Source organism: Enhydra lutris, unplaced genomic scaffold (assembly GCF_002288905.1).
Source record: "Enhydra lutris kenyoni isolate GAN:26980312 unplaced genomic scaffold, ASM228890v2 scaffoldscaffold94, whole genome shotgun sequence".
Classification (NCBI taxonomy): domain Eukaryota; kingdom Metazoa; phylum Chordata; class Mammalia; order Carnivora; family Mustelidae; genus Enhydra; species Enhydra lutris.
In genome coordinates, this window is record NW_019154178.1 from 4919438 (window position 1) to 5138367 (window position 218930).

The 218930-nt window shown below is 48.5% G+C and overlaps 6 protein-coding genes, 2 long non-coding RNA genes and 2 pseudogenes across 20 annotated transcripts; 6 read left to right on the forward strand and 4 right to left on the reverse strand.

Moving 5' to 3' along the window:
- Positions 1–587: 587 nt before the first annotated feature.
- On the reverse strand, positions 588–6900 carry LOC111138950 (peroxisomal biogenesis factor 19). 2 transcript variants are annotated; one of them, XM_022490980.1, is made up of 8 exons: positions 6815–6900; positions 5317–5426; positions 4728–4893; positions 4235–4320; positions 3397–3558; positions 2435–2611; positions 2164–2208; positions 588–1997 (listed from the first exon to the last, which is right to left on the reverse strand). In XM_022490980.1, exons 1-8 carry the CDS (start codon positions 6882–6884, stop codon positions 1914–1916), a joined length of 900 nt encoding a protein of 299 aa, XP_022346688.1. In that variant the 5' UTR covers positions 6885–6900; the 3' UTR covers positions 588–1913. The 2 variants fall into 2 exon arrangements, with proteins under 2 accessions (XP_022346688.1, XP_022346687.1); XM_022490979.1 differs by having other exon boundaries at positions 2164–2243.
- A 3043-nt stretch (positions 6901–9943) lies between these two features.
- Positions 9944–55297, reverse strand: LOC111138808 (coatomer protein complex subunit alpha). Of its 2 annotated transcripts, none has more exons than XM_022490711.1 (33): positions 55192–55297; positions 51761–51874; positions 51298–51371; positions 46803–46883; positions 42237–42313; positions 41188–41297; positions 35975–36084; positions 34537–34636; positions 33615–33750; positions 33015–33097; positions 30217–30367; positions 29204–29270; positions 28202–28277; positions 26073–26155; positions 25099–25238; positions 24464–24549; positions 24210–24348; positions 19643–19805; positions 19395–19541; positions 18094–18283; positions 17878–17973; positions 16401–16489; positions 16086–16209; positions 14985–15074; positions 14697–14806; positions 14221–14298; positions 13990–14058; positions 13303–13439; positions 12885–13071; positions 12687–12797; positions 12194–12355; positions 11404–11598; positions 9944–11129 (listed from the first exon to the last, which is right to left on the reverse strand). In XM_022490711.1, exons 1-33 carry the CDS (start codon positions 55229–55231, stop codon positions 11070–11072), a joined length of 3675 nt encoding a protein of 1224 aa, XP_022346419.1. In that variant the 5' UTR covers positions 55232–55297; the 3' UTR covers positions 9944–11069. The 2 variants fall into 2 exon arrangements, with proteins under 2 accessions (XP_022346419.1, XP_022346418.1); XM_022490710.1 differs by having other exon boundaries at positions 24210–24375.
- Positions 55298–55432: 135 nt separating this feature from the next.
- LOC111138884 (nicastrin) lies at positions 55433–70586 on the forward strand. Of its 4 annotated transcripts, XM_022490826.1 has the most exons (17): positions 55433–55549; positions 57171–57275; positions 61509–61632; positions 62158–62279; positions 62731–62876; positions 63587–63737; positions 64014–64123; positions 64381–64533; positions 65195–65299; positions 65482–65559; positions 66262–66434; positions 67720–67822; positions 67911–68006; positions 68243–68330; positions 68592–68746; positions 68953–69165; positions 69769–70586. In XM_022490826.1, exons 1-17 carry the CDS (start codon positions 55465–55467, stop codon positions 69889–69891), a joined length of 2130 nt encoding a protein of 709 aa, XP_022346534.1. In that variant the 5' UTR covers positions 55433–55464; the 3' UTR covers positions 69892–70586. The 4 variants fall into 4 exon arrangements, with proteins under 4 accessions (XP_022346534.1, XP_022346536.1, XP_022346537.1 ...); XM_022490828.1 differs by lacking the exon at positions 68953–69165; XM_022490827.1 differs by lacking the exons at positions 55433–55549; positions 57171–57275 and adding an exon at positions 58363–58540.
- A 10366-nt stretch (positions 70587–80952) lies between these two features.
- LOC111139076 (nescient helix-loop-helix 1) lies at positions 80953–81354 on the forward strand. Its single transcript, XM_022491215.1, has one exon. It carries the CDS (start codon positions 80953–80955, stop codon positions 81352–81354), a length of 402 nt encoding a protein of 133 aa, XP_022346923.1.
- A 9348-nt stretch (positions 81355–90702) lies between these two features.
- Positions 90703–92003, forward strand: LOC111139027 (annotated as a pseudogene).
- A 5636-nt stretch (positions 92004–97639) lies between these two features.
- On the forward strand, positions 97640–99279 carry LOC111139026 (annotated as a pseudogene).
- A 5448-nt stretch (positions 99280–104727) lies between these two features.
- Positions 104728–128128, forward strand: LOC111138982 (VANGL planar cell polarity protein 2). 5 transcript variants are annotated; one of them, XM_022491037.1, is made up of 8 exons: positions 104728–104866; positions 118307–118567; positions 118707–118827; positions 121270–121877; positions 122572–122708; positions 123102–123303; positions 125182–125413; positions 126105–128128. In XM_022491037.1, the coding sequence occupies exons 2-8, from the start codon at positions 118497–118499 to the stop codon at positions 126363–126365; spliced, it is 1632 nt and encodes a 543-aa protein (XP_022346745.1). In that variant the 5' UTR covers positions 104728–104866; positions 118307–118496; the 3' UTR covers positions 126366–128128. The 5 variants fall into 5 exon arrangements, with proteins under 5 accessions (XP_022346745.1, XP_022346747.1, XP_022346746.1 ...); XM_022491039.1 differs by lacking the exon at positions 104728–104866 and adding an exon at positions 106636–107029; XM_022491038.1 differs by lacking the exon at positions 104728–104866 and adding an exon at positions 109912–112299.
- Positions 128129–157797: 29669 nt separating this feature from the next.
- Positions 157798–158549, reverse strand: LOC111139022. Its single transcript, XR_002640070.1, has 2 exons — positions 158308–158549; positions 157798–158215 (listed from the first exon to the last, which is right to left on the reverse strand). It is a non-coding gene; the product is annotated as an uncharacterized LOC111139022 (long non-coding RNA).
- Positions 158550–158737: 188 nt separating this feature from the next.
- Positions 158738–176022, forward strand: LOC111138864. Its single transcript, XR_002640061.1, has 2 exons — positions 158738–158973; positions 174891–176022. It is a non-coding gene; the product is annotated as an uncharacterized LOC111138864 (long non-coding RNA).
- A 783-nt stretch (positions 176023–176805) lies between these two features.
- On the reverse strand, positions 176806–207529 carry LOC111138862 (SLAM family member 6). Of its 4 annotated transcripts, XR_002640060.1 has the most exons (9): positions 207321–207529; positions 186104–186436; positions 181934–182194; positions 181371–181499; positions 181090–181128; positions 179901–179980; positions 178224–178298; positions 177131–177851; positions 176808–176873 (listed from the first exon to the last, which is right to left on the reverse strand). XR_002640060.1 is itself a non-coding variant. In XM_022490788.1 (8 exons), exons 1-8 carry the CDS (start codon positions 207364–207366, stop codon positions 177804–177806), a joined length of 1011 nt encoding a protein of 336 aa, XP_022346496.1. In that variant the 5' UTR covers positions 207367–207529; the 3' UTR covers positions 176806–177803. The 4 variants fall into 4 exon arrangements, 3 of the variants coding, with proteins under 3 accessions (XP_022346496.1, XP_022346497.1, XP_022346498.1); XM_022490788.1 differs by having other exon boundaries at positions 176806–177851; XM_022490789.1 differs by lacking the exon at positions 181371–181499 and having other exon boundaries at positions 176806–177851; positions 207321–207424.
- Between the last annotated feature and the right edge of the window lie 11401 nt (positions 207530–218930).

Sequence of the window (218930 nt, forward strand, 5' to 3'; positions counted from 1 at the left end):
GGCCTGGGAACAGAACTGAACTGGACTAGGGCATCTATTTCGACTCCTGGAGTAAGGCCAGAGTAGGCCAGCAGGAGTGAGAATCTGTTAAAGCCAGCCACCCCTACGGTACAGGAGGCACGTGGATCAAGGGCTGGGGCCTCTCTGTTCTTCCCTTCCCCTCTGTACCCTCGTCCAGTTCTGGCCTCGGGCTCTGTGACCACCATCACAAGTCCGCCTGCACCGTGCCCACCTCCTCCAGAGAAGAAGAGTCCTGGATTCAGACTGGGGCGCTTCCGCACTCTGGTAAGAACAGTGGCTGGAAATTCCAAAACAGCCTGAGGCCCTCAGAGCACTTCCTTCCTTGTCAACAGCGCAGAACATGCAGGATCACTTTAAGGGGTAAAAAGCTTTACCCAAGGGAAGTGGCACGGCAGGAGCACCGACTGACTCAGATGCCCAATGTACCCTTGCTCTGTGCGTCATCTTCTGAGTGCTGAACAGGACCGCCAGCTGGCCTGACCAGAGTGCCCACCAATACATGGCAGCCGAGGTCCACGGATGCAAGGAGAGGTGCTAAGTCAACTCAAAAAAAACCAAACAAACTGTAATTTAAAAGGTTAACAATGTATTACTAACAATAATAAGAATGTCAAATGTTAGGGTACAGTACCAACTGAAGGGCTTGCCAGAGTGAAACAGCCAGAGGGAGGGAATGAGGCAAGACGGCCATTCAGTCTCCTTTGCCAAGTGCAGTACAGACTGAGCTGGGGAAGGCGGTGACGGCAGAACCCAGCACTGTGAGATTATGCAGAACCAGTCTGCAAGCACCCCTCACTGCGGCTTACAGATGGTGAGGAAGATCCGAGAAAGACCTGAATGAAAAACAGGCCACACTCCTCAATCAGAATATTTATTAGTCAAGAAAAAGGACCGGGGCTGCACTCCACTCCCGTTCCCAAGTCACCTGCTTAATCAAGGGACAGGATTCAAAGAAATCAGAGGTCTCAAATAAGCCAGAACGTATCTGGGGAAGAACAGTCATTCATTTCCTAGACCTGACACTGAATTATGTATGTTTTCCAATCAGAGTGGTGGATGGCCCAGATGAGGGGATATAAGATGGCCCTTCTTTGTCACAGCCTGGGTTCCAGAGAAGGGTTGGAATAAACGAGTGTTTAAAAAGAGAAAAGATGAGGAGAGGCAGGGGGCAGAGGAAGGTCAAGGGCTGGTTTCACCCAGATCACAGAGCACTGTGCAAAGAACCACGGTAGCAACTTGAGTTCTCAGGCTGGAACAGGGAGTTGAAGGCTCAGCACCTAAAGAGAGGAGAATCCCAGGGCTGCTCTCTCAACCCTACTGTGATTAGATGCAAACCCCCCATCTCCTTTTCCTTCACAGAGTTTGTAACGGTCTGTCTGAAGGCAAGAGGACATGGTGACAGACCTCGAGTCCCAGCCCAAGCTAAGTTTCTCCCCACCAATCCCAAAGGCTCTGCCCAAAAGAACTGGAGAAATACAGAGTCCCAGGACTCTGTCTCTGCTCCCCAGGTCCCAGAAGGAGTAGAGACAAGGCACGAAGACCCTGAATGCAAAAGTGAACATCAGTGTGGCCATATATAACATTATCTGGGAGGTAAGAAAGTACATGCCCCACGAGGGATGCCTTTCTTCACCTGGAAGGTAGCTGGGCCTTTGCTAGCAGCAGAAACCGCGTGGATAGGGCCCATAGAAACGGCCCGCACAATAGGCCACGTTTCTAGAAAGACAGAGTAAAAGCCTCAGCTGGTATGGCACAGTCCCAGTCAGCTGGGACGACACAGGGCAGCGGGCAGACTGCTCTTGGAGTTGGCTCTCCTGCCTCGGCTCCCAGTGGTTCTGCTGACTCCAGATGCTCCCCATGGCTGGGACTCAGTGACAGACACGTGCTGTGTTTCACATGATGAGACACTGTTCGCCATTGGCACCTGGTGGGCCCGACAGATTGAGGGCATCCAGGTCGAAGTTGAGGCCAGGAGGCTGGAGAAGAGATGGAGGGACTGAGATTACTGCTCCTACCTCAAGTGAAAGCTTCCGAAGGTGCCTCCCCCAAAGCCACAGTGATCGCCTCATGTGAAATCATTAAAGATTACAGAGTTCCAGAGACTTGGGACTCAGATTCAAATCTACGAGAAAATAAACTCACCATCTCCCCAGCCAGTTCTTTCGGAGGATGGCCCAAATCTTGTAGCTGGAAAATAAGAGGAACTTGAGAAACAGAAGATCCTAGAAAACAACAGGGCAACCCAAAGAGGAATCTGAGCTGTGGTGTCTCTCCCATCTTCTGGGGACCAGGCTTTGGGACCTCTCTTGTGCTCCCTCCTCCACTGGCTCTGGCAGTGTGGCATTCTTCCCAGACCCATCCTCCACGGAACACCCAGACAGCACCAGTGGGCAGATGGCAGAGGAGACCTTACCTGCTGCATGAGATCCAGCACTAACTCAAAACGAGCCTTCTGAGTGGCCTCGCTGTCTGTCGGGGTCTCAGCCTCAAACTGCTCACATATCTTGCCCATGACACTGTGCTGTTCCTGGTATTTTTCAAACTGCTCTGGAGGAAGAGACTCCCGGTGACTCTGCAACCATTCTGGATACTAAGGAGAGAAGAGAATGGGTGGGGAAGAATTAATGAACAATGGACAGGAAAGGAAATTAAATATGAAAAACAATAAAATATAAAGGGGAAGGGGAGGACATGGAGGAAGACAAAAACTAAAGAAGCGAGTTCAGTCTCAAGCAGCGGCACGGACTCCAACCAGAGGACTGGCTATGCTAGCATGGATGGTCACCAGAGCGCGGTGCACTTCTCGGTGAAGGCCGGCACAGCCCTAGTTTAGCCCTTACGGGCCATGTGTGAGCTCTGTCACAGAGTTTCTTCTTTCTGTTTTGACTTTACAACTTTAAACTTGTAAGAACCATTCTTAGTTTGAAAGTTGGCTTTGGTCCACCCAGACCCTGGCCTGCTGACTCCTGGTCTACACTGCTCACTCGACACTTGACCCCACATAGTACTGTGTCATGGAAAAGCTTCTACTCCTGTATTTTGTTTCTTGAGCGAAACTGTAAGCTCCCGGACAGCAGGGACCATCTTTTACACCACTCTTAAACTGTGCATAGCACAAAACCAGCAAAAGAAAGGGCTGGTTGGACAGCAGTCGGAAACCAGTTTACAGAAACCAGAGCTGAAGGACCGCCCCTTCCACCTTCAACATCTTCGGTGTGGTACCTTCCCGCTCCAAACACACAAAGGAGAAAAGAGTGGATGGCTTGTACCCTCGAGTTACTCTCTAGCTCTGTAGGCTCTAGGCACACGCAGTAGCCCACAGGGGCTGACGCAACGGACAAGCAGGAGGAAAAGCAGAAATACAAGTTCACAAACCTTTTCGGTAATCTCCTTCAGGGACGGGTACAGCACATCCTTGGACAGGAGGTTCTGCATGATGCTTTGCATGATGGGGAGGATGTTGCCCTCCCCCTCCCCTTCATCCATGCCCAGCCCTTCCATGGCCTTGGTCAGCTCCTCCTCTGACATGCCTGAGTTCTAGAAAGGACAGGAAGGAGGTGAGCCAATACAGGTGGTCTCTGAACGCGGACCATTTTCAACTTTATTAGGATGGTGTGAAAGGGACGCACATTCTGTAGAATCTATACTTCAGATCTCAAATTTGGATCTTTTCCCAGGCTGGTGATATGCAGAGGATACTCTCCTGTAATGCTGGGTGGTGGCCACAGCTCCCAGGCAGCCACACCGTCACCAGGGTCAACAACCGTGGCACTGGTGACGTCCCACCCCCCACAACCACTGCTTTTCACTTTCGGCACAGCAGTCAATAAATGACACGAGATACTCGATACCATATTAGAAAATGGGCTTTGTGTGGAGGACTTTGCCCAACTGTAGGCTCACGTAAGTGTTCTAACCGTGTTTAAGGCAGGTGAGGCTAAGCTGTGATGTTCCGCAGGGTAGCTGCATGAAATGCATTTCTAACTTAAGACATTTCCAACTTATGACGGATTCATCAGTTGAAGAAGATCTGTATACGGCCTTCTTGGGATGCTTGCCACCCCTTCAGGTGGGAAAGAACTATTTAAACTTGCCTGCAGCAAAACAGTGTGGCAGGAACAGACTTCACCTGCTATGACATAGGGTCTGTCTTTTGAGACAATGCTGTCCTGTGCGTGAGAGATCCCTGGTGGGCCCCACCCCTTTCCCTCACCTGGAGATCAGTGGCATTTTTGGCGAGTCCACTTAGCGTCTCCTTCAGGCAAGACGTAAATTCTTGTTGGGAGGCTGTGTCACTGCCTAAGGAAGGTGAAGAAAGACAAGGTCTTCAGGTTTTAACTGTCTGCCTACCAGCGCGATATGCACCATTTACTGGTGGATCACCAGCACTCCAAGTCTCTGAGTCCTCTGTGTTCATCTTCACAGCCACTTTCACCAGTCTGCAAGAACTGGGCGTGTGTCCGTCTGTTCTCCAAGATGACACCCACAACACCGTGACCTTTCAAGTGGTCGGTTTTCAACAATCTTTTCAAGGACTTTCCAGCCTCATTCCTTTCTTGAAGCCCTGTAGCCATCCCTCTTCCCATCTCCTGGCCCCACCCCATGGCGGTGAGAGCACTATCGGCTTTACTGAGAGTTCTCGCGTTCTCGGCACAAAGACCAGAGAAGTTTGTTCCCAGTGTTCCAGCCCCAGGGCGCCTCCTCACCCACTCTCCCCGCGGCCTCCGAGAGCTTCTGGAACTGCTCCACCAGGTGGGGCTCCTCCTCGGCCAGCTCCTTCATTGCCTTCTCGAACTCTGCAGTGGCCTGGGAAGCCAGCTCGCTGTCGAACAGTTCCTGGAAAAACTTCTCTTGGGAGGCAAAGAGGGCATCCTGCAGGGAAGGGGTGGCAAAAAGGCATGTCTTACTCGGCAACCCTCTGACAGAAGCCACAGGCAGTGGCTCTGGGAAATGCAGAGCTTCCCTCCTGCCCACCTCCACTGGACATTCTAACTACCTCTCTTTAGGAGAACGGTAAATAAGGCTTCTGGCCACTGAGAAAAGGGTATGGGGTGGCATTCCCAAACCAACCATTTAAACCTACTTTTTTTTCCAAAGAACTTCCTCGAGATCCCACCAGTCCATCCTCAAAAGTCCCTGTATACCAGGACTGAGGCCTGAAAGAGCACTCAGCGGTGTAAGGCCAGGGCTTCCTCCCCCCGCCGGACCACTCCAACCCACAGGGGCCTGTCCCCACCTCTGCTCAGAGATGCATGCCCATCCCCTCCCCCTCCCTTAAGAGGGCGGAATTTATACTTTGGCAGTGTCTCCTGGCGATCTCTTCTGGGGCCCCGAAGCATCAGGGGCCGTGGTAGTAGGAGGGGGTGCTGGGGAGGGTTTGGCCTTATCGAAATCATCAAGAGCACCTTCAGAGACAAGAGACATAGTGTGTGTGTTGGGGGATGGATGAGGATGCAAGGCTGGGGTCAGGGAGGGGTAGTTCTGGGCAAAGCATTAAGAGAACAATCTTTCAAAGTGCCAACCTTCCTAAATTTTTTTTTTTTGTCTCCCTCTCCTGGGCCCCCCTCAATAAACTTCCCACTTCCCTCCTCATTACCCAATTTATGTGATCAAAGGAGAAGAAATCCCTCAAGGTGGAAGAAGCATCTCTCTCAGGGCTGGGGGGAGACAGTAAAAAGCTCTGCAAAGACCTCTCCCTCCACACAGTGCCTCCCTTGCCACATCTAATGATTCCCCAGAAATCCCATACACGGATCCAAGAGGAGCACAGAGCACAGACATCCATACCCCCTGAACTCACTCTGGAGCCCTCGAGGGATTAATTTTTGGCAAGAAAGCAGAAGCCACATGATGCTCCACCCAGCCTCCCATGGGTCGGGTACTAGCACCGACTGAGGGACCGCGCGCTCTGCTCTACTCCCAGGGGAGCATTCAACTCCCTTCCCTCGTGACTGCGATTCAGCACACCCCGGGCCAAGCTCCCAGAGCTCCCTCGGGTCTCTCTGCAGCTGTGCGCCAATCCACACGGTCGCCTGGCACGCCTCACTTCTGCTCATCCTCCACCTCCCCACATGTCTGTGAGTGGGCAAGAGACAACACATACTCGCCACTGCCCTCAACAACCCGCGTCCGCACCCCCACCCTGCCTGCCCGGACTAGGGGGAGGGCACGGCCCACGGCGGGCAAACGGCCAACAGAGCAGCGGAGGTCAAGGCTAAGGAAGAAAAGAACCTTCCGCCTCTCCGAGGAGGGTGAACTGTCTGCCCCCAAGGCCGCAGAAGGGGGTGGGCTTGAGCTCTGACCGGTGAAAGAACCGACATGGGGCCTGCTGAGGAAAAGGTGTCAGGCCTGGCGGAAGACGAGTGAGGAGAGGAGCGCACAGAAGGCCGCGCCACGGGCTCGCCGACACTTCAAGCAAGCAGCCGGTGAGCGCCGGGGTCGCGGGCCACCGAGGACCGAACGCTGCGGCTGACGGGAAGGAAGCTGCTCATCTAGAGCAAGGGGAGCTCGGGTCGGACCGTGACACGCCGGCCGGTGCGTTACCGCTTTCCCTCCGGCCCGGAGACCAACGGTCTGACAGGTTCAGGGGCCCACGGTGGCTCCCTAGCTCCCGCGGCGGAGGAAGGAGAGCGTGACCCGCAGATCTTCCTCGGAGTCGCAGGCTGACCCTCCGCCCCCGGCCAACATTTTGGAGAGCCTCTCCCGCTCCGCCCCCAATATCTCAGGTTCAGTTTACCCTCGAATGAGTCCTTACAACCGCCCCCGTCGGGCCTCTCCCATAACGAACTCTTACTTTCCAGGAGCTCTTCCAATTCCCGATCAGCGTCGGCCCCAGCACCACAGTCCCCCTCGGCAGCGGCCATCTTGCTCTCTCCGGCTTGCCGTAGGAGGCGGGTCTCCTAGGCTACTGCGCCCCGCCCCTTCCCCTCCTGCGACCAATAGCAGTGCAGGTCGGTGCGGAGCCGCCATTTTTAAAGGGACAGGAAGTTTTGCGGGTTGTTTTTGTTATTATTATTATTTTTTTCCCTCCCTTCGAGCCCGGAACAGTTGAACTAACGGAGTGGAACCTGCTGTTAACTTCTGCCAGGTTACTCAGTAGCCCGGCTTCCTTTATTTCAACTTCTCGCATTATCCAGAGAAGGAGCTCTTTCACGGTTTTCCCTAACACTTGACGCACTCCGGCATTCCGTACAGTTACTCCCCCGGCTTCCTGTCTCCCCGTCGCCGCCGCGCCGGCAAGGACCGTCCCTGCCGGGTTCTCCGCTCCCGGGCCGGGGCCTGAGGGAGACGCTGGCGGGCAGCTCTTCGCCCGCCCGGACCCTGACGAGTCCGGCGACTCCCTGTCACCGCCTGTTCCCCATCAGGACGGCCAGACTGAAGGACACAGACCTCGGAACTTAGAACCCAGTGTCAGCTGAAGCCACTCAGGCAGAAAAAGCCAGTCTGGGGCCCTGGAGCGAGCCAGCGGACGATTCAAATGTAGTCGTGGTAGAGCTGCCTTCCCTGAAGCATTTTTCTCCAGACGGAACCCACCCTCCAACCCCGGGAGGCTGGGGGAGGCGCAAAAAGGGGCAACTCTACACATGCCTCCCCTCCTCTTCACACGGGTCAGAACCCCTCGGACGCAAGCCCACTTTAGCCCTTGGAGGGCATCCACTGTTTAGGATCCTGTGCTGGGCACAGAGGAGGGAGAGGCCAGGCAGGCCCAGCCCCTGCTGTAAAACAGCGGCCCAGGGACTGGGCTGGAGGTGGGGTCCGACAGGCGGCAAGGATGGTACACGGCAGAGGTCATAAACGAAAGATCAAGTGCTATGGAGCTTAAAAGGGAGAAATTACATGTGAATGAAGTCACTTCCCACCTTCTGTCCTTGGCTTCCCGAGCACAGACTTGAGTTCTGTGTCATGCATCAGCTTAAGTACCTTCCTCTTTCCTTCACAGATTTTTAAAATCATACCCGTGCAAAACCTACTGCATTGCCCCAGGCACAAGTGGTGTGACTCAGGAGAGAACATTCTGCACTGAAGTCAGAAGACTTAAGTCCCACTCCCAATTCTGTAACTTTGTTCAAAACACTTCACCACCCAAGGCCTCAGGTGGCAACTATGTAACGCTGAAGTTCCTCTCAGTTCTGAACTTCTATAATGGAAACCCCCTCCCTTTAACCCCTTTCTCAACACCTATACCAGAATCTATTCCAGGCTTCCCCGCTCAACTCCAAACCGCTTACACGTGTGTCTCTAATATGACTATCATTCTATCAAGCACATTACAGGTATTTTTTAAAAATTTTATTTATTTATTAAAAAAAGATTTTATTTATTTATTTGACACAGAGAGAGACAAGTAGGAAGAGAGGCAGGTAGGGGAGGGAGAGAAAGCAGGCTCCCTGATGAGCAGAGAGCAGATGCGGGGCCTGATCCCAGGACCTGAGACCATGACCTTAGCTGAAGGCAGAGGTTTAACCCTCTGAGCCACCCACGTGCCCACATGACAGGTATTTCTATCAGCTTTACAGTAATGTGGTAACAAGCATGTTAATAAGGAAAATACTGGAGGTAACTGAGACAACATGGAGTTGAAAACACTTTGCATTTCTTAAACTTGCTTCTGCTTTTCTCTTCTTACTAATGATATTCCTAAAACTTCATATTTATTCACCTCCTGCCCTTCTAATGTATAGTGAACACTGTTGCAAAATAGTATTTTACAGCATTTTTTTAAAAAGTGGGCTCCAAGCCTAGTGTGGAGCTAGGCATGGAGCCCAATACTGGGCTTGAACTCATGACCCTGAGATCGAGAACTGAGATGGAGTCAACATCTAACTGACTGAGCCATCCAGCCGCCCCTACAGCGTTTTCTTTGAATCATTCTCTCGATTAAGGACTCAATGGGTCTCCACTGTTTAATGACCAACTTCAAATTCTTTTTTTTTTTTTAAGATTTTATTTATTTATTTGACAGGCAGAGATCACAAGTAGGCAGAGAGGCAGGCAGAGATAGAGAGGAGAAAGCAGGCTCCCTGCTGAGCAGAGAGCCAGATGTGGGGCTCGATCCCAGGACCCCGGGATCATGACCTGAGCTGAAGACAGAGGCTTTAACCCACTGAGCCACCCAGGCGCCCCGACCAACTTCAAATTCTTGCCTGATATTCACAATTATCTTACATATATCCATTTTGTTTCCCCGATAACATGAGCTTCAGGAAGCATGGACTGTCCTTCTTTTATATACCCCCCATTCAGAATAGTTTGTGTGCAAAGTTAGTTTTATAATTTAACTTTTAAACTTGCAAGAGTTTTTTTTGCCAAAATTTATCACCAACTTACTATGTTTACAGAAGGAATGCTGACAACTCGAAAGACTGTCATCAAAAAGTATGCGAATTTTTGAGAAGGCAGGTTTTGTTTGGGGATAGTAAGTTTAAGCAAGCAGCTCTTAAAGCTAAAAAAATATCAAGGCCTGTGCTCTTTGGTGCAGGAATTCCATCTCGAGGAGTTTATCCTACAGACACATTTCCCCAAACTGTACAATGTATGTTCAAGTCATTCACTGCAGCATTCTTTTTATAATAAAGATTGAAAACAATCTAAACACCCACCAACAAAGAAGGCAACTTCTATGAACTAAATCATACAATGGTACACTATGCAGAGAAGTAAAAAAAGAAAAAAGAGCGAGAACCTAACATACGATACAGAGAAATATCTTAAATGCAGTACATGATACAACTAACAAGGTGCAGTCATTTAGTGGCACGCGTCGTGTGTGTGTAGCAGGGGAACGGGGAAGGACATATGTCTGTCTGTCTGCAGACACACAAGCCGCTGGAGCATACAAGGATGCCAAGAGCGGCTCCCTGTCTGCAGGAAGGTAACAGGACTGGGCAGTTGAGGAAAAGAGTGGAAGAAAGATGTCACAGAATAGCTTTTTACCTTTACTGAGTTTTGAACTACATGAATGAATATACTGTTTATTGAAAACATGAGTTTAAAATGAAAAAAAGTACAAACTCTCAACACAGGCACAGGATGTCACTCTATCCAGTGTAGTCTTAGCACATGACAAGCAAACTACCACGGTTGCCAAGGTAACAGTTGTAACATAACGTATTACTTATTAATCTTACACTTGTCTATTACTGTAAAACATCTAGAACAGAGACAAGTAGGAAAGGTGGGTGGTAGGTGCTCAGTCTGGCTCTAACTAGCAGAAGTGGGAAAGGGCACTGTCGTCAGTCATGGAACAGGGGAGCTACTTGCCTTCTACATTCTCACAGTTCAATAGATGAATGATACGTGCTTTTTTAAAAAAAGACAAAGGGCATTTGTTACTTACAAAAGTAACATAAATTACAAGTAACTCTAAGTAAGTAACTTTAATTGTATGATTACAAAAAAAAGCTGTCTGCTTTGGTGAGGCAGCCACAAGGAGCAGGAACATGAGGGTGTCCCGGAAACAAATGGGATCACAAAACTCTTAGAAATTTACTTTATTAAGGGGTGAGAAACAAAGCACAAGAACAATGGCTATAAAGAACAAATCAATAAAAGGTGACATGCATTTTTGGAAAACAAGTTTCTCCCCAGATTTTAAGTTTCTGGGCACACAGAGGGTACTTGCATGAGAGTTTAAATGTCCGAGGAAAATGGGGGATGGCTAAGAGTTTGCTGTGACTGATCTCATTTATTACATCCTGCTTCTTTCCCAAAGAGAATACAAAGACAGTGGGGAGGGAAAGGATAAGTAGTAAAGGAATTCGGTAAGCAAATGTGTGCCACCGAGTTTTCATTTGTTCCTTGAACGATGGAAGCTGGGAAGGCAAGGCCAACAGTGATGACAACTATAGTCACCCTTGAGGAGAAGACAAATAGTCAAGTGTAGACATTTTGATTAGCCACAGAAGAAGAGAAAGGGACACTAGGTCTTAGGGCAGGAGAGCTAAATGTCAATGATCTGAAGGGTAGTTGAGGAAGGAGGAGCTGGAAGGACAGAGACTGATTCTCCGAAGGAAAAGAGGGTGATTGACCTGCACACACCAAAGGGGGCCTTAGCGGAACTGCAGAGGACTGATCCTTAAACCAATGACGTCTTTGCCGATCTCTGTCACCTGTGGAAAAGGAAACAGAGGAAAAAAGTTAGAGATTTGTGAGGGTGAAAAGCCGAGAAAGCTTACTCCCTCCACTCTTCAGGGCATACAGCAGGATTCGTTGTTAACATCTGTTACTGATCAGTAAACAGCAGTGGAAGAAGCTCCAGCTTTCTTCAGTATCACTGCCGCAAGGAGCTACAGGCAAATACAAGAGGAAAAAAGGACCCACATGCTTCTTTCCCTTTCCTCTTCCCTCAAAATCCTGGATGCATTTCTAGAAGACAGTACTTACTGTAGTGACCTTGCAGATTTGACCCTTGAACTCCGGGGAATAGCAGGCCCCACTGAGCGGACACTTCTCCACTGGCTTTCCACGGTAGATGGGCCGATAGGATGCAGCACAGATGTCAAAAGGGTTGTGCATGTCGTAATTGAGCTGGTAGGCATCTGTGGGGTTCTTCTCACAGGCAGACAGAATTTTGCGGGTCTGAGGGAGGGAAGGAATATTTTATTTAAGAGGACTGAACCACAACTCAAATGATCTCAGCACCATGACTGAGGAGTTTCTTTGATTCAAGATGCAACCATCCTGAGTGAACACAGTGTGTCCTTCACACAGGACACGTGCGGAGGATCACAATCACCGCTCCTGCTCTGTCAGGACTTCCCCTTCTCAATACCAAAGTGGTTCCACGGACCGAGACCCATATTCCTCCACTAAGTCCGGGAATTATCAGGGTCAGGACTCAAGGGAGTAAGACTGGCTTCGACCGCCCGAGAGGAACGCTTCTAGAAAACACAAGTAGCGGCATGTGTGTGTCGGGTTAGCGGTGGTGCTAACGGGTGGAAGGCCTTAGGCACAGAAGGCAGGAGGTATTCTAGGGAGCAGGTCGCTCTTACACCTGCAGCGCGGCCGAATAGGTTTGAAGTTCACCTTCCAGGGGCAGAAGGAGGCGCGCATACCGCTACATGACACGGCCGGCTGTTCCTCCATGCTCTGCTTCAGAGGCCGGGGCCTGGGTCTCCTACTCCCTCCACGTAAGAGACCCGATTCCTTCACGCTGACAGGGGTTCCCATCTACCTGCTGAGCCACCTCCGGCTTGGGCCCAAGTTCCAAGAGGCGCCGAGCAAAGGCGGCGGCTGTCTTAAAGTTCTTGAGCTTGAAGAAGAGGTTGAGGGCCGTCCGCAGCACCAGGATCATGTGCACCGGCTGCAGGTTCGAGTGGGTGAAGTAGGCGGCCATCTGGCAGACAGGTGGAGGGACACATGCCAGGCTGGGGCCACACAGCTTCACAGATCAACAGATCATTTTGAGGCTGCTGCACATGCATTAAACACGACGCCAAGCAAACAAACACGGGACTGACGACACGGCAGAGGGAGCCTTCTGCCCCCTGGGTGTGGAGGCCTGATGCAATGAAGAGGGGCAGAAAAATACATTCTCTCCTCACAGAAGTGGGCCCAAATCTCTTACTCCCCAGGCCGAAATCTGGGTTGAGAAGTCAAGAATTCAGATCTACTGGACGGGAGAGGGGAGGACACCTCTGTACGGCACAGAGGTCCAGAGATCGTACCTCGCAGATGCGCTTCTGCTGCTCCAGAGTCTCTTTGGGCAGCTTCTTCCTCTCTATCTCCATGGACAGACCCACGATGTACTCACGGCAGATGGTGATGAGCTGCTGGGCCTGCAGAGGAGGGGAGAAGCGAGGTCACGGTGCAGAGGCAAGGCTGCGGGTGAGCCCAGGACTAGAACAAGCGGCTGCGCCTCCTACCTCCGCTATCTCCTGTTTGTTGTCCACCATGAGAAGAGGCGCGCTGAGCAAAATGGAGCGGAACTTCTCCACAGCCTCCTCAAACTTGCCCACTGTGGTGAGCTGGTAGCAGAGCTGCAGCCGCTGGATGAGGTCATTCAGCTTCAGGCCCACGGCCGGCACACCGTTCTTCAGCCCTGCATCCTTCCTGCGAGCGCGGAGAAGCAGGAAGAAGACAGGATACCCGGGACTCAACGAGGGAAACAGGAGGGGGAACCGCACACAGGTGTATAAACCAAGCCACATGGAGCATCAAGCCGAAGTTCTCTTCCTACTAGGAAACCTCAGCTCTGGGACGGAGTTAACTGTCCCCCAGGCGACCATCGGAAGTACCGACCCAAGCTGGAAGAGAGCAGAAGTCAGGCGCCAGGGGCCTTACCAGTTGCGATTAGGATAGCCATACATGGAGGGCAGGCAGGGCAGGGCCTGGTAGGTGGTACGGCCGCGGGCAAAGGTCTGTAGGAACAGCTGCTTGTAAGGGCCAAACTGGGTGACCCCCACTTGGTCGTGAAGAAGCTGGAATACAGGAGGAAAGCAACACAAAAACTGACTACTGAGAAACGAGCTGACCCTGGGCAAGGTGCTTATTAACTGCTCCGCACTTGTTTCCTCATCTGTAAATTACACTTTGTTACAGGACCCACCGCATTCAGTAACACCTACAAAGCATTTAGGACAGTGCCTGACACGCTGTCGACAAAGGAAAGGTCTGTGGCTGCCGCATCTGTAGCTACTGTCTGCGTAACGCATGGTTCAGTGTTTCACACACCTGCTCGTGAAGGGGTGCTGACTTCACTGACGCGAACCCGAGAACAGACTATACATGGGGGAAGGTGGCTGGTGGGATCTGCCTGAAGAGATGACTGAGCCAAATGGAAAGCAAGAGGAAGGCCTTATGAGGCAAGTCTCCTTAGGCCAGATGAGGGTTTCCAAGATAAAGACACACCTCTGCCCTTGTGGGCAGGTTAATTTCCATTTGGTTAAGAGGAGTCAGCCACCTCCCTGAGGACCCTGAGCGAGGTCCTCAAGAGCCCACAAGAAGAGCCAGCACTACTCTAAGACTTACCCGCATGGCTGTTTCAAAAGAGCCGGCCAGGATGTGATCGACTGGAAGCTGAGAGTTATTGCACCAGATCTACCAAGAAACAGAAAACCCAAGCCAAGTGACACTTCGCACTTTCTCCTCCTGAACTATTCCACTCTGCATCTACAGCAGAAGAGCACAGTCTTCACATGTTAATGCAGTACAGCCAGCTCAGAACCAGTCACGCCCACACGGCTGTGCTTCCCTGCGTACCTGAGTCGGGCTGGTTCCCTTGGTGGGGGGCACAAAGAACCCGTCCTCAGCACCCCCAGCTGCTCCAGGGGGTATATCCTAGGAGGAAAACAGGTCAGTCATTTTGTAAACAGGTCAGTCAGGCAAGTGTTCAAGCACTTGCCCTGATAAGTCTGAACACCGCCCTTTACCTGGTTCCCGGATTCCACTGGGGAGGAAGGGGGACGGTTGTGGGAGAAGACCTTCAAAACAGGAGCAGCTCCACCAGTAACAAAAACCAAAAGCTCCAATTCAGACAACAAAGACTGCTGCCTTTTCATAAGCTGCTATTAGCACAACCTGATTATCTCCTTCTTTCAAATGGAGACAGGCATCAGACCAGGAGGGTCTAGACCCCCTTCCTTTTGAGAACCTCAGGACAGGTCGGGGGCGGTAAGGATGGCAGCTGGCACAGGGAGAAGCAGAGGGAGCCTTCTAAGGGTGAGAACCCCACGCACCAGCTCAGGAGGGAGCTCCAGGTCCTCTTCGACATCCCAGCCGCCTCCTTCTTCCTGTCCCTTGCCAAGACCATCGTCCGCCAGACCTTCTGCAGCCTCCACAAACCCGTCTGTAAGGAAAATCCAGGCTCAAAGTGGATTTGCAGAGTGACACAATCTTAGCCCAAGAAAGCATAATGCTAGGATCTTTGTGGGTCCCATGGTCTGGAACCCTGCAGGGCCGCCCCACAACCCAGCCCCCACCCAGGCAACCATCCTGCCAGGACAGTCCGAGATGTGTGCTCTTACCTTCGTCCAGCTGCAGCTCCGCATCCTCTCCCCAGCCCTCAGTGCCAACGGTGTCGATGTCAATGTCGGCGGCCAACGCGCCCCCCTTGCCTGCACAGAGAGAAGGAACAAAAGGAGCTCGGTGTGGTTGGCAAGTCTGAGATCTGCCCTTTCTGCGGGCAAGCTGCAGCCTCGCAAAAGCAGGTGCCAAGGCTCCGTCCACTTAAAGTTCCTGTTTGTTTATTTTTATAGTATATATGCTATGCTGACTTGTAATAGGTTTGAGAGAGAGGGAATGAAAGGGAGATAGAAAGGCCTTCCTGCTACTAAAATCTGCCTCTTCAACCATTTTCTTAGAAGATTTTATCTATTTATTTGAAAGAGAGAGAGATGTGTGTGAGCTTGAACAAGTAAGGGGGAGAGACAGAGGGAGAGAGAAAAGCAGACTCCCCCTTGAGCACGGAGCGCAATGTGGGGCTCGATCCTGAGACTCCAGCAGCATAATCCGAGCCAAAGGCAGACACTCAACTGACTGAGCCATCCAGGCGCCCCTCTTAAATCATTGTTTACTTAACAATTCTGAAGAGTTTCCTGCTGAGAGCTCTGCTAAGCTACCACCACCACCAGTGTGTACAGGGCATGGGGACAAAGGGTAAGAGAGAGATGGAGGAACGAGCAGGGCTGGGACCAAGATGCTCGGGAGTGTATCTAAGCTCTCAGCCAAGAAAAACAAGCCAGGAGACACAGCCAAGAAAACCAGAGCAGGGCACACGTCTGCATGCGGCCCTGGTGCCGTAAGACCGTACGTCATGAACAATGAAATACTGAGCGGGACTGTACATGTACACATATGGAAATGCCTAAGGAAACGCACCCAAATGTTCAGAGCAGTTGTCGAAGGCCCGGATTACGACACAACTTTCTTTTCTCCCACTATTTTCCAAATTCTCATCATCTCATAATGTTTTTATTTCATTTTTGAAAGCATGTACCATAGCTCCGACTGGTGTCTCCGTGCCCATGATGCTCATGGAGAAGAAAGGACGAAGAAGCTGAGGGAACTCTGTGGGACAGCTCCTCACAAAACAACAACAAAACCACTACGGAGGGGCGGGCACTTACCCTTGCTGGCAATGGAGCCTTCAAAGAAGCCTTTGGACACAGTCAGCAAGGGCCAGTTGGTGTCCAACGGCATGATGGGTGCCGGGGGCTGGAGCAGCTTGGCATTAGGGTCAATGTCCGGGATCTGAAAGGTGGGAGGAGGTGAAAAGCAAACAGCTGTCAGGAATCGCGCAGGGAAGGTGACGGACCTCCGCTGGCCTCTGCTTCTCTGCCTCTCCTGGGAACCCGGTGGGAGAGGAACATCTCTATATTTACACTGTCCCCAGGTCTCAGAGTTCATCCTGTAACCAGACACTCAGGTAAGCAAAGACTCACAGTCTCCTTCTCTGGGTCAAATGTCTCCTTCAGGCTCTCAGCCTCTTCATCTAAGCCATGAGTAGCAGCTGTGAGGTAGGCCAGTGACTCTGCAGAGGAAACAGACACCGTGGCAGACAGCCTCCCAGACGTCCCCCAGCATCCCCTGCCTCCTGAGATTCAAGGCTGTGCAAAATCCGCCCCCACACCCGCACCTGCCGTGCGGACGAGACTTGGTGACGCACTTCTAATGAACGAGACATGGCAGAAGGGATGGGCTGTTACTTCTGAGATTAGGATACAAAGACCGTGGCCTCCACTTGGAGGCCATCGCCTGCTCTGAGGGAACCCAGCCGCCACGCTGTGAGGTGCCCTGAAGAGACACCCACACAAAACGGACACTGCCCAGCCAGCAGCCCACAAGGCCCTGAGGACCGCCGGCAGCCCTGCAGAGTGTGGGAGGAGAGCCTCCCCCACTCACGCCTTGAGATAGCTGCAGTCTTGGCCGACACCCTGATCGCAGACTCCTGAGAGACACTGAGCCAGAGGCATTCAGCTAAGCAGCGCTGCAAACTGAGGTAAGCGGCATTTGTTGTTTTAAAAGACTCCGCTTCGGGATGATTTGCTCCGCAGCACTAAGCAACTAACACAGTTGCTTACCCTTAAGTTCTCTCATCAGTGCTGACAAGAATCTTGGAATCTTCCCCAACTCCTCTCCTCACGTCACACATCCAGCGCTTCAATAAGTCACGATTCCACCCTCACAACACACGGCAAGTCTGACCCCGTTACTGTTTAGCTCCTCCACCCAAACCACGTCTCTCACCTTTCTTGTTTCCTAGTGTACCTTAAATGCTAGTACTGTGCTTGGTACACAGTGGGCCCTCAGAAAATGCCCCTGAGGGGTGCCTGGGTGGCTCAGTGGGTTAAAGCCTCTGCCTTTGGCTCAGGTCATGATCCCAGGGTCCTGGGATCGAGCCCTGCATCGGGCTCTCTGCTCAGCAGGGAGCCTGCTTCCTCCTCTCTCTCTGCCTGCCTCTCTGCCTACTTGTGATCTCAAATAAATAAAATCATAAAAATAAATAAACAAATAAACAAAAAAACCAAAAAAATAAACAAAAACAAATAAACAAAAAAAATAAACAAATAAATCAGTAAATAAATGAGTGACCTGCTGGCTTGAAGTGAAAGACAAACTCTAATGGCATCGGACCAAGCATATTTACTAGGGTCTCTGCTTCGGGACACGCTACGACTGCCTGGCCCCTCCATGACTATTAACTGTCTTCCTCGGAGTGCTTGGCCAGACCGAATACTCTGGCTGTACCCCCACCGGACTCTGGAGAACGTCTTCTGAGCATGACGGGAGCACGCTGTCTCCTCTGGAGAAACTCACAACAAAGGGAAATACCTCACCCCTACACGTGGGTAATTCGCCACCCAGAGAAAATACAGTCCAAGCCCCAAGAGAGCCGGGGAGTCCCACACGCTCACTTACTCTGCCCGCAGTTCTTCAGGATCCGGACCCGCTCGGACACGTCGCCCAGGTAGAGAGCATTCTGATAATGGCCACTCATGTCCTTTCGGATCTCAGCTGCAGAAGTCGAAAAGAGACACCGAGTTAGGTCTTTTCTTGTAAGTTCTTGCTCTCCTCTGTTTGCTTTCCTTCCCTGCCAAGGATGGCTCTTCCCATCCTTGGTTTCTGGGAACTCACCAATCTTCATCATCTTGCGAAGCTTCTCTAGGTTGCCAGTAATAAGGTACAAGAAAGAAAGTCTGTCGAAGTTTTTGGTGCGCTGATAACACATTTCCACAATCTGGTGGTTCCCTTGTAGCAAGGCCACTTCTCCTAGCTTCTCCCAGCAGTTCTTATCATCCAGCGCTTTGGCTGCTTCCAGAGCAATCTAAAAAGAGTCCCCAGGGTCAGAGTTAACAGGATGGCAGACACTGTGACTCAAAACCGAGGACTTTAGTCGAAGTATCCGCCTCCACAGAAATCTCCCACAGACTCTACACTTGTAATCACCGCTAGCTTTCAGTCTAATTCTACTGAAAATCCTATCACCAGAGTCCCTTTCGTTCCATGGAAACAATCGTATCACATTCTCCTCCTCCTCAGAAATTCACTTTTATGGTGCGCCTGGGTGGCTCAGTAGGTTAAAGCCTCTGCCTTCAGCTCCGGTCATGATCCCAGGTCCTGGGATAGAGCCCCAAGTCAGGCTCTCTGCTCAGCAGGGAGCCTGCTTCCTCCTCCTCTCTCTCTGCCTGTCTCTCTGCCTGCTTGTGATCTCTGTCAAATAAATAAAATCTTAAAAAAAAAAATTCACTTTTATGACAAAATCATCTCCGACCATTTGCTGACTCGGTAGGGCCAATTCTTACTTAGCTACCTTTCCTGCTACTTGCTAAGTCTGAAGATCTTCAGGGGCTTTAGGAAAGACAAAAGAAATAACAAAAGAAAAAAGTTCAGAACTAGAAAGTCAATTCACCTAAGCCCTCTCCTCATTTAAAAATAATGCCTGTACCCTGTAGGTCCCAGTATCTTTTAAGATTTGATTTAATTTTTAAGTAGGCTCCACACCCAGTGGAGGGGCTTGAACTCACGACCCTGAGAACCAGACCTGAGCTGAGATCAAGAGTCAGAGGCCGACCCAGCCGGGAGGCACCCCTTTAGGTCCCAACATTTCACAAGTGCTTCTTCATCTAATCAGCAAGTAAAAAGTGAAGTAAATAATGAGACTTTTCAGATTCCATGTGATGCTGCTCCAATTCTAGAAGTTAATGAATCCAGAATGACCGAGTGTGACAACAGTAGCAATGCTACGGCAGAAGCAGAGACAGGAAGTAGCAGAGATGGGCAAACAGCAATAGGAAGACAGCTCTAACAGCTAGAAAAATCTCCAATTCCATCATACTCGCTGAAGAAGCAAGCCCAGGATGACATCCTCGCAATGCGACCTTAACCCTCTCACCTTCTCTGCAATGACACGGGGCTCATGACCACGTGTCCCTCACCTCAATGTTTCCGCACTCAAGTGCCAGACTGAAGCGAGTCTTCTCGTCCTTGACGAAATGCAGAGCCACTTCCGGGTAGCCCTTCTTCTGGAGGTAAGCGATGATGGACTGGCCGACTAGCTTGGCGTTCCTCACCATGTGCAGCACCTAGACATTCGGGGTGGGGGAGGGCAGGACGGAGAGGTCACTCGGAGGGAAAAACGAGTGCTGACCCACTCACATCCCTACTGTGCATTCTTGTTTCATACCTCGTCATATTTTCTGTTGATCAAAGCCAGTTTGAACTTGAACTCCGTGGGATCAATGGTGAGCACCCTCGGACGACACTCCCGGTCCAGGCAATACACGTTGTTGCCCTTCACCCGCGTGACGTAGATGGGTAAATCCAGAGTCCGGATGATCCCATAGTCCCTGCAAATGGAGGAGTTAGGAGGTACCACTTTCACCCAGTGACAGGGGGAACCTTGGCCTGTGAGGACCTGGAACAGGCTTAGGACACCACTTTTTCTCTTCTCACTGCTCTTTGGCCAAGGGCCGTCTGCACAATGGTACAGATGGGAAGCGACTCAAAAGAGAGTCTAAATGCCACACTACTTCTTCTGTATGACGCAGGAAAACACAGGGCACATGGTATGATCTTTCCTCATAAGCTACGGCTCTGAGAGCCAACACACATGGCTACAGGAAACAGGCCTGCGCGTTAAATCTTAAGTTCTGCTACAGGGACTGGGCCAGTTAAACCCTTCCCTGCAGCTACAGGTAAAAGGAGGAGAGCGGGGGATGCAAAGTTCTGACACACACAGAGATGACAAAAAGCAAAAAATAGTTTGAACTGAATGAAAACTAAAAATTTAGAAAACTTATGGGCACAGCTGACACAATACTTGATGGATAATCCAGGATGCTACGTGCCACACTGTATTAGAAGAAACACTGAAAACTAATGCGTTCTATGTACATATATTAGAAAATTAATAAATCTAAAAAACAAAAATGTAGTAAAAATCAATAAGCACCCAAGTCAAAAATTTTGTCCTTTTAAAAGCTAAATCAAAGAACATACTTAGGGAAAAAATGAAGTCAATCATAAAATTAAGAAACAGAAAACAAAAATATAACACAGAAGTTCATCAGTCAATAAAGGCAAAAGCTAAATAAAATGGAGAAGCCTCTCATGAGGCTAATGGGGACAAAAAGACCAACTGCAGGAAGAGGAACAGAAAAGGGGCTGCTATGCTAGCTCCCGCAGGATGGGGGCAGGCATAAACTTTTTTTAAATGATCAAATGCCAAGAAAAGTAAAATTTACCAAACTGACTAAAAAGAAATAGAAAATCCCTACAATCCCATAACTGTTACACAAGATAAACTGAATCATTAAAAAAAATCCTTCTCTAAAAGAAAGCCCTAGGCCTGGATGACTTCACCGGCAAATTCTACCCAACATTTCAGGAAGAATTAAACCGAATCTTATTACAAATTCATTGAGAGAACAGAGGAAGGTGTATTACTTTCCTCAACACCAAAACATGACAAGAACAGAAAGAAAAAGAAAGTCATGGGCCAATCTCACTTACACACAAATGCAAAAATCCTGAGCAAAATACTAGCAAACTGAAACTAGCAATATCAGAAATGGGTAAAACATCATGACCAAGTTCGATCTATAACAGGAATACAATGTTGGTCTAACATTTTTTTTTTATTTTATTTATTTATATGACAGAGAGAGAGAGAGAAAGAGACAGACCCCACACGTACGCATGCACACAAGCAGAGGAAGTGGGAGAGGGAGAAGCAGGATCCCCATTGAGCAGGCAGCCCGATGTGGGGCTCAATCCCAGGACTCTAGGATCACGACCCAAGCCAAAGCCAGATGCTCAACCGACTAAGCCACTCAGATGCCCGCCGGTCTAACATTTTTTAAGAACCAATTTAATGCACCAATCAATAAAAAGAGAAAATCTTACGATTACCTCAGTATATGCAGGAAAAGTATCTAATAAAATTTAGTATTCATCTGAGATACGGCAAGGGAATTCCTTAATAAATAAAAGCTATCTCTAAAGAAGTCTACGACAAACTTCCATAATGCCAATACACTGAAAGCTTGATCTTTTTCTTAAAGATTTTATTCACTTACTTGAGAGCAAGAAGGAGAGAGAGTGAGTGCAGGCAGGGGAGGGGCAGAGGGAATCTTAAGCAGAATCACAAGCAGACTCCACACTGAGTGAGGAGCCCGATGTGGGCTCAATCTCACAACCCCAAGGTCACGACCCAAGCTGAAACCATGAGGCAGATGCTTAACCAACTGAGCCACCCAGGTGCCCCAAAGCGCGCTCTTTAAATTGGAACAAGACAAAAAGTTTGCTATCACCTGTTTATTCAACACTACGCTGGGGACCCTGGTCAGTGCAAGAAAAACACATGAAAGTAAAAGTACTGGGAAAGAAGAAACAAACCATTATTACCACAGATGCTATGATCGCTTGTGGGGGGAAAAAAAAGACAAATTACTAAAAATAATATAAATCTAGCAAGGACTCTGAGATAAAATCAATTTAAAAACTGCATTTTTAAATATCATAAAAAATAAGAAAATTAAATTTTTAAATGGATACTATCCACTTACAAATTGCATTGAAAACTACCAAGGGCCTAAGAATAAGGAAAAGCAAGATCTCTATGAAGAAAATGATAGACTTTACCGAAAGAGGTTTTAGAACATCTAAATAAATGAGGAGTCACTACATCATGTTCACAGATCAGGAAATTTAATATTGTAAAGATGTCAATTAGGCCCAAAATGACAAACAGATCCAATGCAATCCCACCCAAAATGGCAAAAGTGTTTTGTTTATTGGTTTTATTTTGCATGGAATTTCACAAGTTCGTTGTTCTTTTTTTTTTTTTTTTTTGAAGATTTTATTTATTTAAGAAAGAGAGAGTGAGAGAGACAGCACAAACAGGGGGAGGGGCAGAGAGCAAAGCAGGGTCCCCGCTGAGCAGGGAGCCCCACGAGGAACTCGATTCCAGGACCCCGGGACCATGACCTGAGTCAAAGGCAGATGCTTAACCCTCTGAGCCACCCAGGTGCCCAGCTGATTCTAACATACTTTTTCAAGGCAAAAAAAATTTGAAAATTTGCCTTTTCAAGGCAAAAGTAATTAGAAAACAGCCTAATAACTTAAAAAATTAAAGTGAGAAGGATTTGAGGATGCTTTAGCGGAAACTCCTAGAGCTGTAATACTTTGAGACAGAATGAGATCAGAGATCAACACACCTATCACAGGAAATAGGTCCTTGCATTTTTGGAAACGTGATTCATATGTGACAGAGACAACACTGCAGAATGAGGGGGTAGAGACGGATCTTTCCAGTAAATGACACTGGCGCCGCCGAGTGGCCGTAAGGAAAACTGAAGAGACTGAGCTCCCTGTACCCCATACCACACACAAACACCAACTTCAGATGGACAACAGTCCTAGGTATGGAAAACAGGACTCTGAAGTTCCTGTAAGAGACTATGAAATGGTGCCTTTATAACCTTGGAGTCGATTGAGATTTCTTAGAGAAGATACCAAACCCAACACCCATAAAATGTTTAAGATTCATAAATCCAACTATATTAACGTAAGAACATCTGTTCATTAAAGAGTATCATGAAGAGAATCAGAAGATAAGCTAGAGAAGGGAAGAGGCATTAAGATTTGCAACACGTAGCCCTGACAAAGGGTGCACTCGCAAATATACGAAGAACTCCTAAAATTAACAAAGATAACTCATTTAAAAAATGGATAAAAGGCCTGAATGGAACTCATAGAAGAGGAAATCCCAGTGGACGGTCAACTGAGAAGTTGCTTAATCGTTAGGAATCAGAGAGTAGCAAAGTAAAATAACAATGCAATGCCGCTGCACCCACCAGACAGAGATAAGTCTGGCAAAGGCAAGTGCTGGCCAGGATGACCAGCAGGGAAGCTTTTCTACCACACTGGTGGTCGTGCAAATTGGTGCAGCCACTCGGGAGAGCAGTTTCACGTTACCTAGTAACCGTGAAGATACACAAACTCTATGATCCAAAAATTTGGCTCTGGGTAGACACTCTAGAGAAACGTTACCTGCATTTGCGCGAGAACACATATAGAAGAACGTCTAAGAGAACACTGTTCATCACAGTAACCAAATCCTAGAAATCACTCAAATACCTCTCTACAGTAGAACTAGAAAACCATGGTATAGTCACATAACAGCATATTACACACCAATGAAGATAAATAAATTACAGCTACAACATGGAGGCAGCTTAGAAACAAAATATTGAGCAAAATAAGCAAGACATGAGACAGTATGTTCAGTATGATTTACATGAAGTTCAAAACCAGGCAAAATTAAAACATACTATTTTAAGACATACACCGGGCAGTAAAATTACAAAAGCACAGCTAGGACGGAATGTCCACAGAAATCCGAATAGTGTGATCTCTCTGTGGGAAGTCAAGGTGGTTGTGACCATGGCCAAGAGCAGAGCTGAAGCACTGCTCTAGCTCCTGACCTGGGTGGCAGGGACACAGATGTCCACGATGTGACAATCTGCTCTCCTCTCTATACGGACTCCGTGCATGTTTCTTTACTTGAGTCATGTGTCCCGATTTGGTAAAGGGTCGAAAAAGAATGCTGAGATGGGCCTAGCACGTATGTGCCCGACAAAGATTTCCCACGAAGAAAGTTCAAGGAGGACTTAGTGACATCCCTTGAGACAGGACAGTGATTTCAAGAGCTACCTTCTTCCACTCTGGGTGTCAGATAACTCACTTACCCAGTGGTGACGGCATATTTGATGTGGTTGCTTGTGGTATAGATAAAGACCCCACTCTCATCCCAGGCCCCACTCTTGACGCGAATGTTCTCATGAATGTTACACAGAGCCTCCAGTTTGCGGTTACAGATGACAATGGCTGTAAGAGGCAAAGGGCATGAGTGCTCTGCTGGACAGGGTGAGTGCAGCAGACTGGCAGGGGTGGGGAGGGAGGGGCTGGTCTCTAAATCAGGGCGGATATAATGAAGACTTACCATGTTTGGCCAGTAGTGCTACGTGGGACATGTCTGCTGACCAGATAACATATTTCACCTTAGAAATCTTCACCGAGGCCAGAGTCCTAGGACAGAGAAAGGTGAACATGAGGGGACCTGACTCCCTCGTCCCAGGTTAAGACCTACATCCTTCTCATCTCCAAATTATCAGAAGCCCCAGTTTTTAAAATAACACCAAATAAACGCTCTGTATTGTAGCTGAGCAACTGAAACATGCTGGCTCACAGCATACTCTCTCTCCTCCCTCAACTCCCTGCCCCCACTCGCACGTGTTATTAGGGATTCGTGTATGTCTGATCTCACCAGTGGACAGTAAGTTCCTCTCATCACAAGAACTGTGCTGTTCATCCCCACATGCCCACACTTCTAAGTCCCAGAAGCATTCCTCATTCGGGAAAGTGCTCCAAAAACCGGTGAGGAAGCCCCTCCTTGAAATGCCAGTATGGAGAGGATGGAAAGTGACCCCAGAGGGAAAAGGGGCGAGAAAGAGTCTTGGAGTTCTAGCACAAAAGTGGCCACGCCTGAGGCAAACTCACTGGGAGAAAAGTTCCCACTGCAGAGGTCCACTCTCACCCACTACAAGCCTGTCTACTTCGGGGCGGCTGACATGTTACCGCTTCTGCTGAACGTCAAAGAGCGTGATGGATTCGGCATCTCGAAGCAGGAGGTTGCCTGTGCCGGCATAGAAGATCTCATCGCAGTTGGGCACCTGTACCTTTTTGGTGATCTCATTCTTCAGATTTTTGATCAGAAGCTGAAATAATGACCACAGGTGGGGTGATAAGAAATGGGTGTTTGCTGGGGCGCTTGGAAGGCTCAGTGGGTTAAGCCTCTGCCTTCGGCTCTGGTCATGGTCCCAGGGTCCTGGGATCGAGCCCCGCATCAGGCTCTCTGCTCCGCAGGGAGCCTGCTTCCTCCCCCTCTCTTTGCCTGCCTCTCTGCCTACTTGTGATCTGTCTCTCTGTCAAATAAATAAATAAAATCTTAAAAAAAAAAAGAAATGGGTGTTCATGGACAGTTGACCATGTGCCTCGGGCAAGAGTTCCTTAGCTCCCAGAAATCAAATCTGGGTTGTTCCTGTCCAAGCCAGCTACCCCTCCAGACAGCCCGCTCCAAGCCTGACCCTCTCCAGGGGCTTTGAAAGCTTTTGTTTTTTTTCCCCAACTTAAACATCCTGAGAAATCCAACTCAAGTGTGAAGTCCTCCCTCAACCAAAGGAAACTTCTGGGGCTTAAATTTTTGTCACCTATTTTCTTGAGCTTTGTCTGTCGTACATTCTACGTACCAGCCGGGGGTGGGGGGAGGATGTACTCCTCGTGCAGTCCGCCTATTTCAAATTTGGTGCTTTTTGGCTTCTGTATTGCCAAGAGTGGCATGAGGCTGGTTCTCAAGCTCAGACCCACAGGGTCATCAATCCAATCAAGTCAATTTTCAGGTTTCTTTGCTTCCCAAGGGGCCTGGGGTATCTGCTTGGTGATCCCAATTCCCCAGGCAGTGAGCAGAGAGAAATGCGCTCTTTCTTCACGCAGTACACAAACCACTGCAGCGACAACGCCCAAATCAGTTTCCCGTTTTACGCTTCACTCACCGAATGCATCCGATCTAGGACAGCAAACCGATTTCTAGCAACCCAGACGGCTGTCAGGCCTGAGGATCGTTTCCCTTCTGGAGCTGAGAACAAAAGCAAAGGGCGGGAGCGTGTGGTGAGCCCCTGGCAGGTGACAGAGTCAGGTGCCACCGAGCTGCCAGTCATGCCGGCGGCCATGTTGGCTTTGCCAGTTCAGCTGCTTCCTAACTAATTCAGCCGTAACCTGGGGCTATTGTCAGTGACTTTTCCCCACCAGTCCTCTCCAAACTCCAACCTACACCCTGCCAAGCCTCTTTTCTGTAGGCCAAGTAGCTGCATTTCAGCCAACACCGTGCACTGGCAGGAGGACTGCCCATCTTGGGAGACAGCACACTCCATCAAACTAACGAGCAGGGCCTAGCTGGCCAAGCAGCATCTAGGACCTCCTGTCTCCACAGAGCCCCCTCCCCAGGACGCAGCTGTTCTGCTGCTTTTAACATGCAAATGCAGACCTCGGGGTAGAGCAGGGTGGGGCAGGGCGCTCCCAAGGAAATCTTGACAGGCCAAGAGGAGTTCTGTACTGAGCAGTAGTTAGCACCAAGCTGTTGCTCCATAAATGTCAATCATTCTTATTACCCTGAAGAAAGTTCTAAATGTTCCTCGGTTCCCCAACATTTCATTGGCTGATTAGAATTCTGAATGGGCTCTCCACTCCCAGAAACACTCCCAGGGTCACAGGCAGAAGGCTGCCCTGAAACACTTTTATCTATTAGTATCAGCAGAAAAGTGCACAGAACGGGCTGGCCAGCCTTGCTCTGTAGTTCTCTGGCACCTGTGGGTGACGGGCAACTCGTATCATAGCCAACACCCCCACTCTCCAGGACGGGGAGCCACGCTCATCAAGCCTTTGCTTTCTCTTCCTCTTCCTCTCTGCTGCCTGTCACCAGGCTACACTGTACTCCTTTACTGATTATTCTCTCCCTCGAAAGGAGAAAACAAGAGTGGTAGTAAAACAAAACTGAGGTCAGAGCGCCTGGGTGGCTCAGTAGTTAAGCATCTGCCTTTGGTTCAGGTCATGATCCCAGGGTTCTGGGATGGAGCCCTGCATCAGGCTCCCTGCTCAGCAGGAAGCCTGCTTCTCCCTCTCCCACTCCCCCTGCCTGTGTTCCCTCTCTCCCTGTGTGTCTCTCTCTCTGTGTTAAATAAATAAAATCTTTAAAACAAAACAAAACTAAGGTATTTTAAATGCTATTAATTGTAAACAGATGAGGAAAAAGAACAAGTGGGTGAGTAGAGAGGGACACAGTCATAAAATATGGTCAAAAATGATTTCACTGTTTCATTTATAGGGAAGACTGATTTATGGGTGCCAAAGACATAAAGGCTTCCTCTCCTCTCACTAGGACCACACTTTAAAAAAAACAACAGGGATTCGTATTAGCAACACTAACAACACAGCAGCACCCATAACAAGGCCAGGGCTAGCAAAATGGTTTCCCGCAGTCTGCTGATGGAGTCTGAAGGGTCATGCAAGCGTGCTAGTAAGGTGGGGACCCCAGGACAAGCCCTCTGTAGAGCACGGGGAGGAAGCAGAGGGCAGGAGCTTCCGAGAAGGCGGTCCGCAAATTCTAACAGGGAAGACTCAACAGGGGTGGGAGTGATGGAAGAGGGAGACAGGGTCTCAGCTGGATCCTGGGGTCCCTGGTGGGGTGTGGCGCTGGGAGCAGCCTCATCTCTCTGACATGCAAAAGGAAACCTATCGGATCTGGATGTGGATGGGAGAGCACAAATCCCAGTCGCAGGATGAGACCCGGCAAGATTGGAACCACATTCTTAAATAAATGAAACTACTGGGGTGAAAATCATATCAGCTGACAATAAACTAGGATAACATGCTGTGCCGAAAGAGAAAATGGAGAGTTTCTAATAACCAAATTATAAAATATATATATCTAGCTGGAGTAATAAAATGGAGGAGGGACATGAATATTTCACACTATGGTCGCCTCTGATGCAACTGTCAGCGGCCCCTGCCAACAGCCGTGAGTGATGTGGCCACAGCCTGGGGATGGGACGTGAAAACCCTGAAGGGGCGGACGGCGCGGGCGAGGAGCACTGTGCGCAAGCTGGCAGACACAAGAAGCACCTACCGTCAGGATTCTGGGAATCCGCATCCTTGGGGATGGTGTACAGGTCGTAGGTACTGTTCTCTAAATTGCTGGCCCTCTGCAGAGGACAGAGAGAGGTCAGATCGCGAGTGAGAGGAACGCAAGGCAGCAGCTTCTTCAGACAGAGAACACTGTGCGCACAAGAGTCTGAAGCTATCCCTTCCTCACCCTCCAGCCAGAGGGCAAGGGAAGGTTTCTACACTAAAAATTCTCAGGCTCACTGCCCAAGAAGTCAGAATTCATGGCACTGTATATTTTGTAATCTCCAAAGACGCAGGTAGTATTTGAAACGTAGCAGGGATTGCTCTTTGCTCCAAAAATTAACGAACCAAACCAATAGTCTGGCTGCTCTACCTGCATACACTTATCCCCTTTAACATCTGTTCAAAGGGAAAAAAGGAAAAAAAAATCAGAGAAAAGAGAGTAAAGACAACTGTCAGGGAAAAAACGTTCTTAGATACTGAACAAGGACCAGATTAGACACTCAAAGTCATATGGCCAAAGACAGGTTTTCATTCTTTTTAACTTGGCGAAAAGGACACTAATACTAGAATGTCACTTCTTTTCCCCCCAAGTTATAAGGCAAGAAACATGGGGGGTACTGGCTGATCCTGAAAGCAACTCCACTGACAGGAACCCTCCTTCAAGTCAGCGCCACAATTTTTACCCACATGGAGGAATCAGAGACACAGGATATAGTGTGTCTATCTCCACAGGAATCTCCACACAGGATATAGTGACCTGGGGCATTCATCTCGATGGTCCATTCAGTTTAGAGATCATCATCCTTATGCAAAAGAAGTTCACAAACCCTAACATGTTTGTGATCACTGAAGCAGACCTGGTTTGAGCCTGTTTACTATGTTAGCTCCCTTAAATGACCATTACATAGCTTCTAAGGAGCCACCGGAGGTTCCCTAAGGGCATGAGAAAAAGACCTATGGAAAACAAGAAGGTCCTAGGACGACTCCATGGGTTACGTACCGTACACAGTAGGACTGCATTTTCTGCTGGATTGTATGACATGTTGAACACCGGAAACTTGGAACCACTGGAGTTATACATGGAAAAAAGAGAAAATACGGAAGAGGAATCAGGACGGAAGAATGGAATTACTCCCACGCCTCCTACTTATCTAGTCTGTATACATATACTCATCACTTTTATAATCAGGAATAAAAATCAATATTGCATCTACTCTCTTCCTTCCTTTAAGGCTTGGGGACATCCCTAAATCAGCTTTGACAAACAGTTTTAAAAAAGACAAACCCTAGTACAAGCCCAGCTATCCGAAGGAAGGCAGGGTTAGCACGCACTGTAGTGAGCAGGACGGGGGTCTTCTTGGGTACACATTCCTACACATAACTGCAGGGGACACACAGAGTAACATGATGTGCTCTGTCTCTGGCTAATTTCTCCTGTCCCTCGGAGCATTCACATAAACCCATCTTTTTACTGTAGTGACGCTGGAGGGTGGCTTATCAAACCCTCATGCCAGAGTTTGCCACCATGAATGTTTCAGCACGCTGATGCAGCTGGCTTTCCAAGAGGACAGTTCTTTTTGCCAGACATCCCAGAGGTTATCCTATCTTCAGAGTTAAGAGCTTCCAGAGCCATATATTCTAGTTTAGAGATGTGTGCATTTTGCTGGAAAGCAAAGGAAAGTTACAGAAATGCCAAACAGAGGCAAAAAGGCCTGTCACCAAGTTGGGCTGCTCTGCCCCAGGAGACTGTGATTTGCAGGAGACCTGGCGGACTGTGGCCATTACGGTCTCCTCCGCACAGGGTCACTAGCGTTCTCCTTAGGGAGACCCCCACTCTCCTCTTGGCACCTTCCTTGCCTGCCACGCTCTTGGGGTTTCAGCTGAGTAGGCTCCCCAACAGGGATTCGATCAGTGAGAGGCGCTGAGATCCAAAATGTTGTTGGAAGCAGAGTCCGGTGTGGGCATCACCTTCAGCGACAGAGAGGGCCTGGGGGAAGAACGGGTTGGACTTACCTCCGCAACTGCATCACGGCTACGTCTTTGGAGCTGTTGAAATCCAACTGACGCAAGAATCGGTCCTTGACGTAATGTAGCATATTGCCATGAACGGCATAGGCTGGCCGTTCCCGCTCCAGTTTAAACACAATCATGCCACCGTCATGGCCTGGGGCACAGGGAGAAGACGAAAGAATTAGCTGTAGGCAAGAAAGCAAGCTGGAAGCAGAAGATACACAAGGATAAGGACTGCATGTGCGTGCTAAAAGCCAAGATACCTAAATGCATCCTTTATTTGTCTAAGCTGTCACAGTTCTTAGAATCTTTATTCAAATAAATTTCTGTGAAACCTTTCCTAATCTTCTGTATCACACCATCACATCTGACAAACCCTCCTCTGTGTTCTCCCAACACTTCGTACAACGTTCCATTATAGCTAAAATAAACACACGGAATTCCATCACTAAAAGGCTTCAGCACAGCAAAGGAAATCATCAACAAGATGAAAAGGATAAAAGGGCAACCTATGGAATGGGAGAAAATATTTGTAAATCACATTATCTAATAAGGGGTTAATATCCAAAATATCTGAAGAACACAACCCAATATAAAAAAAGAAAACCACACACAAACAAACCAATTAAAAAATGGGCAGAGGACTTGAATAGACATTTCTAGAAGACACAGCAATGGCCAACAGACACATAAAAAGATGCTCAACACCACTGATCATCAGGGAAATGCAAATCAAAACCATAATGAGGTATCAGCTCATTCCTGTCTGGGCAGCTAGTACCAGAAAGACAAGAGATAGCCCATGCTGGTGGGGATGTGGAGAAAAGAGAACCCTTGTGCACTGCTGGTGGGAATGTAAATTGGTTGCAGCCACTATAAAACAGTATGGAGTGCTTCAAAAACTTAAAAATACCAATACCGTATGATTCAGCAATTCCACTAGTGGGTATCTATCTGAAGAAAATGGAAACACCAATTTGAAGAGAGATATGCACCTCCACGTCCACTGCAACATTATCTGTAGTAGCCAAGATACGGAAGCAACACACATATGCACTGATATATGGGGAAAGAAGACGTGTTACACACACACACAAGCATACTACTAGGCCACAAAGAATGGAATCGTGCCATTCATAACAACATAAATGGACTTAAGAATTATGCTAAGTGAAATAAGACAGACATAGAATGACAAAAACTCTAAGATTTCGCTTGTATGCGGAATCCAACAAACAAAACAAACAAAAATGACCACCATCACCACCACAGTGGAAACAGACCGCAGATACAGAGAACAAACTGGTAGTTCCCAGAGGCTGGAGGCGGTGGAGAGCGATCAAAATAGGTAAAGGGAATTGAGTATAAATATCCAGTTACAAAATAAGTAAGTCCTGGGGACAGATGCATCGCGTCAGGAAAACAGTCAACGACACTGTAACTTCGTTTGGTGACAGACAGTAAGTAGACTGAATCCTGAGGATTATCTTGGAATACATAAAGATACCAAATCACTCCGATATTCCCCTGAAACTAACAGGACATAGTATGTCCACTACGCTGAACACCCAGCACTTAACACCCTGCACTGTAACTAAGTCCACTGGCTCCCGACACCACCAGCTTCCTGAAGAGAGAAATTAAAATCATTTCCATCCTTCCCCCGTCCCTAGCACACAGCAAGAACATAAGAGGTTTTGCTGAATGGGGACGCTAATTCAAAAAGCCTTTTTAGTTGTTTTTAAAAATCTTTTGCTTTTTTTCCTACTAGCATCAACCACCTCTCAGAGAAACCTCTGACCTTTGTCCTCCTGGTCAGCTCTCTACACGTAAACCAGATCATTCACTTCCCTAACGGGCACCTTCCAACGGCTCCCCGCCCATTCAGAGTAAAATCTGGACTCTGGGGCACCTGGGTGGCTCCGTCGTTAAGCGTCTGCCTTCAGCACAACTGATTTCAGGGTTCTGGGATCGAGCCCCGTACTGGGCTCCCTGCTCAGTGGGAAGCCTGCTTCTCCCTCTCCTACTCCCCCTGCTTGTGTTTCCTCTCTTGCTGCCTCTGTCAAATACATAAAATACATAAATAAAAATCTTTAAAAAAAAAAAAAATCTGGACTCTAACCCTGGCCTGCAAGGCAGAGCACAGCCGGATCTGCTCTTCCCCCCCACGACTCAGCCCCTACTCGCTGTGCCCTTCCTAACCTCTGATGCCACTCACAGGTGCCCAGCAGCCCTCCCAGCACCATCAGTGTGTGTGTCATCCCTCACTGTCCTCCACACCCAACACAAAGCAGCAGTGTCCACACTTCCCTCCCCACACCCCTTCCTTTTGCTTTTCTTCAAAGCATCTTCCACGTGTTTTATATACTTGTTTTACGGTCCCTCCGCCCCGCACTACAAATAAGGGTTCCCCAGGGTCGGGGACACTGCACTCACAGCAGCACCCAGACGACGGCCTGGCGCGCAGCACGCATCTGCTACGCGGATGACGGAAACTCAGCCTCTCAGCTCCTCAGTTCTTCTGACTGGCAACCCTGAGTATCCACCATTAGCTTCCTAACTGATCAAAGGGAAGGGGCTTTCTTGTCAAATGGATCTGGGTGGAGAACCAACCCCGAACAAACAGTTCTCCAGGAAGGTAAGGGGGAGCAAAGGAGAGAAGCTTCAGCTGCACAGCTCTGAGAACCCTAGCCCTCCCCACCACCCTGCCATGCACCAACCGGCGAGAAAGCTGGTAGAGATTCACTCTCTTAACAGACGTGCAACTTAAACAAGAGAAAAAGAGAAGAAATGGCCCTTACCTGCTGCAAAGAGGTTCAGATTGGGGTGGGCAGCTAGGACCCAGAAACGATCATGGTCCCTACGGAAGGTCTGAACCCCAGTCCTAGGAAAGCAAAGGATACACAAAGGAAAATATTAATTTCCGAGTAATCTTCAGCTTATCACATACAAGAGCACTGAGCACTGAGTGTAAGCCAGCACACGGGTTAAAGATTAAATCAGGGACAGCAAGTTGCACATACTAAGTAAGAGGAGTCTTGATAAATTCTACCAAGAGAAGAGGAAACCTCACTGACCCTAATATTTTGGTATTTCAACTTCCCCTTATTCATCACGATTTCCTAGTATATTACCTTCAATTCCACATTTCTTTCTCTAACTACTGAAGAACATGCTTAAATTTGGAGGAAAAAAGAATACATGTGAAAGTTGTATTTGACAGGAGATCTGTAAATGCGGGCTGATCTCTAGGCCCCTTGAAAACATCGGGTCAGACTTCTCCATGTGCTGAAGATGGGAGAGACGCACAGAGGCAGTCTAATCTGCCTTTTAGGAGAAAGAATGAGAGGCAGGAGGGGCTTTCCCCTGGCCTGGGTCACACGTCATCACATCCCCCGTACCGCTTGGACATATCCCAGACTCGGATACTCTTGTCCTCCGAATTGCTGAGGATCAGCTCTTGGCGAGGATGGAAGACGGCACAAGAAACGTTGTTGTAATGACCGCGGCAGGTGTCAACCTCCCATGCCTTTGACTCTAAAGGACCAGAGAGAATTAGGTCATCACGACTCTCTACAAGTTCAGGACTTAAAATTATGGCATCTTTGACCAAATGCTAGGAGCTACTCCAAAATGCTACACAAGCAACTTCTCTCCGACAGGGCAATTTTTCCATTTAAGCCTCTGAATCTCTATATGTTTCTTCTTCCATCCAGACCCAACCATCAATGACGGCACCTCTTCTCCATCATCTTCTTACCCTGTTTTGTCATTAGCTCTCATGGAAGAATAAATGCAGGCTCCATAGCTTTTAGTCACCACTGTATCTCCAGAGTCTCGAACAATGATTAGTACAAAGCAGGTACTCAATATTTTTTGAATGTTTACTCCTAACTATGTTCAGAATCCTCAAAATCATGGGGCGCCTGGGTGGCTCAGTCGTTAAGCATCTGCCTTCGGCTCAGGTCATGATCCCAGGATCCTGGGATCGAGCCCCGAATCGGGCTCCCTGCTCCGTGGGGAGCCTGCTTCTCCCTCTCCCACTCGCCCTGCTTGTGTTCCCTCTCTCGCTGTGTCTATCTCTGCCAAATAAATAAATAGAATCTCAAAAAAAAAAAAAAAAAAAAAAAAAAAGGCATCCTCAAAATTAGGATACCTCAAAACAGGAAAAAAAAGAATGGGACAATTTCTATGCTCCTAGGGTTAGCGTTAAGAACCCAAGGTAGGAAAATGGGTGACTAAGTCCAGAAGACCTGGCTCCTTCACCTTGTTGGCCGGCAGCTGGCTCTTTAGACCCAGTGACACCGTCCCTGGCCTACTCACCGTTCATGCGCCAGATCTTCACTTGTCGGTCGTCTGCCCCAGAGACGATAAGGGGCATGGTGGGGTGGAAGGCAGCCCAGTTTACTCCACGATCATGACCCTGTGGAAAAAAAGAAGTGGTTCTTCTACAGCGGCTTTGTAACCATCACTGAAAGCCAACTAAAGCGCCACCGGGAGGTTATCAAAAACATCTCTGATTTTTACTCTTCCAGAGAAGAGTCAAGGGATTACGGTAGTCTAAAATACGAACATGAGAGTTAGTACCAATCCACCCAATACTATACCCAAGTTCTCACGGCAATTCCCAAATCCTTCTACCCCCAAAGTCAGCATCACTTGCATTTGGGATACACTGCCTTGTTTTGTTATTTATAAGTTATTTCCCCAACTAATTATGAGCCTCACAAGAATAAAAACCAATTTTATAACTGGAGGAAATGTGGTCAGGAAACTCTCGGGTGAGTCCCAATACTCTTAGGAAACCCACGAGGCCAAAACTATTTTTGTAATAACGTTAAGACATTATTTGCCTTTTTCACTTTCACTCTCTCCTGAGGATAATGTTTTCCAGAGGCTACATGACATGACGTCATTGCTTTGATGGCTAACGGAATGTGTGCTTATGTACTTTATGTTTTAAAAAGTTCTTACTTTTAATTACAGATATGGTAAAAACTGAAAGATATAAACCACGTTAACATGAACTCTTTGGGGTCCTCAGTAAGTCTCAAGGGTATAGAGAGATTCTCACACCACAAAGCTTGAGAACTGCTCATTTTCAGACATCTTGTACTTAGCTGTACTCAGTACTGCAACAGGACAGCAGATAAGGTAGTCTCCGATCAGCAGTGTTTTACAGAGACTTAATGCTGTGGCGTAAATCCCCTGGGTTTTAGAATCCGATCCAAGTTCAAATCCTAGTTCTTCCATTTACTAGATACATGTGAATTTTGGTAAACTGCCCAATTTCTCTAAGTCTCAATTTTTTTCATCTGTAAAATGAAGTTACCGATATCTGCCTCGGAGGATAGCTGTGAGGATTAAATTAGGTATTTTTAAAAACCTAGTATCTTTCTCTAATGCTCTTCTGTTTCCTCACCACGCACACAAATTACTCACCCACGGCTGGTCCTTACTAACTCTGATCACATCACAACCCCCACCCCACTCCCTCCTCTCTCGAGATGCCTGCGAACGGACTCTGCTTTGGGAGCCGACACCACTTTCTCCCTCCCTCCCCGCTGGGTGTGACTCTCCCTCAGGGGCCACCAGAGGCTTCACCTCTCCCAGCTCCCGGACTTTCTGTCTCCAGGGCCTCCACACAATGCCCAGCACTTCACAGGCACCACACACATCTCTGCCCCAGGAGGGAATGAGCGAGCGGCGTCCTATCCCTGCTCCCCCGACGAGAGCCCCAACGAGCCTCGAAGATCAGTACCTCCAGCACGTGTTTGACCACCGCGTCGGTCGTTCCGAACAGATCGACTCCGGTTATTCCTCGCACGTCGGACTCCACTGCACCAGGGGACAAGTTTTTTTTCCTTAGACCTTTGAAGGGAGGAGGAGTGGGATGGAAGACACAAAATCATGTTACCAAAGAGAGCCCAGTAACAGAGGCACGGGAAGGTGGAGGGAGAGACTGACGTTAACGACAAAGAAAGGAAAAAGAAATCGGGAGAGACTGAAGTCGGTCAAGAGCTCCCATCTACCTCTCTCTAAAAATGTTCAAGATGCTGACGTACTTTGATGAGCCTCTCTTTCCCTCCCTGAAGCTTCACAGCCCTGCTACTGGGATCTCCCCAAGGACGAGGACGGCGATCCAGACTCCTGACCCGGCTAACTTCCTCAGCAAGCTTCGCCCCAAGCGCTGTCTCCCTGAGATCATTCCCAGTCTTGTTCCTGAACTGTGGCCTGAAGCGGTAAACCTCCCATTTCCACTTTCAACTTTATGGCAACTACAGTAACTTTTCTTCCATCATCTCAAAAACCTTGGAAGAAAGGCCATTTGGGGAAGCCACAGCTCCGTGCTTCTCAAGCGGGATGCTGCTCGGCCACTCCACGGGACAGCTCCAGAGAGCTAAGGAAACAAGGCCTATTACACACCGAACAGCTGTTTGGTGGAAGAGAGGATACAAGTACAACTATGCAGAAAGTGTACTCTTCCATGTGACTCTTGCACAGGGACCAAAATAATTTCAACTGTCATGTCCTCATGCACAACAGAACTTCATGACGTACTCGCAACAAAAAGATGGCCGGACCAATGTAATTTCTTTCCTTTAGATCATGACTAATAAAATCTAGTTAGGACCAAAATAAATTTTATAAATAAATAAATAAATAAATAAAAACCGCCAGTCCTTTTAAGCTCTTACTTAAAAAGGCTGGTTACAGATCTGAATATGTGTACTTTGCCAACAAATCTTCTGGAGGCTAGTTTCACTGGAACTTCCCATAATTTGAAGACAACAGAAAAAAGACACCAGGATAAGAACAGTCTTATTCACACAGGACCCAAACTCAGGGCTCAACTACACCTATCTTTAAAGACTATCTGTGGTACACAAACGAAGCTATGCTTGTTAGCATATTTTACAACTACTTTACATTTGAAAAGCACTTTGTGATTTTTCAAAACACTCAATTTTACATTTTACACTTGATTACAGATGTTCTATAATTTGATCCTGATAACAACCTTAGAGACAGGCAACCAGGTATAATTATACTTTAATAAGAAAACAGAACTGGGACTAAAATTCTATCTTTTGAAGTATTTGTGGGGAAAGCGGAAATTCAAACTACTAGCGCTTGTAAAATAAAAAAACAAGTATCCACAATTGGGGGGAAAATAAAAGCCATCACTGAAAATAAAACTTAAGTCACCTTAAGCCTAAAAGTTGGCCTCTGTAGGAAAATATAAACATTTAAGTTTAATGATTACATTTATCTTTGTTTTAAAATTACAATATTAATGTAATCTCTTCTCTCCCAGGGGCATGTAGACATCAGCACTGGGGAGACAAGTGCTAAGAGGGCCCAATGGCGTCAATCATCTCGTCCCCTGTCCAAGATGAGCACTTAGTCAATAGTAAGAGAAATAAAACGGATGCTGTAACAAAAATGCACTCTCCAAACCTTCGTAAGTACATCATCAAAGGGATGTCTCTTCTCACTTACTTCGCTTGTCTCTTTAATGGGATCTGTCAACTTCTTCTAATGGGTCTGGTGTATGAAACAGAGTCAAGGAAGACAGAGACAGCTGTGAGGAACTTCACCTCCAATAAACGTCAACAAACACATTAAAAGGAAAAGCCATATGACAGAACTCAAGCCTCTGCTGCACTTGCTGTCATGATTCAGGAAAGGAGGCAGAGCAAACCCAGACAGATGAATAGTGACAGGCAGTGAAAAAGATACTTAGAGAAGAAATATTTGAGCGTTTGAAAAGCCACTCACTACGACTGAACGACAGATGGAAAATTTCTACAGCAGCTACTCAAATCCAGAGGGAAGGGAGTTCACTCTCAGACTGGACCAGGCTGACGCACGCTTCCCAGTGGGGGCCAGGGGAAGTAGTAAAAAGAGAAGAATAAAGACAGGGATTGGCAGCAAATTAATACTTTTTTAGTTGTCATTTCAAAGATAAAGCCTGAATTACATGGGCTTGACATGCAAAGGTGTGAGCACATTAAGATAATTTAACTGTCAGTTTACTTGGAAGATCAAGCTAAAAAAACAACCTATCTTCTCTATCTAGATTGTAAACATATTCTCTTTTAAACATACTTTGCCAGGCTAACAGAAAAGATTCAGGTTAAGTAAGCCCCAAGGGGCTGAATTCTCATAGCACAGATAACAATACAGGTTTTTCTTTAAAGATCTGTTTTCTTACTGTATGTTAAGCTCAAAGAGGTAGATACTCCAAACAATTAGGATTTTCCGCAGTCCTTTAAATGTGAGGATATTCATTCTCTGACTCAGAACGCACTTTTCCTCTCTCAGAGTTACTACCTCTGGTCCCTAAAAGACCTGAAAGCTAATTCCTCTTCCTGCGTTCAGACTTATTCGAACCCAGGCAAAAATAACTCGGCTAAAAAGAGTGTGCTGATCTCAAGAAAAGGAAAGAATAAATGTAAAAGTCTAACTCAAAGCTCCTTTTGGTTAAAGACCAAAGCAACTCCTTTCACTCTCGTTAAGGGGTTACTGGAAGTCCAGAGAGTTTTAAGTAGCGAAAAACACTTAGAAACGGGAAAGAGAGCATTCACATTAGTAGAGCAAGTCAGCACAAGGTCCTCAGTATCACATATGCTAAACAAGTACAGCAATCGCAACTGTTAGACGGTGACCCATGCCCTGCACACATTCAAGAGCAAGTAGAAACCCCAACTGGGGTCAAACTCTCTCTCTTCTCGGTTTTAAGGTCCTTAATTCTGACGCAAAAATGACCTTCAACCTACAAAAGTGAAGACAAGGATTCCTTGCTTTGGGCATTTCAGGTTATCAGTGAGAATCCATCACCCGAACAGGCCCAATCCCCATACCAGGCCACCGGCACCTGCTGTGCCAGCGTGGGGGCGCGGCCAGCACTCTCAGAGTGGGGCGGAGAGGCCCCTCTCAGAAGTCCTATCGGCCAACGCATCCCTTAAGCGCGTAACAAATTAACTTCTTTATGATCTACAATGGCATTAGCTATAGACCATTCTCATGAGAAGTGAGAAAACAGTCACTCCAAGTATCTGAGTGGCGCTGGGTCCTGTCACAGAGCTCTGGCTGGGAGACGCTCTTCTCAGTAAGGGAGGCTCCGCAGCAGAAACTGCGTGCGCCGGATGCAAGCCCCGAGGCTCCTGCACCCAGAGACAGAGAGGGCGCTTTGAATGTGTGCACAGGGAAAACCATGGCAAGCCACAGCTGGGTTACTGAGAGAGTAAATAAGGAGCCCCCCGGCACGAGCGGTGAGGAGAGAGCACAGGCTCACGCTGCCTGTGTTAACGCCTCTTGGCAAGGCTGGTCACATCTGGGTGTACCTCAAAAGGCCTCATCAGTCTGACGAAAAACTGCAATGGCAAAAGCCCCAGTAGAAAAGAGCACAACTTGCCTATCTCCCATACACTCTTGCTGATGCCGCTGCCCTCTAATCCTGACCCTCTGAGAAGTGCAGACGGTTCTAGAAATTCTAAGACGAGAGTCATCATAACGGTTTGCCATAACACAGGACTCAGACTGCCATTCCCAAGTTCAAGACAATACGTAACATACGCTGAGTTTCTGTCAAAAATGCTTCAGTGCCTGGGAAGGGGAGGGGGCTAGAGGGATGGGTAAGAGCGTCTGTGTCACCTATATTAGCTTCCAGCTCCTCAGATCTCTGCCACACCAAAATACGTACACATGAGAAAGTTGAAAAGTTAAAAAAAAAAAAAAAAAAAAAAAAAAGAACCCAAAGGTTCGGCTCTCCCTCTGCCCTCATCCTCCCCCAGCTGTTTCCATGCTGCGTGGACCTTACCCCACTGCTCCGGCAGCATTCCGAGCACTGCTCCCAGAAATCCAACTCTCTGACTTGCTGTTCCTAAGTGGCTCGTACAATGGGCAAGCACTGTGTGCTCCGGCCCGCCACGTCACCAGTGAGCTGAGAAAAGCTATCACCTGGGCCACACAATTTAGACGGGTGACACCTCTGCCACAAAAAAGAACCAGGCCAAGGACCCGAGTCCTTCCTTTCATAGAAGGAAACAAGTGTTTTGCACTCTAGCCACTGACCTTCCACAGAACCCCAATCTCTAGGAATTCTGAAAAGCAACAAGTAGAGAGACAATTCAGCAGGTGAGAAGTAGACTTTACTGGGCAGGGAACCACAGCAGCCGGTGTTCCTTTTCCACGTTCCAGCCATCCATGAAGCACTTCCAGCCAGCCAGCCTACTGGCCGACTGGCCTGCCCGCCTCACAGGGGCCGTCCTTTCCGCGCGTTTATGCTCTTGGCTTAGCAACTTCTCACGTCTCCTCTACATAGCGCCAAACAGTTAAATCCTCACTCCCAAATCAAGATACATAAACTGTGAAAGGAGGGATTATCCCAACTCTCCAAAATCTATAAACCTATTTTAATTTCTGGTCATTTTAACTTCTAGAAGTCTGCCCACTGAAAGGTTTCCTGGACATAAAAATCCCACCCTCCCCTGGGCTCCCTACATTAGAAGAAATGGGAGTGATTTTTCTATTTTTAAATGAGGCCACAAGATTCCAGAATCTTGTTTCCCTGCATTAATCTATTCCCAAAATTCATTTTGGTGGAAGATGTTATCTCTTGTTTTACTTCACTGGAAGGCATGACTCTCAGATATTCCCAGGTATACAGATTCTACATATTACACTATACAGCATCAGCTAGATTTTAACTACAAACTCTTCCACCTACCAAGTAAAACTCCCTTCAGGTTAAATATACTTTCCAGAGCAGCCACTTTCCTCAACAATCCGCTAACGCGAAGAACCATCAAAAGCAGACTTAATACCCTCCTAAGCAGAGACGCTATTACACGAGAACAGAATATTCTAACTTCTCCTGTTCTAAGCCAACTACCCTCACTATTTTAAAAGCAATTGCAGTTTTGCGCCAGACATGATGGGGCTGTCCCCTGAACTTGGGCAGCTCACCAGAAATATCCCAAACTCGCACAGTCTGGTCCAGGCTGGCTGACACAACCAGGTCTTCTGAAGGGTGAAACTGAGCACACATTACATAATGGTTGTGTCCTGTTAACACGCTGCAAGAAGAAAAAACAAAGACAATACCAAATTAGAGGCAGGACTCAACAGACTCCTACACACTAAATACCACTGTCCGTACTTAACAGATAACAGTCCCAAGTTTTCTTTTTGGAGGCAAAGGCAAGTCACCCTAACAATTTTGAACTAGTAACAGTAAGCAACGTCAGCTCTTTTAACAATAGTCCCCTTCTTTCCTCCGATGCTTCAGAATTTAAACGTTACTAATTGCAGGAGACGTACATTGCCCCGCTCTCCTCTCCTATTAAAAATGTTCATATATCGGGGCGCCTGGGTGGCTCAGTCGTTAAGCGTCTGCCTTCAGCTCAGGTCATGATCCCAGTGTCCTGGGATCAGGTCCCACATCGAGGTCCCTGCTTGGCGGGAGGCCTGCTTTCCCTCTCCTAGTCCCCCCGCTTGTGTTCCCTCTCAAACTGTCTCTCTCTCTGTCAAATAAATTAAAACTTAAAAAAAAAAAAAAAAAAAGTTCCTATGTCAAAATAAATGGAGTCATAGTAATTTATACTGGAAACTACCAGTTAGATTTTGGTGGGATAATCGCTCTTAAATAGCATCATTTTCAATGGTCCTTACAGCTTCACGGAAAGCTCAAGACCTGAACACAAAGCAGGATGATGGCCTAGACCTTAACTCGGGTTTCATGGGAACAGAACTGAAAACGAGCTGAAAGTTTTGTTCTAAAAGTCTAGTGATGCCCTCCCTTCCCTGGCAAGAAGTGATCAGAAAATCCAGACTGTTACATTACTAACAAGACTGCCTCTATACTTATCATCTGTAACAGCATCTTACAAATACAATGAGTAATTAGTCAGTGGGCAGGGCCCACCAGGGAAGGGAAAGGATTGCTCTGAAGGGAAGCTCATTATGCAAACACAGGCAGAACGAAGCCTCTCTCTCGGCTCCATCTCCTGCTTTACCAGACACAGGTTCTAGACTGCCAGTTCCACACTCGGATGGTCTGGTCATCTGAGGCGCTCAGAATCCAGGGATATTCCTGAAAGACAATCCAGACAAGGGTTTCAACACTAAACAAATGTGTTTTTTCGGGCTCTGTAGCCATCCCTCTCTTTGGAGGAAACCCCCATTGCCGGGCATCTCAGTTGTACTAGCAAAGGGACCACAGTTTCTGTCTCCTCCCCACCATTCTACCAGCTTTTCCCACAGTGGCACTTCACCTGGAGATTTCAGAATGGAAGCCAGACAAAGACATAAAGGATTATGAGAGGCAAAGAATATATATCGTTCTTACTTTTATGTGTATGTGTGTGCCTACATGTATTTCTACTTATACACAGTTTGTCCTGTCAATTAAGATCCTATGAAAGGATCTTCTCCCTTTTACTCTAGGATTAGAACACTGTTTCATGGTCTGACTTCTGTCACACCATCCAGTCTCAAAAAATTCCCATCTCAGGAACCAAGGCACAAAATAACATGGAAAAACAATTGAGTTCTTTTAGAGTCTGTAAGTTTATTGAGAAAAGAAGGTATTTCTTATTCACAGTAGTAATACTGTTCAGTGCTTAGCAAAGAACTTAATAAGTACAAGGCACACATCTACTTATTGAGGCAAAAAATAAAAGAAACTTTTTCTGAACTTTCCAACTGGATGGCAACTTGTTCTGGACAGATCTTCAGCACATCCCTTACCCCGAGGACAAAACAATCTGCTTCACAGATCATCTCATCAAGCGGTTATCATTCTCAAATGTCTTCCTTTTTTTTAATTGATCACATATATTTCTATTAATTACCTGACATCACTGAAACCCAGATTTTTCCATCCATAAAATGGGGTTATTATTGACATTTCTGAGTCGAATGAGTCTTTGAAGAGTGTTCTGTACATGGAAGGATGTCTAGCAGCGTACCCGGATTCCGTGCACCAGATGTGGGCAGCCTTTGTGCCCTAAGCCATGACAACAAAAATGTGTCCAGACACTACCATGTCCTCTAGGGGGCAAAATCCCCCGTGGTGGAGAACCATGGAAGAGGTACCTAAAACCATTCACGCCACTCAGCAAGTGTTCCATTCACATTGGCCACCTCCTCCTCCAATCATTCTAGACTTAAAATAAAAGCAAACGCCACAGGGTCTTAACACTGCACATGATTTCCTCAAAGTCCCAGTAGTGCTAGAGGTAAAAATTTAGGATGAAAGGACTCAGAGAACAGCCTTAATAAAATGTATTTCCTTCATTTTGTTCTGTGCATTGAGAGAAGTTTCAGGCATCGAACAGAAAGCACTCTTGGCTTCATTTCTCATAAAGTGAAGCAGGTCCTCCAGGACCAAGTGTCAGCAGGAAGGCCTCATCACCAGCCACGAGCTCACAGCAAGGCCTGCGCCGTCTGAGAATTTTCTTTTTCCTCATGGTAAGTGCACTCTTTGATCGCCATCCCCTTTTTCACCTAGCCTCCCCTCTGGTAACCATCATCTTGTTCTCTATAGTTAGCAATCTGTTTCTTGATCTGTCTTTGTTTCTCCTTCACTCATTTGTTCTATTTCTTAAATTCCACATCGCAAGGAGATCATATAATATTTGTCTTTCTTACTTATTCTGCTTAGTATTATATTCTAGCTCCATCCATGTCCCTGTAAATGTCAAGATTTTATTCCTGTTTAACACTGAACATTCCACAGCCTTCTTTATCCACTCACCTATCAACGGACACTAGGATGCTTCCATAGCTTGGCTACTGTAATTCATGTGGCAATAAACATGGGGTACGTGTATCCATCTGAATTAGTGTTTCTGTATTTTGGGGGTAAGTACCCAGTAGTGTAACTACTGGATCGTAGGGTAGCTCTAGTTTTATTTATTTATTTATTTTTTTTTTTGCAGAACCTCCATATTATTTTTCCAGAGCGGCTGCATCAGTGTGCATTCCCACCAACAGTGCACGAGAGTTCCGCTTTCTCCATCCTCGCCAACGCTTGTGGTTCCTTGTGTTGTTGATTTTGGCCATTCTGGCAGGTGGAAGGTGATAGCTCACTGCAGCTCTGATTTGCATCTCCTTGATGCTGAGTGACGTGGAGCATCTTATGAGGTGTCTGCTGGCCATCTGTGTATCTTTGGAGAAATGTCTGCTCACGTCTTCTGCCCATTTTTTAAATTGGATTATCTGGTTTTGGATGTTAAGTTTGTTGTTGCTGTTTTTTTTTTGTTTGTTTTTTTAATCTTTTTTTTTTTTTAAGATTTTATTTATTTATTTGACAGACAGAGATCACGAGTAGGCAGAGAGGCAGGCAGAGAGAGAGGGGGAAGCAGGCTCCCTGCTGAGCAGAGAGCCCGATGTGGGGCTCGATCCCAGGACCCTGGGATCATGACCTGAGCTGAAAGCAGAGGCTTTAACCCACCGAGCCACCCAGGCGCCCCTGCTGTTGTTTTTAAAGTAGGCTCCACCACCAGCATGGAGCCCAACACCGGGCTTGAACTCACACCCCTGAGATCAAGACTTGAGTTGAGATCAAGCATCAGATGCTCAACTGCCTGAGCCCCAGGGACACCTGGGTATTAAGTTTTTTAAGTTCTTTATACATTTTGGATACTAAACCTTTATCGGATGTCATTTACCAATTATCTTCTCCCATTCCACAGGTTGCCTTTTAGTTTTGATTACTGTTTCCTTCACTATACAAAAGCCGTTCATTTTGATGTAATCCCAAGTTTATTTTTGCTTTTATTTCCCTTGCCTCAGGAGACCTTATCTTAAAAAATGTTGCTACGGCTCAGGGTGCCTACGTGGCTCAGTGGGTTAAGTCTCTGCCTTCGGCTCAGGTCATGGTTTCAGGGTCCTGGGATCGAGCCCCATGTGGGGCTCTGCTCAGCAGGGAGTCTGCTTTCCCCTCTCTCTCTGCCTGCCTCTCTGCCTACTTGTGATCTTTCTGTATCAAATACATGAATAAAATCTTAAAAAAAAAAAATGCTGCTAGGGCCAATGTCAAAGAAATTACAGCCTACACTCTCCTCAAGCATTTTTTTTTTTTTTTTTTAAAGTAAGCTCCATGCCCAGCATGAGATCAAGACCTAAGCTCAGATCAAGATTCAGCTGTTTCACCACTGAGCCATGCCAACACTCCTCTGGGACTTTTATGGTTTCAGGTCTCATATTTAGGTCTTTAATCCATTTTGAGTTTACTTTTGTGTATGGTGAAAAAAATAGTCTAGTTTCATTCTTTTGCATGTAGCTGTCTAGTTTTTCCAACACCATTTCTTGAAGAATCTGTCCCATTGTATATTCATTCCTCATTTGTCCAAGATTAATTGACCATATAATTGTGGGTTTACTTCTGGCCTCTCTATTCTGTTCCAAAGATCTGTGTGTCTCTTTTTATGCCAGTACCAGACTGTTTTAATTACCATTGCTCTGTAATAGAACTTAAAGTCTGAAATTGTGATACCTCCAGTCTTTTTCAAGACTGCTTTGGCTAATCGCTTCTAGGTCTTTTGGCTAAGATTAAGTGAAGACTGCTTTGGCTATGCAGGGGTCTTCTGTGGTTCCATACAAATCCGAGGACTGTTTGTTCTAGTTCTATGAAAAATGGTGTTGGTATTTTGACAGGAATTTCATTAAATCTGTAGATTGCTTTGGTGAGTATAGACATTTTAACAGTATTTGTTCTTCCAAACCATGAGCATAGAATGTCTTTCCATTTCTTTGTTCATCTCCAATTTCTTTCATCAGTGTTTTATAGTTTTCAGACTATAGGTCTTTCACCTTTTTGGTTAATCATTCTCACATGTTTTTGTTATAATTTTTGCAATCATTCTAAATTTTTTTAATTTTACAAAAAGAAATAAACTATACTTAACCAAGAAACTCTTATTTCATTATATTCTAATTGAATTCAAGAGACTTAATCAAGAAGCAGTAGAAATTAAATCTAATAGCACAGAATTATAGAAAGATCCAGACAGGTTGAGACTGGATAAGAGGCTGGGAGTCTCTAATCTACATTTAACTCTGTCTTCTAGGATACCTGACAGATCAAAGAAGGTAGAAAGCCTGGCTAAAGGAACAGCCTCTACTGCACCTTAAAATCCTAGGATTGAAACGTTTGATTGTTCATGCCTCAAACTGATTAGCTCATCAAAACGGCACCTAACCTTGATCTCCCTCCAGACACACGTACTTAAAAACACTCCACATGGAATTAATCTGCAAACTTCTGTTCGCTAGCTCAGCAAATCTGAAATCAAATCTCTGCTTTTCCCAATAGAGAATCAATGCCTTCCTTATACAGCCCACTGAATCCAATTCAATTCAATTCAATTCGATATAACCCTAAGTGTTTCCTTTCGCAGAAGGAAACAAAAGATCAACAACAAAGCAGAAAGGTCAACACCACACAGATTCTAGAAGAGCCACTCCAAGAACTCCGATAATTCTGGTATCAAAGCATGGGTTCTTGAGATGCAAGTAGAAGATTCCACAGAGAAAGCGAAGAATGCTCTACAACTAGAGGCACCATGGCTACTTACGTGATGGAAAAATGTGGTGCGAATGTAGTCCAAATGCCCAAGCAATGTGAAGAGACAGCGCCGAAGCTTGTAATTCCACACCTGCAAGGAGAAACGCAACTAAGCAATAGGACACAAGGGTCCTGAGCCTCAAAGAGCTTCAGGTTTCTCAACAAGTGCATTTGGTTTATATTTTGGCATTTCTAAATAAGTAAGAACCCTGATAGAAGTCTTGTTTAAGGTTGGGGCACCTGGGTGGCTCAGTGGGTTAAGCCTCTGCCCTCAGCTCAGGTCATGATCCCAGGGTCCTGATCGAGCCCAACATCAGGATCTCTGCTCAGCGGGGAGCCTGCTTCCCTTCCTCTCTATCTGCCTGCCTCTCTGCCTGCTTGTGATCTCTATGTGTCAAATAAATAAATAAAATCTTAAAAAACAAAACAAAAAAAAAAAAAAGAAAAGACTTGTTTAAGGTTGGAGGCAAAAAGATCAAAGATGAAAACATAGGTTAGCTAAATATATGGAGAGGGGAAAAAAAGGCAAGGCTAGGGACAATTATGGATAGGTTTTTCCTTTCTTTGGGGAGAAACCATCCCTATTTAATAACATGAAACAAGAGGTCTACCCAGGCTTAACTCTTCTTTCCACTTCATAATTGTGTTCTTAGCGTGAACACTGACCCCCTAGTGTGTTACCTACTACCTTAAATCAGGATAAAAAAGCGGGACAGATACCATGACTCAAAAGGAAACAATAAGGGGCGCCTGGGTGACTCAGTGGGTTAAAGCCTCTGCCTTCAGTTCAGGTCATGATCTCAGGGTCCTGGGATCAAGCCCCGCATCGGGCTCTCTGCTCAGTGGGGAGCCTGCTTCCCCCTCTCTCTCTGCCTGCCTCTGCCTACTTGTGATCTCTCTCCCTGTCAAATAAACAAATAAAATCTTGGAAAAAAAAAAAATTAAAAAAAAAAAAAAGGAAACAATAATATAACATACGGCATCATCTTCTCTTAGACTGCTAACTTGGTGGCAAATGATGCCCATACATTCACAGCCCGTACTGGGCAAACAGACTTTAATTCATCACTATGGAAAATACTACATTGCCCAGTAAGGATGAACTAAGCAGACAAACATCACATTCAGATATAAAGTTGCGCTAACTACTAAAGTACCACTTATCAATGAACATAACTAAGGAAGACACTAAACCAGGACCAGAAATGTAAGCACAAACTCCCATCCAGAAAACCTCCCAAAAAAGTACAAAATTATGAGGTCAGTGGCTTCTTAAGAGCATTTTAACATTTAAAAAAATTTTCTTAAAGATTTTTATTTATTCATTTGACAGAGAGAGAGTGAGATCACAAGCAGGCAGAGAGGGGAGGAAGCAGCCCCCCCGCTGAGCAGAGAACCCAATGCGGGGCTCAATCCCAGGACCCCAGAATCACGACCTGAGCCGAAGGCAGAGGCTTTAACCCACTGAGCCACCCAGGCACCCCAATATTTAAAAATTTTTTTACAATCTACCCCAAGCCAACTACTTACTATTCCTTTTTTACTTAAAAAAATTTTAATTTTCATTTGTGAATTACAAAAGGCAGTACCATTTCCTGTAACAAATTCAAACAATCTGAAAGTTATGATCGTCCAAACAAGAAGGCAAGCTCTGTGAAGGCGGGGTCCTTGTCCACCATGCTCAACACTATCCCCCTGGCGCCTAACACAGCGGCCACCACTTAGGAGGAGCCAACAGGTGTGTGTAGAAATGAGAACAGGTGAACAACACGAAACATCGAAGTGAAACGTGAACGTATCCCAATACTTTCACTGTCATCTGCTCAATTATCTATAAATAAAATACAGGGACACAATGGAGTTTGAGTGTCACACAAAAATTAGATCATAAATACAATTCTTTAACTTTTCCTCCTTACAGAGTTCAGTGTTTTAAATGACATTTCCAGCTTCAAACTATCTTGACTCCCTTACAGTCCTCTACCGAACTCCAGAACTGTGAATCCTTCAAGACCTACAGGGTTTTTAGACTTTGGCCACCTGTGCCTTCCTGTGGTAACACTGCACACCCCGCCAGCTAGCTAATTCCTTTATTTAAAGGCTTTACTGGAATATAATTCAAATCCCCCAAAATTTACCCCCTAAAAAACATGGAATTTAATGTTTTTAGTACATTCAAAGCTGTGCAACCATCACCACCACCAATTTTAGAACACTGTATCACCTCCCCCAAAACTATACCCAACAGCTGTGACTCCCCATTTCCTTCCAACCCCTCTAACCTCAGACAACCATCTACTGTTTGTCTTTACTGATTTGCCTATCTGGACATTTCATATAAATGGAAAATAAACCTTTTTAAAAAATAATGATGTGGGGAAAAAATCCTTTTTCTTACAGGTCACCCAGTCATTCCTTTCTTAAACAGATTATAAGGAACCCAAGTTAACCATTCTTGATAGTCAATGGCCATCAATATAAATAACAAATACTTTACTAAAAATATTATAAGAAAGTGATATCCCGAGGAGCTTTTGAGATCTATCAAGTGGTTTGAGCTTCTTCGTACCAGCAAATAGTGTGAAATCTAAAAAACAGAAAGAACTGTCCTTCCTATAATTCTAAGGCCTCTTTTCTCTGTGGACAGTCATCATGTGTCACGCCTGTCACCTAAGTTATGCTGCGTAATCTATAACATAGTTTTCTGAGCTAGCTTCTGAAAAAATTACCTTTTTTTATGAAGTAAAATTCACTGGTTTGATTTGATACACGTTTAATGCAAACTTGAGGAAATAAATTTTTGATTTTTTTTTTTACAGGTTCAAAGACTCTGCCTCTAGATTTGCCTTGATCAGTCAAGCTTTTCAAAGAGTTGCCTATGTTCTGCTTCCTCACTTTCTATTAAGCTGCTAGCATCACTAACATCTCCCTCCTCAAGCAATCCAAAGGTTACTTGGTCCTTATTTATCCCGACCACTTTTCTCCTTCTTTAAATTCTCTCCTCCCTTGGCATCCAATAAGCTTCTGCTTCTTCCCCGTGGTTCACCCCCAAGCTCTCAAATCATTCTTTCCTACACGAACTCTACTTCCTCTAGCTCTTCAATGACAGCTTCTCATTCAACATAATCCCAGAGCGACACCTTCTACCACCTCTGCTCCGGCTCCCTCCTTCATGAGGCCAACGCCCTAATACGACTCCAGAGCAGACGCGTCCCCACAGACGGCCCCTTAGCTACCTCAGACTCATCAGCATCAAGACGGTACTCATTACCCCATCTGCCATGGACTGAATGTCTGTGTCTGCCCCCACAGTCACAGGTTGGAATCCTAATGCCCGATGCGAACGGATTAGGAGGCAGGGCCTTTGAGGAGGCTGGAGCCCTCCTCCACCGATCAGTGTCCCGATCAGACTGCAGAGATCCCTCACCCCTCCGCCACGCGAAGACACACAGAGGGAGGGCAGTCATCTGCTGCCTAGAAGAGGAACGTCACCAGAAGCTGACTGTGCTGGTCCCTAACCTCGCACTTGTAGCCTCCGCAACTATGAGAAGTTTCTGTTGCTTATAAGCCACGCAGGCTGTGGAGCAGCCCCAACAGGCCAAGACACCATCCTCCGCCGGCACTCCAGAAAACCGGACCTCCTCGTTTCTTCCTTTCCCTGTGAAGGGTACACCCCGCCCCCGCCCACGCAGTGGCCTAGGCTAGACGCCTGCAATGAACGTCATCTCGTTGGCTTCCCCTTACCATCCCTCCAGCAGACTCCCTGATGCCCTTCCTCAAGCTCTCAATTCCATCTGTCTCCACTGTGAAACACCACCGCCTGAGGTCAGGCTCTGCCCATCTACCACTCGGGCTTACAGGACAGTGTCCTAACTGGCGTCGCTGCATCCAGCTTGCCTGCTTCCTCCAAACATCCTGCACGTCACCGCCCACGTATTCTTAAAAAAAAAAAAAGTGAATCTGATGTCACTTGTCTACTTAAACCCCTGTAATGGATCATTACCAATGATGACACCCAAACTTCTGAGCACTGCAAATAAGCACTCCATGATCCGGCCCCTCTCATCTTCTGGCCCTTCTCACACCTTTTCTCCAGGGTTTATTCACACAAACTCATTACATGTCTCAGATGTACCCAGCTGTGTCATGCCTTTCTATCTTTGACCTGGACTGTCCTTCCCGATTTCACTTTGGTTACCTCTCCACCGCATCACTCAGCAAGCTGTACATGCTATTATTTTGGGTGTATATGTATCTCCTCCATTAGAACATTTCTTATTTTATTAGAATATTTCTCCATTTCTTATTTATTTCTGAATTCCCCCCAAAATAAAACAGTGTCTGGTACACAGCAAGAGTTCGATGAATGTCTGCTGGATCAGTGTCCCTGATAACATCAGAAGCCTGAGCTCTGTGTGCGTGTGACGTCCTGTTTTGGGTCCCTTCCATAACTGCTCAAACCCAAATCCTATCCTTTACTCCCAATCATAACAGACCCTTTGTACCTTAATCTTATAGTCATCTCCTCCAGAAACAAACAATGGCTGCTGCTTGTGGAAGTCAATGCCTCGTACCGGACCTGAGGAAGGAAGCAGGCAATGTAGGTTAGAGAGACCTATACTTCCTAACCAACAAGGTGATTCTTTTTTTTTTTTTTTTTAAAGATTTTTTTATTCATTTGACACACAGAGATCACAAGCAGGCAGAGAGGCAGGCAGAGAGAGAGGAGGAAGCAGGCTCCCCGCCGAGCAGAGGGCCCGATGCGGGGCTCGATCCCAGGACCCTGAGATCATCACCTGAGCCGAAGGCAGAGGCTTAACCCACTGAGCCACCCAGGCGCCCCTCCAAGGTGATTCTTATTCAGGATCCAGTCCTTTCATATTCTCTAATCCTAGAGAAAGCTTAAACTACCCCAGAAGACAATAAATACTAAGATATTTAATTTCCTCCTAGAAACTGATATCTTACCATCATGTTCATCAAACTTGTCGATAAGGGTACACATCCGATAGTCCCATAACTGGATGACTCCATTGTGTAAACTGGTCAGGATCCAAGGTCTTTTGGGGTGAAAACTGAGCCCTAGGAGGAAAAAACAAACAAACGGGATGATCCAATTAGCTAAGCATAGGCCACAATAGCATCCCATCAATTTGGATAGGAAAAACAAAGAGCTAAGCTGACCCTAGGCTCATACACTCACTCACTGAATGCCAGACATGAATTTTATGCTGTTTGGTGCTGGATTTTGTTACACTCCTTTAAATATTGCTAGATTTTGTTTTAGGATGTTGTGAGGTTGTTTGGAAGTCTGCTTTTAGTTCTGTTAGCGTGAGCACACAGTAGCTATTAGTCTCGATCTAATTTGGCACCACGGTGAAGGCAATGCCACCTGAGGCCTCCAGGTGATGCCCCGCAGCGTTACGAGGCCTTGGATTCTGACAAGTAGGAACACAAAACTACTCCCAGCTCTAAGTGAGTGCAGGGATTATTCTGCCTTCTTTCTAGATGTTCTCTCCCAGGCTCTGGGTCATTTTCTCACACGCAAATGTAGATGAGGACTCAGACAAAGGCCGGACAGCATCCCCTGCAGGACTCCAGTGTTCCCCTTGTAGCTCCCTCTTTGGTATCCTGTCCAGCAAATTCTAGCTGTCTTCAGTGAGACCACAGGGCTCTTCCCCTTCCCTCTACCACAGCCTGGAAACTCTCCAGGTGCTAAGCTGAAACAGCCACAGGACTCTCAAGAATCACTCTCCTGCACTGCCTGTCATCCAGTGTCTGAAAACCTTTGTTCCACACACTGTGTTCAGTTGTACAGCTGTTTTAAGGTGGAAGGTAACACTGGTGTTTTTTTACTCTACGATGACTGGAAATGGAAGCCCACAGAAGTAACGACTGCTAACAGTCTGGAGTGTATCCTTTCAGACCATATCATTTTATGAAAAGGAAATAAGTTACACAAACTTCTTTTCTCGATTAGCTATATACTATACATGGGTCTCATTAAGTATATATCTATCTATCTATATACAACGTCATTCTTTTTAACAACAGCAAAATACAAATGTACATTTTTTTTTAAAGATTTTATTTATTTATTTGACAGACAGAGATCACAAGTAGGCAGAGAGGCAGAGAGAGAGGGGGAAGCAGGCTCCCTCCTGAGCAGAGAGCCCGATGTGGGGCTCGATCCCAGGACCCCGGGATCATGACCCGAGCTGAAGGCAGAGGCTTTAACCCACTGAGCCACCCAGGCGCCCCCAAATGTACCACATTTTAAAATTATTCTAGTGATAAGCCTAAGTTTTTTCCCCTAACTTTCATCTACCAGAAAACGGAGCTTAAAGAAAATATTTCTAAACATAATCTAGTCTATTTGCATTATTACCGTTTTAGGCTAAAGAGCTGGAAGTAGGGTTGCTCAGGAATACGGTATGTGCGTTTAACATTTTCACAGATACTATCTGACTGCAAAAAGACTAGGAGCATATAGTCTGATCAAGTTTCTGGAGAATCCAATTTTGCTACATTGCCCAACATGAATGTTATTGGTTATCTGTTCTTTTGTTTGTTTTACTAACCTAAAGTTTTAAAAAAGGATATTTAACTTTTTTAAAAGATTTTTTTTTTTTAATTTGTCAAAGAGGGAGAGAGCGCGTGCGCACGCACAAGGAGAGGGAGAAGCAGGTGGAGGGAGAAGCAGGCTCCCCACCGAGCAAGGAGCAGGATGCAGGACTCCATCCCAGGACCCTGGGATCTTGACTCAAGCTAAAGTCAGAGCCTAACCAACTGAGCCACCTTTTCTTTTCTTTTCTTTTTTAATATTTCTTTCATTATTAGCGAGTTGGAGAATATTTTCATTTTACTGAACACTTACATTTCCTCTAAGTTGTCTATTTTCCCATTAAAAATTATTTTTTCTGGGACACCTGGGCGGCTCAGTCCGTTAAATGGCTGCCTTCGGCTCGGGTCATGATCCCAGGGTCCTGCAACGGACGGAGTCCCACGTCGGGCTCCTTGCTCTGCGGGGAGCCTGCTTCTCTCTCTGCCTCCTCTGCCTGCCACTCTGCCTGCTTGTGTGCTCTCTCTCTCTCTGACAAATAAATAGAAAATAAAAACTTAAAACAATTATTTTTTTCCTTTGTGGTATGTAGTCATTCCCACTGACAGTAACTCTCATATATTCAAATACCTTTCCCCCCCATTTTCCTTCCCTACTGCCCAGTGAGAACTCAGAAGGGAAAGTTCAAGGATGACGCAGACCCGTTTCAGCCGTCCCCAAATTCCGCCCCGACTCCCACAAGACCCCGACTCTGCTCGGAATCTACTCCCCCGTGAACGATGGCCTCCGGTGTTTGAGCCACCGAGTCTCTACCAGGCACTGTGACAAGCAACTTCATACATGATCTCATCCCAATTCTAAGGAGAAGGTTAACCATGTGCATCTTAGGGATGAGAAAGCAGAGATTTAGAAACCTTAAGTGAGTCGCCCAAGGTCACACAGCTTGTCAGGGACTGTTTCAGGATTCCAAAGCAAAGCCCATGTGACTCCAAATACCAAGTTCCCAAACGCCTTGTTCCAGTGCATCTTCCTAGATATCCAAGATATATGCATATGTATAAATTTTTATATGCATAAATGTAAATTTTTCCAACCCTCAAGAGACCTCGCTTCTCTGCCCTTCCCATTCTACACCGCTGCTATCTCAGTCCCTTGCCCTCCACCTCCACCCACTGATCCTCCAGTTTCGGAGTTCCCATATTTAGGAAATTAAGAATGAGGCTGTCCCGTTCAAGACGAACTTCAGACAAAGAGCGAACACTACCGGACGATCATTTCGCTGTTTCTCTGAACTTCAAATTTAACCAGGCGTGCAGTATTTCATCTGGCAACCTGAGCAAGTTCGGACTTCGCCGGGGTGACGGGCCTCAGCGTCCTGTCTGCAGGGAGGACACAGGCCCTGGACGTCGGTAAGGGGCAGCCCACGCCTCGGGGAGAGGCAGCCAGCGCTCGTTTCCGAAAATGCCAGACTTAGATGCGAATGGCACAGGGCGAGACCCGATCCCCAAGGCCACTCCCTACAACACGGTTATCAAAACGCCAACAGGTCCCAGGACCCTGGGACGGGGCAAAGCCGGGGGCAGCGGCCCCAGGAGAAGAGGGAACGGAAGGCAACGGGAGCAGCCCTACGGGGCCTCCTGCCGTGCGGGCGCCGCCGCAGGTCAACCGCGTCCCGAGGGCGCTCCGGAGAGACAGGGCTGCAGAACGGCCGCCAGGCCGACCCGCCCTCCTCCCCTCGGCCTCCGGGATCGCTCGGTGGGCCCCGCTCGGCCTCTCTCGCCCCCGCGCAGCGCCGCGCCGACACCCAGCCCCGAGCTCCCCTGGTTTTCTCCACTACCTTTGACCCGCGCGCTCTTGGTCTCGAATTTGGTTAGCATCCTTCAGGCCTCCGGCTCCGAGGTGCCGACCCAAACCCCGCCACTCCCTGCTGCCCTTCTGCTCCCTCCACGTCAGCGCCGCTGCGCAGCACCTCCCGGAAGCTCCCCACGAACTTCCGGTCCCGGGAGCCCCCCCCCCCCCCCCGGACCACAGAGACGACACCGGTGTTGGCCTAGAGAAGCCACTGCCGGACAAGAGGGGAGCGGAAACTTCCGCTCAGCCGAGAGGCAAGATGGCCACGGCTGGGGGCTGCACTGTGGCCGACCCGAGGAGTCGGAGTCTTCTTCGCCTTGTGTCTTTCTGCGTCCTGCTGGCAGGTGAGGCCTCCTCCGCCTGTGAGCTCTGCTGTGTCACGGGAACCTTCCGAATCGGCCGGCCCGCGACTGCCGCCGTCCCCCTTCTGGTCCCCTCTGCCCCTGTCCCCGCACCCAGTAAATCTTCTTTCTCTTTCGTTCCCGCGACAGAAGTTCCCCCTTTTGCCTGGACTTGACTTTAGGGTCCCTTCTCCCCCGCGACACATCGTGTCTCCCCATTTCCTCCTCCGGGCCTCTTCCTGGACTTCCAGCCTGACCCGCCCACTCTGTCCGGCTGCCTGGTTCTCCCCACGGCCCCAGCCCCCCCAGCCACTTGTCAGAAGACAGGTGTCAGGCAGCTCCGCTTCGTGCCCGCGCGCGGGGACCGTGTAGGCTGAGAGCGGCCCGATTCCGCGGGTGCAGTGCGGCGCTTCCGAAAGCCGATTGCTCGCTCACTGCTCTGTGGATTCCACCGAAAATCCGCGTCCCTGTGCTTTGCCTCAGTTTGTCTTATCCGTGAAGTGAGGCGAAGTGGGCGGTGGGCGCTCTTAACTGCTGAGACCGTGGAGTAATGATTCAAGGAACTCGAGGCATTTACAGTGCACAGAAATGTTTGCTTACGCACCTTTTTGTCCTGCTGTAGGTCTTTCTAGTTGGTCGAGCCCTAAAATGCAAACAAGCCTGGGTATGACTATGACCCTTCCTTCCCCTAAATTCATGTTGTCTTTAAAGAGCCCCAAAGGAGGGGCGCCTGGGGGTCTCAGTGTTAAGTGTCTGCCTCCGGCTTAGGTCATGCTCCCAGGGTCCTGGGATCCAGCCCGGCATCAGGCTCCCTGCTCTGCGGGGAACCTGCTTCTCCCTCTCCCACCCCTGCTTGTGATCCCTCTCTCATTGTCTCTCTCTGTCAAATAAATAAGTAAAATCTTTTTTAAAAAAATATTTTATTTATTCATTTGACAGAGATCACAAGTAGGCAGGAAGAAGCAGGCTCCCCATTGAGCAGAGAGCCCAATGCAGGGCTCCATCCCAGGACTCTGGGATCATGACCCTAGCCGAAGGCAGAGGCTTTAACCCACTGAGCCACCCAGGCGCCCCAAATAAATAAATAAAATCTTAAAAAAAAAAAAATTCCCGAAGGAGAAACTATAGTCACCCCACGCCATTGCCACACACAAATGACCTATGGATGTTGGATTAAGTGACTCATCTGTGACAAAAGATTTCTCCCAATTCTGTTCACATTCCTGAAAAAATGTCTCAGACTTCTTATTGTAATCTCTGTCATTAGATTCCTCATATCCTTTTATTAACCAGGTAGATATATACACACAAGGTGGGAGGCAGAGGTGTGCTCACCCCTGCTACCAGGAGCAGGTACCTCCAAGGCTACATGCTTTTGCTTTAGGAAATGAAGTTTTCTTTCTTTTGCTTTTGACAGAAGTTGCCCTAAGGGAAACTTGTAATAACTCCCTGTGGCTCCTACCTGTGTGCGTTCATTGACTCCAGTAATGTGTCCAGGAAGTGAGAAGAATTTCCCTTAGTACCATTTTAGAAAGTATGATACACCCAAGCCATACAGCAAGTGAATGACTTGATAGTGCCAATGTCTGTCAATGGTTTCTGACACTTTTTGTCTTCTGATCAGGTTTCTGCAGGGGAAATTCAGTGGAGAGGAAGATCTACATCTCCGTAAATAAAACAGCTCCTTGTGTCCGTCTGCTCAATGCGACACATCAGATCGGCTGCCAGTGTGAGTTGAGGTTGGGATTTGTGTTTATGGCCATTGACATTTCAGTCTGTGCCTCGATATGAAGGTCCGAGTTCTGCCTGAGAGTCTCAGCACCCAGGTCAGGCTGTGTGGGCGGGAGTGATGGAGAACTATTTGTCAGACCAGGCGAGATGGTCGTAAGTGTTGCATACCTAAGCTGCTTCTAGTACAACTCGTTTAACTGCCATGACAGACCCATGAAATAGCTTCTCTTATTATCCCTGTTTTACAAACCACAAAACTGAGACTGAGAGAAGCTGAGTGACTTCTCCAAGGTCCTCATGCTATTAACTGATGAAACTAGCAATCGAGCCCCACGGTTCAAGTTCTAAGCCAGGACTCTTAACCATCCGCTAGTTAAAGTAGAAAACCACTGTTTTCTAAGGAGAAGAAAGCCTCGTATTCTGTGGAGCCCGCCATCACCCGCTCTCTGAACGATCTTTTCGGAACTGGAACCGGCTCTCTTAAGGCCGGGGACTGTTTGTAGAGAAGGCACATGAGAACGCCAAACAGTCGCAGGAGGGATTAGTAAAGCATTCAGATTTGTCTTTGTATGTTTTGTAAATGTGCTCCCAAAACAGCGTACCCTGACAATACGGTTATAAAACTGTGCAAGGGGAGGAAGCGGTGGCGTGAAGGCCGGACCCCACTTCCTCTGCAGCTTCACTTGTCTTCAGAGTTTGTTCTCCTGTGAACAGTTGTTCTGTCAGAATGCAGTTGGGCAGTAAGTGGGAAACGTAGAGTCAGATCATGGGGTTTTTTAAAGTTTTATTTATTTGAGAGAGAGAGAGAGCAAGTGTACGTGAGCGGGGTGGGGGGGGTCACGGGAAGGGCAGAGCGAGGGGGGAGCAGATTCCCTGCTGAACAGGGAGCCGGATGCAGGACTCAATCCAAGGACCCCTAGACTGTGACCTGAGCCAAAGGCAGAGGCTTAACTGACTGAGCCACCCAGGTGCTCCAGATCTTTGTTTCTTCATCATCAAATTGGTCACATCTGAATTTCAGTTTACACCTGCCAAGTGGCTAGATTACACACGCACAAAGCTAAAAGTCAAACTCCCTTCTCTAGACTCTTACCGATGGCGGCTGAGCAGCGCGGTCCCAGCAGTGAGTACTGTGCGGTCGCCGGAAACCTTCCAGACTGGCAGGAGGACACACACACCAGGAGTGAAGGGCTTGCTTAAGGTCCTTCATGGAGCTATGCTCTGTGTTAATTGTGCCATGTCCTTGGTACAGGAAGTTCTGGGGTAGGTTAACTGGCTCCAAACGGTTCCACATAAAATTTGCAGACTTTGTTCTTAAACTGGGTTTGTGGGTGGCAGAGAGCTGGGTCAAGCGTGGACTGAGATCAGACTTGCTGGTCTTGCTGGGACTCCACTCTGGAGCCAAGAGGCTCTGGGGGCACTAGGGCCCCCATCCTCCTGGAGGTGTGCTCTCAGATAGCCTCTCTGGGAACGAGTCATTCTGCTTCATGTTCTTAGAGCAGCTCCATGGGAAGCAATAGCCTGTAGACATGAGCCAAGTGTCAGGACAGAGAAATGACGGGAGGGGTTGGGCTCTGGCCACTTCCTTGGGAAGAGCTTGACTCCTTTTCAATTTATTTCTAAGTCTTACTTCATATTTGTCCATCCTGAGCAGGATACACCCTCTTTAATTAGGATTACTAGCATGATAAACTTAAGGAGAAAAAGATGTGGGTTTGATTTCCTGATTATAATTCTCTCCTTCTATTGGCCCCTTTTAGTTAGTTATTCGTTTAAAGATTTTATTTTTTTTATTTTTTTTTAATGCCCATGTTTTGTTTTGTTTTTTTAAGATTTTATTTATTTATTTGACAGAGAGAGATCACAAGTAGACAGAGAGGCAGGCAGAGAGAGAGGGGGAAGCAGGCTCCCCACTGAGCAGAGAGCCCGATGCGGGACTCAATCCCAGGACCCTGAGATCATGACCTGAGCCGAAGGCAACGGCTCAACCCACTGAGCCACCCAGGCACCCTAAAGATTTTATTTTTAAGCAATGTCTACACCCAACATGGGGCTTGAACCTGCAACTCAGAGACCAAGAGTCACACCCTCTAGTGACTGAGCCAGCCGGGTGCCCCATCAGCCCCTTTTAAAGTGCTCCAAGGGGGCTATGTGTAGGTTTCTTCCTTTTCCTTCCTTTCTTTCCTTTTTTAATCTGTCGCCACAGTATGAGACGAATAAGGGTGAAAAAGTTTCTCCTCGTTGACAGCCCAGAGAAAGTGAGCAAGCTCTTGCAGACAACATAGCCACCAGCTGGAACCCAGGTCAGAATGCAGGTGTTTCAGTCCAGTGTCCTGGCTCAGCTTCCCCTGTGCTCCTTGGAGCTGCAGTGAAATATGTTCTGTTCCCAGAACGGCTCTTCCTTTCTGCACGTTTATGTGGCAAGGACTCCTGCCTTTCATTGCACCGAGAACCGCCATTGGTAGCTAGATCTTTATTAAAGTTATTAAAGTTAGATTCTGATACTACTCTAAAGTTTATTATTTTCACTATCACCAGGAATTTCTTAGGTACTTACTCTGTGTAAGATGTAGCTGAAGGTTGGGTACTTGCTTCCATGTCTAGATTTTACCAAATCCCATGGAAGAAACCTTCTTCTTGGCTGACCGTCAGGATATGCTAAAGGTTTTGCACAAGTTAGAGATATTTCACTGCCTTGACCTCGAACCGTAATTCTCATGACTGGCTGTATGTAATAAAGAGCCATGTGAGGGGTACCTGGATGGCATAGTTGGTTAAGCGTCTGACTCTTGGTTTCCACTCAGGCTATGAGCTCAGCATCATGAGATCAAGCCCCATGTCAGGGTCTGAGCCCAGCGCAGAGTCTGCTTGAGGGTCTCTCTCCCTCTCCCTCTGCCCCTCCCGCTCATGCACACTCTTTCTGTCTCTCTAAAATAAGTGAATCTTAAAACAACAGTAATAATGACTGTCTGCGGCAGGTTTGGGAAGTGGACGTTCAGGGGCCTTGCCTGTAGAGATTTAGTAGGTCTAAGGCCCACGTATCTGTATTTTTTAAAACTCGAGAGTGATGCACAGCAAGGGTCGAGAACTACGGCTCTTAGACAATATCCGAATAACACGTCCAATTTTCTGTGGGAAGAAGGCTTGTGGGGAGACCGTGGGATGTCTCTTCATGGATCACTAGGGACTTGACGGGCATTTGGGACTATGAACCCTCCATCCTATACTGTGGTGCTTCCCAGTCTTTGTCATTCATGAGACACATAGAAAATGTTACTTGGGGGCGCCTGGGTGGCTCAGTGGGTTAAGCCGCCGCCTTCGGCTCAGGTCATGATCTCAGGGTCCTGGGATCGAGTCCCACGTTGGGCTCTCAGCTCAGCAGGGAGCCTGCTTCCTCCTCTCTCTCTCTCCCTCTCTCTCTGCCTGCCCCTCTGCCTACTTGTGATCTCTGTCAAATAAATAAAACCTTTAAAAAAAAAAAAAAGAAAATGTTACTTGGGTGGCACCCCGGCATACACGGAAATGGATGATGCTTGTCGGCATCCTGGGCTAATGGATGAGTTTGCTCCTAGCTGGGAGTGACTGGCCTAGGGTCTTTGGAAAACCTGGGTCCCCAGAAACGAGGGGGTCAATATCAGCTCATCGTTAATCCTGCAAGCCCCATCAGTTGGGAAGGTGTCTTCTAGAGACCCCAGGGTTCTTTATTAATCTTACCCAAAATGGCTGAAAGCAAGTAAAATCATTCCCAAATAGGGCAGAGGAGGGATACCCAGGGATTCTCCTGAAGCCAAGGGAGTCTACACATGTGTTCTCACAAAGGAAGATTCAGTGCCAGGACTCTGAGCTAGGGATCTAGAACCTGCCATTTCCTGGAGAAAATACAGTTTGAAAACTTTGGTGTCTGCTGTCCTAGAAATCTGTATGTATGCCTACATACGTACAGTTGAGGGATGCGTGCGAGAAAATGATCACGTAACCTTTCTGAGATTTAGTGAATAAAGCCTCTAGTGTGTAGATTTCTTGGGCTCTCTTGTCCCCCAGTCAGGCCCACCAGCTGGTGGCCCTCAGAGGGAGCTGGGTGACTCAGCCTTCGGTTCAAGTCTGGGTCTAGAGACGGCGGCATCCACCCAATGTCCCGAGCCATGTTTGGGGGATAAATGATCTGCAGAATCAGGCAAAGTCAGAATTGCCAACTGTGGGAGCTTCACTGTGACCCATTCTGTCCTGGCAGCTTCTGTCAGTGGGGACACAGGGGTCATCCACGTTGTAGAGAAGGAAGAGGACCTGCAGTGGGTGTTGACCGATGGCCCCAACCCCCCTTACGTGGTTCTGCTGGAGGGCGCACTCTTCACCAGGTGAGGGCTGTGTGCCTGCTGGGAAGACACAGCAGAGAGGGGAGGATTTGGGGGACCATCCTCACATCTGTGAATAGAAACTTCCCTTGGCTGCCCTGGTCTGATCAGGGAAGGGGGCAGGGTGGTGGGAGTGAGTCTCAGAAGACACATCCGCCATCAGTGGAATCGTGTTGGTGACCTCATAAATAGAGCTCCAGGGAGTAAAGACCCCAGGGAGGAAGGAGGGGTCCCTAGGGTCCCTCAGAGACAGGGTAGGTGAGATTAAGCCCTGAGCTCCGGTTGGGTCATCAGCCTCACTTAGGAGTTAGAGACAGAGAGGCAAAAAAGGAGTCAACATTTGTGGCGGTTTTTGTTTGTCCTACTTTTTAAATGTATAGTTGACAAACAACGTTACATTAGTTACAGGGTTACAAGAAATCACTGGGTTGGGTCCCATTAGTTCCGCATTTGTTTCCATCCTTGGACAGATACTGGGATACTAATAACCTTCCCACCTTCCTTCCTGGCCTTCCCTCCCTGTTTCAGGAATCTGATGGAGAAACTGAAGGGGAGAACCAGCCGCATCGCGGGCCTGGCCGTGTCCTTGGCCAAGCCCAGCCCCGCATCCGGCTTCTCTCCTAGTGTGCAGTGTCCCAATGATGGGTTTGGTAAGAGCCCCAAAGGATCAGGGGACCTCCTGTCACCCAGAGCTCACTGCTGCTTTAGCATCATGTCTTTGGAGGGGTTGGGGGTACGTGTCTGTCTGTGCGTCTGTCTGCGCGTCTGTCTGCGTGTCTGTTTGTGTATAGGGAGCAGCCGACTCCCAATCAGAAGATGGTGTTTCTTCGTGTCAGTCATGCCTTCCATCTGCGCTTCCCCTTCCTCCACTTCTCTCTTATTGTCCCTTTTTGTCACACGCTCGGATCCCTCATCAGCCAGCCTCGGGCTCCCTGCTCCCGCTGTTTTACTCTAAGTGGTGACAGGTTGATGCTTGCTTCTCTGAGCCACCCTTTCCTTTGGAACTCTTGGTCCCAACCCAGTGATATCCTAGCCCTCCTCCCTTGCCGGGTCCCTGAGCCCTTGGAGTCCCAACAGTCTGCCCCCTATCCACCCCCTCAGGCATTTACTCCAACTCCTATGGACCGGAATTTGCTCACTGCAGAGAAATCCAGTGGAACCCCCTGGGAGATGGCTTGGCTTATGAAGACTTCAGTTTCCCCATCTTCCTTCTTGAAGATGAGAATGAAACCAAGGTCATCAAGCAGGTAATGACCGCCGGCTCCTAGCAACTCTAGTTCCAAAGAGTGGTTTTGTAGGCGCTTCGCCTGTTTGGAGGGACCTCATTTCGCAGCGCGCCCGCTGAAAGACAGTTGCTCCAAGAAGAGCCAACACCTCTATTTTTCTCACATTTCCCTTCCCATTTCTATCCTGTGTGCTCTTACAGTGTTGACAGTTAAGGCTGGAAGAAAATAGAAACAGTATCTGCTGTGAAGTGAGGTGTGGAGCCCTGGATAGGAGCCGCGAACATGGTAGAAAGAGCGTCAGACTAGGCGTTGAGAGAGTCAGACCTCTGACGTTCTTCTTCAGTTCCGGCCAGTTGCTAATTCTGGTCTAGCTTCCTTGTGCTGACACGCAGGGCAATTAGGAGATTGTTCCATAGTTTCACAGTGATGTCTAAGTGGTCTTGAGTTTGATTTTTGATCCTTGGTTCACTGCTCTGTACATCAGATCCCTTTAAGAACTTGAGCCAGGCCATTTGGGATGGGGTCGTGTCATCCACCCCAACTAAGGCATCGAGCCTGTGGCTGTTTGGTGAGGTTTTCTCTTGGACCTTGTACACCCTTGGTTTGTACCAGGATAACTAGCTCAGGGACAGATGTGACAGTGGCTTCCTGACGGGGCTGGGCCCTCTTTCTGGGATGTCTGGGCAGGACTCCATACGAGCTGCCTCCGTGGGGTCTGTCTCCCTGCCTAGTGCTATCGCGATCACAACCTGAGTCCGAACGGCTCAGCACCCGCCTTCCCGCTGTGCGCCATGCAGCTCTTCTCCCACATGCACGCCGTCCTCAGCACGGTCACCTGCATGCGACGCAGCTCCATCCAGAGCACCTTCAGCATCAACCCGGGTAGGCCAGGTCCAAGGCCCGCCGGGACACTGGGGGGCTGGGGAGCGTGGGAGGGACAACTACAGGGAGGGAGCACGCGGTGGGAGATGCAGAAATGATCCTGAACAGCTGAGGCCACTGGTCCCTGAAGTGGGCAGAGCAGAGAAACCAACCTTGAGCAGCGGAGACAGGAGAGGCTTCCCAGGCCCACGGGGCAGTGGGCGGAGGAGTCTTCCATGCCGTGTCCGGGGCTGCGGCCTCCCTTACGCCTGTCACTCTCTCCCATGTCCTACTCAGAAATCGTCTGTGACCCCCTGTCCGACTACAACGTATGGAGCATGCTTAAGCCTATAAATATGTCTGGGATGTTAGAGCCCGACGACAAGGTTGTGGTTGCTGCGACCCGGGTGAGTGTTGGCCCCTGATCAGGGTGGACAGGGCTGGTCCAGGATGGGCTGGCAGGCCTCGTGCGGGCAGATCAGGTTCCCGGCTTGCTGTGGTGGGGAGCCTCCGTGGAGAGGGATCTGGGCTCTGGGCCTCCCCAGCTTAGCCATTATCCCAGGATATGAACATTCTCTTGGCTAGAATAGGTTCGGGGGCCTGGGACCTTGTCTTAATGGCCATTTTCAAAGCCTGCCTCCCCTGCCTTTTCTGCTGTGCCCAGCTGGACAGTCGTTCCTTTTTCTGGAATGTGGCCCCAGGGGCTGAAAGTGCCGTGGCCTCCTTCGTCACTCAGCTAGCTGCTGCTGAAGCTTTGCAGAAGGCCCCTGATGTGGCCACCCTTCCCCGCAATGTCATGTTCGTCTTCTTCCAAGGGGTAAGGAAGCACTCTGGCTATAGTGAAATGGGGGGGCGGGGCAGCAGGCAGGGTCAGTGTGGGCGTGGCTATTGTCTGGGGACGATCTGGGCACTTGCTGTAGGTGGTTATTCGGCAGAGAGCGTCTGGATGTAACTCCATGTGTCTCCCCTTGGAGTCCCACATTTTCAGAAGCTTTTGCACCCTGACCTGAAATCACTGTGCTGCCAGTCCCCTTGCTTCCCCGCCTTTTACTTTTATTCTCTCAACCCTTTACTGCCACTCCCACCCAAGGGCCCTGAGGCCCCTGGCTCTCCCCACTGCCACCACAGCCTGGCCCTGGAATCAGGGAACAGCAGCCGTGGCTGAGTGGGCAGAGGGGAGGGAGAGGCAAGGAGCAGGCACATAACAGCTGATGTTCGCCTCGGGCCTTTGCTGAGGCTGCTCTCCCATTTCTGGGCTCGAGAAGTCCTGTGATACACACATGTGGGGGATGGTCTCAGCTGGGAGGTGGGGTAGGAAGGAGGGTGGAGTCACGTGACTGCGTGAGCTGGCTGGCAATTGTGATGACATGGGACAGTAGCCTTCATGCCTTGAGCCTTGGTGATCTGGCCTCCCAGGACGGAGCCTGCCCTGACTCTTGGGAATCTCTCTTCCGTTTCCCACCCATCTCTACCCTCAGGAAACTTTTGACTACATTGGCAGCTCAAGAATGGTCTACGACATGGAGAAGGGCAAGTTTCCTGTGCAGTTAGAGAACATTGAGTCATTCGTGGAGCTGGGACAGGTGTGCAGCGTGTGTCCTCACCCCCTTCCCTCCTCCTTCACGCTGCCTCCTCTGTGTCCTGCTGTCCCCGCTGCTGGTGCCACCACCTCTCCCCTTGACTTTTCTCTGACCTTAAGCCTTTCTCCCGGGTATGGGCCATAGTGGACACCAGTGATATGTGTTGCGTCTTCATCCTCCCCCAGGTGGCCTTAAGAAATTCTCTAGAGCTTTGGATGCACACAGACCCCATGTCTCAGAAAAATGGGTCCATACAGAATCAGGTAATCTGAGCATCTTTCCTCCTCACTTCCTGTTTCAACAGCTTACCATATGGGCACCCCTCACCTGGGCCCTATCCCCCGCACCAGCCCTCAGGACCTGTGAGACAGGACCTCGGGTTAGGTACCAGCTAAAGGATGGACAGCATGGCTGTTTCAGCTCCCCAGGAAGAGCTGTGAGCGCAGCTCGTGTGTTGGTTTCCTGGGACGAGCGGTTCTCTGACTCCGTGCCTAGCAGAGGACGGGGGAGCGACTAGCTCCTTTCTCTCTGCTGCCGCACCGACCCGCTGGCCCAGGCTGCCCTGCCCGACGCCTGGCTGCTTCAGACTCTACCCAGATTGTCTTCAGCATTCCTAACCCTTGCTCAAGACCCTCTTCCATCTCAGGGTCCAGCTTTAGGCCTGTTTTTCTCATGAGGTGGTCTTCCTGCCCTTCCAGTGTCCGTGCGCCCCGCCCCCGCTCTGGGCTCCCGTGTGGCATCCCGCACGGTTTTGTGGGAGTGATTTGCTCCTTTAATTTTGCACAAGTAGGAAGTTGAGCATCTAGTGAGACTAAGACAGTGTGAGCTGCAGGACACTCAGCCTCAGTTCCCAAGGGCTTGAGGAATTGGGGTGCAGGAGGCCTGGGCCTCCCACGACTCAAGGGAGATGGCCCTGTGGTCCTGGAAGAGACCTCCGGCCACCCCGAGCTAACCCACTCCTGCAGGTGGAGGCCCTCCTGAGCACGCTGGAGAGGAGTGGAGCCGGCGTCCCCACTGTGGCCCTCCGGAGGCTGAACCAGTCCCAGCCCCTCCCGCCGTCTTCCCTGCAGCGATTCCTGCGGGCTCGGAACATCTCCGGTGTTGTCCTCGCGGACCACTCCACCGTCTTCCATAACCAGTAAGAGTCACCGAGGCCGCATCCTCGTTCCGGGAGAGAATCTACGCTGCAGTCTGGGGTCTGTGGCGGGGGGATGTCTCTGTGTCCAGTAGAGCCCCACCCTCCCCTGCCCCCTCAGCATCCTCTCCAGAGTGCAGGTCGATTCGTGTCTTCTTCTCAGTAGCCTGCTCACCTCCAAGCCAGGCGCTTCGTCTGACTTGGTGGCATCTTCGAGAACAGGCCCCGCTCAGCCTTCCCTGGCACAGAGCATCCTTGCTCATCCAGCCTCGCCCCGCTCTCCCGAGGCCTGGGTCCCCAGGGCTGCCAGCAGGGGGCAGCACTTCCCGCAGGAGCTGGCCCGTCGGGCTGCCCCAGGGTGCTGTGCTGGGTGTGCAGACAGTACTCGTGCTCTGAAGTGTAACGTGTGCCTGCCCTTGGGGTAAAAGTGTCCCCTACAGATGAAGGGACTCCAGAGAGAAGGGGTGAGGCCCTGTCGGTCACGTCTCTCCTGGTCCTGGGCACCCCAGACTGCCCCTAACCGCAGCCCTAGGCTATCGGGGGACTTCTCACTGGGGCTGGATTGCTAGGCCCCCAGCTCCCCTTCCCTCTGCCCTGAGACCAAATGGATTTCTGAGTAAAAACACTTTAAGTTTCAGTTCTCTGACCCCAGCCAGGGAGGACTTTCTCATGTATTTGGGGCAGAGAGGCTTCCAGAGCTCAGGTCAGCACTCTCCTCCATGTCTGACCCCCGCAGCACCTTGGGGTCAAGAATGGTCATTTGCACACGTTCGGCCTTGCTCCTGTGGGGGCCAGCATATGTCAGGGCTGAAGGCTGGGAGTGCTCTGCTGGGCTCCCCAAGAACCTTGTGCAGTGCGGTGTGTCTGGGAGCAGACGCGCTCATCTCCCTCTGCCCCAGCCCACCCTCAAGGCTGACATTTGTTGGAACCGCCGCACGAAAGCTCTAGTGACGGCGGGCGCGCTCCCAGAAAGTCCTCTCAGCCGTCCTGCGCGTCTGCAGCCCAGCAGAGGGGAGCATCTCTTCCATCTGAAGCTTCCCAGGAAGGGAGACTGCTGCAGCCTGATCTCATTTGCCTTTTCTCGCATGTCCGTTAGGAGGGTCCTTGTATTTAATCGCTCCTCTCCCATCTCCCGCTCCCCACGCTGTCTTCAATGTGGAACCCTCGTGCTCTTTTCCTTTCCTCGGAGGATGAAAAGAGAGAGGCTCCTGCAGGAGGGGCCCGTGGGGGGGGGCTGGGGCAGGGCGCTGGCCGCGTGTGGCCGAGGCTCATGGCACGCTTCCGGTAGCTATTACCAGAGCATTTACGACACTGCGGAGAACATCAACGTCAGCTACCCCGAGTGGCAGAGCCCCGAGGAGGACCTGAACTTCGTGACGGACACTGCCAAGGTAGCACTCACCTGGGCGGGGAGCACAGTGAAGCTGCTTAGAGGTAAGAAGAGGTGGGCCATTCAGCCCCCTTCCTCGCCTGCCGCAGGCTCTGGCAGATGTGGCCACAGTGCTGGCACGTGCGCTGTACCAGCTCGCAGGAGGGACCAACTTCACCGATGCCATCCAGGCCGATGCCCACACGGTAGGGACAGGCGGACCCTGCCTCCTCGCCAGCCCTGTTCCTGCAGCAGCCTGCCCCATCCTCTCTGCCACTTGTCTCTTCTCCCAAACCCGGGAGCGCACGTGGGTGGAGCTCACCTGCGCCCCTGTGAGCCGGCCCCTGCCTCCCCGGCCCCTGGCCCACAGCAGGGTTTCCCCGGAGAACGCTCCCTGGGCTCCGGGTCTCAAGATTGTTGCTTCTCACTGCCCCAATCCTAGGTCACCCGCCTGCTCTATGGGTTCCTGGTCAGAGCCAACAATTCCTGGTTCCAGTCTGTCCTCAGGCAGGACCTAAGGTCCTACTTGGGTAAGCACCTGCTGTGGGAATGGCACCCTTGGCCAAGGCAAGGGGTAGAGAGAGACCATCTTGGTTTAATCTTTTTTTTTTTTCCCTTTTCTGTTTTATCCTTTTCTTCCCCTCTGTTTTCCTTTCCTTCTCCTGATACGTATCGGATCCATTCTCTTAACCTTCTGTTCTGGGGTCCCTGCCAACCTCGGGCTCCTCTGTCTCACACCCACACCCACCTTCCACCCTCCAAATCCTCCCTCCCCTACGGTCTCTGCTCAGGTGACGGGCCTCTTCAGCACTATATCGCCGTCTCCAGCCCCACCAACACCACTTACGTGGTGCAGTACGCCTTGGCAAACCTGACTGGCCAGGTGGTCGACCTCACCCGAGAGCAGTGCCAGGATCCAAGTAAAGTCCCCAGTGAAAACAAGGATGTGAGTGGTAGTGGGTGTGGGAGGTGCCCCGAGGGCCTCTTTCCCCTGGGGAAGTTGGAGAATGTCCTGGGCCCGGCCGGACCCAAGGGGCTGGGATAGAGAGGCTGCAGCGCCTTAAACTCGAGTGTTGGAGAGGCAGTAGCCTGGGTGGAAGCAGACCCTAAGGATCGCCTCGGCCCCGCACCGTGGCCTGTCTTCCCGTGCAGCTGTACGAGTACGCGTGGGTCCAGGGCCCTCTGAATTCCAACGAGACGGACCGGCTGCCCCACTGTGTACGTTCCACGGCGCGACTGGCCAGGGCCCTGTCCCCTGCCTTTGAGCTGAGGCAGTGGGGCTCTACCGAGTACTCCACGTGGACGGAGAGCCGCTGGAAAGACATCCGGGCCCGCATCTTTCTGATAGCCAGCAGAGAGCTGGAGGTGAGCCGGGAGGGGCCGGGCAGAGCTTCCCTTGCGGCTGTTGCCTCTTCCCTCACACCCCCTCCCGTCTCCCATTTGGCCCAGATGTGTCACAGAAACCACCTGTGACTCTGTCCCTTGTCAGCCGGCATGCCCCGTTAGGAAGCCTGTCTTCACAGAGAGTCTGGGTCTATACTCGTGCTGGAGCTAGGCTCCCATGGAGACCCATGGAGGTGCCCCTCTGCCGGGGTCCCCCCACAGCTCCACTCTCAGCCAGCAGTGCCCCACCTGCTGCTCCTGGGATGTGGACAGGGTCCCCCATTTCTTGAGCATCTGTCATGAGGAAGTCAGTGATGTAATTGCCACCAGAGTCAAAAGTCATGGATCCTAACTTCAGGATGCTTGAAATCTAACTCAGGCAAGGGGGAAAGAAGAGCAGAGACCCTTTACTTCTCTTTTCAAACGGAGAGACTTGGTCTTCCAGTGGGGAAGATGTTGCCTCTGATTGCCCGGGACTTGGTGCTCAGAGCCAGGTCCAGAACTCGGGGGAAACTGGCTTGAGTTCTGAGAGCACCTCTGCCCTCCCCGCCCCTTCCCTGCCCCACCCGCCCCGCCCGCCTGCAGTTCGTCACGCTGATGGTGGGCTTTGGCATCCTCGTCTTCTCTCTCGCCGTCACCTACTGCATCAACGCCAAGGCCGACGTCCTTTTCATCGCCCCCCGGGAGCCTGGAGCTGTGTCTTACTGAAGAGGAACCTGGCTTTCCCTGCCAGCTCTACCGTTCATGTTCTAGATCATGTGTCCCATGGGGACATAAACCACTAGTTTGTCACTGGAACCTCTCTGGGCCTGCTCAGACTGGAATTAATGTAAAGAAGTGGAACCACCCAAAAGAGACAGGGAGGGAGAAGCAAGTCACCTGTCCTCTCCAGCTCCCCCTGCCCATCTCCCCTTCTATGGTTGATCCTCACCCCTGCCAGATTCTGGAATGGCAAATGGAAGCTTCTTGCTCCTGTTCGACTCCTAGCTGCGCCCCCTCACTCACCTTCTTCTGGGTCCCTCCTCTCCCCTCCGTCCTCCCCAGGACCACCCTCTACTCCCCACCCCACCCCGTATCCAACCATTTCCTGTTTCCTCACTGGGAAGGACAGGAAGGCCGGATGCCAGGGACAAACTACGAGGAAGCCCTAAGGAGCAGGCCAGGCCGTCTGGGGCCCTAGCCTGCTGTCTCCCTCCTGCTGTCCTGTCCCCAGACCCTTAGGTGGCCCAGCAGGGGGGTGGGCTGCTGGGTGGTGGCCCACCTCCAGCCACAGCGCTCATTGTGATTTTATGAAGCTGTAATATCTATTTTTGTTTTCTCTTCGTGTGTGTGCGTGCGCGTGCGCGTGCGTGTGTGTAAATATATAAATAGCAAGTTTCATTAAAATAGGCTGTCCCACATGACCTGTACGTGTTCTTCCGCACCCTCGTGTTCGCTGACCGTGACCAGAAGTCATGAAATTGTTACCTCACGTGCTCTCTCTGGGTCTCGGGGGGCTCAGGGAGTGAGGCTCTGTCAGAAGCGGCGGAAGCCCTCCCGGCTCCCGGGGCGCCGAGGAGCCCGGCTTCCCTCTTGCAAGAGCCAGGTAGCCTCGTTTCCCACTTTGTATTGGACAGGCGCGTCCTTGTTCACCGCGAGACGCCAGCTCGGGTGCGGGAGTGAAGGGGACCGGCCCTCGGTGAGAGACGGGACTGGTGTGATGGCGGGCGGCGGATCTGGAGTGCTCGGACAGCACGCGGCAGGCTTCAGGGCCCTGGGGTGGCATCTGGAAAGGCCGCCCAGAGGAGGGAGGCATCTGAGTTTCGGTCCGGAGTTCAGCGGCAGAAGCTCAGAGCCCGGGAGGTTCGGGTCGCATTCGGGAAGGGCAAGTTGTCCACGGTGCAGCCCAGGAGGAGACAAGTCTGGGGCAGGTCACACGGGCCTGGGCTGGAATGCTGAGGGATTGGGCCTCCTGTTGCCCGTGGGCACTTTGTAGACCGAAACAGGAGTGGCTTCGGACTCTCCTGGAAAGAAAACCTTGGCTCTGGGCAAATACTCGAATTCCCTGGGTCTTTCTGGGAGCAAAACTGCAGAGTATGGCCACACAGCTAAATGCTGGGGCGGGAGGGGTGGGCAGCAGCGAGTCTGGGGAGGGGAAGACACCTCCGGAGCAGTGCCTGAGACCAGCCTTGTCCCCTCACTGCGGCCCTGAGGCCCCTAAGGCCCCAAGACTGCTGATCTGGGAAGGACCTGCCCCCAGTCCCTGGGGCTGGGCTGTTCACCTTCCTATATCCCGCTGAGGGGCTGATTTTCCTTGAGGCTCCCCTCAGCAGACATGTTTGGGGTTGTAGGAGGTAGAAATGAGCCCCGCTCCACCCCAGCCCCACACCCCTCCTGGCCCGCACACTGTGCTGGCGGGAGGCAGGAGCAGCTGCCACCATTGCTGGGCCGACTCCGCGCCTCCCTCGGCCAACAGGGTGTCCCAGCGGACAGGGCAGCGAGCTCCCGCGGCCCGCTGGCAGCTTCGGGAGGCAGGGAAGCGGCTGGGTACCAGCGAGGGGGCTGCACAGCGTGGGCACCGGTACAAGATAAGGGGCCCAGCCTCCTCGGCCCAGGGAACGCTCCGCACCAACTTGTCTTCCACCCCCCGTGCCACCCCGACCTCACAACCCTCCTACCCCAAATACAAAAGCAACAAACCGGGCTCTCCCCATGGCTCTTGGGGAGACCAAGCTCCATAGGAGGGGCACAGACCCTCTGCTGACCCCTTCAGGGGCCCCTTCGCTGAGACCTTGGTCTGGCTCCTCCCCGAACACCCGCTGTGCGCTGGAGACCTCATGGCCACGGTCACGGCTGGCAGCCGGTTAGGGTCACAGACTTCAACGCCTCAGCCTGCCTCCCCCACATTTGCTTCAGGCCTTGCTCACCCTTGTGCCCCCTGGGGATGTGTCACTTCCCCTCCCTACTTCTACCCATGCGGGACTTGAAGAGCTGACCGCTCTGTCCCAGGACCCAGCCCGTCTCCACCTGCTGCAGCCCCCTGGTATCTCAGCTCTGAGGGCTCTCCCAACAGCCGGTGTTTCTCCCTGAGCTGCTCTCAGCCTTCCCAAAAGCAAGTGCTGGCAGACACTTTCATCGAGAGTCTAGTGTTCTAGACCAAGACCCCACCTTATTCAGTAGGACTGTTTCTTCGTGGAACCCTATAAGCAGAACTTAAGAATTGTACGTATGATCTAACTCATTCAACAAATGGGGGAAACAGTCGCCCAGAGTGAGTGAGTGGCTTGCCCAAGGTGAATTAGAACCGAGCTGAGACCAGAACAAGTCTTGTATCTGCACGGGCAGTAATCAACATTTACTGAGCATGGCTGTGACAGGGTGCTCTGTCCTGGCCTTGGAAAAAGCTATGTTGAGATGTGGCAGCTTCCCTTAGAGACTTAGGGTCCAGAGCCTGGATGGCAGAAAGGGACAGGACACGGGATAACTAACCAGGCAGAGCAGCGCACACTCCGTGAAAATCAGTGCTGGGAATAGGTTCTGCCTGAGCTCAGACGACGGAAGGCTGGCGTTGGGCGGGGGGCCCCGGTGTGCCATGAATGGTCTGTGTGCTTCTGGAAGGGGCCTGTGTTGCCTGCTCGTGCGGAGTCAGACAAGGGGCAGCTGTCCGGGGTCCCTGCTGGCTCTCACAGCTGCCTCCATGTGGCCTCACTTCCACACTCAACTCCTCAGGGCAGCGGGGATGAAAGGTTGGTCAATTCTCGGGGCCCTGGGATGACTCAGTCCGTTCCGCGGTTAAGCAGCAGGCTCTTGGCTTTGGCTCGGGTCATGAGCTCAGGGTCGTGAGATCAAACTCCCTGTTGGTCTGGCTCCAAACTCAGCCTGAAGTCTGCTTGTCCCTCTCCCTCCGCATGCTCTCTCTCTCTTTCTCTGTCTCAAATAAATCAATAAGTAAATCTTAAAAAAAGGGCAGACTGTTGATCAATTCTTGAACTTTCTAAGGCCGTTAGGAAGTTTTCCTCCCAGAGAGGAAGGCCTGGGAGGCACTTACTGCGCTGTAACCCCAGGACCCTAGGAGTCTGGGAGTGGGTGGTGGGACTGCAACACAAAGGCCATTGCAAAGTGACTAGGAGAGTCAGGTCTCCGCCCCGCCATCCTCCCTGAAGTTGTAGCTGAGCTTGGGAAGGAGAGAGCCCTTTCCACGTCAGGGTTCAAATGGCCTGGGGTCTGATTTGTATTCCTTCCTGAATCCACACACAGAAGGTACAGGGGCCCCCACCGTCCTGCAGTGGAGACAGGCAGGCAGAGCTCTACGCCTTAGTCTCAGTCCCCGAGTTGTCCCTGAGTCTTCGGAGTAAGGAAAACACAGGCAGAGCGCAGGGGCCACCTCAGGAGGCCTAGAGATGACGCAACCCCAAGTAAGCCTCCAGGCTTAGGCTCCAGCGGGCTGGCCGCAGGGGGGGTGGGGGGGCAGCTGGGGCCGGGACCCTGGGGTCCCCTTCCACCCACACCTCCAGAGAGGACTTGGAGAAAGGGCAGGGAGAGCAGAGGAAAGCGGGCATCCTGAAAAGAATAAACCAGTACAGGGAAACAGGAAGTGGGGAAGCCCGGGGCCAAAGGGGGAAAGGGAACTGCGGAGCCAGGAGCCCGGGAAGTGGGGGGGGGGGGGGGGGGGGGCGGGGGGGGGAGTGGGCCCCGGAGCTGCTGGTGACAGATGGGTGGACACAAAGAGCAGAGCTGCAGGGAAGACAGATGGGTGGGGGAGGGAGGGGGGAAGGCTGGAGGGGCAGTGGTTGGAGGCCTTAATGAGATTGGAGCTGGGCTGGGGCTGCGAAGAGGTGAGCAGAGAGGAAAGAAGAAAGGCGAGGCCGCCCTGGGAGACAAAGGCAGCGAGGCCTGGGGGCCAGGGTGGGAGAGGGCCCTGGCCGGCCACTGGAAAGGGGGGCTTCCAGCCCGGCTGGCAGAGGAGGGAGTGACAGATTGCGTAGTTCACCAGAGTGGAGACCCGCTGTCACCTTCTAGAGGCACTGGGAGGGGAGATGAGAAAGACAGACGGACAGAGCCAGCGTGGGAGCAGACAAGGAGGTGGAGGCAGGGCCAAGGCTTCCCAGCCACACCGAGGCCGCTGCCCAGGCTCCTCTAGCCTGCCTCGCTCTCATGACCCAGGATGCGGACCAGTCTTTCCCCATAACAGCCCAGCCGGGGCCACTCCCTGGAAAGGGTCAGGCAGCGTGGCACAGCTAGGGTTAACGCCGTCTGCTCTCCCTGCCAGCCGCTTGCCTGGTTGGGTCCCCAGGGCTCCCCACATATGTCACCCCCGCTCCTGCCAAACCCACTGCTTCCCAGCTCCTCCGGGCCTTCCCCCCACCCTCAAGGACTAGGCCCTGGACCCCGTGTCCTCCCCACACTCCAGCCTCCCACCCCAGCAATCCACCTTGAAGGCTGTGTAGACGCGAAAAGATGGTGACAGTCTGAAAAACTGGCTGGACACAATGGCACACAAAGTGATGACAACCAGCCACAGGGCCAGCTCGGGCCCCTTCCCGCTCTTCCCGCCCTCCTCGCAGCAGAGACCCTCACACAGCTTGGGGGACAGTTCGGGGGGGCTCCTGTCCCCTCGGACCAGGGCTGCCAGTGGCCTGGGCTGACCCCAGAGCCTCCCCTCCCTCACCCATAATGCCTCAGATACATGCATGCATGGAGGTGATTCAAATCGCCCCACACAGATGTCCAGGTTGGGGTGAGTGCTTAGCCTAGGACTCCCCCACAGTGTGCGACAAGCGCCCTGTGAGGAAGGCAGCTTGATTGATCCCCATTTCACAGAGGATGAAACAGCCTAAGTCAGGATTAACGACCTGGTGAAAGTCACTGGGCTCCCAGTTCGGGAGCGTTACTCGTTCCTTCCAGTGCCCCATGTTTTCGGCTCCTCTGTATCACAGGCTCCTGTTCATCTTGGCTACTCCCCTGAGGAACAAAAATGGAATCCCTCAGAGTTCAGGGTCCCGAGGTCACAGAAGGAGGTCCCAGGGCAACCCCCTCACCATCAAACCCCAGTGTGTGGGGACAGCTCGGGCTGGGTGCACCAAGGATGGCATCATAGGACCAAATTCTCAGAGCCAAACAGCCTACAAGGAGAGAAGCTGAGGACTGGGACCCTGTTCCGCCCTACCTTCCCCACCCCCACCCCTGCCTCTTGCAAAGGGGCGCTTCTGCTCCTGGGGTCCCTCTAGGTTTTGCTTCTGTTTCCCTTAACGTCTCCCTCTGTGGGATGGGACCTCCCGGCCTCGGTCACAGTCCCTCAGACCTAGAGTTCTGTTAATCTTGTCTCCCCATCCCCGGCTCTCTGCCCCCTCCATGTCTGTGTCCCCATCCTATCTTGGGCTCTCCCAGGGCTCTGGAGTACCAGGCAGAATCATCCCAGGATTCCCGTGTCTCCCCACCCCCTCGGTGCCCCCAGCTCGCATCTCTGAGTCTCCACGGAGCTTCCCTGTCCTAGCAGTTCCTGTCTGTGTCTCTCATCTCTTGGTCTGCCCTGCATGTCCCTCTTCCTATGGCTGCCCCATGTCTGCTCCCCACCGACAGCTACAGCGGGCTCCCAGTCCCCTCCTCTCCCCCTGTCTCCCTTCCTCTCCAGCCCACCCCATGGCACTATCTCCTGGGTCTCTCTGTCTCCCAGTTTCTTGGCCAGGGTGAAGGGCAGGAGGGTGGGGGAGGCAGCATTGCGGCTGCTGGGGGCTCATTAGGTGGAGATTGGTTTTTAATCAGCACCATGGCAATGATGATGCAAGAACGGAGATGCCACCTGATCCCCTGCCCCCCAGCCCCCCTCCTCAAGCCTCCTTTCCCCTCCAGCTCAGCCCATCTGCTGGCGCCGGGGCACCTGTCTGGGCCTGCCCAGGTGGGAGTTGGCACCTCCCAGACCTGGGGGTGAGGAGGGGCAGGGGAGCTTGGGAAGGGATTAGAGGACTCCCCTTAGGGAATGCCTCACCCTGGAGAAAGCCCAGGAAAGGTTGATGGGCAGCAGGGAAATGGCAAATGACTCGACAACCAGCAGGTGGGGTGTGCTCCTACTGAGGTCTGGGGATAACCAGACCTTTATGCAATAACTCAGTCTCCATGGCAACGTAGGAAGCAGCTAAAATTAACCCCATTTTACAGAAAAGGACGTTTGAGGCTTAAGAGGTTAAGTTACTTGTCCAAGGTCACACAGCCTGCCAGGGCTTTCTTCACCGTAGCACACTCTCTCCGCAGTGCTCGGGACCATCGTTCGTTCTGGACACTCGCAAAGGCTCCATGAAGATATCCAACAGCTAGATGGAGGAGAGGACACAGGAACACAGCCCTCTGCCTCTCTGTGCTTCCCTTGATCCCAGCCCCTGCCACCCTGCAACACACACACACACACACACACACACACACACACACACACACATGCACTCAGACACGCATGCACAGGCATGCGCACACACACGCATGGGCTGGAGGAAGCTGAGCTACTCGTGTGAACTTCACCAATGCCCGTTTGCATATAGCTCTGCATCTGGTTTTCTTACTGCTCATTTGCTGCCCCGGCACACTCCCAGCTGTCCAGGCCGCCCTGCCCAGCCTTCTCCTGCATCCTCACTCCGCCTTTAGCCCTTCTTTTCCTCCCCAGGGCCCCTAATTCCCAGTGGGTCAGCTCCGTGTCGGGAATCTGACCCTGCTGCCCCTGGTGCCGGGGAAGGTGGGAGGACGAGGGCTGGGATAGAGGGTGTGGGGTGACTGAGTCCCAGGGTGACGAGGGCAGGCGCCTGAACAGGAGCCACAGGCAGCCTCCAGGGGGTCCGCCGGGCACCAGCTTTGTGAAAGATGAGAGCTTGGTGATGAGAGCAAGGGCTCTGGGGTCCATTCCCACGTTTTAGCGCTGTCCACTTGCGTACCTTGGAGAGCCTTCTTCCCAGGAGAAGGGACACAGGGGAAGGGCCGTCAAAGTCACACTGGGACTGGGAATAGGACCATGGCGCTTAAACCTGGCATGCTGGGGGCCTCTGTCCCCATTGCCTCTGGTGTGGAAGACTGAGGGGGTTCATCTGTGATCCTGCCCTGGCTCTCGCCCCAGGCCCACCCCTTCCCCCAGCTCTCCATTTCTTGCTTATGAAATATGCATGGAGAACAGATGTCCCTGCTCCCCTACTCCCTGCCCCCCCCAGGGCCATTCCCCACCCCCAGCTCCCGGGAGGTGGGGTGGGGGGGTGTTCCCAGTTCCCTCTGCCAATGGCTGCCTGGCCTGACTGTTTAATATTGATGAGGGGGGGGCCTGGGCCAGCCAATGGAGGGCTGGGGGTGTGTGTGTATCTCCATATATATACATAGGGCTGGGCCCGCTCAGGTGTGTATGTGTCTGTGAGTGTGTGTGTATGTGTGTGTGCGTGTGTGCCACTGGCCTCAGCACCTGGCCAAGCCCACCCTCTCCACCTGGGCCCTCCGTCCTCGCCATGTGTACCCCTCTCATCTGTCCTGGAGCCCGCGCAGCCACGCCGCAAGGCTGCCCCCGAGAGCTCTAGAGAGCTGGTCACTAACTTTGCAGACGGATGAGCTCTGAGCAGCCAGAGGAGACTGGGGCTGTAAACGCTGCCCCCATCCTGCCGGCGTGGATCCCTTCACAGGGTCTTCCTAGGTAAAGGGAGAACTGTGGGCTGGGGAGGGGTGGGTGAGTCCCTTGCCCTCTGGCTCAGGTCCCCTCCCGGAACCTCCCTCTGGACCCTCTCCCGTGACCCTGCACTTCCCTCTTCCCCACTCCTCCCCTTGGACTCTTTGTGCCTGTCTGTTCTCTATTGGGTTGACCACGGCAGAAGTGGGGCCAGAGGTCCTACACCCGATGCTTGGGATTTTGCTGCTCTCCCTCATCCTTGGAGCCTGGAACTTTGGGACCGGAAGTGGACTGGGGGTGAGGACCGAGGGGGTAAACAGAAGCTGCTGGGCAGGATGGCGGGCGGGCGGAGGTGGAACAGGGATCACACAGGGAGCACATGGAGGGCCGCGGAGGCAACGGGCAGTCAGGGGTGCAGCAACACGGGCACGGGGCAGAGGGAGAAGGGGCTGGGACAGACGTGCTCAGAGGAACCCCACAGCTTACTCCTGAGCCAAGGGTGGGGAGTTGGGGCAGGAAGGAGGTACTGGAAGGTGCTGACTTCGGGGCCTCCCATGCTGTTGTCATCCCCTCTTGTCCCTGTGCCGCCCGGAATGCGGAGTGTGTTCTGAATTTCAGCGCTGACCACCTTCTGTTTTATGTGATGGTTGTGCATGTGTCTGTGAGATGGGGGGACCCTTGCACCCGCCACGCCTCCCAGCGCTTAGTAACCACTTGTCAACTACCCCTGAGCTTGTCTTCCCTACAGTGGGATGGGGCAAGGGGGGCAGGGGGGCTCCTGACCTCTGGGAGGAGGTCCATCAGGCCGGAGAACTAGGCTGGTGAGGAAGGGAAGGAGCCTCGGTGCTTCTTGTTTTGGCTGGTTCAGTCCCGCTGAGCTCCCAGCGAGTGGGCCCCATTTCCCCCTTAACAATCCTCCGAAGCAAAGCTTTTCCCAGACCTTTCCCTGCTGCCTCACCCTGACCTCCTCTGGTCCCAGGGACAAAACAACCTCACCCAAGTCCTATAATGGTGTCCCCAGGAAGCTGTCAACGCCCCCCTCCCCAGCAGACCATATCCGATCAGAGGGTGGGCTATGGGAGGACTTGGAGTGGGAAGCTGACTGTCATCCCTTCCCCTCTTCTTCTTTGTGGTACCACTGAAAGCACCAGGGAAAGGCACCCACCGCTGAGGGTGTTGGAGGCAGAGCTAGAGGAAGGCGCTGGTCCTGAGCAGGGCCATCATGGCCAGAAGATACACAAGCCCCTGACTCTAGGGGACGGGAGGTAGAATCAGGTGTCTTTGGGGGTCATGGTGGGCTGTGGGGGGCCGGCAGGGACTGAGCTGGGGCAGCTGTGCTGAGCTCCATATGTCCCAGTCCACTCTACAATGGGCAATCTGCGTGTGTACCCCTCCCCCCCCCACCCCCAGAGAGGCAGCAAGGCTGGAGAGGAGCCCTGGGAGGGAGAAGATGGCAAGGCCAGGGCTCAGAACTCTCTCATCACAGCTGGGGAAGGTTTTGAGTCATGGCCAACTTCTCCTGAAGCTGTGACCGCAGTCTTGCTCAGTGTTCTTTTTCTTCCTCCTTATTATTACAAAATATTTTTATTATGGTTAAAAAAAAAACCACGTAACATAAAAATTTACCATTTTAAGTGTACAGTGTGGTAGTGTTAAGTCTATGCATACAGTAGTGAAACAGATCTCCAGAAGTTTCCCAGCTTTCAAATCTGAACCTCTACGCCTTTGAACCACACCTCCTCTTCTCCCCCTACCCCGCCCTTGCCCCAGACCCTGGCCAAGTGCCACTACACATTCTGTTTCTCTCAAGTTGACTGCTTAGATCCCTCATATAAGTGGCATTATACAATAGTGGCCTTGGGGACAGACAGGCTTATTTCATTTAGCATAATGCCCTCAAGTGTCATCTATGCTCCCACTCCTTTTTAAGGCCAAATAGTATTCCACTGACGGTAGAGGCCACATCTTTACCTGGCCATCTGCTGCTGGACGTCTGGCTTGTGTCCATATCTTGGTTCTGGTGACGAGCGCTACAGTGAACGTGGAAGGGCAGAGAGCCGTTCAAGATCCCGATTTCCATTTTGGGGCGCTACCACCCGGAAGTGGGATTGCTAGATCATCTGGTAGTTCTGGTTTCAATTTTGGCGGGGTTTTCCACAGTGGCTGCCCCATTTTGCAATCCCACCAACACACCGCACGGTCCGAGGGACTCGGTGTCTCCACGTCCTCACCCCACCCGTTACCCGGTTTTTGTTTTGATAATAGCCGTCCTCATGGGGGGAGATTTTAGCTCGTTGTGGTTTTGATTTTCTTTTCTCTGATGATGAGGGATGAGGGGCATCCTTTCATGCCTGCTGGCCATCTGTCTTGGGATGGCATGTCTGTTCAAGTTTTTTGCCCTTTTTTAATTGCTCTGATGTTCTGTTGTTGTCGGGGTTCTTTGTAACCCTCTGGATATTCACCCCTCATCAGACACAAGATGTGCACGGGTTTTCTCCCGCAGCTTTTGCCTTTTCACCCTTCTCGTGGCATCCTCTGACTTACAGAAGTTTTCAAGTTCCACTTGGTCCCATTTGTCTGTTTTTGCTCTGCTGTCTTCCTTTTGGCATCATACGCAAGAAATCGTTGCCAAGTCCAATGTCATGAAGCTTCTCCTCGTGTTTTATCCTAAGAGCTGTCTAGTTTTAGGGATTTACTTCTTCCGCTGGGTTGCATCCAGCAATCCTTACCCCTTCTCACCCCCACTCCTTTCCTGTTGCTGAAGGGATTCTCTTCCCTTCTTCCCATCTTTCCTCCTACTCCTGTACTTGGGTCCACCTGCCTGTTTCTCCCAGACCGTCACCCCTCCCATGTTTCTGCCATTCTCCCTGCCCCTCTTACAGTACCTCCCTGCTCCCAACACCTGTCCGGCCTTCCTCTTGCCCTCCCCACCTTGGAGCTGTCCTCTAATTACCCTAATAACTCCCCATCAATTTCCCCTTCTCTCCTCCAGGCTCGGGACTGGAACCCTGACCATGGGACCTTGAAGTGGCTCTGAACTCCTCAGCTCAGTGGCAGACCCCACTCCCCCAGGCCCTTCCTGCCCCTCCCACCACCAGTTTGCGGGTTCCCAGAGGGAGGGGTGGGGAGGGGACCGCGATCTCACAGGGCAGGGGACTTCCATCATGATGCTCAACTCAGACACGGTGGAGCTGGACCTGCCTCCCTCCCACTCCGAGACCGAGTCAGGCTTCAGCGACTGCGGGGGCGGGGCGGGCCCCGACGGGGCTGGGCCTGGGGGTCCGGGAGGGGGCCAGGCCCGGGGCCTGGAGCCCGGAGAGCCCTGCCGGAAAGACCTGCAGCACCTGAGCCGGGAGGAGCGGCGGCGCCGTCGCCGGGCCACAGCCAAGTACCGCACGGCGCACGCCACGCGGGAGCGGATCCGCGTGGAAGCCTTCAACCTGGCCTTCGCGGAGCTACGCAAGCTGTTGCCCACGCTGCCCCCCGACAAGAAGCTGTCCAAGATCGAGATCCTGCGCCTGGCCATCTGCTACATCTCCTACCTGAACCACGTCCTGGACGTCTGACAGGGCCTGCCTCCAGCCTCCCGGGGGCGGGGGGGGGGGGGGGGGGCCCGCCCCCCCCCCCCCCCCCGCCGGCCCGGGGCGGGGTAACCCCGGCCCCCCCCCCCGCAGATACCCCCCCCCACTGGTGGCTAACAAAAGCCTGACCTCCTCTTTCCGACCCCGGGGTGGGGGGCCCTCCCCCACGGAGGACGATTCTCCTGCACCTCCCGGGCATTTGTGGTTGGGGCCCAGATGGTCAGAAATATTTGCCTGGATGGTCCGTGTAGGGTTCTTGCTGGGGTTCCTAAGCGGTCTCCCTAGCTCTCTCAAGGTCTGCTGCCTCTTCTAACCCCACGACCAAATTTCCAGAGACCCCAGACTATGTCTCGTCTCCCATCCTCTTTCCAGCTTCTCCTGCCCCGGGGAGGGAGGGTCATAGGCAAGGGAAGGGGGAAGGCTGAGCTCCAAGTGCAAAGGGGGCGTCTTCTCAGACATCTCCGCCTGGCCCTGTTGGCCAGAGGGACAGGCCCGGGGCAGCCAGGGGTCTCCTGAGAGGGCTCCTGCCAGGGGAGTCTCAGAGCGGGGAATTAGGGGAAAAACTGTGCCCGTTTTCTCTCTTGTTCCTGAGGCTCAGCACAGACAGACCTCAGATCTTACTTGGTAGTGAGTGCCTTGCCCTCTCTGAGCTCCCTGCCTGCTCCCACCCAGCCTCCCGATTTTCTCCCTCCCTGTGTGCAGCTGGAGAGAGGGAAACCTAGATCCTGGAGGAGGGGATGATGGCCCCAGACTCAGCCCAGAGACTCAGCAGAGGGCCCAGGCAGTGGGTGGGCCAGAGCTCACATCTGCTCCCTCCATCCCAGCCCACTGGGAAGATGTGCAAAACCCACCCGCCTTCCTCCCTCAGGTGCAGGGGAGAGGTTCTATTACTGCCCCCCGCCCCCGGGAATGCTCAGCTCTCTGGGATCTAGGGCCAGTTCATTATAGATATATTTTTTCTCCTTCCTTAAGCTTGTCTTCAGCAAGGGAAGACACCCCGCCCCGCTCCCCACTCCCAGGCTCTCTGCGCCTCCCTCCCAGGTGGCTTGGCCCCCTCTGCTCAGCCCAGGATCAGTGGGGAAGGAAGGGCAGGAGGGCGGGTGCAGAAGCAGCAGCTCACGGCCCTTCCCACGCTCCCTCCTCCCCAACGCCAGACTCCACGCTCTACAAGGATATTATTTATTTATGTATTTATTTATTTATTCATCTATTTATTTACTTATTTATTTATAAATATTACTATTTATTGCCGAGTTGTGCACTTTGGGGTAGAGCAAGGGGGTTCCTGGCAGTTCTAGCTGGGTCTCTCTTGCTTCCTCCCTGGTTACTCCTTTCCCTTTCTTACTCCTTCTACAAACTCCAGGTGTGGGTTTTGTGTGCAAACTCCAGCTGCGAACTCTCCACCACACCCATATTCATTCCTCAGATCAGTCTGTCCGGACACTGAGTCCTCTGAGATGGTACCCTCCCCCCAGCTCCAGGGCTCCTGGACTCTTCTGTAGCTTTCTCTACCCCCAGACAGTTGCGCCCAGTCCTGCCTGCCTCTTTTCTCTCTCTAGCCCTCTCCCGTGACCTCTCACTTCTTCCTAATGCCCCCAGCTGCAGGCCCCCAGAGTCTGTGCCCCGAGTCCTTTGTGTGATCCCCTTCCCATTGCATTTCTGATTACATATGAAAAGAAAAATTAAAGTGACCTCGTTCTAGTACCAGGTATGGCTGTGGGTCATTCGACGGGCTTGAGAGGCTGGCCTAAGCATGGAGGGTCCTAGGCTTCGAAGGCTCTTCTGATGGGGCCATGAGAGCTCAGTGCGGTGGGTACAGGGCCACAGAGTAAAGGGGTGCAGGGAAGGGTATAAGACACAGGTCCCAGACCTCCGCACCGCGAGTCCCATGTTCCTCCATCTTAGTATTCATTAAGTGACACTTTCTGACCCCTCTGATATTGTGCTTCTGCTCTGCTCTCTCTGAGCCTGAAGAAGAGCTCAAGTTCCCAGGGGAACCCAAGTCACACATGCGTCTGTAGGTCCACACTGCTGGGGAAAGCCATGGCATGAAGTCTGACTCTCCTCATTGTTGTCTCTGAACTGGGTCAGTCAGTGTTCACTGCAGTTTGTTCTTGGCCTGGTTTGTGTTCCCCAACCTGAAGATATGGGGGAGAACGTAACAGAGGACCTGGGACTCCGAGAGGAATAGGGAAAGGGATAAAAAGGAGCTCTGACAGAATATCAGAGGAATCCTGGAAGAGACCCTACAGTCACCTTATAGATGAGGACACTAAAGCCTGGAGAGGAGGGTGGGGGCCTTGCCCAAGGTCACACAGCCAGTTGGGGTACAGAAATGAAGTTCAAACCTAGGTTCTTTACGTCCTGTCCTGCCAACGCCCTGCTTCCCTGAAATGATCCAGCCTGCGAGGGGGATTTCTGGGGGCCTCATATGTTAACAAGAACCCCAATAAATCAGAGAGTATTCCATTTTGTGGCCAAGAAGGCCAAAGGTCTGGAGAAAACTTTGCAGTAGGAATAGCTGAAAAACTGAGGCTATGTGTCTCCACAAGAGCCAGGTTGGAGGCAACATGGTCCTTATGTTCACATATTGAGAGAAGAAAGGAAAGTAAGAAATGCTGGGTGTCCCCGGGAAGCAGAATCGGAACCAGTAGGGGGAAGTTAGAGGAAACAGATTCAACCCTGGAGCTGGAGCTGTCCAGCAACGGAAGTGTCTGCCTCGACCAGGGGGAGTCCAGACAGCCCCGGGGGAGCTCGGAGCACAGGCAGAAACCCTCCAGTACTTTCCTGCCTCTGTGGACCATTGCCTAGGGAAACTCAAGGATCCTGTCCAAACTGGAGGCCCTCTGGGAAGTCTGAAGGCAAGCAATGGGATGGAAATGCTGGGACATCTCCGGACACTGAAGGTGCCGTTTCCCGCCCTGACATCGGCGGCAGGAGGGGTTAAGCTCGACTGGGGGAGAAACCGCCACACACCTTCCCTTCCCTATTTGCATTAGACGAGATGTGCTCTGCCCAGAGCCTAGCAAGAGGGAGGGCTGAACAGAGACCAGGGAGAGTCTGAGGACTCTAGGGCAGGAGCTGGGAGAGAGCGTGCCGTCACTAAATGGCCGTCACTACATTCGACCCCTTTGTTCTGAAGGCAGGTAAGCTGCAGCCCACAAAGGCCATGGGACTCACTCATGCGAGTGGGCTGGGATTACAACCTGTGTCCTCCATTCCTGATCCTGGAGCCTGGTGCCTTCCCCTGCACAGCAGCATGGCGCTCCGAGTTCCCTGCCTCTCAGCTTGTCACTCTGCCCCGCTAGAAGGCAGAAGGAGGTTCCCGGGCCCCTCTGCTCGGGGACCCCTCAGGGCCGGGGGTGGGGAGAGGCCAGCTGCAGCTGTTTTGGCTAGCTCCAAATTTCTTCAGATAATCAATTGGCCTCGGCTGCCGCTAGGCTCCACAGGACTGGAAGCTGGAGGTGGGGAGTGGGAGGGGGAAGGGGGCAGGGGGCCAGGCGCTGGGAGAGGGGACTCTCTGGGAAACCCAAGTCCCCATGCTGAGGATGGAGGGAAAGCGGGAGCTTGGGGCTAACAGCCAGGGAAGGAGGGAGGGAATGTCAGAAGAGGAGACAGCTGGGGCCCTCATTCTCTGTGCCCCGCCCCCCCACCCCTCCAAACCCAGCAGGTGGGCCCATGGGATGGTCCAGGGGCAGGTGAGGGCACTAGGCCAGTGGGACTTGAGCACCTCACCCCTTCTTTCCTCCTCCAGCCCCTTCCCACCCCTGCCGGCCCCTTCCAGCTGTCCATGCCTTCTTTCCAGTTACGCAGGTGCTGACCCACCAGTGCTCTGCCCCTTCCTCAGCAAACCCCACCCCCATGGCAGAGCCCACAGAAGGCCCAAGGGGCTTGAAAGTGGAGGGAAGGCTCCTAGCCTCTCCTCCCCCTACACACACACACACACACACACACACACACACACACACACACTCACACTCTCTGTGTAAGCTGCCAGGCATATGGCCCTTTGTGCCACATAATGGAGGCCCTGCCTGTGCCCCTTTGGAGGCTGGGCATGGGGCTCCTCTCCCTCCTCTCGCTCACCTCCCTTCCTTCTCCATCCTCACCACAGGGCCTGCCTGCACATCCTCTTCTTCCTCTAGCTGGACCTCCCCTTCCTCCAGCTCTCTGCCTCTTGTTTGCTCACTTGCTTGTGTCCTTTCCTGGGCCCCTGAGCTGTGGGTGAAGCCTGGGTACAGAAGAAAGAAGGGGAAGGAAGGTCACTGTCCTTGAAGACTGGTTCAGAGAAGAAGGAAGCCAGAGGAGTGAGAGCGGGGGAGAAGGGAGGCAGTGTTGGGATAGAGGGGACAGAGAGCCTGTGGCTGGCAGACAGAGGACCTGAGTCCAAGCTCCAGACTCACCTGCGCTCTTTGTGCCATAACAAGCAAACCAGGCACTCCCTGCATCGCAGTCTCCTCAGCTATAAGAAGGGGACTCTATTAAGACCTGCCTCACAGGGGTATTCCAAGGATGAAACGAGGTCATCCCGGCAGGGTTCAGCATGACAAGTGCCCCCTAAATGACACAGGGAGGGGCAGAAAGTAGCAGGGACAACCTGTACTGTTGTACAGTCTGTGCACTGTACAAGGTGCCAGGCGAAGACGGTGAAGGGGCCTGACATCTAGCCAGAGCCACCGCTCATGCCAAGGGTGTCAGTAAGGACGCCCCGGGATGAACTTACAGGAATCCAACCGCAAACTCAGAGTCCTGACAACCTTGGAATCCAAGATAGAGTGGGGAGGGCTCGAGAAGGTTCTGGGGACCCCCGAAGGGGAGCTCCCTTCCCTCGTCTTCTCTGGAAAGCAGGGAAAGGCTGGACTATTAACAGGCTACCCCATCAAGGAGACACTGCGGCTGAGAAGAGAGGGCGCTTAGGAAGCAGGGGAGGAGGGAGAGCTGGGGCTGGGGCGGTGGGTGGAGATGGGAACCCGGTGCGGGAGGAGGGACCTCTGGCTCTTGCCCCGCCCCCGGGGTCCCCGCGCGTCGGCGTCGCGGAGCCGCCCTGACGATCGCTTGTAGAACACTGCCCCCTGCCGGCCGGCCGCGGCGCCGCCTCGCGTCCATCTCGGGCCGGAGCCGCCCTCCCGCGGGGAGAGGTGCGCCCGGATACGGGCGCGGGTGAGGGAGGTGCGGTGGGGCTGCGATCCGGGATTCTGCTGTGGTCAGAGTTTCTGGGAGGAGAATGGGACGTGGCTGCTGACCGGGGATGACGAGGTCTGGGATTCGTGGGTGTTTCACGGACGTGTGTTAACCACTTGCGGGCGGATTCTCCCTGCCTGTGTCCATTTCATTCGCTGCGTGTCCGCGCGTGTGCTTGCTGTCCCCGGGGCGGTGCTCGCTCCTCTGCGCTCCCGGCTGTGCGGACACACACAGCCGTCCTTTCCTGGGGGGGCGTCTGAGTGTCGGCTTGCAGGAATGGGGAGCTGGTGGTGGCTTCATGCCCTCCCCTTCCCCCCACTGTAGACCCCTGCCTTCCACCAGCCGCTCGGCCACCTACAGCGGACAGTCCTCTGACGGCTCCTGCCCCGTTTGGGCCGAGCTCAGAGCCTTGCTCTGTCTTTCCCCGGGGTTCTTGAGCCTCCTAAGCGGGGCCTCGGGCTTGGTGCCCAAGTGAATGGAAGGACTGGGAGGACCCTGAGCCCAGAGCCACCACTTCCTTCTTGTCCTCACTGGCGTGGAACCTCCAGCCTTCTTTTATTACCCTGTGGCTGTCCCCTTCGTCATCAATCCCCTTCTACTCACTGCAGCATATGTTTATGAAACAGCCAGCATGGGCCAGACACTGTGCCAGGTCCTGAAATACCAGGCCGTGGCCGGGGAGGGGTGTGGGGAGACAGACATGTGAACACACACTCCTGAGAGTGAAAAGCACATGCGGGGACTGGAGTCCGGCCAAGGAGAAGGATGGACTCAGAGGCGGGGCTGGTAAGGGACGGAGCGGGTCCGAGCCCAGTTTTGAAAACGGTAAGGGCGTGTCGGGTCTGCGCAGGGGCTTGAAGACAAATCTGGGATGGCTGGCAAGACCCCTTCACAAATCTCCTCCTCTGAATGGGGACACTCACTTCCCAGCTCTCTGCCCAGGCCCTCCTCAGGAATGCCCTTGGAGGAAGACAGCTGCCTTGTCTCAGGTTGTGCTCCCTCCCTAGGGCAGCCTGTGTGCGAGGACTGGTGGGTGCGGGTTACAGAGTCCCTGTCCAGGGGCAGCCAAGAAAGGCCAGCTGCACTTGGACACCCCCCACCCCCCCACCCCCCCCACCCCCGCCCATGATGGCCAGAGGATCACATTTCAGCTCCCCCTTCTGCTCCCTGCAGCCTCTCTTACACCTAACAGGTGTTCCCGAAAGCGCACCTGAGAGGGCTGTCCTGCCCAAGAATCCCTTTCCCAGAGACCCCTACCTAAGCCGGGACAGTGCAGGTAGAAGGCACCATAAGCATAAGGCACGGAGGCCCGAGGAGGTTTTGTGAGCTAGAGTGCACTCTAAGCAGTGTGGTTTGTTGGGACATAAAATGCAAGGGGCTAGTGGGACAGGAGAGTGGTGGAGAGTGACCTGGAGAGGTCAGCAGGGACATGTCCGGAGAGGTCCCCGTGGTCATGCTTCTATGGGGCCACGTAGCAGTGGGAAACGGGGAGCTGTTCCCTAGTTGGGCAGATACACGCCATTGGATGGACATTGTAGACACGTCACTGTAAGAGTAGTTGTGAAGAGAGTCGAGCTAGGGCTCAGATCTGTGCAGGGACGGTTTTAGGAGGCTATGGCAAGGTCACAGGCAAGGTCATAGGCAAGGCTATGGCAAGGTCAGCAAGTGAAGACAAGAGTCTGTATTGAAGCAGTGGCAGAGGGAATGGAGAAGAGAGGACAGACTGAGGAAGGCTGTTTAAACTGGATGCAGTAGGGCTGGGTGATGGCTTAAACATAGTGGGCTAGCGGGGGACCAAGGGCTTCAGCGTGGAAGCCTGGATGGACAGAGATGCTCCCTTCCAAAATAGACTACAGAGGAGGGGAGACGTGCCGGGAATTGTGGGGGCATGTGGGTGTGGTGGTGACATTCCAGGGAGAGTGGGACAAATGTATGGAGGAGCCTTCCATGGTGTGGCCAGGGAGGAAGCTGCTCTCTGCGGTTTTGCCGAACAGCTGGACCTCTTTACTGGGACACCTCCCAGAAATCTGCGGCTCCGTGTACCCCAGCCAGGCATACCTTTCCTCTCCTTCCTCAACCCCACTTCTCCCCGGGTGTCCCTCACATGAATAAATGACACCCTCCACATACCGTTGCCCGGGCTGTCACGTTTCCGTCCCTCCTGCACTATCTCTGCGGAGGAAACAGATGTTCAGAGATTTCAGGCCATTCAGTCCCGCCGCTACGGGCTTGCCCCAGTGCTAGTGCAGAATAGTGTTCAATAAATGGTGCTTATATTAAGGTAATCATTGCTTTTAGTACCTTCCTCTTTAATTTGCTGAATTGTCCTCCCAACACCCACCTGTTGTCATTTTATTTTATTTTTATTTTTTTGAAAGATTTTATTTTTAAGTAATCTCTATACCCAACGTGGGGCTGGAACTCACAACCCGAAGTTTAAGACTCACACGCTCTACTGGCTGAGCCAGCCAGGCGACCCAGAGCCTGTTACCATTTTACCTTGAGACTATGTAATTGTTCACATATTCTAGCCCATTTGACACTTCAGAAGGGGTTCTCATAAGTTATTTCCCTCCAGAAACTTTGTCTTGTCTTTTCACTTCACTGGAAATCATAGGATTTCTTATTTTATCTATCTATCATCTGTCTATCTATCTATCTATCTTGAGACGGAGAGAAAGAGAGAGAGAGGGAGAGAGCATCCCAGATTTCTCATTTTTTTAAAATTTTATTTATTTTTAAAAAGATTTTATGTATTTATTTGACAGAGAGAGAGAGAGGGACAACACAAGCAGGGAGAGCAGGAGAGGGAAAAAGCAGGCTCCACACTGATCAGGAGCCCAATGTGGGGCTCGATGCCAGGATCTGGGGATCATGACCTGAGCCAAAGGCAGACTCTCAACCGACTGAGCTCCTCAGGATCCCCAGGTTTCTCATTTTAAAAAAGTGTTTCAAAAAGTACCAAAGTAAGATATGCCTATCATAACAGATTCAATTAATACTAAATTGCCTAGACTTAAGGAGTCCCTGGGTGGTTCAGTCAGTTAAGCATCCAACTTTTGATCTCAGCTCAGGAGTTGATCTCAGGGTAATGAGTTCAAGCCCTGCCTTGGGCTCCATGCTGGGTGTGGCACCTACTTAAAAAAAAAAAGGGTAGATGTATGACCCCTCCGTACTAATTGTGTAAGTCTGGATTGGACTTCCTTCCCCAAAAGTAACTCATATTAACCATTTGGTCTGTATTCTTTCAGACTTTTGTGATTTTTGCAAACACATATATAAACATGCAGATGCATGCATTTAAAATCATACTGTACATTTACCATTAGACTTGAACTTAGTATGTACTGCTGCTTACTTTTTCTTTAACGATACATTATAAATATATTTTTATATCTGTACATATAGACTAACTTCACTTTTTAAACTTCTCCCTAGGACATACGTATTATAATTCATATAACCCTCCTCCTGCTGACATTTAGGTTAATTCCAATCTCTTATTAGGAATAATACTGCAGTGCACCACACTGTTCTCTGCATATGTAATTGGGCACTTATGTGAGCCTTTTTGGAGGGTAGATTCTTAGAAATGGAACTGCTGGATTAAAGAGAATATACTTTTTAATTTAAAAAATTTTATTTATTTAACTGAGAGAGCACAAGCAGGGGGAGCAGCAGGCAGAGGGAGAAGCAGACTTCCTGCTGAACAAGATCCGGGGTTGTGGGATGGAGGGTCGTGGAGCTCGATCCCAGGACCCCGGGATCATGACCTGAGCTGAAGGCAGACGCTTAACTGACTGAGCCACCCAGGTGGTTCCCCCATCTTTAAAATTTCGATAGATACTTCCAAACTGCCCTCCCAAAAGTCCTTATCAGTACAGTTCTCCCAAACACACATGAGAATCTACATTTCTTCACACACTTCATAGCAATGATTAGTATCATTCTTTTAAATATTTTTCCAATTCAATGTACAAAAGAATATTGAGTTTTTCTTAATTAAGGTTTTCTTTATTTGAGATTGATGACAATAGTTTCATATTCTTATTGGATGTTTGTATTTCTTCTGCGAACTGCCTGTTCTTTTCCTTGGCCTCTTGAAAAAACTGTTTAATTTGTTTTCTTCATTTTATGCTACATGTTTTTCTCTAAATAATACAATGTATTTTAAGTAAAACAGTGTTTTTGTTCTTCTTTTGTTAAGCTGGTATAATCAATTAAATCCCTCAGTTTATGGCACACTAAATAATTGGTCCACGTCTTCCTTTTTGCTGCCTCCTCTTTTCTCATCCTTGTTCCCTTTTCCTTGCCACCCCTGCCACAGATTTCTTTATTCACTCATTTATTTAGTCATTTGACTCTCCTTTCACTCCTATATCGACATATATAGGTGTTCCTGATCAATACATTGTATTATTTTGTGTGTTTTGCATCTCAGGACAATCGTGTTGAATAACATCTCATTCTGTTTTCCTTTTCTTTTTACAAACATTGTGTTTTAAAATCCTGTTCTGCTTTTGCTGTGGAATGGCTAGGTGCTGGGATGGAGGGCACAGCACAGGGAACAGAGTCAAAAGGATTGCAACAGAGCTGTAAGGTGATGGACTGGCAGCTCCACTTGCTAACACAGTGTAATATCGAGACTTGTTGTAGCACTATGTTGCACACTTGAAACTAATGTAACATTGTGCATCAACCATACTTCAATAAAAATAAATAGGTAAGATTGAAATGTCAAAAGCTTCTATTCTGGCTCTCCGTCCCCTATGCCCCTCGTAGCCATGCATTGCAAGATTGAAGAAATCAAGGACTTTCTGCTCAGGGCCAGGTGAAAGGACGTCAAATCTGTCAAGATCAAGAAAAATAAGGACAATGTGATGTTTAAAGTTTCATGCAGCGGATACCTTTATACCTTGGTTATCACAGACAAAGAGAAGGCAGAGAAACAAGCAGTCCCTGCCCCCAGGGTTGGTAGTGAAGGAGTTGAAATGAACACGGCTCACTGATTTTGTGGCAGGGTTTCACAGTTCTCGTCTCACGGAGTCCAAGAATGAATCTCGAGGATAAAAAGGTGAAGTGAAGTGGAAGCTTATTAAGGGAGGGTGAGAACGGTAAGGAAAGAAAAGAGCTCTCTAGAACGAGAGGGGTCCAGAAGGAGCTGCCACCGAGGGTTTTAATGATAGGTCTTTTATAGGATACAGACCAGGGAACTTGGTAAATTTCCTATGAAGGGCAGGGCAGATTTGTGAATATCATGTCTATTTAGAACACACAAGGTGGACTTGTAACTATCACCAGCACAAACAACCTGTCCTTGTAAGTATCATGTGAATTTCTCCACATCTGGGACTTCTGTGAGCCTGGTTCCCTATGCCCCTGAGGGACCCTAGTCATGGCTCCCCCTACCTGTCTCTCACTACCTAGCCTCACCTGTCCCTTACTGAATTTGAACTGTATCAAAATTTTAAAAATTTAAAGTGCGCACGCACACACACACAACTTCTATTCTGCTTTCATATATGAGATGGTATTTAAAAATAATATATGGTGAACTAGTTCATTCTTTTTAAAAAAACTTTAACAGAGAGAGAGAGCACAAACAGGGGGAGCGGAGGGAGGGAGAAACAGACTTCCCGCTGAGTGTGGAGCCCCATGTGGGGCTGGATCCCAGGACCCCTGGGATCATGACCTGAGCCAAAGGCAGAGGCTTAACCAACTGAGACATCCAGACGCCCCATGCTTGTTTATGATTTTGCCATAGTTCACATGTCCTGAATTTCAATTCTCTGTTATTGAATAAAGCCTTTTTTTTTTTTTTTCTGGTAATATAACTGACTTTTATTTTTAAGATGAATGATCTTTTATGGATCATGCTTTTATTTTTTAAAAAAATTTTGGACTCCTTTTTTTTTTTTTTAAAGATTTTATTTATTTGACAGAGAGAGAGAGAGAGAGAGAGAGCACAAGCAGAGGGAGAGGCAGAAGAGAGGGAGTAGCCGGTCGTGACCTGAGTTGAAGGCAGATGATTAACCGACTGAGCCACCCAGACACCCCATGCATCATGCTATTAGTGTCATAGCTGAGAAATCTTTGCCTAGCTGAAAGTTGCAAAGATTTTCTCTTACGTGTTCTCCTGGAAGTTATGTTTTACATCTAATTTTGTGGTCAATTTTGAGTTAATTTTTGTGTATGATGCCAGGTATAGATTGATGTTCTCCTCCTCTTCTCTTCCTCCTCCTCCTTTTTTTTTTTTTTAAGATTTTTATTTATTTGACAGACAGAGGTCGCAAGTATGCAGAGAGGCAGACAGAGAGAGAGGGGGAAGCAGGCTCCCCGCTGAGCAGAGAACTGATGTGGGGCTTGAGCCCAAGACCCTGGGATCATGACCTGAGCCGAAGGCAGAGGCTTTAACCCACTGAGCCACCCAGGCGCCCCTCTTCTCCTTCTTTTATTTTATTTTTTGGCGTGTAGTTATCCAACTGTTCTATATTGAAAAGACCATCCCTTCTCTACTGCATTGCCTTGGAACATTTGTCAAAAATCTATTGACCATATGTATGTAGATGTACTTATGAACTCTCTATTTTGTTCCAGTGATCTATTTGTCTTTTTTTTATGCCCATAACTATACTATCTTAATTACTTGAATTAATAAATAAATGTTGAATTTATTCAAGTCTTTAAGCTGTATTCTTCTTTTTTAAAGTTGTTTTGGGTGATCTAGGCCCTTTGCATTTCCATATGACACTTAGAATCAGATTGTCAGTTTCAATAAACATTGCTGTGATTTTGCTTGGGACTATATTAAATGTTTAGATCAATCTGGGGGAATTGAAGGCTTAATAATATTGAGTCTTTCAATCCATGGGCAACATGTATCTTGCCATTTATTTATGTCCTTTTCTTTCTAAGGTTTTGTTGTTGTTGTTTGTTTTTGTTTTTGTTTTTGTTTTGAGAGAGCACAAGCAGGGGCGGGGAGGGACAGAGGGAGAGTGAGATAGAGAATCCCAACCAGACTCCCTGCTCAGCATAGAGCCAGAGGCAGGGCTCAGTCTCCTGAAACTGAGATCATGACCTGAGCTGAAATCAAGTCTGATGCTCAACTGACTGGGCACCCAGGCACCCCTATTTAGGGCTTTTTTCATTTATCTGAGCAATGTTTTGTAGTTTTCAGTGCACATCTTTTGTCAGATTTATCCCTAAGGATTTTATGGGGTTTTTTGATGCTATGATCAATAGTATTTTAAAATTTAACTTTTGAGTGTTCATTGCTAGTGTTTGGGGTTAAATTGTGTGTCCTCAAGAGATATATTGAAGCCCTAATCTTCGGTGCCTGTGAATGTCATCTAATCTGGAAGTAGGGTCTTTGCCGATCTAATCAGATTTAAGATGAGGTCAGACTGGAGTAGGGTGGGTCCTCGATCCAATATGATTGGTGACCTTTTCAGAAAGAAACTTGGACACAGACATGCAGAGAGGGAAAATGACATAAAAACCCACGGGGAAAAGACAACCATGTGAAAATGGAGGCAGAAATTGGAGCGACACATTTGTAAGCCGAGGAACACATGGATTGCCAGAAGATGCCAGAAGCTCAAAGAGGAAGGTGGGTGTCTCCCCTAGACCCTTCAGTGAGAGTATGGTCCTACCAATACCTTGGTATCTGACTTCTAATATCCAGAACTGTGAGAGAACTAAGCTCTGCTGTTTTAAGCCATCCCACTTGTGACACTTTGTTATGGCAGCCAAGGGAGTTAATTCAACTAGTAGGCAGGGACATGATTGATTTCTGTGAATTGATCTTATAGCCTGAAAACCTGCCAAACTCAGTTGTTCAATCTAGTAACTTTTTGTAGATTCCATTAAATTTTCCATATAGATGATTATGTCATCTCTGAATAAAAATAATTTTTCTTCAGGGTGCCTGGGAGCTCAGTCAGTTGAGAATCTGCCGTCAGCTCAGGTCATAATCCCAGATCCTGGAACTGAGCCCCACGTCAGGTTCCCGCTCACTGGGAAGCCTGCTTCTCTTTCTCCCTCTGCTGATCCCCCTGCTTGTGCTTTCTCTTGCTCTCTCTCCTGCTATCTGTCGAATAAATAAATAAAATCTTTAAAAAAATAAAGTAAAAGACAATTTTACTTCTTCCTTTGCAATCTGGATGCCATTAATCTTTCTTGCCTTATTGCACTGGCTAAAGCCTCCAGTATAGTTCTGAAGAACAGTGGTGAGAGCAGATATCCTTGCCTTGTTCCTGGTCTTCGGAGGAAAGTATTCAATCTTTTACTATGATGTTTTTATATGATCTTATTGTAAGGGTGTGTGTGTGTGTGTGTGTGTGTGTGTGTAGAAGCCTTTATCTGGTTGAAGAAGTTTCCTTCTTTTCCAAATTTGTTGAGAAGTTTTTAAAATCAGAACTTTACATTGGATTTTTGTCAAATGTGTTTTTGATAGGTATTAAGATGATCATATGTTTTCTTGTCTTTTCTTTTTGGTTTTTCTTTTTTAATTGTTAGAAAGGTTTCAATGTTTCAGGTGTTTACTGTACCTCGCATTTTTGGTCATGATGTATTATCCTTTTTATATAATATTGGATTTGACCTACTAAAATATTGTTAAGGGTTTTTGCATCTGTGTTCATATGCAACATTGGACTATAGTTTTCTTATAATGTCTTTGTGTCATTCTGGTGTTAGAGTAGCGTCAGCTTTATATAATGAGTTGGGACATATTCCCTATGCTTCAGTTTTCTGAAAGAGTGTGTGCAATTGGTATTATTCTTTTTTTTCTTAAACATTTGGTAGAATTTGCCAATAACGCTATTTAGGTCTGGTGTTTCCTTTGTAGGAAGGTGTTTGTTTGGTTTTGTTTTTTAAGATTTTACTTATTTATTTGAGAGAGCACGAGCAACAGAGTACAAGCAGGGGGAGTGGAGAGGCAGAGCCACAGGGAGAAGCAGATTTCCTGCTGAGCAGGGATGCCTGATATAGTGCTTGATCCCGCGACCCTGATGACATCATCACATGAGCCTAAGGCTGACTGAGCCACCCAGGTGCCCCCTTGTGGGAAGTTTTTATTTTTCATTTTTATTTTTATTTTATTATTTTTTAAAGATTTTATTTATTTATTTGACAGACAGAAATCACAAGTAGGCAGAGAGGCAGGCACAGAGCGAGGAGAGGCAGGCTCCCTGCTGAGCAGAGAGCCCGATGCTGCGGGGCTCGATCCCAGGACCCTGGGATCATGACTGAGCTGAAGGCAGAGGCTTTAACCCACTGAGCCACCCAGGCACCCCTGTGGGAACTTTTTAAACTATAATTCAACCTGCTTAACAGCTTATAGGGTAATTCAGGGGATCTATTATTTTTTGAGTGAGTTTGATATTTTATCATTTTATTTTTATTTTTATTTTTTAAAAGATTTTATTTATTTATTTGACAGACAGAGATCACAGGTAGGCAGAGGTAGGCAGAGAGAGTGGGATGGGGGAGGAAGCAGGCTCCCCCCTAAGCAGAGAGCCCGATGTGGGGCTCGATTCCAGAACCCTGAGATCATGACCTGAGCTGGAGGCAGAGGCTTTAACCAACTGAGCCACCCAGGCGCCCCAATATTTTATCATTTTTAAGGAACTTTTACATTCAACTAAGCTGTCAAATGTTTTGCATAAATTCTCCTATTATTCTTTTAATATCTTTAGAATCTGTAGTGACATTATCTCTCTCATTCCTGATATTAATCATCTGTGTGTGTGTGTTTTTTTTTTTTTCTTGTCTGATAAGTCTGGATAGATTTATCTATTTTTCCTATCTTCTCAGAGAACCAGCTTTTCGTTCTTAGTTTTCATTCAGTTCAAAAATTTAAATTTTCTCTTTGATTTCTTCTTTTACCCATGAATTATTTAGAACAGTGTTGTTTAGTTTGCGAGTATTTGGGGATTTTCCGGATACTGTTCTATTATTGACATATAATTTAATACCACTGTGATCAGAGAATATATTTTGTATGATCTCATTCCATTTATGTATGTATGTATGTATTTGTAAATATTTAATTTTTAAGTAGTATCTACATTCAGTGTGGGGCTCAAACTCACAACTCTGAGATCAAGAGTTACGTACTCTACCAACTGAGCCAGCCAGGCACCCCAGATCTCATCCCTTTAAAATTTACCAAGACTTCTTTTACAGTCTAAGATATGGTCTATCTTGGTAAATGTTCCATGCACACTTGAAAAGAATGTGTATCCTGCTGTTATTGAGTGGAATGTTCCATAAATATCAATTAGGTCAAGTTAATTGATGGAGTTGGTCAAGTCTTTACTGATTTTCCGCTCACTTGTCCTATCAGTTATTGAGACACAAATATTGTCATTTCTGATTATAACCGCAGATTCATTCATTTCTCCTTACATTTCTATCGATTTTTGCTTCATGTACTTTGAATCTCTGTTATTAGGTACATAAGTACCTAAAATTTATTGTTTTCTTCTTCTATTTTTTTAAGGTTTTATTTTCAAACAATCTCTACATCCAATGTGGAGCTTGAACTCATAACCTCAGCCAACTCAGCCAGCCAGGTGTCCCTCAAATTGTTATGTCTTCTTGATGAATTGACCTGTTTATCATTATGAAGTGATCCTCTTTATTCCTAGTAATACTCTTTGCCCTGAAATCTATTCTATCTAGTTTTAATACAGCCATTCCAACCTTAGTTTGACTAGTGTTAGCATGGTATATATTTCCCCATCCTTTTACCTTTAACTTATTCATGTTTTTATATAACGAAAGGGATTTCTTGGAGGCCGTATATAGTTAGATATTACTTTACATTCCAATCTGACAAGCTCCTTTAATTGGTGTGTTTATTTTTTTTTAAGATTTTATTTATTTATTTGAGAGAGAGAGAGAGAGAGTGAGTGAATGAGAGAGAGAGAGAGAGAGAGAGAGCACAAGCCAGGGGGAGAGGCAGAGGGAGAAGCAGACTCCCTGCTGAGTGGGAGCCTGCCATGGGCTTGATTCCAGGACCCTGGGATCATGACCTGAGCCAAAGGCAGACACTTAACCTACTGAGCCACCCAAGTACCTCTAACTGGTGTGTTTAGATCATTTACATTTAATGTGATTATTGACATAGTTGGATTTAAATTTTCCATCTTGTTATTTGTTATCTATTTGTACCATCTTCCTTTATTTCTTTTTCCCTTCTTTCCTGCCTTTTTCTTAATAATGTAAATAAGTGAAATTCAAAATAGGAAATATGGCATGAGAATTTCAGAGAAAGATTTGGGATTTTACAGATCAAACTGATGGTGTCAGGAGTGGCTTAATAGAGAAAATATCAGGTCTTAATTCCGCTCTGGTCTAACCCTGGCATCCGTGCTGAGGGTCACATTGAGCTGCGAGGGGCTGCAAGAGTGTCTTTAGAGTCAGCACCATGGCAGAAGACATCAAGACCAAAATCAAGAACCACCAGACTTCCCCTTTTGACAGCCGCTTCCCCAACCAGAACCAGACAAGGAACTGCTGGCAGAACTACGTGGACTTCCCTGCTGAAAGAACGCAGTGACTACTAAAGGGGTGGTGTCTCTGTGTGTGAATGTACTGGCATGAGTACAAGTCCTTGTGCCCCACATCCTGGGTGTAAGCCTGGGATGACTGCTGGGAACAAGGCACATTTCCTGGAAACATCTGAACTGGCTCCACTCACCTCTCCTCTCTCCTCCATCTTTCTCTCAGGGTGGTGAAACGGGACCTGGACATTTGGTGATCCCCAACCTGGGATCCTGAACCATGGCTTAACTAATAATAAATGCTCCTTGGAAAAGTTTAAAACTGTGTATGACCAGGAAGAGAGGCTTCAGGGTGACTGTTTTTTTCTGTTTTGTTTTGTTTTATGTTTTTAAACAGACCACATTCTCTATAAAAAGAATAGAGAAAATATCATTTGAACTGGATCAGGGTGATGGTGGATGGAAGGCACACCATGTTGAGGGAATAGGATGAGCAAAGGGGATAGGGACCAGAAAGTAGGTGTTTGGATCGGGAGAGAATGGATTATCCAGATGGTCAGAGAAAGAGTGGCAGCAGAAGATGTGGAAGGTACTTGGGTTATTGCCAGCTTCCTATGGACATCCCCACCCTGATGGCCTGCAGATAGCTAAGACACCTGTCAAATCAACCACATTATCTGCCTTCAAACCTACTCACTCTCAGTAGCCCATAATTTGATGTATGGCATCACCATTTTCCTTAATATCTATACCAGAAGCCTCTGAGTCATTTTAAATGCCTCTTTGTTCCTCAACTCTAACCATCCCACCCACAGGTCACCTCTCAGTTTGAACTTTCCTTTCTCTCCCCCGGTCTTGAACCCAGCACATGCTTGCTCTCATTCTTGTGCTCTCCCTCTTTCTCTCTCTCTCTCCCCTCAACTACTGCATTAGCCTTCTGTCTCACCACTTCTAGATTCTTCTACCTTCCCACCGTCTTTCACACAGGCAATAACTCCCTGTACCCCTGAAAATGGATATGAAATTCTATGTGTGTTTTTCCTGGGAGAAACCTATAGCTTTCATTAAAGTGTCAAAGACAGCGACAGTCCACAAAAAGCTAAGAGTGACTGCCTTGTGTCTTTATTTCAAATGAAATGATTGATGCTCAGTTAATATAATGCAGTCGACAGACTACTGAATGAGAAGTCAGGAGACCTAGGGTGTCTGGGGGATTCAGTTGGTTAAGGGTCCAACTCTTGATTCTAGCTCAGGTCATGATCTCAGGGTGGTGATCTTAATCCCTGCATCAGGCTCTGTGCTGGGTGTGAAGCCTGCTTAAGATTCTCTTTCTCCCCCTCCTTCTGCCCCTCCCCATTCCTCTCTCTATCTTAAAAAAAAAAAAAAAATCAGGAGACCTAGATTCTAGCTCTGGTGTTACCACTAACTTCCTGTTTGATTTGGGGGCAATGTGTTATGCCCTCTGCATCCTTTCCTCATCTGTAAAATAGAGAACGATCTCTTCCAGTCTCAAAATGTTATTATTTTATGACTTACAAGTAGATTCCTTTAACATCAAATATTCCACAGTTTATTTCCTCTCAGGCTCTTCTCTGTTCTGTTTCACTAGACAAACATTTACTGTCTTGTGCCGTTCACTGAGCAAAGCTCTGCATTTAGAAAATAAATAAAGCACTGTTTCTCCCACTTCAGAAACTCACAGACCAGCTGAGCAGATGGATATGTAAATAAGAAATTACCATACAATGTCATAAAATGCAGAGCTCTGGAAGCACAAAGGAGGCCCTTTGGGGGAGGGGCATCTAACTTTGCTTGGGAACATTGGGAGGCCTCAAAGAGGAGACCACAGCTGAGTCTTGGGGGAGGGACAGAAATTTCTGAGCAGAGAAGGTGGGGGAGGACATTTCAGGCCCAGGAAACACCACATGAAGGTAGAGGGAGGCAGAAACCAGTAACAGCGTCCCAAGTTGGCAAAACGACCCACACATGAGGCTAGTCTGAATGTCTGCATGTTGAAGGCTTGGGCTTTAAGTGCACAGGAGTAACAGGACAGAGGGCTGGAGGATAGAGTGAGTCGGGTACTCGAGGCCTTTACACAGAGTGCCAAGAAGTTTTGACCTCATTGTGGGGAATCATTGGATTTTTTGAAGCAAGGGAATGACCATCTGATTTCTCTTTCTCAGAGAAAGCACGCTGGCCATGGAGGGGAAGGTACATTGGAAGGGAACAACACAATTTTGGAAGTGGCAAAGGTCTGAATGAGCCAAGGGGATGGGGGGGGGGAGAAGACCATGTGTTCCCTTTATCCTATCACCCCCAAAGAAGAGCCAAGTTAAAATGTCCAACAGGGTGCTGGAAATATGAGTTTGATGCTCAGAAAAGGGATCTGGATTTAGGAGCAGGAATAAGTAAGCGCTGATGGAAGGCACAAGAAAGACAATGACAGTATTTTGGGAGAGCCTGTAAGGTGAGGCGTAAAGGGGCCAAGGGCTGAATCCTGGGAAATATCAGTGTCTAAAGTCAGGAGGAGGAGAGATTGAGAGGTTGGGTGAGAAGCAGGAAGCCAAGGAACAAAGGGAGGAGGGCGGGTGGTGATGAGGAATCTACTCCTTCCAGAGGGTTCGATGAGAAGGAGAGAAGAGGGAGGGCTGCAGCAAAGGTAGCCTGCAGAGTGGGGGAGAAGGGGGTATCTGATGTTGTTCTGCCAGCTAGGCAAGGATGAGCCAGGAGGCCCAAGTGAGAAACAGGAGAGACGGGGGAAACAGGTGGACGCAGGAAGGGACAGTATCTAAGGCAAACCTGGGGATCGTTGTCCTTGGCAAGGACATAGGGCTTTCATTCTGCCAAGGAAGGAGGAAAGGGATCAGAAAGAATTTGATTCAGAGGTTCTCACGGTAGAATCACTGAGATAACACCAAAAAAAAAAAAAATTGAAAAAAAATAAAGCCAATAGTTGGGTGCACCTCGGAAATTTCTGGTTTAATTATGCTGGGATGGGTCCTGGGCATTGGTATGTTTTCAGAGCTTCCCAGGTGATTAAAATCTGCAGTCAAGGTTGAGAACCACTGGTTTAATTGTAGGTAACTTTTTAGATTGGTGATAACAGGATGGGGTTTGAGGAACCTCGCACTTGATAAAGGTTGGATGATAGGGGATGGTAAAGGTTTGGAACAGGTGAGAACTAGAGAAAGAGGAGGAAGTTAGAAGGGAAGGGAACAAACAACTCAGTGACTTCTGTGCCATCCATGTAGCAATGAATGAGGCTCAGTCCTTGTTCCCAAAGACACCAGGAGCTTAGGGAAGAGGGAGAGACACTTCACAACAACCCTAGGATATCACTGAGTTTTTAACCAGTTAAGATGTTTTGCTGTTTTGTTCCCTTTCTAGCTAAAAGTGAAAAAAAAAAAAAAATCCAGCTGTTTCACAGTATAGGCTGGATCCAGAAATACTTTTGTAAGCATTGAGAGTTGCCTTTCTAGGAAAGTGGGTGCTCGTGAAAGAGCTCTAATTATCCCGGGAGATAGAACTGTGCCCAGTTTTATCAGCAGGGCTCCAAGAAGGTGATGGTTCTGGCTAGGATGTGGGCATTGCTGGGGTCACCTGTACCTGGGAGTGGGCTGAAATCGCTCATCGCTCAACAGCGAAAGGCTCTGACGGCCGTCCTGCTAGGATGGGAAGCTTGTGTTTAAGCAAGGTCCTAAAGATTCCCCTTTCTCAACAGTGGTGCTGGGAAAGGGCCCTGCTTTTCACTAGAGTGGAAGACCTAACATTCGCCACAGTGGTCTGTGCCTGACTTCAGGGAAGAGCTCCGTCCTCACCGGAAGCAGGCCCTTCCCGCAGCTGGGACTTCCCTTTAGAGAGTGTCCATTGCCACCGCACAAGCCTTTGGGTATCCTCCCTGGACATGCAGACTTCAGGGCTCCTGAGAGGCCTCCGGTAAGCCTGTTCCATCCGTCCCAACTGCCTGAGGCACATGACGGGGGGAGGGGCTGAAAGAACTTCTGCTGAGAGCTCTGGTTTGGGTAGGAGCCCCTTCCTTGAGCAAGATTCTAGAAAGCACTAGGAATCTTGTAAGGTACATAACAAAGAGGGGAAGTTTGAGAATTGTTGGGGGCATGATGGGTATACAGAGGGGGTTCCTTCTGTTACCTTATTCGTCCCATTTTCTAGAAACAGGAATTAAGCCCGGAAGAAATTAAGAAAGCTGCCCATGTCCTCAAAGCTAGGAGCTGTGCTTTTGAAGTTGTTGATAATAATCATCATCATCATCTGTTCCACTCTATTGTCCTTCTGGCTCCTGACCTCCCTCTCTCACTGTGGGTTGGGCCCCTTGGGAAAATTCCAGCTGGATGTCACCTCAGTGTCCTATTCCCTCCTAGAGTTAGGCTAGGTCCCTTGGGCCCCAGGATACACGGACCTTCTCTTTGGCTCTCCACTTCTTCCCTCTGTGAATCCAGACGGGTTTCCATTCCAGGGTTGAGCACGGAATGTAGCGCAGAGAAGGGCCGCATGGGACACATCACCCTGCTTAGACTGAACGTTGGGCCTCTCCTATGGGAGCCAGGGCTTTCGATGCAGAAGTAGAATTGGAAGCCTCCAACCTCGCCCTTGCAGAAGAGAAAGGAGACCCCGAGTTTATTCAGGCTGACCTGATCTGTTGACATCCCGACTTAGGTTTTGGCTGTAGGTGGGGCCCATGCACAGAATGATCTGTAATTCCCATGTTAGAAGCCCTGTTTCCGATTCTTTGGGCCTTTTTGAGGCTCGTGAATCAGGCTACCGTCATATGAACATATTCATGCTGAAGCTAGTGCAGCCTCAACACTGGGTCAAATTATACACCCGCTGCCTCGCACTGGGGGTGTGCTCGGGGCTGGGGTGGGAGCCCCTATGCCGGCTCTGCCTCGCTTTCCCTTTCCCAGCTCTTCTGCCATGTGTCCGTCATACAGCGCCAGGACCTCGGGTGGGGCCTGGTGCCAGGTGCGTGACAGGCCCGAGCACCTGTGCTCGCACAGGGACTTGGGTACCAGAATGGTGATCCTGCATGTGGCAAGCAGTCTTGGTACTGAGTCACTTGCTCACGCGTGGCGTGGGATGGGGAGGCGGTGGAGAGGAGAGGCAAGGGCTAAGAAGAAGGTGCGTGTTTCCTAAGGTCTTCCAGCTTTGAGCCCTAGCAGTGCAGAGAAAGGTGGCTCTGTCCTCGCGGTTAGTTAGGTTAGAATGGGCAACTGTGAAGGATGAGCTTCAGTGTCAGAGAAAAAAAAATCTCATCAGGGAGGAGCAGAAATCCCAAATGAGTGAGGAACCGAGGCTGAGAAACTTCTTCCCTTGGGACTTCTTAATCACAGGGTTAGGTGAGAAGGTATCAGGACTGAAATTCCGAAGATGTTGATATGCTGAGAGGACCCTCAAGGGAGAAGCAGGCGAAGATCCTTTGAAACATTACTATTCTAGGTAAGCGCAGGGTTGCGCAGCAGTAATAGGATAGTATAATAATACTTAAAGCTTTTGCTCACTCCAAAGGGAATAGGGACTTCCCACAACCCAGACTTTCATGATGGGGGAGACTCTTGGTGGGTTCGGAGCTCCTGGCCCACTTCATGAAGCCCAACCGGTTCCGTGAAATGCTCCAAGGCAGAAATGCCCCAATTGTGTGGGATATTTTGTGATACCTACAGTCTCTGTCTAGTACCCCCAACTCCAAGGTATCTGAATCCCCCAGGGTCCAGAGCTTGTGTGATTGGGCTTAAGGACCTGATAGGCCTTTGGAGGTTTCCTGGGAGGAGCACCCCTCTCCCCTACATGCAAGTTCCCTGTCCCCGCGCCTCCCCCGTCCTCGCTCCCCCAGGGCAGGGTTCCCTTTGTAATTAATCCCTACTCTCAAACCAGAGGGGAGGAAAAAAGTGTTAATGAGGGAGCGTCCCATACTGACTGGGCGGTCGCCGCTCGCAGCTAGAACACCGAGTAATTAAATTATTTTTGGAAGGGGGGGTGGGATGAGGTGGTGCTGGTGTCAGGGAAATCCCCGTATGCACGGGAAGCGGGGAGCGTCTCCTGCCACTAATTAAAATCAGAAATTACTCTCCCTTCTCGCAGCCCTGGGGGGGTGGGGGAGGAAATCAATCTTCCCACGTCCCAGATTGGACTCTGTGTCGCCGGGTCTGTGGCCCGCAAGAACGCGCACCTCCATCCCCGGGGGTCCCAGGGGCTTCGTCTCTCACCGGCGGGTCGGAAAAAGGCGCCCCGGGAGGGAGGGGCTGTGGCTGGGCCTTGGCCGGGGATGGAGGCCTCCCGGGTCACCGCTCGGGGCAGGGGTCGCCGGGCCGCGGCCTTCCTTCGGGGTCGGCAGGGCCCCGCGCGTCCGGGGCGGCCCGCCGGCCGGGGAGCAGCGGCTCCGGGAAGAGCCGGGCCGCAGACAATGGGCCTGGCGGCGGGAGGGGCGCGACGGCGGGAACAGCCAGGAGGCGGCGCCCGGGAGCGCGCGCCCCCCGCCCCCGCCCCCCGCCCGCTCCCCTGCCCGTCCCCTCCCAGCTCCGCGGGCGGCTCCGGTGCGATTCCCGGTCCCCGGTTCCGTGCTCCTGGGCCCCGCCATGGGAGCCTGAGCGCCCCCATCCCCCGGCCCCTGCCCCCGGGGCCCCGAGGGGGACAGGCAGCGGTCTGGGACGCAGAGGGGGTGGCCGGCTCCGGAGCCCCCTCCGCGCCGCCCTCGCCCGCGCTGCCCGTCCGCGAGCACGGAGTTCGCCGCGACCCGGAGCGCTGCGGATACAAAGGCGCCGGGCCGAGCCCACCGGCACTTGGCGGCGGCGGTGAGTGCGGGGCCGCGGGGGCGCGGGCAAAGTTTGCCGGAAAAAGAAAGGAGGACGAGAAACAGGAAGGGAGGACAATCGTGCGGGGGGCCCGGGGGTGCCCGGTCCCTGGGCGGGCGGGATGGCTGCTGGGGGACGGGGCGGGGGCTCGGGGCACCCCCCTTCCGGTCCGTTTTCCCACCGCACGGCGGAGTGCCCCCCCAACTTTGCAGACGGCCGGGGGCTCGTGGGGAGGGGGCGGAGCCCGGGCCTGGAGAGCCAGGGACTTTCCTGGGCCCGGGGCCCCGGCGGGGGCCTTGATGATCCCGGGGGAGCCGGCTGAAGCCGGAGACCGGGAGTGTGTGTGGAGGTGGGGGGAGAGGCAGTGCAAGGATCGGAGTCTGGAGGTACTGGAGTGGGGAGGTGTTTAGGGGTGCAGACACACCTTCAGGAGTGTGGGAGGGCCGGGGCAGGTATGCATTCGGGGTGTAGTGTGGAGTCTGGGGACCGACCGGGGAGAGCAGAGGGGGCGTGTGTTGCTCGAGGCGGGGGCTGGCGGGCACCGTGTACGGGGGCCCAGGGACAGGCGCCAGCGACCCACTGCCCACTCAGATGGACCCATTTGGGGGACCTGGGGGCTCTGCATTAGTGAGTCTTAAAGCATCAGTGGAAGCTCAGCGTGCGTGATTGTGTGTGTGTGAGTGTGCGTGTGCGCGCGCGCCGGGATGTGCTGCGTGTTCCTGCAGGTGGGCCCCTGGGTCTGGAGGTGTCGCCGTTTTTCTGTGGCGGTGTGTGCACCCGGAGAGCGGCGGACCACGGATCGGCCTGTGCCTGGCTGTGCATTTATGTGGATACTCAGGGGAAAGGGGCGTGTGTCTCTGTGTGTGAACTGCACAGGGGTTTCTGGGAAAGAAGGGTGTAGGTACTGAGGAAGGTGGGTGTGTGAGAGCAGAATGGGGCACACCTGGGTAGGTGTGCGTGCACCTGTGCAGCGGAAGGGGGGCGAGCGAATCCGTTCTCCAGTGTGGACCCTGCCTTGATGGGTACGTAGCAGTCTGGGTACTGTCTTAGGCGTGTGTGGGTTTCTGAGTGTGTTTTGGGGGTATATCCTCCTGACTCTGCAGGCAGATTTTCCTGGGAGAAAGCCCGAAGGGACAGCTGTCTGGATGCTTCTGAAGCTTCTCAGATGTGGCTTTCTCCCGGGTGCTCAGGGAGAGCTTTTAAGTATCTGAGACCGGCAAGTGGGAGTGAGTGGGCCTTAGTAAGAGGTGCCTGTTTGGCGAGGTGGGTTTTTCTAGAAAAGGGCGTGTATTGTGGGGCATAGAGAGCAGGGGTTCTGGCTGTAGTCCTAGAGGAATCGGAGGCCCTGGAGGGGTCAGGGAGAGAAGGAAGAGGGGCCTCCCTCACCACATTCTTGGCTCTCCAGGGCCCAGGCTCAGCCCCCTAGGCCACAGTTGTCTTGGAAAGCACCCTGCCGTGGAGTCCTTGACTTCAGAGTCCACGAACTCTGCCCTGCCTCCAGGACCCTACAGTTCCTGAGGACCTGGGATTTTGGGACGGGCTGGAGGCCAGAGGAGGCCAGAGCAGACAGCCTGCTGGAGGGATGAACAGCGGGGTGTAGAACGGGGGGGGGGGGGGGGCGGTCCATGGGGTTGAGAAGGTGGCGTGGGAGCTCCGGGGAGCCTGGGGTGGGGGGATGGGGGTTCCTTAAGAGTTTCTGCAGGTGCGTCTGTGTAGATCCCTTAGTTTCCCTTTTCCCTGGTGAGGAGCGTGGCGGGGGTGGGGCTGTGGTCTGGGGCCCAGTCTGAGGGTGAGGACCAGGAGCTGAGGCAGTGAGGGGGCGGATGACTGTGTGTTGGGGAGAGAGAGGGTGGGCACCCCTTGGAGGCCGTCCTCACCATCCTGATAGTGTGGCGGGAGGTCACCACTGTCCGGGAAGTGGGTGTACCTCTCCCCACAGAAGCAGTGTGTACCCCCTTTGCCTCTCCTCTCTCTTGTCCTTTCTCTTTTGGGGTGAAGGGAAGGGGCTGATCTTGCACACTTTGTCCTGCCCTCCCAGATGCTGCCCTGTCGCTCGCAGCGGTGAGGGTGAGCCACCCAGTTTTAGGGGCTAAGGTGGTGACCACGCAAGTTTATCAGGGTCTCTGAGGAACTACAATATTGGAATGTCTGAGTCCCTAAAGGGTACGTACCATTGGAATGTTCTTTCTCTAGTCCCCAGGGCTCCCCGGCTTTCCTAAAACTTGGGGATGAGGGTAGTGGGAGTTAGAACATGTTGGGACTAGGGCTGTGGGCAGAGCAGAAAGGACCAGATGCGTGACACCCCCAAGCCGGACACCTGATGGGGTGGGCTCCTGTGGTGAGCAAGGCTCTTGCATCTAGGACGGGGGGTTCTGGCTCTCTGCAAGCTGGTGGGGCGTCCTCCCAAGGAGGCGGTGTTGTGCTCAGAGGCTGGCAGGGGCCGTCTCTGGGACCAGTGGCCACACTGGCTCCTTCTGCCCCATTGTCTTGCTCCTGCCCGGTCATTCCACCGATTCCTCCAAGACAGGCCTCTCTGGTGTGGCCCTCAGCAAATTCTGCTCCTTCAGAGTCTGAGGAAGGGCCCCCTTTCCTAGCCCTAGAGCAGGACAGACTTTTATCTGTTTATCTGGCTTCCCAGAGGCCCTTCTGGCTAGAGAGGGGGGTATGTACTTGGCTACCAGAAGCTTTGGGGGGAGAAGAGGGATGAGCTCAGGGACTCTCCTCCTCCTCTCTGAGTTGGAGGGACTCCTCTCTGCTCTGTTGCGCCTTGTGCCCCCAGCAGCTCCCTACACGGCGTTGGTTGGAATTAGTCCTTCATGGTGCCCTAATGTGGGGCAAGTTCTTAAACCCCATTCTTTAGCCTGTTGTGTATCTTAGGACACCGTCCTCCAACCCCAGATGGGGCGTTCCTGCAGGAACCCCAGGCCCCTGGTGGCGTCCTTGCCTGGCTCTCGGATTGCTTCTGTCTTCTCAGTTTTGCCCCTTCCTAGTTCTGAGACCTCAGACAGAGGAGTTAACTTTTTGAAGCCTCACCCGTGAAATGGAGTTAATAGTACGCCCTACCCCTTTGGTTTATGAGGCTAAGTGAAGGCACGGAGAGCCTCCGCACGGCGCCTGGCTCCTAAGGGAACACTCGTGCCCGTGAGCCGAGTGGTTCAGGGTCTCGCTGATCATGATGGGGGGCAGCGCTGGGTTGGGGAGCAGAGCGAGGCGTTGGCCCGGCTCTCCTGGCAGGCCACGTTGGGCACTGCCCGCTGTCTGCCCGGCGCCGTGGGGAGCGCCGGGGGGAGAGGGGCGGATGAAACGGGCTTTCACAGGGAGACGTGCGGAAACACGTTGAGCCGCTGCAGCCCCGTGAGTACTGTGTGGAGGTGTGTTCTGGAGGCCACCGGAGCCTGGAGCCAGAGTGCTCGGGTGTCCGGGAAGGCTCAGGGAGGAGATGTGCCGTTCGCTGGCTGTGTTTTTGAACAGGTGAAACTCACATAACATAAATTAACCATTAAAAAAAAAAGAGATTTTATTTGATAGAGATAGCGAGAGCGAGAGTGTACAAGCAGTAGAGGGAGAGGGAGACGCAGGCTCCCTGCTGAGCAGGAAGCCCGATGCGGGGCTGGATCCCAGGACCTTGAGATCGTGACCTGGATGCTTCGCAGACGGAGCCCCCCAGGTACCCCTGAAATTAATCATTTTAAAGTGTGCATTGGCATTTAGTACATTGGCAGTGTTGTCCAAGCGTGGCCTCTGTCTGAAAGTCTTTCCCCCACACCGAAAGACTTGTCCCTACAAAGCAGTTGCACCCCTGCCCCTGGCAACCACCGGTCTTCATTCATTCAGAACATTTACCTGTTCAGGATGTTTCATAGAAATGAAATTATACAACGTGTGACCTCTTCTGTCTGTCTGCCTTCCCTGGGCACGTGCTCTTCAGGGTTCCTCCCTGTGAGACTAGGCGTCAGAACCTCAGTCCTTTTCACGGCTGAATCGTATACCATGGTGTGGATGGACCTTAGCAGGTTGGATAGTATGAGCTGGGCAGACAGGGCGGGGCCCGCGGGGGGCTCTGCAGGTCCAGGCTGTGTGTGCCGGAAGGATCGGGGGTGTTGGTGAGTGGTACGCAGCATGATACTGTTGGATCTTAGGTTAGGGTGGGGATCTGGCCTCAGTTTCCCTCCCTGTAAAAGGAAGTACCCTGAGGTTGGTGGCGTTGGAGGTAATAGGGAGGGAGAGTCTGGGATCCTGTTGCCGCTTCTCAGGGTCTACGTGGAGGATGGGACTTTCTTGCCCTTTCCTCGTCTTTCCCCGGTGGTTCCCTCCTGTTCACATCTGCCCTCTTTCCTGTGGGTACCTGTCTTTCGGCTCTACCGGCTGTCAACTTCCCCATCTCTGAATTGACCTGACATTTCTTCTCTCACCATCTCCAGGTTGGGAGCCTTGTTCACGGGGAGGTTTTAGTAGCGGAGGTGAGGGAAAAGCCTGGGCGTGAATCCTACTCAAACCACCTCCCCCCACCCCGCACTGCAGCGCCCCCCCCCCAGCCTTCCCTGCTCTAGCCCGCCTCCTGGTGACCTGACCCAGACAGCCCTCCTGTGATCCAGAGAGAAGTGAGGTGGGGCGAGGAGAATCTTTCTGTCCCTTGCTCCACGCTGCTTGGTTTGGAGTAGGAGGCAGAGGCCTTGTGTGGTGGAGCCCTTTGGAAACAAGGTGTTGCTGTGTCTGTCTGGTGCCCCTGGTGAGGCTGGTAATTATAGACAGGACAGCCGGGAACGGGTTTAGGAGAAGCAGGCTTGGAATCAGCAGAGCCAAGGACCTCCTGGTGATCAGGGTGGGCCGTGAGGGGAGAGGAGGGAGAAGCTGGGGGCTGGGGTGGGATGGAAGACTTGGGGTCTTCCCCAGCCCCTGCACACACAGCTGGGCTTAGCACCTATGGGAGAGTGGGGGGGGTGACTGGAGCCCGGCCCGGTTTCTGTAACCCAGTCTCTGTAAGTGTGGAAGGAGGGAGGAGAAGAGGGGGATGGGGGGACTGGGGCCAGCCCCCCACCCTCAACCCAGGAAGGAGACAGAGAACGGGAAGAGGGGTTCTGGCTGCTCTCAAAGTCAGTGCTTGGCTGTGGTGGAATTAGGTCGGGGTCCCTGGGGGCTGGGGCCAGTGCTCTAGCCAGAGGTGATTCCGTCTTATTCTGGCTGGGGTCTTTCTCACAAGGAGGCCATAGGAACCGGAAGTGGGATGATGGCAGGTGCACCCTGTAAAGGAAGAAGAGGTGGGAACTGACGTTTTATTGTTCCCGACTCCATGATGTTCTATATATGTTATTTTGTGGAAAACTCTTAACCTTCTGAAGTAGGTGCTATTCCTCCATTTTACTGGCCTGAAAACTGAGGTTTAGAGAAGGTGAGCGGCATGCCCCCCGGAGGCTGCGCTGTGTCCGCCACATGTCGGCTCTTCCGTTTCCCACAGCGCCCCTTCCGCCTGCCCCTGCCTCCTTCCGGTGGAATCTGACTTGCTCGTTATTGCCTTTAATCTTGAACTTGAATAGCTGGCCCGTCTCCTGGAAGGTGGACATGAGTTTCCATGTCAGCTCCAGGAGAGACGGCTGCGTCTGAGGCTGGGCCTGGGGGGGTCTCCTGGAAGAGCAGCACCTCCTGGTCAGGAGCCGGGGGCAGGGCTGCAGCCTGGGCAGAACCTGTCCAGGGCCCGGCCTCTTCCTCTCTGCGGGCCCCTTCACACGTGGCGGGCGCTGCCTGCTCCAGCCCGTGGGGTCTTGTCTGTGATTGAGAGGGGCCGGGCCTTGTTGTTTGTAGTGTTTTCCAGCAACCCCCCAAATATCCCTCGGACCTCCACTTTCATCAGAGGGCTCCTGGCTTCCCGACCCTGGGCAGAAGATAGTGTGAGTCTGCGGAGGAGCCTCTGGCTTTTTAGGGTAACTGGGGGTTGGACGGGAACAGGTGCAGAGCCCGAGGTGTGAATGCGGTAACTTAAAAAACAACTGAGTGTGAACAGAGACACTTGTTTTGTCACGTGCTTTGCTCCAGGACAGGAGGTGGCAGATAGAAGGGCTGGGGTCCACGTGAGTTCTCCCGATCCCGGCTCCTTCGGAAGAGGGACACCTCAGGGGGTGACTTGGTCAAGATGGTGGAGGTCAGTTGGTACGCGGGCCTGTCGGCTGGCCTGGTTTTCCTGTACAGGAGCTGGGCCACTTGCCGGATCTCGGTCCCTGGGCCGAAGTGCGAGGGGAGGGTTTCCAGAGTGGGGAGAGCCAGGCCTGCCGCCCGCGCCCTCTGTCCCGCTGCGTCACACCCGTAGGCCCACCCTGCTGCTTCTCCCGTACAAACCAGCTTTCGCAGTCTGTGGCCCTCGCTCCCAGACCCCCCACCGCATGTCAGCCCGAGGGCCGCTGGATCCCCTCCCCAAGTAGCCGCTTGCCACCTCCTGCTCCATGGCAGAGGCTGGGCGAGCAGGCCGGGGGCCTCCTGGAGTCAGGGTCGTGGGGGCCTACCCGAGACGGTAGGCTGTGGAGAGAGGCGTTCTGTGTTCCGCAAGGCTGGGGGTGTGGAGCGCACAGGAGCTGATCTGTGAGCAGCCTGCTCACCTCCTGTGGTCCGCCTTCTCCTGTCCCTGAGGACAACTCGAGGTGCCTGTTTTCCTTCTTGGCTCTTCCACAGCTCACCTGCTGGGCAGGTAGGGGCCAGTCCTTCACCCCAGCTGAGGGAGGGAGGAAGAAGTTCGGAGCCTGGCGGGTGGGAATTATGGGGCCAGCCCGTTGGGTGGAAATGAAACCAGGAATCCGGGCACCTAGAAGCCCTGGCTCCCTTCTCCCCGCGCCTGGCACCCTGTCTCCCCTCTGGCCCCCAACCTGGGACAGGTGCCAGAATGATTACTCACCCTTTCTGCAGTCTGCCCTCCCCCGGCCCAGTGTACCCTTCTCCGCTGGCTGAGGCTAGGGAACGGGGTGCTGGGGTGCGGGTGCATGGTGTGTTGGGGGACAGAGACGTTCTGCGAGCAGGGTTGGGGGTGGGGGAGCCAGAGAGGAAGCCATGCAGGTCTCTGCAGAACCTGCCTGGCCGGGGCGGGTGGAGCTAGTGGGGCAGGCAGGAGCCCGTCCCGGTTTCAGAGGGGGCTAGGAGTGTGGGTGTATGTGCGTCTGTGTGTCAGTGTGTCTGTGGAGGACAGACCTTAGATGGAGGAAAACGGAGGAAGTAGAGGAGGAGCGCTTGGCTCTGGCTCCCCCAGCTCCTTTTCCGTGAGATGCAGCCTCAGGTGTCCTGGCCAGGAGCCCGGTGTGTGGGCTCTCCCCAGCGGGGCTCCTTGCACCGGGGTCCGGCCGTGCGCATGTGCGCTGGCAGCACAGTCACCGCGGGGACCCAAGCACAGCCGTCCCTGCTTCTCAGCCCAGGGAGGAGAAGGGTCCTGCCCCCGCCCTGGGGCTGGGAGGATGGTGAGTGAGCTCATGTCTGGGGCTGTCCTGGGAGAGTGCCTGGTTAGTGGGGGTGGGGGGGCCTTCCCAGGCCGGCCCTTTCCTCCTCCTCAGCCCTCTGAGATCCAGCTGCTCCCTCTGGTCTCACCCAGGGACACTGGGACCCTTTTCACGTGCAGGAATGGGGGGAGGGAGCACATCTCCAGTCCATTTTTGGTCTAGGGCCTGGGGCTGTTCCTGGCCTTTCTTGCCTTGATTCTTCTTGTGATGGGGAAACCCAGCATGGCCTCCTGGGACGGAGGGCTTGTCCACCACTGGGGACTGGCTGGGGACTGGCTGGGGGAGCGTCAGGAGCCTCAAGTGGGTGGGGGACGGCTGGGGCAGAAACCAGCCCCTGGAGGGGAAGGGCTCTGGTCTGCGCTGTCTCAGCTTGGGCCTGTATGGTCTGTCCCTTGTCACTGGTGAGAAGAGCGGCTGGGGCAGGGGTCCCTGCGAGTTCTCCCGATCCCGGCCTTATAGTCTTGGCCACTCCGAGGACCGGGCGTCTCATGGAGGAACCTGGTGTCGCTCTTGAGAGGAGCACGCAAAGCCAGAGCTTTAGTGAGGTCTGACGGGGGAGGCCAAACAGGCGTGCCCGAGATGTGGCCGAGGTGTCTTTCTCTGGGATGCGTGTTTTTATCTTGGAACATAGGGTTGCCTCTGGAAGGCCTCCTTCCTCCAAGTTAGTGCTGGATGGGTTCATGCGGTTCTCTTCTGGGAGGAGGGAGAGAAGGGAGCCGGGGACTACATGGGCACAGTTAGGGGTTCTCGTACCTTACTGTCCCATGCGGCAGCCGGATAGGCACCACATTCACTGCCACCCCGGACCCCTCTCCCCACCGCCAGTGGTTGCCAGGGTCTGGATTGAGCACACGGATGAGTCTCATGGCAGAGAGGGGACACCACCGGTCTGAAGGATAGTTATGACTTTGAGTCTCTGCCCTGCCCCCACGAGCCTGCTGACAGGGTAGGGTGCTCTGTCTTCCTTGACAGATTTCTAGTTCTTTGGACACTGGGTGGGGAAGTAGGACCCCGCTGCCACCCAGGAGGGTGGCCAGCCGGCACTTGGCGTGGAACTCACATTGATGTCCGTGGACGGCGGGGCTGTGGGGGTGAAGCTGAAGGGACCACGGGACCAGGGCACTCACACGTCCACACCTAGCTGTGGGTGGAAGCAGGAAGGGGGAGGCCGAGGCCGTCAGACCCAGGCTCTTGTGTGGGATCACAGCCCTTTAAGGGCCAGTGTCCACAGATTGCTCTGTAGGAGGGGTCCAAGGAGGCGATCACTCCCCTTCCTTCCGGGTCTGGGACGGAGGAGAGGAGGGCCCTCTGTCTCAACAGTGGGCCTATCGAGAGCGCTGCCTCATCAGAGTCAGGAAAGCTGTTGGCATCTGTCCTCTTGCCATCTTCTTCCCGCCGCAGCAGGAAGGTCCAGCCCAAGCACCTTCCACGGTGCAGCTGGTCTACTACCCCAGCCCCGTCTTCCCTAGAGATGAGGAATAACAGGTGTTCTCTCTAGGTACACGTTTGTGTCCGGTCCCCTCCGCAAGCACCTTTCCTTTCCGGGCTGAGTCACGCCCCCCAGCCCCACCCGCACCGCTGCCCCGCCTCCGTTCCCCACCCCAGGCCTGAAGGAGCTGGGACTGGGTGGTGGGGTGGCCCTGGTCCAGACGGCGGGTGGAGGAGTTCGTGAGCCTAGCCACCTGGCGTCTGGCCGTCGGTCCCCAGCACCTGCCCCACAACGGGGTGCCCGTGTCTGTGTCCAGTGTCTTGCCCACCTGAGCTGTGCCTCTGAGGGGGGCAAAGGGGAAGGGTCCCGTCTCAGTCTGCCTTTTGGCCAACACCAGCCTCCCCCTCTGTAACCCCCCTACCCCCCCCAAGGCCTTGTTCCCTCTGCCTGTTGCCAGGTTCTGAGTGTATTTTTTCCAAAGGCCTCTGATTGTTTCCTGAAGAAACCCGATCCCAGGGCTCACACAAAAGCTGGGGCTGCCAGAGGAGAAACCCCATTCTCTCCCTCTCTGTCCCTAACCACCCCCCCCCACCTTCACAACCTCTCTCGCTTTGGATGCTGGGTATGGGTTCCAGGACCCGGCTGCCATCACCTAGGCAACAGGGGGCTTTGGTTGCCATGGTGATCAATGTGGGAGAAGCTGGGCAGCCGGGACAAAAGCCCCCACATTCCCCCCCCACCCCTCCCCCCAATCCCCTTGGGATGGTACTGAGACACATTCCATTAATTTTATTTCAGAAAGGCCTTTGGGGGGAGAAGGGTCTTGTTTTTGTGACAGGCTCCCTTCCCTCCCTCTCTCCTCTCTGGCCTCCTTTTAACCCCAGATAATCCATGGTTGGTTTGAGCAGGGAACCGAGTGAGTGTGATTTGTGTGTCTTGGTGGTGGGGGCAAGGTGAACACAACAGGACACGGTTCCCTTTCCCAGCCTCCCAACCGCAAACCAGTCCCCCCCCCCCCCCCCCCCCCCCCCCCCCCCGTCTTGCTGCCCCCCCGGTCCCCCCCCCCCCTCTCCCCCTGTTGGTCTCATCCAGGGCTCCCCTCCCCCACCCTCTTCCCTGGGAACCCGCCCACCCGGGAGACCCTCCAGACCCCTGATTCCTGAGCTGAGGAAACAAGGGCAACTTCTCCCCTCGTCCTCCCTCACCTCCCATCCCTCCCCCAGCCTCTCCAGACTTAGTTCCCTGGGTGCTCGAGGGGACAGCAGGCAAGGTTCTGAAGAACCGGGCTCCTTCGGGCCACTCTGGTAGGGGAAGGAGGAGCACGTTCGGATGCTTTCTGGGGCATCTTGAGTTGGGTTGGAAGGGTGGGTGGAGCAGGCCAGGGGAGCAGGGCGTATGCTGGGTCTTTAATACGTGGCTGGGAGGAAGGTGGGGGCTGAGGCTGAGCAGCTCAGAACAAAGGGCTGGGAGGGGCTGGCACCCTTGTCTGGTTTGAAATTTATCTGTAGGGGAAACACAATGGCATCGGCTTCCCTCCTGGGTGTGTTTGAAGTGGTCCTGGCCAGGGCTGTGTGTGTGTGCATGTGTGTGCGCGTGTGAGACTTCTTTATTTAGTAGTCCCAACAGCAGGATTTATTTATACTATCTCTCTCCCAAGTCTCAGAGGAGGTGTCTGGGGATCGAGCGTGGGCGACCCTGGAGCCAGAGCGTATTAATTCCTTAACTAATTCTAACTGAGCCGTACGGAGAAGCATTTCACCCCAGGGTCCTCACAGCAGCCCCATCAAACACGCATCATTGTTTTCCTGTTGTACTGATGAGCCTACCAGGCTGCAGAGCACAGAGAAGTTAGGTAACTTGCCTGTGGTCACGGAGCGGGTGGCCGGGAGAGTCGGGGTTTGAATGCGGAGCCTCGGACGCGCGTCCCGGCTCTTTGCGCCACTGGCTCCGGGAATGTGAGCATTAAGGGCAAGACTGAGAGGGTGCGGAGTCCAGACCCAGGCGAGGGCAGGTCTGTTCCCCTTCACTTTTCCACCCCCTGTCTGGAGCCCACCTGTTCTCTTGAACCTCACGGTGGAGTTCAGTTTGGGGACGAGAATAGGCTGCAGACGGAGGGCGGGCACCTATGGAGATGTGAGCCCGGAGGAAGGGTTCTCGGGCACTGGGCTGCAGGAGCCCCACGTGTCGTTTGTGGACGGGGCGCCTGTTCACGGCCACGGTATCGAGAAAGGGTTCGGCTTGGGTTGAGGCTCTGTGTCTCTGTCCCCTAAACGTGTGTCGGTCACTTGCTTGCCTTGACGTGGGGCTATGGACAGGCATGGCGAGGCCACGGGGCTGCCTCTAGGGAGCTGGTAGGGGGCCAAGGAATGGGGGATGGACGTCATCTCCCACAGTCATGGCGGGCTCCCTGGGAGTCAGAGCAGCGGGTGCATTCCCAAGGTCAGTGCCGGTTTCTTGCCGCGTGCCCCTGGGAGGGGGGTGGACACAGCCGGGTCTCGGTCGTGCTTCGCGTTCTCCGGTTGCCGAAGACCTGGCTTAGTTGGAGAAAAGTTAACGGCGACACGAAGGCAAGCCCATTTCGGTTCTGAACATCGTTGACTTTATGACAGCATGTGACCTCGAAACGCCCTCCTGTTCTCAGCGCCACGGCAGCCCTTCTGGCCCTCCTGCTCCTCCGGCCTTGTTGGCCCCTTTGCCTGTTCTTACATCCTGGGATTCCCAGATGCCCCCTACGCATTCCTCTTCCCGGGGTCCCACCCGTTCCCACCTCGCACCCCGTCAGCACCTCCAGCTCAGTCTCTCCCGGGTCTGGCTCCTCAGGAACCCCACTGCCTCCCTGACCGCCTGTCTCGTGGCCTTGAACTCAGCCCGTTGGAAACGGAGCTCGCGGCCTTCCTCCCCGGGTTGGCCCCCCCTTCCCCCACGTGACAGCACCGCCATCTGCTCTCTTGCGCGGGCACTCCCTGCCCTCAGCCAGACCCCGGTGGCCCTGCTGATCCTGCCAGCATGTCTCACACACGGCTCTTGTCACCTCCAGGCCTGCACGCCTCCGTCCCCGTGTTCCCACGTCTGCTCTCGTCTCCCCCGTCCCTGCCCGCACAGCTAACATCCTTCACAGGCTTCCCCTTGTGCTTGGAATAAGACGTGAGCTCCTCGCCTGGCCCAGGATCTCGGATAAACTTGGCCCCTGGCTACCTGTCACCACCCTCTTCCTCAGCTCCAGTCCCACTGGCTGTTGCTGGTCCGTGATATTCACCGAGCTCTGCCGCCCTTGGTCTTCCCGAGCGCGCCTCCCTGCCGTTCTCCTCCACTCTGGCTGGTTCGCTCCTGCTCTCCCTTTAGGCTCAGGTGTCATGTTCTCTGAGAAACTTTGCAGAAGCACTCAGTTTCTGGTCGCGGGCCCCAGAGCATCCCTCCTGGTTTTTCTCTCTTTTCCTGTCATCACTGCAGTGGTTAGTTCTGGTTTCCTCGGTCAGTGTGCACCTGCCCCACTCAGCCCGGGAATGCGGTGTCAGGTCCCCGCCGTACCCCCGGGGCCTCGCGGGGAGCACAGTGCACGGTGGTCCCTGAGAGTGAGACCACGGGCTGGCGAGTGAGGCTGGGAAATGCGTGTGTGCATGGCGGAGTCGTGTGTGCGACAGAGGAGGGACAGAGGAGGGACAGAGGGGAGATGGCACCACGTTGACTGTTGGTCGTGGAGGGCTGGGCTCTGGGGGCCCCGGCAGGATGTGGGTGGGGGGTGGGGAAGCAGGAGAAGGAAACGCTCGCTCTGCTCTGCGGAGCGTGCAGAATGAGCACGCCACCCGGAGCGCACACAGCCAGGACCTTGCCTCGACCTTGCCGTTTACGGACGTGAGGCTTTTAGAGAATAGTTCCTGCTGCCTTCTACTCCCCGCTTGCCTCCAACGTTATCCACAGTTTCCATTCCTGATCTTGTCCCCTAGTCTGTGTGCGCGCACGCACACACACACACACACACACACACACGCACACGCACGCACATCCCGTCTCTGAGCCTCAGGAGGAGCCGCCAGCTTGACCCGGCTGTTTGATGTAGATGCTGGCAAGATGGTGACAGGAGCCTTCCTTCTGTGGGCATCCTTGGAAGCCGTGAGTCAGGGGACAAGGAGTTGAGGGGGAAGGAGAGGCCTGGACAGCGGCCAGCTGCCTTCTGTTCTGTGAGGTCTCTGTTGCTCCAGCCTGTTGGCCGGCCAGAACCTGCTCTCTCTGAGCCTTGGGTTTCCTGGCTGAGAATAAGGAAAGCGTTGCCCTGGCTCTTGGCCCCGGGGCGTGCAGGGTCGGGTCGTTCCTAGTGGCCTTTGCCGGCCGTCTTTCCTGCGCCCACTGGCACAGCCAAGGAGTGCTCTTTGTAGGAGGCAAGGTCGGAGGAACTGGGCGCGCTGGACAGAGCGGGAACCTGGAGGGACTATTCTGAGGTCGTGGCGAGGCCGTCTGCAGAAGCCCTTTGGGGATGGTCCTCTTCTCGGCCCTGACTTCCCAGGGAGCTCCAGCTGCTAACCAGCTGCTTCCTTTTCTCAGGAACGCCGCTTGATTTTCTCTGAGATAAGCCCACCCGTCCAGCAAGATAGAGTCCCTCAGGGTGACGGTTGATTTCCTGAAGGTGCCCCTTGGCCTGAAGAAGCCGGTGCTGAAGGAGGCGGCTGTGGGGCCCCCCAGAAGGCCCCAGCCCGTGGCCCTGGAGCGCTACAAGGCACGGCGTTCGGACGCCATGGACACCGAGTCCCAGTACTCGGGCTATTCCTACAAGTCGGGCCACTCCCGCAGCTCCCGCAAGCACAGGTGGGCCCGCGTGGGGGTGATGTGCGTGGTGGAGGGTGTGTTGGGGGTGCGTGAGAGGTGGGTGTGCACGGGGGCTGCTGAGAAGACCCAGGTCCCCCCTCTGATCTTCTGTGCCCGCTCCCCTGGCCTCCTGCTGCAGAGACCGCCGGGACCGGCACCGCTCCAAGAGCCGCGATGGGAGCCGCGGCGACAAGTCCGTGACGATCCAGGCTCCAGGGGAGCCCCTGCTGGACAACGAGTCCACGCGAGGGGATGAGCGGGTAAGCCTCCGTGGGCATGGGGTCTGGGCCAGGGGACTTCAGGCTGCTCCCTGAAGCTGGAGGTCCACCGATGGGGCAGGGCCTGGAAACCTGGGCTCTTTGGACAGAGGTCCTATCAGGGAGGGCATCTGTGTCAGACCTCGTTCTGCTGGTGTCCCAGGGTAGGACCCTGCTTCAGTAGAATTCAGGGAGTTTCTGTAGAGATCCCTTTGGAAGCAGCAGCCTCTGCCTCCCGGTGTCAGAGAGGTAAGGTGACCTGGGCTGTGTCCTGGGAATCGCCTGGCTCCTCTGGGCTGAGGCCAGCCCGGCGGGTGGGCTGGGAACTGCAAGCAGGGGGGCCCTGCGTGGCAGGTGGGGTCTGGGAGTGTGGGCGGAGTTTCCCTTGAGCCGGAGGCGTGGGCACTACCGCGCCCTCTGTTGTTCACCTGCAGAATCGCATCGCCTGGGTCTGGAGGGAAGCAGGTGTGGGCGGAGTCAGCGGAGAAAGGAGGGGGAGAAGGGGCAGAAGGGGGCGCCGGGAAGGACACTGTCATTCCCAGAGGGCCCGTGAGCAGGTTGCTCCTGCTCTAACCTCTGTGGCCCACTGTGCTCGCCAGCAGGGAGGCCAGTGCTGGATTAGGGCAGAGGTAGGATTTGAGGTGACTCTGGGGTTGCCTGTGTCTCACGTGCCTCCCGCGCTTCCTTCTGGGGCTGGAGACTCCCACCTCCCTTCCCCTCACAAGAAATTTGTGTCTGACATGGGGACTTCCTGGGTCTTGGGAGCAGATGAGTACTTAAGGGAAGTATTCTTTCTCCCTCTTTCCCAGTCCTGTCCTCTCCCTGAGACCTGGCCTCCTGAGTTCTTGAAGGGACCCCGAGACATGGTCAGCTCACCTGCTGTGGGGGAGGAGGCCACAAACCCCTGATGCTTGGAGAGGGTAGGCAGCGTGTCTGCGGGTCAGCCTAGAGTGAGGACTAGACCCAGTTCCTCGAGCTGAACGTGGTCAGTGCACACACTTCCTTTCATCAGATCAGACTCTCCTCCCATCCTTCGGAAGGCCCAGTCACTGACCCTGCCAGGCATCTCCTACACCCCCCCGTCGGTGTCCTAGTCCTGAGACGCTGTCCCCATGCTGTCCAGGAGTGAAGAGTGTGGGCACTGATGGCCCCTGGGCCCTGGGGGCTCCTCTGTGGGATGGTGTTTGGCCGCAGCAGATTGCTTGAGTGAACCCCACTCCGAAGGACACTGGGGACCTCAGCCCGTCTACCCCCTTGCCTCCAGCAACAGGCAGCTGCTGTGCTGCAGGCCGACCAGAGACCTGGGGTGGCCCTAAGTGTGTCTGTCTTCATGCCCTACACTGATCACTTGCCTTCCTCCTCCTTGCCCCCCAGGGTCCTCTGGCCTTTGCCATACTGCTTTGTTTCAGGTCACCCCTTAGTCAGAAATCTAAAGTGGCTCTCGAGGTCTGGGGAGTGGTGCTTCTGGCTTAGCCCAGTTTGCACGTGGCCTGCTCCCGCTCCAGCTGGCCGTGCCTGACTCTCCTCCTGGCACGTGCACCCTGCATGTCCTCGGGGCGCCTCAGCTCCCCCTGCCAGCCCCCAAACGTTTGAGTGATTCATGGGGGCCTTGTTAAAATGCAGGTTCCAGCCCAGTCGGCATGGGCTGGGGCCCGAGATGCGCATTTCCAGCAGCTCCCAGGAGGTGTCCGCGCTGCTGGTCCACAGACCCTGTTATGGGTAAATAGGACTTAGGGATTGTTGAGTGAATTCAGTGATTCTCAGTTTTGGATGAACATGAAAATCATCGGGTTTTTGTTTATTATTTTTTTAAAGATTCTGTTTATTTGAGAGAGAGCGTGAGCGAGCATGAGCCGGGGGATTGGCAGAGGAAAAGGGAGAAGCCGACTCTCCACTGTGGGGAAGGCTGGACCCCAGGATCCAGGGGTCATGACCTGAGCTGAAGTCAGATGCTTAACTGACTGAGCAACCCAGGTGCCCCCAAATCATCTGTTTTCTTTTTTTAAAAAGGTGGTTTTCCTCCTGGGTGAGATCTAGGCATCAGTGTTCTTTCCCAAGTTCTTTGCTTTGTGCCCTTTGGTCCAGGTCTCAGAGGTCCCAGCCCTGCAGAGGCCAAGCTTGGCCAGAGTGGATCTTGGTAATGCTTTGGTGGTTGCACATGGGCTGATGGCCGTCTCTTCTCTCTTGTGCTTTGCTGTCTGTCCGCCCTCCCTGCTCCTCCCCACTCCTCCCCTTCCTTTCCCCTATCTCTCCTGTCTCCTCCCCTTCTCCCCTCCTCCTCCCCCACCTCCCTCTCCTCTTCCTTTCCTCCACCTCCTCTTCCCCCTCATTACCCCCTCCTCCTCTCCCTTCTTCTCCTCCCCCTCCATTCTCTTCCCCCTCCTCTTCTCCCTCCCGCTCCTCCTCCCCAACCCCCCTTCAATGCCTCTGCCCCTCCTGCTATAGGATGACAACTGGGGGGAGACGACCACAGTAGTAACGGGCACCTCAGAGCACAGCATCTCCCACGATGACCTCACGCGCATCGCCAAGGACATGGAGGACAGTGTCCCGCTGGACTGCTCCCGTCACCTGGGTGTGGCAGCAGGGGCCACGCTGGCGCTGCTTTCCTTCCTCACGCCACTGGCTTTCCTGCTGCTGCCCCCGCTGCTGTGGCGGGAGGAGCTAGAGCCCTGCGGGACGGCCTGCGAGGGCCTCTTCATCTCCGTGGCCTTCAAGCTGCTCATCCTGCTGCTGGGCAGCTGGGCCCTGTTCTTCCGGCGGCCCAAGGCCTCGCTGCCGCGCGTCTTCGTGCTGCGCGCACTGCTCATGGTGCTGGTCTTCCTGCTCGTGGTGTCCTACTGGCTCTTCTACGGCGTGCGCATCCTGGACGCCCGCGAGCGCAGCTACCAGGGCGTCGTCCAGTTCGCCGTGTCGCTTGTGGACGCCCTGCTCTTCGTGCACTACCTGGCCGTGGTCCTGCTGGAGCTGCGCCAGCTGCAGCCCCAGTTCACGCTCAAGGTCGTGCGCTCCACCGACGGCGCCAGCCGCTTCTACAACGTGGGCCACCTCAGGTGTGGGCGCGGGCCTGAGGGGAGGCTGGGGGTCTGCAGGGCGCATGGGAGAGAGCCGGGCGTGGGGGCGGTGGTGAGGAGCTGGGGGGCCGCAGGCCGCAGTAGGTTTTCAGCAGCGCAGGGTCCTGGGGCAGGTGGGGCTGGGAGTTGGGAATGGGGAGAGAACAAGCAGTGAGCCACTGGGGACCTCAGAGAGGGCTGGACCAAAGAGGAGAAAGGTGTGGGGCGTGAACAGGGGATTTTGGGAATCACTTCCCTGGCCTTCTTGGAGGCACAGCCTTGGTGAGCCCTCAAGTGCGCAGTCGCTGGGATGAACTGACCGGAGGACGGACCCCCAGAGGGAGAGATAACGGGAGAGTTCCTCTGCCCCTCCCCCTGGGCCATGCGTTGTTATCTGGAGCACCTCCTGGTCCCGGAGGGAATCTTGGGGGACTCTTGGGTGGTCCTTTGTGGGGATCCAGGCCCCGTGCCCTTTCTTCCTGGGCTTCAGTGCAGCAGGGAAGGACTAGCAGGCCCTGGCCCCCGGGGAAGGCTTGCGAGCCTGGTAAGTCGACCTTGGGCCCTGAGCCAGGCTTCTTGGAAGCAGCTTGTCCCTGTGCTTGTCCTTTCCTGCCCTGCTGACCTGCCCTGATGTCTCTCTCCCCGGCACCCCTGTCGGTCCCTTCTCTGTCCCCCTCCCGCCGTCTCCCCACAGCATCCAGCGAGTGGCTGTGTGGATCCTGGAGAAGTATTACCACGACTTCCCTGTCTACAACCCCGCTCTCCTCAACCTGCCCAAGTCCGTCCTGGCCAAGAAAGTGTCCGGCTTCAAGGTGTACTCCCTCGGAGAGGGTGAGCGGCCCTGCTCCCCGCCCTCCTGTGCACCCCAGGCAGGGCGCGGTACCTGCTCCCCGTTCCTCTCAGCCTCTTCCCTTGCTTTACCCGGTCCCTTCTGTCATTTCCCGGGACTCCAGGCGGAGGCTTGCTGTCCCCCCGTGCTGTGGCGTGTTACCCCCCGTCCCCCCATTCTGACTTCTCTGCTCACCGGCCCTGGTTCTGAGCCCTCGGCTTTCTGAGCTCCAGGTTCCCCTGCACCGGGGGAGCACGTCAGGACTCCTGCCCTCCAGGGCCCTCCTGGTGGCCGTGCTGTGGGCTCCTCCAGCTGTGGCCAGGAAGGTTGGGGGTGCCAGCTGTATCGCGGGTGTGGGCACAGCCTCGTACGACATGTGAGGTTGCTGTCTCCAGACTTCCCGGGATGGGGAGCCAGCGCACTGAGAGGTGACCGTGCCCACCTGTCCTGCTCCTGTGCAGAAAACAGCACCAACAACTCCACGGGCCAGTCTCGGGCCGTGATCGCGGCAGCTGCTCGGAGGCGGGACAACAGCCACAACGAGTACTACTACGAGGAGGCAGAGCACGAGCGGAGGGTGCGCAAGCGGCGGGCCAGGTGGGTCCGGGCGCCGGCTGGGTGCGGGCGGGCATCTGTGCCTGGCACGAGGGCTGCGGGCTGAGCGTCTGTGTCCTGCGGCTGCCGGGACAGACCCCCGTGCTGTGCTCTGTAAACCCGCGCACGCTTCTCGGCTCACAGTCCCGCAGGTCAGGTCCTCGGTCTGTGTCAGGCCAAGGTCAGGACCACTCCCACCTGAGCCTGGGTCCTCTTCCAAGCTCCCAGGCCCCTGGAATCAGTTCCTTGTCACCTGGCCTCACGGGCAGTCGGGATCGGGCAGTTCGATGTTTCCAGCATCGTCTCTACCTCCTGGAGAAAATTCTTTTAAAGAGCTTATTGGATAAGATCAGGCTGGCCAGGGTCATCTCCTTGTTTTATGATGTTCGCGTCCACTGACTCCGCGCTGCAATTATATTTGCAAAATGTCCCGAGCGAGTGGAATACCCAGGAGTAGGGAATCTGCTGGAGGCGAAGGCATGGGGCATCTCAGAAGTCTGCCCCCCACCATGCAGCAGGGACCTGGCAAACCGTGGGAGCCTTGCCCACAGCAGTGGGCCTGAGGCTGGACTGGGCCTCCGAGCAGTAGCTCTTGGAGGCCTGCTCAGCTGATGGTTCCTTTGACCTGCAAAAAATGAGGTTCTGGCGCTGAGATCTTGGTACATTCTGTGGTACTGTCCTCACTCCTCCCTTTGTCCTGTCCGCATTATTACGTACAATTAAGTCAGGCCTGAAGAGTCTTTCTTGGTACCTGCTGCTGCCGTGTCCCACCACGGCTTGTTGGGATTTCCATGGGGCCTGCGGCAGGAGAGCGCGCCCCGGGATCTGACCACCCACTGTGCCCTCTGCCCCTCCTCCAACGGTCTCCAGGCTGTAAGGGAGGAAGTTATCCCTTTTGTCCTGACATGAGGCTGGTGTCCCCTGCCATAGGTCAAAGACCAGCAGTGCCATTTCTTTTTTTAAGATTTTATTTAATTATTATAGAGGGAGGGCGGATGAGTGGAGGGGTGGAGGCAGAGGGAGAAGCTGCCTCCCCGCTGAGCAGGGAGCCCAATGCTGGCTCGATCCCTGGACCCTGAGCTCATGACCTGAGCCAAAGGCAGATGCTTCACCGACTGAGCCACAGGGCACCCCTGTATGCTTGTAACGCAGATTGACTTCTTTCCCCTGCTTCCCCTTAACACGGTTCTTGAGACGCACCCCTGCTGCGGCAGGTCCGGCGTGTAGCATCTCGTCGCTGCGCCCGCCGTGGGTGACGGGTGACTCCCGCCTCCTCGGCCGTATTTGGATTACAGTCCTCTTCCCTCTTTGCCTGTCTCGATGGACGCGGACGTTTTCATTCTCTGTCTGGTGGCCAGTCGGGGAGGGCTTCGCGTGTCTGTAGCCGTCCAGGTCTCTTGTGAATGGTGGGCTCACCTCTGCCATCCGGCCCTCGTGTTCTTGCCTTTCTCTTCCTGGTTTGTAGTCAGTTCCTTGCAAACCCACCCCCCAGATGGATGTCAGTGTTGCCCCTGCTCTGTGCCTGTTCGTTTGTTGCCCAGCGAAGCGTGACGGGGGGTCTCGGGCAGCACGGCCGCTGCACGCGAGGCTTGCTGCTCTCCCTGAGCCCAGGCCCTAGCGGTCTCTGGCTTTGACACTGGAGTCCCTGCGCTCCGCTCCCAGAGCTCTATAGCTCTTTCCTGCCTTGCCTCCCACCTGCCACTGCACCGTGTGTGTGCACACCCCCCCCACACCCCCATAGCCCAGCCCTTGGCTCAGGTGGGTTTGTGTGCTTCCGGGTCTCCCCACCCCGAGCCCTGACCTCGCTCAGGCTGCTGGAGGGCTGGAGCCGAGGGAAAGATGGGAGGTGGGCGTGTGGTCCAGGCCCCTCCTGTCCCCCAGGCTCGTGGTGGCGGTGGAGGAGGCCTTCACTCACATTAAGCGGCTGCAGGAGGAGGAGCAGAAGAACCCCAGGGAGGTGATGGACCCCCGGGAGGCGGCGCAGGCCATCTTTGCTTCCATGGCCCGGGCCATGCAGAAGTACCTTCGCACCACCAAGCAACAGCCCTACCACACCATGGAGAGCATCCTCCAGCACCTGGAGTTCTGCATCACTCACGACATGACGCCCAAGGTAGGCCCACCCTGCCGCCAGCATCCTGCTGCTCCCTGCTCTGCCCACCTTCCCACCGTGCTCTCACTGCACCCGCCCCGCGGCCCTGCCTTCTACTCCCCCCCCCCCATCGTGGCCTCATCTGTCATCCCTGCCCCCCCATCTCAGCTCTGAGTCAAGTTCACAGGTGCAGAGGAGCAGGGGCGGCTTCTGGACTCTTCCAGGGCCGCTGAGATCTGACTCCCATCTCTCCAAGTTCTGTGCGGTTGCCGTACCGAGTCTCCCCTGCCCCTTCACCACCCCCTTTGTGCTTTTTTTGAGCCATTACCCTCCCCTCTGCTGGATTGTCAGCCCCCTAGAATTGTGTCCTGAGCCACCCTCGGTGAGCAGGGTGACAGCGTCCGTGAGAGCTGATGGCAGGGGAAGGAAGAACCTGGGGGGCTTGTGGCCTACCCTGGTGCAGGCAAGTGGCAGGGCGCAGGTCCTGACCCTGGGGGCACCCCCCTCTTCTGTGGGCTCCGCTTCCCCGTGTTCCATACGAGGGTCTGAAGCAGAGGAGCTCTGCCCCTTTCTGCTCTGTCGTAGACGGTGTGGAAGCAGAGCGTGAGCTGGGGGATTTCGTGGTTGTCTCTGGAAGCCGTGCCCCCGGGTTGGGGGCATGAGGTGGTGGGTGGGTGGGAGAGACGCCCATGTAGCCCCTGGCCCCCCGCAGGCCTTCCTGGAGCGGTACCTGGCGGCCGGACCCACCATTCAGTACCACAAGGAGCGCTGGCTGGCCAAACAGTGGACGCTGGTGAGCGAGGAGCCGGTGACCAATGGGCTCAAGGACGGCATCGTCTTCCTCTTGAAACGCCAGGACTTTAGCCTGGTGGTGAGCACCAAGAAGGTCCCCTTCTTCAAACTCTCCGAGGAGTTTGTGGATCCCAAGTCGCACAAGTTTGTCATGAGGCTGCAGTCGGAGACCTCGGTGTGACCGAGCCGCGGGGCCGGGGGCGCGGGCCCCGTCTCCTGCCGCCCTTCGGCCCCTGCCCCCATTTCCTTTTACTTGAATTGACTCCCTGCCCGTCTGCCCCTTCCTCCTTGGTTGCCCCACGGGAGCCTCAAGAGGCCCCTTTGTCGTCAGCAGAGCCTGGGAAGCTCGCTCTCAGTCCCCAGCCCTCACTTGGTGCCGTCGTGCAGGAATCCGCGCCTCTCCCTCTCTCCCTCCCGGATGGTGGTCTCTCCTGAGAGGGGACAGGGCCCCCCTGAGCCCCCAGCACCCCCCAAACCAGGTTCTGGTAGCAGTTTCCGCCTGTGGCCCCGATGAGATGTCCCGGGGGCCCAGACATGACTCCAGAGAGCCACCGTGCCAAACTTCCAGATGGGGGGTCGTCCACTCCTCCTGCCCACTCAGCTGGCCCGGTACCATCGCTGAGTCCTCGGGGCAGGGTATCCATGCGTCCCCCTGACTCGGCCCGGGTCGGGGGTCTCCCTGCCGTGGTCACTGGCTTTGTCTGTCGGAGCCTCCCCTGCACAGCCACACACATTCAGAGCAAGGGGAGATTCTGCCCTTTACCCCTAAAGTCTCTGCCTTCTGTCTCTGAGTCATATGGTCTCCTGCGACCATAGCCAGACTAGGCAGAAACCCTCTGTGACCACCTTTCCTAGGCCGTGGGGGATGGTGCCTTCCCTCACTGGGTTCGTGCTGGGCAGCCACTGAGGGAAGGGTGGGAGAGACCCTGGGGAACATCGCGGATCCCCACCCTGAACCTGCCTGTACCCTCGTTCCTGCCTTGCTGGGCCAGGTTTCCCCTTCCTGGGGCAGGATGGCGAGTAGACGCCAGCCCTGATTTAGTGGCTTGCCGCCCATAACCTGATGACCCCTGCGGTCTTAGACCAATGCTTTTCTTTCCTCCCTGACCCCCCCACACCCCCGTGTGTCTTCTCTCTGCGCCAGGGACCTGTTGCCTCATCTCGTTTGGGGGGGAGCCGGTAGTTCCTCCTCATCCCCTGCCTTAAGCCCACTTCTTTGCCTCAGGGGTCTCTTTTCCTTGGCTGGCCAGGGTCCCCTCCTGTCTCCCTGCCTGGTTCTCTGGGCGCTTGTCTCCCTCAGTGCTGGGGGGAGGGGCCAGGATCGCCGCCTTCGTGGGTATCTGTCCCTCGCCCTGTCGAGCTTCTGTAGTCTCTACATCCGATCTGAATTCTCTAGAGTTTAGGTCTCTTTTTGAGCAAAATTCACCGGTCTTCTAAGACATATTTTCAATGTAAATCTGAGCCTTTCACTCAGATATGTAGTTTTAGCCAAGGGAACTGGAACCTCCAGCTGGGATCCCCGTGGCAGACCATTGGCGGCAGGGCTGGAGGGTGCCCCCCGGGGCCGGGCCTCTGAGTAACTCGCCGGGCCCCTTCCCGGTCCCATCTTCGGGCAGACTCACTGGTTCTGGGCACGCGGAGTGCCCCCTGGGCTCAGATCCCCACTGGTCTCTGGCCGGGGAAGCTTCCTGCCTGTGGAAGGGCAGCCCTCCTGTTGGCCTTTCCCCTATCCTCTCGGAGAAAGCACATCTGTCCACCCACCACCTCCCAGACAAGGGCTCTTCGGCTTGTGCTGACCGCTGTCCTCCCGGCAGTGGGTTGGGGCCTGACTTAGGCAGTGCCTGAGGGAAAGACGTCCTGTCCTGGGGGTTGCGGGAAGGTATCTTTTGTTCTCTTCAAGGACCGGTTTCCGAGGAGTCCCTCCTGGGTCGCATTTCGAAATACCTCACTATCCTGGAAAATGGGGCCTGGATGGTGGGCAGGAGCGGGGTGTGGTGTGATGGACAGACCCGGCTGGGCGGGCAGACAGAAGGTATCTGGGATCCTCGTTGTGGCCCTACGTTAGGGGTGGGGGAGTGTTTCTTTTCAGAACCTGCCATGTTTTTAATCACTGTGATTTTTTCATTCCTTTTTCCGAAAACAAAAGCAAACTTTCCCCCAACTCTCTAAGCACTAAGGGCTGTGACTGAGAACGGTAGTGTTTTGGTCCTTTGCGTCGGAACTGTGGTATCTTTGTCTTCTTTGACGATTATTATAATAATAATTATTTTTTTTTAAAATGTCAGGATGAGTTGTCAAGTGTTCGGCTGTGTGTGTCCTTTGCTTCTCCGCACGGGGAGCTGTCTTCATGCTGTGAACTGCTGCGGGGCGCGCCGCGGGCCCAGGCCCTCTGGGCACTGTCCCCCTGCTCCTCCGCTCCTGCCACGCTGGGGTTTCCTCTTCTCCTGTGGGGGCCACACCTACCTGTGGCCCCTCACCGCTCCCCCAGGACCCTGGGCGGGCGTGTGGCCGGGTCTCCAGCATTCCCCAGCTCCCCGCCACCAGCGCCCCGGGGACGCTGCATGTCAGGCCTTCACCTACCTCGCCACGCCGCCTGTCCCCATGGGTCCCATTTCTCTTACACGACCCTTCGTGCTCCGTTGACTCGTTTTTTTTCTTTTTGATCCTTCCTTGTTTCCGCCCATCTCTGTCCCATCTGAGCCTTTTATCTCGCGCTCCACATCCCAACCCTGCCACGGTACCTGTGAAGAGGCAGTGGGACCCCTCAGAACCTTCTCATCTGAAATACCCCTTCCCAGAGTCTGCGCTTCTCTGTGGGGCCCGAGGAGCTCCCTCACCCCTCTGCGCTGTACGTCCGTCCGTCTGTCTGTCTGTCTTCTCTTTCCCCTGCCCTTCCCCCAGGGCAGCATCTGCTGACGGATTCCGTCCTGGTGTATGACTGTTGTGATCTGTTGTTCTGTGCGCGAAAGGAAGGGGGCTTGTTTTGGGTCCCTTCCAAGTGAGATTGTAAATGTAGAATTGGCCACTGTTGAATCTAGGTTTTTTTTTTTCTTTTTTTTTTCATTTCTTTCTTTCTTTCTTTCTTTCTTTCTTCTTCTTCTTCTTCTTCTTTCTTCTTCTTTTTCGTTTTTCTTTTTTTGGGTTACAGCGACCTTGTGCATGCATGTAGAAAATTGTAAAATGTAAATTTTTTTTAATATATAAAAAGCTTGTTTTTACAGTTTGCAGTGGATCGAAACATAATGGCAATTTTAGGGGTTTTTTTTTTCTTAAACATAGGAACTAAAACTGTACAAATTTTTTTTATATAAAATAAAGACATTTGACTTTTGTGGGGGCATTCTGCTGTTTTTCTTTTTCTACTGGAGCAGGAGAAGTTGTTGGACAAGTATGTGCTCCGCGTAGGGGGAGAGCGGCCAGCAGGGGGCAGTGTGAACTCACCATTGCTCTGCTGCCTGCCACCCCCCCCCCCCCCCCCCCCCAGGCTCTTGAGACTGGAAACTACCCGCTCCAAACCCAGATTCCAAGAAGTGAAGATTCCGCTGCTCCCTGCGTGGGTAATCAGGATAGGGAGGAAGGAAAGATTACCTTCTGGGTGGACCCGGAGTATTTTCAGGAAGTTGGTGATTTCAGTCAACAGTGGTATCTCGTCAAATCTCACTGGGAAAAATTCCTGAAGTATCTCTCTTCTAAATATCTTCTCTCTCTCTCTCTTTTTTCTTTAATGATTTTTTTTTTTTTTTTTTTAATTTGAGAAAGAGAGCACAAGAGGGAGGAGGGTCAGAAGCACTCCCCACTGAGTAGGAAGCCCGATGGGGTCTCGATCCCAGGATCCTGGGATCATGACCTGAGCCAAAGGCAGACGCTTAGCCCACTGAGCCCCCTAGGTGCCCCTCTTCTAAGCGTCTTCTTGTTCTTGCCATTCTCTAATCTTTCAGGCATGGCACAAAAAGAATCTTATAGCAATAGTCATTTATTTAAGATGGAAGCATTCAGTTGGCAGGATGCTTGTAGCCAAGCACCAGAGTCGCTATTAGGAGATCAGGGTCCTTCTCTCAGCTCTGCCCAGGTCCCCGCTTCTCTGGGACTTTGAGCACCAGGCTTCGCCCATGAGTAGCCTTCCGGGCTTAACGACAAACAAGCAGTTGTAAGCTCTCTTGGAAATTGACTCATTTCCTGGATTCTGTCTTCCTCTCCCCGGTGCACACTTTGCCAGGCTGAGGATGCAAAGACAGAAGACTGGGCCTTGTCCTGCAGGAAGAGCCAAGTGCACACGCGGCCCCAGGCTAGTGCACACGCGGCCCCAGGCTAGATCGCTCAAAGCACCGGTCCAAATGCTGCGTGCCTCTCCAAATGCTGCGTGCCTCGTTCACGGGCAGGGCACACACAGGCACAGGCCAGACTCCGAGCAGCTCAGGGAGCCCTCCTTCAAGAAATTTCCAGAGTTTGCTGAAGAATCAAGTTTGGGTGACACGGTCTCCTTGAGCGAAGGGGCTTTCTCTGTTTCATTCACCAAATTACTCCTGGGATCTACAGCGTTCCTCACGTACGGTTCGCGCTCAATAAAAAGAAAATTATTGAATGAGTAATGAATTCAAAAAGCTAACCAAATGGTGGGGGCACGTGACAGGGGTCGTGTTTTTCTTCTCCCTTTAAAGTTGTGCTCCCATCTTTCTCATGGGAAAATGAATAAAAACACTCCCCTTGAACTGTCATCCCCCAGCCTCGTGACTGTCCTTCTGGGAATTAGACTTGTAGTTTCACTTACTGTTCCAGTTCACCTCGAAGCCAACTTTTGACTTACTGTGACCAAATTTCTGCCCTTGCCCGCTTCTGAAATTATTCTCGCTCTTCGAGGCGAAGCACAGCAAGCAACACCTTGGTCTAGTGAGGCTTTATTCAGCGCCTGTGATGCCCCCAGCCGTGTCTTTAACCTCCCAGACCTCCTCCTCCACTAAAACGGGCCCCAGGAATGAAGAGATTTAAGACCAGGTCTCAGCACTTGATCTGCGGGATCCTATCTTCTCTTGGGGTTTGCTGAATGAGGAAGTGATAGCCCTGACCATTGTCAGGGCACAAAGGGCTTTTGTAACTGCTGAGAGGACACACTTTTTCCATGGAAGTACTTTCCAAAACACTCAAGCCCAAGTCCGCTCTGGCGCTGTCAGGATAATGCCGGACTTCTGGACATTTCTGGCCAGAAGTGGTTTTCCAGCCTTTGCCCCTGAAATGAGGCCAAAGGGAAAACCCAGGGCTGGGGCTCTGGGTGGGGGAAGACATGAGAATCTTTAGATACAGTTGTCTGCAAAACCTTATATACATTTTTTGTTTGGGTTCATTTAAATGCCTTCTAAAGAACTAAAAAACAGCAGCCTCACAGAGCCCCTGACTTTTTATATGTTACTTTAAGCATGGATGGAAATACTCTTACAATTGCTGGGAAGGCTGGGTGGGAGGAAGTCAGCCTTTGGAAAACTATCACAGCTTAGTGCGCAAGTGGTCATGGAAGATGCTAGAGAGAGAGTAGAGGACCACCCGCATTGTAGAAAGAACTTGGAGACCAGTTATCCCTGTACTAGCTCTCCATTTTCTCTGTAGACGGATAATAGGGTCTGTTTCCCTCCTTACACAGCTCAGCGCAGACGTGATATCCTAAGAACCCATAACAAGAATTGCGGAACTGAATTAATGTGTGGAAAAGGAAGAGAAGGTACTGGCCATGTTGGGAAACCCGGGAAGGCACTGGCTTCTCTCATTCCCGTCTGAGCAAGTTTGGGGGACATACTGTATGCTAGGCAATGACATACAAAGATAAATAAAGCCTCGCCCCTCCTCTAGTTCACGGGACTTTGCCTAGTAAAACCACAAAAATATTATTATTTTGTCACCTGTTTTCAGCAACCCAAGGAAGTCAACTTTGCCTGCAGGTGGGACACACTGAAGCCAAGATTTGGGGAGAGTGTTGAGCCCGGTGGGTAAGCCACTGGATGTCATCACTGAAAAAGAACCATCTGTACCCTCCGGTGTCCCATAATGGGGACCGCTTTGGCTGAACAGGATTAGAGGACTAGGAGATCTTCAGTTGGGTCCTGTCTTTCCTGCTTGCTTTATGGGCACAGTCCATTCTGCTCCCTCACCCAGGACACTGGTTGCAAGTGAAAGTGGATTTTTAGGAATTTTTAAGTGAAATTACTCTGTATGAGACTCTAGCCATGGCTATGTGGCAGTATAAATGTGTCCAGATCTACAGAAAATCCCAACACCAGGAGTAAGATCTAATGGAAGCTGGGGGACTTTGGGTAATAATGTGTCACTATAAGTTAAGCAGTTGTTACAAATGTGCTGCTCCGGTGGGGTGTGTGGATATGGGAGGGGCGCCTCTACCTGTGTGGGGGGCAGGATGCTTTTGGGAACTCTCTGTACCTTACCATTTATGTTACTGGCAAAAGATGAATCTGAGAAGAGCAGAGAATTGCAATCCAGGACTAGCAAGCTGTGGTGAAAACCACAGGCGAGTCCAGCAAACCTAGGGGAAAAGCATTATTTTTATGGAGAAGAAGGAGGAGTCGGGAGGAATTGTTTTGGACAAAAGTCCATTGGAGAGAAACAAGAGTTTAGGATAATGATGGCTTCTCATTGACTGAGTTGCAGGGGTGGTCGATTTCTTGTAGGAGATGCAAGTCATTTTTCCCATTGAGGCCTGTCATTGATAATTCTTTCCAATGAGATTTTTTTTAAAGGTTTTATTTATTAGTTAGAGAGAGAGAGAGGGAGCACGAGCAGGGGCAGAGGGAGAAGCCGCTCCCTGCTGAGCAGAGAGCCCACTGTGGGGTTTGATCCCAGAACCCTGAGATCATGACCTGAGACGCTTAACCGATGGAGCCACCCAGGAGCCCCTCCAGTGAGATTCTTCTGTTAGGGTCCGTGAGTGACAATTTTTCCCATAATTGACATTGAGTGGTAGGGCTCCCCCCCCCACCACACCCTCCTTCTAGCCCCCAGAGTCCACTTCAGTGAGGTATCTCTGTATTAATTTTCACACTGTGAACCTTAGACTGCTCTGGACAATAAAGTCTGGCCAAAAGGTAAAATGTCCAGTTGTAAGATAAGTACGGGGGATCTAATCCCAGCGTGATGACTACGGACAACACTGCTGTATGATGTATTTGAAAACTGCTAAGGAAGTAGATCCTAAAAGTTTCCATCCCAAAGAAAAAGTCATTTTTCTTTTTTTTCCCTCTTTTCTTTATTCTTATATCTGTGTGAGATGATGATGGGTGTTGACTATACTCACTGCGATCATCATTTCACAATACATTGTAGGTCAAGCAGTTATGCTGTGCACATTAAACTCACATAGGACCACAGGTCAACTATATCTCAGCAAAATGGAAAGGAGAAGAAATAAGATCTATTAATAAAACAGACCCAGGGGTGCCTGGGTGGCTCAGTGGGTTAAAGCCTCTGCCTTCAGCTCAGGTCATGATCCCAGGGTCCTGGAATCGAGCCTCGCATCGTGCTCACTGCTCTGCGGGGAGCTAGCTTCCTCCTCTCTCTCTCTCTGCCTGCCTCTCTGCCTACTTGTGATCTCTGCCTGTCAAATAAATAAATAAAATCTTTAAAAAAAAAAAAAAACAGACCCAAAGCAAGCCTACCCTAATTTAGTTCCAGATATGGATCTAGTAATAAAAGTAATAGTATGGGCTCTTGCAATTCAGGGAAAAAAAGTGAAAGTGTCTGCTTTTTCTGCGGGATCCCTGGAGGTGTGCCGTGCGTGGAGCTTGGAACTCTGATAAAACCTCCGGAAAAGAAGGGTCTGGTGGTCCTTCCACGCATTGACAGCTGGAAATTTGCATGAATGGGCTTGAATGTGTCAAGAAACAGGTGGTTTCTCTTAAGGGCAGTTTTTGCTCCTTTCAAGTTCCTGTTAGTGTTTGTTCTGTTTGACACAGAATATGTGATTTTAGGGTGAGGTTACTGCATTAAGGAGGTGCTGCTGCAGGGATAAGCTTTCTGTTATCAGATGAGTAAGCCCTGGGGGTCTGCTGCTCTGCGTGGTGACTACAGTTAACCACACTGTGTTGTGTACCTGAAATTTACTAAGAGAGTAGACCTTCCGTGTTCTCACCACACTTGTGCGCACGCGCGCACACACACACACACACACACACACACACACACACGAGGTAACAGTGTGGTGACCGATGTGTTAATCCGATTGCCGTCATCGTTTCACAAAGTATACGTGTGTCAAAACCTGCTGTACACTAGAATACAAAGAATTTTGTTTGCAATGATAACTGCGAGATGAAACACAAAACAACCTTGCCGTCAAAGGACTATTTTTTTAGAATCTTCTTAAAAATTATTTTTGAAATTTAAAATCAATTTAAGTAACATAGAGTGTATTATTAGTTTCAGAGGGAAATTTCAGGGATTCGTCAGTTGCATATAATACCCAGTGCCCATTACATCACGAGCCCTCCTTGACACCCATCCCCCCAGTCCCCCATCCCCCCACCCACCTCCCCTCCAGCACCCTTGGTTTGCTTCCTAGAGTTAAGATCAAACGACTGTTGGTTTACATTCTAATATGGAACCTGAGACCTCAAAATGAGACCCAGTGAAAAAGGAAGTGTTCCCTGAAGATGTCCTTTCCAAGGACTGGTCAGCAGTTGGGCCCTTCTGGTTGGGAGCATCTTGAAGAGTTTGACACCAGTGAACCAGTTGGCTGGGCTGGAAATGTTCCGGTGATTTTTATTCTGTCTTGAAGTAGGTTCTGATGCCGATTCTGATTCAACAGGTTTGGGGTCAGGTGTGAGATTCAGCACTTCTAACAGCTCCTTGGTGTCTTAGACACTCAGGTTATGAGAAAAAAATAAAATAAACAAATAAATAAATAAAATAGACCGGTGGCTAAAACAACAGAAACCTATTTTCTCAGAGTTCTGAAGATGAGAGGAGGGTGCTGGTGAGGACTGTCTTCCTGGCTTGCGGACGGCCGCCCTCTCTCTCCCTCCTCACTTGGCAGCGACAGGAAGCTCTGGTCTCTTCTGCTTCTTAGGAGGACACTAATCTCATGTGGGCTCTAGCCTCATGACCTCAGCTAAACCTGATGGTCCCCTGGACGTTCCAATTCAAAACCATCACAGATGCTTCAACATAGGAGTTTGGGCGAGGACAGGATTCAGTCCCAACACCAGATGTTGCCCGATGATGTTCTGCAGAACTTCTCTGACCCATAAGGCCCTCAGAGACACCGTATTCCTGTGACGTTTTGAGGGGCCCAAACTTGCCTTACTTAACACTTAGGTACTTGATTCAAGAGCTCGAAATTGTTAAGTGACCTAAATTTCATGGATGTACTAAATAGTTTGGTAAAGTCGTGCCTATTGTAAGATGGCACTCCGTGTCTCAAGTTGTCATTTGTGAGATTCTCAGATGTTGTGAGATGGCCTTCTGTGTAGAGTTTACACACAAGTGGTCCCATGGATCTCTTACTGATTCAATGAGATGATCATAATGACATAAGGGCCAATCTGGTGAGATTTTAACAGTAAAGCCCACAGAAATGAAGGGAGCAGCTTCCAATATCAATTATCTTTGACCTCAGATTTCTTGCCAACATGATCAACAGAACAGAGGAAATTCGGTTTTACCAAATATGGAGAGCTTCAGATAAGATGCCTTAATGTGGTACAGTATTTATATTAATTGCAAAGGCTATAGGATGAAAGTAAACTGTCATCCTATATCAATAAATACCTTCTCGAGTTTCTTTGTCAAAGTCGTTGTGATTGCGACACAAACTTCAAGATCATCGATCACAGTTGATGCTGCTGCCTCATCTGTGTCCAGTGTTTTCCACTCACTGAGCCATCAATGAAGACTTGTTGAGTGCTTTATGTGCTCAGAGCTGCGCTAGGTGTTAGTGATAGGGCAATGAAAAGTACAGATGTGGTCTTCGTTCACAGACATGGTACCTGAAATAAAAGTTATAAGTGAATCTTTTGTTCTAAGAATAAAAAAAGAAAGAGAGAGAGAGAGAGGAGGAGTTGGAGCATCAAATGCGTCCTGCTGATGTACACACCAATTAGTCAATACTAGGGAAAGGAGGAACTTTGTGGCAATGCCCCATGGTTAGACCATGGAGTCCACTCTGTCTTGGCTCCTGCTCAGTGGCCATGGTTCTTCCTGAGGGCACGGTCTCCACCTTGCCAAAGCTTGTGCATAGCTGAAACACAGTATGTACCATTTGAGGAAAATTCCGAGTTACCCATTTGCAGTTCAGAATTTTTTCCCCCTTGAATTTTTCAGCAAGCCACATGGAAACCCTACTTCCCAGAATTCCTGGCATGGCGCGTATGGTGGCTAAGGAGATGCCCAGGAAAGCCTGCTGGGTGCTGCTGGTAGGACCCCCACAGAGTGTTAGCAGCCTAGAAGGTCATTGTTTGTCCAGACATTCTACTTCTATCAGTGAATCAAAGGGAGACAAGGTTTGGGGGATAGAATCAAGCCAGCCACAGAAGAGCAGTTACAGATAAGAATGGGATTCTATTCATTTCTAGCACCCAGTAGATCTGGTTTGGGGACTGACAGTGGTCATCTGTATGAAAATATTCCTTTTTAAAAATACTTTATTTTAATTCAGTTTAGCTAACATATACTGTATTATTAGTTATTATTAAGGGTAGAGTTCTGTGATTCATCAGTTGTATATAACACCCTCCTCAATGCCCATCCCCCAATTACTCCATCCCCCACCTCCCTCCCCTCCAGCAACCCTCAGTTTGTTTCCTCAAGTAAAGAGTCTCTTATGGTTTGTCTCCCTCTCCGTTTTTATCTTATTTCATTTTTCCTTCCCTTCCCCTATGTTCGTCTGTTTTGCTTCTTAAATTCTACATGAGTAAAATCATATGGTATTTGTCTTTCCCTGACTTATTTCCTTTAGCATGATACCCTCTAGTTCTATCCACATCATTGCAAATGGCAAGATTTCATTTTCTAAAATATTTTATTTATTTACTGAGAGAGAGAGAGAGAGAGCAAGCAGCGGGAAGGGCAGAGGGAGAGAGAGAATCCCAAGCAGACTCCACACTCAATGCAGAGCCCAATGCGGGCCTTAATCTCACAACCCCGAGATCATGGCCTGGGCTGAAATCAAGAGTTGGTCACTTAACTAACTGAGCCAACCAGCTGCCCCAAGGTTTCATTCTTTTTGATGGCTGAGTAATATTCCGGTGTGTGTGTGTGTACCCCATCTTCTTTATCCATTCATCTGCCAATGGACATCTGGGCTCTTTCCATAGTTCGGCTATTGTGCGCATTGTTGCTGTAAACATTGGGGTGCAGATGCCCCTTTGAATCACTATGTTCGTATTTGTATCATTTGGATAAATACCTAGGAGTACATAGGCTGGGTCATAGGTTAGCTCTATTTTCAACTTTTTGAGGAGCCTCCATACTGTTTCCAGAGTGGCTGCACCAGCTTGCATTCCCACCAACAGTGTAGGAGGGTTCCCCTTTCTCCACATCCTCGCCAACATCTGTCATTTCCCAACTTGTTAATTTTAGCCATTCTGACTGGTGTGAGGTGGTATCTCATTGTGGTTTTGATTTGTATTTCCCTGATGCCGAGTGATGTTGAGCACTTTTTCATGTGTCTATCGGCCATTTGGATGTCTTCTTTGGAGAAATGTCTGTTCATGTCCTCTGCCCATGATTGGATTATTTGTTCTTTGGGTGTTGAGTTTGATAAGTTCTTCACAGATTTTGGATACTAGTCCTTTATCTGATCAGACATTTGCAAATATCTTCTCCCATTCTGTCAGTTGCCTTTTAGTTTTGTTGACAGGTACATTCTTGCTGAGACAGGTCAAACGAATAAATTAGCACCCTGTCTGTTAAGTACAGAAGTAGATTGAGGAAACTGGGAGTTCTGAAGAAAAATAACCAGATGTTGTCCTTTCCCCCTTATCTACATACTGTCCCTGGGGAACCTCAATTGGTCCTTTAGCTTTAAATGCCATCCTACATCAGGTAGCCCAGCCAGGTGATAAAGAGCTTGGGCTCTGGGGTCAACCTGCCTGGGGTTTTCTTCTGGTTTTACCACTACTGGTTGAACAAACATGGGGAAATTTTCTGTTTCCTCATCATTAAAATGAAGACAATAGTACAGTGCCAACCGCATAGGGATTTTGAGAGTATAACTAAGGAAATATTCATAAATTGCTTAGAGAGTGTCCAGCACCTTATAAACACCCGATAGATGTTCATTGTATGCCAAGTCCTCCCAAATCTCTATTTCTTGTCCTGATTTCTCCCCAGAACCTGGATCCATAAATCTCAATGCCTGTTTGATTTCTTCACAAAGACATCAAAGAGTCATTTCAAACTCAATATGGCCGAACAGACTGGTTCCTTGCTTACATCTGCTTCTTCCCTGGTGATCCTGTTTCATTAAACACACCTCTGTCCACCTCTTCACTCCAACTAAAAACAGAGGAATGATCCTTGACTCCTGTCCTGTCTTCTTTCCCCACATTCATGTCCCTGGAACATGCCACACTCATTTTCAGTGAAGGGCCTTCCCATTAGGCATTCTCTGTCTGGAATGCTTACCACTTGATCTTTACTTACAAGGCTCTTGTCATTCAGCTGTCAGCTTAATGTCACCTCATAGAGAAGCTTCCTTTAAACAACTGTTAGAACTGTGAAAGATAAAGATAGTGTTTCTCTCTGGGGCAGACTGCAATGACTCAACCAGACTCTTGAGGATGGTTCTGTGCCAGGAAGCAAGGCTTTGCACTTATTTTAGTTTTAAGTGACTGCTGGTGGCCCAGGCTCAAGGAGCCAGACTTCCGGTTTTGTCTACCCAAAGCTTGATTTCTCTGCTCCTGATACCATGACTTTGAGGGGGTATCTCGGCTAAGTGGCTACTGCTGGGCTACTACCACACCCTTCTTCCTCCCACTCAGAGGAAGATGAACAGCAGCCAAATGCCGTTGGGCAGCTTGCTTCAATCTTAACTCTCAACCCTCAGCCCCACTGACGGAAGAGTGGGGACCCATGCTCCCCACCTCTTGCCCATCACTAGGGTGAGAGCGTTTGCTTCCAGATCCCAGGGAGCCTCTCTTATCTCCTGACCCAGCCCACAATGGGCTCTTGGACTTCCTCCTCCAGGAAGCCATATTTCTGTCAGCGTCTTGTCCTCTTTGCAAAAACTGTTAACAACTGTCAGGGTCTGAGACTTTTTTCCGCTCACAAGCTAACGAGTTTGCCTGCCACTGTTTCACAGACGCTGACAGAAGATACAAGTGTCCTGAGTCAGAGACAAAGGACTTGATCACTCATGGCCCAGCTGGAGGCAAGAGTTCATGTTTGCATCGGCTCCCCTTGCCTCTGGGGCCCACGGGCTGATGCTGAGATGTCCCGCAAGTACTCCGCTTGTCCTAGTCGCAGGTGACAGCTGAGGAATCCCAGTGTTGTCAACGACATGCATATGAGCGTGTCTCCATACTCTGACCATTTCACATAGTTTCCTAGACTTTCTTTCTACCAATCTTCAAGGTTTTTCTTTGACGTCTCCAACCAGACGGCCCACCTGTTAGATGTTACTCATGACTCGTGCAGATAAGGACCTCAGGCGGTCTCCTTCCAAACACAGGGGACTATCCGGTGTGCTAGTTGGGGTGCTTCCCAGCGGAGAGGTTTTCTCTCATGCCTGACCTCGAAGCTGTCGCCGAGTGGGCTGGAGTGGAGAGGCCGTTCTCTTCCCTCGGGAGCCGGCATGGAGTTCAGATCAACCCCGTGCATTTGCTTCCTCCATTAGCAGAAACTCACCAGGAGCCTGTCGGTGTGCAGCGAAGGGCAGAGACGGACAAGCGTACGGGACCCTCACTAAGCAGCCTGCTGATGCGGCTCGCCCGGCCCTCCGCACCTGTTCACGTCCCGTCTGGCACCTTCCACTTCTGGTTTATAATAGATGTGAGGCACATTCATGTGGATCCTCAGTGGGTAACGTTCGTGAGGGGCAGTTTGTGTCATGTGACACAGCCCGCAATGGGCCCTTGTACTTCCTCCTCCAGGAAGCCATATTTCTGTCCCAGGGCAGATACCCAGTGTCCACCAGCTCCCAGAAGCAAGCCTGCCACGGCTTTTCAAACGGAGAAGGGATGTCAGCACGAGGGGCCAGCAGCTCACAGCAAACTTCTAGGGAATTAAGACTTCTAAGGGGGGGAATCAATCTAAATTGGATTACAAATTAATTGAGAGACTTCAGGCCCAACTTTTTATTTTGTAAAAAAGGCAACAATGACAAAAAGTTTTATTTATCATTTAAAAAGTTGGAAGAAATTATTTTGTATTCTCCACAAAGTTTTTTTTTTTTTCTTAAAGATATTTTTTATTTATTTATTTTGAGAGAAAGAGCGGGAGAGCGCAAGTAAGAAGGAAGAACAGAGGGGGAAGGAGAAGCAGGCTAGCAGGCTGCCTGGTGGACGATGGTGGACGATGGACGATGGACGTGGGGTTCCATCCCAGGACCCTGGGATCACTACCTGAGTCAAAGGCAGATGCTTAACCAACTGAGCCACCCAGGAGCCTCGAAACCCCACAAAGTTTTAATATTACTCGGTAAAATAAAAACAAGAGAGCCAAATTTAAATTCAATTTCACTTATACTTCTAATTAAAATGGACTTTACAATAAATATAATTATTTTGTGAATTTGGGGTTATATTATGACTCCTTTTTCTTGTGTTTACCACAGCGTGAAACAAAAGCACACAGCATGTTAATTAATTCAAAACTTTGTGTTTCTATTTTAACAAAAAACTAGATTGTATGGAACGATCTAAATTTCTTACACTTGTCCTCTAGGTCAAGTACCTATTATTTAAAAGTATGTAAATATAAACATAGTTACAAGCGACTACATTGGATTACAATTTAAATAAGTGATATCTCTTTTTAAAAGTTTTATTCATTTATTTGAGATATAGAGAGAGAGCATGAGTAGGAGGGGCAGAGAGAGAGGGAGAGAGAATCCCAAGCAGATTCCGTGCTGAGTGTGGAGCCTGGTGTGGGACTTGATCCCAGGACACTGAGGCCACCACCCAAGGTGAAACCAAGAGTCAGGTGCTCAAGCGACTCTGCCCCCCAGGACCTCCTAAATAAGTGGTATCCATATATATTGGTCTTTTTTTTTTTTTTAAGATTTTATTTATTTATTTGACAGAGAGAGATCACAAGTAGATGGAGAGGCAGGCAGAGAGAGAGAGAGAGAGAGAGGAGGAAGCAGGCCTCCTGCTGAGCAGAGAGCCCGATGTGGGACTTGATCCCAGGACCCTGAGATCATGACCTGAGCCGAAGGCAGCGGCTTAACCCACTGAGCCACCCAGGCGCCCCTATATTGGTCTTTTATATAAACCTTAGAGAACATTGTATATTATGTGGACCTAGAGTTAACCCAATTTCATGATTCTGTGTAAAGTTTTAAGAAGATGTTGTATTTCTGGTAATTTCTTTTTTTTTTTAAGATTTTTTTAATTTAATAGACAGATCACAAGTAGGCAGAGAGGCAGGCAGAGAGAGAGAGGAGGAGGAGGTAGGCTCCCTGCCGAGCAGAGAGCCCAATGTGAGGCTCAATCTCAGGACCCTGGGATCATGACCTGAGCCGAAGGCAGAGGCTTTAACCACTGAGCCACCCAGGCACCCTCTGGTAATTTCTTAATAGTAAAAGTTAGTGCATTACACCTGAATATATTAATTAGTTATATTTTCTACGCTTCTTAGTTGACTTTGTGCTATCATATTGTGTTTATAGTTAATAAATTTTTGGCAACTTTTTTTTAAACGATTTTATTTATTTATTTGACAGAGAGAGACACAGCAAGAGAGGGAACATAAGCAGAGAGTGGGAGAGGGAGAAGCAGCCTTCCCGCCCAGCAGGGAGCCCCATGCAGGGTTTGATCCCAGGACCCTGAGATCATGGTGTGAGCCGAAGGCAGATGCCTAATGATTGAGCCTTCCAGGCGCCCAATCTTTGGCAACTCTTTTTTTTTTTAAATTTTTTATTTTTATTTATTTTTTTTAAAAAGATTATTTATTTATTTATTTGACAGAGAGAGAGAACACAAGTAGGCAGAGCAGCAGGCAGAGAGAGAGGGGGAAGCAGGCTCCCTGGTGAGCAGAGAGCTCGATGTGGGACTTGATCCCAGGACCCTGGGATCATGACCTGAGCTGAAGGCAGAGGCTTTAACCCACTGAGCCATCCAGGCACCCCTTTAGCAACTTTTAAAGAAATTAAAATTGAGAGAGATTAAAAAGAAAATAGTGCCTAGCCAGCACCCAGTGCTTGTGTGTGTGTTTAACCTCTACATTCTTATCTACTAGAAGCACTTTCTTCTGCAAAACATTCACATTAAGATAATAGTATCAGTCACTGTATTTTCTTCTAAAATACTTGATACGATTATATTTTGTAAGTGAGAATTTGAAAGGTTTAAAAAAATAGTCATTAAAAATATTGCTTTGGAGGCACCTGGGTAGCTCAGTCGGTTAAGTGGTTGCCTTCAGCTCAGGTCATGATCCTGGGGTCCTGGGATTGAACCCCATGTCTGTCCTGTCTGGGCTCCCTGCTCAGCGGGGTGTCTGCTTTTCCCTCTGTCTCCCTGCCACAACTCAGGCTCTGTCTCTCACTCTCAAATAAATAAATAAAAACTTTAAAAAATATATTGTTTGGACTACCAGATAATGTGACAGTCGTACAAAGGTTGTGAAATAATAGAGAAAATTGTGTATATTTACACAGGTCTTGCCCCTGGTTCCTGACCCAGAGCTCCTAAATCCCTTGGAATTTCCTGGGTGACAGGAGTGTCTTTGTTCTAATGAGGTGCCTCTGGGGGGGGTGCTCCTGGATGGGGGCCTGTCACCAGGAAGACAGAGCCCTTTTTCAGCCCCACTCCCATTCTCTGGAGCAGGGAGAGAAGCTGGATATGGAGTTAATGGCCCATGATGCCTATGTGATGAAGCTTCTGTAAAAATCCCAAAGATACGGGGTTCCCAGAGCTTCTGGGTTGGTGAACACATTCATGCATCGGGAGGGTGGTTCTCTCAAACTCCACATACACAGAAACCCTCCCACACCTCAGTCCCATAGATCTTCATTGGGCTGTTTTCATCTGTATCTTTTAGGATCATCTGTATTCCCTAATAAAGTGGTAAGAGTAAGCAAGCGTTTCCTGAGTCCTGTGTGTCATTCTAGCAAATTCTTGAACCCCGAGAAGGAGTCACGAGAACCCTGACTTAGAGTCGACGGGTCAGAAACAGGGCTGAAATCCCAGGACTTGGCGGGCTGTCCTGTGGCCTCAGCCCCTAACGTGTGGCATCCAGTGATGCCCTCGGGTAGATAGAGCCAGACCTGGGCTCTATCTGGTAGCTTCTTCGCTCAGCTGCTGTCAGGGAGGACTGCCCCACTGTGGGGAACCCCACATGCTGGTGTCAGAAGTGAAGGATTGTGAATGTGGCGGTTTTGGGAGTGACAGATAAACGGAAGGAGTGGGGTTTTTTCCTTTACAAAGTTCACTGAAATTTTTTTTAATGCATAAAATTAAATGTTTTTTTAAAACAAAATTTTCTTTAATTTTTTTAACGTGTAAAATTAGGACTAGCCGCTGAAGAAAATTCCCCTGTGGTGTGTGGTCCGTGCTTGTGGGCGGTGGTTCAGAAGAGTCTTTGTGATTGTTTGTGCCTCTGGATTCTTCCCTGGGGGGCAAAACGTGGCCTTACCGGCCCCAGTGCTTTTGAGACAGACTCTGGCTACGGGTAGGGGTACCTCGTGAATTGTGAAAAACGGGCATTTCTCATTTCTGGATGAACGAATGTTGCTCAGGCTCCTTTTGGACTTTCTGTTTAGGTTGTTATGAAGCAGTTAGTTTGGTTAAGGACACCTCTGGGGCTGTGGCCATTTCTCTTCACAGTTACCCTCCCACTTAGCGTGACCGCTCGCTCAGTTCCCACCACCATGCTGTCAGATACTGCTCTCCTCCAAAGCCAGATGCCGTATTCAGAATTCCTGGAGATTAATATGGTGTTTGGTTTCATTTATTTTATTTTTTAGAGACTTTATTCATTTATTTGAGAGAAAGAGCACAAGCAGGGGGAGTGGGAGAGGGAGAAGAAGGCCTCCTGCTAAGCAGGGAGCCCTATGCGGGGCTCGATCCCAGGATGCCAGGATCATGACCTGAGCTGAAGGCAGAGGCTTCACTGACTGAACCCCCCAGGCTTCCCTCCCTGCCCATTTCTCAAAGGAAGGCAGCAAATCATAGACACAGAATTTGAAAAAATGAGCTGGCCAAGGGTTGTAGCAGTTTCCTTATCCAAACGATAGAGGCCGGATGTTCTGCCCGTCATCTTAAGTAGCATGAGTGTTAGAACGCATAGAAGGCTCGGCCTCTTTCCGCACCAAGTATGAATGGGTAGGCCCATGACCAGTGTGGTCAGTAAAGGCCAGACACTGTGAAACGTCCAGGGGATGGATAATATGGGGGTCAATTATTATCAGCCGTTCAGGGCAATTCATGCACAGGGTCAGGAAGCCCTGATTCGGTGCGTTCAAATCCATTTTCATTCCCAGAAAATATTGCTCAGGTTCTGCAGGGAGGGAGGGAGGGGGTCTAATCAAGTCAAGCTTTAACACGACGTCTGTTTTAATCCATGCCTGTTGTCCTGAGGCAATAGCGTCCCTAGCCATCTAAGCAACTCCTTTTACTCATTTCAGTTTTTCCTTCAATGCTGAGATTAACAACCCATCCACATTTTCCCTGAGGTTCAGACCTGTGGGGAACTTAGAGGAATCTGGAAGAGTGTCCTGAGACCCAAGGACAGCTGGGAGACCTCCTCTAATCCTACCAATAAAATCCAAACACTTTCCAGACTTGTTCCAAGTAAGTACCATCCTACAACAGCTGCAGTAAGAAATCCGCAGCAGGACAGCACTCCCCTGCCCATTTGCTTAAAAGAAAGTCTTGTTTCTGACTTCATTTTTGTGTCCCTAAAATTTTTTTTTTAAGATTTTATTTATTTATTCATCAGAGAGAGAGAGAGAGAGAGCACAAGCAGGGGGAGCTGCAGGCAGAGGGAGGAGACCACTTGCTGGGCAGGGAGCCCAATGCGGGACTCGATCCCATGACCCTTGGATCATGTCTGAGCTGAAGGCAGTTGGTTACCTGACTGAGCCCCCCAGGCGCCCCAATGTCCTAAATTGTAACCTTGAGTTCAAGAGTCTCAGGGTCGCGCTAGGAGGCTGGGCCTAGGAAGACGGTGGTTTAATTCCTTGTTGAGAAGCTGCGGCGCTGTGTTCGCAGCTGACGTGTGTGAAAGGCGGTGCTGATTCTGTCCCAATTCCCGGTGGCTGCTTGGCCTCCCAGGCTGTCCTGGTGACAGCGTGGCCTCTGTGCTCAATGAGGACAGACAGACGTAGACACAGAAGAAGATAAAATAGCCGTAAGGCTTTGCATAGAATCATGTGCATTTTCAGAACATGCTCAGATAATTTTCCTTTTGCCCCTTTCTGGAACTCTGTGAAGAAATGTGGAGGAAGAGGATGAGACCAAATCACATGACTAGCGCAGACCAGTTATTTACGAAGGGCCAGGCATGGTTCTAAGCTATTTCTGTAGTTACGGCGGCTTCATTTAAATTCACAGACGCTCTTTACGACAACTCTGCAAAGTAGGAACCACTACCCTGGCTGCTTTACAGATGAGGAGATCGATGGGTCAATAAATTATTTAATCAGGTCACGGAGGCGCTGCTCCGAAGTGGCAAGGCTGGGATTCAAACCCAGAGCCCACCTGTCTTTGGGGCCCTGACACGGAACAACCGGTCGACACTGGGTCTCTATAGAGACAGGGGTAAAGATCTCTGTGTGGTCTTAGAACACAGTTTGGAACCCGATGAGTTGTCTTAGAATCTAGGTTTCCTGACTCCTAGTCAATAACTTCTTTCTTTCTTCTTTTCATTTTTAAAAAAATTTATTTATTTATTTTAGAGGAATAGAGAGAGAGAGCGCGGGCGCACGCAGGGGTGGGCAGGGGCAAAGGGAGGGGGAGAGAATCCCCAGCAGACTCCCCGCTGAGCACAGAGCCCCAGGTGGGGCTCCATCTCACGCCCCTGGGATCACCCCCTGAGTCAAAATCAAGAGCCCGAGGCTCAACCAGCTGAGCCACCCGGGCGTCCCCCCTTCTTTTCGTTTTTTTTATTATGAAATATATCGTACACAGATCATACTGTATAAACACATATAATTTTATCTTGAAGCATTTGAAATTGTCAATATTTGCTTAGATTTGGCACATAAAAATGGCAATTTCATGATTTGATATGCTGTACGCTATTTAATGACTCCAGTGACCCTTTCTCTGCTGGAAAAAGTTAAAGCAAACAGGAGTATAAACACCGTCCAGTTCAAAGAAGAGAGCATTACCTCCACATAGTCCCTCCCCGGGACACGTCCCTCCTGTCCGTCTGGGTAACAACTACGTGAGTTTTGTGGTAAGCATTTCTTTTCCTCGTGAAAGCAACCTTAAGGAACGTAGCTTGTTTGTGCTTGCTACGTCTTTATATAACTGGATCACACCACACGTGTTCTTTTGAGACTTGCTTTTCTCATTCATTACTATGTTGGTGCAAATGAGCTAGATTGCTCGCGCAATTATAGTTTTTTTGGGTTGTTGTGTAATATTACATTATATGACTAAATGACTGTTTATTTATCCAGTTGGCTGTTGAAAAGCATTTGGGCTGTTCCTGGGTTGGAGCTAATAAGCGTAGAGTTTCTGTGTACATTCCTGCATCTGGCTCCCGGTGCACTTGGCAGGAATCCATTCAAGTGTACACTTATGGGTGGAATTACCAAGTGCGAGAAAAGACTAAACGATTTATACGGAATTATTCTGCACTCAGCAAGTATAACTGCTCTGTGTTTCCACTGCTCTGTGTTCTCTCTTCCATGCAGTATGGTCAGACTTTAATATTTCATTTTTGTTATCCGAGGGTATGTAATGACACTTTCTTGCGGTTTTACTTTGCATTTCTCTAGTTATTAAAGAGGCTGAGCAATATCTCGTGTCTTTATCAACCATTTGGATTTCCCCTTTGCCCTTTGGGAAATGCCTGTTCATGTCTTTGCCACTATTATTTAATTTAATTTAATTTAATTTAATTTAATTTAATTTAATTTATTTTCTCTCTCCTTATGTACATCTGTGTTCACAGGAATTCATTAAATGTTTCCAGATGTCAGGCTTTTGTCATTTACATATGTTAAAAATATTTGTCCCCAGGTTGTGTCTTGGCTTTTCACTTTCTTTATAATGTCTTTAGGTGAACAAATTTAAAAAAAAAATTTCAAGAGGGGAGTATGATTAATACTTTTTGTGTCTTGTTTAAGAAATCCTTTCCTGCATCGAGATCATGAAGCTACTCTACTATATTGTCCTTTAAGATCTTATATTTTTGTGTTTTATGTCCAAGCCTTTAATAATCCTGGAAGTGAGTTTTGTGTCTGGTGTCAGGTGGCAGCAGGTCTTGCCCCAGTGTGATTCCTTTAAAAAACCCTTCCTTTCCCCACTGATACACACCATCACTTCTTTTATATATCCGTTTTCCGTTGTTTTTTTCTCCTACGGGTAAAAAATTTGCTCCCCGTACAGATTTGAGAGCAATGGAATGAACCACTTTGTATACTTGTTCTTCCCTCTTCCCACTGATTGTTTGCATGTGGCGGTTTTACGGACGTGGAATCGTGGAAACACTGCAGTATCACCTGTATCAAGTATGGCTTGGGTGGATTCTAGGCAGACTGGCACATTCACGACCTCTAAATTCCCCAGGACCTCATGGCCCCAGTGCTGCCTTGCTCAGGGCCCCGGGGTGGCTGCTGCTGTTGACTGCCAATTCTCAAGGTTTTGATGCTTTGGGAGAACAAAGGGATCATTTGAGTCAGCAGGGGAAGAACTGGGCAAGTGAACAGGAGGAGATGCCCCTGTACAAGTTGGATACTGGGCAGGATGCAGATTACCTGAGTCCTTAGGGTGCTAGTCTCTGCTCTCAGCCTGACTTGCTTTCTGAGTCGTTGAACTATGTGAATCCAGTGACTCTTTCTCTGCTGGGATGCAACGGACTCCATCACCATCTTTCTCCGTGACCGTGTGTATCACACATCTGTGGACTCCAGTTTCTCCTCTGCCTCCAGTGTCTCTTACAGTGCCCATTTGGATGGATGTCGTGCTTCATGGATAACTGAGTCCTTACTCTTGAGGAGGAACCAGAAAGAAGGTGTCCCTTGTGGGGAGACTTGGTGAGAAGTTGGTGATGAAGGCTGGAGGTCCATCCAGTCTTCCTATAAACCCTGTAATGATACCTGTCCCCCTTCGAAATGGTTTCCTTCACTACCGACCTCATTTACTCTATACACGTGTCAGGAAGACAAATGAAATAACATAGATACAAATGATAAAGTATTTTTTTTATAAATAATAAAGTATTTTTAACAATTTTATTTGTTTATTTTAGAGAGGGAAAGAGTGAGAGAGTGGGAGGATAAGCACGAGTGGGAGGAGCAGAGGGAGAGGGAAAGGACATCTCCAGCAGACTCTGTGATGAGCACAGAGCTTGAGCTCATGACTCTGAGATCATGACTTGAGCTGAAATCAAGAGTCTGTTGCTTAACCAACTGAGCCACCCAGGCGCCCCCACAATTCTGTAAATTTACTAAAAGTCATTGAACTGTACACTTAAAATGGATGAATTTATGGTATGAGTATTACACCTAGAAAAATCTGTTTCTTAAAAGTCTCTTAAGACCATACGCTATCATATTTTTTAAAAACGATGTATTTATATAGGGGAAGAGAAGATAAAATGAAACAAGATGAAATCAGAGAGGGAGACAAACCATGAGAGACTTAGTCATGGGAAACAAACTGAGGGTTGCTGGAGGAGGGGGGGGGGAGGGGGGGGGTAACTAGGGGATGGGCATTAAGGAGGACACCGGATGGAATGAGCACCGGGTGGTGATGAATCACTGACCTCTACCTCTGAAACTAATAATACATTATATGTTAATTGAATTTAAATTTTAAAAATTAAAATAAAACAATTATTTGACATTGTACATTAAATGGTTTAAAGTATATGCTAAGAATTGGGATATTTTTAAGAGACTTTAAGAGATTTTAGGAATCAAATAAGAAGTTTAATCAATGCCCAGAAAATTATCTAGGCTGTATTAAAATGATGTAAACTTTAAACACCATGAATCAACTCTGAAGCTATTAGCTTATTTTTTTAGAAACTATTTAGTTTTAAATGTACATAAAGTTCATTTTGGGGTGTACCATTCCATGGGTTTTCACAAATGAATACACCGTCATATAAGCACCACCATAATCCAGATATGAAACAGTCCTGTCCCTCCCAAATTTCCCCTGTGCCACCCAATTATAGTGAACCCCTCTCCCCACCCACAAACCCTGGTGATCACTCACTTGCTCTCTGTCTGGAGGTGTCTCTGCAAGGACATTATATGATGTGTAAATTTTGAGAAGATTTTTAAACCTACCATTATCCTTTTTTTTAAAAGATCTTATTTATTTATTTGACGCACAGAAAGAGATCACAAGTAGGCAGAGGAGCAGGCAGAGAGAGAGGAGGAAGCAGGCTCCCTGTTGAGCAGAGAGCCCGATGCGGGGCTCGACCCCAGGACCCTGAGATCACGACCTGAGCTGAAGGCAGAGGCTTAACCCACTGAGCCACCCAGGTGTCCCTCCATTTTACTTTTTAAAATTGAGATGTAATTTACAGACAACATTATGTTCATTTCAGGTGTGCACCATAGTGATTTAATATTTGTATATACTGTGAAACGATCACCACAAAAAGTCTAGTTAGCACCCATCACCACACACAGTTATGCAACTTTTCCTTGTGATGAGAACTTTTAAGATCTACTCTCTTAACAACTGTCAAATATGCATTAAATATAAATTAAATACATTGATGCTGTACATTACATCTCAGTGACTTCCTTATTTTATAACAGAGTTTGTGCCTTTGGATAGCCCCCACCCGTTTTGCCCATCCTTGTCTCTGGTGGCCACCACTCTGTCCTCTGCAGCCACCTGCTTGTTTGTTTTGGTTTGTGTTTTTAGAGGGAGTTGTTCAGCTTTCATATATAAGTGAAATCCGGTGGTATCTGTCTCTCTCCGGCTGACTTATTTTACTTGGCATAATAAGCTCAAGGTCCATTTATATCGTGGGATTCGAACTTTTGAATGGTAAAAGTAATGGTTATTTTGGGGTGGCAGGAATTTCCCTGCTCATAATTAGTCAGATCGAGAACGGCAAGACAGTGACAGGATGAGACTGGTCTGAATTCAGTCACACTCACAGGCTCACAGGCAGCCGGAACCAGAAGGAACTTCAGGGTCATTTAACCAAAATCTTACTTATAAATACAGAGAAACTGAGTCTCAAGCTTGGGTCCCTCCTTGCACCCTGGGCCCAGTGCTCAGCGTTTTAGGAGTCCACTTCACTACACTTCCCACCGCTACACACCAGGCTTGGGACTGTGGCTTTGTCTGCCAGTTCCAGCACAAATCCTGCCTCTCTGACCCATCCCTGACTGCCGACAACCCAAGTAATGCTGGTATCCGTCATTAGCAGCAGAAGAAAGGCTGGTTCTGAGAACTGTCTCATGAAAGTGATTTCTGACGCTGCAACATGGAACTGTCACACACTCACTAGTATTAATTTGATGGCTGTTCATTCTGTTATTAGGCAAAATGCCCAAGAGAACACATAATCTGGAACCAAAATCAAGTCTTTTTAAAAGGCAAGAACTGGAAGGGTCTTCAGAAATCATTTGAGCTGGTTCTGAGGTGTCCTTAGGCATTTCCAGAGTTCCCACAGGGAGCGTCTCAGTGGAGAGGCGGGGAGGGGCTCAGCGGTAGCTGTGCTACCTCCTCTGATTAAACTATTATTCTTCTCGAAGGGCTTTTAAAAACATTTCTTATGGTGCTGATCTGCTGGTAATGATTTCTTTCAGCTTTTTTATGTCTGAAAAAGTCCTCATTTCATCTTTGTTTTTGAAGACTATTTTCACTGGGTATAGAATTCTAGGTTAACCGTTTTTGTCCCTCACTCTCAAGATGTTGCTGTACTGCATTCTGGCTGGCACTGTTCTCCCCGAGAAGCCTGCTGTCATTTTATCTTTATTCCTCTGTACTTTTTTTTTTTTTGTAAAGATTTTATTTATTTATTTGAGAGGGAAAGAGAAAGCATAAGCATGGGTGAGAGGCAGAGGGAGAGGGAGAAGCTGACTCCCTGATGAACAAGGAGCCCAAGGCAGGACTCCATTCCAGGACCCTGAGATCATGACATGAGCCAAAGGCAGACGGCTGACTGAACCACCCAGGTGCCCTGTTCCTCTGAACTTAATGTGTCTTTTATCTCTGGCTGCTTTTAAGCTCTCCTCTTTATCACCGGTTTTAAATAACTTGATTATGATGGATCTTAGCATAGTTTTCTGAAGTTTCTTGAGGCTGGGATTTATTGAGCTTGGATCTTATTCTTGGATCTATCTTTGACAATTTCATCAAGCTTGGGAAATTTGACCCTTATTTTTTCAAACCTTTCACTTTCCTGTCCTTTTTCTTGGACTCCCATGAAATGTACGTTGGTCCATGTGAAGTGCCCCCAGAAATCAGTGCTTCCAAGTTATCTTGTTTTCAGTTTTTCTTTATGTGTTATTTTGGATAGTTTCTATCACTGTGTCTTCCAGTTCATGTCTTTTTTTTAAATGCAGTGTTTAATCAGTTCTTAATTCTACCTAGTATATATTTTGATGAGAGACATTGAATTTTTTTATTCTCCAGAAGTTCAGTTTGGGCTGTTTTATATCTTCCAAGCTTCTCCTTAATATGCTCTTATTTTCTTCTAGCTTCTTGGACATATAGAATGTGTCTATAGTCATGGTTTAAATGTCTTTTTCTATGACTTCTGTCATCTGTATTATTTTTGGCTTCTGTTTATATTTAATTTCCTTTTGTCCTCATTATGGGTCATATTTTCCTGCTTCTTTACATTGCCTGGTAATGTTTTTAAAAGATTTTATTTATTTATTTGACAGACAGAGATCATAAGTATGCAGAGAGGCAGGCAGAGAGAGAGGGGGAAGCAGGCTCCCTGCTGAGCAGAGAGCCCAATGTGGGGCTCGATCCCAGGACCCTGGGACCATGACCTGAGCCGAAGGCAGAGCCTTTAACCCACTGAGCCATCCAGGCACCCTGCCTAGTAATTTTTCACTGGATTCCAGATATTACGAATTTTAGGTTATTGAGATTCTTTGAATTCTTTTAAATAATTTTGAGTTGTCTGTGCAGTTAATTTACTAGGGAACTGCTTGATATTTGAGGCATATTTTCAAGTTTTGTTAAATGAGATTAGAGCCATTCCTCTTTATTCCTTTGTACGTATCGAGGCTTCCATCTGGAATCTTGGTATTTTGACCTTGAGAACGTCTTTTAATATTTAGTTCCGGTCACGAGTTCTTTGAATCTTTTGTTCTTCTTTAAAGGTTTTTATTTTGCTTCCTTTCTGAAAGATATTTTCCCTGGATAGAATTCTAGATTTTGTAGGTTTTTTTTTTTCCTTTCTTTCTTTTAACACTTTAAAGATGTTGTTTGTCTGCTGGCTTGCATTTTTTTTTTGTTTTTACTAGAAGATTGCTGTAAATCTTATCTTTCTTTTCATGTATATAATGTTCCTTTTCCTCTGCCTACTTTAGTATTTTCTTTTTATCACTGGTTTCCAACAATTTGGTTATGATATTACTTGAGTAGTTTTTATGTTTATCTTGCCTGTGGTTTGTTGAACTTCCTGGGTCTGTAAGCTAATAGTTGTATCAAATTTAGAATACTTCTGGTCATTTTCCTTGAAATATTTCTCCGCTGTCCCCTTCTCTGGTACCTGACAACATTTGCATTATACTGTTTAACAGTGCCACCCTTTACTGATGTACTTCCTTTTCTCTCTTTTTCTTTTCTTTTTTTAAGAGTTTTTTCCTCCTTCTGTTAGGATGGTTTCTATTACTATGTCATCAAGTTTGTTTATCATTTCTTTTGCATCTGTTTAGCTCAGCTAGTGAACTGTCATATCAGGTATTGTATTTTTCAACTCTATAGCTTCTATCTGGTTCTTTTCTGTATCTTCCATTTATTTCCACATAAACACAATAAAGAGAGAAGTGGAAGATACAGAAAAGAACCCAGTTTGCATCTTCTGTTTAATTTTATTTTTTTTGAGGTTGCCATGAAAGTACACCACTCATGTCTTTTGTTGCAGGAAACCTAATTGATTGATGACTCTGGCAGCATGCTCTGAATCCACCATTGTATCCGCACGAAAGCCTCCCTTTTCATGGGCTGCTTGAAGTCATTGATTGAATGTGGTACGAATACTAATGTAGGTCTTTTCTTGCAAGGTACAGATTCCTCTGATGGGTGACTCTGGTTTGAGGACACATCAACCCAGATGAAACTTTCTTAGAACTGCACAGCCGTCTGAGACTCTACTCTTCCAGTCCTTCTTTTCCTCTCTTTTTCCCAAGGGTCAGATCCACGTCATGGTCTGAAGAGTCTACCTCTCCAGCTTATTCTCTTTTTTCTTTCGTAGGCATTTCCTCCAGTAAACCTTTGGCATCTTGTTTCTTGAACTATCCGAATTAATATATTTATTATTATCGATATATATTTGGTTCTTATTTGCAGTCAGTATAGAATTTCATTTTAATAAAAGGTTCAAGATTTAAAAATGAGAACTATAGGTTTTTTTTATGTCATTTATGATTGAGGGACTGAAGCTCAGAGGTTCTTCTGAATGTTGAGTTTGCGAACTTAAACCTATCTATATTATGGCATTAATCAAGGTCATAAAGGCTTGTCCTTTTGCCCTGAACAAAAAATCAGGAGCCCCAATAATACTACTAACTCCTTTTTGCCTTGGACAAACTACTTGACTTCTCTAAGCTTATTAAAGGGGTTACGGTAGTTCATCTACATAGCCTCCTTAATTCTAAAATGTAACTTTACAGATGAGAAAATTGAAATAATTTACCTCACCAATTATCCAAAAAGTTGTTAGGGAATATCTAGATTGGATTTTTTCCCCAAATAGACAATAAATGGCCCAAAACTTTGTGTGTGTGCGTACTGACCTGTATTTAGGAAAATACCTTGATAAGCCATTTACGGTAAAGGATGTGATCTGAGGACATGGATTTCAGGACCAATATAGTGAAAAAAGTGGCTGAACTGTTTGACATATAGAAGGGAAGGAATTTACTTTTCATTCTAGGAGGCAACAGAAAAGAGAAGACAGAAGGGGAAGAGCAAGAGAAAGAGAAAGGAAAGAGAGTGGAACCACCGTAAGAGTAGAAAACTAGAGACGGGCATGGGTGAACATTTCTAGAGGCAGAGTAGGGAAAGGGCATTTAAAGCCAGAGATACCCATCATTTAATTGGAAGTTTTCTGCTCTATTAATCAGGCTTGTTATGTTTGAAAGTGACACAAATCCAATGCAAAGAATCTAAAAAAAAAAAAAAAAGAAAGAAAGAAAAGGATCTTAGTGGGTCACAAAGTTTGGTAAGATACTGGGAACTAAGCAACTAAGGAAGAATTGCAGACACCAATGCTGCAGGCACCAAAAGTAGCAACTTGGTTTAGCAGTGCTAGATCTCTCTTTCTCTTTCCCTTCTTCCCTACTTTCCTTTTGGTCTGGCCTTGCTCGTCTCTGTTTGGCTCTGCTTTTCTTTGACTTCATTCTTTCCTGCAGCAGACAGGACTTGGCCATGTGGCAGGAAACATGGCTGCTGTCAGACCTAGCTCAGCAACCATAAAGAGAGAGCTTGTTGAGGGAGGAGGGAAAGGGGTTCTGGTGTAACATTTCCAGGGACATGTTCTAACTAGCCTTGGTTGGATTCTGTGTTCATCCCTTGCGCTCGTCATCAGCGCCAGTGAAATAGGGCCCTATGGTCAACTAACACAGGTCATGTGATATTTTTGCCTAGGGTGAGGGAAGGGTCTAGTACCAGAAGAATGAGGATAGAAATATTTCCTGGAAAGATAAAAATAATAGCTGATTCTGTGTTGTTCTGGTGTAAACCAACCTTTCTTCCAAGAACCTTTTTTTAAAAAAGATTTCGTTTTTTAAAGGAATCTCTATACCCAACTTGGGGCTCAAACTCACAACTCCAAGATCCAGCCAGGTGCCCCCAAAAACCTTTCTTACAATTGGAATGTTGTATCCATGCGACAGCTTTGTGTAAATGAGACTTTGTGGCAGAAATTTCGGGAGTGATCTGAATCCTCCCTGGATTTAAGGTAGCAAAGAATAGGGAAATACACATGGGTGGTCAAATGATCCATAAACTGAATTTGGCAGAAACAAGAATTTGGAGCCAAAAGTGACTTTGAGAACAATGCAATGAAAGAGGGCATTGCCTTGACAAAGGATGCAGGATGGAGGTTTCAGCCCATTTTTAGATCTCTGTGATCTGGATTGGGGCAGATTAACATTACTGGCCATTTTGTAAATTCTTCAAAGATTCCCCTACTGAGAATATTTAACTGTAATTCCCGAGATGTGGGTGATGCTTCTTATCAGATTGGCTGGTTTTAACTACAACTCTCAGGACTGAGCTTCCCGAAGTTGGTCTTGGGGTACTTCGGTGGAGCAATGAGCTTTCAGATTGGCTCCAGGTCAGCTCCACCTCTGAAAGCCTATGGTTGTTCTGGCGAAACACTCCTGGATCTGTCCCACCATCTGCAGTTGGTCACCCGTCCTCTGCTCTGTGGCCTTAGGCCCGTCTGTCCACACACAGCCTCTCTTCACAGCCCTTACTCCTGAGGACACATGTCGCTCTGAATGACCTGCCACTTATGATTCTATCGGAGTCTATCCAACCGGCTTGAGGGGAGGGGACATCCCCTGCCCCATGCTGTGTAGAATGCAACATTCCCACAACTTTTTGCAGAGAAAGTCTGTCCTTTTCTCTTCAGCCTCAACTTCTGCTAGAAGTGAAGTCTTAAAGGCCACAAAACCAGCTTTTTCTCATCATCTTTGTAGGTTCCTGAAAAAGTGGGCCAGCCCTGTAATGTGGGAAGAACTTAGCGTCTATTGACTTATTTATGGTTTTTGGAGGCTTAGCCCAAATTTAAAAAGAGAGAATCTCATTTTAAGCTCCTTTTACACATACACTATCCCACTGAAACCTTTAGGTATGTTAGTTCCATTTTACAGATGAGGAGACAGGTTTAGTGAGGTTATATGACTTCTTCAAGGTCCTACAGACAGTAAGTGACAAAGATAGAGTCTGAACCCAGATTTTTCTGACTCCAAACTTCACACTCTTTCCACTTTAAAACTGTTAACTGATGACCAGACTGACCTCAATTCTTGCTATTAACACTCTGAATTGGGCATGAGGAGCTTTGATCAGGTGTTGGTGGCTCTGACTGATCGTTGTGTTCTTAACCCACTCACCTCTGTGTCTATGCTTTCTGTTACGTAAGCTGTGGAACATAATAGTAATATATAAATAGATATATTTTTACTGTTTCCTTATAGAACTGTGTCGGTGACAATATTTGGGGGTGGGTGGGTAGGGAAAGAATTGACAGAACTAAAATTTACTGAACATCCTTTACTATGTTCCAGTCACTCTGATCAGTTCCTCATGTACACTGTTCAGTCAGGATTGACTAAAAACATTCATCAATGGGTAAGCAGAGTCAGCCACCAACCAGGACGCTGGCGGTTAACAGTCAGTAGGCTGTGCCCATGAGGTCAGCCCAAGTGTGGGCCTTGCGGACTCAGGCTTCGCAGCCCACACAGGTCACACAGCCAGTGAGGGGGCCCGGCCTGCCCCCCGAGCGGCCCCACAACAAGGTCCATGCTCTTTCCAGCTACTACAGCGAATACTTCAGAAGAAAGTCGCCACACAGTAGAACTATTATTATTCTCAGATGTAAGTACTCTGATGTTATTTAGAAAAAGGTAAACAAGGCCCATAAGTTTCATTTTTACGGTTCCTCTTTCAAATGAACACTGTTTTGCTCCTTTGTCTTATCTGTCTGTCTCTTTCTCATGCCTCCTGTGGACCAAAAGTAGTTCAGTTATGAGCCTCAAAATCATATGCTCAGACTCCTTTTTCCTCTCCTCGTGATAGTACCCCCTAATCAAGATGCATTTGAAGTACTGAGAGTAACACTGAAGAAGAAAGAAAGGAGGAGGGGGAGAAGGGGTGGGGGGCGGGTGACAAGAGGTTGTGGGGGGAACAGGTCAGAAAGAGAGAGGGAGAGAGAAGGAAAGAAAGAAGAAGACAGAGAGAAGGCAGGATGAAAGAATGAAAGGGAGAAAGAAAGAAAGAAAGAGAAAAAGGAAGAAAAAGAAAGAAGAGATGGAGACAAAAAGAAACAGAAGGCATTCAGGCAGAGGCTCATTAGAGCTCATATCTACATATTCAATCAGAGAGGCTCACAGCCACCGGAAAGTTTGCAAATTTAGATGTCATTTTAACGGCTTTGAACATCAAAGTGCCCCAGAGTCCCTGCCATTCGCCCAAACACCAGGACTGCAGTAATCATGACGCTGGAGGGGTGGTAAGGGTGGAAGGTCGGGCCTCACTGGGTACTTGTGGAAAAACCAAGGACAAACAGGAAGAATTAAACCAGGAAATGACTCATAAACCATACAAGGGGGTGCTCCCCTCCTTTTTCTTATCCCCCTCACAGAAAAACGTGTTTCCATTCGCTTTGTTTTTAGGATTTTTTCCCTCAACAACAACACAGTCTCTACGGACTCCTTCCTGGGAGGGAGATTCAGTTTTTCCAGTCACTTCTCTGCCATCTTCTCTCACTGATTTCTCGTAAGCCATTGTGATACTGAACACTTGTGCTCTGGATCTGCTATTGAAGAAACAGGGTTAGTCAGATTTGTGAGTGCACTATTTAGAAAACCCACAGCAGCAGATGCAAATTTTATGGATGGCAAAACTCACCTTAGGAAGTCTTCAAAGAGCTCCTCAGGAGGTCTTTCTTGTTCAGCTCTTGGCTCCAGAGCCTGCTCAGAAAAGGGAACTTCAGGAACATGGGGTTGAAATTGGTCTTCAGGTAGAATAACAGGTATGTTTCAGTTTTCCCGTGGGAGAGGGGAGGGGAGCACTGGTAGGTTTAACAACCTCCTCTCCAATAAAAACAACAAACAACCTCCCCCCCACCCCACAACACCCTAATTTGCAGCACTTGCCTGAGTCTGTGGCGGCATTTGCATAGAGATCGGCACTATTATTAAATATTTCCACCTTATGAGAGCAATAGATGTAAATCATCTCAGGGGCATAGAACGTCACGTGTAGTCAAATAATTAGGAAGTGATGTATTTTGAGTACTTATTACCTTTTTAAAAATTAGCGTATTTACATGTAAGCTTATACAATTCAGTTTTTTATAATGGCTGCGTTTAACAACAGGTTAGCAAAATTCCTCAAATGTTAACAGTTGACTTGTGTGAACCTGTATGAGCAGCTTGTGGCTTGTGGGCCCTGGGACTCTGAGAGGAGAGGAGAGAGGATGAGCGAGACTGCAGGAAGGGCACATGCTGGAACCGATGGAGGATGTCACCACTGGGAACGTCTCTCTATATGACTGGCCCAGGGACTTCAAAGGTAGTGATTTGAAGGATTCCATTTTAATTTGTTTTTTATTCTGTGTCATGCACTCTGGCCCTTCCCTTCAAGTTTTTTTTTTTTTTTTTTTTTTTTTAAGATTTTATTTATTTATTTATTTGACACAGAGAGAGAGAGAGACAGACAGTGCACAACTGCACAAGCTGGGAGGTGGGGTGGAGAGACAGAGGAAGAAGCAGGCTCCCTGCTCAGCAGGCTCAGTCCCAGAACCCTGGGATTATGAGATCATGAACTTAGGGGAAGCCAGACGCTTAACCGACTGAGCCACCCAGGTGCCCCTCCCTCAAATCTTTAAGTGTTTTTAAAAAGGATTAAAGAAGACCATGTAGGTGACACGAACTTTATCGAATACTTCATGAGGCAGACCGTTTCCATTCAGAGCACTGCAAAATGGGGCGGGAGGAAGGACAGTTTTCTAGGACAAAGAATGAAGAAAAGAAAGCAGACACAGAGCCCATGGGTGGCCTGGGGGATGGGGCTTGGCTGACTGGACATACCGTGTTTCTGGTCAAGCAGAGCATTTACGGGGTGTGAACATTGTCTGTTTCAGCTTGCTGTCATGGCACTGTAGGCAGGGTGGCCCACCTTGGGCCTAGAAAGTAATTTCAACAAGTGAAGGAGTGATAGACACACAGACTTGTGTTTGGTGGTACTTTGAGGGTCAGGGGTCACACTGGTGACAAAGTAGCCTGAAGCCTCAATTTCTTCATCTGTAAAGTGGAAATAACAATAGTGTCTAAACCATAGAGCAGTTGTGAGTATTAAATGAGATAATTTGTATACAATATGAGCCTGATGCCTGGCACATAAGCGGTTCCCATCCCTCCTCCTCTGACCACTCCTCGTCAGATTCCTTTATTATGTCTTCCTCTTCCAGAGGCAACCGTCTGCTTTACATTTCCTCTGTTCACTCTGTATTAACTCTTCATGGGACCACATTTGGTCTCATGCCTTTAAAAATTACCCACGTGTTAGTGGTTTCCAGGTATAAGTTGTCTACACCCACTGGCATTTTTAGACTGCTGACTTCTTCAGCTCCAAGTTTAGGATATATGAAGCAAAAACAGAACCTAGAAAACTCAGCACTGAGCCTTTCCTTGGATCCTGAGTTCCCTGGCCTGTTTGTCTTCTTCTCTCCACCTTCAGCATCTTCTTATGTTCGTTTTATATATAATGTCTAGGGTTTTACATTGCTCTCAGTGAGAAGAATAGAAAACCATATCAACTTTATCTTGGTGGGTGTGTTTATTGAGTTTTTTTTTTAATTTAAAAATTTTTAAATGTGGTAAAGACACAATATGAAATGTACCCTTTTCACCACTTTTAAGTATACAATTCAGTAGTGTTAACTATATTCATATTGTTGTGTAACAGATCTCCAGAACTTTTTCATCTTGCAAAATTGAAAATATACCCATCGAACAACTTCCCGTTTTTCCCTTGATGGGGAATTCAAAGCACACAACAGTGTTTAAAAAGGCAGCATATTTAAAAAAGGAAAATTGAGCCCTCAAGCACTTAAAATAATAGGTTGGCATCATATTCTAGAAAGTAAAATATTTATGCTTAAAATTATTAAAAACATAAAAACAAAAAACAAGATTTTACAAAATTTAGTTTCCAGAAATAAGGCATATAATTGCTGTAATTAAAAACTCAGTAGATATTTAGGCTCAGAAAGGAAGGAAATTCTGTCACATGCTACCACATGGAGGAGCTTTGAGGATATTTTGCTGAGTAAAGTAAACCAGTCACAAGAGAATAAATATTGTATGATTCCACTTACAAGAAGTATCTGAGATCATTGAAATCAAGGAAACAGAAAGTAGAATGGTGGTTTCCAAGGGTAACTTGTTACATAGCCATAGGTAATTAACACAGGTATCATAAATATCTTACTAGTTTAAGGCCTTGAACATATAAATCTATCCTTGATAATCTTGACCTAGTACCTTAATCTTCTCGACTCAGATCTTTATTTTTACCACCTTCATCTACATGCACAAACTAGACCTTGCCAATTATCTAGAATGTTCCGCCTGTCTGAAATACTGAATTATTGTATCCTACTGCTTGACCACAAATTTTTATCCTTCCATGTCTTGCATCATTTCTCAATAGAAATTATAAACCTTGTCAATATTTCCAGTTCAGGAGCTCCTGGGTGGCTCAGTGGGTTGAAGCCTCTGCCTTTGGCTCAGGTCATGATCCCAGGGTCCTGGGATCGGGCCCTGAGTCGGGCTCTCTGCTCGGCGATGAGACTGTTTCCCTTCCTCTCTCTGCTTGCCTCTCTGCCTACTTGTGATCTCTGCTTGTCAAATAAATAAATAAAATCTTAAAAAAAAATTTCCAGTTCAATAACCCACTCACTTCTCCCAGTTTATTTGTCTCCTTCCTAGCCTCAATTTGTTTTCCCAGCAGCATTGGCTTATTGTTTCTCTGTATGCTGAACATTGGTACCACCCGGGAACTCTTCCTGCATTCCATGTGGAAGTGGTAGGGCTGTTGGTTCTTGTGGCTTAACCCTCCATCATAGGTGTGGGCCCCTGACCCAGGCCATCCAAGCAATCCTTGTTGGGGGTTGATATGTACACTGTAAGAGAAAGGGTCAGGGTCAGCCTATGGGGTCATGAGCTCTAAAGAATATGTAAAAACAGAGCTGCTGGAAACTTGGAGAGATTTGGGAATGAATAAAGCCAAGCAGAGGCAAGCAGAGCTGAGAGGAAAAGAGAGATAATTTTTCTAGTGATATTATTTGAACTATGGATCCTGCTGGACCTGAAGCCAATTTTATCTCTTGGATGTTTCCACCCATATGAGTCAGTAAATCCTCTCCCACTTATTTTCCCTTAAATTACTTTATAATTACCCCCCCCACCCCCAAGTTCAGCTTTATTTTGCAGTACAGAGATGATCTGGAGACATTTTGAGACAGACATCATTGAGGTAGAGGGTCTGTCAAGTCAAAAACTGCATTGTAGCTGGGTCTATTTTGTATGCCACACATGGGATACAAAAGAAGCTTCTACATTTACCTAACATTTTTGTTTTGTACACCCAAAAGCATCGTGACTAACATATTTACATAGCCCGGAGCTCTGTTTCAGGTATGAACACATTTGGTTGCAAACCACCAGAAAACACAAGAACAAGAAACCTGAGGCAAGTCAGTTCAGAGCTGGTAACAACAGCACTGAACACAGTCAGGAACGCATGTTCTTTCTCCCTTTCTGCTCCGACGTCCTTACTGTGTGACTTTATCCACCTACTTGCAGCCTCAAGGTCACCAAGTGGCTGCTGCTTCTCCAAGCATCGTGACTGTGCTGTAAACACTAGAAAAGAGAAAGAGAAGGGCATTTTTTGTAGACTTAGGCTTATGTCTCATCGGTGCATGGCTTCCCCTAGCTGCAGGGTTGCTGGGGAAGTAAGTGTTTACCTTTTACCATCTCACTATTAGAGGCAGGCAAAGGAAAGACGAGTTGGAAATAGACAAACCCAAGCTGATTGTTTTCAGGATCGTACCACTACACGTGACCTCTTTCCTTGCCCTGTAAGCCACCAGCCATCTGTGAGTTCTGCAAGTCATTCTGTATCTGAGTGCTGAAGTTTAGTGAATAAAAATCACATAATTGCAGAGAAAAAAACCTCTACAAATTAACAGCATTTAAAATCATGTAAGTATTCACAGCTTTTTTTAAAAAAAGATTTTATTTATTTATTTTGAGAGAGAGAGATCGTGCATGCACAAGCAGGGGTGAGGCAGAGGCAGAGGAAGAAGCAGATTCCCCACTGAGCAGAGAGCCTGATGTGGGACTTCAACCTGGGATCATGACCTGAGCTGAAGGCAGACTCCCAACTGACTGAGCCACCGAGGTGTCCCAGAGCTGTTTGATGGTTCTTTTTCATTTTGGTTTTATTAGATTTCCTTCCTATTCCCTTTAATTATTATTACAAATCTTTAACTGAAATATCTTCCTTATGTCCCATTCTCATATTCCCTTCACCATCAACAGATTGCAGTCTCTCGCTTGCTGAGAAAATAGAGGCCATAAAAATATGAAGTCCCTCAATTTTCTGTAACCAATCCTTTCCTCCTTCCTTTATTCCTTTTGGCTTTAAAACCAGAATCTGTGGTTGTGGTTTTAACCTTGCCCACATCCATTATGCTACAGTATATTTCTTTTATTCTTGATTCTCAACTCTCGATATCATTTGGTAGTGGGCCCACCATAAATATTTGTTGGATGGTATTGAATCCTCTTTGCAGGACTTTGATGTGTCAATTACCCTCTACTGGATCTTCCACTTCTCCTTTTCTTAGCTTCTTTTAGTCTATAAATAAGCTCGAGCTTTTTTCTTCCAAAGGAATAAGACTTTCCTTCTCATGTACCTGCATTTACCCCTTAGCTACCATCTAATTTCTTTCTCTACTGAACCAAGATTCTCAAAATAGTAATATCTCCAATTTCAGTCTCTACTTCCATATTTTCCAGATATTTCTCAACCCCTTGCTCAGTAGCTTCGACCCACCATGTCAAGGAAACTGGCCTTGCTGAGGTCCCTGATGACTTCCTAACTGCCACACTTACATATTACTTAAGTTTTCTGCAGAATTCATTTACATGCCTCTTATTTCCTGTGTCTCTCCCTTTGTTTTGGTTTTTTTTTTCCTAGCTCTCTGTTAATTCCTTTCTTGTTCTTCTGTTGGTATTCTCTCCCACCATGGTATTACTCAGGGCTCTGTAGGTGACCATCTTCTCTTCCCACTATAGACACACTTTTTATGTGACCGTATCAATACCGTGGCTTCAGCTGTCGCCCAAATGCAAATGGTTCCCAAATCTTTCTCTCCAGAAAATGATATTTGAGCAAAACCAGAAAGAGGTGAGAAAGTAAGCCATGTAAATATCTGGAAGAATATCATTCCAAAGAGTGGAAATAGCCAAGGGTCAAGGCCTGAGGTAGGAAGGTTTGGCATGTTTCAAGAATGGCCAGAAAGCCAGTGTGGCTGCAGCTGTGAGTGAGGGGAAAATTTAGTAGGAATTGAGGTCAGAGACATAGTGGAAGATAAGAGAATCAAGCCACATCAGGCCTGTTGGGCCATTTTAATGACCCTAACGTCTACTGTGAGTAAACTGAAAAGCTATTGGAGAGGTTTGAGCTGAGGAGAGATACATTCTGACTGAAGTTTTAGAAGGATCACTCTGTTGACAGTAGATTGAAAAGAGCAAGATAGGAAGAAGGCCTACCTGGTTGGGAGGCTATTGCAGTAATTTAACTGAGAGATGATGGTGATCTGGATCGGGGAAGTCACAGTGAAGGAGCTGTTATGGATCTATTTAAAAGAGAGAACCAATAGCATATGATGACAAATGGGATGGGGGTTTGAGAAATAAGGACTCACAGATTTTTGTCCTTAGAAACTAGAAGAATGGAGTTGCAGTTTACTGAGCTGGGGAGTACTGTGGGAAAAGCTGGTTGGAGGAAAGATTAGGAGATTGGGTTTGTACCAATTAAACATGAGATGGTGGTTAGAAGACATTCAAGTGTAGAAGTCTTGAGACAGCTGGATAAAGGATGGAGTTTAGTTGTCAAAGGGACTGGAGATGTGCATCTGTCAGTCATTATCCTGTGGGTAGATGTTAAACTTATGAGGATAGATGAGATCATCAACAGAATGAGAATAAATAGAAAATATTAGTGTTCTAAGAGCTGAACCTTGGCATAATCTAATGTTAACAGGCAGAGAAGGTGAGCATGAACAGTGAGAGAGACAGAGGAGTGGCAGGAGATGGAAAGAAAATCAGAAGAGTGCGGTGGCCTGGAAAATGACTGAAGAAATGTTTCAAGAAGGAGGAAGGAATTGACCAAATCAAATAATACTGATAGCTCATGTAATTGGAGGACTGAGTATTTCAATGGGTCAAGAGAGTGGGAGAAGAAAAGTAGGAATTTTTCTGTGAATGGAAGGAGCAATAGAGCAGTAGCTAGGGAGAGAAGTAGGATCAAGAGAATCTTGTTTTGTTTATTAGATGGGAGAAATAATATGTCTGGAATCTGATTGTCATCTGATGGGAAAGATCTAGTGGAGAGGGAATTCGTTAAAATTTAAAAGGGGATTTAAAAGGGGAGATTTAAAGGGGGAGAACTGATAGAACAATGTCCTTGAGCAGGCAAAAAGAGTTGGTTCTAGTGCATAAGTAGAGGAACTGTCCCTCACTTGACACAGTTAATTAAATTCATCCATATTAACAGGAAGATGAAGAAAGATACAGAAAGGAAGAGAAGACAGAGTAGGATACAAATGAAGGTGGGTGGCTGGTTGTTATAACGGAAGCATGTGGAAATACTCTTCAGATACCTTCTGTTTTATCAGTAAGGAAACTGAGAATAAAGACAGTTAAGTATTGAAAGGTGGTGCCCCTTATGACTTCTCTGCCCTCACCTCGTAGTTGTTTAAGAGAGTGAGAGAATGAATGACAGAAATAAAGTATAATTACTTGGTAGCATTGAAGTCAGGAATCATAAATTTAAGTGAGACTAATCATAGCATGGTTGTATACTCTTTCTCCAGATAGTTGTACAAATTCAGGCATGAACAAGCCCAAGTTGGAATTAAGCAGTATTGAATTTTTATTTATTTATTTATTTATTTATTTATTTGCCAGGTGATACGACTCAAAATGGAACAAGGGACTTGAGGGTGTGTGAGAGGGAGTGATGACAATGACTTACTGTGGTTATTAAACTGGGTAAGGAGGAAAGTGATGTCATGAGGGGCAGGAGGGACCGTGAAAGGTAGTTGGATCAATGGACTATTGGCTGGGGCATGGCAGTGATGGGATTATTGGAGCTGGGGAAAAGAAGGAGTGAAATAGAAAGATAGAAGGTGAGATTAGAAAGAGTAGGATGCTTGAAAGTAAGATTGCAGAAAGATTGTAGCTTTTGGTACTAGGTATGACTACAGAAGATGGCTAATCAGCAGAATCTAGAGAAACAAATCAGGTTATGGGACAGGAATCACAAGAGGAGGCAAACCAAGGAGCAGTAAGGAAGAGCCAGAAAGACAGAGGAGAAGACCAGGATGGAACAACTGAAAGGCTAATCAAGTAAAAGGAGTGGAAGACAAGGTCATTGGAGGACAGGAGGTCAGGGATCTGATAAACAAGGTTAATGGAAGGACCGTGTGCATGGATAGAAGTTCAAAAGGAGTAGTGTTGAAGAGTGTACAAGGTAGCCAGCTGGGAGTTAAACTCAAGGAGTTGGAGGACAGTGACCTGAGGAATGCATGTGACTCTAACAGGAAGACTGGTGGTGTTACAGTCTTGTAACATGAGATTCAAAACTAAAATTGTTCATTGTATGGTCATGCATGATCTCCTGCTTAGCAAACTTTTTACTTAAGTTTTCTGCAGAATTTGTCATCATTTCCACTTCCTTGAACCTCTTTTATCTTGAACTGTTGTGATTCTAGATCTGCTGGTTCTCTTACCTCTCTGTCAACTCCCTTTGTTGTTTTCTCTTGGATTTTCCTTCTCATGGGTAACTTCTCAGTTACCCAGGGCTCCCTACAAGTTCTTTTCTCTTCTCACTGTGCATGTACTCCCTGGGTGATCTCACCAATCTCATGGCTTCAGCTGCCACCCAAATGCATGTGGTTTCCAGATCTGTAGCTCCAGCCCCAAATGGGCTCTCCTGCTCTAGTCTTCTATTTCTTTTTTTTTTTTTAAGATTTTATTTATTTATTTGTCAGAGAGAGGGAGAGTGAGAGAGTGAGCACAGTCAGGCAGAGGCAGAGGGAGAAGCAGGCTCCCTGCTGAGCAAGGAGCCTGATGTGGGACTCGATCCCAGGATGCTGGGATCATGACCTGAGCCAAAGGCAGCTGCTTAACCAACTGAGCCACCCAGGCGTCCCTCTAGTCTTCTATTTCTGATGTTCAGTGAAGAGAATTTAGATGTCCTTCAGGTGGCTTAAATTCATTCAAGACCATGTTAATTATCTTCTCCCAACTTCCTCCTCCTCATTTTTGAATTTCAGCCAATCATTGATATATTTGACTCGTCATAGTCATATGTCTCTTCCTCATTTCCCATATGTAGTCAAGTCACTGATTTCTGTGAATTCCATTTCCAAGCTCTGAGTCTTATATCTAAATGTCAACACTGATTAAGTCTGACACTTTGCTTCCTTCAAACCTATATCTGTGCGGCAAAAAGTTGGTGAAGAAAAACAGAAAGGTGTTGCCCAACTTCATAGAGGTCTAGGATATGTAGTTTATTAGATGTTCTCTTTCTATAGCACAGGAAGACCCAAAGAAGGAGGATGGGATGGGTATTGAATGCCAACCCACTGCCTTGACAAGTCATCCTGAGATTCAGGACAGGGAATAATCTAGGTTGAGAACTGGTGTGTGTGTGTATGTGTGTGTATGTGTGTGTGTGTGCATGTGTATCCATACCAGATAAGAAGTTTTGGTTGCAGATTATTATTTGAAAAATTTTTTTAAAAGTCACTAACTCAGAGAAGCCTTCCTTGATCCCTTTGTCTGGGTAGGCTTCTCCTCGTTTTCTATAATTGTTCCTTCATCAGTTTACCAAAAGTTTAGAGTATCTATTTCTTCTCACACACGATTTTTTAAAAAGATTTTATTTATTTATTTGACAGAGAGAGCCACGGTGAGAGAGGGAACACAAACAGGGAGAGTGGGAGAGGAAGAAACAGGCTTCCCACTGAGTAGGGAGCCCATGATGCGGGGCTCAATCCCAAGGCCCTAGGATCTTGACCTGATCTGAGGGCAGATGCTTAATGACTGAGCCACTCAGGCACTCCTCGTCTCACACACTATTTTGAGTGCTAAGAATACAGTGAAGAAAAAGGACAAAATCCATACCATTACTGAACTTAGACTCTAGTTGGAGAGCTAGGCAAGAAACCTGTATAGAAATAAATAATGTATTTTCCAATAGTGATCTGTGCTATGAGAAAACAAAGGGTACAGGACAGAATGAATGTGGGTGGGGAGGCTGGGAGAAATTTTAGGTAGGAAAATCAGAGAAATCCTCTTTGATATGATTGGTGAGAAGAAGCTGGCCACACAAGGATCTGGGGAGAGAGACGTGCACTGAGAATGGCAAGTATAAAGCCCTGAGGTCATAAAGCCCCGCAGGTTCAACGTTGCCTGTACCTCTGAAGGACTCATATAGCACTTACCACAGAGTCATTTTGTATTTATTTGTGTTTACCCACCCAGATCTGTTGCATATTTGTATAGTGTCCGTTATCCCCATGATTCCTGAGGACTGTGGCCCTGTCTATCCTTTTAAATGTTAATACCTAGTACCTAGCACTCAGGGAGCAGTTAAATGTTTACCAAATTAATGAATAGCTAAATGACAACTGCTTAATAAATGCAATTATTCATAGTATTAACTGTTGAAGAGGTGCATTTTGTTTTCTAAATATAAGCCTGTAACACTGACTATATCTCTTCAAACTGCACGTTCTGCCCTCTGTCATAAGCAGGCTCCTGTCCCTTCCTTTCTTGAAAATCTCTATTGTAAGAAGTTAAAAACTTAAGTTACCTTCCCCTTTGTCTTAAATTGCTGTGAACTCACTCTATGACTTGGATTGTTATCAGATCCCAAGAGGGGCTTTTGTAGGGAGTTTCTCCTTTGAGTCACTAGAAGTATTAATGATATATAGTCCATGGAAATGAGTAAAAGGAGAGAGAAAAGCAGAGTTTAAGGTGATTATGGGACATCCAGGAAGTGTCCAGTCAGCAGAATCACACAAAACAAATCTATTTATGAGAAAAGAATCATAAGAGAAGCCAAGCCAAGGAAAGGGAAGAAGGACCAGAAAGAGAGGGGAGAGGGCTAGGCTGGCACAATGTACTGAGAACTAAAAAGTGGGAAACTTTTGGAGTGGAGAGGACTCTGTAATGTCAAATGCCCCAGAAGGCACCAGCATATTGATGCTTTTAAGAAGGAAGCTTCAGAAGAGTGGTACGACTAGGTATGAAGAAGTGAAAACTGGGGACATAAGTCATTCCTTTTAGTGGTCTGGCAGAGGTCAATGACAATGGCCTCTTCCTTCTTTCCCACAGAAAGTGTCTTCAGGCAACATCTGGGAAGAGGAGAATCAGGAGTTCAGACTTCCCCTGTCTCAGGTTGAGAAGTCATTTCTCAGCTCATTGTCATCACAGTGAAATTCAGCATGAAAGGTCTGCCCTGAGACTCTGGAGCAGGGTTGCCTTCTCTCGGCTCTGCCTCCATCAGTGGCAATCTTCCTCCTAGAAACATATACATTGGACCCAGATGGGGGCTCAGTGGTTCTTGACTAAAAGCTTTGGAGAAATGTTCTAAAGCCGCACAGGATCCAACTATTGGTTTGGGGGCAGATGGGAGTGAGGAAGGGAGTTCAAGCCTTTTGCCTGACTTACTAATCTGCTTCTTGGACCAGTATGGAGTGGTGCAAAGCTTCATGGCTTAATCTAGAGGTTGGAAGCTTAAATCTTTATAGATATCAGGCATATCAAATAAATCAGTGAGGTGGGCGGGCCAGGCCAGGGATGAAGTGTAGAGTGTGAGCCCCATTTAGTATAAGACAAATGTCCCTTAGTACCAGATATTGCTGCCCTGTAGAAATGTGCTCCCAGTATGGTCAGGGATCTGGAAACCATTTTTTTTTAAGATTTTATTTATTTATTTGACAGAGATCATAGGTAGACAGAGAGTCAGGCAGAGAGAGAGGGGGAAGCAGGCTCCCCGCTGAGCAGAGAGCCCGACGCGGGGCTTGATCCCAGGACCCCGAGATCATGACCTGAGCCGAAGGCAGAGAGTTTAACCCACTGAGCCACCCAGGCGCCCTGGAAACCATTTTTAAAGAAGAGTGAGAAGTGAGTATCTCGAGGTAAATTGTCTCAATTTTTCATGTTACTCTATAAAAAACTAAGGTGAAGATGACTGGGAGATATAGGCCTCCAGTTATGGAATGAATAAGTCATGGGAATGAAAGGCACAGCATAGGAAGATAGTCAATGGTGTTGTAATAGCGTTGTCTGTGACAGATGGCGGCTACACTTGTAGTGAGCACAGGGTAATAACAACAACAAAATTAAAGCACTGTGGGGCCAAATATCTGTAGATAGGATCTTCATCTTCAGCTGCCAGTTTGTGATTTCTGGTTTAGGACTTAAGAAAGTATGCCAACAGAATACTTTCCTCATTCCTCACTTCATTACTGACTCCCCACCCCCACAACACCTCCATCATCGATCCCAAACCCCTTTTCTCAGCCATTCACTGACTCTGATTGTTTTCTCCTCCACCCTTATGTGCTGACTCTGAGGGAGGCAGCAGGTGGGCAGCAGCCTGTGGATAGGAATGGGGAAGAGCTGGGGAAGCTTCACCTCCAGCTTGGTCTCTCGAGTCTACAAGCATGCCATTGATGTTCTATTAAAGTACCTGAAGATCAACACATTACCTCACCAGGAATATCAGTCTCCTCTCAAACACCACACCGTGTAGTCTACGTGTGCAAAAGAATGTTTCTGCCAGTAGGTAGACTGGAGTCACCGAGGGAGTTCAGAAAGGCTGCACCTGAGTCCCAGCCTAGAATAATTAGATCAATAACTTTGGATGTCAGATCCTACATTGGTGGGTTTACAAGCTCCTCTTGTGGTTTGGATGAGCAGTCAAGGGCTGAGAACCATTGTATAGGCGATTACTGAAAATATAGAAAGGGTGAAGGGGTTTGGATTAGCAAAGGCCCAAAGAGAAATTGTGTGGACTTGTGGTGTGTCCATTGGTCATTGGCTTTCTCCTATGGATGTCGTAAGTTGCACTGGGAACTCAGGATGGGGCAGGGGCAATCCTTTGGATTGGATGCTGGCTTAGCAAAATGGAAAGCAAAGGAAGAGAGCACAGAGTGTTAATAATGACTTTACTGATGTGTGGACAGGCAGTGAAAGCTATTCAGATAGGGACTAAGGGTCTGGATGACTTCAAATGAGTGAAGGAGGGAGGAAACACCAGGGAGTATAGGGGGAATGTAAGGAAGAGGGGTAATTTCATATTTCAGATTCTAAAGGCCATTGTGATGAGACAGATTGGGGTTTGCCATCCTGGTGTGATTCCACTGAAGAGCTGTCTCTCCTTATACAAGGAATCCCCTCTTGTGTTCCCAGCATTCACATACACTGGTTGTATTCTAACAATCTTAATGTCACTCATTCTGTACCCTGGTCCTTCCTCCAGTCTTTAAATTCCCCATCTACCAAATTACTTCCGATCTATTGTTTGCTCCTTTATTCAACCCGTAGGTATTGAATGTCTACTTTGATAGACTAGGTACCATGTGAGGTTCTGGGGACACAGTCACTATTCTCTTGAAACTCAGAATGCAATATGTTAGATATATCAGACATAAAATTACATAAATGCTTATTAAATCACAATTTATGTAAGTGTTTGGAGAAACAGAGGGAGCTATGAAACCACAGTTCAGGAATAGTGAGGGTCAATTTGTCAGAGAAGGCTTCTCTGGAGAAATGATATAGAAGCTGAGTCCTGAAGGATGACCAGGAGCTGGCTGGCCTGTATGGGTGTGTGTGTGTGTGTGTGTGTGTGTGTGTGCGTGCGCGCGTGTGTGTAGAACCTATCACAGAGGGAACTGAATATACGAAGGCACAGAAGCAGAGTTTGCACTCTTCCAAGAGTGAAATGAAAACGTGGCTGGGGTGCTGTGGAAGGAGTGGAGATGTAAGTAGGGGTCTTGCAGGTCATGCCAAAGGTTTGGGACTGCCAGTGGTTGGACTGGGCTGCTTAAAAGGGGACAGGACTTCTCTTTCATGATTCTCCCAGAACAGCCAACCACAGTGTCCTTCCCTTAATCAAAGCAGTTTAATGGTGGTGCAGTTTCCTCCATTCTGCAAGGAAAACATTGAAGAACAAGCTTATTTTCTGGATAAGGCAAGGTTTTTGTTTTTGCTTTATAGGAATTTTGTAGGCATTGAATGTTTTCTTCCCTGGCTGCAAAATGCATTTTCTATGTCTTGGGAATAGGGCATCCAGGTCTTAATGTGTTTACCTTCCTAACAATAGATTACTTACAGTTGACTAACTCCTTTTGTTTCCCACAAGAAAGGGAAAAAAATGATTAATTGTATGGTGAGCATTGGGTGGTCTTCAGGCCTGTAAAGGAGGTTTCTCATTAACAATGGTTCCATTTGTTGATATGGGAAAGAGTAGTAGAAGAAGAGCCTTGGAGAGGGAAATCCAAAGGGTTATCTTTTCTTTTTTGGCATCCTAAATTTGATATATGTGTTAGACATCTAAGTGGAGATGCCAAGAAGTTAGTTAGTGATGTAAGCCAGCAGGACAGGCTAAAGATTTAAATTTGGGAACCATTAGCATATAAATCATATTAAGGCGATGGAAATGGTTGATATCATATAAGAACATGGGGATGGAGAAGTGAAAGGGGCCCAGGTTTGAAGCTTAAGTCCAGTCTTTACTGGTCCTGCAGAGGAGAAAGAAGTTCAGAAGGAAACTAAGAAGCAGCTGGTAAAGAAGGAGGAAAACGCGGGACAATGTGGTTTCACAGAAGCCAACAGAAGAGAGTGTGACACTGATAATAAATATAGAAGATGTTTAAAGGTTTAAGGAAATGTAAAAATTAAGAAGTCTATATTTTATTACCTGGTCTATGGTGAAATGTTAGCTTAGTTTTTCTTAAAACTTTTTTCTCACTCACTTCTTAGATATTCATGGATACATTTCTAGTTCCCATTTTAGTAGTGATCCTGTCCAGGGCTGTCCAGGCTCGGGGTGGGTTCTTGTAGATTTCCTGCTCTAGATAGATTAGCATCCCTTCCAGGACTTGATCTCCAATTCTCTGGCATCCTAGATGTTGAAAACATTTCTCTGCCTGCCCTGATTTCACAGATTATTCCTTCTTCCCCTCTGCCTTCAGAAGTCTTCCTTTTTGTTGATTGATCCCCTTGGTGTAGAAGGCACAATTTTACCCAAAGAGATTTCCTCTGAGCTTGACGCCATCTTGCAGGGAATGGCAGTAAACTTCTCTTTCCTTGATGCCTCCACGACTCTGTTCCTAGAAGTTCTTCCTTCTTCCTGATCAAATTTTCTCAGTCCTCTCCTATTCCACTGACTGATCATATAGTTGATGACCAGTATGTGAGATTAATTTAACTTTGATGAATTTTGTTTGGCTCATCTATTGTTCGCAGCCACTATTTTGGCCATTCCCTATTCAAGCTTGCTCACCCTTTCCCACTGAATCTTCAAAGTTGGTCTCCATCACATAGTTTCCATCACATGGGCTCTCCCCAACAGTCCTGGCCTGTTTAAAATTTTGCATTTAACTTTAAAAATGGATTTAAATTTTAAGAAGAATTTTATTCATTTAAAATCACAAAACAATACACTATTACTGTAGCTATTTAAATGATTCAGAAATATATAAAGGAAAGCATAGATACAATAGTTAGAATATCTCACAGAAGAGAGAGATAAAAGTTTTGATAAAGGTGATAGCAAAGGGGGTTCCCAAGACAATGGCTGTGCATCAGGCATAGAAAATAACCAGCTCAGGCTGGAGTAGGAGGTCAGATGCTCCAGTAGGGATGCCTCAGAAGAACATAAAGCTAATAAATTATTTAACAGATTTAACTAGGTGGAGAATTATATTGAGAATCGCTTTTACAGAGCTAACGGAGGGCATGGGAATATAGATGTTTCATGAAAACAGAGCAAAGAGGAAAATGAGACAATTAACTCCAAGAAAAACTAAAAACTGTGCAAGAGGAGAAATATAATCATAGTCACTTCTTGGCTCAGTAACCAACAATATTTTACATGGTCGTAATGATGAAAGCATTTGAATATGTATTTGGCCAAAACTGAGACGTCTTCATATTAGGAGGATGGAGTTTAGAATGAATGTAAACAGGTAAGAAGTCAATAGACAACAGATGGTGTGCGCATGTGAGAGGCGAGTATGAAACAAGACACTGTAGTTAGTTGTTATATACATTTTATTTTTTTAAAGATATTACTTATTTGAGAGAGAGCGTGCACAAGGGGGGCAAGGGGAGGGGGCAAGCAGACTCCTTACTGATCAGGGACCCCCATGAGGAGCTTGATCCCAGGATTCTGGGATCATGACCCAAGCTGAAGGCAGACACTTAACCAACTGAGCCACCAAGAAGCCCCCTTGTTATATGCATTTTAAAGCACTATTTGACTTTAAACAATTTGTGGATAAAACTGATAAAAATTAATCAAAAGCAAAAACAAATGTAGGACAATGACAGGTTCTAACATTGGAATGTTGTTTAAGAGATATTCTTTTTTTTTAAGAGTTTTTAAAATGTTGGGGGACCTGCATGGCTCAGTGAGTTAAATGACTGATTCTTGGTTTTGTCTCAAGTCATGATCTCTTGGATTCTGGGAATTGAGCCTTGCCTGGGCTCTGTGCTCAGCAAGTAGTCTGCTGGAAATTGTCTCCCCCTCCCTCGGCTCCTCCCCGGCTCACACACAATCTCTCTAAAATAAATAAATAAAAACTCTATAAAAAAAAAAAAGATTTAAGAAAAATTTTAAGTAATCTTCACACCCAACACGGGGCTTGAAGCCATAACCCTGAGATCAGGAGTCGCAGGCTCCACCTACTGAGCCAGCCGCAGGTCCCTTGAGAGATAGTCATAAGCAAAAAAAAAAAAAATCTAAAAAATATTTCCTTCTGGTTAAAAAAAAAAAAAGTTGTTCTTTAATAGGAAACCATTTGTGGTAGTTATCTTGGGGATTGTAGGGGATTTTTGCTTGTGGAATGTTTGAATTATTTACGATGAGGATGTATTTATTTTTGTGATTAGAAAAAGACACACCAAGGAAAGATGTATCAGAGTCACGTCAGCTAGATGGTGGGATAAGAGGGCCCCAGCCTTGCCCTCCCACAGGAATACCGATGGAACGGCCATTCATGGACAAATACACTTTTACTAGAGTTCCAGGGTCTCGTTGAGAGGTCCTAGGAGCCAGTGGAACCCAAAATTGGAGAACAGCCGCATTGCAAAGGGTGAGAACAGTCTCACTTTACGGACATCCGCCAGTCCCCAGGCTGGCATAGCCCAGTGCTTGGAGAGACTCCCTCAGTCTGCGGTTCCTCCCGCAGGAGACACAGAAAGTGAAGCGAGTGTGCCGGTTTCCCCAGCCTTTCCAAACGGGCCTGAGAGGTTTGCTTCTGTTCCCCAGAATGCTTAGGGAATTTGCATTTCTGCCTCATGGAGGGGCAGTTAAGAACAAGGAAAAGGGGATGGGGCTCATGGCGACTGACATGTGAATCTCCAAAACCAGCCCATGGGCCCTGCCCATCAGCTGGCCCACTGGTGGAGCCCAGCAGCTGGCCTGTGGCAGCCCTTGCAGATGTCACCCCATTGGGCACGCCCCACCCTACCATGCGTGGCTCTACAAACAGCACCCAGCTTGCAGTGGCCAGCATGGATGCCAGCAGCTTGTTGGCTCTGCAGGATTGGGAGAAAGCGCACGACCCCCCCGACTGCTCCTTCAGCAGGGAAGGAGAGTAATGGAGCTTGTACCCATTATCCTGGGATGCTGAGTACTACTCCGCGGAAGATGGACCGGTGACTCAGCCCTTAGCCTGGTTCTGCAGAGTAGGGAGAAAGGGTGTACAATATCAGTCCTGCATGAGGAGTAAGTCCCAGAGAGGCACTGTGCCTCGCTGAGCCTATAATTAACAATATCGTACTGTATACCTAAAAATTTGCTAATAGGATAGGTCTTATGTTAAGTGTTCTTATCATATAAAAAAACTAAAAATTAAAGAGATTAGAGGAAACTTCTTGTGGTGCCAGATATGTTTATTGTACCAGTTGTGGTCATGCTTTCACGAATGTATTCTTATCTCCAAACTCATCAGGTTGTGTGCATTAAGTATGGACAGCTTTTTGTGTGTCGATCCTACCTCAATAAAGTGTTGAAAAATAATTTTGTTTAAAGATCTCAAACTTGGGGTGCCTGGGTGTCTTAGTTGTCGGGCATCTGCCTTCGGCTCGGTTCATGATCCCAGGGTCCTGGGATCCAGCTCCCCATCAAGCTCCCCGCTCAGCGGGGAGCCTGCTTCTCCCTCTCCCACTGCCCATGCTTATGCTCCCTCTCTCGCTCTGTCTCTCTGTGTCAAATAAATAAATAAAATCTAAAAAAAAAAAAATTTCAAACTCACACAAAAAATTAGAAAATTCTTCCCTAGAGATGAAAGAATGAAATTTAAAAATCTGATCAGAGGAAAAAGGTAGGAAATGATGTGGAACCAGGACACGGAGGATGTATCCTTCCTCCTCTCTTGTGCTGGGGGTTTGCGAGAAGATTCTGTCAGTTCAGGAGGGATGCAGTTTCATAACAGAAACAACAACAGCAGAAGAGATGCTCGCACTCACCGAGCTCTTTCGTGTGCTAAGCCCCAACACAGGGGCTGCAGGTAGCTCATCTTTAATTCTCACAAAACTCCACCACACATTCATTTATTTATTAAAAAGCATCTTTTGAACATTTTCTATGTGCCAGAGGCTCTGGATACAGAGATAAAATCGTCATGGTCCCTTTCCTGGAGAGGGTACAGGAGAGTAGGAGAAATAGTCATTAAATAAAAATAAATATTTAATGGCATATGATAAATGACACATAAGGTGTGGCAGCATAACAGGGTTTAGGGTTAGGTCCAGTGGCCTGAAGGTCTTTCTTGGAGGGTAACATGTATATATTGAGACCTGGAGAGTAAGGAGGCAGGCAGAAAGGGTCTTGAGGCAGATGTGAGGAAACTCTCTCCTCTGATGGAGGGGCTGAAAGAGAATCAGAGAAGCCAAATCAGAGAGGGGCAGGGAGGGAGGCGTGATGGCTGAGGCTGCAGGTGGGCCAAGCCATCCAGAGCTACGGAGACTCAGTTTCTTTCTGAGTACCTGGGAAGCCTTGCAAGGCCAATTTTAAGCAGACAAGTGAAGGATCTGGTTTATATTTAAAATATTTCTCCAGCTGTCTTGTAGAGAATGGATCAGAGGGAGATAAGAGCAAAAATTGGGGAAATTTGTTCAGAGCTTACTGTCACATTCCATGTTGGAGATGATCATGGGTTAATACAGGGTGGTGGATAAGGTTTGGAGAGAACTGGGTCAGTCTACAGTACATATTTGGGCCTGGTGATGGAACAGCTGAAGTCAAGGCTAACTCTGGTTCCTGGTTTGAGTAACAGGCTGATCCCCATTTTTCAGTCTAGGAGACCAGAGCTCAAGAGGTTGCAGAACATGTCCCAGGAGGTATGTCTATAAATCACATGTGAGGACTTGGAAATAGGCCCAGCCAGTTCCAGAGACAACATACATAACAGATCCACTGTACTCCCTCCCAGTGAATCACAATCCAGCTTTCTAAAAGGGGAGGAGGAGTTGTCCTCTGAATTATAACTCTCTGTCAGACACAGCTCTGTCCGCTGCCAAAGAGAAAGTCAACGTCCAGGCTTGTTCACGGAAGCATGTTTTGGCCTGGAGCAGATTAGAACATGTTATTTGGATCACACGCTGGAAATGACGTTATTCCAAAGACGTTTGACGTACTTGAGCAGGTTCTAGTCCGAGGAACTGGAAGGGATAATCCTAAATATTCGAATTCTGTTGCCAGGCAGAAACCAAGCTGTGTTCTCCCCGATGGGATCAGGAGAAGCTGTGTCACTTTGAGTTTGAGAAGAAGCTGAGTTCCTTTTGAGACCTCTCAGCAACTTAAATGACATTGTTGAGGGCAGTTGTCCTGGAAGAAATAGGTTTACTCTAATGGAAAAAAGGAAAATGAAGTAGGTTAGTAGAGACCAGAGCCTCCCAGGCTACCTCTCATGGCTGTAGAGAAGGTCTGGAGAACACTAACTGGTGGATAAGGATATTGATAGCTAAGGCAAAGTTAAATTAAAATTTGAATTAAAAAAAATCTCATTAAATTCAGGTACGTTGAAAACCTACTTATGGGTGGAGATCCTGAAATACAAGATAACTTCTTGGATATGTTTTGGTGATGTCCTGAGGCTTTCTATACCCTGCTGGTATTCTTGCATTTATAGAATGACCCCTTTACTTGTACTTTGTCTGTAAACTTACAAGTCTGGGAGAGAGGTAAGATGTGAGAACAGGGGGCAATCATGGGCTTACCTCTTTGGACTGATGAACTGTGGAGTAAATGGTGGAGAAATCACTGCTTTTTACAAGTGTTGGGCTACTTGTTTGCTGCAAAAAATAACCACACACATTTGTCTCACACGGATGAAGAGATATTCATGCACAGACACATTCCGGAGGAAGACAATGTGATATAGAGCCATGATGTCGAAGTTCTTCAGGAGGAAAAGGCTAGAGACTGTGTGGCCAGAGGATCTGGAGACCAAACACCACGAGCTCTCCAACCTGAGAAGTTTACTGACACTTCCTGAGGCCAACACAGAAGCACAACAGCCCAGCAAACCAGTGGCTCAAGAGCCAGAAAGGCACAGAAGGGCGACATTGTTGGCAGGTGGTGTGAAGAAAAGGAAGGATTCTTTCCTGCCTCAGACTCTGTTCTCCTTCCTCCATTTTAAACTGATTCTATAGCTGAAGGGTACAAAAGTATTGGGTCTTTTGTCTTAGATCTTTGCTTGCTACAACTGGAGGTATTGCCTGCTCTAGTCTGTCCCTTGACTCGAATTGCCTTGTCCTCATGCCGTTGGGCTCTCCTCAAGCCCGGGGAATGGAAAAGTAGGAGGAACCCCCAGTCTGAAGAATGGTTCTGCTTGGAATACAAATACAGCCGTAACAGCAGAAGTGTCTGTGCTCACACGTTTCAACATTTGAAACTAATTAAGGAATATTTAGAGTATTTATTAAAACCTCTGGGACACTTCAAAGTATAATTATTGCTAAAGAAGAAGTTAGAAAATTTCCTGGAGATTCACATATTGGTTTGTTGAGGGCGATTCATCTTGTCTTCAGGATGACCTTGAAAGGAACGTTCGAGTAAGCGAGAGTCCCCTTCTTGTTAACCTGTCTTCAGGGGGCCTACCTTGCAAGTAACCGTGAGGGGTTGTGTGACATTTGACACTCACTTGGGGAATCTAAGATTTCTAGCTGGACCATTGCTCCCATGAGTTGGCAAATGCTGAGGTATTTTGGCTTACTTTCCGGAAGACGTATGGTATTATTCAGAAATGTTCACCTGCAGGTGCTTCATTTGGGTGGGGGGGTGGGAAATTGCTGATGTGTGGCAGCAGAGTTCTTGGTGGCTGACCAAGGCCATCTGTTACGTTGCAGCGGGGGGAGAGGGTTGAAGGCTGCTCATGCCTTTACCGTCTTCTACTGTTGCAAATCCTTGCCCCACTTCCCCTCTTGAGAGACTGCTTCTGAGTTCCCCTATTTCCACTGCATCCAGGGTGAGAAATCCCCTGCGACTGAATTGTCTGCTCTGGAAACTTTCAGACTTAAGTGAACTCTGATCTATTCAGCAAGTATTTACTGTGCATTGTGCTCAGGGAAGAGAGAGGAAGACGTAATTTTCACTTCAGGTAGCTTGTAATTAAGCTGAAAAGGGACAAGACTTACTGATGCATCAGCAGTTAGAGGACCATGTAAAGCAGGGTAAGAGCAAACACACCATGGGGCTTGAGCCCTGGGGGCTAGCTAGGTCCCACATGCAATGCCATAGCTCCTGCCACTCCTCTCCTCCACGGTGTGCTCCTGCCACATCCTCTCCTCCATGGTGTGCGTCATTGGATTAGTCAGATGATTGTGGTGACAAGTTTGTGAATAAAGGCTATAAAAATCATGGCAATGATGGAGTATAAAGCTGAAAAGACTCACCCTGTTTGGATGTGTGACATGAGCGTACACGGTATTCCCTGGAGAGACGGAGACATAATCTATGTTCCTTATGGTCTCTGCTGTTAACATAGGAAGGTGCAGTCAGTGTCCTACTCTCCTGGGACCTTTGCCTACACCAGGGCACTTTTTGGCTCTAAAGAGGCAGTTGTTCAAGGCAATGCCCTTCCCTAGGGTTCATTCATTTTTGACAGTCTTTGAAGTTCTGGGTTGAACCAGAACCTGCTAAGCCACGTGTTCTATTTCTGACCTTATCTCTTAGAGGAATGTGCTCTAGAGGTACCCTAAAGCTTCAGAGTCTACCTCTGGGTTTGCACTGGGCTAGGGAGCTCCTAGACCAAATAGCACTGCCTATACAAGGGCTAGAGAACCTCCTTGGCTCCTTCAATGGAGCCAGATTAGGTCACATACATAATATTGTTAAACTTCTCAGATTATATTGTAAGTGATTATACTCTAGAGGATTATACTCTAGAGGACTGTATTATATTATATTATATTATATTATATTATATTATATTATTTATATTATATTATATTATAGAAACTGGAGGCTCAGAAAGTTCAATTAACTTGGTACAAAGTCAAACAGGAAGTGATGGAACAGAAAGTGCTGCCTGCCTTCTGACTGTGAACCTCATGTTTGTCCTCCACACACAGTGTCATATATCTCTCAGCCAGGAAATGAGACTCACAGCCAATCTGAAGCCAGAACCTGTGTTCCTGTCTCTATATCATACTTTCTTTTCGGACTGCGTCTACTCAGTGTTCAAACCTTGGTTGAAAGAGTGATGGGTCAAGCAGTTAGTCTTTGGACCTTTGATGCTTTAACCTTGTCCCTGCCCTGGACTTGTTGGTTGATAATGGACAGGCCATGAACATTTCACTGGCACCTGGTTTCTCATCAGCAAGGCGGGGAATGACCCTAATCCCACTCCAAGAAACTGAGTGAGTGACTGGTTTGCATGCTTGTAAGGGGTCCTTTAGGTCCCAGAGGGGAGAGACACGCATAGTTACAGGTCATATCCTTTTGCACCATCTGGTCCGTCTCAATAATGACATTCCAACTCCCTCCTCTCTCATTATCCAGGCCTCTGACTAGCTCTTTTCCTCCTCCATTAGGCTCTCCCCATCTGTTCTATGATTGGGAGCTAAGATTCTGCAAGCTCACCAGGACTCTGGGTTTGTGGAGTAGAGAAATGAAAGATGCCTGAAAAATAAAATCAGGTAAATTGAAATTTGTGAGTGTAGTGAGAGAGGCTCCCACACCCTACCCCATGCCCACAGGTGTCTCTCTAGAGGACGTGGGGGAGGTGGGCTGCAGGGGAAGTGCAGCTAGACCTTGAAGCTTGGTTGGGCATTTTCTGGTAGGACCCACCCCCCTTGGGAACTTAGCAGGTGTTTGGTCACATCCCAGGGGTTGTCCCAGTGGACCAGCCTCCCTCCTTTTACCTGTCCTCCACAAACAATCTTTTTTCCTCCAAACAAATAACCCCACAGTGATGACTGTGCACATCAAAATAACCACAACCACAGTTATAATCCACTTGGTATCGGGCTGATTTTTGGTACTCAAAACAGCTGAAAAAGGAAAAAGGAAGTTGCATTTGAGACACAGGGAGTGTTTTCCTCAGAGCCTCTGCTGAGCCTCTTTTAGGCCCTCTTTTGGGGGCTGGCTAGGCTCTGGCTCTGGGTAGATTTTCTGAGAGTGGGAGTCCTTGTGGCAGACAGGACAGGAGCCTGGTAGAGCCAGAGTGGAGACCAGTTCTGACTCCCCAGGGACTTTGCTCCTGGGCTCTGAGTGAGCTGGAGGTGGGGTTGGGGGAGGGAGGGAGGAAGGAGAGGCCTCTGGAGGTAGTGAGAGGCACAGAGTGGCAGGAGTGTCTGTCCTCTCCCAGCAGTGTTTGGCTGCCTCCCACTGGGCCACTGTTTTGGGGAATCACCTTGGGCAGGAGGGACACACCACACCCCACAGCTGCTCAAAGCTCCCAGAGGCACCTGAGACAGACTGTTACCTTCGCAGAGTCTCTGAGTGGAGACAGAGAGGGATATGTTGCTGACAGGATTCTCAGCTATGCAGGTGAACTCCTGTTCACCAGAATTCCTGGAGTCCCAGGAGATAGTGAGGTTTGCTTCATTTACAGATGTGTTTCCTACAACCTGCCACCTTACAAAGGTGTCCTTTGAGTTCTCCACAAAGCAGGTCAGGTGGATCTCACAGGTCCCAGTCTCAGAAAGCCAAGTGTGACTGGCAGTTTGTATGTTCCTCAGCCGTCCTGCGGGGAGAGAGAAGACCCGAACTAAGAACAAATGGCTTGGTTCAGCCCTCTGTGAAAAATATCCTTCCCACCACAGAATGATTCTGCATTCCACCCGACACTCCATGTTATGGTCTGTGTTCTCTGTAAGTCAGTCGGCTTCTATTGCTTAATTGATGACACGAAGCTCTGGGGTGACCAAATGATGAAGGGCTTCCACACGAGACAGAGCAGCCAGAGGGAGAAATGGATAGAGACACACCAGGGCAGCCACCAACTAGTTAGATGATTTGGGCTGCTTGATTTACTTTCTGGGCCCGGTTTATTCCTGGTGTCCTTTCTAGCCTTGCACATAGCCTTGTGTAAAGACATTTGGGAATTCTCCTGAGGGTCGACTCTACTTTAGCCAGGGCAGGAGCCAGGAGACCAGACTCAAGCACCCTGTTTCCTCAACCATCACAATTCCCTTCCCTAGTTGGGATGGGAAATAAAAGCTTAACGTCCTTGAGGAACGGTATTTCTCACAAATCTGCAGGAATCCCGGACCTCATTGTATTGGGTGCTGGCTCCCACGATGGCAAAGAGACTCTGGTGTGGAACGCCAGCAAGTCACAAAGGGAAATGTTGAGGATTGAGAAACCAGGGAAAGGAGTGAAACTGAACGAGCGAGCAACTCTAGGGAGCAAGAAGTACATTCAGACACGTGAGAGAACATCTGCTGTGGAAATTTCTGAGAGCAGAGGCCAGAAAATATTGGCTATTAAGATGTCAGCAGCTGTGAATCAACGGGGAAATGGGAACGTACAGAAAAGGCCACTGACATGGACTTGGCCGGAGGGTAATGGTGACCCAGAGGAGAACTTAATGACCCCCCGCCCCCACCAGGTCTGGTAGGAAGAGATTGAAGGATGCTCCAAGCTTCGTTAATGGAGAAGGAGGTGGGACATATTTCGAGAGGAAGAAGATTTTGTGTAATGGCAAGTGTCAGATTTGGAGTTAGGAAGACCTAGGTTAGACTCATGGCTTTGTCGCTTACTGGTTACACGACCACAGATACATTTTTAATCTCTCCGAACCTCAATTTCCTTATCTGTAAAACTGGGCAATAATACCAACTCCTTAGGGAATTATGAGGATTAATTGAGACCGTGCCTAGCACAGCAATGGCAAATGCTTGGCATGAATGCCACATTTCCCTCAACTTGTGTCCGCGGCTGACCTCAATCTATCTTGCTACCTTTTTCCACTTAATGAATGTAAAATTGCCTATGTGACATTTCCACTTGGATATAATGTGTGTCTCAAACCCAGCATGTTCAAAAGCAATCCTGTTTTTCTCTCCCAAGCCTGCTCAGTCTGTAGCCTTCAGCACCCTTGTTGGTAATCTCCTTTCCAGTTGCCAAAAGCCCCGGAGCTGATTCACCCCTTCCTCTGATACCATATCAGGACATCCTCGTGGCTTTACCTCCTAAATATATCCAGAGTCCAGCCCCTTCTCCTTACCTCCACTGCTACCACCCTGGCACAAAGCACCGGCAACTCTTTCTTGGCTGTCACAGTGGCCTCATTGGTAATTGGCCACTGGAGCCTATTCTTAAGGGAGCAGTCAAAGGGATACATTAAGCAAGTAAGCCAAATCACATTACTGCTCTTCAAAATGCTCTGATGGTCCTCAGCCTCACAGAGTAGAAGCCAAAGTCCCCGTGATGGTTCTCAGAGCCTTCCCAAACGTGGCCCCTATTTAGTGATCTTGTTTCCTGTTACTCTCCCCTCGCTCTGCTCCTTGGTGTTGGACCTCCTTAGTGTTCTTTGAGCATGCTGGGCACAGGGAATGCCTATGCTAGATGGCTCTTCATTCAAACATCTACATGGCTCACTTTTTCACCTCCAACAGGTCTTGGCTCAAATGCTATTTACTCAGTGAGGCCTGTTATGATCACCCATTTAGAAATCACCCCTGTTCTCTGGCACTCCTGATGCCAAGAGGCCCTGAGAAAGGATTGGCATTGAGCGTGGGGAGTATGGTTATTGCAGAGGAAGTCATGCTTGGTCTTCTGAAGAATGGCAGAAGAACATTGTCTCAACAAGTATGATGGAGCCCAATATAGGGTCTATTCTCAGATTTTTAACTGGATGTCTCTCTTCTCTCCAGGGTCCTAGCTCTGCCTTGATGGTCCTGGTCATCCTGAGTGATTCTGCTTGTAGTGGGTTGAATGATGACACCTTCCCTTCCCCATCCCTCGGCCAAAGATATCCCCCTGTCCTAATTCCCAAAATCTTATTTGGAAAAGGGTCTTTGCAGATGTAATTAAGTGAGATGAGGAGATGATTCTGGATTATCTGGATGGGCCCTAAATCCAATGGCAAGGGTCCTTGTAAGTGGAAAACAGAGATATTTGAGACAGAAGAGGAGATCACACAGGGAAAGGAGGATGCAGAGACTGACGTGATGCTGTCACAGACCAACAAACACCAAGGAACACCAACAGCACCCAGAAGCTGGAAGAAGCAAAGAACGGATTGCCCTCTAGGGCCTCCAGAGGGAATGTGGCCCTGCCCACACCTTGATTTTGCACATAAGGCCTCTGGAATTGTGAGAGAATAAAATTTCTGTTGTTTTAAGCCGCCATATTTGTGGTGTTTTGTTTTGGCAGCCTCAAAAAACTAGTACACTGTCCCAGGCTGATTTTGCCCCTTTGGTTGGAATTCCTGTTGCAGACCTTTCTAGACAATCTCTCTTTCCCATCATATTTACATGTTCTGCGTCTTATTCTTTTAGGGACACGACTTTGACCAATCTAAAATGGTAAATCCATGTGGGGGATTCTAAAGGTTCACCTGTAACCTATTTGTGGTGACATTTTATTTTAACTAAAGTGCTTTTTTTGGATTCCATGTCTTAACACAAAGGACTCTGGGTGAATTTTAGATAGCATGGATTCTGGAGGAGATAAGAATTATAGAATCTTGGTGGCCTTTAAAGTTGCCAACTTAATGCATGGATCCCCACCAAGTTACTATCTTAAAGCCATTCATGACATCTCTGAACAGCACTGATTGCCAAAAGGAGGTTTTCCCCCACCCCAATCTGATTCATAAGCTGTCTCATAGTTTTTATAACTTTATGTTGAGGACATGAGCCATCTGGGGGAAATATTGTTAGAAATTAAATAACCTTGAGATGCCTAAGTGGCTCAGTTGGTTAAGCATCTCCCTTCAGCTCAGATCATGATCAAACCGTCCTGGGATCAAGTCCCACATCGGGGTCCTTGCTAAGTGGAGAGTCTGCTTCTCCCTCTGCCTGCTGCTCCCACCGCTTGTGCTCTTTCTCTCTCTGACAAATAAATAAATAAATAAAAATCTTTAAAAAAGAAGTTCAATAACCTTGATAGAAAATAATCTTTCTTATTATCCACTCATCTTTATAGGGCACTATTCTCTACACTGATCACTCCGTGGGGTCAGACCGGCCTTCATGTAAAAGGAGGGATCATGTCAGGTACTCTCCTACTTACTGTCTCCATGACTGCAGGCAGGTTGCTGGCACTGACTCGAGGCCTCAGGTGTAAGGGTGGCACCTGCCTCATGGAGCTGTTGTGAAGAATATACTAGAGATACAGGTAATGCACAAAGTAAGAGAGTCATAGCGACTTCACTTCTGCTACTTCCAGAGACTTTGTTGGTCAAGAGGAACTATTTTAGGGTGTGAGCGAGACTGATGGCATTTGAAGCCAGTAGTTACAAGACTTACGTTCTTTTCTCCACTCTGCCACAAACTGGTGGACTTGCTTTTCTGCCAGACCTCAGTCTGACCACAAAGCCATGCCCTTTACCACTAGGCTACAGTGCGCGCTTGCGGTCACATAGGATCTGACCTCCGTAGTATCTTTCAGTCCATACACAATTATACCCCACGCTTTGACTCACTGAAGACCTGCAGAGTGTAACAGGAGAACTCTCTAGAGGTCTGAATGGTCATCTGGGCGCAGTAGTGTCCTGCATCTGCCGCGGTCAGGTTGCTGAGTCGTAGGGAGTAGTTCTCCGCCAGTTGCAGCCGATCTTTCCGTTCTGGGTCAGTCACGAAGAAGTGCGAATCTGGGGCAGCTTTCGGCAATATGAAGGCGATGGAGTTTCCATCATGAAGCCAGGTGGTGGACTGAATACCCGTCGGCACAGGAGGCTTCAGGGAAAGAGTTACCGCCTCCCCCAAGACCCCATTCACTGTCAGTGGCTTTGAGCTGTCTTGCGAAGCTGTGTTCCCTGTAAGCAAAGAAGGGAAACGGCTATGACCATCCCCCTCTGCCTACCCCTGCTCCCCACACCCTTTCCCCTAACTCTACCCATCTGTGAGAGCCTTCTGATACCCAAGCCCGGAGATGGGAGGGAGACAGACAGGGGTTAGGAGAAGTGCTGAAACGGACAATCACAGAGGTTCCGCCCCCAACAAAATGTGTGGCGTTCCTGGATCATGGACAGTTGGTCCAGATGGTTCTGGCCCAGTCCACCCTCCCACATGAGCCGGTCACGCCTGGGTCATGACCACGATATCTGACTCCAGCTTCTCAGTTCTCTGGGCATGAGGCGAACGGGGACACAGAACTTCATCTATGCCCTGGCAAGGGCTCTAGAAACCACCAGTCTTTGCTGATGAAGTTTAACGAAAGCTCAACCCTTACTGATTACCTGCTCTGCTCAACGTAGTGTGTTTGTGGGGCTTAGAGGACTGATCATGAGAATTTACAGCTCTTCTTATCCATTATTTCCTTTGATGCTGTTACAATTCTGGGAGGCAGGTAGGATGGCTATTACTATCTCCATTTATAGATAAAGGAACTGAGGCAAGAAGAGTTTAACTCATTTCCCCAGTGAGTTGTCCAGATAAAGAATATGAGTCAGAATTCAAACCTAACTATTCTGACTGCCCGACTTTGTGCTCTTTTTATGATACCAAAAGATACCTTTTGTATTCTCAAAAAGATTATAGTGTAATTGAGGAGATAAAACTGATAAAGATCAAAGTAATATATATAAGGAGCTCCTGGGTGGTTCAATTGGTTAAGCGTCTGACTGTTGATTTTGGCTCAGGTCATGATCTTAGGGTGGGGGGAATCGAACCCCACATCGGGCTCTGTGCTCTTGGGGCAGTCTGCTTGAAGATTCTCTCCCTCTACTTCTGGCTCTCCCACTGCTCACACACATTCATAAACACACACACACACACACACACTCTATAGCTAAAATAAATAAATAAACCATTTTCTAAAAAAAGTAATAAATATAATTTCAAAGGAAGAGATAAAGGCCATATTCTTATGTGCTTATCTCAGAGCCATTAATGTTTGAGCAAAAAACGTGAAATAGTCACAACGATTCTTAAAGATGCTTCCTTAGCATGATTTGTGAATACTAAGTCCTCCCCACACCATTTTGTAGTCCAATTGACTCATTTGTCTAACTGACCGTGCCCAAATTATCCTTGTATCTCAGCACTGTGTCCGGCATGAAGTAGGATCTGGAAATGTTTGAGTGAATCAGTGAAGAATTAACTGCAACCATGACCCGACCCTCTCTAGATCTCTTCCTTCTCAGGAGAGGATCTGAGCAAGGAGGAGATAGCTCTTGCGATCCTGATAATCAGCCTCTGGGTGAGCTCTCGCTTCCTCTCTCCCTCCCGGATGGTCCTGTGGAAGCTGGACGCAGACACACGGCCCCCTCTTCACCACATCTTTCCCGCCAAGAGCTCAATGTGCTGGTATCAGTCGTCTTAGCCCTTCTACCCTCTAGTAACCACACGGGTGAGTATCACAAGCAAAATCTCGAGCAAAGATTTATTTTGCTTTTATTTTTATTATTGATTCCATTTATTGAAAGTTTAAAAATGGGCAAAACAAATCTGCTGCTAGAAGTCAGGACAGTGGTCCCCTTTGAGGAGGAAGGAGAGAGCAGGTAGGAGGGAGCATAAACAGGGAATTCTGGGCTGCTGCTAATGTTCTATTTCTTGATCTGTGCCTTGATACACAGATTTATTCATTTTATGACAATTCATTGAGTTCACACTTAGGATTTGTATAGTTTTCTCACAGTGTGTTATATTTCTTTTATTTTTTAAAATCTAAATTCAATTAATTAACATATAATGTCTTCTTCGTTTCAGAGGTATAGTGATTCACCAGCTGCATTAACACTCAATGCTCATTACATCAAGTGGCCTCCTTAATGCCCATCACCCAGTTAGCTCAACCCCCCCACCTCCCCTCAGCAACCCTCAGTTTGTTTCCTAGAGTTAAGAGTTTCTTATGGTTTGTCTCCCTCTCTGATTTTGTCTTATTTTATTTTTCGTTCCCTTCCCCTATGTCCCTCTGCTTTGTTTCTTAAATTCCACATATGCGTGAAATCATATAATTGTTTTTCTCTGATTGACTTATTTCCCTTAACATAATATCCTCTAGTTCTATCCACGTCATTGCAAATGGCAAGAATTCATTGTTTTTGAAGGCTGCGTAATATTCCGTTGTGAGATATACATATATATCTATATCTCACATATTTATCCACTCATCTGTTGATGGGTATCTTGTAGGAGAATGAAATTGGACCATTTTCTCACACCACACACAAAAATAAACTCGAAATGAACGAAAGACCTAAATGTGAGACAAGAATCCATCAAAATCGTAGAGGAGAACATAGGCAGCAACCTCTTTGACCTCAGCTGCAGCAACTTCTTACTAGACACGTCTCCAAAGGCAAGGGAAATGAAAGCAAAAATGAACTACTGTGGGTTCATCAAGATAGTTGCACAGCAAAGGAAACAGTTGATAAAACTAAAAGGCAACCCACAGAATGAGAAAAGATACTTGCAAGTGTCTTATCAGATAAAGGGCTAGTATCCAAGATCTATAAAGAACTTAGCAAACTCAACACCCAAAAAAACCAAATAATCCAGTCAAGAAATGGGCAGAAGATGTGAATAGACATTTCTCCAAAGAAGACATCCAAATGGCCAACAGACACATGAAAAAATACTCAACGTGACTTGCTATCAGGGAAATGCAAATCAAAACCACAGTGAGATACCACCTCACACCAGTCTGAAAGGCTAAAATTAACCAGTCAGGAAACGACAGGGGTTGGCAAGGATGTGGAGAAAGGAGAACCTTCCTACATTGTTGGTGGGAACACAAGCTGGTGCAGCCACTCTGGAAAACAGTATGGAGGGTCCTCAGAAAGTTGAAAATAGAGCTACCCTACGACCCAGCAATTACACCACTAGATATTTACCCAAAGGATGCAAACATAGTGATCAGAAGGGGCAGCTGCACCCCAATGTTTATAGCAGCAATGTCCACAATAGCCAAACTATGGAAGAAGTCACTGTGTGTTATATTTCAGTTAAAAATGTTAGAACAACAACAAAAACAAAATCAAACCAAAAGAGTTACAATGGCCTACAAGGACCAAAATGATTTGCTCATTTTATCTCTCCAAACTAACTTCCTATCACTCTCCCCAGACTGGTTTACTTTGCTCCAACTCTACAGGCCTGGCTATCCTTGAATAGACTAGGGCTCATACATGTGCAGTTCCCCCTGTCTGGAAGCGCTCCCCCCAAGGGTGCACAGGGCTCACATTTTCACCTCAAAAAGGTATTTAATGCACACATTCCCTTCCAAAGAGGACCACTCTTCCCTCGTCACCAACCTTCACCCTTATGCATTCAGCTGCCCTTTCTTGAAATTTAAATTCAGTTTCATTACCATACACTGTATCATTGGTTTCAGGGGTAGAATTTATGATTCATAGGTTGCATATAACACCCAATGCTCATAACATCAAGTGCCCCCTTCTTAACGTCTATTCCCCCCACCCACCTCCCCTCCAGTGACCCTCAGTTTGTTTCTTAGAGTTAAGTCTCTAATGGTTTGCCACCCGCTCTGTCTTCATCTGATTTTATTTCTCCTTTCTTCCTGCTATATTCATTTGCTTTGTTTCTTAAATTCCACATATGAGTGAAATCATGTGGTATTTGTCTTTCTCTAACTGACTTATTTCCCTTAGAATAATACCTTCTAGTTCTATCCATATCACTACAAATGGCAAAATGTCATTGTTCTGATGGCTGAGTAATATTCCACTGTATATATATATCACATCTTCTTTATCCACTCATCTGTCAAAGGACATCTGGGCTTTTTCCATACTTCGGCTATTGTGGACATTGCTGCTATAAACATTGGGGTTCTGTGTCCCTTCAAATCACTATGTTTATATTCTTTGGGGTAAATGCCCAGTAGTGGAATTGCTGGTTTGTAGGGTAGCTCTATTTTTAACGTTTTCGAGGAACCTCCATGCTGTTTTTCCAGAGCAGCTGTACCAGCTTGCTTTCCCACCCTTATACATTCAGCTGCCCTTGAATTTATTTTCTCCATATCGCTTACCATTTTGCATACTTTATAATTTTCATTTTTTAAAAAATTCTCTCTCCCTTCCACTAGAATGTAAGCTCCATGAGAGAAAAGATTTTTGTGTGTTTTCATTGTGATCACTCTGGAACAATGTTTGGCATGTTGTAGGTACAGATGACTCATTCAATGAGTATTTGTAAGGAGTTTGGGAGTACCCTGGGGCCCGAGGACTCCCCAGGAACTGTTGCCTCTCTGCCTAGCATATTCCTTGAAATGTCCTTTTTAAAAAATTGATCTCAATTATGCATTTAACAAGACATTCTTCTACTATTTGCTTAGTTCTATGGTAACTCAGTGAATGAAGCCTTAGAAATCATGGCATTCAGACGATATGTATTAGATTCCTTTTATGGACCAATTTTGGGGCTAAAGATCGGGAATGTGAATAGAAAATGTTGGTCTTCTGGGTTTACTATGTGGAAGAGGAGCCCGGTAGGTAAGGGAGTAGTTTTGGTACAGTAAGCTAGCCCCTGAGCTAGGATGGGGCTGACCTCTGCACTGCCTTGTACCAGGTACACTCAGTACCAAATCCTTCTTTCTTCTTGTTGTTATTATGAAATGGTTTTCCTCTCTTTTCCAGAATCTTGAGAATAGGGATTGTGCTTATTCTTTAAAAGATTGCGTTAAAAGAAAGGAAAGAAGGAGGCTGCTTACTCCTGTTTGGGGAGTCACGGCTTTGGAAATTCTCCATGTTCTCTTTATTTGCTGCAAATAAAGAAGATTTCATAAGGCATCTCCAGCTAGTGTAGTCTCTCTCTATAACTCACCATGGGGCTGACCCACATGGGCCCAGTAACAAAGTCTGATGACCCAGATGGATTCTTGTCCTTCTGTGGTTCTGCCCTCTAGTTCCCTGGTTTCTGATGAGCGGAGCAGAGGACAGTGGCAGCCCGTCCTGGGCTAACCCATTCAAGCTCCTGGGGACGGGCCGGGCTTGGATTCCTCTAGGGGCTTTCCCTCCTTGGTGCCTATAACCGCCACCAGTGTTGGGACCGCCCCTGAAATCCAGGGGCCACACTGAGTATGTTTATTCAAAATGATCTCTGCTGGCATAAGCTGGGTCGACAGCACAACTTTTAGGGGTAAATTAGAATTACCTCACAAAGTCTGGGTAAATCGGGAAAAACAGGAAGCTGGTATAACCTGGATCTTCAAGAGGCTTGGGTGCTCCAGCCTGGTGAAACCAGAGCTTTTCTTAGAAGACCAGTCCACAGGGTAAATTTGGTTGGTCCCTTCGTCAAGGGCTCTGGATGCTAGTTCTGATGTCTGGTGCTTAGGGTCTGGGAGACTTCCAGACATCTCTGCCCTGGCTGACCTAATACCTGTGTCATATTTAGTCAATAGACTGTTGCTGACTGTTTGGCTCACTCCCCTGGGGCTTGGCCTTTGTATACCTTGTCCTTCCTTTCTCTTTCTTTACCGGCAATCTGTAAGTAGAGGTCCCCTGTTCTCTGGTTTACTTCCCCTTTTACTAATTGATAAGATAAAAATCTCAGACTCCTTGGCAGTCTCCCAACATCTTTTAAGAAGCCACTGGGGCACCTTTCTTTCTCTAGCTTTTCTCTTAAGGGCAAGCCACAGGAGTCTTAAATATTCTGTGAGCAAGAGGGTGTGGCATTCGCGTCACCACTACTCACTGTAAGTTACCTTTGTAGGTTAGAAGGAGACTCAAAGGAAAATTCCCAGAACGTGGGACAAGTTCCATTCTGAGGGAAAGACTGTGGACTGTAGCCTCCAGAACTGGAAGGCGTTTGGATACTTCCCCGGACTTAAAAGCAAGTGATCTCCTTTTGCAACATAGCCTGACCACAACATACTGTAGAGGATTGAGAAAAATGACCAGGAAATGAAACTTTAAATTTCAATAACACATTGCATTTAAAAGTATTTTGTAGAAAGGTAAGAAAATGGGAAGGGATCCTATATGTTCAATGCTTTATGCCACTATATCGAAATGAAGGTTTACAGAGGAAATGTAAAACTTGTAAGATTAAGGTGGAACCTAAAACCGCAAAAATACTTCCCATATTAAATCTGATGAAGAACTAGTCCTTTAAGTCAGAGGAGATAAAAGCTAGAAACCGTTAGCCTCAAATCCCTTCTACATTTCCAAGTCAGCCATGAAGTCGTTATAAACCTTTGCCTTATTTCCCTGGTACCCAGATCCTTAGTGACACCGAGACCCCAGTTCTGCCAACCCCGCTAGTGCCAACCCCTGGTTTCCCATTAACACCCCCCCAAGCAGGTCCCAATGTCTCCTCCCTTACTAGATAGGACTACTAGATTAAGGACCCACTTCCAGAATATTCCCATTTAGACAGGTTCCTAATGGTCACAGGCGTCTCATTAATGTCCTCTTTTCAACATCACACCTGTGTGACTGGAAGACACACCAGGGTCTCAGCTAGTTGAATTCATAAATTGACTGCATATTTTCTATGCACAGCCCAGTCAGGGCGGACATCCAAGCTTTACTAACCATCCTCCTAAAGCCAGAAGAACAGTCTGTGGGAGTGACAAAAGCCAGAGAAGGGGCTAAAACGGACTATCAGCCTGGGTCGTGTTCCCAGAGAGAGTGAAGAGGGAGTGCCAGGAGTTGTCCCTCAGTGGGATCCTGACTCCTTAGATGGGAGAGAGGATTCATATGGCTTTTCTGGAGGCTGCTTTTGAAATACATGCAAGAAGTGAGTAGACCTCCTATAATTCATCCAAATTGAGGGAGATTCACCAGGGAAAAAATGCAAACCCACCAGCCTTCTCAGGCTCCAGAATAGTCTGAGATAGCCTACAAAGTGGGACCTCAAGGCATAAGGTAGTCCAAGTGGTCCTTAATACCTATTTCATATCTCAAAAGCACTCCAGAAATCTGTAGAAAACGTCAAAAACTGACCATAGGTCCCAAAACTGACTCCGCTCAGCTAGCAGAAGGAGCATTTGGGGTGTTCAATGAGGATGGGGGCGGGGTGGGGGGAGTTGGCGGGAGAGGGGTCCAGAAAGCTGAAAACTGAGCTGCCTTCTGATGGTGGTGCTCCAGGCCACTTGAGGTAACCCAGGGTCAGGAAGGAAGATGTGGGTGACTGTCCCCGGCCCCTGTGTCAATCTGCGCCCCACACATGGGATCAAGAGGCGGCTGACAGAGTTGGGTTACAGTCAGGGTGCCTCCTGTAAACAGGAAGGGCAACGGAAACAGAAGTGCTCACACCACCCCCAAAAGGAGGATGGGCAAAACGGAATCATCCCAGCTGCCCCTCAGTGAAGATGGGATGTGCTGGGGCCATGGGGCTCCCTGGCCAGCTTCAAATAACCAGATCCTCACTTCCCATGAGGAGCCCTGAGTGACCCTCTCAGTGGGGAGGAGAGTGGGTTGAATTTTTGCCCAATACTGGAGCCACTTTCTCTGTGTCGAGCACCCAAAAGAGTAGCCTTTCTAACACAAAATGTAGTATAAAAGGAGTCTCGGGAGGAGGAGAAACTGAAAGATTTCTGGAGATTCTGACCTGCAGCATAGGGTCAAGATGACTAAAACACTCTTTTCTTTATGCACCAGAACGTCCTGTTCCTCTTTTAGGAGGAGATATTTTATCCTAATTGAGAGCCTTACTCAGTTAGGAGCAGGACGGGAGAGAGATCCAAGTGTCCGGGTCCTGGGGAGCTAAAGCCACAGCTCTACCACATGGTCTGTTAGTGTCTGCAGGAGAGAAGATTGCACAAACTATTTTAAGCCAGGTTAACCCAGAGGTCTGGGCACAAGGATGAGTGAGATGTGCCCACAGTGCCACACTCGTGATGATGGAATTGAAACAGATCGATTGGGCACCTGGGTGGTTCAGTCAGTTGAGCGTCTGCCTTCAGCTCAGGTCATGATCCCAAAGTCCTGGGATCAAGTCCCACATCAGACTCCCTGCTCCGCTGGGAGCTTGCTTCTCCCTCTGCCTTTTCCTCTGCTTGTGCTCTCTCTCTCTCTCTCTTTCTTTTATATAAATAAATAAAATCTTGAAAAATAAAAGAAAACAGATCAATCATTGGCCAGGGGTAAGGCAACACCCATTAAAACCAGAAGCTATAAAAGGGATCTTCTGGGTAATAAATAGATTCTCAGAGCAAACGTTGATCAGGCCATGCAGATCCCCACGCAATACCGCAGTTTACCTGTTAAAAAGCCAGGGACCAAGGAACAGATTTGTTCAAGGTCTCCAAGCTGTTGATGAGTCTATTCGAGACTTATATCCCATAATACCCAATCCATATACCCTATTGGCCAATTTGCCAAGTGATAGTAAATATTACACTGTGTTAGATTTAAAGAAGGCCTTTTTCTACTTCCCACTAGATTCTGAATCCCAAGAATTATTTGCCTTTGAGTGTGAAGCCCTCGGCCACCCAAGAAAACAGTACTGCTGCCTGGCTTACCTCAGGGATTTAAAGATAATTCCCTCACTATCTCTGGAAAAATCCTAGAACAAGCTTTAAACGAGTTAACTCTAGAAGAGAACTCTCAGGCCATGCATTGATGGTATTCCAATAGCCAGCCTCACTCAAGATATTCTGACAAAAATACTATATTCATGTTAAATGTCCTAGTTAGCAAGGGGTATAAGGTATCAAAAGAAAAAGCTCAAATTTCTAAAGAAACTGTAAAATGCTTGGGGCTCATTATTTCTAAGGTGGGAGGTGGGGAGGCAACAAGGTTTTCCTCAAGAGAGAAAAAGCAATATGTCCGCCAGCTCCACCAAGAACCCGCAAGCAATTTTGTGGGATTTGGGGGATGGCTGGGTTTTGCACATCTGTGTTCCTAACTTTGGGCTAACCGTGAAACGCTTTTATGATCAGCTTCAGGGACATGAGGCCAACCTGTCTGAGCGGAATAAAGCATGTGATCAAGATTTCAATAGACTGAACGCCCCTCTTTCAGAAGGGTAGTAAGAAGAAGTGGTAACAAGAAGTGGCTATGGGGGTGTTAACCCAAATGCTGGGGCCCTTGGAGAGAACAGTAGTTTATTTCTCTAAACAGTTGGACGTGGTGGCCAGCGGTCGGACTTCCAGCCTGAGGGCTGTGGTGGCCACATGCCTTTTGATCAAAGAGGCAGAGAAAAACTACAAGTCAACCTATTAGTCTGGACCCCACACCCGGCCTCTGGTCTCTTGGAAACCGAGAGGCCTCTGGGGCTGTCCTAACGGAGATTACTGCGATGTCAGGGCGTGCTGCTAGAAGCCCCCACTTGGTGACAGCTGAAACTATGTCACACTTCCAACCCAGCCACCCTACTTCCTGATCTGCATCCACGCACGCCCCACAGTCGCCCAGAAGTAAAGGATCAAGTCTGCCCTAGTCCCAGAGATCTCCAAAGTGGAGCACCGTCCAGTGCAGAGGAAGGCTGGTTTGTAGATGGTGGCGGTTTCATAGAGAATGGGCGGGACAGGCAGGTTCTGTGGTTGTGTCCCTCAACACTCTCGTGGAGGCTCAGAGGCTGGCCCCGGGCAGACATGATTGCGCTAAGCAGAGCTTTAGAATTGGGTCAAGATCGAGTGCTACCTATTCACACTGATTCTAAATACACCTTCTCTGTAACCCACGCTCATGAAGCCATATGGAAAGAAAGAGGGTTCTTAAATGCTGGAAATAAAGAAATCAGATACAGCAAAGAAATCCACAGGCTGTTAGAAGCAGGGCACAAGCCACCAAAGGTGGCAGTGGGTCATTCACTGTAAGGGCCACCAGGAAGGAAATTCAGAAGTGATACAGGGAGGTTGTTTGGCTGACACAGGCATGGAAAGGCCTAGATCAGGGGAGAGTTTGCTGAGGCCATTAATCCCTGCCTTGCCACTTTATCAGTCCATCCCAACCTACTCCTGTGATGAAACAAAGGAGGCAGCAAAAATGGGCTTCCTGTAGTCCCTGATAATCAGAGACTGGATGACAAAAGAGCAGTGGGAAAGTCCGGGCACCTAGCAAACTGTATGGGGTTCTAAGAGTGCACGTGACCCAACTCGTGATGGCCAAGAAGCTTTATGCCTATGGTTAGCAAAGATTACAGACATTCCGGGGATGAGAAAGGTTATTAAAAGAATAGCAAACCGGTGTGTCTACTGTCAGACAAATAAACGACAATGGGTCGGCTTTCATCTCAAAGGTTATTTCTGGGGTAGCCAGAGCTTTGGACATCAAATGGAGGCTGTACTCTGTGCCTGGAGACCTCAGTCCACTAGAAAGTCAGGGGAAACTAAAAGAACCCCTTGGAAAAGATCTGGTGAAGTTGTGTCCAGAAACACAGCAGAACTGTTTAAAATTATTACTGATAGCTCCCACCAAGGTAAGAACTGCTCCAAAGGGTAAACCAAAATCAGGCCCATTCAAAACAACATATGGGAAGCTCTTTCCTAAAGTCTCTCACTCCTCCTCACCACCAGACCCAGAGGTTTCTCTGGCCATTAAACATATAATTAATAGCATTAATAATTTATTATAATTTATAATAATAATTAATAATTAAGCATCCAATTAATCTCCAACACAATCCTTGGGACTTTCTCCTTCGCCTACCTACTGAAATCAGGCTTCACCTGACCAACCTGGCACTGGGTATACCTCCAAACTTGGAAAAGTCGTCACTCCAGGATTAACCACACCCAATAAGCACAGGGTCCCACCTAGTACTGTTGGCCATGCATTCCCCTGTAAAGAGAAAAGGAGTGGTGCCTTGGATCCCCGACTCTGGAGTGGAAAGGTCACCGGCACTCAGGAGATGAGGTGCTCCACGCAACAGATGACAACAAGCACACCTGTGAGCCACTCTCTGGCCTGAGACTTCTGTTCCAGGGACATGCAGAAAAGTAAAACCCCAGTGGGCAGGACGCTCAGATGTGAACTGCAGTGATTTCAGTCCATACAGGGCTAACCGCTGTGCAGCTTCGCTGCCTTTGAGAGCTTAACCCATTTCCCCTGTGACTGCTCAGTAAGACATACCGCCGCTCATTGCTAATATATGGTGAAAACGGATAGTTTTCAAGTCCTCTTGGCCCTGCTCACCAGGCTCCAGAGGCCAGGTACCATGTTTTAGCCCTTAAGATCTGTTTTAGCCCTTAAGATCTTAGTGTGAACACTTACCTGATATTGTTTATTGTCATAGCGGTTCTAGGAACATCTCAGGCTACAGACACACCAGGGCACCTTGGGAACGGAACTCCCAAGGGAAACTAAGTAAACTCACAGCAGAAGGAGATAAACCAAAAGCTGTTGGATTGGTCACCAGCGCCCGCAGACTGAAACTGGACGGCTTCTGTACCATCCAGTCCAGAGGGACCCTAATGTAATTGTCGTCACTTCAAGAAATAACTTTACCCAATGGGAATTCAAATGGAAGATACATTTAACACCAATTCATATATTAGTAACTTATACACTTATTATCAAGTATGACTTCATTAAAGCACAAAGTAGTCTCTTTCGATCTCAACCCAACTTCTGGCCTCCGTTATGTCTCGCTCCCATGACTACCAGCCGCACGCCTAAAGAGACTAGGAAAAATTTACTGAAGATGGTTTTCCAGGAAATGGATAAAATGAAAAGGCAATATATGTCAAATGGAGCATAAACACCAATAGGGCCCAGAATTTACTCTGGAAAGGCTGCCTAAGGCATTACCAAAACCACGGTTGTAAATCCCCGATCTGACTTAGTAATTTTATGATCTTAAAAATTTCAGTTTGAAGCACAAGTTGACATGGCCATGCTCATTGGTATAGTATTTTCTCAGTAAGGGCATATGTGAGAAATAGTATGTCTTTCTAGGATGCTGTCACCCCAGTTTGTGTTTGTAACACCGGTGATTACATAAGGTGTGAAAGTCAACTTGGTTATTTTTTTGTAATGCATTCTAAGAACCAATGACACAATGGGGAAAGGACTGTTTTTACACAAAACAATATTAAATCCACCTGTGATGAGGTGAAATGGTAAGGCTGTAAGAATTTTACAAAACAATAATTTAGAAATCATAAATGCTTTTATTCAGAACTGCAAAAAGGGCATCAGTTCTCCTCATTTGCTGGAATCACCATTCTTACAAATAACAGCGTATACTGATGAACCTGATTAAAAATGAGTAAAAAGAATTAATTGGAAAATTGGAATGAAAAATAAGATGCAATTTGGGATGATTCTGGTTGAAACCAGAATACAAAATGATGAAGACCAGATCAGTTTGACACTGGGGACAGCGGTACTGCTATCTGGCTAAAGAGAACAAGGAAATGTTCCTGACCAGTGTTTTCCAAGTGCCCTGTGCAGGGGACCTGGGTGGCGTCAGGAGCTGGCTGAGAGTGAGGTGGGCGCCTGGGGAGTATGGCTCCACTCTGGACCTCGAGAAGTTACTTCTGTCTGTTTTACCATACATTGAGAATGTGTGAATATCTTTTTTTTTAAAGGCTTCAATATGTTTTAAAAAAAAAAAAGTCCTGAAAAACCATATATATATATATATATATGTATATATACATATTAGCATACGTGTGTGTATGTGTGTGTGTGTGTGTATATATATATATACATATATATGTATATATATATATATATATATATATATGCTTTTTCCAAACACACAAAGAGAGTGGAAATCAGGACATCCGAGACCAAAATTTTTAACATTAAATTGTTGGAGGGGGCGCCTGGGTAGCTCAGTGGGTTAGAGCCTCTGCCTTCAGCTCAGGTCATGATCCCAGGATCCTGGGATCGAGCCCCACATCAGGCTTTCTGCTCGGCGGGGAGCCTGCCTCCTCCTTTCTCTCTGCCTGCCTCTCTGCCTACTTGTGATCTCTGTCAAATAAATAAATAAAATCTTAAAAAAAATAAATTGTTGGGGTGCCTGGGTGGCTCAGTGGGTTAAATCCTCTGCCTTCAGCTCGGGTCATGATCCCAGGGTCCTGGGATCGAGCCCCACATCCGGGTCTCCGCTTGGTGGGGAGTCTGCTTCCCCGTCTCTCTCTCTGCCTGCCTCTCTGCCTACTTGTGATCTCTCTCTCTGTCAAATAAATAATAAAATCTTTAAAAAAAATTTGTTAGAGGTGACCACCTAACATAGGAATATACACAGTACTTAGCACACAAGTCCTTTAATAAAATGTTACTGAATCTATTCCGAAAATGTCCTGTTTGGGCAGCAACCTCTTTGACCTCAGCCGCAGCAACTTCTTCCTAGGAACATTGCCAAAGGCAAGGGAAGCAAGGGCAAAAATTATCTATTGGGATTTCATTAAGATCAAAAGCTTTTGTACAGCAAAGGAAACAGTTAACAAAACCAAAAGACAACTGACAGAATGGGAGAAGCTATTTGCAAATGACATATCAGATAAAGGGCTAGTATCCAAAATCTATAAAGAGCTTAGTAAACTCAACAACGAAACCCAAAGAACAAATAACCCAATCAAGAAATGGGCAGTGGGGACGCCTGGGTGGCTCAGTTGGTTAAGCAGCTGCCTTCAGCTCAGGTCATGATCCCAGCGTCCTGGGATCGAGTCCCACATCGGGCTCCTTGCTTGGCGGGGAGCCTGCTTCTCCCTCTGCCTCTGCTTGCCACTCTGTCTGCCTGTGCTTGCTCTCGCTCCTCTCTCTCTGACAAATAAATAAATAAAATCTTAAAAAAAAAAAAAGAAAAGAAATGGGCAATGGACATGAACAGACATTTCTGCAAAGAGAAACATCCAGATGGCCAGCAGACACATGAAAAAATGCTCCACATCACTCAGCACCAGGGAAATACAAATCAAAATCACAATGAGATACCACCTCACACCAGTCATAATGGCTAAAATTAACAAGTCAAGAAATGACAGATGCTGGTGAGGATGCAGAGAATGGGGAACTGTTGGTGGGAATGCAAGCTGGTGCAACCACTCTGGAAAACAGCATGGAGGTTCCTCAAAAAGCTGAAAATAAAGCTACCTTATGACCCAGGGATTGCACTACTGGGTATATACCCTAAAGATACAAACGTGGTGCTCCAAAGGGGCACATGCACCTGAGTGTTTATAGCAGCAATGTCCACAATAGCCAAACTATGGAAAGAACCTAGGTGTCCATCAACAGATGAATGGATAAAGAAGATGAGGTATACACACACACACACACACACACACACACACACACAGGAATACTACGCAGCCATCAAAAGAAATGAAATCTTGCCATTTGCGACGACGTGGATGGAACTAGAGGGTATTATGCTTAGCGAAATAAGTCAATCAGAGAAAGACAACTATCATATGATCTCCTTGATATGAGGAAGTGGAGATGCAACATGGGAGCTTGGGGGGTCGGAAAAGAATAAATGAAACAAGATGGGATCGGGAGGGAGACAAACCATAAAAGACTCAATCTCACAAAACAGGCTGAGGGTTGTTGAGGGGAGGGGGGTCGGGAGACGGTGGTGGGGTTATGGACATTGGGGAGGGTATGTGCTATGGTGAGTGCTATGACATGTGTAAACCTGGCGATTCACAGACCTGTACCCCTGGGGATAAAAATACATTATATGTTTATAAAAAAATTTAAAAATTAATAAAAAAAATTTTAAAAATGTCCTGTTGCTAGTAGTATGTTCTGAAGGGTAAAAATCAGGAAAAAAAAAAAATCTACTCTAAAAAAAAGGATGTAGTGGGCGCCTGGGTGGCTCAGTCATTAAGCATCTGCCTTCAGCTCAGGTCATGATCCCAGGGTCCTGGGATCGAGCCCCAGATTGGGCTCCCTGCTCAGGGAGAAGCTTGCTTCTCCCTCTCCCACTCTCCCTGCTGTGTTCCCTCTCTCACTGTGTCTCTCTCTGTCAAATAAATAAATAAAATCTTTTAATAAAAATTTTAGAAAAGGATGTAAAGTCCACTCTATCCTAATGTTGCCATGGGAAATTTTTTTTAAGTTATAACAGGTTTTATGCTTAATACATACGTTTTGGGCTTAGGAAATAACACATAATTACAAGGCAAAATTTGATTTCGATTAACACATAAAAATATGGAATGCTTCAGGAATTTGCACATCATCTTTGAGCAGGGACATGCTCATCTTCCCTGTATCTTTCCAATTTTAGTATATGTGCTGTCGAAGAGAGCACTAATGTAAGTTTTTTTATGGGCTTCCTGAATTCCTTTAAAAATTCTCCTTCCAGGGGTACCTGGATGACTCAGTGGGCTAAGCATCTGACTCTTGGTTTCAGCTCAGGTCATGATCTCAGGATTGTGGGATTGAGCCCAGAGTCAGGATCTGTGCTCAGTGGGGAGACTGCTTGAGATTTTCTCTTCCTCTCCCTCTGCCCCTCCCATTCATGGCTGCACTCTTTCAAATAAATACATAAATTTTAAAAAATAAAGGAAAATAAAAATTTTCCTTCCCTAGTTGTACGGCTGAGTCATTCCCATAGAGAAATTCTCTGTGTAAATCTTACCCTCATTGTTAATGATACTGGGAGGAGAGAGGTGTGATACCTAAATCGCACCTCAGCACCAGAGCCCTGCTGTGGGTATACCCCTGAAACAGCCACAGCCCCTCTTACTGTCAAGGTCACTGAGGATTGCTTTCCAAGTGAAGCTCATTGGTGTCCATCGAAGGGTTGCGACAACACTACAAGGACATGGGAAAGTCCATGTAAGGCAAGGACAAGACTGGCTAAGCCTAGGGGTGCTGGAGATGTACCTATTTATGTAATCAGGCCCCTGGAAAGGCAGCCTTAGGTCCAATCCATTACACAGTCTCGTGGAGCGGACCTTTGTCTCTTGCACGCAATGGCGTCCCCCAGCTGGGGCCCCGAACTGCTTCACTGGTTTAAATCAGTGCAGCTCCCTGAGCCTGTGCACCCAGGATCTGCTTTTATTTGTGGGTCACCTCACCACAGGCTCCCAAGGACTCATCTCCAGCTGGGATTCTTATCTCCCCACTTCTTGCTGTTGCTCACGTGTCTGTTGACGATGTCCAGCTCACTGGGCAATGTACTGTAGGCTTCGTGAGTCCCGTGTGAATGACCTTCCATAATCCTACTCAACCTTCATTGGGAAAAGAGAGCTCTGGGACTGATTCTGGGCAGCATTGGACTCACTGTCAGATTAACCGCCCCTTGGGAGGTTTTATATCATGAAGCCACCCTAAAGAATTGGCACAACAGAAACATTGGCTAGAAATACAGGCAGTGCCCTCAAGAATTTAAAAATTGAAAAAAAAAATTGAAAAAAAAAAGAATTTAAAAATTGTCCTTGACTCCTTAGCTAATGTAGTGTGCGATAATAGACCCTCTCTGGACTATTTGTTAGCAGAAGGAGGGGGCATCTGTGTAGAAACTAATCCGTCACGTTGTACCTGGATTAATAATGCCACAGGTGAAGTAGAAGTGAATATTAAAAAACTCTGATCAGGAGTCTTGACTGCATACCTTCAACCAGAGAAAGATCTCCCAGTTAAGACTGACTAACTATCAAACGGCATGACCCAGTATCACAGATTTCCTCTCTTTCCTGTAGCCACCAATAATCCTGCCACTCATTACTTCTTGGACCTGCATACCCACCAGTTTGGTACAGTTTGTGACCAAGCATGTGGAAGCCATACAGTTGCAGATGGTGGTAACACAAGGGTATGAAGAGCTCAGAGCTGAGCGCAGTGACCCACATATCTCAGACTAGCTGGAAAGAGGTTCTGCCCCTCCACTGAGCCCCCAGAGGATGCCCACATCCAGCAGGAAGTAGCTACAAAAGAAGATCCCTTGTCCCATCCACCTCAAGAATGAGAAGCAGAATAAAACTGGAGGAGGGATTTTGTCACCAGTGAGACCTCCTAGACTCAGGAAACCTCTAGAAGCTCCTGCCCAACTGTGAATTTTATCTTTTAGAAACTAATTAACTAATTGCTGGAACAGGAAAAGAAACCTTTTGAATACCAACTCCAGGACAGTGACCATCGCCATCATCATCATCAAAAAGTAAGTGCTCTTAAGAATTCATAAGATAGGGTGCCTGGGTGGCTCAGTTGGTTGAGCGACTGCCTTCAGCTCAGGTCATGATCCTGGAGTTCTGGGATTGAGTCCTGCATTGGACTCCCTGCTCTGCTGGGAGTCTGCTTCTCCTTCTGACCTTCCCCCTCTCTTGCTCGCTCACTCTCATTCTCTCCCTCTCTCAAATATATAAATAAAATCTTTTAAAAAAGAATTAGTAAGATAAATAATTATTAATAAAATAAGGGCTGGAGAAAGAACCCTCATATATTGCTAGTCGGAATGCAAACCGGACCAGCCTGTAGAAAATTATTTAGTGATTCCTCAGATTAATCCTAGAATTATCGTATGATCCAGAATCGGATCACAATCGAAAACAGGTGCTCAAGCAAATACCTGCATGAAAATCCTCATTTACAAGGGCCAAAAGTGGAAACACCCAAGTGCTCATCTATATAGATGAGTGGATCAATAAAATGTGCTACATGTATACGATGGAATGTTACTGAACAGTAAGAAGAAATGAAGGGCTGATACATGGTACAATATGAATGACCCTTATAAACATTATACTACATGGAAGAAGTCAGACAGAAAGATCACATATCTTACTATTTCATTGATATGAAATGTCCAGTATAGGTAAACCCACAGAGACAAAAAGCTAGTTGGTATTTGCCAGGGGGGCATGGGGCTTGGGGGGAGGGGCAAATGGGAAATCGCTGCTTAATGGACATACAGTCTTCTTTTGAGGTGTTACAATGTTTTGGGATGATAAAGGAGGTTGCACACCACCGTGAACGTACCAAATGCTACTGAATTATACACTTTACAATTATTTTATGTTTTGTGAATTTTACCTTCATGGAAGAAAGAAAGAAAAGCTGCCTGCCGATAGAGACCCCGCTGAGGCTAGATGGAGCCTGGGAGGCTGGAGGCTGAGAGGCACGGGAGGCTGGAGGTCACATGGGGACAGATGGCAGACTCTGAGAGGTGGAAAGGCACAGTTGTCCTTGAGGATAATGTCAAAATGCAAAACAACTCCTTGCCCGTGGTGAGCAATGACAATGAGCAATAATAATTCCTAGCAGCTGTGCATGGTTGGTAAGAGAAGGAGCGAGTCCTGCTCAAGGGCTGGGAGCCATTGGATGTAATCTCTGAGCAGAAAAGTCTTCAAGTTTTGGACTCAGGACCTCAGAATCACAGGGCCAGCTCCCATGTACTGGCTCTGCCTATGCTAGCAACCACTTCTCTCCTGAACATCCACATACCTGTATCTGCTTCTGGCAAACATAAGCAAAGACTCAGTCCCTATTTCTCCCTCACTTCAGCCACAACATGACTAAAGTCCCATGAAATCTAGAGCCTTGCTACTCATGGTGTAGCCCACGGAGCCACATATAAATGCAGAGTGTTTGTCTGCATTCAGAATCAGTATTATACGATTTCCTAGTAATCTGTATGCCTATCGATGTTTGATAAGTTCCCATCTGGAAAGAACAAAATGGAGAAACAAGTGAAATTCATTTTCTCGAGGGCACGAAGATGCCCGATTTTAGTTATCGGCCTTATTTCTGGGATTATTTCTCAACATGGTTTCTCTTTTCAGTGAACTTTAAAAAAAAATAGCAAGTCACAGTGTCTGACCAACTGGAAAGTAGGTTGATGGCATGAGTCATCTTCCTTCACGCTTCTTTTCAAAATTGACTTGATTTGTGCCAGATCTTTGCCATAGCAGATTGCTTTCCCTTCCTCAAACTCTTCCCAGCAGCGGGCTTTTGCACACTTCTGGCCCCATGCAAAGCAGATACCTCTGTTTTTCTGTTTCATGGTACCCTGCTGATTTTCTTCCTAGTGTCACATTTTATATACATTGATGTGAATGTGGAGCTACGCATAAACTGAGTAGCACAGCCAGGTGATTCTGAGCACGGACTCCGGAGCCAGGCTCCCTGATGTCCAACCTTGGCAACCTTTGCTCCTCTCCTGGGCTCCAGAACACCAGCAAGTGCGTTCCCAGGTGTTTCTTTTTCTACAGGGCCCACGGTGCCACCCCAGCCCATAACTGTGTGACACAGAGTAAGCTACTGAAGGGTCCTGTGCCTTCTTTCCTCTTCCCTGGAATGAGAACAAGGACAGTCTATTTCACAGGGTTTTTACAAGAGGTATTGATGGAAATGGGGAGGAGCAGGGGAATTTTAACCTGAGGACACTCAGCATATTGCATTTTAGGGTGGGTTCAATTTTGCAAGGAGGGAAAAGTGCAGCAAAGATGCGGGACTTTGCTCTCAGGCCAGGGAGCGGCTCTCGACTATACAAAAAAATCCTCCCTCTTTCTTCGTCTTACACATACTGCCTAGGGTTCTGTCCTCCTTGCACTTTCTCCTTAGCTTTGTTTATCAGTTCTGTGCCATGACTTCCAAGCCTCCAGCCCCTAGTCCTCAATTTCCAGCTGCTCTTTGGAAATCTTCTCATGGATATCACACTGATGTCTTAAAATCAGTAGGTCCTGAACTAGGCTCCCCTTCTCCATGGCAGCCCCCTCCTCCCCTCCTCTTTGTCACCCACCTTCGCCACCGTTGGTTACTCTGTCTGAAATTTCCCTGCCCCTTCCACGATACTTCATACCCTCTTTCTCTGCTCGACTTAGTTGTCATTTATCTCTGTGCCATATGCCATTTCACTCATTCGTTTGTTTCCCCTGCTCAAATGTGAACTCCACAAGGAGGGGAGGTTTTGCCTGCTTTGATCATGATACGTCCCAGAAAGTAGAAAACCAGCGCGTTCCCCTCACTCCTGCCGCCAGTCACTCTAGTTCACTCTACATCCATGGTAACGCTCTCACTTCTGTCTTTTCACTGTGTTCGTCACTGTTTCTCAGAACTCTTCCAACTGTTTCAAGAGTTTGCCACTTGCTGGCTAATGAAATTTGGACAAGTTATTTAAATCATCTTGGCTCCTCAAAGTGGGTTAATACAGTTCAAACTCACAGGCCTGTCCTGGGGCTTATGCATATATTGTGTACGCAGCACTTAGCCCAGGGCCCGGAACAGAATCCCTTCATGTTTTCCAAGTAGCGGACAGCAGGGAACCAGGAGGAAGGACCAGCTCCCGTTCCTTTCTCTGTGGCACGTACAGTCCTGCTGGGCTGCCTAGACCCTGATTTGCATCAGAGGAAGGGAGATGTCTTTTTTTACAGTGAGCAGAAACGAATAGGGCTATTTCTAGTGTCTTCATTATGCCCAGAAATTCTGGCTACACAGAGCCATAGGTTTTCAGTCTTTTTGATGAGGACAGTGAGGTTCAGGCACACTCAGTAACCTACCTAAGGTTCCAGAGCAAGACAGCAGCTAATTTGGGAGGAGAACTCACCCTCCTCATCTCAGTACTCTTTCTATCAGAGCATGATGGTTGTAAACGCCACATCGTCTGGTCTTAGAAGAAGCTCACCTCCCGTGGTCCGCAGAGACCTCCCTCCCAGCCCCACGCAGGTGAAGCCGTGAACTCTGAAGGAAATTGGGCACTTAGTGTGCCAAGTTGAGAGGACGTGGCACTTTCTTGGGCACCACCGAGAACCCCCCACCCCCACCCCGGTCCACAGCAGACAGACAGACAGACAGACACACGAGATGCACAAGTGATTCAGATTGAGCAAGCAGCACAGAAACCAGGAGTCCGTCCGTGGCTACTCCAGTCTGCTGCGGCATTTACCTGGGCTGGAGAAAACAAGCGCGAGGGGCGGGAGCAGCCAGAACATGCTGTCTGCGGCAGAGGCTGGTGCCGGTGGCCTCCGATGCCTGGCATCTGCCCTTCAGTGCTCTGTCACAGACTGAAGTTGGTTCTCACGAAGACTTCCCCTTCCTCTGAGAGGTGTGGTGAGCCCTCTTCCTGCATACTGCATTCCCGATTTTATTGCTATTCTACTCACTTTTTCTTCCGAGCAAAGGGCAAAGATCTGAAGAATGAAATGTAAATTGGCATTTTCATTTTTCATCTAGATCCTTTTTTCGTTTTTCGGTATTTTTTTTTAAATTGTGGTGAAATGGCCTAAATGACATGTGGTGATGTTGTAAGCTGAAAGTTACTGTTGTAGAGGGACACCTGGGTGGCTCAGGTGGTTGAGTGTCTGTCTTTGGCTTTCAGGTCACGATCTCCGGGTCCTGGGGTCGAGCCCCACATCGGGAGTCTGCCAGTCCCCCCACCCCTGCCATGCTCATTCTCTCTCTCTCTCTCTCTCTCTCAAATGAATAAACAAAATCTAAAAAAAAAAAGTTACTGTTTTAACCGTTCAATTCAGGGGTGTTAATTATACTCACAGTGCTGTGTAACCACCAACATCACAATCATACCTTGTTTCATTGCACTCCACTTTACGGAGTGCTGCAGACATAGTGCTTTTTACAAGGTGACGTTTTTAGGAACCCTGGGTCGAGCAAGTCTACTGGCACCATTTTCCCAACACTTACTTGCTTTGTGCCACATTTTGGCATTTCTCGCAATATTTCGAATTTTTTTATTATTATATTTTTATGCGGATCTGTGATTACTGATCTTTGATGTTACTATTTTTTTTAAAGATTTTTATTTATTTATTTGAGAGAGAGAGAGCATGAAAGGGGGGAGAGGCAGAGGGAGAAGCAGGCTCCCCGCTGAGCAGGGAGCCCTACCCGGGGGCTCGATCCCAGGACCCCGGGATCATGACCTGAGCTGAAGGCAGATGCTTCAACCGACTGAGCCCTCATGGATGTTCAGGTTACTTCTTGAACTTCAGATTTGGTAGAAACAGTTAAAAGGATCAGAATCAGAAGTGGGACCTGAATATGGGACTGAATGGTTGTAATCTCTTGGCAAAACTTTTTAACGAATGAGGGGTTGCTTCTTACAGATGAGTAGAGGAAAAAACTTTTTTTTTTTTGAGATGGATTCTATGCCTGGTGAGGGTGCTGTGAAGATTGTCAAAATGGCAACAAAGGGTTTAGAATATGATGTAGACATAGTTGGGTAAAATGTTATCAAAGGGCATCACCTAATACAGAGAAACCATTCTTGTGGCAAACTTTTATTATGGTCTTCTTTCGAGAAATTCCCACAACCACACCCAAGCTTCAGTCACCACTGCCCTGATCAGTCAGCAGTCCCCAACATCGAGGCCAGATCCTCCACCAGCAAAAAAGATTACTACTTGCTGAGAACTCAGCCTTTTGTAGCAGTAGAACATCTTAAGAGTCTTATTGTATCTGATATATGAGTGTTAAGAGATAAAGAGATATGATTTCGTATTTCCATTGCTAAGATTTAAAGATGCTGGCATAAGGGTGTTTGCAGGAGAAAAGAATTAGGTCTCCACTCACAGAGGAGCAGAGATAATGAGAGTCAAGGAGTAGAGAGAGAGAGAGAGAGAGAGAGCGAGCACCTGGAATGATGTCATTTGTCTCTGGGTATAAATGTCCCCCTGCTTGAAAGGCACACTCATGAACCCCCTACATATGTAAGCCATGGCAGTCCTGTTCCCCACTTACCTAGAATTTGGTAAGTGACATTGTTGGCCACTCCCCAGCTCTGGAATTTTTAAAGATTTTATTATTTATTTGACAGACAGAGATCACAAGCAGGTAGAGGCAGGCAAAGCGAGGAGGAAGCAGACTCCCTGCCGAGCAGAGAGCCCGATGCGGAGCTCGATCCCAGGACCCTGGGATCATGACCTGAGCCAAAGGCAGAGGCCTTAATCCACTGAGCCACCCAGGTGACCCTGGAATTTTTAAATGAAAAAAAATCTCTTCTTTCTGAAATGTTTCCCCTTGTCCTTTGAATACCAGTTGATATTTCTATTTTATATCCAATATCTTATTTACCTGCCTTTTATCTTCTGTTCAAAACCATGCTCACCTTGAAACTAGGGATTGTTTGGTTGTATCAGCAAGTGTGTCATAGTACATAGCACAATTTCAAGTACAGGGTATCATCTTCTTGCAAAACTTTCCCGAACCTCTTGAAAACCAGGGGAAGTGATTTGCTCTTCTTGTTATTCAAACCATAGCATTTCTCACATGGCTCAGAATTTTTCCTTGGCCTCTCTTCTTTATTTCTTTTTAATTTAACTGAGGACATGAAATGTGTTGATGATTATCATTCTTACCCACAGCCTAACACAGTACCTAGGAACATAACAGACACTCAGTAAATAGCAATTAAGTTAATGAGTAAACGCAATGCAATGTATTCATTCCTATGTAAGGACTACAAGGACTACTTTTTTCTTTCTTTCTTAAATGGAAGCTTTGTTGACTATATTGACTATAGTTGACTATAAAACTAGGATTATTAGGGGAGCCTGGGTGGCTCAGTCCGTTAAGCACTCAACTCTTGATTTCAGCTCAGGCCGTGACCTCAGGTTGCGAGGTTCAACGCCGCATCTGACTCCAGGCTCGGCATGGAGCCTGCCTGACATTCTTGCCCTCTGCCCCTCCCCGTGAGCGCTCTGTCTCTCTCAAATAAATAAATAATCTTAAAAAAAATAAAACTAGTATTATCAGTTTCATGTGTGAAACATAATGATTCAACATGTATAGGCATTTTGAAATGCTCACCGCTGTAAGTATAGTTACTGCTGTCATTGCACAAGGTTACCACAACTTATCGATGATATTTCTTCTTTTTAAAGTGTATTTGAGAGAGACAGAGGGAGCACAGGTGGGGAAGGAGCAGAGGGAGAGGGAGAAGGAGAGAGGCGAACTTCCCACTGAGTGCAGAGCCGGAGGCAGGGCTTGATCCCATGACGTTGAGACCATAACCTGAGCCAAAATCGAGAGTTGGACGCTCCGCTGGTTGAGCCACACACGGACGTCCCACTGATTATGTTTCTTGTGCTGTACTTTTCACCCCCATGACTTGTTTTGTAACTGGAAGTTTGTATGTCTTGGTCCCTTCACCTATTTCACTCATGCCTCTACCCCCTTCCCTCTGGCAATCACCAGTTTGTTCTCTGTATTTCTCAGCCTGTTTCTGTTTGTTTGTTTGTTTTTTAGAGTCCGTGTGTAAGTGAAATCATACAGTATTTATCCCTCCCTGCCTGACTTATTTCACTGAGCCTAATACCCTCTTGGTCATCCATGTTCTCGCAAATGGCAAGATTTCCTTCGTCTTTATGGTGGAGTCATAGTCCGTTATATCTCTCATATGTTTTATCCGTTCATCTCAATGGATGTTCACTTCTGTATCCTGGATATTGTAAGTAATTCTGCCATAAGTGTAGAAATGCATATATCTTGTTAAATTCGTGTTTTCATTTCATTTGGATCAATGTCCAGAAGTGGAAAATCCAGATCATACAGTAGTTCTCTTCTCAATTCTTTGAGGAACTCCATACTGTTTTCCACGGTGGCTGTACCAGTCCACACTCCCACCAAGTCATGAGGATTCCCTTTTCTCCACATCCTCACCAATACCTGCTATTTCTTGTTGTTTTGATACTAACCACTCTGACTGGTGTGAAGCGACATCTATTGTGGTTTTGATTTGCTTTTCCCTGCTAATTAGTGATGTTGAACATCTCTTCATGTGTCCAATGGCTATCTGTATATCTTCTTCAGAAAAATGTCTAGGCAGGTTCTCGTCTCATTTTTAAATTGACTTGATTTTTTTTTTTGGCATAGAGTTGTATAAGCTCTTTATTTTGTTATAAAGTATTTTTAAATGAAGGTATATGTTTTTGAGACATATTGCCACTGCACACTTAGTAGATTACAATTTGGTATAAACATAACTTACAAAAAAAGATATATTTATTTATTTGAGAGAAAGAGGGGGTGCATGTGTGCAAATGGGGGGAGGGGCTGAGGGAGTGGGACAAAGAGAATCTTCAGCAGGCTCCCTGCTGAACAGGGAGCCCAACTCAGGGCTCAATCCCATGACCCTGAGATCATGACCTGAGCTGAAATCGAGAGTCAGACGCTTAACTGACCTAGGTGCCCCACTATAAAAATAACGTTTATATGCACTTGGAAACCAAAAAATTCACTTGACTTGCTTTATTGCGATATTTACTTTATTGCAGTGCTCTGGAGGTACATTTACGATGTCTCTGAGATATGCCCGTATCTATTTCCAAAATGATTTCATTACCTGTGATACTGTGATTCATGAGAAATATATATTTGGTCACTCATTTCTTATATATATTTGGTCTTTGTCCAGGGTTTCTGTCTCACAGCTTCCCTGACCCTTGGAATTTCCTCAGTGCTTTGATATTCATGGGAATATATTTTGTTATAATATTTGGTCTCTTGTCCTCAGTTCCTAAAAATCTCTTCAGAGCCTTAAAAGAGAAATGGGTGTCTTGTTCATAACAAACCTTTTCAGTCACAACTGGATTTATGTTAACGAGTGGCTTTTGGACTTCACCTTAAGATGAAGGCTGGTGGGGTGCCTGTGTGGCTCAGTGGGTTAAAGCCTCTGCCTTTGGCTCAGGCCATGGTCCCAGGGTCCTGGGATCGAGCCCTATATCAGGCTCTCTGCTCAGCAGGGAGCCTGCTTCCTCCTTTCTCTCTCTGCCTGCCTCTCTGCCTACTTGTGATCTCTGTCTGTCAAATAAATAAATAAAATCTTTAAAAAAAGAAAAAGATGAAGGCTGGCTGCCAGGGGAACCAACCATGTGATTAGAGGGTTGGAAATTTTAGTTCCACTTCCTGACCTTCTGGGAGGGGAGGGGGCTGGAGGTTGAATCAGTTGGCAATGGTCAGTGAATTTTTCAGTCATGCCTACATCACAAAATCTCCATGAAAACACAAAAGAGGGTTCAGAGAGCTTCTGGGTTGGTGACCGTGTGGAGATTTGGGAGAATGGTAACCTCAGAGAAGACATGGAAGCTCCTTGCCCTTTCCCATCCCTTGACCTGTGCATCGCTTCCATTTGGCTGTTCCTGAGTTACACCCTTTTATAACAAACTGATAATCTAGTAAATGAAGAGTTTCCTTGAATTCTGCAGGCTGCTCTAGCAAAGTAATTGAACCTAAAGAGGTGTTGTAGGAACTTTCAGTCTATAGCCCATGGGCCAGAAGCCCTGACGGTAACCTGCATTTGTGACTGGCATCTGGAATGGGGGCGGAGGGCAGACTTGTGGGACTAAACACTTAACTTGTAGAACTTGATGTTATCTCCAGGTAGATGGTTTCGAATTGAGTTGAATTATAGGACACCCAACTGGTGTTGGAAAATTCCTTTTTTGTTTGGACACCCACCCCCTACCAAAGCACACAATGGGATTGGGTGGAGAACCTTTTATTATCCCAAAAAGACTCTATAACCGTTAACCAATGTATCCCTATTTCTCCTTTCCTTCAGCTCCTAGTAACCTAATCTACTTTCTCTTTCTCTGACTTTGCTAATTCTAGATACCTCATATAAGTGGAATTATACCATATTTGCCCTTTAGTTTCTGTCTTATTTTAATAGCATAATGTTTTCAAGGTATATCCATATTATAGGATGTATCAGAATTTCACTCTATTTTTTATGGCTAAATAATATTCCATTGTTTTTATATAACACGTTTTCTTTATTCATTCATCTATATGTGGACTCTGGGGTGTTTCCACCTTTTGCATATTGTGAATAATTTTACAATGAACATTGGAGCACATGTATCTGTTTGAGGCCCTGCTTTTGATTCCTTTGGATAGATACCTAGGATTGGAATTGCTGGGTCATATGAAATTCTGTGGTTAGCTTTTGGAGGACCCACTAAACCATTCTCCATTGTGGCTGCACCATTTTACATTTGCACCAGCAATGCATGAACATTCCAGTTTCTGTACATCTGTCATTTTGGGGTTTTTTTTTGGATAACAAAAATGTGATAACAACATTTGTCGTTTTGTTTTTTTGATAGTAGTCACCCTCATCGATGTTAAGTAGCATCTCATTGGTGGTTTTGATTTGCATTTCTTTAATGACTATTGATGTTGAGCGTCTTTTCATGTGCTTATGGGTCACTTGACTTTCTTCTTTGGAGAAATACCTATTCAAGTCCTTTGCCCCTTCTAAAATTTGTTTGTTTGGGTTTTATTGTGGTTGTTATTGAGTTGTAGGAGTTCTCTATAATTTCATTCAGTAATGTTTTATAATTTTCTGTGTTTAAGGTTTCTTGCCTCCTGGTTAACTTTATTCCTAAGTATTTAATTCTTTTTAATGTTATTGTAAATGGAATTGTTTTCACAATTCTGTTTGTATGGTTCATTGTTAGTGTATGAAAACAACGGTGTTTTGTGTGTTCATTTTGTATATGGTTATTTTGCTTAACTCATTCATTAGCTCTAATAGTTTTTTTAAAAAAAGATTTTGATTTCTTTATTTGACAGAGAGAGAGATCATAAGTAGGCAGAGAGGCAGGCGGAGAGAGAGGAGGAAACAGGCTCCCTCTGAGCAGAGAGCCTGATGCGGGGCTCGATCCCAGGATCCTGAGACCATGACCTGAGCTGAAGGCAGAGGCTTAACCCACTGAGCCACCCAGGCACCCCTAATAGTTTTTTATTAAGATTTTATTTATTTATTTGACAGACAGAGATCACAAGTAGGCAGAGAGGCAGGCAGGGAGGGAGGAAGAAGGCTTTCTGCTCAGCAGGGCTCGATCCCAGGACCCTGGGATCATGACCTGAGTTGAAGGCAGAGGCTTTAACCCACTGAGCCACCCAGGCACGCTACACTGTGTTGTGTGTGTGTGTGTGTGATCTTTAGGATTTTCTATATATAAGATCATGTCATCTATTAACAGAGATCATTTCACTTCTTCTTTTCCAATTTGGATGCCTTTTATTTCTTTTTCTTGCCTAATTACTCTGGCTAGAACTTCAAATACTATGTTGAATAGAAATGGTAAAAACCAACATCCTTGACTTCTTCCTTATCTTAGGGGGAAAGCTTTTAGTCTTTTACCTCTGAGTATAATATTAGCTGTGATTTTTTCATATATGGCCTATTATGGGGCTGAATTACTGGTGTGTGATTTATGGATACAATTAGTCATTTCAGTGGAAGCCAAGAATAGACATGGAGTTATCCAGGAATGACCTGGGGAGGACTCTCTTCTCTGAATGGCATAGACCTCTGTGAATTGCATGGGAGACTGGCAAGGCTTTGGGGGATTTTATACTAGCAGAAATGCTGTCAGCTTAGACTGAAGGAGACAGAGACAGGACTAGATGGAGGATGGCCACAGGATTTCTGGAATTCTACAGGACAGACCAATGAAGTTACCCAGTGACAAACATGTGTTATCCTTCCAGAAAAGAGAAAAAAGGCAGGGCTGATACTACCACTATGGGCCCTAGGGCACAGCTCAGGGGTCAGGACTGCTTTCAGTTACAGAGTGGTGGGACCGTTGGTGAAGGTGGAGAGGATGAACCTGGTTGTCCCAGAAGGCAGGGCCACCCAGGGGGACCAAAGAACAGAGCATAGAGCCAAAGAAGATTACTCCCATGTCTTAAAATCTAATAAAATCCACCCTGCTAGGTTTTAGACTTGCTTGGGACCCGTGACCCCTTTTCTTTTTTTTTATTGAGGTGTAATTGACATATAATTATATTAGCTTCAGTTATACAACATAATGACTCTGTATTTGTATATAATGGGAAATAATTGCTACAACAAGTCTAGTTATCATTGGTCATCATACACAGCTACAATTTTTTTCTTGTGTTGAGAACTTTTAAGATTTATTCTTAGCAAGTTTCAAATATGCAATACAGTATTATTAACTACAGTTTCCTTAAGTACATCCCCATGACTTCTTTATTTTATAACTGGAAGTTTTTATCTTTTGAGCTTCTCCTACTTCATGCTCTCCTCATGCCCCCACCCCATCCCCAACAACCACTAATTTGTTATCTATATCCATGAGCTTGGGGGTTTTTTGGTTGTTATTGTCATAATTTAAATGTTTGTTACCGTCATAATTTGATTGTTTGTTGTGTTTTAGATTCCACATATAAGGGAAATCATAGCAACATGGTTGGTCCTTGAGGGCATTATGCTAAATGAAATAAGTTAGACAGAGAAAGACAAATTCCATGTGATTTCGCTTATGTATGGAACCTAAAAAAAAAAAACCCAAAAAATGTGACTCCTTTTTTCTCTTTCTCCCTTTGGAGTGGGCATGTCTATCCTTTGCTTGTCTCACCATTATATTGGGGAAGCATATAGCTTGTCCAGTTTCTCAGATTCATGACTGGAGTTAAATTTTCCCTCAGGATAAATCATATCTTCAGATTCCCACATACCTGATTTAGATGATATTTAAATGAGATTTTGGATTGAGAATTGATATTGGAATGGGTTAAGACTTTGAGGCTATTGGGATAGAGTAAACACATTTTACTTGTTAAAAGGACATGGATTTGGGGGATGCAGAAGGCAGAATGTTATAGGTTGAAATGTGTCTTTCCAAAATCCATATGTTGAAGTCCTAACCCCCAGTATAGCAGGATGTGACTATATTTGGAGATAAGGTATTTAAAGAGGTAACTAAGTTAAAATAAGGTCATATGGGTTGGCTCTAATTCAATAAGCTTGATGTCTCTATAAGAAGAAGAGATTAGAACACAGACATGCCCAGAGAGACCATGTGAAGACACAGTGAGAAGAAAGCAACCTACAAGCCAGAGAGAGAGGCCTCACAATAAACTGACCTTGCTGACATCTTAACTGCGGACTTGTAGCCTCCAGGATTGTGAGAAAATACACTTCTCTTGTTTAAACCACCCAGCCTGTTGTACATTGTTATGGAAGCCTTTGGCAAACTAATACATGGCTTTTATTATGTGGAAGAAATTTCCTTGTATTCCTATTCTGTTCACTGTTTTTAATCATGACAAAGGTGCTGAATTTGGTTAAAAAAAATTTTTTTTTGCATCAGTTGAGATGATCATATGGTTTTTTTTTCACTCTTCATTCTACTAATCTGTTCTATTGCATTCATTGTTTTGTTTTGTTTTTAAATGTTGAACCATCTTTGCCTCCCAGGAGTAAATCCAAACTGGTCATGATATATAGTCATTTTAATGCACTGCTGAAATTGGTTTGCTGGTATTTTGTTGAGGATTTTTGCATCAGCATTCATGAGGGATATTACTCTGTAGTTTTATCAATGGATGGTACTGGTGAAACACTGGAAAGTGGGAAGAAGGGAGAAATGTTCTTTTCATCTTGGCTTCTGTTAATGTCCCCAGTGGTAGCAACAATGGTGGGAAATGAAAGCAACTCCGGGGTTCTTGGTCTAGCAATGCAGTTCCAGCAGTCATTCCGGAAGTCTTGGCGGTGTGGTATTTGTGGGCTCTGGCTCCAGTGGTGGCAGCCACAGTGGTGAGGCACCTTAGGCTCTCACATTCTTGTGGCTTTGGTTGGAATATGGACTCCCGGCATCCTGCAAGGGGCAGCACTAGTTTCCAAAGGCAAATTCCCCTAAGAGTGCTAACACCTTCCTAGACTTGGTGAGTCACTCATCCTCCCTGCTTCACTCCTCAAACCCTTCCATCACTTTGTGCATTCAATTCTTATGCTCAGATGAGTATAATACCGAGGGATGGAGAGGAGAGAAGGCTTTCCAGGCAGCAAACACAGCATGGCAAAGGCATGGAGCGGGAAAGGATTTGGTGGGTTCTTGATCCCATGTACTTCTGTGTGACTGGAGCTGAGGGGGAAGCAGGAGAAAGGCCTGGACAGTCTGACGGGTCAAATGGCTCAGAGTCTGGTCCCACGGAAAAATTTTTCAGTAGAAAAATAAAGTGATATGGTCAACATTTTGGAAAGATTGCTCCTTATGTGAGAACAGCCTGGGTCACGTGTGAAAAATAAGTGACCTGGGAGAGTGGGCACCAGAAGGGAGGGTGGGCAGATTGAGGGGACATGGTTGAGTTGGACTTGACAAGACCCAATGACTGCTTAGATGTGGGGGGTCTGGAGTCAAGAGTAAAATTTTCTGCCTTGGGAAGCTGTGGGCTGGGGAAGCAGGGCAAACAGTGGTTCCGCTCCCCGGCCCCGGACTTGGGGGGCCAGCAGTGGAATCCTGGCTTCCATGTTAACTTGGACTAGTTGCTGAGCCTTTCTGTGGCTCAGTTTCTTCATTGGTAAAGTGGAGGAGGATTGCATCTACTTTGGGAGTGGGTGAATTTTAATGTTTCTTGCAGGATTTAAATGAATTAGAACATATAAAACCTTTGGGTAGGAAATGGCACATAATAAGCACTAATTAATGTTAGCGATTGTGAGTGTGGTGGGTCATCAGAACGTAAAGGTACACAGTAGTTTCTAAACTTTTAAATAGTGTTGCACAACTCATAAATTCCTACCTCTTCTTTTGTTTCTGTTATTCTTCCGATATTAATAGTGGAAATTTGCACTGTTTTTCTCTCATAACAATTCACCAGCAGCACTGATGACCTGGCTCCCTTGTTTGCTGTGAAACCAGCTCTGCCCAAAATGCAGACGGTGAGCTCTACTCAAGATTCTTTCATGGGTGTTTCCAGTAGAAGAGTCGAGTCGTTATCCAGACAACAACGGAATTAATATATGAATGCATCTGCTTGGAGCTGCCCTTGGTGTCTTTAAAGCATTATTGCGTGTACAGAGTCATTCAGCAAATGCTTGTGGCCCACCTGTGAAGTGTCAGGCAAAGTGCCAGGTGTTGGGAGGCCAGAGCCAGATACAGGCAGGCTCAAGTGCATGGTCAGGTGCAAGTGTGTGGCCCTCGGTGACAAGAGGTCTGGAGTTCAAGTCCTGTCTTCCCCAGCTGTCTGAGTTTGCTAAGGTATTTACCCTCAGTCTTAACATAAGCTGGAAGAATTAATTTCTACTTTACAGTAGAGAGGGTTGTTGTGAGTTGTAAAAAGCTTCCAATATAGCAGTTGGTACACAAAGGAAGCCCTTAATTAACTCTTCCAGTCTCACCGCCCTCTGGAGCTCTCCATTTGCATTATTATTATTATTCAGACCAGCCCCTCCTCTCTCAGTCTGTCTGGGGAGCCGGTTCGGGGGAGGGTGGAAAGGTAAGGGAAATGACAGGAGGAACAAGCATTGACGAAGGAAGACTGAGAGTTAAAAGTTCGGCACACAACACTAATTGAGCACAATATCTGATATCTTTGTGCTGCATGAACCTGGCACAGGTCTAGCATTAGATGAAGGTGTCAAGCCTGTAAGAGCAACTTGCAGGCGTACTCCTACAGCGCTGCCTCACCTAATCCCTACATCAACCCCACACAGTAGGAGCTATTACGGTCCCCATTTTACAGGTGGGAACACTGAGGCAGAGGAGGAGAGCCTAACTTGCTC

What these genes read in the sequence shown, in the direction of transcription:
- LOC111138884 (XM_022490826.1), top strand. Translation starts at nt 55,465, where the DNA reads ATGGCCACGGCTGGGGGCTGCACTGTGGCCGACCCGAGGAGTCGGAGT. An exon ending in CACCTTCAGCATCAACCCGG is followed by an intron (nt 63,738 to 64,013) that starts GTAGGCCAGGTC and finishes TGTCCTACTCAG; the next exon opens with AAATCGTCTGTGACCCCCTG. An exon ending in TTGTGGTTGCTGCGACCCGG is followed by an intron (nt 64,124 to 64,380) that starts GTGAGTGTTGGC and finishes TGCTGTGCCCAG; the next exon opens with CTGGACAGTCGTTCCTTTTT.
- LOC111138808 (XM_022490710.1), bottom strand. Translation starts at nt 55,231, where the DNA reads ATGCTAACCAAATTCGAGACCAAGAGCGCGCGGGTCAAAG. An exon ending in AGCACTACTGGCCAAACATG is followed by an intron (nt 24,376 to 24,463) that starts GTAAGTCTTCAT and finishes CCTGTCCAGCAG; the next exon opens with AGCACTCATGCCCTTTGCCT. An exon ending in TCAACAGAAAATATGACGAG is followed by an intron (nt 19,542 to 19,642) that starts GTATGAAACAAG and finishes CCGAATGTCTAG; the next exon opens with GTGCTGCACATGGTGAGGAA.
- LOC111138982 (XM_022491037.1), top strand. Translation starts at nt 118,497, where the DNA reads ATGGACACCGAGTCCCAGTACTCGGGCTATTCCTACAAGTCGGGCCAC. An exon ending in CGCAGCTCCCGCAAGCACAG is followed by an intron (nt 118,568 to 118,706) that starts GTGGGCCCGCGT and finishes CTCCTGCTGCAG; the next exon opens with AGACCGCCGGGACCGGCACC. An exon ending in CTCACGACATGACGCCCAAG is followed by an intron (nt 125,414 to 126,104) that starts GTAGGCCCACCC and finishes GGCCCCCCGCAG; the next exon opens with GCCTTCCTGGAGCGGTACCT.
- LOC111139076 (XM_022491215.1), top strand. Translation starts at nt 80,953, where the DNA reads ATGATGCTCAACTCAGACACGGTGGAGCTGGACCTGCCTCCCTCCCAC.
- LOC111138950 (XM_022490979.1), bottom strand. Translation starts at nt 6,884, where the DNA reads ATGGCCGCTGCCGAGGGGGACTGTGGTGCTGGGGCCGACGCTGATCGG. An exon ending in ATTGGAAGAGCTCCTGGAAA is followed by an intron (nt 5,427 to 6,814) that starts GTAAGAGTTCGT and finishes TTGTCTCTGAAG; the next exon opens with GTGCTCTTGATGATTTCGAT. An exon ending in TGAAGGAGATTACCGAAAAG is followed by an intron (nt 2,612 to 3,396) that starts GTTTGTGAACTT and finishes TTCTCTCCTTAG; the next exon opens with TATCCAGAATGGTTGCAGAG.
- LOC111138862 (XM_022490788.1), bottom strand. Translation starts at nt 207,366, where the DNA reads ATGTTCTGGCTGCTCCCGCCCCTCGCGCTTGTTTTCTCCAGCCCAG. An exon ending in TCCACAAACCCAGAGTCCTG is followed by an intron (nt 179,981 to 181,089) that starts GTGAGCTTGCAG and finishes CTATGTTAACAG; the next exon opens with CAGAGACCATAAGGAACATA. An exon ending in ATGTCACACATCCAAACAGG is followed by an intron (nt 178,299 to 179,900) that starts GTGAGTCTTTTC and finishes TATTTTTTGCAG; the next exon opens with CAAACAAGTAGCCCAACACT.